The sequence below is a fragment of the Lipophrys pholis genome (genome assembly GCF_963383615.2).
Source record: "Lipophrys pholis genome assembly, chromosome: 3".
Taxonomy (NCBI): domain Eukaryota; kingdom Metazoa; phylum Chordata; class Actinopteri; order Blenniiformes; family Blenniidae; genus Lipophrys; species Lipophrys pholis.
In genome coordinates this window covers 31,177,482-31,465,839 of record NC_137627.1, presented here as the reverse complement: position 1 = coordinate 31,465,839, position 288,358 = coordinate 31,177,482, and the positions used below count along the sequence as shown (strand labels likewise).

General features: G+C 40.2%; 1 protein-coding gene across 4 annotated transcripts; it reads right to left on the bottom strand.

Moving 5' to 3' along the window:
- Positions 1–81,846: 81,846 nt before the first annotated feature.
- nectin1b (nectin cell adhesion molecule 1b) lies at positions 81,847–287,348 on the bottom strand (the record flags this gene model as incomplete). 4 transcript variants are annotated; one of them, XM_080459820.1, is made up of 9 exons in its annotated part: positions 286,357–287,258; positions 228,339–228,710; positions 225,401–225,700; positions 224,029–224,146; positions 217,458–217,609; positions 133,709–133,856; positions 121,592–121,685; positions 110,927–111,028; positions 81,847–82,086 (listed from the first exon to the last, which is right to left on the bottom strand). In XM_080459820.1, exons 1-9 carry the CDS (start codon positions 286,406–286,408, stop codon positions 81,847–81,849), a joined length of 1,578 nt encoding a protein of 525 aa, XP_080315946.1. In that variant the 5' UTR covers positions 286,409–287,258. The 4 variants fall into 4 exon arrangements, with proteins under 4 accessions (XP_080315946.1, XP_080315948.1, XP_080315949.1 ...); XM_080459822.1 differs by lacking the exon at positions 81,847–82,086 and adding an exon at positions 103,537–104,197 and having other exon boundaries at positions 286,357–287,281; XM_080459823.1 differs by lacking the exons at positions 81,847–82,086; positions 110,927–111,028; positions 121,592–121,685 and adding an exon at positions 130,306–132,002 and having other exon boundaries at positions 286,357–287,348.
- Between the last annotated feature and the right edge of the window lie 1,010 nt (positions 287,349–288,358).

Genomic DNA, 288,358 nt, shown 5'->3' with positions numbered 1-288,358 from the left:
AGAGAGACTCTGTCTGAGGTGATGGAAGTACCACCTCACCCTTTTCACCATACTGTCAATGTGTGTTATCCAGGTTAGATCCTCAGGGTTATGCCCACCCAGGTATTTCAAACTGCACACCCTCTCAAGTGTCCGGTTCATCTTCAGTGGGGTGTAGTTCCTCTGCTGTCTCCTCCCAAAGTCCACGATGTTCATAAGCAGGTTGTTGTCCTGGCACCACTGTAACAGGGTTTTCAGATGGTGGAGCTGCTTGGGGCCACATGGTCATGGGTGTACAGAGTGAAGAGCAGGGTGCTGAGGACACGGCCCTGTGGGGCTCCGACGTTGAGGGTACGAGAGCTGGAGGTGCGTCTTCCCACACCCACCACCCGCGTTCTGTCAGACAGAAAGTCTAGAATCTACACACATATATCATGAGAGTAATCTGTTATTTGCATGTTATTCCCATAAGTACCACAGTCACAAGTTACATACCAACATGTTGTCTTGTGTAGCTGCCAGCAAGAATATTTAAACTCCTAAAACTTACAGAAAAGCCTCGTTTGGAATAAAACTACTTTGATGGAGCTGTCTGTGCCTCCCTTCTAACACACATTCAATCCAAAGAAATGCTGCAATTTGGTATCGTTGTCAGCAAAAACACTCTAAAATATGGATCAAAGCCAACAAAATACTTTTTTAAGTCTGTGGGGCCATACCAATCTAGTGCAATCTAGTGGAGCACTTCCAAACAGTTTAAATAGTTCTAACATCAGTGCAGCAGATAAAACAGGACTTCTGTTTGCGTTATGTAACAGTAAAACAAAGCGCATGTGGTTTATTTCACAATCATCCTGCTTCATACACACAGTGTGGTTTTTTTTTTCTGTTCTTATTACAAGTTCACAGTCGCAGGGCAGGTTTCCATTTTGTCTTTGTGCACCCCCTTTTTTTCTTTATGTTCAAAGACTCTTTTCTTTTCACGACACGCTTCACTACATCCCGCCTAGTCTAATAGTCTAATAATGACGACTCGCCCTGACAGTGTTAAATATTGCCGTGGTGACACTGAATATATGAGGTTGTGTGGCACCACTAATTATATTCCGTCCAAAGTACTCATTTTATGCTCCTGGAGTGACAAGAAAAAGATTAACAAGCAACATACAAGAAAAATTACATCTGTCTTTTTTTTGCTCATGACAGCCTGTTTTCCAACTTGTGTCCTGGTTTTTTGGTTTGGAACTAAGCAGAAACTAGTGAAACTCTCAGTTATCTTTAAGGAAAATGAAAGTCACTGCGCTGTTTCATTAATCCAATAGCCTAAACCAGGTTGTATGACTCAGCATGAAACCTATGAAAAATCGTAAATCCTCCGTTTTATGAAGCTGGAAACATTTGTGATGTTTCTGTGCCTTAGGAATGTAAAACAGTTTAAGAAAACAGCAGCCTATTAATGTTTTATGCAGTTAATTACAGATCATTTCAGCTGCTGCCCTCGTAAATCTATTTATATCCAACTTGACAACAGAATCTGCTCCAGAAAGAAGCTGTTAAACTATGCTTAATATAGAATTGTTTTGAAGAGTTTAACTACAGTTTTGAGGAATAAAATTGGTCTAGTGGCAATTCTAACAAAGTGATTATCAATGATCAATGCAGCTTGTGGTGAAAAAATTTGCAAAAGGAAGAGACAGTGCAAAAGAAGAAATTGTCTTCGTAGATTAATTTCATCTCTTTTGCAAGAGGCTCGAAACCTAAAAAGGGACAATACGCAATCTCAGAGTCAACTAGCAGTGTTTCCTCATCAGGATTTTTATATAATCATAATAACAAAAACACAATGGATAGCTTAATACAGACATCATTCATGGGGATGCACCAATACCACTTTTTTCAAGTACAAGTACTAACCTTTAGCTATTTGCCAATACCGAGTACTGAATCGATTTCTTATTAAGTTCCATTTGGCCTAATTCATACTCCATACATAAACAATATGTGAAAGCTCTGTGTCGATACTAGATGAACCTTCAACAAACCTTGATGGCTCCAGTACATAAGATTTCAGGCAAAATGTAACGTCTATATACGGATTGCAATAAGCATACTGCAGACCAGGGGTCCTCAATAGGCGGCCCGCAGGTGCCAACTGTCTGGCCCGCGCCGGCCCATGAGCTGCACATCAGCGTGAAATAAAGTGGGATTTGTGGGAGAAAATGCGCTGCTCTAACTGGTTTTAACTTGTTTGGAAATCATCCCACACCGTAGTTGGAGCCGGCGTCTGTGCGCGTCTGACGTAATCACGTCAATGCGCTTCTCCTCGGACGTGCACGGATTTCAATTTCACGACCCGTGAAGTCAGTCAAAATTAAAGAAACAGCACGAGCTGCAGTGTGAAAAAGCGCAAAGTCGAGCAGGAAAAGCTTCAGTTGAACTGTGACTGGACTGAACAGGTTAGTTTTATATTACCGGCACATGTTTGACCGTTTTGTATCGTATTTTTCTATCATTAATCTTTCAGGAATGTGGAGAATCGGGAGAATTTGTTATATTCAGTTGTGTATTTTGTTGTGAGAGATGTGTCTAGCCACCAGAGGACACCGCGCTCCAGAGGAAATGAGAATCACCTTCTCAGGCGTCTTGTGGAGGCGCCGGGTAAGTCAGATCAGCAACTGAGTTTTAAAACATATGACTCTACACACGCCAGTTATTCTACCAACAGCTACTGAACAGTTGACACACTCCAGACCGCTCAGCATTCAGAGAACTTCCATGGAGTTGATCAGAGAGGAGGATGCTGCAGCGAGCGAATGCTGTCACGATGTATAACACATCAACACACATCACAACTAATCCACACGCTTAGTTACAAACTTCCCCAATACAGGTGATTCTTCATATTCTTGGAAGATTTATCAGCAGCCAAAAAGATGTTCCAGGAATATCAGGAATGCCAGGCCCATTTGAGAACTACATTCAGATCCATTACGTCACATAAAGAATGTCAGGAATGTGACAGGGATGATGGGAAAATGATATTGGTAACTGTCGGATAATACTGCGACAAGAAGACTGAAGGATTTATTGGAGGAGTGTTCTTCACCTCTGATCACCGACTTAAAGAAACAGAATCCAGAAACAGACTTTCTGATGCAACACACATCCGAGGGATTTCCTCATCCCATCACTTTTCTCACTGATTGGTCAGTGAATTCATTCATTTTTGTTTATTTGGCATCTAACTGGTGTATTAGAACAAAAATTACAACAATAGTAATAATAAGTTCATTTATATGGCAGTTTTTATACTTCAAATGCAACAGACCACAATGAGAAACAATAAATGGATGAAATGAGAACAGAAACAAAAGCAGCACTGAAACAATAATCATGGAATTTAAAAACTAACAATCTGTAAATCTCTCCCTGTATCTGTCCCTCTGTGTGTAAATAATTAGATAGTTGGTTTTTTCGAGTCCTTTTTTGGGTTTACACTTACTTTTTTCAAGAGTGCTTTCTTATGTGACCCTAAACACAAGTTTTTAAAATCCCAGGCTTAAATTATTACTACAACCACCTTGACTACTATTACTATAATAACAATGATGATAACAACAATAATAATAGTAATAATGGTAACAGTAGCTATCATTTGAAATTAAAACAACTTTTACTGATGTCATGCAAAAAACCTGCGACGGTTCCGGCCCTTGGTTTGGCATGCTGGTCTGATTTTGGCCCTCAGAGAGAAATAATTGAGGACCCCTGCTGTAGACTGTAGACCGAAGGACGAGCTCACTGTGTGCTGCCACATTCTCCAGTCATATTTAGCATCACTGTTGTGTGAGCCCCAACTTCTTTTAGCATGTAGCATGGAGCACAGTTCGGAGTTATGTGCTTAGCAGTTAAGCTATTGAGTGACAACGGGTGAACTCTGCTGGTCCAAATGTCTCTGGTGATTCAGTTGCTGGTGTTGTAAAACCTCTCTTTCTCCTCTCGATATTGGGGCAGAACCTAATTTGCTGTCTGATTTACGTTTGTCATTAAGATTAAAGTCTCTCCAAACCGCGGACATCCCTCGTTCTCCCTTGTCTACCTGCTGCTGACGTTGCTGACTCATGACATCATGTAATACTCGTCGGGTTGTATCAGGAATCTTTTACGAATACATCGTGCAGTATTGGACCCAATACTGATATTAATGGATCCCTAATTATTCAACATCTATATATAATAGAATGGTCAAGCACTGTTTAAAAAATGCAGTCTATAGGTTCAAGGCTCAAGAAAAGTTGCTTATCACATATCTCATTAACAGTTTGAATAAGTCTTAACTTTATTTATATAGCACTTTAAAACAACTATAGCTATAAGAAATAGTTGTACTAAATGTAGAATCATGTCATACGATATCTTCCCCATTTCATATTTAGTCTTAGGGTATTTCTTGTTGTGGAGCTTGCATATTCTCCCTGGGCGTACATTTGTGAAATTCCTTTAATCAAAATACACACTTGTCAGGTTATTTGATGACTATGCATTTTTTGTGTGCGTTATTGCGTGACCCCAGTTAATTAACAACATTTTCCAGTGAAAACACAAAACGTTTGTTGCATTTTATGGGTCTGTTGACATGATGCTTGGAGCCACTGAAAACTTTTTGAAAATGCGCGACTTCATTTCTGTGAATATCAGGGACTTTTCTGAAACGCTGCTACTGCGCACCACAACACCACCAATAATGGCTGCCTCCAGAGTGCCATGGCTCCAAATGAAAGTACTCCCATTAATGTTTATATGTTCTCTGCACAAAATGTGTGTGTAGTTTTATTACAAAAATATACAACAGCACCCACTAGTAGCCTAACATGAAAACTAGATCATTTTGAGCATTTCCGCTCATTTTTCAAAAGATTGTAAACATGGAATTTTGAAATGAAAACACAAAAACAATGCGATTTCACTTGAAGTTGGGCCCGAGTTGGGACTGCCCTAGACTCCCTGCAACCAGAAGGTTGGTCCAACGATATAAACAATGAATGAAAAAATAAAGCTATAGAAGTTTTATCAGACTTATATTTGCAATGAAGCTTCATAAATAACAACTACAAAAATAACGTGGATAATTTACTTTGGACCCTTCAAGATCATGTTTGAGATTTTGAGAACACATGTAACCTAATTTAAAAAATCTGGAGATTTTGTTTAGTTATAATATTAACAAAAAAGTGGGATGTACATGAGTGTGCCAATGTTTTTGAACTTTCACCTTTGGCAACTGAAATCAGTTTATCTTGAAGTGAGAAGAGGAATGACATCAGCTAATAATAAAACCTTAAGTATAGCGCATTCAGCTTGAAGCCGTCAACAAACAAAGAAAGTAATGTAACTCTGAATGTAAAAGTAAAAAAGTAAATGTTATTTCTATAACACACTTTAAAATCAAATGACAGCAATAACAATTTAATCGGTGTGGATAGAGGTCAAGCTGGACTTTGAGGATGTGTTCCTTTGAAACGACAGGCTCATCTTAATATTTATTTCAGGAGATTTTGTTTCATTGTAAACTTTCCACATACTTCTCAATGAACTTGCAAGCAAAATAACTTTACCCAAAAACTTTCCACACAATCAAATTTTTACCATAAACAATGACACAATTACATTCATTACTTGTGCATCTGAGTGAAACTCAACTACTGTGACCTGTAATGTTATGAAACAAAAACTTTAAAACAACCGTCTATAAAATAAGCTTACTGTACTGAATCATAACTGAACCAATTCCATTTCAGGTGTAATGATGTCAGTTTAATTATTACACCTTCCCGAGTGCTGATGCAGCAGTGCATCAGCAGAGGTTCAGCACAAAACTTCAGCACCAAGGACAGCTCATTCAGTAGCATCAGCACACCGCGATCCGCTCTCACTGATTTAGGAAAGCAAATACACACGGAATCACCTTCTAGTGAACATAAGAAATGGTTTCTGTCAAGAGATTTGGCTGATTAACATTCACATTTAGACGGTATGGCTGTGATGCAAAGACCTTGGATATTAACAGCGCACTCTGTGATGGTGGATTTTTGGCATTGAGTGTAGGCCTCATTTAATTTTTAATTTCCTCTCCAGGTTCATTGCTTATTTTCAATGGTGCTTGTCAGGGCTTATACAATTCTCTGTGACCCTCGGCTGTCAATGTGCTGCATAGCTCTACTTATAGTTACACATCACACATTTCTGCGGCTTGAAAAAAAAAGGACTTTAATACATCTTTCCAACTCTCCTTCACTTGTAATTTATGAACATTTTGTGCTCTATAGTTTCTGTGCATGAATACACTTCTCACCTCTCTGCACATTAAAAAATCCTCCTAAAAAGCATCAAGCATCCTAATCGTATGTGATGTTGCAGTAAACTATTGTATGCATTCATGTATTGCATGTTTACATGTGTATACTGAACAAAGCTCCTCATCTAACAGACAATCTTTGAACCAGCATGCTGCTATATACTGATTATTCAATGCTTTTATATCTTAAAATTACCTGCAGAGATCTCATTAAGTTGCTTTTTTTTATATTATGAAATAGAAAAAAGAATTGGTTATTCAGACCATGAGTCATTTTGCTGCCATAGCTAACAAATATCTCATCTGCTTTTTAAAATTGTGTTCTGTTGTGTTCTGCCACCCTTTGCAGCAGGATCACAAACAGTGGTTATATACTGCCTACGTGTGCCCGGCTTACCATTGTCTGCCTTAATGAAGGCACGGGCTAAGCCAAATGTACACTTTGAAAATCCTTATAGAGACATTGAGGTTGGCGCTCAAACATCATTTGACAACATCAATCAAACGGCGTCTGATCAGCTCTGAATTTACTCTGCTGCCTCACAACAGCCTCAAACATGAAGCCAGTGGTGAAGATCCACCTGAGAGAAAAGAACAAGGAGTCCTGGATTGAATGGGAAGGCCACCGACTGAGCCCTGATCTCAGCTCAGCTGAATCAGTCTGGACGCCGACAATTTGGGTAAGATGACCCTACAAAAGGCTTCCATTATACATCAATACCATGAACAGAATAATTTGTATATATGATAGATAGAGAGATAAATAGATCGCTAGATAGATAGATCGCTAGATAGATCGCTAGATAGATAGATAGATAGATAGATAGATAGATAGATAGATAGATAGATAGATAGATAGATAGATAGATAGATAGATAGATAGATAGATCGCTAGATAGATAGATAGATAGATAGATAGATAGATAGATAGATAGATAGATAGATAGATAGATAGATAGATAGATAGATAGATAGATAGATACAAGTAGATAAGTACACATACACATACACATATATAAACACACTTAAAAAACAAATTTATGCATATAACACATATCTAATTCAACATGTCTGAAAATGGGTATAAGTAGTAAAACTTATTTAATCATTTTAATCATACCCCTTGTAATATTGCTTCTTGATTGTGTGTGTGTGTGTGTGTGTGTGTGTGTGTGTGTGTGTGTGTGTGTGTGTGTGTGTGTGTGTGTGTGTGTGTGTGTGTGTGTGTGTGTGTGTGTGTGTGTGTGTGTACAAATATATGAACATTTTAATATTAAAATTCATTGTAAAATTTTACAGTTCCTTTCATACCCACATACACATTCAGAGTAATAACAATCAGATAAGGAAAATGAGTAGTTTAATATAAAGAAAAACATCATTAAAAAACACAGAAATAAGAAGTAACCAAAGTTAAACAAGTAAAAAATAGAAAATAAATGAATAAAAGTGCTGTACTGTTTAGCTTTCCTACCTTGGATTGAGTCATTAACATGTTCTTGCTGTTATCAGTGAGAAGGTCTAATCTACTAAAGGATCGTATGTATAAAAATGTGGCCAAACTACAGATTGCACACTTTAACTTTTTCTCCCCCTGACCCAAGGTTTGATAGAGTGTTTGCTAACTAATATATATGGATTATTGCTTGAGTCTTGCATGCTTAATTAAATTATTATTATTGCCACTGTGCAACTTCCTTAATTGCCACTTGGCAATAAATAAATTACTTCTCATTCTGTTCCGAGTAGATAAAACAACATCACATGAATGCAAATCTATAAAGTGCATCTCAATAAGTCAACATATAGATTAAAATAACAGATTTAGGTAGAAATAGACTGACCTGAGGGTCTTTGTTAACATAGTCTCATAACGCTTTAACATTTTGGTAAATTATGACAGAGCCAAACACCAGCAAACTTTACTAATGATCAGTAAAATCCCCAAATTCACAGACAACTAATTATGAGAAGTTAAATCGAGGTTATGTGAAGTCCTTTGGTAATACCACAGCAGATATGACTCCAGCTACTTCAGTTTCAGTATTTGTGACACTATTGATCAAAGCAGTCTCATTTTACTTTTACTGTATGTGTTTAATTCTGAAGGTTGGAGCACATGCATTACAATTAGAGTTATTTTTAGCGGGGGGGGGGTTACGCTGGCATTTCAGTCCTGTTTTCTCACACCCCTGCTGTTTCTTTTCCAAACTTCAATTAGTGTGGAATAAAACTAAAAGGTCAAACTCACGGGGCTTGCCAAACTCGAGTAGCTTGGGTTTAGAGGTTGATGCTATCATGGGTGCAATGTGGAAAATGAGTTATCTTTTTTTTTCCTCCCTCTGTTTTTAGTGATGCTGAAAATGCATTACTTGTATGCTCCATTCTCATATCTCTCAGAAGGTGTATGATTAGAGGATTGATAAGGACGATATTATCTGCTCCAGAGCAGATTAACCTTCGTCATTCTGAAGCGAGAGACTACTTTCTAGTACATTTTTGAATCCAATTCTTACCCATCACAAAGCCATATTCTCTTTCATATCCCTCAAGCCCCATAGGCCAAGAAAATCTGCAAGCAGAGACCTTCAGTCGAACTGGAAATAAAAACAGGAAGGTTGCGCCGCGTATCCTCGTGACATGTCTCCGAGGACAGCAGAGCAGCAAAGGCAACATGTTTGTACTTCTGACATCTTTTGTCTTTATCACCGCGGCATTGTACATGCAACTACTTTCACTGAGACACTGAATTATACATCTTTACAAGCCTCAATACACAGTGATATTTTATCATTAACAATGTACTGTTGACAAAGTAACTCATGTCACAAAATGGCTTTCAGGAAATTATTTTTAATTCCTTGTGTGCATAGTTTTTTTCCCCACTAGTATACTACAAGAAAATAACTGATGTGCATCCTATTTTCTGGACCGCTTTAGTATCCCACAGAGTATGATTCAAGGTTTATGATTAAAATAGAAGAGCCTGACGAGCGCAGTGTACTGAGAACTCCTGTCAGTGTTGTAAAATTGTATCTGAATTGGCCAACTGTGATGACTTTGAACTGAGAGCGGAATTGGTCTCAGATGGATAATTTTCTTATTGAGAATCATTGAAATTAAAGAAACAGTCATGAAACAACTGGTGGAGAAATGGACTGATGAACGACATGGTGCGTCACATTCGGAGCTTCTGCAGATGCATCACGGCTCGTTTGATTTCCGCTAAGGAAGCCGCATGACGGCGAAGCGCTCGTGGTGAAAGTTTCTCCTGATTGTTGCCCAGTGGAAATAAACAGAGAGGTGATCATCTGGATCTCTGAATAAACTGCCTGGAGGGCCAAATAAATAAATCTCATCACTTATTCATTTCTCTTACCTCATTCCAAACAGACCTGCTTTCAAGTTAAACCCTTTAATGTTTTCTTTTTCTTTTTTTATGTCAAAAAAGCTTTATTCAATACGAACTATGTTAATTATAGCTGTCCTGATCTGTCACTGATAATGTTCTTAACCACATTATGATGGTGGCCTGTTTTGATGTTATTGTTGTGGTTTTCACCAGTGCCAACGAGTTATTTTCTTTGTTGCTGTTGACATTGTTGCTATGATCATGTTTCTGTAGATATTATCAACATTCATGGCATTACTGAGGACATTGAAACTATTGATTTTGCTGTAATGGTTACCTTGAACAATAGCATTCTCAATATCAGTATTGTAATTGGCATAAATGCAGTTGTTGTCAACATAATAGTTTTTTGCCGTTGCTGAACTGATGACAGTATCTTGAAATATTGATAATCAATCAAAACGTAACTTTTTTTTAAAAGGGTTTGGGCTCCATCAAAGTATAGACGGCAGAAAAACCTCAACATGCGCATCACAGTAAATTGTTCTTCAGCACATGCATCAGTAGATGGACAATAACAATAATGTTTGCCTCCGGAGTGTCATGAGAGAGAGAGAGAGAGAGAGAGAGAGAGAGAGAGAGAGAGAGAGAGAGAGAGAGAGAGAGAGAGAGAGAGTTTATATTTCACTCCAGGAGTTCTGAGCCGTCTGGCTACCTTTTTATGCTTTTAAATTGTGATTGTACAGGCGGGATGCCAGCGGATCACCTCACACAAGCAACCACTAGGCGTCCATTGCGATTGTTGTTCAATGCTCTGGCGCATGCGGGGTTGGAGCTCACAGTCCGCACAGTCACGAAAATTGGGTGGCATGCGGTCAACGGCAGAGAGGTCCGCATGTACCCTCAGGCACAGGCTTGGCTGACAAATTTCAAGTACCACTGACCAATGTGGACTCTGCAGTCACGTGTAACACACGTGGCACCATGCACAAACAGGTCTATTCAAATGATGTTTGGATATTAACACAATGTTTTAGACTGTGTTTCCATGTTTTCTTGCTTGCATTCCCCATTTGATAGAGAATTCATAAGTACAAAATTAAATGTGATGTCATAGACATGTAGGTGAAGGAAGTTCTCAATTATTTTGACTGTTGCAGCACAACACAGAAATTAACTTAAAGTCTGTAAACCAAAGTTCTGGAGAGCCAGCTGAGAAAATGTTCCTCACCACAATAAGAGTAGTGTCTAAACTAAGAGCTGAGCTAGTGTGCAAAACCTTGTCCAATGCAATCACAAACAGCACAAGCATTTTCACAAGGAGTCATTTGCATTGCATTTCGTCACCTTCTTAAAATAATTGTCTAAGTTCTTTTTTGAGAATTCCTTTTTTTTTTGCCAAAATCCCAACTACATCGGGAATATCAGCACGCAGCTGCACCTGCTGGAGTGAGGGCCGTTGGAATTTGATATTTTTCAGATGTGTTCCAGGAAGAAAAGTATTCTGTATTCATTCCAAGAAAAGACCAATGTGATGTTTGTGTTTCATTCAAGCATGGTAATATCACTAAGGCCGAATATGATGCACATGTCATCCGAAAGGATGAAGCAAGGCAGGAGAACGCCCATGACAAGGATTCTGCAAATAATGAAAAGTCTGTTTGGACAATGGACTTGCAAGCCTTCGTGCTGTGTCTAAAAACCAAAGCCAGCAGCCTGTACTACAAAACAAAACTGCAGGTCCATAACTTTACCCTGTTCGACTTGAGGTCAAAGGAAGGGTACTGCTACATTTGGGACAAATCAGAGGGTGACCTGAGTTGCGAGGTGTTTGCACACCTTTAATATCGCCATTTAGAGGGTGTGATCAAGGACCATCCAGAACTCAAGGAAATTACAGTGTGGAGTGACAGTTGTGGTTATCAAAACCGCAATGCATGTGTGGCGAATGCATTCTCTGAGCTTGCAAGGAAATATGGGGTACTAATAACACAGAAATACCTTATTGCAGGGCACACAGAAATGGAGTGTGACAGCATGCACAGTACTATTGAACGAAAAATGGTAACGGATATCTTCACCCCAAGAGATTACGTCATCATACTCCAGACTGCAAGAATCAGGCCATCACCTTATCGCGTGAAGATGCTCAAGCATGATGAGTTCTTGAAACTAAATGGATCTTACTTCGTTAGCATCAGACCAGCCAAAAAAATTGGAGATCCAACTGTGCATGACTTGCATGGTCTTCAGTTTAGCAGGGAAGGCAAGGTTCATTTCAAGCTGTCCTTCTCAGAGGACTCTGTGTGGGAGGAACTGCCCCAGAGGGCACAGGTGCCAAAAGAGCCAATGGAATGGATAAGAATGTTCTCATGTTCTCTGCCAATCAAGGAGAGAAAGTTCCAGGACCTTCAGTCAATGAGACACGTCATGCCTGCCGTGTGCCATCACTTCTTTGACAATTTGCCACATTAGTAGGCATCAGTCAAGAACCCAGCAGAGTAGAAGGAAGGAAGTGAGGAGATGCACATGCCTCCTCTGCATTATGTTAAGTTAGTGTGTTTGCCATGCTTTATTGTTGACTGAATTGGATGTGTTAAATCACTTAAGTCACAGAGGCATGTTCAAAGATTTGCCTAAGTCATCCCCCCCCCGCCATGTTACATAATTGAGGCATTGTTATCAGTATGTCTATAGTAATCTGTTGTCATTATCTTCTTGAGTTAAAGAATTAAAAAAATATCATATATTCAACAGATGGCTCAGTTTTTTGTGTTTCCTGAAAAACTTTAAAAAATTACGTAGGCAATTATTTTAAGAAGGCGACAATTTTATACATTGACCTACTAGCATCAGTTCCTCCCATTAGTTTTGCATGATCTAGGACAGATGCTTGAAATTTCATATTCATGAAGGGAAACATGCTGAATTGATCATGTTTTATTATGTGTATCAGACGTGATCCCCATTGCACAAAGTTGGTTGATCAGCTTCCACCTGCGTGTGCATGCTATATTGCGTTTGTGTCTGTGTACATAGTGTATCTCTTTAGTTCAGAAATCCATGCAAACACAGAAAGGTCATGAAAGTCATGACCTGGCAAACATTCATTCATTCATTCATTTTCTTCCGCTTATCCGTTTCCGGGTCGCAGGGGTGACAGTCTGAGCACCGTCACCCAGATCACATTGCACCATTTAAGAACCTTCCTGCAGGTGGTGAGCCCACGGGAAACCTGGCAAACATTATCATTGTTATTCTTATTATGGTAAAATATTAATATATATCACTTCAATTCTGTAATTTCTACACTCTTATGCTCCATAATGAGACCTCCTGATACTTTGGGTATCAGAGAACCTGAGCTTCATGTTGAGAAACACTGACTGTCATTCTAACAGCTTCCCACCTTCTATCCCACTGATCCCAGCTGACTTCTGGTGAAGCTAGGGTACGTCTTGGAGTGGTTGCCAGTCAGTCACAGGAGAAACATATAAAGAAGGACAAAGCTTGGGGCAATATAGAGTGACCAGTTAACATCAAATGGTTTTTTTTAGGACTATGGGAGGAAATTGCAGTCGCTGGAAAAAATACCCATGCATGCTTAAAGAAACTCAGTACAAAGACGACTCCAAAGCTTGGACTCCAACAGGGAACACTCTTGGTATGAGGCTAACTACTACGTGCAACTCATTGTTCTTCTCATTATAACAAATTTTAAATGTATTTTATTTTAATAGTATATTTTCACAGATTTTTATGCTGCATAATGAGATCTCCTGATACTTTGAGTATCAGAGAACAAGAGCTTCACTTCTAAAGATACTGACTGTCATCACAGAAACATCATTTTCAAATACAAACCACTCTTAGGCATGAAGGAGCCAATAAAAGTCAGAAAATTGAGAGATTGAAAAAGCATTTTACTCTTTTTGGTTGGATCTTATAAACCCGTGCACTCATTCATTTACATCTCCATTCTTCATTTACACCATTTCTCCCGAAGTAGGTTTGCAGAGAACTTGTCGATCACAGCTGACTATTGGGTCAGCCAGTGCACACCCCAGACAGGTTCATATGTCCATCACAGAGCAAGAACATGTTAATGACTCAATCCAAGGTAGGAAAGCTAAACAGTACAGCACCTTTATTAATTTATTTTCTATTTTTTACTTGTTTAACTTTGGTTACTTCTATTTTTTCTGTGTGTTTTAATAATGTTTTTCTTTATATTAAACTACACATTTTCCTTATCTGATTGTTATTACTCTGAATGTGTATGTGGGTATGTGGGAATTTTAATATTAAAATATTCATATATTTATACACACACACACACACACACACACACACACACACACACACACACACACACACACACACACACACACACACACACACACACACACACACACACATATGCAGACATGCCTGGTGGTATGAAGACATGGCAGGGCACTGAGGACTAAGGTGAGGAAAGGGCCCCATTTGTGGGCCGTCCACACTGAGAGTGGCACAGCCTCTAACCACAGGGGGCCCTGCCCCACGGATCCCCCCCAGCCCGGGTACTGCCCCACAGATCCCCCCAGCCCGGGCAGATTGGCGAATCTCACAACATATGTAGGGGACCAACCAGAGTTTCAGGCTCATAACTACTGTTTCAATGTCTTTCAATTAAGTTTTTGTCCACACCCCTGCACAGAAACAACTTCTTTAAGTCTTCAATAATGTCTGAATACAGGAAGCAGGAGAATTCAAATGATAGGTATTTCTATATATGTTGAGTTCCTCAAGGTTCCATCTTTGGCCCACTTCTGTTAGGGCACATACTGTATACTGGGCTATCATTGGCTGAGGTTTTAGATAATAACAAAATGTGTTTTCATAACTGTGCAGATAACACAGAGGTTGACACTGCTCTCTCACCAGGAAACTTCGATCCAATAAAAACAGAGTGAGTGTATTGACCAGGTCAACCTTTAGATGTGCCAGAACTTTCTTCAGCTTAATATAGCTAAAATTGAATTATTGGTTTTTAGGGCCAAAGATGGGAGATTGTAAGTTCAGTCTGTGAGGTTAAAAAGCAGCAATAAAGCCAGAAATCTTGGTGTGATCATGGAGTCTGAACCCCAAACTGACCAGTCATATCAAAACAATCAGAAAAACAGCTTATCATCACCTGGAGTATATAGCAATGGTTAAAGGGTCGATGTTGCAGCAGGATTTGAAGAAGTTAATGTATGAATTCATCTTCAGTTAACTGTCAAAGAGCTGATTCAAAACACTGCTGCCAGGGTCCCGACAAACACTGAGAAAATTGACCACATCAGTCCAGTTTTTAGGTCTTTACACTGGCCTCCTGTCATACAAGGAAGATATTTCAAAATAGTACTTCTGTTATACAAATCCCTGAATCGATTAGACCCAAATTAGATTTCAGATCTTCTATTACCATTTGTACCAGGGGTGTTAAACAAAAAAGAACACGAAAGACTCTCCAATCTGGCCCTGCAAATCAACAAGCAAATGGTAAAAATATCAAACAAAACCTTTTTTTTTTTTTTTTATCTATTTTAACCTTTTAATCATTAACCTGTGTTACTTTGTAGCACTTGAAGGCTTTTCCTATACAATGCAAGGGACAGACAGGCTGAAACCCCACAATGCTTCACTTCCTTCTGCAGCCTCCTGCATGCTGAAACATTCATTCCATGTCGACTCTTCCCATTGTGAAGCAGAATTTACCAAGCGTTGGATTGTTCACCTTCTAATAGGGAACATGAGCTGGGTTCAGAACATGGTGAGACAGGTGAAATTTACTATAGTGATGATGTGCTGTTGCAATAGTAATCCTGCTCTGCTACAAACGTGAGGCTCATGGGCCAAAACTGGCTCCAGTCCGGCCAAATTCAGAAAACAAATTGTAAAAAAATTTGATGATGATGATGATGATGATGATGATGATGATGATGATGATGATGATGATGATGATGATGATGATGATGATGATCATCATCATCATCATCATCATCATCATCATCATCATCATCGTTATTTGGGTGACATTTCTTAAGATATTGCTGATCCTATCAAACTAGCCTCAAAGCCATGCGGTCAGGGTGACTTGGTAAGAACATACAATGCAACAGCAGGAGAAGTTTGTTTTGCACAATTGACTGTATTTTGCAGCAGAAGGTTTCATTAAAATATGCTTGATGTTGTGATTACAGTTTTGGGTGTTTTTGTTTTTGTGAAAATATGGACATTTTTATAATGTATAGCTGACTCTGTACCACATATGTTCCCAGAATCAGAACGAAACATGTGGAAGCTGCTTTTCGTTTTTATTTTATGCACCAAATATTTGAAACCAACTACCTTTAAACTGTTCTTTTAAAGCCAGGCTGCAGTTTCCGTTTGCTCGGGCCTTTCATTAAAGCGAGTATTTATTTATGATGCACTGTGTCTTCAACACCTTCCAATTGCTTTGATGGCGTCTTTTCATTAGCATGTAATTGAAAATGCTTGTGCTCATACGGATGTATAATAACTATGTTCATTGTGCATCTGTCACAGTGAAAGTCCAGTCACTGTTTTTTTAAACATTCAAATAGCAGTCCCTTTGTTTATGTGTCCAGTGTGCACTTGTGATTACAACTGCTTCCCAATAGGAAAACAAACAGTAGAAATCCTCCATTCAAGAAACTGCTTTAATTCTATCAATGTTTTAAAAGCATATACTTTTCTTTTTTTTCATGAAAATCCACCCACATGTAGCCAAGGGAAAGTTACCAAGGCAGCAGAGTTACTTAGAAATGTGACAGAAAAAAAAAAGACAGTTGAGCCTTTCACTGCTAACCTGCTGGAGGTAAGACATGCTAATTGGAATACACTCTGTGCACCATAACGTAATTGAATAATAGTATTAATCTTCGCAAAGTGCCTCATTAGCATCATCAACCACAGAGTGAGAGTGGGACCAAAGAGGCTCCCTGAAGCATGCCCCAAACACTGCCCACATGAAAAGCTTCAACAAGCTGCTTTAAAATAGTCTTACTGGTGACCAGAATGTCAAACAAGGCTGTAATGGTAAAACCCTGCCCTGTATGCTTTAATAATGCATTACCTTGCCTAATTAATTCAAGAACAGCGTGAGAAAAATGATTTTCATCTTTATGTAGCATTACGGAGGTGACTTTCTCCACATTTAAAGCTACTATTCATAATGATGAACAACCATAATGGGCACATTATGGAAATTGAAGCAAAATAAACACAGAACACCCTGAGGGTAATATATATTTCATCGTTTTTACCACAAAATAAGCTGTCTGTTTTGTTTTTTTTCTCATTGTTGAATCTCCGCTCTTAACTGGAAATGCAGTGTGGGGTGTCGCGCGTATTATTCAGGATCTGTGACACAGGCCTGCAGAGCTCGCAAAGCAGGTAAAAACAAGCTTCTCACAGGCAGAAGAAACAAATGGAATTATTTATATGTATAAAATATTTATTTCAGAGCTGTCTGTGCCCCATTGTTAAAAAAGACATAGGTTATTTAGCAGAAAAAAAAAACATGCAGGATGAAACATTGAAAGATTATTTCCAGCCCGTTTCAAGACTATAATATCAACCAATTTGATGTTCTTTTAAGTCCACTAAATCGCAAGAAATAAAAGTTAAGGTATAGATACACAACCTAGAGAAAGCTTCCATATCAAGGACAATTTGAAGCAAATACAACATTAAAAATTTAAATGAGCAGCGCTAAAATTTTCTATGTATTTCAACACCTACACGTATCAGAATTGCTCAAAGCAACTTGGTAGCAATATTAATGACGTATAATGTGCAAAGCAAAATGAAAATCAGGATGACCTTGTTGTTCAGCCGTGTTGCAGGAATACCAAGTAAACACCCTCCATTCCAGATCGCTGGGTAGATTTAACCAGAGGCTGCTGAAACCAAGACAAACACAGGAAGTCTGCTGCAAGTGAGACGTCTGAATCTGCATAGTGAGCAGCTTGGAGCTGTGACTTTCTTTTAAATCTCAGCAAACGTGACTGTGCAAATGTGCAATCCATTTTAAATTGCTCTTTAAGAAATTCGCTATGGTCCTTTCTGGTTATCAAGAGGGGCAGTGGAGCATTCAGTGCACTGACCTCCGTGTCAAAGCAGTGGCTCAAAGACCAGATTTTCATGATGGCTTTACACAGCCAGCATCATTTTAAGCATTTTGCCATTAGTATCTAATTAAAAATGCTTCTGCTCATACGCATATATAATAACTATGTTCATTGTGCGTCTGTCACAATGGAAGTCCAGTCACAGTTTTTTTTTTAAGCATTTGAATAGCAGTCACTTTGTGTATGTGTCCAGTGTGCACTCATGTGATTACAACTGCTTTCGAATGGGAAAATAAACAGGAGAAATCCTCCATTCAAGAAAGTGCTTTAATTCCCTTTTAAGAGCATGTACTTTTATTTTTCACGCATATCCACCCACATGGAGCCAAGGTAAAGTTACCAAGGCAGCAGAGTGATGTGGAAATGTGACAGACAAAAAAAAGAAAGAAAAAAAAGACGGATATAAAAATAGAACTCTTTTATGTCACTCCCATTTAGCTAAAGAGATTTCAGTCAGACAACTCACAGATGTATACAGAGAGTATGAAGTACTGTCGAGTTTATTTGGCATCTAGGTTTTGCCAGTAACCACAAACAAACATGACACTCGGCACAGCAGGAATGAAACAGTGATATTCTAAATCTAAACTCCTTTATCTCCAATACTGCTTTTTCCAACACAGGTATTATACAGAGAAAGTTGGAGACAATCCCAGCTGACGAGATGTGAAGGCAGGATAAAAACCTGGACAGATTGCCAACACCATCACGGTGAAAACACAGAGACAGATGATCTCTCACACACACACACACACACACACACACACACACACACACACACACACACACACACACACACACACACACACACACACACACACCTTTAGTGTGAGCAGTATATGAATAATAACACATGGGGAGAACTGGTGACCCCAGAGCGAAACAAAGTATTCCTATGTACCACCTCTGTAACTGAGGCCCTGTTTCCATGACAAAGTTTCAAGTGAAAACGCATCGTTTTTGCATTTTCATTTCAGAAAAAGTTTTGCATTGACATGGCAACGTTTTGAAAATGATGTAAATTAGAGCAGGAAAAAACTCAATGTTGTGTCGAGGATATTTTCTTGCTGTTGTCGGTGCTGTTTGGAATAAAGTGTTAGAACAAGGTTTTTCTGTCAGGAGAGGTTTATTGGGGTCCCCAAGGCACAGGATCATGCAGAGTGCAATCAGCTGTCTGCAGGATAGAGTGTGCGTCTGTGAGTTGCGCCTGTGAGTCTTACTGGTTGGTGGGTAGAAAAAGGAGGGGTTTGAAGCAGAACTACTGAACTGTTGAGTTTTAGCAATAGCAGACCGTTGACCTTGGTTCCCAGGCAGATAAGGCCTTGCTACAGAAGGGAGTGAGGGAATCTTTGCTAGTTGAAAGCCAGCTGGAAAAGGGAGTGAACCAAGAGTTGCTAGTTTAAAGCCAGGAAGGTAGGAAGCCTATGATGATCAAATATAATGAGTATAAGGCCAAGATATCATTTTACCACGACAGTAGTTAGCATGCCAGGCCACAGGTTGGCGCTGTTGTTTGTTTTTGTAATGAAACCATGAACATATGCGCAGAGAACAATACTCTACAAACATTAGTAATGGGAGTACACAGACATTCTTATGGACAAACGATGACATGGGATTATTACGTTGACTCAATTATAAAACTACCGGGTGCCAGGACAATATGGATTCGGAGTCATGACACTGTGGATGCAAACATTGTTGTTATTGTCCATCTACTCATGCATGTGAAAAACTATTTACCATGACCACGGTGTGCATGCGCAGCTGTATTGTTTCATAAAAGCTGCAGTTTTCCCCATCAGAGCATTTTCAGAAAGTTCCCTCTTGGGAGCAGTTTTCAAAAAAATGCATTTTCAGTGACTCCGGGCATCGTTGTCACGTAAACCGAAACTCAAAACATTAGCAAAAGTTTGCAGTTTTCACTTGAAAATGCTGTTGTGTAAATGTGGCCTCAGCCAAAAGAACCAGTTTGAATTAGCACCAGCAAATAGTATGACATCTATTTCCACAGACAAAATAAAAGTGATGAGTCAAATAAATGCTCAAAAAGACATCAATTTCTTTGAGGCGTCATCTTTAAAAAAGTTAAAGGGGAAACATTTATAATAAATCAATTATAAAGAGCATGATCATCTTCTAAGAATGGGTGAAATTACAGCATCTCTGGGTAAAAGATGGCATATTGTCCTGAGACTTGTAATCATGTAGACGAGGGGAGTCAAAAACAGCTTAGCTCAGGGGCCACATACAGCCCACTTTCATCTTTAGTGGACTGGACTCGTAAAATAGTGCCATAATAACCTTTAAATTCAAATCCTAAAGTTTTTCTTTGTTGTGTTTCACTAAACCAAACAGTTACTACTGGAAAGGAATACAATGACAACGTGAAGCCAATTTTAATAAAACCTGCAAAGGAGCATCTTATGTGCCAGTTTTGGCCCACAGGCCTTATGTTTGACAAATCTGATCTCGCAGACAGCAGCAACAGCAGCCATTGCTCCATGTAGCTTCCGATTCAAATGCTTGAGTGGTTGCACTTTTCTCCAGTAGAGTTATGTTATGCCATTTTTTTTTTTTTTTATATACAAGTTACAAGATTTCACTCTCCTCTCTCTTCTACCACATGTCAGAAAGTAGCACCTTGATGAAGACACTCATCACTCACACTCAAGAAAAAAAATCTTCCTGTTAACTTCCCTTGGTTTTGAGATAACATTGCTTTGTGAATTGAAAACTCAGTCAACACTCCTTAGAACTGAGAAATACTACAGCCACCCCTTGTGTTCTTTTTGTCACCGCTCCTCAGTGAAGCACATCTGGCCCTACAAATTCACTCAGTGGTGGACCAAGTTGGATAAATCTCACCCCAGCAATGCAGTGGATATAAAGCAGTAGCCTGTATCGCTTCTGCAGCAGTCCCACACATTAAAAACTGGAAAAAGTCGTGACATGAGCACAATTAATTGGATGTGGGAAAAACGTACTCAAAAAAATAAAAAGATCACCATCGGTATATCTTAAGGGTGACCATAAATGCAGCTGATTTAAGCATCAGCTTGTTCACAGAGCCAGAGCTCAGCAATTTCTGAGTAATTATGATGGGAAAAATAATAAAACAAGCCATCACATAGACCGATTGGTCTGAGAAGAACTCTCTCCTATAGCTGCACAGGTGCATGTATGAAAGTGTGGATGTAACTACACCAGCTCCAGCTTTCTGTGAAGCCAATATGTTAGGAGGTAAACAATTACTGGCCAATTACTGGTCAATAGAGGGTGCCGAATGGTTTGGTTTTTTTTTTATTATAAAATATTTGAATAAACTGTAATACTATCAAAATTTGTTTATGACAACAAACTAACAATGGGCCCTGAACTGTATTCGCTTCATTTTCTACAGATCGATGCGTTCTGACCGCAGGCTGAGGTGCTGCAGCCGCTGCGCAATACAGTATGCTGCTGCACTGCGCTCCACTCCGAGACGCTCCAATATTATTTTGTAACCCACAGAACTTCTTTATAATAAATACTTTTGGTTCATCAGCCACAAAAAAACAAACAACATACTACTGTAAATGAAAGCTTGGATTTGTTTGCCATAAAATGAGCCTTTTAACTGCTTCATGTGAAAGAGAACTTTAATCAGCGTGTTTACGGAGGTTGCCATTGGAAACAGTTTTAGAGCTCCGTTCTATCATTCTATACCTCCATTCTTCTCCGATGTTGATGCACTTGATGCAGACACATCCAGAAATAAAGTGAAAGGAGCAGAAATTCGCTATATAATGCCCAAATGTAGAAAAATAACCCTAACCCTAACCCTAACCCTAACCCAAACTCATACACGCGTTATTTTTTTTCCCTCTATGTCCACTCCGGGGCTCCGGACTAAAGCAAGACAGACGTGAAAAAACACCAATAGAGATACGAAGAGACGTAATGTTTTCTCGCTCTTTGGTGCATCTGAGGTTCAGGCCAAACTAGATGGAGCGACCCGGACTAAACCGATGAATACAGTCCGTCTCGTGGTTCTTGTAATGGAGCTGTCAACGCGAAATCGGTGGAATCAGTGACGTATCACATTTTGGAGTGACGCAATGATGTGGCTTGACTCCGTTAACAATGGAAAAAGAACCGGTTCTTTGGCGGTGCTCATTTAAGAACTGGCCCTGGCACCGGCCCTGAACTAGCTCCTAGTTCTTTTTGGTGTATTATTAACTTCATGGAGCGACTTATTATGTCGTTCCCACGCGTTATTAAAATTTTTTTCTCTATAACCACACCGGGGCTCCTTGTTTGCTGTAGTTTTCAGAAAGCCGGTACAACCTCGCTTCCTCCTTGTCGGTAGTGATAACTCCAGCGATAACTCCGCCCCAAGCTGATGACAAGTCGGGTCCCAGTCTGGCTCCGCTCTGGCTCCGCTCTGGCTCCGCTCTGGCTCCGCTCTGGCTCCGCTCTGGCCCAGCAACGAGGTGGGGCCAGCTTAGCACCAGTTTAGCCCCTGTTTGGCCGGGGCTTTGGCAGTGGAAAGACAAAGAACTGGTGCTAAGTCTGGCCCTGGCTCCGAACTAGTACCTGGTTCTTTTTGGTGGAAAAGCCCTATTTGAGATGTTGAGATGAAGACAACAAGCAGTGAGTCTCTGATTATTAACTGTGTCACATCTCTTCTAATTTACTGGCTTGAAAGAAGAAATTTGGCTGAAAAGTTGCAGGACAAGTTCAAATTTCTCAAGTAGAGTTTTTTTTTTTTAGGTTTATTTCAAGAGAGAGGAATTGATGTGTTGTTTGAAAATATACCTGATATACCTTTTGTTTTCCCTAAACTCCAACTAACTTTCATTTCCAGTAAACCGGCCCCAAAACACATTCCTTTTCTAAAAGGGATTAATGAAGCTTCTATTTCTACTTGTTTACAAGTATGTTAATAAAAGAGTCTTAATAAGTGCTCTCTATTCAATAGCTGTTTAAATGGTGGTGGTGGTGGTGGTGGTGGGGGGTGGGGCAATAATGAAAAGCCCCACCTAAGAAATTTATCACCACTGTTACTGGCAAGTGAATTAGTAGCGCGTGAGACAACAGCAACCTCAAAGCACAATTACAACCCATCATACACCACATCCACACATCTAATCGCAGATCTATTAACACAGAGATGAATAATGCAACAAAAAAGAAAGAGCATCCATATCTCACAAACAAGCAGGCTGGAAATATAGTATGCACAGCTGCAAACAACAGCCAAAAGTTCAGCCTGTGCAAGAAAGTAATTTACAGTGTAAACACCAGCAAGAGATGGACACATGCTGGAGGCAAAAGCAGAAAGCAGCAGCAAATGGACACCATAGCACACCTTTCAAAACATCACAAAAACACCAGCAGAGCCCGGACAAGCACTCACTGTATTAGCACAGGCAACAAACACTCACCTTGTTGAAGTGAGGTAAAGGCCTTCCATATCTCTGGGAACAATTCTGCAAGGAGTGTTGTGGTCTCAAGCTGCTAACAGCTTTAACCTTACCAGCAGAATGGCAGTGAGGCATGGCGAAGGCCTCCCAGCAGGATCTGGATTTTTACCTTCACAAAGCTCTGCGAAAGATAAAACTCACAAATTCTGCTTCTTGTAATGCATGTCCACTTTTGTATTGTTTGTTCATTTGCCAACAAAATGTTTGATCACATCCACAGGTTCCAGGTTTGCTTGATAAACAAGAAGAAGGAGGTCCTCAATTCTTTCTGTAGTGACGTTAGTGGAACATACCAAGTGTGGCAGAGATTAGAGGTAGGGTTTACTGTGTTAAGAATTACAGTCTTGGTCTGAATAAGGCAACCCTTCCTATCACAAGGCTCATAGCTGGAAAAAAGTATTATCAGATCAAATATTGATTGGGGTTGAAAATAAAAATATGTATGACTGATAAAGGTTGAATTGAACATGTGTCATTTTAACAGAATATATATGAGGACATATTTGTTCCATGCAGCTCTTTTCCTGCATGCGATGATTCCTGCTGGCCTCTTTCAGAGCAGTTTGGTGCTTTAGGACAGTGAACAGAGCAAGTTTACTTCAGTCAGTGAGACGTGCAGGATGACAGAGACTGACTCGTTCTTTCCCACTGGTCCCATTTTTCTATACACCAATGGATGTTGGAAAACAAAAACAAAAAAGATGTATTTGACAGACATTTTCTCTTTGATTCGGGCAGTATGGGTGTTTTTCTTCTATGATTGAGATGGTCTGGGAGGTTTTTTGTGACATAACACTGAAAACCACAGAAGCTTCTCAGTGTATGGTCACTGATGTTATTATAACGACAACGTGTGCAATAATTACAAACACTGAGGTTGTTAATTTCCCATATCATCATGATTAATTATTAATCAGCTTTTTTCATGTTGACAATTCTGTTATTTTGAATTCGTAGTGCATAAATGCAGAATTCAGGGTAATCAAACATGTATATTACTCATGCATATTGTGCAGTGCTTATGGAAGAATACCAATGGCATGAATAATAAAACCTGAATGCTCAGTTTGTATGCAAAATAATGTAACCTGAAGTGTCATCGGAATGCAAAAGCTCCAACGTGATTACAGGAATCACAACAGAAAGGCAAACATAAAATGAATATAAAAATAAAGACAACAAAAATGCACGTATTCAGCTTTATTGAGACATTTTTACTATGTAAATGTAATTGGACTCACTTATATAGCGCCTTTTCGCTGACAGCAGCCCCAAAGCGCTTTACATGGCTCATCACATTCACCCATTCACACACGCATTGGAGGTAAACTTGAGAGAATATTTTATTTTAATTTTTTTTCTTTCTTAGCCTTTATTTATTCAGGAGAAAACACATTGAGATTAACAATCTCTTTTGCAAGTGTGTGCTGGTAGCAATGCATTAAATAAATTTACAGTGTCAATAATACTAGAACGTTCTTAAATACAAATTAAATAGCAAAAAGATAAGTACATGAAATACAATAAAAGTAGAGACACAAGGAGCATATAAAAGATAGATTCTAAAAAACATCAAATAGTTTAAAATAAGTTAGTTAAAACAAGAACATTGTGACTTTTTTGATTCCAACTGCTGTAAAAGGACCCTAAACTCTCCCGATGAGACCAGTTCAGAATCAGAAAAATAAAACAGTTCACTAGTTTTGGTGCAGACAATAACATAATACCTAAAGATAGAAATAACATAGTTTCACACTTTGTAAAAGAAAGGTGTACAGTCTTATATCTATCTTCAGTGGAAAAAGACCTTTGTGTTTTTGATTTGTATTTGTGGAGACTCGTTTCAGGTTTTGATCCCTTTCGGCCACCAAGGATTCGTGCTTGTTTCCAGCTACACACAATGACATTTATAGTTGATTCCTTTTAGGAATTTCACACGCTGATTCTAAAACAGATGAGTTATTTAGCACATCATGATACAAGTCTGAAGTCTAGGAAAACATTGCAGTGCAAAGAACTTTTCTTTTTCTTTTAGAAATGATGGCTACACTCTTCTCTGTTGGAAATCCTCACATATATTGCATAAGGTAACTTTTCCAGCATCTTCAACCAGCCAGGTTTTTTATGTTCTTAAGGTGATCTTTCCAGCATTTAGTGTTCCATTACTTTATGGTTTCCGGTCCTCTTTCTTTGCCTTCATGGACTGTAGCTATTGCAAGAAAATGGTGTGTTGCAACCTGTAAGCGCTGCAATCGGTCAGGTTCATTTGTATTTAAAAAGGAAGTGTTTTCAAATGGTACCAATATTGGCTTGTCAACTGCCTTTTTGGGCCAAAGACTGAATTCAAATAGCGCGATTAGACCATTAAATCATTCAAATTTCACTCTAAAATGGGGGAACACTGGTTTTACTGCAGGGAGAATTTATCATCACATTTTACATATCCCGTAAAAGGAGCACGGATACTTTTGGACCTCGTATTTGTTGAATGAAAACCAACCAAATGAAAGAACAAAAGAATGAACGAAAGCAATAAATGAATGCCCATATTTAACCACATAATGTGCAACATTTAAAGGAAAAATGAAACAAACTTAAAAATATCTTGAAGTCATGAAGCATTCATGGTCTTCATGTGTGTACTACATGAGCAGAATACTAAATGAAAGTACACACAAATATCTTCTTAAGTCCTTCGTTGTATGTGCTCATGTTTATTGTAGCGGATTTGTGGAGACAGGGGAAATACTGTATTCAGAGAAAACTGAAAATCCTCAAGGGATCTGTGTATGAAGGACTGCTGCTGTCATGTATGAGGGAAGATGTGACCCCCCTCGTGGCATTGCTTTACCTTGCAATGTTTCCAACCCCCGACTCCAGCTGTGTGCTTTCTGGATCCGTCTGCATGCTGTCTCCTCGGGCTGTCGCCATCATTAACAGACAGAGCAAAAGGCAACCTCAACCAAACCTTCTCTCTCTCTCTCTCTCTCTCTCTCTCTCTCTCTCTCTCTCTCTCTCTCTCTCTCTCTCTCTCTCTCTCCTTTTCTATTCCCAACTCCAGATGAACAGTAGCCTCCAATTCCAGGTATTGTGTTCCTGAAATGTCACAAGAATTGTCCCAAGGCTTACTGGTCTGTTAAATTAAGTCGGACATCTAAAACTAAGCCTCTAATGGAGTATGTTAGGCTGGAGCACAGAGCATCCAGTGGAAGTATTGTGTTGTTATTCTTGCAGGCCGTCACGCAGGGGATGAAGAGAGTCGACGGAGGAAAAAAAGATACACTTGACAAGCATATCACTGAGGGAAAAGAGTCTGCAGTGGCAGTGGATGGCATACTCCGTTACATTACAGTACCTTCTTTAAGGATCGAAATGATTAAATGCTTTTCCCTTGATGCTACTGACAAAAAAACCCTCTCCGGACTGTATTTGTCTGGGGGATGTGCCTACAGACAGCCGTGTTAAAATGAGCCATTTGTGTGTCCAGTTTTTTTTTTTTTTTTAAAGGCTTTAAAAAAATGCATTAATCCGGTTGTGCCTTTGAGATGATTCGGTGTCGCTGACTTTCAGTCATACACACGCTGGCATTTAGGTTTGGACTTGCATTGAAATCTGTCAGCTTTGGATTCAACCTGCTTCAAAAAATAAATAATGAACTTTGAAAAAAAAAACACATTCTCATGTGTCACTGACTTTATAAAGAATGCATTAAGGGAGCTTTTTCTACTGTCTTAATGCGCAGAATTACTATAATATATCTGTGAGGGTGTGTTGGGTTTGGCAGGGATGTTGATCAAAACCAATGACTCAACCATTACTTTGCCAAGTGCTGATATTTACTGGCTTCCAGGGTTTCCCATCCATCTCTTTCCATTTACAACAGCATAAACACAAGGGTTGGTGCTAAAAGCAGATGCAATGCTGGAACACATTTCCTTCTAATGGCAGGAATGAAATCAACGGAACTCCTCAGTTAATGGTAGATCTCTGCCATATTTTTCTATCTCATTCCACTCTTGGTAAAATAAAGAATTATACGTGTATTACCAAACCCACCGCACCATAAGCTGGATATTTATGTGCATATAATCTTCTAAATGCATCTAACATATGGTATCAACTGAGTAGATACAGCAGATGGATGGATGGATGATGGATGGATGGATGGATGATGGATGGATGGATGAAAATTGGCATATAAATTGAAACACACATACATATCTAAATAGATACATACTATTGTTGGCAGTGGCAAAGTATTAGGCCCTGTTTACACAACAACGTTTAAGTGACAACACCTAATCCGCTAAAAAAAAGGAGTGCGTTTACACTGCAGCAGCGGACACAGAGACAACGATGTAGTTAGTATGCCGGGCCACTGGAGGGCGCTGTTGCTTGATTTTGTAATGAAACTACACAGAAAAGTGCAGAGAACAAAACACTATAAACGTGAAGAAAATGGAGAGAACCCGACATCCGCATGGACTGAGGACACATCGGATGCTATCAGGGGTGAGTCTCAACTATTAAACTACTGATCTGGACGATAAAACTAGAATATAGACCGCAGGTTGTACCACAACGCGGCCGCCATGTTTGTTTACAACTGGATGAGCAGGAGGGAGGGGGCAAGATGTGCATGCGCAGTAACAGGCTCTGTAGCCTCCATCAGTCTCTGCAGGAGGGATTTGCGCCGTGAAAGAACCTTTCCACCTTGGGAGCCGGATTAAAAACTTTGCGGATACAGTGCATCCGCAAACTGGTGCCGTGTAAACGGATACACTCAAATTCGTCGTGTAAATGGGGTCTTAGTCACAGTATTTACCTTTACTTTATCGGTCATTGCTTTTGTTGTATATGAAAAAGTAGGAATGTAGCCGAGCTGCTGTCTCTCTGTCTTATCACTTTACCAACTGTTAGTCTAAGCTGTTGTGTTAGCAGTTACGATTTTGTTAACTCGTGTTTACTAAATGCAGAATGCCTCTTCCTCCCCTTTCTAACTCATGACAGATTATGAGGATTACAGACATCAGCTTGATAAGACCTACATGCTGTATGCAATTAAATGTAACAATTGAGAGTACAGGTAACCTTTATTTTTAGTACTGAGTAAAGTAACGTAACTGTTTTTTGATGAAGTTCTTAAATGCTGATTTTTTTCGAACTACATCGATCAATAGACACTTGTGTTACAGCGACAACTTTTTCACTTAATAAATGAACAGTGAGTGAAACTGTGTGATATGTGCTTAGAAATTGAAGAAAATGTACATTGAACCATCCAACATTTGGCAGATGTTCATCTTCAGCCCTCTGTTGTTACTGTTTTCCAGCAAATTCCTTAATTTGCTAACAAGTCAAACAGACGACTTCTCATATGACGCAGCATTTGTTGTCTGACTCGGGGTTCACTAAGGGCAAATCAGCAGATGTAAGAATTGAACGGGGGTGAACTCACAGTGGGAGGGGGGCACCAGAGAATCCTACCGTCTACACTCATGGCACTCATGTCTCCTCTGAGGTAGGCTGATATTCCACCCATCTTCTATATCGCTTCATTCAACTCAGGATTGAGAAGCGATGGGGTTGATCATAGAGACACACAAAACCACACACAGATTTATACACAAAGGGGCAAATTAGTTTGCGTTTACACGCCAACCTTTCAAATGAAAATGCATCTAGTTTGTATTTGTGTTTCAGAAATGTTACACATTTATACAGCAATTATATTTAATTACATGGCAACTGCAGAAACGCCTGAAACGTGTCGTGGGTGTTGTTTTTGTAATGAAACCACACACACACACAAGCAGAAAAGATTTTGCAATCAACATTAATGATTATTAATGTTGGGCTGAAGATTCCAGTGAACTGCTCCCCAAAGTTTCTCCCCCAGAGGAAAAACACCAGCAACAATGAATAGGCCATAAAACAGCGGGGGAGTGAGCCAGAGACTCCAGGAAGTTTTCAACCCCCCCCCCCCAGGTTGATAACCAATGAGGATTGTCGAATCCGACCCAAACACCACAGGGGTCCGAAATTCAAGCTTGATGAAGATTTTCCTACCAACTCTCTCTGCTTCTCAATCTGACCACCGATAAAGAGATCACCCGAATAGGAACAAAAGAAACACCAACGCCAGCCCGCTGGACGAGCAGGACCCAGTTTGGACTACATCTTCTGTTTCCTCTATTTTTCCCTTTTTTGGGGGATGCTGGAGACCAGAGCCAGCGTCTCCTCTCCAAATCATCTGCCCCGCTGTCCACTCCTGCAGCTGAAGCCAGGCCTCTGAATTCAGGACGCTGAATTCAGACCCGGTAACAACCAGTTACCACAGCCTCACAGAACCAATAGCACCACAGACGGTGAGAGCTTTTGTCTGGGCAGATATATTGGTAGCATGATGTTCTGTTGAAAATGCAATGTGTTTCAATGTGCCGCTCAGAAGGCCGCAGCATCTCATATGTTTGTGTATGCGCGTTCATGCGAACCAACCAAGTCCGGGAATCGGGTTTTCCCACTCAGAACCAGAGGTCCAAGTGATCCCCAGTCCACTGGAAGTTCTGGGTGGAGGAACCAAGGTTCAGAACCCAGCGTCACCAGAATTATCTGTCTTTCTCTCTCATTCACCCCTCTCCCTCTACTAATCCTGATCTGCCTGTGATCCCCCGCAGCTACGCGACCCCCTTACCTGATCAGATAAGGTCGCAGACACACACACAACTGCATGTAACATGTAGCATGTATCTGCTGCAAGAGCACATCTGCCTCGATCACAAGAGTTCTAACTGCAGGTCCCGACCTCCACTTAGATCTCCGGTGCTCAGAACCGGGCCAACGGAACCGCCCGTTTGTTACGCCCTCGGTAGACTGCCTCGCTCCGAGACCGGCCTCGCGCATGCGCGCTCGACAAAACGTCTTGTTTATCTGGCCGCTAAGCAACTGCCGCGTCCCCAGAAAGAGTTGCGCTCTCCCTCTGCGCGCCGCCGCACGCCCCTAGTGGTCGTCACGGTCACCATACTGACCCGCCAATGTTTGCCTCCACCTGGTGGACGTTCGAGGTCATTACACACTCATCAATCCACACACACACACACACACACACACACACACACACACACACACACACACACACACACACACACACACACACACACACACACACACACACACACACACACACACACACACACACTCTTTGTATATAGTGTTTTCTGTTTAGTAGATTAGATCTCCGTGTTAGATGTCGTTTGCTATTTGAATGTGTAGATTTATGAGATGATTTCAGAATTATTTATGAATTTATACATTTTTATTAATAAACTCCTGTTAGCTGAATTGAACGCTTCTTGGTGATTATTGTGTATTTATTGTTGACAATTCACTGGTTTGTAACAGTCTGTGCTCGGATCTCACACCTTCCCCTTTCATTTAAGATTGTTATATTTTATGCAGAAATATTAACTAACTTAAATAAATATTTTGGTATTAGCTATTTCCAGTTTATCTGGTGGTGCCCCGATTTATTATTAATACATAAATAACAAATTTATGCAAATTAATATATTTTTTTATTAATAAATTATTTTTGATCATTTATTCATTTTTTTTTAAGTAATTACTCAATTACTTTAGGAGTTATTAATGAGTAAATGACCGTTTACTTCCATTAATAATTTCAATTTTATATAAATGACTTCTAGTGATTTATTACTTTCAGTAATCTATTACTTACAGTAATTTAATGCTAATAACCAACCATATTTCCCAACATAATGGTGCCCCGAGGGCTGCACGACAGAAAGCCGCCCGTGTGAGGCTGTTTTAAAACCAGTATTGTCACAATATCTGCATAATTTATCCAGAATTGTCTTTTTAGTCGTCCAACCGATAACTTTGTTTCTGCCTGAACTTAGTTTTCGAAGAACACATTACAGCACTGCTAAGCAAAGTCACTTGTGTTTGTGAAGTGGTTAGAGCCTTTTTCTTGCATTTTCATGCTTGTTTTCTTGTTTCTGGCTTATAGGTAAAAGTACACTAACACAGCTATTGCTCATCCAAGGTGCTAAAAACACCCTGTTAACTTGAAAGGTTACAGTTAAAGCAATTAGCATAGACTATAGGTGTGTAAGTCACAGGTTCTGCTCTCACCTGTGCATCAGCAGCAACCTATAGAGTTTTAAGCCACAGGTGTAACCATCACCTGTGCATTAACAACATTTTGGCACTTTTCAAAACACAGCTTTCACGTGACTCCTACCATGAGTAGTCAGAGACACTACATGCTCGGAGCAGAGACTCCTCGGGAGCCACACGACCCAGCCCTGCAAACTGTGGTCGCTGGTCTCCTATGCCTCTTCACAGAGGAGAGAAGAAACCTCAACAGCAACAGCTCAGAGACCTGTGAAGCAAAGATCAGGCAGCTGTTAAGCTATGTGAGGAACCCAGTTGGTCAGGTAGAACTCACCATTCCGGATGTGTTTGGCCTCATTGCACTGCTCTACCAGCGCAAGGCTGAGCTGCAAGCTCTTGAAACCCAGGAGCAGCTCTCTCAGCTTCAACTTTACAGTTCGCAGCTGAGGATTAACAATGCCCAGCTGAAGCTGGAGAACTCCTGCCTGCGAAAGGAGGTCCAGGCCAGGGACGATCAGGCTCCATACACGGAACCTACTGAGTCTCAAACCCAAACTTCTGAGAGAGAAGTTCAAACAGACACATCATCTGATGGTTCAGCAGAAGATGAGTCAGGTTATGGCTCTCAGCACAATGAGCCAAACCACTCTGGGGTAACCCTTGGTGCAGCTCTCAGCAGTCTGGAAAATGTCCAGTCAGATGGACAAATTACCCCAGATATGCGCATTCTGGAAGCTGTCCAGTCAGGTGGACAGCCTTCTCCAGGTCTATACAGTCCTGAAGTGGTCCAGTCAGGTGGACCACCCACCACAGGTGAGTCCAGACTTGAAGCTGCCCCGTCAGGGGGACAGACAGCATCAAGCTTCCCCGCAGACATGGCGAGGGGAGGGCTTGACACACAGCCAGGGGGGCGTGGCTCAAGAAACCTGCTCAGTGTTGTGGGAATTGACTGCATCCCACTGAACCAACACCCAGTCCCTCCAGCTTTTCACTTTGAGGACCACAGGGTCCCGGTGTGCTATGACACACATTCATCAGTGCTCAGCCGCACCACAGTGCGCTCTCACAGCTCTTTCACTCCTTTTCAGGAGAAAGAAAAGAGTTATTTTCCAGCACCTCACAGTGCTATCAGCTTTGGTCCTCCACTCTGGAGACCCTCATGGTCATCGCGACCCTCACTCTCCCCGCCAGAGAGAACCAGGAGGGTCCAGCTCAGATGACCCGGACCATTCCGGTCCCCCAAGGGAACGCGGTCTTCGGACCCGCCAACTTGAGTCCCTTGCAGAGGACATAGAGTGGTTCGACCCAAACAACCCAGAGGTTAGTATAGAGGACTACCTCCGGGAGGTTGAACGCTGCCTCCTCGACCTGCCTCATCCTTCATCACCAGTGAAGCTGAAGCTTCTCTGGAAGACGACATCCAGGAGCATCCATGTTTACATGGAATCCCTCCCACCTGCCATCAGAGACCATTACTCAGCCCTCTGTCATGCACTGAGGGAAGAGTATTCTCTGTACAATGATCCTGCCTCTGCAACTTTTGGTGCACTTGCAATCACTCAGAAGGGGGCGGAGCCTCCCAGAGAGCATTACAGACGCCTAAGAGCCACCTACTTCCAAGGCCGCAATGCACCGGGGTTGGACGAAGACCAGACTCTCAAGTCCCTCTTCGTTAAAAACCTCCATGGCAGTGTGCGGTTCGATGTCGCCCTGTTCTGCAGGACCACAAACCCCACCATGAAAGACCTCCGCAAACACGCGCAGATGGTGTGGGAGCTGTGCCACCGTTCAGGTGAAAACCATGATGGTATCGCGGGGATCCTGAGAACGCAGGCAACTGGAAACACGAACCCGGCACCTGTAGGTCATGAGGTCCCCTCCCCCGCACCTGCTGCGGATGGGGGGCCCGTTAGATGTCCACAACCTCGACCACAAGGTGGACAACCGCACAGAGGTAAGAGATCAGGTAGGCCAAGACCGTACCACTCCCAACGGAGAGGTAAGTCTAACAACCAAGGCCGAGGTCAGACCAGAAACCACGGGGACGCAGACATCCCACAGTGGATTAAAACCTGCATCAAAGAGGTGGTGCAGGACCTGAACCCGCCTGGTCAGAAGGGACCCGGCTCCTCAGAGGAACCGGAATCCCAGCCCCTGACCGCATGACTAGGCCAGATGCCCCTAACCCTCCGCACACAAAGTCCACTTTGTAAGGAGGAGAAGGAGGAGATCCAGGAAGTCAAAGAGGGCCCCAGAAACAACAGAGAGGCCCCCTTTGACATTCTTGGGTAATCTTGTGAGCGATGGCTATGCCAACCGCTTATACACCTCAGTAGTGGTAGGGGGTGTCGGCACCTTCGCCCTGCTTGATTCTGGGTCAGGAATCACCCTCATGTGTTCAGCCACCTTCACACTGGTTGCTAGAACCATGCGTGACCTCGGAAAGCCACTTTAGGTGGAAGAGTGTAGCATGAACATCAGAAGCTTCACTCAGGACGAGTAACCCATTACTAAACGTGTCTGGGTCGACGTCGCTTTCCAGGACATGTCAGTGACACATCCCATCAACGTCACTTCTCTGAACACAGAGGAACTGCTTATTGGTCAGGACCTCCTGAACCGACTGGCTGTGCTGATTGACTGCCACCAACGGCGCCTTTGGTCCCAAGTCACCAGCCCGACTCCCTTTGGCCCAGAACCAGGCCACCCAGCTTCCAACAGCAGGCTCGCTGCCATCCAGTCCAGAGGTTCCTTACCAATACTTGGGTGTCTTCCAAAGTCCGACCCCCGCCAATCCAGTTCCAAGCTCCCTGACAGCCAGCAACCGCTGCAGGTGATGAGCCAAGACCCGTTTCAAGCACACCACTCTTTACTCATTTCACTGAAGGACGTGAGTTCTTCTTCGTACATGAGTACTTCTTTGTACGCCCACCACATCGTGGGGGGGTGCACACATGAATGGAACCACGGTTCCTGAGGCACCTTTGGCGCCCTGGTCAGAGAAATCTGTCACCAACGCCGACCTGCTCAAAGTTCCGAGCCACCGCTCACTTTCAGCAGAGTCACTTCAGACCTTAACCAAGGTCCCTGGTTCACGCGCCTCCTTGCCTCAGAGTCCAGATCTCGACCCGACGATCTGTGACACATCTCTTCTCTCTTCTTATATGGAAGGAAGTTATGGAAAGACGATGAAGTTCGATTATTACAGATTCCACTATAAAACTACCAAGTCCCAGGAGAATATGGACTTGGACTGGAGGCATGACACTCTGGAGGCAAACATTGTTCTTATTGTCCATTTACAGTACTTGCGCATATGCAGAAGAACTATTTACTACAGCCGCGCTGCACATGCACCGTAGCAGCGTTTCTGCCGTCTACAATGAGATGGGGCTTGAGCATTTTCAGAAAGTGGCCTCTTACCCCTTTCCATGGATATGGAGTCAGAGCGTTTTCAAAAAGTTCCACCATGGGAGTCTTTTTCGGAAATTGCATTATCAGTGGCTCCGAGCACTGTTGTTGTCTAAACGAACCTCCAAAATGCTACGAAAGTTTAACATTTTCACCTGAAAATGTTGTTGTGTAAACGGGACCAACAGAGTCAATAATTAACTTTGAAAGAAATGGAATTACCCAAACAAAATCTTTGGGGAGAACATTCAAACTTCACACAGAAAGAACCCCAAGATGCCAATCAGTGACATGCTCACTATAGTATTAATATCATTTAAACATAAAGCTCTTGTTATTGTTTTGGCTTTTTAAAAAAAAATTGTATCCTCTCTTTTCCTGTTAGTGTTTTGTTTCTTATATTGCCACAAAACTCTGAACGTGGTTCTTTTAGATCACTCAACTGGATCAACATATTTATTTATAAATGTATTTGTTTGTTTGTTCATTTATTTATTTTGATTTGTCAATATTTTGCAGTGTTTTTTCTAATGCTTTGTATCAATTATATTTATCTGTTTTCAGCATGTATTTTTTTTTGTAATTTATGTGTGCATCTTGTAGAAATATTTGGATTTTTCCTTTTAATGTTTTTGTTCACTTGGAGACACATTCCATTGTCTAAAAGTTAACTTAACTACTTCAACTACTTAAAATAAATAGATTCATGTTGTATGTGGGGCTCTGTCTTGTTCTTTTGAGCCTGACTGAAGATAGTACATTAGAGATCCTCTAGTCTTACTGCTGCAGCCCTCTCTCCCTCACTTTCCTTCCTTCTCTTGAAATATATATTCAAGTGCTGGACAGCAGGAGCCATGTCCAAGACTTTTGTTGGAGACTTTCATAAAAGATGAATGTGAGAGTAGACTCCTTTTATCGAATACAAGTACCACTGATTGGGCTGCGATTTATTCTCACAGACTATACTGTAGTTAATTCCCTTTTCTTGCAAGACTTTTAGTTACTTCATTGTTTTGTTGAAAGTCAGTATGTACCTTTTTTTTGTTGTAACCATTTCCTTGCACGTCCACTTAACTACAGTTATTTTCTACGTGAGGATGTGTATCAGTATTATATAGCATAATGCAAGACATGAGCAAAACATCTTTTATAATAATAATAAAAAAAAGAAAAGAAAAAAAGGATGGACTGAGAAAAACAGCATATGGATGAGACTGATGCTGAACAACATTTCAGGGCTCATATTATTTGCCACCATAATAATAAAAACCCATTTCCCATGAAAAAGAAGCATAGTGGGTTGTTTTTAGCAAGTACATTTTTAAGCAATGGGACAATAACACATTATTTATTTGGGATTAGATTTTCGGAAAGTAAAAAAAGTTTAAAAAAAGGAAATGTCAAACGTTTTATGGTATTTTTTCTCCAGACTCACGGCATGACTGACAGCACATGGAAATGTAGCTTCTTTTTTTTTTTTTCTTTTTTTTCGGTGATGCAGTCAGTCCACGACTTTAGTCCAAAGTAAAAATATCTCAACTGTTAATCGCTGAGAGGAGAGTCGTGCAATTTCATACTGACTCCAGGTGATAAATCCAAATGGATCTGGTTTAGTGATGCTGAGAGTACCATTACCTTTATCAGGCTGGCATTCATTCATTTGAGGAGAGAAACTCAACAACTTTTTAACAGATTGGTATAAAATCTATTATATAAACATGTGTTCGTCCTATTCTAAATAGAAAAAAGTACAACAGCTTGGATCAAATTCTTTTCCTTCATTTTTCTTGATTACATCATGTTGAATCAGGGGTGTCAAACTCATTTTAGGTCAGACCAATTCCATACTGAGACTGGTTTGTTGTTGTTGTTGTTGTTGTTGTTGTGTCGACGATATGTTTGGGGGGAAATATCGTTTTTACAAAATGTTTCGCAATTACTGCTGGAAAGCACTGCAATTTCCACATAAAGCAAATTTTAATGATACATTTTAGTGCAAAATGCAGTGAAATGTTAAAAAAAAGAAAAATTATATATATATATATATATATATATATATATATATATATATATATATAATTGTTGCATTTTGCATCCTTTTGCAGGCATGTTTTCATAAACTCCAGATTGGTGTCTCTTTCGGGCCTGTTTTGGGCCACAGGCCTGTGTTAAACCATTGTGTTCTTGAACTACTTGGACTTTATGACTAAATAAACCAGCATTTTTTATTGATTATCAGCAATGGTAATTCTATTATTTTAAATAAGTTAGTATTTAGCCAAACATTCAGACTGAAGACATTTTGCCTAACCCTCATCTATTTTCATGTATTACCTTTATTTAATAGGAACATCAGAAACCTTTACCACTCCTGTTGGTCCATTCAGTCTTACATCTGTATGCTGCATGGTGCAGCAACTCTTTTTATGCTGTCTCATATGGGATTTTGCATTCCTTAATTAACAGATCATCTTGAATGTTGTACAAGTTGCAAGACAATAGTACTTGAGTAGTATGGAATCACAGGACTGCCAAAATGAAAAGGAAATAAATGTGGAAATATAAAGAGAATCAATAATACAAAAAATATACAAAGGTAGTCATATTCTTTTTCTACCTTGTCTTTGCTTATTCCATTTTGTCAATGCTTCTCCTGTTTTGTCTTTGTCTTTTCCATTTGCTTTTTGTCATTGCATTTACTCGATGAGTCAAGCCCTTTGGAAAAGACAAAAGCAATACAATGCAAATCAGCAAGGGCTGTGCGCTGGTCTTTCTATTCAGGGTGACTAGTCCATACCTGATGTAGTGTACAACTACAAATTATTTATATAAAAGAAACTATTTAGAATGGCATTACTGGCGACTACAAACAAAAACTCAGTAGTTGCTTTAAAAAGTAAAAAAGTCATTAGTTATGTTTGTCATGATTAGGATTATTTGATAATGTGCACATATCTGTATTACTGGAGTGTTGATGTGACACATTGTCCGATCTGTCAGCATTGTGGTTCAGTCTTAAAGTCTATGGTTTAAACATTCAGCACATGCTCATCAACACCCACAGAAATAAGCTACTCTCAGCTCACATATGGCCGTCTGACTGATGACGCACCCCCGACTGGACCTACAGCAACAACAAAAGCTTTCAATAAATACTTTTAAATTACAATCATGTGCAATCTTTTATATGTGCAAAATTTTTCATTATTCTTAAAGTGCTGTGTGTTATAGTGTTTTGTGAATATCTAAAGTGCTGGTTGTAAAGTGTTGCGAGTTATCACTTGGGTAATGAATTGGCTGTTCGTTACACACACACACAGTAGCAGACAAGCCTTGTAATACTGTTCTATTAGTTATTACGGATGCTCGTACATCACAGGTAGAGTTGAAACAAATGTTAATGATGGTCAGATATCATTCATGTTGCTGTCAGGAAAACTCAGTTAGTTAAAAAATAATGAGGTGGAGTTTAATGAAAACATAAATGTTAAGAAAGGAGCTTTTGCTCATGGTAAAGATAATTGTGGTTTCACTGAGTAGGACGGAGAGAGAGCAGAGCGCTTCTAGTTTGATGATTGTAATAAATTGATCTGGAAATTGTATCAATCTCTCCAAAGAAAACACTCTTTTTTTCAAGAATGTCAGACTTTTTTTATAATACCAATTGAGATTTTTAAGACTTTATTTTAATGATAAAACTCATATAGCTTCCAGTAAAATGCCAATCAGACAGAGCAACGACATTCAAAACCAAGCCTTTCCCATTTTTGGCCTTTGTAGATTTTAAGAGACGTTTATTTAAGCTTAAAGCATTGTTTTTTACTTATGATGACAAGCTCACAGAAATTTCATTAATTCTATTCCTTTTTTTTATGTCACAGCCAAAGGTTGTGGCTTCACAGTATATTGCTTTTACAGTTACTTTATAATTTGTTATTTAAAACATAAATGTTTAATATCATATAAAATCATGCCGTGTATTGATTAGAGATACATTCCAACAATGATAGTGGAGTTTTTTTATACAGGACTTATTAAAACCGGTGTTACAAGGCTTGACATGCACGAGAAAAGTTATGTTCAAAACTAATAAGGAAACACTGACTGACAAGAGACTAAAACAGAGCAAGGCAAATAACAACCAATGATGTAAACGTATAACCTTGAAAGCGAATAAAATACACATATGTGTGTATGTACATTGCCATATGTTTATTTCCAATTGGGATAAAAGTGTAAAAAGAGCAGGGATTAAAAAAAAAAACCCTACCCTGCCAGGACCGCCTCACCCACAGACTGTTAAATAGTTCCTGGGTCTAAAGACTTGAAGCAGAAAGAGAAACTCAGAGCTAGTGTCCCCTGTTCAGCCACCTCAAGGGATACACAGTTGATTTTATTAATATTCTGGTTCCAAACTGCTCTGTGTTGTAGTCTGTCCAATTTAAAATGGTTGTGAAAGTTGTGAAAAGTATAGCCAACCCACAGGAGCTCCCTGGTACTGTATGCCGCCTCACACTGTGTCCATATGGCCCACGTTTTGCTCTGATGAGGAACACACAGTTTGCCAATTTGAATCCCTTGTTACTACTTACAGCTGTGCATTTGGGAAACCTGGTCCGCTTCAACTATTATATATCAGCACGATCGCAATATTAAACGAGCGAAATGAAGCTTAATGAATTCATTGGATTGATGATGTCAAAAAGATCTTGCTTTTTAAATATGTCAGTCTGGTAAGTCTCCTAATCTCTTACACTCCTTTAAAGCTTGGAAAATTAACTTTTTTTTACTAACTGTCAGTAACCTCAGCCATTCTGAGCTGCCAAGATGCTTTGAGGCATTTCCATCACTTTCACCTGGAAGTGTTTGCCCATGGCTGTCTGGGTGCTAAACCCAACTTTGACTTGAAAAAAATTTAAACAATGAAAAAATGCTGAATGTCTCAATTCTGATGGCGCAAAATATCTCAAGATGGGCTTTGTTTTTTGTAGAGGGGACTTTGGGCTATTTTGTATATAGCCAGGAGGAGACGCTGTCAGAGGCTCAACTCGGGGATAATGAGAGCGGTGACGGCACAGGAGGAGAGCTAACTGACAGCAGTTAACTGGGTTGTCATAGTTTTCACTGTGGGGTAGAGTGAAAACTTAAACATTTCAGGTAAAATAAGAAATAACCCAATAACTGAAATGCTAATCAGCAAGGAGAAAAGGCATCAGAGTTTTTCATCCCACAAAAAACAGATGTCATATAAATGAAATCTTTCTTGATTTTATTACTAGTAATGTCTACATTAGTCAAGCTTGTAAAGTGAACAGCTGGCAACATCAATGCTTCACTAGTTTTATGTATACTAACTATATAGTGGCAGTATTATGTGAGTTGAGGATGTATTTATTATAACCATCTGGTCTGGACCCTTCCCCCTTGGAATATTGCCTCCAGACACCCGTCTCCAACAACATAATTCAAGGACACTTTCCAGTTTCAAATTATGCAATAATAATAATAAAAAATAAAAAAAAAACACTTGCGGCAATAATTTAAACAAAAGTAGGCATTCGTGAGCCGATGAAACTTCATTACTCAGCTAACTGGTTGCCTCGTTTTGTGAACTTTCCAAAAAGTACTCATGCAAAATATGTGAATTTAATAAGCATCAATTCTTGGTGTGTTTTCATTCTGCTCTCCTCAGTGACATCAGTGACTGTTTTTGTTGGACTCGACTTCTTTGAATCATGTTTTCTCATTGAAAAGTAACATCAGCCACTAGGCAGCATTAAGTCGAAGCAGGTTCTCTCATTTAATCTGACTTGGTATAAAGTACAATTGCAAAAGGCTAGTGATGATCAGACAGAGACACACAAACCATAAGAATTAACCTGTAAGAGACTGTTTTATAAGGAAATGTTCGTAACAATGATAATAATAGTGTCCATTGAGGTTAAACACAATAAATGTTGTTGAACCAAAGAGACATTGATTGATGTGCCAGAAAAGAGAAGATTGGACCAGATTGGACAAACTAACTGCATCGTTGTCAGTCTGTCTGCTGCTGTCACTTATTTTGACGAACAAAGTGTTGTTGTGTAAACGGAGCCATAGTTAGCATGCCGAGCCATGTGTTGGATGATGTTGTTTGTGTGTATGGAGAACAATAATCTATGAATGAGATCATTGAGAATGACAAAAATAAGGCAGACTGTAAATGATGTTCTTCTAAAATATCAAATGGAGGCAGAAGCATGTTCATTCAACACCAGCAACTTGGGCCCCGTTTACACGACAACGAATTTGAGTGTATCCGCAAAACTTTCTTCACTTTTGGGGGGTCCCTTTACATAGCTCCAGTGTGCGGATGCACTGTATCCGCAAACATTTTAATCCGGCTCCCAAGGTGGAAATATTCTTTCACGGCGCAAATCTCTCCTGCAGAGACTGATGGAGGTGACAGAGCGTGTTTCTGCGCATGCACATCTCTCCCTCCCTCCCTCCTGCTCATTCAGTTGTAAACAAACATGGCGGCCGCGTAGTGGTACAACTCGCGGTCTATATTCTAGTTTTATCGTCCATATCAGTGGTTTTAATAGTTGAGACTTTCCCCTGATGAACGTGAAGAAAATGGAGAGCGCCCGACATCCACATGGACTGATGACGCATCGGATGCTATCAGGGTGAGTCTCAACTATTAAACTACTAATATGGAAAATAAAACTAGAATATGGACCGCGGGTCGTACCACTACACGGCCGCCATGTTTGTTTACAACTGAATGAGCAGGAGGGAGGGGGAGAGATGTGCATGCGCAGTAACAGGCTCTGTAGCCTCCAGCAGTTAAAAACTTTGTGGATACAGTGCATCCGCACACTGGTGCCGTGTAAACGGACCCCCCAAAAGTGAAGAAAGTTTTGCGGATACACTCGAATTCGTTGTCGTGTAAACGGGGCCTAAAATGGCATTAAGATCAGTTAAGAGAGAGACAGGGACGTTTTTTTGACGTTCTGAAAGACATCAAGGTTTAATTTCTTGTTTCTAGCTGCAGGTGTGAAACTTTCAAAAAGCCTGCCAACATGATAAGCATGTGTAAAGACTTAAAAGAGACAGAGAAGGGTGTTTTCAGAGATTTCTTTTGTTTAGGTGGAAGAAGCTTTTTGACATGCGTGCCACTGTGCTTTCAATAGATCACAATCACAGTGAGACAAGGATTTGTATGTAATCTGCATAGCAATGGTTACTCACCATTGTTTTATTCCGATGTAGTAAGGTATCCCAGTGGCAGGAGAAGCATGTATAAAACAAAAGCTGGCCTTGGGAACACCAGAGGTCCGACAGAGAGATTGCAGAGGACTGCTGAAAATGTTCTGTTTGATATGTGAGATCTTAACAAGTGTGGAGCGGCATCCCTGATGTCAGTTAACTTTCCAAGGCAAGCCAAGCAGATTGAATAAGAATGAGGAGGATTCAAACTCAACAATATCCAGCATCATTAGTGACAGATTGTGTGTTTCTTTAATGGAGATCTTTCTATTTGAGGATGTGACCATGATTAAATCAATCAGTGCTTTTCAAATGAGTCATTAAGTAATCAACTTTAAGAGCACTACATCATCTAAAAATGACTGGTAGAGGGAAATAAAATATGATGTTAGTGACGGCAGGAGGAGTTCTGGTCAGGCTTCCTGTGGGGTTGGTACCTTTTCTGACTTCTTAAGTTAGGAGGAAACTGAATCACTGGATTAAAAAATAACTGCATCAACACTAGTCGAAGCCCTCATCACAACTTCATTAGATTTAACCTTCAATTTATTTGATTATGACGAAAGCACAAAATGCAAAGGTAACCTCCGATTGCGTAACCTCAGACGACACCATGCAGGAAGCTCGTCTGACATTTCGAATTCACAGTCACCGTCAATCTTTGTGACACATTGCTCATTGTGACTGGAAAATAAACACTACTGTGTTTTATGGTTTCGTTACCTATTCTTGTAAGCCCCCTAGAGTTAAAGCAGTGAACTACTTGTGGCACATACAACCTCTACACAGCACCTCCAGGCAGTTACACATTGCTCTACGATATCGTTGATGCGTCAAACTGAAACTATCTGAGTGCGGCTCTTCCAGCTATAAATAGTTCTCGTGCAAAGTCCGAGTTTGGATTTTCTTTACTTGTACCTAAACACATCAGTCGAGCACAGCACCATGAGCGCAACGTCCCTCTCACTCATGTTGTCACAAAGTTTAACACAAAGCCTGCCAGAAGAAGATAATAATGATGGGAGAACAACACTTCAGATGTGCCACACAGAGCAGGTATGTGAAGAAGTTGGAGTTAATTGGTGGACTAGACCCAGCTACAGACACACCTGCTGAGAGCATTTGGGTAAAATTCTGGCATCAATAACACTTTAACGAAACATCATCAACACACAAATGGCACCTCTTTCCCATTGGTGTGATGTCGGCAATATGCTATGAGCTCATTTTTGTCAAAAGTAGTTGTCTTTGGAGCAACAGAAACAATATTGTTCTCTATGATCAGTTGGCTGTTTGACAGTGTGCAGGGACCGTCTGCAAATTACCAACAGCTGCAAAAGTGAAAAACAGATATCACAAACATACCTAATAACATGACTGGTATTCACTGCAGAGTCACCAAAATCACTGCTGATTTCACTTGATCAGACACATACAACACTTGGTTTGACAGTGATATATGGTTTGTTGTATCTGTCTTCACTGTTGTAGCAGTTTTGCAATTTGCAGACAGTCCCTGCACAGTTGTGTGGGCTGAGGGAATAGAATTATTCCTGTCACTGCTGTAAATTCACGCCTTGCCAACTGCCGTCTAACTTTTTTAATTCCATATGGAGATGTATCATACATTATGTCTGTATTTTCACTTTATGTTGTTTCATGTTTGTGTGAGAGAGGGAATTTATTTGTAAGCCCACATGTGTACGATGTGGCTCTTTGTAGTGCCACCATAATTTTTGAGGCTCTTGGTCTCTGACTGGTTAGCTATCCCTGCAGTAGTATGTATATTCCAGCTTTAAGGGCTTCCTCCAAAGTTTCATGTTGGTCTCTATGAGCTTGATTTGCTTGGACCCTGTATGAAGCTGAATGCTAAATTGAATGCTCGCGCGAATTGGTTGCAGTTTCAGACTCTGTGCATTTTGCAGTTGAAGAACAATGCCATTTTTGCATATGATGGTCAAATGAGGGTTTTGCGTGCTATATATGTTTATAACAATGATGTTTCCATGTTTGTTTGCTCCTGTTTGCCCTGCAGTAATCGGAGGAGGTGCTGAGCCCCCACAAGCTCAATATGAGATGTTGTACAACATGAAATATATCATTATAAAATCCAAATATGATTGTCTTGTGTCTCTCACCACAATAACAGCAGCACATCCCCCAAAAGGCAGACTAAGATTTACACCCCTATTTCAAAAGCCTTGCAAACATCATAAACAAACATGAACATTGCCAATGTTTACAAACATTGTAATTCACAAAGCATGTTGTACATAAATCTATTGGCATAAACCTCATTAACATTTTTTCCACATTCTTTTCCACATGTGCCAAAAGAGATTAGATAAAATAAGATTGTACCTTATCAATTCTACATGGGAAATCCAGTCATCCCATATATATATTATTGATATTTCTCAGAACGTCTCGTTAGTATCAGTTTCAACAAGTACTCCGTCCGCTTTTATATATCCAAACCTTTATTACATCTGGTCATATGCATGGTGGCATTGTGATGTAATGGTGTCCAGTCCAGGGTACATCCTGCTTATTTTATTTATTTATTTATTTTTTCAGGATAGGTTTTAGTTTCTCATGTCCCAAGGACACTTTGATCCATGCAAAGGGTGAGCTGTAGGATCAAACCACCAGCCTTGGAATTGAAAGACAATCCACTTTATCAACAGAATCAGAATCACCTCCTCACAGCTCCTGCGTCGACGCTACTCGCTCCTCCAAAGGCGCCAGTATACTACTGCATCTAGAGTACCTGTAGGGCAGCGTGTAGTATTTAACTACATACTGCTTTTAGCATACTGTAGGCTGTAGACCAAGGGACTAAGCATGCTGTGTGCCGCCACATGCTCCAGCTCCACCGATAGTGAGTATAGCAGTCTTACTTTAATCATGTGTAGCATGTAGCATCGCTGGCGTGTGAAACTCTTCAGCATGTAGCTTGTACTAGAAAACTAATGAGCAACTTCAGGCTAACTCTGCTAGTCCAAGGGTCTCTGGTGATTTAGTTGCTGGTGTCGTACACACTAGCTTTCACCTCCACATGATATTTCAAACATAATTTACAATCGGTCTTACATTTGTCATTGTCATGAATATTAAAGAATCTCTGAACTGCTGACATTGCGCGTGCTTGCTTGTGGACCTGCAGGAGACGTTGCTGATGCATGATGTCACGTATTACTCGCCAGGTAGTATCAGGGATCTTTTTGCAAGTACTCCATGCAGTATCGGACCTGATATTGGCATTGGTGCATCGTTATTTATTGTCACTGTTAAAAACAATGAAATTGTAACAGTGGCCGGCCAGTGTGTGAGTATAGAGCAGTGGGTCTGTAACCTGCAGTTGTGGAGCCACGTTGGTTTCGGAAAAAAATGCGGGAAAAAAAGGGTGAAACTGCTCAGATCAGGTACAAAAACAGTAACAAATGTAATGAAATGTTTACCATATTAAATTGACTCCTAATCAGACTCCTAGTGTAGAAGATAATTGGATGAATTGAATTAAAATGAAGGCATACTACCAATGAAATGAACCGATTTGACATTAACAGTTGAATAACTAAACTCAATATGAAAATCCTCAGCGACACACACTCTGGTGCACTATACCTGGACATATAAAAAAAAACAAATCTGCCGAGGTCCATCTGATTTCTGCAATGTGGTAAATATGAAGTTGAGTCATGAAAATGGTATTTACTTATAAATGTGTAAACACACGGATACTGTCTTGACATTTTAAACCATTTGCAATTGTACAGATAGTTTAAAATACACTAACAGCAAGCATTCCAGTTAGATTAACAGGAAGGGTTCTGCCGCAGCTGGATCGGCCCAATTGAGTGCAAGCATGTCGACGAATAATCATGTGTCCAATCGTCAAATTGACCTTGATTCCCGGGTACACTGGAATAAAATAATGTCAAAACCGCTTGTATAACTTAGAAACACACTGGTGAATATATCAGCCATTTAGATAAAGAGAAAAAAAGAAAGAAGCTGAAGTAGATCAAAATCAATCGAGGAAAAAAAGTGTATATGAGAAATTATTAAACAGCTTTCATAAGGCCCTAAGTACCACAGATAATGAGATTAAGAGACACAAATACTCAAGGTTACAGATGTTCTTCAGTGCAAAGGTGCAATTACTACATTAAGTCCCCAGGCATGTAATATTTTAGGCATGTGTTAACAGTGGAAAAGCAGAAGTGGGTGAAATATCAGTTCTTGTATAGCTGCTGGGCAAAAAGCTGTTCCTGAGTCTGGAGGTGGCGTATTTCAGAGGGGTGTTGCATCTTCCCGGGGGCAGACGTGCGAACAGGTGCTGGAAATTATTATATGAAATTCTTAAAATAAAGATATGAATACTTTGTGGCAAAGAGAGTTACTTCAGGTAACTTCAGATACTTGAAGCTACATTAGTGATCTGCTCCCACTTGATATCCGCATCGATCATCTTTCTGCCTGCAAAACCAACTGCGGCATCCCCTTTAGCTAAAACAAACTTGTGTTGGAAATGTCTAAAGTTCACTCTGGCATCAATAAAAAACAACAAAAAAACAGCTATAATACAAAATCTTTAGAGTGCTAAAAACCTAATGTTTTGAAATATGACACCGTTTTTGCAGGGAAATGTGCAGCAGGTAAATCTTTCATTTTATTACCCACATGATGGCTTCCATGTTTGGAAAGACTTCTGTGAATTTCCCTGATAATTCCAGCTAACAGCTGCAGCTGCTGTGGAGCACCAGCTGCTGCCGACATCATCCAACACCTTATGTTGTATCGATAAAATATTATTGCCTATAAAAAACTGATTCCTTCACACCGAGCTGCTTGCATGAAGCTGTGTTTTTACAGAGCTGCGCACACTTCTCTTGCGAAGAAGCTGCTGCTTCCAACTGTGTGGATTGGATTTGTTTTAATGCTTTCTCACCTCAACATCTCTTTCTTTTTTACTCCGTGAAAACAAAATGGAAAAACAAAACACTTAGAGTGTCACCTATCTTGATAAAAGTAAATCACCATAACACTTTCCTTATAAACCTTCAAATATAGACACAGACACACTAATCCCGTCTTAATAATTGTCTTGAATTTGTACTCGTTCCTTACAAAAGCGCTATCTGTGCATCCCTACTTTCTGTATTGAAGATGTACTTTTTACAAAAATATAGCTAAAATATATAATATAGTAGAAAATGGTAAGCATTGTAGTTCTACACTATACCATCACATGTTCATTGCTTGGTTAAAGCAGCTTCAGTTGCCTCATCGATTAAATGTCACGACCTTCGCGGTTCGTTTGACCGGAGTTTGTAACTCGGCGAAGCCACAGGGTGACCTGCCGCAGACTGGAGTCTCCTCCTCGCACTGACCTGCACTGATCCTCCAACCACGGCGCCTCAGCTGCCTGCCCTCACTCACATTTACTTTAACCTTTCCTATTTAAGCGGCATAAATCACACGTCTGTGCTTTTTTATTTTTATTTACAGAGCTAACCGATCCGTAGACACAGTGCTTGAAAGATTCTGCCACAATATTATCACAGTCATTTTTCGCCTCCTACTGCAATGTTATCTTAGGAGATAAACAAAGGCTTTAAGCCTCAAATATAGAAAGTGACATCTTGAGCATATGGTATATCATCTTTTAATTAAGTTTATTCATAATTAACTTTTTCATGCTCACACAGATTGTGTGTAGTTTACAATTGTGGAACTGGATTGTCGCATTACATAAGGAAGTTAGTATGGTTATATTTTTTCTGTTAGTGTGCTTACTTTAACACACGATCGTGTCCACAACTGACAAAATTTAAAACCTCATTGCAGCTTTTTGAACTGGACTTTCTTTTTTTTATGTTCAAGCTACCTATTTCATCCTTCTTATTATTTCAAATTTCAGAAACTAACATGCCTAAACCCCATTTTCAGTGTTGTGCAAGTTAGAGAGAGCAGTGAGTAGACTTACAGGCATACTAATTGGATGAAGATGCTTCTTAACTGGTACCAACAACAAAAGGAAGTAGCAGCAACTAAAGTCAAACTACATTATTTAGACAGGAGCATACATGTGTTATGAATTTAACTTTTTATTTATATAGCTATTGCTTCACTGCTTTTTTGTGTTATTATAGATATCTTTCATGGGGCTCTCTGGGTGGCAGAATTAGTTCAGGATTGATGAGACACTTCAGTAAACATGAGTTTAGTGTAACAGTAACACTCAAGTAAACTCAGTGAGTAATCATTGAGTTTCAACCACCTGCACCAACCAGTAATGTAGTGGTGGCTAATAATGTAAAACCTGCCAATGATGTAACAATTTTAAATGTCATAAAGCAAATAATCTAATCACTTGCAGAGAATGTAATAAGATATTCAAGCCATCAGCATAAAAATAGTTGTTAACAATCTAAAAGGGATATTACAAAATGTAATAGCGGCAAGCTTTTTTCATGTTCTGTGCAGTTTGCTTATCAAATATAGTTATAGTGGATGGGATAGTTGTTATGCTCCTTCATTGAGGAAACACACACACACACACACACACACACACACACACACACACACACACACACACACACACACACACACACACACACACACACACACACACACACACACACACACACACAGAAAATCCAAGAACACCCATTAATGTTAAACTTGTCAGGTGACTTAAAAATCATCTTATTAGATTTACTTCAATTGAAACTTTGTATGACAAATGCAATAAATGTCTTTTTTCCTTATTGTTATAGAATATGTGTACACCTTGAATCCTGGTGCTTCTAGGAGCTACAGTGAGAAAGGGAGCGAGAGACTCTGTAACATTTCTCATCCCATGCTTGTAATTTCTATTTGGAGTTAGAGGTCAAAACCCCACGGCCAGACTTCAGATTAACCTCTACTCTGGTTCTGTCTGTGTACTAAAATCCTCACCTCGGGGGAATAAGCTACCACTTTTACCAGTTAACAAGAGCATTTTAGAAGCTGCTGAGTTAAAGAAGAAAAAAAAGGACAATTCAAAGTCAGATGGCCGTTAAATTGAATTAAAAAGCATTATATAACTAAATAAGGTGTTGAAAGAATTGGCTGTGACAGGGCTTCAGTTATAGTAATAATCTGCAGTTGGATAATAGTACTTTTATTCATAGTAATGATACACTCCTTCCTTTTTATGAGCACGTTGTCACCGGGTCTTAGATAAGTTAATTGAAATATAGTGCCACTGTGACAGCAGAGCTCTGACTTTAAAAATAACTATTCTCAGACTTTTGCCAGCGATGGCAGGTTTACATGCAGGTCGGAGGTTTTAATTTTTTTTCAGATTCAACAGTAATTAAAAAGAGTTCTTAGGAGTGGAATTCAGTATGAGAAGTTCACGAATGCCACTTCTTTCTTCTGAGTCGTTTCTTATCAAAAATACCTGTGTAATTGCAAATTTAACTTCACATTCTCTCAAACACATTTTTTGGATTACATCATGTTGGTGCAAAAAAAAACATTCATCTGTGCCAGTAAACAGCAGAAATCCCCCCCAAAAACATCAAACTACTGGTAGTGCTCAGTCCCTTTTTTGCTCTGCTTCTCATTAAGTACCTGACTTTAACATTTCCTGCCAATGTGGATGAATGTTTTTTTCATGTCACCTTCAAATGGAGCTATCAGAACTTAACTCTGATGAAAGCCCTTTATGAATTTGTCAGCTGGAGCCAGCTCTCCTGCGGAGTTCGGTGGCTGAGATTTGGCTTTAGAGTGCCGAGTGAGAAAAAAAAAAGATGAGTGACACGAGAACAGACACAGTTAAGGAGACTTTTTCGTCTGATCTGTGTGGTGGTTTAATTCCTCTTTTCCTTGCCCACTCGGTCTCCGTGCGGTTTTCGGCCTGAATGCCAGTGGCTGATGGATCAAAATGGATGGGGGGGGGGGTTATCAATTCCTCCTGCATTCTGACATTTGTTTCTTTATGTGGTCTCCCTGCAGACACTGTCTTACTCTGGTTTGCTACATGAAAGCCTGCCAGTCACTCACTGCATCAGTGCAAATGCCACAGTGGAAAATGATAAATATTTCTTCTTCAAAAAAAAAAACACTCACGAGTTGCCTCCTCGTGATTCACCATGACATTTGAGTAATGTAAACTGTGCCAATCAGTGACTATAAGGAAAAAAATCCCACCTGTGAAGCTGGAAACACAGACACAGAAAAGCTGCAGTCACCAGGAAATGCAGCAATAACAACAGATGTCAACAGTCAAATCATGAACGATGTAATAATATAAAGGTGAACGCAAAATGGAAACTGGAGCCATCAGCTGAATAATGACAATGACTTCTATCACTGAGTTACTATTGAAGGCTTTTAAGTGACATATTACAAGTGATTAGCAACACAATTAGTTAAAGAGGAAAATTAGCTTGAAATGTGTTGAACTTTAGCATCGCATCCAGCTAAAAGAGTTCACAGGGCAGAGTAATGAAATGCTTTCGTGCCTCGAGAGTGATCATGTATAATCACTGCCATGCAACTTTCAAACAAATGCAGCGTAAAGCTTTTGAAGTGTAATGCACTGAAATGACTTTGCACACGATAGCATGTGGCACTCTCCTCCAAACTCTTATCTCTGAGCGCATTTTGTTTATCTGCCCCCTCGCCGCCGCACTCCCATTTATCAGCCGCTCTGGCATTCCTGTTAAAGCCTCCCTGTGGCTTGTCTTTTGGACAATGATGGACACAGGTGGTCAGAGAAGGCGTCCACATGGCTGAGACCAGAGCACTGTCCTGGGGCTCTGGCACTGGCCTTGAAGGCTTATCATCTTTCCACAGAAGAGCTCTTTCATGCTTTTGATCTCGTGTAAATTAGTTTCTCCGGCTTTTTCTGTTAAAGCCATTTCCCTCCCCTGCTCCCCGTGACAGAAACTCCCAGTGGCGATGGGTATGATCGGAAACTTTTGGGACTGTCATCCCTGCTGCCCTCGTGTCTGCAGCTGTGATCTTGATTGACAATCTGAAGAAGTGAGATGAAAGACGGTGAAGCCCCTCACAAGGAGAAGTGCTGGAGTAAAAATAGAAAGAAGTCATAGTCATCATTCACGAAGAACTTGTACAGAGTGTGTGAAATGGCATCCTAATGCAAACTGATTGCACTTCTGCTAAGATCATCTAAGAATAATAGTAGAACTTGTTTAGTAGGCCAAGCCCGAGTTTACCATCAAGAGGCAACTCTTTGAATTTTGTTTTGATTTTAAGTTTTTCTTTTTCCTGAAATCAGAATGAAGCAGCCATCCATCTTCTATACCTCTTTATTCATCTCAGGCACCATTTACACAACATTCAAGTAAAAATAGATAGCTTCTGCTATTTCGTTTCAGAAAAGTTTCACATTTACAAGGCAACATTTTGAAACTGATGTAGTTTTCATACCCGGCCACTAATGGGTGCTGTTGTTTGTTTAAAACCCAACAAGGTTTTCTGTTGTCACTTGGCCTTAGTGTTGGAGAGTGCTGGAGCTGATCCCAGCTGACCATGGGCAGAGGCTCAGGAAGGCACAGGGAAAACATGCAGACTCAAGTTGGGGGTTCTCAAGGCAGAAACATGCTGTCGGTCTTCTGAGTTTGTTATGTCTGTTAAGTACTAAGCCCCGCCCCTGCCCCAAACAAAACCAATAGCATTCAGGGGCGCTGAGCCAAAGGTCAATTTGGTTTGTTTCCACAGAGCCCAAGGATGTGAAGCAAATATAATAATACCACTGATTACCTGTCGGGGGCAGTGTTGAAAGAAGATGAAATAACTTGGGAAACAACAGAAACTATAGACTGTACGAACGTGTATGGGGATACCAGTGACGGCCGGTCTATTGAAGGCGCCAGGGCGTTTGTGAACGGCGCTTTCACAGTTCAACGTTGTTTAAGAGAGTGCCACTTTTCCATAGAGCATTCCAGTCGAAAACCCGGCTAAAGCATGGGGGGAAAACAGTCAATCTGGCAACAGCAGCCACCACAGAGTTGCACCGCTGCATACGTCATCAAAATGCGAAGTGTCGCGGCAAAAACAAATGGAAGACAGCAGCACTACCTCAGACTCTGCCTCCACAAATAATACTTCATCTTCGTATGATTACAATACTTTCTGGACAATAAGCCGCTACTTTTCTTTTTTTTTACATGCTTTGCACGCTGCCGCGGACGACTCAGCTTTTTAAGGTTTAACGAGCTTCATGCTACTGATACGTGGGTTCAGGTGCATCACGTAACTCCGATATTTTTTCTTTTTTTCCTTTTTAAATTTGGTGGGTGTGGCTTATATTCAATAGTCCAGAAATCACGGTACCTAAAGTGTCAAGGTGGGGAGCTGCAGCTGACTACTAGTGTGGACTGAATGGGTGGCAACTATGGGGAAATGCCAGTATTCTGCAGGAAATAGCTCGCAGCAACATATTGAAAAAACCCCAACTATGAACTAGTTCATTTTTGGAGCTGTGAATTTAGTTCCAAATTTTGAGTTATGAACTATGAACTGAACTTTGAACTAGTTCATGTAGAAACTGAACTTTCCCAACACTGGTATTAGTAGAACGTTCGCTATATGTGTAGAGAGCCTCCAGTCTACACCATATAGTAAACTATCTACTAGAGTATCTCTATTGTGTAGACATACACAATCTAGTAGAGGTCTACTACTGTATGTCTATGTATTAGATCACTCTATGTTGAAAATCCCCTCAAAAAAGCACCAACACAATATGAAATGACACATTGCTGCAAGCAGAATTGTTAGAACACCCGAGAACTGTACACATAACTCACATTTCCTCAACAGTTACCGGTGTGTTGTAAATAAAAGTTGTCATAAAAGATGGTGGAGACTAGTGAATCAGAGAGGATCATGGGAAATCCGTGGAATCAGTGCAAACGATCTATTACTGATTAACACCAGAGTGACATGAAATTAAACTAATCAGCGTCATTTCATGTCCGAGACTTGGGACGCTTTTTAAATCGCCCCTGACTCAGTGATTGGCTTAAAGTCTGTTTTGGTTCGTGCTTCGATGAGATGTTGTGATGAAGACAAGCAGTGAGCCTCTGATTATTAACTCTGTTAAGTCTCTTCTAATTTACCAATTTGAAAGAAGACATTTGTCTGAAAAGCGGCAGGTCACGTTCAAATTTCTTCATAAGTTATTTTTAAATGCACACAAACAGAAATGTGTTCAGAATTTTGCAAACGTGTCCAGGTTTGTTAATGTTTATAAATGTTTAGATCTGTTGATCTGTTAACAACTGAAAATATAAAAGCTTTAAAAAAGCAGTTTATTTTGCACTTTTTATATTTTTTAGGTTTCTTTCAAATAACTCTAAAAAGCTTTTAAAGATTAACTGTCATGTTTTTTGAAATTATACCTGATATACCTTTTGTTTTCGCAAAACTTAGATTAACTGTCATTTCCAGTAAATCAGCCCAAAAACACATTCATTTTCTAAAAGGCACTAATTCAGCTTCTGCTTGTATTTGTTTACAAGTATGTTAATAAAAGAGTCATATTAACAAGTGCTCTCTGTTCACTAGCTGTTTAAAAGAACTATAATGTTTCTTCACTTGGGGGCCTCTCTCAATCTAAAAAAGACAAGATTGTTGTAATGTGATTTATAAACGGCCTGTATTTAATTGAAGTTAACATGGGCTGAAACAGAATAATAATGAAGATGTATCACCAGCCGCCACTGGTGGATACAAACAAATCTATGACATTACCTGACCTTGACATCAGGACACAGATGCTTCAGATAACTAGTTTGAACAGTTTAAAAACATCTTCACTAGCTAAGTTGAAAATATAAGGCAATCAATTATCCACCCAGACCAAATTTTATATACTTCTAAATACTCAAAGACTTATTTCAAATGGTTTGAAAGTGTTTCATCGATATTTAGATTAGAAATGTTGTCCCACATGAAACCAACAGTGTGCACTGCCCTCTACTGGGTGTATTGATTAATGATGAATGAATGAACGAATGAATGATCATGCCAACATAAGGGATGCGTGACAATGCACACAAGGTATGTGCATAAAGGAAACATATTTGCTACTTCACTGTGAGATGCTGAAATGAAACAGCAACATAATAATAATAATAATAATAATAATAATAATAATAATAATAATAATAATAATAATAATAATAATAATAATAACTGACCATTTCTTACAGAAATCTTACATTGCTATAAATTCTACAAAATTAGAATAGAAATCATGTGATTTCCCAATGTTATTAAAAAGTCATGTTAGATGAGTCACAGTAAGAGAAAAAACCAAAACAATAAACATTTTAACTAAAAAAAAAAAAAAAAAGGCTCACCATTATCGTGCTTATCGAGGAAAGAACATATCCATTCCATTTATATTTTTTCCGTAAATACTTCAATAAGCCGCAACTTGCAGAAGTTCAGCACTTAGCTACTTCATCCACCCATGGCGTATGTGGGAGAAACATCACTGAATGTTTAAATGTCAAGACTCTTCAGCATAGGATGAATTCAAATAGTGAAAATCCAGGCATTCTATAGAAATGAAAATCTGAAGTGTGTCAACCTTTGGCTTAATTTAGTCCATTATATCCTCCTCTTTCAGAGATATATTATCTTAGCTTAGTTCACAGTTTGTGTCTCTATGTGGCAATATCTGCTATTCAAGGTGTGAGCCCATTCATCATTTTTGTTATACTAGCCTAAACACAATAATGCCACGAACTTCTTAAAAGACAAAAGAAAAACTTTAAGGACTCGCTCATTTTAAAAATATCAAACCTGCTTGAATTACAAGACAAAGATGAATTTCCCTGAAACATTTATTCAAGAAACTGAATAATTCAATGTGAACATGGGCAAATGGCAATAAAGTGCTCATTAAATATGCATCCAGATGAACAAAAGAAAAAGGTGTAGTGTTATTGTCCAGGTTAAGATCAGATTGAGCCACACTTTGCAATGTAAAACTAAATAGTAGGCCAGACGTGTCAAACATAAAGTCCATGGCCCGCAAGAGGTTCCAATCTGGCCAAACCACCATGCATATTAGAAAGATTTCAAAGAAAGCATTGATTTTTTTTAACAAATCTATTAAGAGTAGCAGACGTAACACAACACAGAGACCCAAGTTGGGATATTGGTGATGCTGCCATGAAAGCTTGTTACCTCGTTGCTATCAAACTAGCCTCAAAGCCATGTCGTCAGAGCGACTTTGTAAAAACAAGCATAATAAAACAGCTACAGGAGAAATAGTTTTTTGTGCAAACTTCTTAGCAACAAAAAGCTCAGGGAGATACAGAGGGCCAAAACCCTCTCTATGCAGCACAGACTGTACAATATCTGGGTAAAAAAAATCAAAAAACTGTCCACAAGACTGCAAGCGATCCAGCCCACTCCAGATGAAATTGGGCTGTATGTGGATCCAGAACTTAAACGAGTTTGACACCCTTATTATAGACACAATCGGTTGAATATAGAGGAAGAATGACAAATAAAGAATGATAAAAATTCTAATAAGTCTGTCGTATCAGAGTTTATATCAACATGCATATTTATATATTTCTTCAGTAATACCAAAAATTCCAGAATTGAATCGTACAAAGCAATACTGCTGCATTCCACCGGGGGGTTCGGCAATCCCCAGTCAACCTATCAAGAAAAGGTAATTGGGGATTCATTTATTTATTTATATATTTATATATTTTAAATTTTTTTGTGGATCAATAATAATCAGTTTGTTGTTTAAACTATAATACCTAATAATATGATTGAATCGCGATATGCGTTTATGGTAAACATAAAGGATTGGCGTATATAATAGTTATAACATTAGTTATAAAGTGTGTGGATTCACACATGCATGCCAGCACCCCTGGGGGAAAAAAAAGAAGATCCAATACACCTGAAAAAGCATTGTGCATCTTTTGTTGTAACTTTTTGCTGCGCTTTCAGAACCTATTTTTGCTTACTATTAGTCAGGTAAAGACATTTAACTGGTTATTAAATTCTTACTTTACACAAGCATCTGTTGTTTTACTTAAATAAAGAATGTTTTCCCACTCAGACTTTCTTCCTGCAGTTGATAAATTAACTAAGGTAGACTCTTTTTCCAGTTATTTATTGGAAAAAAATTCCGAAACTTAATTGTAAAACCATGAGTTACATTAAATTTAACAGTAAGTTCAATATTTTGCATTCGTTTATGAACATGGAACTTTTTAAAGCCCACTGTCGTATTTAATGACGTTATATTTCTAAGCGTCTGTCTTGGTGCATATGCACTCGTTCCTCTTTGTTTCTTGTGTGTACTGTGCACTGTATTAATCTCATTATTCCAGATAATTCATGCAGAAAACATTCAATATTTACCATTAAAAGCAAACCCATTTGAAATGCATCTGGTTTACTAATTAACACAAAATAGTCTAAGATAGACACTTAATATGTGCGAAATTGCTCAAGCACACAGCGTTTACATTAACGAGTAGGCTGCAGTCTACTTAATTATTACTTTTCTCAACATAGAAAAAAAGTTTCTTGATCGCTGGTGAATTCAGTGTATGATGAAACACATTACAGCAGTTTAACACTATCTGTGGTCTCAAGCCTGGATTAATAGAGGGTTGTGTAAAGCAGGGTAACAAACCTTTACCACCAACAAAAAGAACCACAGCTGGTGCTGTTTGCCTGATGAGAGAGGGGAGGAGGGGAAAGGTGAGGTAGGAGTAAGGAATCTGACCGAGGTTGCAAGTTACCAGTATAGGGTATTAGGTCTGATACAGCATGGAGTTCTCTTACTCATTAAAGATCCCTGATACAACCCGGCGAGTATTACATGACATCGTGCATCAGCGGTGTCAGCAGAGTGCAGAAAGGTGCGTGTACCATTGACGCAGAGGCTATGTGGAGCTGGTTTGCGGTAACGCATAGCCTTCATGTATCGTCACTATAAATTAGGCTTAATGACATTTAATATGTACTCGTATTGATACTCTGTATCTACAAGTAGCTAAAGATTAGCATTTGTACTTGTACTCGTCTTTTATAAAAGCGGTATCGGTGCAACCCTAATACATGTAAAGAAAAAGAAGTGTACATAATCAACTAAATGCAACAAATGTCATCAATCTGGACAACTGGCACCAAAAAAGGAGGTGTTTGAGAACTGTCAGTGATCGGCGTGATAGAAAAGATGAGTAAATCTATTACAGTATGCGGCTGTTATAGTGAAACTGACATTTTTTGAGATCAGAAAGCATTCTATATCCCAGTGTGCAGAAGAAAAATATATATATTTTCGTCTGATCTGGAATGCGCTGTATATCTCGCTGATGAGCTCCTGCTGCTATAATCTGAAAACGAGACTGGAAATTTAAGTGTCCTGCTTCTGTGCCTCCTTTCTCCAGGCCAAAACTTAGCAAAACTTATCTCATCCTTATTAGTCGGTTTGTCATATTGTATGAATTGCCAAAAACAGAGAACCATTTCCAAATAGCATATGACTCAGATTGGAAACCTTGAGTCATATAAAATCAATAAACTTCAGCTAGAGTCAGCAATGATTGGGAGAAGGAAAGAGGGCTGGCTGAAGAAACTGTGGTGTGATGTACAGTGAGATGAGGGCTGTTTATTGGCTGTGGCTCCTGTGAGGAAAAGGCTCACCCCCCCTCTGCTGAGGACTGTCATATGGAATTGGTATCCTTTTGTGTGCAGCAGCGAATCAGTCACATTCATCCCTGTTCCTCTGTTCTTTCCCCATGCATCCCAATGAGCTTCACACAATATTAAATGGCAGTAAGCTGATGAGAAAAGAACGAGCATAATGCCCATCTGAGCGGGTGATTTCCGCTGCCTGTCACTACTTTCTCTATATTTTCATGAACCACAGCTACTCTTAGAGAAGCTGAGTACTATTTATAAGTTGCTATTAAAGTATGTTGAACTTCTTTAGTATAGGGGCCCTCTAATGTCTCATGGGAGCCCGACCTCCTTCCGAGTGACCACACCTCCTTTTTGTATGAAGCAAAACAGATGCATTTAACATGCGAGTCTGAATGGTTCATCGGAATTTGCCTCGTCGAACTTATCGGAGAATATAATGAGATGGAATTGTTTGTGCACCTTACTAAACACTTGTCACAGTTCATGTGGTTTCTCTGGTTGTTCTGATACAAAACAGTAAAAAAAAAAAAAAAAAAAGGTAATCACTTCAGCTACGCTTTTGATATGCTCCTCGTCCCTGTGTTGGATTTTACCGTGTGACAGAGATCTCTTTAACGCCTGTACGCCCACCGGATGCCTCACGCCTGGCACCATAATTGGTCACAGACATATTGGAGGTGTGATGATGACTCCCGTCCTGCATGCCTGAGCTTACCTTTACACGTTGCCATGCCACCACATGTGGTAACCAGGGAGCTTGTTAGCAAATCTACCGTTGTTCCGGAGGTACGCCAGGTGTTCGAAATTGCAGAAACTTGTTCAATATTACATATTTCAATACAACAACTCAATAATTGGCTTTTTGTGAGGTTTTAATGTCTCATAGAGGGATTGAATGTGATGTGTGAGTGGCGATTCTTTGCTGTTTGATACAAGATGTCTTTTGCCCTTGTGTGAAAACTCGCAATGTCAAAGTTTTTTTCAAGCTTTTGAAATTAATTGTTTTCCTGAAAAGCACTCGACTAACTGTTCTCTCCCACAGGTACAGGCAGGACTCGAATAATGATTTTATAGGAGAACAAATGTGTGCGATGCCTTTCAAAAAATCTGCAGCTGTAATGGATTATTGATGTCTCTCATTGGAAGCTGTTGCTTGTCATGTTAGTTTTCTTTTGAAATAAGGAATATCCCAAATATTAATCTTCTCTATGTATTCATGTGCGCAGAAACAAGCTAGTGTGAGTTGCATTTTCTGTTGAGGTCAGTGGTGGGATGATTAGCAAATAAATAAATATCACCTTTCCACTGTAGAAACCATAGACCAGTGTCATCATCCTCAACTTTTCTACATAGGACTTGGTTAGCAACCAGCCTCCAAAAATCACTTGTATGAAGTCTGTGAAAGAACATATAAAGCCGTCAAACCTTCTTCGAAGATAAATTTACCTTTTTCATGACTGTGTGTGTGGTTTTGTGTAGTTTCAGGGATAACTTAAACTTGACATTTCTGGCATGTCTCTTTACTGAGGCTTGTTGGCGAACCTTGTCTGTGATAAGACCATCATGCTTTAGAAGTGCTGGGGGCCACCGTAATAGCTTGTATATGAAAACAGTTTATTTAGTTTTTCTTCCGCTATATTTCAGCTTTTTCTCATAAATATTTTGGGAGTTATCAATACAAGACTTATGCATGTGAAATCACAACAGCATTAAGGCTATAGAAGATGACAATTGCATGTGCATGGAAAAAAAATGACACTATCTTAATAGAAATGATACATTTTGTATGTATTCTGAAATATGTTAAAGAAATGCCAAATAATATGCAAGAGAGACCATTTTTGTGAAGTTATCACACTGTGAATCTTGTTTTCATGACCTTAACTCTATAAAATGTCATTACGTTCCAATACAAAGCATCCCTTGGAATAAATATATATAATTATTACAGTATATCTGCAATATCTATTCTGTATATGGTACCACTGCTTGTAGGCAGGGACAACTGGTCATTAGGGGCGGGGTGGGTGGGGGGGGGCTGAGCGCCACCTGGTGTCATCAGAAAGGACTGCATGCAAAGTATTCTATTAATTCTTTAAGATCATCTACAATGTTTTCTTGTCTGTGACTAAAACTTCCTCCTATATAGCACATAATTACTGTGTGAGGACTGTATTCCCTGGTTATTGGTCTCCTCTTGCTGTTTCAGGTCGTTTCCCCCTGATCCACACTGATGGTGCATTAGTGGGGCTCGCCCCTCTCTCACCATGCAGTGTGTATTGGATGCAGTTAACTAAGTGTGCATGGTCAGGCTGTGGCTCCGTTCATTCAGATCACGTGATTTTGATGCCTCGTGGGGCTTGAAGCCTGAAGCTCCACTAACAACGTCATTAGATGCTCAGAGCTGATTGGCTTGTGCTGATAGAGGCGGAGCTTCACAGGACTGGAGCGAGTCGAACAAATACCAGCTAGTTAGCAGCTGAAGCTAACAAACAGTTAAGGATAAAAATGAATTAGGTCACTTTTTTACTACTAAGAGTTTGAAATGCTAACTTTAGCAGAGAAAGTTAAAGTAAGTAGTTGTGTGACACGGTGAGGAACACTTTTTAAGAATCTCATTAATTTGTAGCAAATTTTTTTGATCAGCTATTTCCAAGGCTCAACATTTTTATGGGACCACACCTATATGGTTGTTACAATGTTGTGGCTAAAAGGTTGTGCACCCTCTTTACTTTGGAATTCAGTGGTGTCACAGGACCTGAAATAAAATCTTGCCCCACCAAGTATTTACATCTAGAAACGCCACTGCATGTATGGAAGAAACCGTGAATATTTTCAATGCCTCCAGAGGTGAGCAAAATGTGATGAACTTCTTTATGCGATGTGACTCCAGCAGAGGCTATTTAATCCATCCGTTCATCCATCTTCTCTATCAGATTTATCCAAGATGGGTTCACGGGGAGCTGAAATAGATTTCAGTTCCAAAGCAGAACAGTGGACAGGTAGACACTCTGCCACAGAGAAAACATACAATCACTCACACACCTGAGAAATTTAGAGCCACCAATTATCCTAACATGCATCTCATTAGACTGTGGGAGTAAGTTGGACAAAACCCAAAATTAGAACTTAAAACTCTTTGTTCAGGTCGGGTAAGATTGTGGAATTTAATGTTTTCCTACCTTTTTAAGGAAGGTGAAAGGAAAGCTTGCATTGACTTTTGGGAGCCTATTTTCATTACAACAATGCTTGAAGCCACTAAAAACACAACTTTTTTAAAATGCTCCAACTTTGTCTCGGTGGAAATGGGAGAAAATGTAACTTTTATGAAATGCTGCTACTGCACATGCTCACCACAGTCGAAGTAAATAGTCCTGCAAGTGTGTGAGTAGATGGACAATAACAACGTTTGCTTCCAGAGTGTCATGGCTCCCAGTCCATATTTTGCTGGGACTTGATAGTTTGATAGTTGAGTCACCCATCATAGCAATCCAACGTGGCCGTCTATCTATACAAATGTCTGTGTACTTGCCTTTGTCAATCTTTACAGCGTATTGTTCTCTGCTGATGGGTGAGTGATTTCAGTACAAAACAGCCCCAACTCGTGATCTGGCATGCTCACTGTCGTTTTCAGTGTTTCTGCCATTCCCATGTAAATGTGAAACTTTTCTGAAATAAAATAGCAAAAATTATGTGTTTTCATTCGAAATGTTGATTCAGCCTCAGAACCAAACCAAATTTCCTTGAACACAGGGTGCAGACTCCTCCTCCAAACTCTGATTTGCCAAACATTAGAGTGAAGCCAAGCACTGATGGACATACCTACTTTCAGACAGGAGCCTTCAGAATGAATGCAAAAGGCTGTTTCCCGGTCTTCTCCAGCATCTAGAAAGTCTTATGCAGTAGCCTCGAGGTTAGAGAAACGAGCTTCTGATCAGTGGCTGTCCACTGCTCCCTTGGGATGAGTTCAATGCCGAAATCAGTTGTGTATATATGACCAATGTGGCTCTCTGAACATGTACAAATGTAATGTGATGGTTTCTGACAGCTTCCCCTGTAATCTCTGCTCTTCCTCCCTTCACATTACTTGAAACGGGTGGTTTCTGCACATGCTTGAAATACTTATTCAACACATGTGCAAAGACATTACCAATAACCTGTTTGTGATGCTCACTTTTGAGTTTACCAGTACTACCCAACAAAGTGTGCATTCACCACACCATCATCTGGATCAGCTGGGACATAATTCTTCCATCTGGCAGAGACAGAGTGGAACGAGAGCTAGGGGGTGCTTGAATTTACGTTGTATTGTTCTCCGCACATAATTGTTCATTTCTCATGTTTTCATGTGTTTGGTAAAATATTGCAGATGTAAGGGTTCTGAAAAAAATGCTGAAAATTATAATTTATTATTATTATGTAAATACGACTGACAGTACCACAATAGTGACATGAGCCCATGTCGCCCAATGACATTCTTTGCATTTGCAGCATTATGAACTGAAGGAGTTAAATGCATCTCCAGTTGCACACAACTGTGATGCATTTTCCTTCATACAGTAATATTGATCCACAGACAGGAAGGACTAACGCAACAGGCGTCCTCTTTGTGTAAAGTTACGTACTGATGTCACGTAACCAAAACTTGCGTCTGTCTGAAAAAGTACAGGTGCATTTACCTTGATCTGGGCAACTTGTCTTCTTTTGACCTTCCTTTCTTACAGAGTGGGTCCTCTCATGTTGGAACTGTTCCTGTTAGATTCAGTTGAAGCAGAAAAGTCACTCAGCCCCGTGTTCCCTGCTTAAATGACAACTCAGTGTAAAGTCATTGAAATTGGGACGCTGTTCTGAAAACTTTTCAGGCTGTTTTGACAACAACATATACTTAACCCTGTCATCCTGTCTGTGTGTTCTTGAGAGCACAACATTTTTCACCTATTGAACCATTGTAGCACCTGTGTAGGTTGCTTCCAAAGATACAATTGCTGTAAAATAAAATATGGTATTGAAAGTATATATATTTTTGTAATGAATAGGATATACTGATACAGCATGGCATACTCGTAAAAGACACATACAACCCAATGAGTATTATGTGATGTCATTCATCAGCAACGTCGCCAGCAGGTAGATAAGAAGGCATGAAATTTGGTTCGGCTGTGCCAACCGTCTAGGCCGAAGTATGACGGCGCCATACTGACGAAACTTTGGCACTGCAGTGTTCTGTGCATGCACAGCTCACTAATGACAGTATATTTCACATTTTAATTATGGACCATATAGCCTCATTTGTATGAGCCCTGCAGATTGTTAACATGTCAGAGGGCAGACTTATGTCATGCAATCAAAGCTGTCAGCTCTTGCAGTTAAAGCCGGACCAACAGACACAAACATTAAAAGAGAAAGTTTGTCTCTGTTGTGATGTTGACCCTTAAACAGTTCAGCGAAATGTATTTCTGAAAACATTTGAAGCAAGAAATAAGCCATGCAGTTGAAAAGTTTAAGTGCTGCTTCCCAGTAGAGTAGCTGCTGCGAAGGGGCGTGGCCTGCAAGTTCGACAGCTTTTTCTTGGAGTATGAACCCTTCTTTCGAAAAAGCCTTTTTTTCGGCAGCTGGCTGACGTCACAGCCAAACTTCTTCTTGTTATTATGGGAGTATGAATCGGCCTTTAGTCTTCAGTATGCATAGAGCAGTGCACAGCGTCTCCACAATGCTCTATGCGTACTGTAGACACCATAGCATCCTGGAGCCTTCAAGGCTGTTGGAGGAGTCCGCAGCGTCGACGCAGAGGCGTTGCCAAGGTAGTTCGTGGCAATGCTTGGCCTTTACCTATCATTTGCCTATGGAGTATAAATTAGGCTTGATGGCATTTAATAAGTGAATGAATGAGTAATTTTTTGGACTATGAGCCGCTACTTTTGTCACACGCTTTGAACCCGGTTAACGAGCTTCATGCCACCAGATTCTACTTCCGTCTGATGCGCTGTTTTGAGCGACATGGCTTCTCCAAAATTTCCCCTAAAACTGATATTTCTGTCTTCCATGTCTCGCTATTGTAGCCATCATGCGCTACTTTATGTATTCCGGTCTTGACTGCAGGAGCAGACAGCCCTGAGTGATCACACGATTCAGGTGCATTACGTAAAGCCGACCTGCGCTCCATGGCTGCACTCTGGTCACCTATGGAAAATCTTCGTCCTTAGATTCACAAACAGCTAATAACCGATAAAATACTTTATTTGTAATTCACTTGCCTTCTCTCTCTCACTCGTGCTCTCCTTTTCTCTCTCCGTCGCTCTCGCTCTCTCTCTCTCTCCCGGCTTTTCTGCAGCAGGCGAACTATGCGTGCGCGCGCACACACACACACACACACACACACACACACACACACACACACACACACACACACACACACACACACACACAGCTGTGTGTGCATGAATTTCCTGCACTTTGAAAGACAGATTTGCAGTAATTGAGGATAATATGTCAAATATTGCAGTGAAATTCATGCCCAGTTACAACATAGACACATGCAGCTTATAGACAAGTGCGCTCCATTAATGTACAATTTGGTGGGCGCAGCTTTTAGTCCTGAAATAACGGTCCTTATATGAGTACTTTGTATCATCAAATAGCTAAAGGTTAGTACTCGTCCTTTAAAATATTGGGATCGGCACATCCTTCGAAAAGAATACACAGACGCTAGGTCTGTGAATTTCTGAGGTCAAAATCATTCAAGACAATAACAATTTGGAAAGTTAAAGTCACATTTGGCCACTTTTCACTCTGTTTCATCGAATCACATTTCAGTAGTTTTGACAAACAATGGCACTGTATAAAAGAAATTGACACTGTGGATGACTTTAAAAAGGATGTAAGTAAAACTGTGTTTGTGGATTCGTATGCGATAAAGGCAGCATGGATGCTACAATAGCCACGCACTTGCAAAACAAGGCCAAATCTTTGACAGAGCTGCCTGTGTTGGAGTTTCATTGTAGATGCCAGTTGAGAAGAAAGAAGGCTCTTGGAAGGAAGGAAGAAACGCAACCCCCCCCCCCCCCCCCCCCCAGGCCTCCTGGCCTCCTCCTCTAATCCTTCAGTTCACACCGTCTTAAATATCTGACAACGGCAAAGAATCCCAATGCTAATTCTCTTTTAATCATGGATGCAGAAGATGAGAAAACATATTGATTTTTATAAAGCTCATATGCACTTAGTAAAGCACTTACATTGCCCTTACAGTAGTGATGCATATAACAATGCACAACTCATTTGTAATTGTATTTGTTGAGCTCTGTCATTATGAAGCTTGTTATGGGTCATAGAGTTGGTAAATCACCTCTGCAGTTATTTCTGAGATGTGTTTGAGCGCGTCTCTGACCGGATTGTATTCTCCTGTACATATGTCCTTCTGTTAAGTCCAATTATTACGCTCGACACTGAGCTTCAAGGAGGCCACCTGCACCTCCGCTCGCTGGGGAATATAAAGTTGGAAACTAATATGAAGTAGTTGAAGATACTGCAGCTTTCAGCAAGATCTACCTGTATAACCCACACTGCTTCGAATGTCATACTGTAATTGGTATTACTGGAGTCTGTGTTCCTGAGATGTCTTTTACGCAGATATTAGAAAGACAAAGCAAATTACGGTAGAGAAAAAAAAAAAAGAGCAGAGCGACGTCTTACATAAAAGTGACACAGAGGATTTGTTCCGGGAGACTTCACCCAATCCAATCAAGTGGGCTTTTCTGGATGAGTTCTCAAGCGATTCTTGCATCTCTCCGTAGAAAGCACTCGAATTAACCTGTCCTTCAGTAATGAGGAACTGAGCTTTTTTTTGTCACAACTGTAATATTCTGCCACATTCTGTAACCGATGAGGCCCACACAGACACACAGTTCACATGGTGCGTCACACACGTTCACTTCAGTACAGAAATGGAACGAGATAATTGTGTTAGATGTTTCCGTGCAATTATTTGACTTTCTGCAGCTTTCATTCTGTGCTGTGATTGTCACACAACTCCCAATGCTTGGCGTCATGTTTTATCAAATATCATCACTGCGCTTGTTATCTGCATCATGCTTTGTTCTCGTTCAGACCGACAGCTTCATATTTTCACCAATATTGTATTTTTTAATAGCACGTATAGGAGAGATAATTTTTTTCTTTTCAATTACGAGTCAAAGCAATCAAGACGAATAGATTTGTTTCCCATATTTCCTAACAAATTGTACATAATTCTGACCAAAATCATTACGTGACTCCAACTGCCGATCACAACAATTAACGCCAAACCGGTGGTCAGCCATTATGTCTAACCCTAACCCATCATCCCATCAGTAATTCTCCCAATTTTTAAAAGTTTGGCACAAAAGTACAATCTTTCAACCTGGAACAAGAACTGTGAATGATGTTCTGCTGTATATATGCAGTTTTGGGCAGTTTTCATACATTGTACAGTTGTACTTTTCTGCCAACCTTCAATCACTAGTGAATACTGTCATCATTTATTTCGATGTACAACCTTATTTATTGATAGGCCATGAAAAGCTAAACTGATTCTTTATTCACCATTCAACTAAAAGCTATAAAATTGTTTAAACTGTGCACTTCGTAAATTATGTGAACTTCAAGTAGTTACAACTTTGCGTTTGGTTGCTCCCTTCAGGAGTTACGAATCCTCATCTTCACTAATGGGCATCATGGCCTCGAGATCGAAAAGCAAATTTGTGTTCAAAGGTTCAAATCCCTCTGCTGGCAGGTTTTGCTCAGGGAGCATAGTGGTAATCTTTGACCCCCAGTAGTGCAGCACTGCAATAGCCTACAGCTCCTAGCATGTATAGCTGAGGTTCATTATAAAAAAGTGAGTTAAAATCAAAGAAAATGTTTTTTTTCTTTGACACCCCAAGGGGATCAATAAAGTATCCCACTATGCTTAATCTAATGCTACAACCATGAATCTTCTGTTAAGGTATATTTACACTATGTTCCCAGCAGCCACGGCAGCCCCGTTTCAGGCCACCGTGAACAAAACAGGATGGACGTGCGACAACGATGGGCAAACGTAACAGGTCGTGATTGCCGTGGGTGGCGTGCCAGACTTTTAAACTGTCAAAACATTTGCCAAGGCGGCCATGGCACTGATGAGAAACTTAGTAGCCCGTAGCAAAACAGGATGAACGCCATTGGCAGCACGTAACGGGCCGTAATAGAACTTGGAAGCGGTCCGTAGTGGGACGGGAGCTTACAGGAAGTGACGTAGTGCGCGTTCTATCACGGTTGTTGCTTCGTGTTTTATCACGTCTTCGTCGCGCTTCGTCAAGGTTCTCACGGCGCTGTTTCATCATGTTCAATCGCGGCTTGCTACGGTGCACACGGTCTGGGAGGTTGCTGGTTGACCTATTTGGATTACCTGGCCTGATGCTTTTGTGAGAAAGTCCATTTTCTTTTTCTTCATAAATCCTTTCAGAGCCTTCACTATGTTCATTTTTCAGTGTTTTTTGGCCTCACCAACACACGCTGTTCACATCCATCCATCCATCCATCCATCCATCCATCCATCCATCCATCCATCCATCCATTTTCTCCTGCTTATCCGTTTCCAGGTCGCGGGGGTGGCAGTCTGAGCACTGTCACCCAGATCACATTGCACCGATTAAGAACCTTTCCTGAGCCCACGGGAAGGTGTTCACACCCGTCTATCCTTTTTTACACCTGATTCACAAACAATCACACTTCATTCCTTTGTGGAATATCTGGCTGATTGGAGTTTAAGCAAATTCTTTTCCCATTCTGATATTAGGATTGTTTTAATTTTAATAATTTCTTTTTTTTGCCATAGCACTGAGCACATAAAAATAAAAAAATTAGATCAGCTCTCGGTGAGTCGTGATGGCCTGCAACCTGTCCAGAAATGATTGAAATGAATGGTTTTATATTTATAATAACTTCGACTACTCCATCTATTCCAATGTTTTGCATTGTTGAATTTGATCTGTTATAGTTTGTGAAAACAGGGCTTTATTTTGGTTTATTACAGTCAAGCATACCTTGAAAATCCTAGTTTGGACTTCCAATTCAAATGCCCAGTCTGTTTGAATTGAGTCCTTTTGATGTGAGAAAGAACAAAGGTTCTACTCGGAGCATGCTGTAAATATCTGCTCGTCTCTCCACTTGAATCCTGAGAAACGGGTATCTCAGCTGCCTGTATCGGCTGATCCCTTTATTTGGATCATTCCCAAAACTTCACAGGTGAGGCTGAACATTGTGTGACTGGCAAAGTGGAAGTTTTATTTTCTGTTGCCGCTCACTCCCTGGGTGCAACCAAGAATAACACCAGTGCATTGAAATGCCATGTGTGAATGCTAAATGCTGGCTCCTTAAATAATAAAGAAAGAAATCCTGTGCTCTAATTGACTCTTATTCCGAAAGTGTCAATTACAAAGTCAGTTATTTTGTCAGCGAGTCATTATCATGTCTGTTTCCGAATTCCACCTCTATAATAATGGTCTGTAAATTATTGGCCTGTTAATCAGATTTGAAAGCTTGCAGAGGCCTTTTATGTCTGCCCTGTGGCTGTTGATTGGCAGCCATGATTGACAGGCCATTTCCTGCTGTTTTCCCCGTCACTGAACTCACCTTGACTCAGAATTTGGAGCTTTTGTTTAAAGTAGAAGTCATTTTTTCCGTGAAGAGGTCTACAGTGTGTCAGCTCAAGGGCTATAACAAAGCCATGATGAGGGGCAGCCACTGATATTTGCATGTCTTTAGTATGCTGATTGATGTTTTTATTTTACAAAGAGGTATGTTTAAGAGCTACAAAAGTCAATTTCTTGGTTTTTCTTTTTTTTTAATGTAGAAACTGTTGAAGGAACCAACAATAACCAACTACTGTACTCTCAGTTCAAATAAATAGTTAACATCAGAGGGTCACACTTTCAACAACTTCTCAATCTTTATCTCAACTGTTTATACTTTTCATAGTGAGGCCGCTACATACGTTGTGTGTCATAGATCCATGGTCGAAGACTTGGAGATACTGACTCATATCAGCTACTTTATTTTCCAAATGTAAACAACTTACAGGTCAGGAGGAACCACATCTAACAGACAGACTTTGCTGAAGTCCACGAAGATATTTTACTCAGGCGGTGTTTGCACGACAACGTTTCAAGAGAAAACACATCATTTTTGTCTTTCCATACAAAATCTGAACGTTGTTATTTTTTTCATTTCCATCTTTTTTGTATGGAATAAAATCTTTCCCTGCACTATTCACATCTGCGTTGTGTTGTTGCTCTGGTTACATTTTGTCCTTCTTACTTCTACGTTAGCCCTTTTTTGACCCGTTCTTTGTCTAAACGTGCCACAAGAGCCTGTGAGAGGACTGCTGCCAAACATAGAGTGTATTGCACACTGTGATAAAATACAAGTCTCCCGTTCTGAGCCGCCACTATGACACTAACTTACAGATGTGCATAAAATCGAGCACACTGTGTAATTACATTTGTGTCTGAATGTACGGTTCCGTCCCCGTTGTGAAAACTGTTTGCACAAAAAAAATAAAAAATAGAGCACTCACTGTTCAGACATTGTGTTTAACCAGGTGTTGAGTTGGGGATGTAATATTTTGACTACAGGCAGATGCAGAGTTCACGTGAGTAATTTTAGGTAACAGTTTGGGCTTTGTATTGAGCTGTATGCATGCCGGTGAGTACAACTTTGCAAAACTGTATCCTTGCAAGACTCTGATAAAGATCATTTATAAATAACGTCTAGCAGATACTGGCACAGCGTACAAAGAAGAAGCATTGGAACAGGTACTTAAACATATCGAAGTGCACAAACTGCAGTTTAGCAGAGGAATAACGGAAAGATCATGCTTTGTTCAAGCCAAGAGATTTATTTGTCACAAGTGTAATTATACTCTGTATACCATGCAGTGAATTATGTTTAGCAAGTGTTCCAGACCTAAACATACAAGGAATAAATACATACTGTAATTTCCGGTTGAGTGCCCCTGAATATAAGCTGCACCCACCAAATTTCATAATAATAAAAAAAAAGGTCGGAGTTACGTGATGCACCTGCACACATCCTCCACGTAATGGCGGCATGAAGCTCAGTAACCAGTAAAGATCCATAAATTGGCTGAGTCATTATTTAAGCTGCAGGGCTCAAGCAAAAGTACAGCGGCTTATTGTCTAGAAATTTCTGTGTATATATGTGTGTGTGTGTGTAGGAGATAAGCAAAATTAAATTAATCAAATAAATATACACAAGGCAAAAGTAGACAATCTATTCCATCTTTAATATGAAGTTTTGTTAAAAGAAACTTTTTGAACATCCAAACCATTTTAGAACATTTCAATTTAAAAAAACGGACTCCTTGATGAACCATTCAAGACAGCTTACATACCACTGGTGGTACACTTACCAGAGTTTGAGAGTTAATAATATATACTTATACAACAGTTTCACTGCTTCAGCAGTCTTAAAGCACTTTACAGCAGCAGTCACATACCAATCTCAGAGGCTATCATGCAATGTGTTCACCCACCATTGGATCAGTGATAGTGCTGTGCAAAGGGACACTTTCAGCTCATAGACAGGTGGAGTTGGAGATTAAACCACTAGCCTTGCAGTAATGGGACTACCTGCACTGCTACATGAGCCTCAGATGGTAAAACACAGATAACGACACAGCTGTACAATGCTGCTGTAAATTTAAGCCAAAATTTAACTACGATTATTTTTAAAGGTCACCAATCCCAAGCATTTTGGCAGATTAATGGACCATTTAAATCAAATTGTACACCCCCCCAACATGTGCAATCTTTGTTCTAATTAAAATCCAGATGATACTGAGTAGTTTTTATTTGTTTCCAACAAAAACATACATTAGCAGGTAGAGCCCAGTACAGATAGTAGAGTTTTTTGGCATTCATTTATCACACATTTGACTACACAGGATGTGCATTTATTACGTAGCCAGTAGAATATGTATATACATACTGTGGCGAGCCGAGAAGAAGAAGGACGATTCAGGCTTCCTTCCGCACGCTGTACAGACAGGCGCTTTTATTGTGAAAAATCAGCACGAACACATTTGAAGAAAACGGACCAGAGCACATCAAACACAGTACAACTCTCGTACTTGGTGCTAAAATAACAATAAATTAAATTGGGTCAACTGATAAAACAGTAAAAGCATGACAACACAAACACCAACACTACAGCCAAAACTAATTAGAACAACATTAATTGAAGTTTAAAGCCCATATTCCCCAAACACCCAAGATGCATTGCTGCATACACAGCGATCAGCTCCCTGATCGCTACACAGCCCCCACCTGAGGGGTCAGTCGTCCTCGGCGACCCCATCACCCAGGACAAAGTCTCTCAAGCGTCCAGGCCGCCTCCGCTGGCGATCAGGCCGTCCAGAGCAGCCAGCAGCCGGACCTGGCGGAGTGTCAGTCTGGTTGGAGCCTGGGGGGTTGCCATCACCCCCTCCGACAACTGCTGGTGGAGCAAGGGGGCGATATGGTGAAAGTCTGTCCTGGTGCAGCACCACAATGCGGCGTTTACCAGGCATCCGCACCCGATACACCACTTCAGACAGACGGCCCACCACCTCGCCAGGCCCCTGCCAGTGGCTGCAAAGCTTGGGGGAGATCCCCTTTTTGCGGACAGGGCAGTATATCCACACCAGGTCCCCTGGCCCAAAAGCTTGTCCTCTGCACCGGGTGTCGTATGCCCTCTTCTGCCGAACGTTGGAATTAGCTTGGGCCTGACGGGTGTAGTCATGCACAACCTGCAGTCGCTCTTTCAGTCTGCGGAGGTAATCCATCTCCTTTCCTCCGGCAATCTCCGGTTCTGGCGGAGCACCAAACACCAACTCCACCGGTGTCCGGAGCTCTCTCCCAAACATGAGAGCTGCAGGTGTGCATTGGCTGGACTCCTGCACAGCCGATCGGTAGGACCACAGAACCAGTGGAAGGTGGCGGTCCCAGTCCCTCTGATGCTGGCTGGTGAGGATGGCAAGCTGGGTAGCCAGAGTGCGATTGAATCGCTCCACCAAACCATCACTCTGAGGATGAAGGGGGGTTGTCCTCGTCTTACTCACCCCCAACCGGCGGCAGATCTCACCAAAGACCTGGGATTCAAAGTTCCGCCCTTGGTCGCTATGGAGCTCCTCAGGAACCCCGAAACGGGCGAACATCTCCTCCACCAACCTCTCTGCTGTGGTAACGGCGGTCTGATCTGGGACTGCATAGGCCTCTGGCCACTTTGTGAAGTAGTCCATAGCCACCAGCACATAGCGGTTGCCAGAGTCTGTGATCGGGAAGGGCCCGAGGATGTCCACCCCTATCCTCTCCATCGGGGCCCCCACCAGATACTGCTGCAGAGGAGCGTGGGAGCGCTGAGTTGGACCCTTCTGGGCGGTGCAGCTGTCGCAGCAGTGCACATGCAACTCCACATCTTGCCGACAGCCAGGCCAGTAGAAGCGTCCCCGCAGGCGACGAAGGGTCTTCGCAACCCCGTAGTGCCCCGCCCCTGCTGAGCCATGGACAACCTGTAGGACTTGGGGACGCAGAGCATGGGGCACCAGCAGCTGCAAGAGGTCACTCCCTCGTCCGGGCGCCAGCCACCTACGGTACATCACCCCATCACGGGCCTCCAGATTGCCCCACTGGGAATGAAAGGCCTTGACCTCAGGTCCCAGGGCCGACACCTCAGCCCACTTAGGGCGCTGCCCCGCGTCCATCCAGCCTCTCACCACTGACAGGGTTATGTCAGCCTCTTGCTGCTGCTTCAGTTGCTCAGTGGTGAGGGGGAGCCATCCCTCAGTGTCGTAAGTCGGGCAGGCGGCCGCCACCTGCTCTGTCTCCTGACTCCGCTCTTCTTGTCGCCAGCAGTAGCGACACTCCTCTGCCTCACACGGACGACGTGAGAGGGCATCGGCATTGCAATGAAGCCGCCCTGCCCGATGCTGGATCTCAAAGTCGTACCCTTGAAGAGCCTCCAACCAGCGAGCCACCTGGCCTTCAGGGTTCTTGAAGTTCAGGAGCCAGGTCAGTGAGGCGTGGTCGGTGCGGAGGAGGAAGCGACTCCCATGCAGGTATGGCCGGAACTGCCGGAGGGCCAGGATAACCGCCAACAGCTCACGGCGGGTGACGCAGTAGTTCCTCTCTGCTCTGCTTAAACCTCGACTGAAGTAGGCCACCACATGTTCCCCATCTTTTCCTTGCTGTGAGAGGACGGCACCAACGCCCACGTTGCTGGCATCGGTGTCCACGATGAAGGGCTGTTGCGGATTGGGGTACGCCAGGACAGGGGCTTCAGTGAGGGCTGTCTTGAGCTGAGCATAGGCCGCCGCACAGTTGTCGTCCCAGTTGAATGGTTTACCCTTGTCAGTGAGGCGATGCAGTGGACTGGCGGTGGTGGCGAAGCCACGGACGAAGCGCCGGTAGTAGGAAGCCAGTCCCAGGAAGCTCCGCAGTTCACTGACGTTTGCAGGGGTTGGCCAATCTCGAACTGCAGCCACCTTTGCCGGGTTAGTAGCAACACCCTGAGCACTGACGACATGGCCCAGGAACTCCGTCTCCCTGGACAGTAGGCGACACTTGGCAGGGTTCAGCCGCAGCCCTGCTCGACGGATGGCTGCAAAAACCTCACTCAGATTGGACAGAGCCCTGTCAAAGTTATTGGCGTGCACCAACAGGTCGTCAAGATACACCACGCAGTGGCTCCGGGGAACGTTGGCCAGCACCCTCTCCATCAGTCGCTCGAACGTAGCTGGGGCATTGCAGAGTCCGAATGGCATGACCCGGAACTGCCACAGTCCCTGGCCAAGGGTAAAAGCGGTCTTTGGTCTTGCCTCGGGGGCCAGCTCCACCTGCCAGTAGCCACTGCGGAGGTCAAGGGAGCTGAACCAGCTGGACCCAGCAATGTGGTCTAGGGCGTCATCGATGCGTGGGAGAGGGTAAGAGTCTTTCCTGGTGACTGCATTGAGGCGACGGTAATCCACACAAAACCGCCAGGTGGCATTTTTCTTCTTCACCAAAACGACTGGGGCGGCCCATGGGCTGTCTGAGGGCTCAATCACCCCAGCTGCGAGCATCTCGTGGATCTTTTCCTCTGCCGCCTGCCGCTTGGAGAGGGCCAGCCGATGGGGGCGTAGACGAATTGGTTGGGCATTCCCAGTGTCAATGGTGTGCTGGACTAGGGAAGTCTGCTTACAGTCCTCATCTCTGGCAGCAAAAATGTCCCTGTAGTCATCGAGGAGGCATTTCAACTTGTGGCACTGCTGAGAGTCGAGACCGCTGCTACTGCTGCGCTGCCAGAGTTGATGTATAGCTTCAGCTGTCTCAGCAGATGGAATGACTGTTAGCCCTATGGGTGGTGCTCCAACAGATTGTGGTGGTGTGTTGCTAGTGTTGGGTGTTGGCACCTGCTCCGCTGCGGCTGCTCGACGGTGCTCTCTCCCCTGGTTCTTTCCTTCCCGACCAGACTGGAGCCTTACTATCTCATCACGGAGGGTGACAGTCTTACTCACCACATCAATTTGAGCTCCCCAACGGCTCAGCAGGTCTAGCCCGATGATACATGGGTCCTGGATATTGGCAAGCCAGAATTCGTGCACCACCTCCTGGTCTCCCGCTCGGACTGTCAGCAGCCTCTTCCCCTCCATTCCAACCTTTTCCCCAGTCACTGTCATCAGTTGCGTATCAGTTGGAGCCCACGCCATGGAAGGGGTGCCTGTGGTGTCAGGGAGAGTACCCGGTCGTACTAAGGAGATTGTGGATCCTGTGTCTACCAGAGCACGGCAGTGATGACTATCAAGTTGGCAATTCAGATAGAGTCCTTTAGAGTGGCCGCAACGGCCCACCAACGTGCATCTGCCTTGGAGGGGGAGTGGAGGTTGGAGTGGCGGTCCCCTCATTGAGCCACTCCTCTGTCGTTTCCCTCTGTCTTGATAATCGGGGCAGGAGCTGGGCAGTTGCGTGCCATGTGACCAGGCTCATCACACCGGTAGCAGCGGCCAGGTGAACGGGATGGTTTGCTGAAGCGCGCCGGCCTCTCCTGGGATGACAGCACTTGGCGTGGCGTGGCTTGGCGGGTCTCTTCAGCCTCCTCTTCCTCACCGTAGTCAGCCATTCTGACAAGTGGTCGTGGAGCAGGGGCCATTTGCCGCATTGGCTGAGAAGAGAGCACTACTTCAGCCCGTTCAGCTTCATACAGCGCCTCGGAGAGGGATTGAGGCAAGGCTAGGCGGACATGTTGCCGCAGCCTCTCAGGCGCGAGGCCCCGTAGGAAGGCGTGAAGGGCGAGCTCTTCTTGGGCAGCAGCGTCAAAATGTGGGTAGCCTTGCTGGGCATATAACTGTACATCTGCTGCAAAGGTACCCAAGTTCTCCCCCTCCTTCCGACGCCGATCAGCTAACTGCTCCCTACTGTGGTCGGTGAATCGCCGTAGTCCAAACCGCCTCTGCAGTGCTGTAGTCAGGCTGGAAAGGTCTCGCTGTTCTGCTGGAGCAAGGTCAAGAAGCACTTGCACCGCCTTCCCCTCTAATGCAAGGGCCAGATGTGTGGCAGTAACCTCATCACTCCAGCCGCTGTGCTGTGCTGCTAGTTGGACTTGGGCTAGGTATGGTGTTAATGGCGTTGCGCCATTGTATTTAGGCAGTTTGACTGGCAATCTGGGCATCATCATTGGTTGTGGGTTTGACAAAACCATCAGTGGCAAAGAGTTATCTGAGGCAGCAGCAGGAACGCTCTCTGATGAACTGTGGCCGACAGCTCCAACGGCATCTGCTGTAGTAATCCTCTCGGCATCCAGGGGGCGATGAAGCCGCGGTGCACTGGAGCCGTCTGCTGCAGTACCTCTCCCGGCCTCCAGGGGGCGATGAAGCCGCGGTGCACTGGAGCCATCTGCTGCAGTACCTCTCCCGGCCTCCAGGGGGCGATGAAGCCGCGGTGCACTGGAGCCGTCTGCTGCAGTACCCCTCCCGGCCTCCAGGGGGCAATGAAGCCGCGGTGCACTGGAGCCGTCTGCTGTAGTACCCCTCCCGGCCTCCAGGGGGCGATGAGGTTGTGGCGAGCTGAGGCCGTCTTGCCGATCACCGGCCTCCAGGGGACGTCGAGGTCTCGACGCTTCGCTCCCCTCTCCGATGGGCTCTTTCGTCTGTTTCATCATCTCCCGTAGGGAAGCCATGCATTCTTCGACAGCTCGCTTGAGTTCGTGGACCTCCATTTCCATTCTTCTGACGGAAGATCCCACTTCTGACACCAATGTGGCGAGCCGAGAAGAAGAAGGACGATTCAGGCTTCCTTCCGCACGCTGTACAGACAGGCGCTTTTATTGTGAAAAATCAGCACGAACACATTTGAAGAAAACGGACCAGAGCACATCAAACACAGTACAACTCTCGTACTTGGTGCTAAAATAACAATAAATTAAATTGGGTCAACTGATAAAACAGTAAAAGCATGACAACACAAACACCAACACTACAGCCAAAACTAATTAGAACAACATTAATTGAAGTTTAAAGCCCATATTCCCCAAACACCCAAGATGCATTGCTGCATACACAGCGATCAGCTCCCTGATCGCTACAATACTATATTCTACTGGCATCATAGCATCATGGTTGAATATTTGTTGCTTTTTTATGACTTAATACATGACATACATTTTAATATTTGCAGATACTACACCTTCAGATTTAATCAATAAACTTTAGTGGCATAACTTGATTTAAAATCACTCTTCCAAACCTACACTCAATAAATATGGATAGACAGATGATAAGTCATAATCATAAGGTCGTCAGTCCGATTCAGGGTGGGTTGAGGAGCTCTATGCCTCCAGGCACTCTCATTTCCTCCCACAGTCCAAAAACATGCATTTCAGGCTCATCGGTGACTCCAAATTGCTCGAAGGTATGAATGTGAATGTGCGCTTGCTCTGTGATGGATGTCCTTTGCCCAAAGTAAACTGGGATCAGCTGCAGTACTCTGTGACCCCAAGTTAGATAGAGCTGTTCAGAAGACAAATGGATGTCTCTATGGGTGAAACTACCATCACCGGGACCAAGAAGCCTGATCAATTTAATGATATGAGACTTGCAGGTGAAGAATTTTCCTATTGCTCAAATGTATCTCAGAAGCAACACTGGAAATATGTGTAAATATCAACAATTTAACAACACTGAAACCCAACCCATCAGGTAAATACAGGTTACAAAGGACTTCCACAGAGATACAGGTATTATCTGTATTGATTTTTCACAATCTGATTTCAAAAGCCGTCACCGGTCTCCTGAGGAGCAGCATTTATTATTCTGATGGCATTCATGTGTGTAGCCGAGAGAGAAAGGCACACTCAGACCAATGCATGGAGTGTATCAAAGGTTGGAGGCAGCAGAAAGACTCTGTTTCACTTTTGCCGCCCAGTTTCACGACAGTGAAAATGCAACACACTGCAATTTTTGAGAGAAAATATCCAAACTCAAAGAGATGAGAGCCCAAAGAGCTCAAATTGAGAAAAATGTGAGACTTTCTGAAAAATACATTTGAGTCTTTGGAGGTATAAACTCTTCTTGGGCAGGAAGTCTTTGTCATGCGGGCCTGTCTGTGTCCAGCTCTTTTCCTTGGGGTTTGCTGGAGGCTCCACGCTCGCTGGCAGCCAAACCAGATCCCAACTGGCTTTATTCAACCAGTGGACAACTGATTACAACCTCAGACAAAAAAAATGGAATTGGTGTACCGTTAAACAGCTAAAATGTGGATACATTATACCGATTACTTTAATAGTATTGGTTTTTCATACATTCAAAGGAGATACTACTTTTATAAAGGACTAGTACGATTACTAAAATTTAGCTACTTGCTAATGTCGGATACTGATACGGGTACTTATTAAATGCCATTAAGCCAAATTTATACTCAATACACGAACAAAATGTGAAAGCTATGATACGCTGCTGTGAACCACCTCCACACAGCGTCTGCATCGACACGACGTGCAACAGCCTTAAGGCCCCTGCATACTCCCTTTTTCAACCCATAAGAACAAGATGAAAATTCGGCAGTGACGTGGACTGTTCATACTCCGATTAGAAGCTGTGGAACTTGCAGGCCACGCCCCCTCACAGCAGCCACACGTCTGTGAAGCGGCGTTTTAACTTTTCAACTGCACAGCTTATGTCTCGCCTTCGGTGCTTTCAGAAATGCATTTCGCTGAGCTGGTTCAGTAATTAAAGAGAGTTTGTGCCTGAATGCGATGATGGTCTGGTTTTAACTACAGGAGGTGACAGCTTTTCGTGATGCGTTCAGGTGCATCACGTAAACCTGCACTCCGACATTTTGACGAGCTGCGGGGCTCATATTGTAGTGATGTTACAAGCTAAATATGATTAAAATATGACTGATAGTTATTAGCGAGCTGGAACACGTATGCGCAGCACATGGAAGTGTAGAAGTTTCGGCAGTGCGGCACCTTCACAGTTCGGCCAGGGCGGTTGGCACAGCCGAAACAAATTTCTTCAGCCAGAGGGAGCTGGACGAAGCAAATTACCTCATTTTGTTCTGCAGGACCCCACACTGCCGAACTTTCTTCTTGTTCTTATGGAGTATGAGTTGGTCTTAACAGTTCACAGTATGCAAAGGGTAGTGCGTCAATGTATGTGTGTGTGTATATATATGTGGTAAATACGTATATGTGTGAATATTGTGTGTGTGTGTGTGTGTGTGTGTGTGTGTGTGTGTGTGTGTGTGTGTGTGTGTGTGTGTGTGTGTGTGTAAGCGTAACACACACATACACATGCCTATAGTCTCATCTGGCATTCTTACTGTTATATTTACATATATAATACTAACTATTTTTAATACAGAAAGATAATTATAACTATTTAATATCTTCGAAGGGGTAGGACTTCATAAGTTTACTTCTTCCTACCCCTTTTCAAGCATGTTAATCAGATATAGGAGGTATGTATGTGTGTGTATGTATGTATATGTTGATAAGTATGTGTGGGTCTACTTAAACATACATTATATATTTTGTATATATATATTTTCATAAGCTATACTTCTTATATTTAGTCTCATCAAATGGTGTATATATTGTGTGTGTGTGTGTGTGTGTGTGTGTGTGTGTGTGTGTGTGTGTGTGTGTGTGTGTGTGTGTGTGTGTGTACAAAATGTATTAAATTTCACATGCCTGGAATGAATTAATAAAAAAAATATATATATGTATTCAAACGTGTTTCTTCCATAACATATTTGGTGTTTGGTTCATTCAGTATCAACTGGTCCTACAAGTTGTCATGACCTGTCCCTCTGAAGAGTGGACACCTGTCTTCAGGGGACACAGGGGTGTCCCTACATCAGAGGTTTTAAAGTTTTTGTCCCACCTATGTGTCATTTTGTTGTATTTTCCTGGTTACTACTTTCCTCCTGCTATCTTGTTTTCTTCGTCCATTTGAGAAAAAACTGGAGCCACCAGTTCGTCCAACTCACAAAAAAACATCAAGGCAGCATAAAAGCTGGTCCAGATGTTTCCTTCTTCGCTTTTCGAAGACGTGATGATTAAAACACGACACAATAGAATAGAAATATTGTAACACAAACACAATGTTGCTAGTTTGTGAAGTTTAATGCATGACTTGTTTGTTTTTTTCACACATCAGATACATTGTTAATATTTACATCAAATACACCTTGAAAAACCCAAAAAGAAAATAAAACAACAAACATAAACAGGTAAAACTGTTTCACATTGTATCATTTCACATTGCTTTAAACAGGACAAAAGAAAGAAAGAAAGAAAACAATTACGGCTCATATGCCTGGTATTTATTCCAGCATTGTCCTTCCACAAATGTACAATAAATGTCAAAGAAAATGTGCTGTAGCCTCGTATAACATATATGTGTATGGTAAAAAAAGAAAAAGAAAAGTCAAATGTTACAAAACACCAAACAAAAAGTTCAAAGGATGAAAACAAACATGGTAACAAAAAATAATAATCCAGGATACCGGTGATAATTAAATTTTCCATATTAATAATAATAATGATGAAAAGGAGGCTTCTCAATAACAGTAAATGTGTCACAAAAAGATGTGTTTCAGTGTTTATTTTTTTACACAGCAGGTACAGCAATAACAAACTCCTTCAGTGGTTGGAATCACAGACCACTGCTTAAACTAAATGCTAGCACACATATCGAGCCATTTTCAAGACAACAAGTTGAGCACAGGAGAAAGTCTCACAGGTTTCACTCTCGTTAACCACCGACCAATTAGAGTAAACACTAAACCACCTTCAACATCTTGAGGATTTATTTTTCTTTTAAATATTTCACATCGATCACAAACACAAGTATTTTCTTTTTTTTTTTTCCAAACATACATCTGACATGAAAAAACATGTGAACTTTCAAGTTTATGCTAATTCGCTGTGTCTGGAGGGCTTGTGTGGAGGAGGCTGTATGCCGGAATTGGCTCGCCAAGCACGTTAGCTTATGTATGGTCTGAAAGAAACAGTCACAGTGTAAAAGGAAGTGCTATCATATATAACTAAGCATTCTCTAAAAAAATACAGTAGCAAGCTTTTTCTCTTCAGCTCGGTTTCTAAGACTGATTTAACTATATAAGTACAAATTATACTCAAAAATATTTAAATTTGTTAAATGTGTGGGCTGTCCTTGAAAAAGTCGACTGAAGGAGAGCAACTTAGCAACTATTTAGGCATTTTTTTGTATTTTTTTTTTGTATTTTTTTTTTTTCTCAGAACAAGCCGAGCATGTGATTGTCTTCACCTATTACACCTGCTTTAAGAACATGATGGCTATGCACATACACAAAGGACTCAATGTATTGAACACCAACCATCTGCTGCTATGAACTTAGGCTTTTCACATGAAGATATGGAAAATACAGCATATGGTGAAGCGATCATGTAAACCGTGAAAGCGACGCGCGTTGCCAATCAGCCATGTTCATTTCCCCATCTAACAATTTCATGTCAACGCTGGCAGGAACGCACACGCACAAAAGTCAGATGAAGAATCAGTCCTCTTTGGCAACTACTGGTAGATAATCATTACAAAATATTATGCTAATAATCATGTTCAACTGTGCGAATGAATAATAATACATGGAGAATGAGAAGAAAGTAGATACTGTCGGATCTCAAGCCCTTTGTTTTTCTTCTTAGCTAATGAGTGTAACATTCTCGTCTAATTGTCCGAAATAGTCAGTCGAACTTCATCACGGCGGCACTATTATGAAAGGTAATGAAGGATTCAGCTGCAAGCCTGCTGCCAATTCACATCTCCGCATAACAACCCTGTCATTTACTGTTATTAAAGGGGGTAGTCCATGTCATTACAGAATGATAAATAGTTGCACAAATCAAATAGCATTTCTTTAGTTTTGTTCTTCTTTTTTTTTTTTTGTTCACCAGAAAAACACCTGATCACACATACAGTAGAGTATATGACTTTCAAAGAAGCAAGCATATGACTGACAGACCAACAGAAAGTAAATAAAAAGAAGCACGTTTCTATAAAAGGTCACTACTACTGTGGGAAGTGGATTTTTATATATATATATTTTTTTGTCTTAAAAAAAATGTCTTGAGTGGTACATTGGCATTTTCTGTACAGGATTAGACAGTTGGCAGAGAAGCAAACCAGTGAAAGGTGAGGAAACAGGATGAGTGGGCACATGTGGGGGGTGGGGGGTGGGGGGGGGGGGGTGGGTGGGGGGGTGGAGAGGTACAAAAAAAGACAGGTTGAAGTGACTATGCTAACATCACAAGGTGACCGGGGTCCTAAAGCTTCACAACACACAGGGAGGTTAGTGTTTTCAGCCCATAGAATAGAAGAGAATTGGGGATGGATGCACATCTGTTCAGCATTTGCGGCACGATCGTGTTGCCTTCTTTCCCAGATGAGAGTTACGTGGCACGTCACACAGATTGCTCCTTGGGGAAGGTGAAGGGAGCTCGGGGCCCGTGGGCGGGGAAGCTGGTGTTGGAGTACATTGGCTCGCTGGGCGGGTGCTGGGCGTAAGGGTGCTCAGGCAGGAAGGTGACGGGCGGGTAGGCCGGGGCGGGCTGAGACTCGGGGAAGGGATCCACGTTGCAGACACGTTGGTAACTCATGTACTCCGCTGGGTTCAACAGCTCCTCTGGACGCCCCCCAGAGTCCTGCAAGGAGAAACGGCAGATAAAACCAGAACCTATTTGAAAACAATGTACAAACTCAGATTTCTTTTCTTTTTTTTTTTTACATGGAGAAAACCTCATTTCTTTTTGTTTTTAATTTGTAGTAGTTACCTGTAGCAACAAATTGTATGCAACACTAAAGGAACATTATATGATACTATCATTATGGCGCCAGATGTGCCATTAAGTATGCCATATGTTGAGAATTAGAAACCAGCCTCATGCACCGAGGGCCCTATTTGAATAAATCAGAAAGTGCAGATGCTGATCCAGACTGGGTTAGCCTTGATAACCGACAATTATTTACTTTAAGATGGGTTAAGAAATGAGAGCTTGTAAGGTTTCTCTGAATTTAAATCTGGATGTTACCTCATTTTGTTGCAAAATACATTGAATTTAGGTTTTTTAGCACTGAACTAATTTACATTGAAGTATTTCAAGATCACTTTAATTTGTTCATCCTTGCATGCACACAGTGATGCTAGTGATGCTTTATTTGAGTATGGTGCAGACTTATTTACAGTGGGGAAAATAAGTATATGATACTGTTTTTGTAAGTTTTCTTATTTACAAAGAAGGACGAGGTCTGTAATTTTTTTGTTGCATGAAATTCGTATTTGATACAATAGAAAAACAGAACTTAAAATTTGGCGCAGAAATGTCTGTTTCCAATTAGAGGTTTCCTGTCATTCTTGACCAGGTTTGAACACACTGCAGCAGGAGTAGCACTCCTCCATAAAAATCCGCTTGTGCCAGTACTCAGTGTCGACAAGTAGCTAAAGGTTACTACTCATTCTTGTACTCGTCATTTAAAAAAAGTGTTATCAGCGCATCCCTACTAAATATATGATAAGCATGAAAACTAGGCACTAAAAACAAGGAAATGGGTGTTTGGTGGAGTTTTTTTTGCAAGAAAAAGGCTTAATGGAAACACATTCGAAAAGTTCCATGTTTAAAGGAACATGCATTTGTGGGATAAGCAGCATATCGTATTTATTTAAAGGTAGCGTGTGAGGGATGTACACAGCCACCACAGCCTGTTGTTTCTGCTCATCGGCCTGCACACACACAAACATTTTGCAATCAGCATTTGTCACAAGTCGGCCATCGTTGTCGTGTCGGTCGTTGTGAAAAGAACAAGCTGATCCCGCAAGTGTTTACTGGAGCTCAGAACTGCTGGCTGGTTTCTGTTCAGACTTCAGTTATCCAAACAAGAGTCAATAGCCCCTCCCAGAAATACACGTTCCTTGAAATGCGACAAGAAACGATCTACCGAACACAAAAGTGCTTCCATGTGTGCTCCGTTTAGATAGCACAGGTAACAGTGATGCACCGGATGCTACACTAAATACAACTACACTCTTAAATAACTTTAATTTCCTGGTCGGTAAATGCTCGTATCTTTTAATTCCCACAATCAAGGTTTGTTCCATTGACTTTCTCTTAATTGTAAGCTGCGGCCTTATCTGAAAACAAGCCCAATGACATGAATGGAGTCATTTCCACAGACGAAAGAAAGCTCCCTCAGAGCCACAGACGACATTATACAACTGTTTTCACAGGCTAAGCTCACCACTTATGCTTACTTGATTTTATAAAAGCCATTCCTCTTGGTAATTATAATTTCTGTATATGCTGGAGTGTCATGTATTCAGACAGGATTGTGTTTGAGGTGCTTTCAGAGCCGACTTTGTTTTCTTTCCTGCCACAGTTAAACCTCTAAACAGCTGCAGCCATTGTGCCTCTGTTACATCATGTTGTTTGAAGGGTCCATTGTTTGACTGTTTATCTACTTTTTCAAAATGCAATGCTTCTAGTGCCACTTGAAAGTTTATCTTGGCTTTAAGATCTTTAATGATGCGGTGAACGCAGCGTCCTTGGAGTGTACCTCATCACCAACATGTTAGATGTAGTTACCCAGCTGCAGCCTGCGCAAAAATCCCCGAATTTGAGTATTTACTGATAATCTAACGTGAGCTTGTAAACAATGGGTTTGAAACACAACATGGACTATGCATGTCCAATAATTGCATGGAATTGCTTGTGTGGACATCACCAGGTTGGAATGATCTTAATCAATGCTCTACAGTCATTTCTGCTAAATTGAATCGTGCACAAACATGTGTTCTGTGTAGACGGTAAGCTGATTTAACAACACCATAACACTTTGGTTTTTTTTTTGCTATTACTTTTGTTGGCGTTCCGTCAAAAGTGCTCAGTGCTCATTTAAACACAAATGAAGGGCAGAAACTAAAGCATACCTGTGGTGGGCTGAGGCCCCATTTACAAGACAATTTAGGCAAAAACACATAATTTCTGCATTTCTGTTTTGGGAAAAAAATGCGTGTTCACACGCAGTAACGTTGTGAAAACAATGTCCTTTTACACGGAAAAGGCAGAAAACACTAAAAACAATGTAGTTTTCATGTTGAGCCACTAACAATGGCAAGAACGCAGACATTCGTATGAACAGAGGATGCAGTTGGATTATTATTACTGTGACTCTACCAACTACCACTGGGAGTCATTCTGAAGGCAAACATAGTTATTGTCCATCTACTGAGCATGAGCAGAAGAATTATTTACCAAGGCCATGGCACGCATGTGCAGTAGCAGCGTTTCAGAAAAGTTGCGTTTTGCCTGTCTACATGGTGGTGGACAAAAACTTTTACCTTGGAAGCCATTTTATAAAGCCTTGATTACCTTCGCCAATGAAAGTTTCTGAAATTAATTTATTGGTTTGTATGTATGTATGTACTGTATGTATGTTTGTATTTTACTAACTTTTCGAAAAACTACTCACCCAAATTGCATAAAGCGAAGGTGTACGCGCTCTACCGAGTGCCCGTTCCTATTACACAATGTAATAAAGGAAAGTGCAAAACCTATGTTGCATTTTGGGTGTCCGTTTACATGACAACCGTGTTAGGAGCCACTGAAAATGCAGCTTTTTGAAAACAGCTCCCAAGGTGGACATTTTTTGATCGTGCTCCGACTCCGTGTTATTGGGAGACAACTGCAACTTTTAGAAAATATTTCCACACCGTCTCTGTGGAAACGGGAGAAAACGCAACCTTTTGGAAACGCTCCGACACCATCTCAATGGAAATGCTGCCACCGTGCCGTAGTAAATAGTTCTTGTTTACATGCAAGAGTAGATGGACAGAAAAGAAAAGAAACAAAGTGAGAGTAGATGGACAATAACAACAATGGTGACCTCCAGAGTGTCATGACTCCTAGTCCATATTCTGTGACTCCCAGTTTATATGTCCATGTACTCACCATTGGTAAAGTTTATAGCATATTGTGCGCGTGTGTTTGTGCTTTCATTACAAAAACAACCAATAGCATCCACTAGTGGGCCAACAGGCTCACAACATAGTTTTGAGTTTTTCTTCTGTTTCCGCATATCGTTTTCAAAGCACTGACCTGTAAACGCAAAACCTTTCACTTGAAATATTGTTGCGTAATTGTGGCCTGAGGCTACTCTTCATGAACATACTGATATACTGCCCTTTTATAAAAGGTGCTTCACAGCTATTTTAAACAACTGTTAAAGAATTTGTCTTTTTGGAAGAAACAAAATCCTGTTAATTTTTATTACAACATTACATGCAAAGAAAAAATGACAGTGATCAATATCCAACATGCAAAACCAAATATAAGGGATGAGAGTGAAGATGAAACTTACGAATACTCCTCAAGCATCTCTACATCTACGAAAACGACGATCCCAACTCTGGAAATGTTTTGATGAAATAACAAAAAAACCACAGACAGACTTAAACCTGCCTACTAAATATGTAAACAAAATTCAAACTGATGGGGAACAAAATGAAGCACACGAAAAAAAGCTGCCACAACACAATAATGTCAAACATGGAGGATAAATCAAGGAATTTCTTCAGATTATAAGCAAACAAACCTTTAAAAGATTGACCTAAATACTTAAAAAAAAAAAAAAGGAAAAAGAAAAACAAGCTGCAGATTGAAATGGCATGGAGAGGGATTTGTGGTGATAAAAGTGGAGCTCGTATCACAGTGAATCTGTGTTTTCACAGCAGGAGACATGCAAGTAAACTTCTCCTGACACACATGCTGCAGACGTCCACAGAAATCACATCTGGAAAGCTTGTTTTGTTCAGGTCAGCATGAAAATGAGAAGAGTTTCTCTACTCTGTCGGGTTAATCATTTCTTTTCCTGTTGGTGAATTCAGGCAAAATTAAAAGCAAGATGTCCAGAAACACTGAAGAAAACCTCAACATCAGGTCGCACTGAAATTAAGTACAACCTTCGTCATTTCAAGGCACTCTCGCAAACAAAAGAGACATTTCCTCAACAGATTTTTGAGGTTTAATGCAGAAAATCAGTTTTTACTCAAATATTGACGTTTTAATACCAACTGGAAGTTTGTTCAATGACAACTAGTATATATATATATTGCAAGATGCTGATTCCATGATTGGATCTTAAAAACACTTAAAATATTGTATTAGTAAATAGTCAATTTTTAATGTTTTTAACTTCAAGAATAGTAATTTCTAACATTTTAACTTTAACAAAAGTACATTTGAATATTTTTGACTTTCAAAATACATAGAAAATGTTTAACTGTTTTACTTTAGTAATAGCAAACTTTTTTACTTTACTGTATGGTAAAGTTAAATGTTTTGTTACTTGTTGTTTTTCACTTTCACTTAGGATGTTTTTAGTGTTTTCTTTGTTTTGTTTTTAATAAAACAAGTACATTTTAACGTTTTTGACTTTGGGACTAGTCAATTTTTGTATATTATTACTTTGACAATAGTAAATTGTACAGTTTTTAAGTTTTTCACTTTAATACAGTATTAGGAAATTGTAACATTTTGACTTTTTTATGAAGAATTATCAATACACTGTAGGGATAAGTGAATGTCTGCATACTGTATTGAACAGTAAACCCTCAGGGTAACTGTTACTGTTAAATTTAATGTTGTGCTTCTGAAATGTTTTTTTGTTTTTTTTATAAATAAACGTCCAGTTTACCCCTCTGCGACGGGTCCCAATGGAAGTCATTTAATGTGAGAAGCTGCTCTATCAATGTACTCTGCTGGAATCTCTCAAGAGGAAGAAGATAAATGGTTACCTAACTTTAGACCTAATTTGCAGTTAAGTTATCTCTTGTTTAATTCCAAGTTTACACGAGAAAAGGGAAAGATGTACCTCCACTGTGCACTTTTCTTTTCCCCATCTCGTTTTGTCTTGTGAGTTTCCTCCACATTGTGACTTAATGTGCTGCACTTAAACTTGCTGAGTCAGATCTTTTCTGCAGAGAAACTACAGAATGACGTCGTTTTTAACATTAGCCTTAAGTTACAGTTAACCCTTTCACTAAATTACTGGTTATTTCCAGGTTATTAGAAGAAAATCTGTGGAAAAAAAGATTCATGGCTTAGAAATCGATTTTTTTTTCTCGTCCTCACTGGTTTCCCGTCAGATGTTTCAAAAACTTGATGACATATTTCTTTTCTGTGTTATTTGCAATAAAGCTTGAACATGCACTTGTTCTCTGATTAAATATGGTGTCTCGATTTTACAAAAGTTGGCTTAGTTGGTAGTAAGATCATCAATAATGTAACTAGCAGGGCATAAGAGGTGGCAGAATATGGCTATGTTAATTTAAATATACGAGGAATTTAAAGCAGAAGTGACATGTTTTTATATTTTAAGCAGACTACATAAACTCTGTCTCTTTTGTGATTGGAATAACTCTTCATTGCCACTTTGGGGTAAAAAAAGGGGGCAATTAGTGAGTTAAATGTGGTCACTTGTGTGATACAAGGTTAGGGATGGTGATTGATACGCCACAGATGAATTTAGGCCCCATTTACACTACGTTTTAAGTGAATACACATGGTTTTTGTGTTTTTGTTTCAGAAAGGTTAAACTTTTATATGGCAATGTTTTGAGGCCAAAACGAAACAAAAGTTGTGCGTTTTCACTTTCACGTTGTGGTGTAAATGGGGCCTTAGATGTAAAACATCACTAGTGAGATGCAGCTTTCTCGTATTTTCAAAAGGATAAAGGATGCACAGTTAATGAAAATATATCAAAATCCTGGTATCCAAACTCATACTTAAAATTTAGCAATTTTTCTGAAAAAGAAAAAAAAATATCTTCCTTGAAATTGTGAATCTATCAAAGACGTTTTGATTCCTTAAACCTCATGGAGAGGATACTGTCTATACTATTAGGATCATTCAGACTTCGCGCTGAGGGGTGATGGTGTCTTTTTATATTTATGTTCTGCTGTATCGAGAAAGAAGACAGAGATCAAGATGGCAATCAGCAGGCAGGTGGAGGTCAGTGTATGATGGTGGGAGTGATTTATTATGGGACTACTTTGAGGATATAAACACACCTACAGACAAAGGTCATCCAGAAAAGTTAGTTTGTCAGCTCTTTTTGGACTTTGATGACTGAAGATTAGAAGAAAATCTATATTCTTCAAGGTCTTTTTTCATAGAGAACATATCCAATCACTTTTAGGTTTAGGTGAGTGTTACCTTGTGTAGAAATGTGGATTATTTAGTCGTCTATCCCATTATTATCAATGGGATCCAGGTTTTGTAGGTGCCACACTGCCTGTATTACCTTTAACACCAGTTTAACACACATCGGTGCTGAACTGTATCGCCTACATGTTCCACAAGTTAACCCCCCTCCCACACTCCAACACAGTTGTCACTGTGTAATTCACTCTCCAATGACGTACCTGGCATGCATTAACCAGTGGTAACCATGTGGCACACCAGCGACTCCTACTCAATGCAATTGTTGTCTTTAAGCTTTTGTCTGTGTGCACGTTAACAAATCAGATATAACATTGCCGACAGATTGCGTTCCCTTCGGACAGAGTCGGTGGGGCTGTTTACTTCATTTTCAGTGTTTACACTAAGCTGCTTCCTGCGGTTTTACATCAACGATAGAAAACGCCGACACTTCTTTCTTATCTAATTCTCTAAATGTGGAACAATTTCTTTGCACTTTTACCGAGGCCAATAATAGTTTTTGGTCTCAATTCCAGAGCGGGCAACATTCTTGAAGCGGTTTTCGATGGACTATAAAGGCTTTAATTAGTTGGTGATCAACACAGAAAGATCTCTAGTTAGTTTTGGGATATTTTGCTTTTTTTCGTTGCCAGTTTATTTATTTGGAGTATAGCGTTTCTAGCCAGAGTGCAGCAAGAAAAGTCAAGTCAGAAGTCAAAAATATGAATCAAGTAGCACAAGATTAAATACTGTCAAGACCGGCTGGAGACGAAAAAGGTATTTTAATCTGCCACTGCCAGTATCATAGTCAAACCGTATTCATGAGCGCTTTAAATATCTCTAGAAATTACTGAGTATAACTCCAAACTTTTAAGCCAGATCAGTCTTTTTTGGTATTTTTTTGCTGCTCGCACAGAAAGTATTGCAAAGTCTGACTGCTGCAGTTTTGTTTATCTATACATTTATGCCTTTTGTCATTTTGGCCTCTCCTCTCCATGTGAACTGGCAGACGGTCTGAATCCGTCTCCTACTTTCTCAGTATATCTACGTCAGAGTCCAGGCTGGGAGCCCGTGCACTGTGATGATTAAGGATAATGGGCCCATCTGAGGAAGTATTATCACTTCTGGAGGGAAAATTAAATGCAGCAAAGGTCAGGGGAAAAGACTCAAAGGCTCTTTTTTTTAAATTGAGAGTTAAAGCAGCACTTAGTGCAATAATACACCTGCTAATTACTTGTGTTATACGCATAAATGATAAAACTGTTTTGACTAATGTGTGTTAACTAATGTTATATTTATTTGAGAGTTTCCATGGTATCCATGTGCATGCATGTTTATTTTGTAAGTCCCCCAGACGTGCATATAACTTATTGAATGGCTTCACTATTTTACTTCTCAATTAGGTTTTAGTCTTTTTCGACTACACCCTTAATCTTTTTACCAAATTCTGTTGGCCTATTTGATTCATCCCTTTATTTACTCGTATTAATCTGCATCCATACATATGTGCATACGTGCAGATTTGTGAAAATATTCTTGACTTTGAGTTGCTTTTTCTTGTCTCAAACGTGCTGTATAAGAAAAGGTTGATTGATTCAGTTATTGATCGCTCAAATGTTTGACTTTACTACAGCTGATATGAGTGGGGCTGAAATGTAACCCCCAAAAAGTGGATGGATTTATCCATTCTCAATGTTTTATTCCTAAAACTTCATCATTTAATCATATTGTGCTTTGTTGTGTTTTTGCCAAATGCTAAGCTATCAAAATAGTTTTTTTAATTATTAATTATTTTATTATGATTTTTCAATTACTGTTTTCATTTTTTTTCTTTTTTTCTTTCTTTTCTTTCTTTCTTTTTTTATCAGCTACTGTTTACTGTTTCCGTTTGACATTTCCTTTATGTCTGTACTTGTGTCTTAAGTGTGTTTTAAATGTGTGTTGTATTTTATTGTTTGGGGCCTTGTTAAAGAAATATTTTCAGGGCAGACAATAAAGTCTATCTCATCTCATCTCATCTCATCTTGATAAAGATAAGTAAAAGGAAACAATGACCTAGTTTTTTACAAATGTGTGCTATAGATGTGGCTACATATGTATGTTTCCCACCATCAAGTAGGGAGTGAATGAATAATGCAATGTAAAGCATCTTTGAGTGTCTAGAAAAGCAGTATATAAAACGTATGCATTGTTATTATTATTATTATTATGTAAAACTACAAAAAAACAACAAAAAAACAACAATTCGCTAATAGAAACATATTCTTTTTATCTGTTCTTTGAGGCTTTTCAACCACAGCCTTTCCCTCATCCTGCATCCTCAGTCCTCTATGCCCGACGCCTTCATGCGACCGTGATGGTGTTCATCTATGTAGAATTGAATTCACTCCCCCCCAAAAAAAGAAACAACCATAATCCAGTCAGTGATTACATTCGTCACCGCAACTCGAACTGCGAAAACAACTTTGTGATGTATGAATACAGGTGGAATGAAAATGAGAGAGGGCACGGTGGAAAAGTATATAAACTAAAAAAGAGACGCACTTTGCAAATAGTGCAGCTCAAGAATAAGAAGAAAATGCTTTTTAATGACTATAATTGTATAATGGCATTATGCTGCCGTTAGTTTTCAGAAGAAGTTTGACCAGAAGGCTTATATTCAAAAAAATGCATCTTTAATAGCGTCACGCAGGTGCCTTTTATGTGTGATAATGTCACATTCATCATCCTGTTATAATATACATTTTCTTCGGCAAAGTGACGTTGACAGAGTGGGAGTGCGAAATCTATTCAGCTTTGTTGTTCTCTTAAATTTTCACCTTTCCATTTGTATATCACACGAGACAGTGGCCAGATGAATTAAATCTACATCTGATGCTTGTTTGTTTTTTTTAGCAGGCTGAAGTGTCTTGTTTTGAAAATGTTATTCTGAAGCTTTTGACTTTCTACAAAGAAAAAGCTAATTAGATTTCCATCAGTGCATTTTTCAATATTCTTACTGTTGCTTCATGAGAAACGTCATCCTTTGTTTCTGAATTGAGTCCCCACTGATCCTCGCCTCTTAAATTGCAGTTTCTTTCTATATAATCGAAGTGTATTTGAAATCATTGACGCTGTCGGTCTCTTAACATTTAGGCTGTCTATTGAAAAACTTATCAAAAAGTAGAAGCGATTCATCAAATTTATGGATGCAGCTTTATTCAAAGCTTGGGGTTAGAGGTGAGTGTTGCTATTTCTAGTGTTTCTACTAAAGTTCATACCTTAAAAAAAAATCTGAGGGCGAAAACCGCAGGGGTGTTGTGACCCTCGGGTTGAGGTTTGCCCTTTCTGAAAAATGTTTTTAACCTGAAAGGGACGGAATAAATGCAGGAATGCTTGATGTTTGCCCTGGTGTTGCATCAGGTTTAGCCTTGAAACTCAAGGTTAGTCAGGGTCTGCAACAAACCAATAACGTCATCATTTTAGGCATTTTCAATCGAGATGCACGGATGCCACTTTTTTATAGGACATATACAAGTATGAGTACAAACCTGCACACTACCTGCAAAAAAATCTTTTATTTCCCAGAAATGAAAATCTATTTAATATTTTAACACTTCTTTAATCATGTAATAACTTATTAGATTATCATCAAAATGTTGTTATGATAATAGATCAAATGTCTTATTACCTGATTGGTAGGTTATTACCTCATGAAAAAGCTCAAAGTGATTTCATTATTACGTTATTGGTGGTTACAGGGTCCAACAGTCTAACAGAAACTACTTTTCTTGTTGCAGGGAATGGTATTCACCATAATGTATGAGAAAGTTTAATTTGTGGTGAATATTTATTCAAAACCTGCAAAAAATCCTACATGTTACGTTCATGGTTTCAAATTTAATCAACTATTTTTTTCCCCATTACAGAGACCGTAGCAATATTTACTAATATCAAACTTTAATTTCTACACTGTTTTCTTTTTAGTCATGACTCAATTCTTGAGTGTCTTTAAAATGAAATATGACAGGGAAAGCAAAAAGTCAAAATGGATCAATATTCCTACAAGATAAATCAACAAATGTACTGTGATAAGGTTTTAATATTGTTTTGGTTTTTTTCCATCCTTGAAAGACAGACTGCGACAAATCATGCCTCGGTACATCCATTCCGATCTCACAGCTGCTCAGAAATCAAGAGAAGGAAAATAGAGCAGAAGTTTCATATTTGTGTGCATAAAGATTTTCACAGGTTTACAAACAGCCAATGAAGCAGGTGTTTTGTTGTTTGTGAAGTGACAGAGTCGTTTTGATTATAGTGCAGTGGTACCTGTGGATTTTCACAGAAACAATTTGACAAATTTGAGCTTTTCTTTTAGAAACTATTCAAACATGTTTTGAGTGTGTGAGATGTATGCAAAGTGACGATTGGCTGGTGCACTCTAACTGCTGAGTCAAGCAACAAAAAATTGACCTTTCAGTCAAAGTAACTGTTCCTTCTGGAAGTTACAATTTAAAAAAAAGAAAAACAACAGTTTGGCTTCAATTATGTACACTGAGAAGAAGACCTGTGTTTTAACTATATTGTAAGTTTTTAAATTTGAATTAAACTTAGAAAATGTACTCTACTCGCATGTCTCAGCTGAATGTTGGACTTCCAAATGTGTCTCACATAAAGACCTACTGTATTTATACAGAGTTTCAATCCACAGATAAAGAAATCATTTACTGATGTCTAATTTCAATTGTTTTTACCTCACATTTATCCACATATTTATTTGTAAAATCCCATCTGTGGTCTGTCGACTGTTGATAGTTTCTTAAATTTGATGTAGAGCAATAGTAATCAAGAATTTCAGTCATTATTGCAATTGTTTTTTTCACACGGAAGTCTAATATATAGTAATGATATACTTTTCCAGCTGAGGACAGATTCAATGAGATTTACTCATGACACCGCCTCATGGTTCAGGGTGGTATTACAGTTACGTAAAAAGCTGGGCTCCGATGGTTAGCCCCAAGATAACATACAATTTTCAGATCAGGAAACCCAGAGTAAAAAGCTCATTGTATCTTTAAAACAACTATTCTGTTAGCTTGTGACGGTCACACCAGTTACACAGCATTTTAATTTGTCCAAGACCCCATTTACATGACAATGTTTCAAGTTAAAATGAATAGTTTTCGTGTTTTCATTTCAGAAAACCTTTGCATTTATAGGGCAATATATTGAAAATATCCCTTTGCAGGGAAACGGCGGTAACACTGAAAATATGCCCTTTATTTCCTCGAGGAAAAACTGAGCAATACAGATATTTCAGGGAAAATCCTTTTATGCCAAAAGTTGTCAGTTTTTACATGAAAGTATTGTGTAAACAGGGCTTGTATTCTAAGTTTCAATTACTTTTCTTTTTCTTGATAATGATTTAATTGCACTTTGCTCGCCAATTGCCTTGTCATGTAATCTCCATGAATTTCTGTTCTCATATTTCAGCTCCAATGGCTTCCACTAAAACTCTAAAAGCATAACTGTGATAAATGCCCTCATTTACGTACACACTCACCTGCCATGCATGATGCTTACAAACTACCAAATGAGTTCAAATAGATTGCTTTGTCTTGCCCAGGGATGCTTTGTTACAAATTAGACTGAACCACCAACCCTGGGATTAAAATTCGACCACCTGAGTCACACCTGACAATCCAAAAGCATTACTATGGGAGTAATGGCGACTGCTTTGTGCTATTTTAAACATCTACTATAAGTGGAAATGGATGTAAATGGCTCCAGGGCCAAAGAGCACTGTCTGCGTCTCAGAGCCGTCGACAGTTCAGACATAATGTCAGTAATTTGACAACCTGGGATGGAGAACAGAACCCAGGGAAGTTGTACCGATGTTCCACGTACAGTCAGGTCAGAATAATATACAAGCGTTGGGACTCCTTTCTACCTTTGAACAAACGTAAAAGGTGAGAAGAACAGTGTCAGATGCATAAATTTTACAGCAGAGTTAATCTAAATGAAATCTGGCTCACCTTGAAGTCATTTGAAGCACCAGTAAATTGGCTAGATAACATAACCTTGGGGAAGTAGAGCTCAAATAAGTTTTGGTATCTGATAATATAATAACTGTCAAAAATACAATCAGTCTGTGATTAACAGTGGGCTGATTTATTTCACAGATTACTTTGAAGTTACTGACCAAAAGATGGACCTCACAGGCGTTATTAATGTTTTATTATTTGTAAAAAAAATTTATATGTATCTATGTTTTCAGAGAATAAAACCTGGAGTCTGGATATGAGGTTTAGCTTTCGTTTGAGCAAACACAGATTTTTATTGAATGCTGTAACCTCACGACTGAAACCAGTCAAGACAAGGCTTATTACAAACAAGTAGTGTCAACACGACATTTCCCAGGAGGACTTTCATGTTCGGGGCGTTCCTGTGCTACAGTATACCATCAGTCACAGAGCTGCTGACTAAACAGCTCGCCAAAGCCGACATGAGAACTGAATCAATATTAATTATTTTCCTCTCTCTCTCTCTCTCTCTCTCTCTCTCTCTCTCTCTCTCTCTCTCTCAAATAGCTCCTCAAACTGACTGTAGTTTTCAGATATTCTGTATTGTACAAGCAATAGTGGGAAGAATGTATTGACTTATTCAAATGTGAATAAATGTCAGTGGAATTGTTTTTCTAAATGTTGAATTATTAGATGAATGTATCGGTGTTGAAAGATATTATTATTTCATTATTTCATTACTAATTGGTTCTAAGGATGTCTGGCATTCCTTCCAATTTATTGAAATCATTTATCTTGTCCTCCATTAGCTTTGCCTGTTTCAGCAATATCTTAAAGGGTATGATGGTATTCTGTAAAGAGACTCTTATTTCCCCTAAAGGTAAGGTTCACTTCGACTCTTGTTTAAAGAAAAATGAAGATAGTGTAATGAAGCTTAAAGAAATCCAAAGCCAGAATAAATTATGTTACTACGGTTATTTTTGGAAGGTTTTTAAAAGCTTCCTCCCACATGTAGCTGCCAAAGGTTTAATCCCAAAGATAGGTCGGGGATGTTAATGCACACAGCTTCACATTAAAGCCAAGGATGTGATGCAAGAATATTTAAATCAGCTCATTTCTTCAGCCTAAATCAGCAGGAGGTGGAGTGAACACAGACTGACTTCGGTCAGATGATTCCATGTAATTAGGATAATATTTTCAATGTGTGTCCTAAAAAAACATGTACTATTATTTTTTTATTTATCTGCATTTGTTTTTGCAGAAATGGTTACGATACTGTCTGACTTACTGCTGACTCGTAACACTGGAGATGTTTTCAAGTGAAAACGGAAAGCCTTTTTTGTGTGTTTGTTTATAGACCAATGGTGGTCAGAGTCACTGAAAACACAACTTTTTGAAAACGGTCCCCCTTTGGATCTTTTTGAAATGCTCCTTCTCAGTAAAAACGGGTGGGGGAATTCAACTTGTTCGACGGCGGAAATGCTGCTCATGTTCACCACAGCTGTAATAAATAGTTCTTTAGTTCTGCCCCATAATAGCAATCCAACTTCATCATCATCTTCTTCTTCTACTTAACTGTACTTTGCATCTGTGAATGTTGCAATACTGCCATCTGTTGGTTCTATTGCTGTTATTTCCTAACGCTCTGGTGGATCTTCATCATTTGTTCACACGAATGTCTGCACTCGCCATTGTTAATATTTATACTGTAATGTTCTCTGTGTGCATGTGTGTTTGTTTTTTTTAATAACAAAAACAAAAACAGCACCCCCTGAAGGCCCTACAGGAAAACTGCATTGTATTCAGCATTTCTTCTATTTCCATGTAAAAGGACGTCCTTTTAAAAAAAAAAAAAAAAAATGCTGTGTAAATGTGGACCTTTTCTGAAATTAAAATAAAATAATAATTAAAAAATAGTTTTCACTCAAAATGTTATGGAAACGGGGTCTGAGTTAAATCAAACTTAGTGTCACTGAAATGGATGTGGTACTTGTTCAGAGGAAATAATAACTTGATCATTTCCAAATGATTTCATGTTCTCACCTTTTTTTTTTCCTCCAGTTGTTTTTCACACACAGTGATCATGATTATGATCCATTATTATCAAAGGAAAAGTGCACGGTGTTGAAAGTATGGATTTTTTGGTATCTGCTAATAACTATAAAAATGTAAAAAATAAAATAATTACACCCAAAAATCCATACTTTCAACACTGCACTTTTCGTTTTGGATCACTTCCCATGTTAAAATAATGTTACTTACATTGCTCTCACTATTTATTAGATTATCTTGCACTTTGTGGTTTGTGTCACTGATTCACATCTATGTATCTGCGTTAAAACAATGCTGATAAAAGATGACACTTCAGATTTTCTTAAACAGATCATGATATGGATATGCCAGAAATATCAAATGATTAAATGGATAATGATCAATATTACAAATGACTTAGGGTGTATAAATCCTAAGCATTGTCTGAGATTTGTGAATAAAATAGTCCCTACATAGACTGCTAATTATATTATTATTATTACATTATATTTTTTGTTTATTATTGGGGATTTACTGAACTCAAAGTAATGTCCACTAAATAAATTGTATTTCTTTCAACCAGAATCTAACTATAATTCCACATTAAAGCTGTAGCTATTTATGCAGTTTCATGACATTTGACTTTGATGTTAATGTATATGAATTTGTCTGGCACATTATTAAGTCAGCATGAAAGACAGAGATTAAAAAGAAGGTTGCTAAAGAACAACAATATGGTTTGCCTTGATGTCTTTTTAATAGCAATAATTTGAAATAAAAAGCCTTTTCCCCTATCTTATAGGCTCAGACTCACACGTTCAAGGTTTCTATAAAGCACTGTGTCGGTATCAGTAAAACCAGTGTTACTTGGTGCTGGAGTATCGCACATTAACAGAACATAGACTCTGGTCGCACTATGACAGTTAAAGTGAAAACGCATCATTTTGGTGTTTTCATTTCAGAAACGTTTTGTGTTTACACAGTGAGTTTTTGAAAACTATGTTTATTTCCATGGAAACACTGAAAACCATGTAGTTGGCATGCCAGACCACAGTTTGGCACGGTTGACTGTGCAGAGGAATCTGCTATAAACCATAACAATGGTAGTACACGGACATTCGTATGGACAGACGACCAAGTTGGATTGTTATTCCAGCAGACTCTCAAATATGAATCTACCAAGTCCCAGGAGAATATGGACTGGGAGTCATGACACTCTGGAAGAAAACGTTGTTATTATTCACCCATTCGTGTATATGCAGAAGAAAGGGTTTAACTAAAAAAGTTGTGTTGTCAGTGACTCCCTGTAAACGGGACCTTAGACACCGTTTACAGGAGAATGATTGACTAAGCATAACAAAAGTTTGCCGTTTCCACTTGAAGCCTCGGGCATTGTTTCACAGTCTATGATGTGTTTCCACAAGAAGCTTAAAAGCAGATTAATTCAAACAAGCATGTGGTTGTTTGTCCCTCTCTGTTTTTGCTCTGTTTCACATTTCAGCAGTGTTCAGCCTTGTCCTTGATTCTCCTCAAAACTTTGCCTCATTCTTCATCTCCTAATTTGTAAAACTGTTCCTAAGAGTTGCTACCATCACTGCTTCTCCGGTAGCTTATTAGCCTTACCCACCGTCTGCGGATGCTGACTTTATTGTCGTCCATCTTTTGTCATAACTTCCCAGTCTGTCATGCTGCGCTCGCTTGAAATGTGACTCAGTGTCCTCACACGTGTGTGGGAAAATTAATGCCACTTCAGGAACACTTTCTATATAGATAATGAGAAAACACTGTGCAGGTTGTAATGTCCTTTGACAATATACTTCATTAATTTTCCCAACACCATCCATTATAGGGAAATAATATTAGATAGCAGTTAACTAGACCACAAAACGTTCCTTTAGGGCAGGTTACTAAAAAAAGTAACTTTTCCCTACCCTTTGTATTTCATGTACTTCAACCAATATGTCTATGAAGCTGATGCGCTCCACATCCATCAAGACTATTACTAGAATTTGATGAGATTCTTTTTTCTTTTCTTTACTTCCGTCAAATGAAGTTAGATAGCTGAAGTGCTGCTGTCTCTCCTCTAGCTCACTTATCCAGCATTGAGCTTCAGCATAATCATTATCTGTCTATATTTACACGACAATGGTAATTGGTTTTATAACAGAAACAACCAACGAGTCTAACTCGTGACCTGGCATGCTAACTACTTTTAATTGTCTCTGCTGTTTGCTTGTATATGGGCGAAAACAATGCCCATATATTGTATTGTAAACGATAAACTTTTTTGAAACCAAAATGCAAAAACGATTTGTTTTCACTTGGAACGTTGCGTACAAAGGGCCACAGACTCATCAGTGCTTTTACTATTTCGCTAAACTCCCATTGACTTATGTATATGAAAGATGCCCGAAAGGATGTAAGTCACTAATGGCTCAGCTGATGTGTCCCAGTAACACTACAGTGACATAGTTATGTGTATAGTTTTAAGACAGCCCTAACTGAGGACCCACAGGACTGGTTATTGCATATTTTATATGCAATATAAATTATTACATGATTACAGGAACTGTAATTGCTCTACATATCTAATGGAGCACAAAAGGGTGGCACAATCAAGCTAGTTAAGACCTAATAAGACCTCATTTTCACAGTCTGCTACTGTTATATCATACAGTATGAAAAGTTACTGTTACTCTAGTTACTATTACTCTAATATTTTTTAAGCCTATCTCATTTCTTGTTCATTACACCCAGGAACAATTTTGCTCCTAAAGTTTCTCCTGTTTGTTGTGTTGCTGTGGTTTGAGGACCATCGTCTCAGTCCAAGCTGTGCTTTCCTTGGTGCATTTTTTTCGAGAACAAACAAACTTTAGACTCCGTCCGTCAGAATCCTGGTGCTGAATTTCTTCCATGTGAGTCTTCAGACTATTCTTCTCTGCGTTTACATGTGTTTATGTGTTACGATCCATTTTGTGAAAGATGTCCTGTTTATCTTATTTATTTATTGATTCAGCACTAAGGTCTCATTGTGATCACAATGGGTCAATCAGTCATTCAGGGGAAAACCATTATTGACTGAACAGAATACAAATTGTCTTGTGGCGACCAGGCCAGAGGCAGCTGGACTCATTGGTTTGTTGTTGCTTTCTTGTGTTTTGGCGTTGCTAGGCTGAGAGTGAAAGACTGGTCATTGTTGTCACACACTTCAGACTCCTCCTGTTTACCTCAGGATAAACATGTCACCCAGTTTTGATTACTAATTGATAATCTAACATATCGAGTGTGTGTGTGTGTGTGTGTGTGTGTGTGTGTCTGTGGTTTGTCCACTGGGTGTGGCCGGAACTGTTGTATACACACACACACACACACACACACACACACACACACACACACACACACACACACACACACACACACACACACACACACACACACACACACACACACACACACACACACACATATATATATAGTGCTTATTAAATTCTTAAATTCTGTTGAGTGAAATCTCAGCAGTTTAAATGTTGAAGTCCCTTTGGGGTTTTTTTGTTTGGTACTTGAAACTTTGTTTTTGTTATTTTTCTTTTGTGATTTAGCATTTTCCACCAAGCATTTCTTAAGGATTAGATCATTTTTCCAGTCTTTCTTTTATAAATATTTCATTCAAAATTTGATCCAGCTACAAGAAAAATGTTCGACATTACAATGATAATCTTAAGGATATGTTTTGTGATGATGATGTTAAAGAATTTTTCAGGTGTGAATTAGGAGGAAATTCACACCTGTCTTTTTTTGTCTATGCCCACCAGCAGCATTTCAGAAATGAAGCAACTATTTTTTTTTTCATCTTTTTTTACTTCATCTTATTGCTTTTATGCTTCTAACTTCAACCCACTGGCCACCAGGTATGAAATAATGTCGAAGTAATGAAGTGAAATACTGCCCCTATTAAACACAAAATGTTTTTTTTGGAGCAGATTTGTTATGCTTTTCCCGTGTGGTAACGTCCGGCCTGCCTTGATCTTCTCTACATGAGTAATAGACTTATTGTCTATGAACGTAAAAGCCGAGCAGCTCCAGGTGTAAACAGAACCTTTGTCCAAGAATTACCACAAATCAGTGCTGCGGCACACCCTCCACTCATTTTCTACCTCCGGGCAGACATCTGGGGCAGCAGGGCTCCGCTCTGGTTGGCCAAATATGTTGATATGCACAGTGCATTAAAACATAACTCAAAGCAGTTCACTGGGTGTTTCATGATGTATGTGTGTGAACCATGTTGATGTTGCGATGACGATAAATTTGCAATATGTTGTGCAGCCCCAGTGATTACGACAGGAGCTTTGAAATTAAACCTGTCAGCACTGGAGGAAGTCTTCAATCTGAAACTAGTCAGACTCATTGGAAGCAAAATCTGAGGCAATTTAGCAGCAATGTGACTGAGGTAACTGGCCTCAAATTCTCATATCTGATTGTTTTTAGCTTGATATTATAGTTGGTTTAAAGCAGATTTGCTTTTCCTAAACAGGACAACACATCCAATTGTGTAGAGAAACTTGCAGTTTTTAACTGTGAATGATAGATTTACATTTTCCAGATTGTGTAAAATGATTCCTTTAGGAGTACTCTGATTACTCTCTCGTGTCTAACACAGCTTGTATGTCCTTCAATGTCTAAGATATAGTTGATGACCACCTTATCTGAAAATTTCTTGTGATTTCAGTGGTAAATATAGCAGTACAATCTTATAAGTAATAATATGTCTTTGAATTTCTGCTTCAGTTGCATTAGATCTGCAAATTGCTTCATAGTAAATTCATAAACTGTGGTTCAGGATGACAAACAGTAATAATGTGTTTTCCTGCCATCAGGTAAGCCTGCTTATTTGAGCTTTATTCTTCATACAATAGTGTAAGACACGGAAATACTCAATTGCTCCATCCATCTATAGAATTTTTCCTCTTATTCGTGCTGCAATGCATTTAACATCTACATTTACTTACCTGGGATGAAACTGTGACTCAATGAGGGGACAATTGCTGCTACAGTATTGCAATAACCTACAGTTTGCAGTGGGCCTCAGCGTGCCTCGAGCAATTGCCTCAAGAAAGCCACTTAAATCGCCTGGAGAATTACCTGCTTTATGAATTGCCATAGAAACCAGTCTTACCAGTCTGGCAACATCACTGTTTGTGCCACCTCAAATCCACTGCGCTGCATGTACGTGATGAAGATTTCAAGTGTTGTCTATGTATCTGTGTGTATTTGTCATGCTCGATCCCCCTTTCCAGGATCTCAGATGAGACATCGGTGCAGAATCTGCAAACATGTTTTTGATCATGTATCAATCAGAGCTGCCAAGGGCGACCGAATCACTCCAGAAAGATGTTTGTGACTGATCAGGATCAGGAAAGTACTGCACTGAAGATATGAATGAAAAAAGTCCATGATATGTACTCAACACAGTTTGAATGTATTCACTATACTGCTATGTTGTTTGCTACACCAAAGGTAATTAGTAACATAAAGACACTTTAAATCAGCATTTAGGCAAAGCAGTTATTGTTGAAACAAGGGTTTGTTTGGAAATGTATTTTCAAAGGGAAACTAGTTAGAATTCACACATTTTAAGAGCTTTTTGTTTGCTTGTTTGTTTGTCTGGACGGTGGGTTAGTTGGGATTACAAAGGTTTTGTGCTTCATACTTCACCCTTGTTTATTTATTTGTGTATTTCTTTGTTTATTCAGGAACTTTTGTGAATTGTTGTCTTTGTTTAAAGAAACTGCGGTGAAATAACAGCATTTCTTTTCTTCCTTACAGAAAAGTCTTTGAATATATTGATATTATAAGACATCTTTGATTAAAGTTCCAGTGTCATTTAAGTATCTGATGGCTGGGCCTAGTGTCCTCTTTTGTTTTGGAAACCAAGGTATGGACACCGTGTTGGTAATTTTCTGGCTTTGGGTTGCCTGCGTTACCTCGTGGTCTGCACATCAAGACTGCCACTATCTTCAGTTTAAATAACTGGCTCAGACAAACAAGCACACACTCTCACTCATATTCATGAGTGTTGAACCTTGATCATCTCATCTTGTTCACTCAACCTATTTCCCTTTTTTTAAAAGGTCTGTTATGATTAGAACTAATCGAGGACATGCAAACAGCTCAAATGCAAACAGCTGTCAACATCAACTTTAAAACATTAATTTTAACATTTCACCACAAGGTCTGTGACATCTAATCCAGACTGAATTTATTACATCTAAAAACAATTGAAGCTTTGAGCCAAGATGTTGCTGTCTTTGAGGGGAGAGACATTTCTGCAGCAGGCTTCCCACAACTTTTATTGGAGGACTTTATAATAACTTTATATAGTTTGTAACTCAAACTTTGACTTTAAGACAGATCATCACCTAAATTGCGTATCTTTATCCCTCCGAATTCTGATTTATTTGCAGTAATGCTCTGATGTGTTTGCTCATGACCTTCAGCGATACATTCAACTCCATGGTATAACTTTTCATTTGACATTTTTCCGGGGGGCTCAGCCCTCCATCTGATTACTCTAAGATGAACACACACATACACAAACATGGAAAATATGCTGATTTCCAGGAGATTGATCTCATATTAAAAAGAAAAAAGTATCATCCAGTCAAGAAACCGTCGTTTTGATACACCTGTTTGTGCACAATGTCTCTCATAGTGTTGTTTTAAGGTGATCATGAGATAAACACACATCTCAGTCCTTTGATAACAGCTCCACAGTATATTAGGTAAGTAGTTTGTATAAAACTTTGAAGTCATACTTAAAAGAGACACGGGATAAAAATATCACTGGTATCCCCTCCTTTTTTTCTTTTTTCTACTCATGAACTAGAAGTACTTTGTAAATGCAGCTTACAATATAGCCCATGTTTTACATATTGTCTCATCATACATTTCCTTATGCGTACAAAGCCTGAAAGGGGAGAAGAGAAAAAAAAAAACAATAAATACCATTTAGAAAGTTTCCCTTTTGCCAGAGAGTGCTATTTTAAAGAATACTTTTAGAAAATTATACATGATTCATATAGCTGACCCTGTGGCGATAAAGTGCTTTTAGATTTATGTTTCACTGTTATTTTATGTGACCTTCTTTGAGTGCGATTGTGTTCAATTATAGCCAAGAAATATCTCTGCTTCAATCAAACCTTCGCGCAGAGCGACACGGGGAGAGGAAATCAAAAGGCAGTCAAGACTGAAGAGGGAGGTAGACAAAGGAGCCATTAGGACCAGAGGGAAGGTGCGTGTGAAAGGGGGGGATGAACGAGGGGATGGAGTGCATCAGTCTGTGTACCTTGAGGCCAAAGTCTGAGGGGAAAGGCCTATAATGGCATGCGCTAGTGTGAGCTAGGCTGGATGGTTGCATACTCGACAAGGTCCCCAGGGCCAGTGTGAGCAGAGCTTCGCGGGCTGGGAGAGGAGGCCAAAGCTGCAGTATCCAGCTCCGCATACTGGACATCACAGTCCTTGTGGCCAGAGTTCTGGAGACAAGAGAGGCGAGAGGTGTGTGAGGAGTGAGCCAGCCAAATAATGAGAGTGAGAGCGACAGATAAGCTGAGAGAGAGAGAGAGAGAGAGAGAGAGAGAGAGAGAGAGAGAGAGAGAGAGAGAGAGAGAGAGAGAGAGCACAGAATGATAGATGTAGAAAATATGTGGACTGGAGTTGGACGGTCATGAGGATACTTGTGAGCAGCAGTGTTAGAGAAGGGAGGCAGAAAACAATGAGTTCACATGAAAAACACAAATAAATGTTTCAGAATGGCTGAAAGTGAAGAGCCAACAGAAAAGATGGGAAAAAAATCATAGCAGACAGAAAATAGATGTAAAACAATGCAATGCAGGTTAGAGATGAGAAGGCCCTGGTCTTTGTTACTGTGCACGTAATGATATTCCTGCAATACTCTGATTTGAGCATGTTCTTATTCAGCCCCAGATGTTTTCAATATTTTTTTCTTCTTCCCAGAAACCATGCTTCGCTCTGAGTTGATGGTCATGAAAACTGGATTCCAACTAAAATAAACACTGTAACTAAACAAGGCAGACAGAGCGGGCACAAGCAGAGCTCTAATGTGTGGATTACGGTTAATCATGTCTACACAATCTTACCAGCTGTAAAGACAGCGATCTATACAGTTAGATCCGTGCATCTACCAAATGATTACTGTCTCATCCCCACTTATCGTGTAGCACATGGAAGGTACTCGTGCAGCCTAGCAGCATGCTAATGAATATGTGATGTGGTTTCTTTAATGCTGGAATATCAGCATGCATGTAAACGCAGACAAAGACCTTCATTCAACCAGCATCTGACCACCGAGCACAATGAGTTCGATGATTGACCGGCTGATTGACTCGGCGAGCAATTGGCAGAGTGGATCATCGAGTAATGACCCTAATGGGATAATCGATAGAAGAAAATGGAAGCTTTCAGCTCTGTTTGTCCAATCCCACAGACAATTCTCATATTGTCATGTTCTTCTTTAGTAATGTCGAGAAACAAAACAATAATTTCAAAAACAACAAATGATTCAGACATTTGTAAGCAAACAGTGTACAAATACATTCGAATGAATTTACCATCACCGATATGTAAGAAGGACAGTGCTTGAAAGCCAACATGAAACAGACAACATGTAAACAAAGAAGGTTTTGATTTCCATGGCTCCTTTCCTGAATGAATTTAACCTTTCGTCAACCAAGGGACCGGATTTGGTAACTTCACCACTTTGTGTTCCTTCCAAAATAATGAATGTAAATAGATGACAATCATCAATCCATCGGTCTTCATCCAACCTCTCCGACAAGCACTTTACTCAATCCCAGCTGACTGTGGGAGGGGAGGGCAGAGTACAGGCTGGGCAGGTTTCCAGTCCATCACAGGGAAAACACAGAGAGACAGACAATCACACACACTCACATTCACACCAACGGGCAATTTAAAGTCACCAATCCATCTAAAATGTGTATTTTTTGGACTGTGGGAGGAAACTGGAGAAAACCCACAATCACATCCAAGCTCCATACAATCTGGACATTGATGCTGTGCAGTGGTAGTGCTAACCATCAGATCACTGTTGTCTAGAAGGAAAGCATCTCCTCCTCCCAGCCAGCCCACCGCATTGTTTTATCTTGAAACTTGAGAAAATCAAGGTTTCAAGAGCATGCTGGTTGATGTTCTGTCTGCATCTAAGACTGAACCAATGCACTGGACATATTTCATACTTATGCCCGACTCACTTTGTAAGTCAGTTTTGTTTCAAATAATACATCAGGTAGCCATTCATTTATCCAAATCTAGTGAGAAATGTATCACATTTTGACATTTTCTAAGCTACTGCTGCTGAAATATGTTTAATTTTGATCTGTTTAATGCTTTATGACATGTTTTAGTATGCATATATGTCATATTGTACTTGTGTATATTACCATTGATGACTGTCCAAGATGTAGTCTGCCTCCAGCAGCCTGAAAGATTAATGGGTCCCACTCAATTTGTTGTAATAGAATCTTGAATTATCCTTTAATCACACATTTTGAGTATTTCGGTGAGAGCCCTCTGAAGCTAAAATGTCTTTTTTTTATTAAGTATTTTTACTCCATCTCATCAGATTACCTGACCAAAGATGTGCAGTCGCCATGAAATAACAAGCAATTTTATGAAAAGCAAAACAAAGCAGCTGCTTCCAGCACAGAGGAAGAGAATCAGACATAACTGATGTTTGTATTACCGACAACCTACAATCACAAAACTAATGGAAGAATTTTCCATTTTGCTGGATATGCTGTGAAGTGTCAAAAAAAAACCTCTCCAGAATAATTTATTTTCCTCCACTCAATTTAGTTTACTGACTTTGATGAAACTGGTGGATTAAAATGGAGAGTTTTGACTTTTGTGTATCCTAACTAAAGACATTCTTCCGATGGACGGTGAAGGGCCGTGAATAAGAAATACACTGGGATCATACAAGCTGTCCCATACTGCACCCTGTGTACCTTATTTCCATCTGAGAAAGGATTACAAAGGTGTGATTGAAGCTTGTACAGAGTTTCCCATTAATAATTTAAATCTCTTTTGCAATCTCTCCACAATTGCATATTTCCCTCTACCTCCCGCATTCACGCCGCTCGATGGATATTTAAATATCTGGAATATTTGTCATGACCGGAGTGCAATCAGGGGGAAAATTACAGCCACATCGCATTCAAAATTGGCAGATAGTGTTTTGCCCCTAGAGAATCATCATTAGTAACACTCGACGCTCAACAGTCAATGCATGTCTCTCACAAATAGTGTTTTGAAAACGTCAGTGATACCCTATTCATCTTAAGAGCAGCCCCAAACTTCAATTTGAGTGGAATATTATCAGAGATAAGCAATACATCTAAGGAAAATCTACCCTCAGTGTCCAAGGATTATCGGAATTAAACATCCGGTCCCTTTGAGCATAGAATTAAGACGATAGTTTAATATCCTTGAAAAACTACACAGAAAATCTAAATCAATCCTCCCAAGGACAGGAATGATAGTAATTGACTTATGCCTGCCTGTTCGGTGCAGTAAGGATGAGTCACTTAAAAATGGACAACAACATGAAAAGTGAAGAAGTTTCAACAAGCTTCGCTGTGACGGGCTAACTGATGAAAAGCTGATGTGGCAACTTCTGTGTACGCTACAACTGAAATATAGGTATAAAAGTATGCATAATTATGTTTGGCATATATTTTATTTGTTGTGGCAATTCTTCCTATGTGAATGTATTATTGTGGCTGCTTTCCCATCACATTGACTCCTTTACAAGAGGCATGGCTGTAGATTTAAGGCATTTAATAATTGAACACCACAACTTGTTCATATAGCTGTATCCAGACAGAAATCTGATCACAAAACATCACTTCATGATTCACTATTGGGCTTGAATCCAAAAGGAATTGGGGCGTTTATACCAGGGGTGTCAAACTAATTTCACTACACAATTTAATCTCAAGTGAGTAAATGTAAGTAAATGTAATTGATTAGATTATTATATAAATAACTCAAACTCTAAATCCCTGCCTTTGTTTAATGATGCTACATTTTAAAATAATACATTTAAAATAATGCTGTATGAAATATCTAACACATATTCCAAATGTAACCTTAACTCAGAATCTGTGAGAATTTGCTGCATACCTTTGCAAACCCTGTTCGTTTCTCTTTTGAATTTGTAAGGAAATGCATTTGAGGGATGAGCAGCAGAGCTAGGTTTGTGGCTGTATGTGTAGCTGTCTCATAGATTCAAGTAATTTTATGGGGCATTTGTTGAAATACTTGGAAGTTAGAGGTTGTTTTTTTAAGAGAGTAAAAATATGCTTATTCAGACTATTTTACATTTTGCAAAGTGTGTATAAATGAATACAGCTATGTGCTGGTTAGATATTTATGATGTGGCGTATTTCTAAATTCAGAACTTCCACTAAACTCAGACTGTATTTATGTATTTAATTTGGGTTGCTTTGAATTTTAAGAGATTTGTAAAAGGAATATAGAAGAAAAACAAAACAATGATGTACAAGGAAACACTGTGATGTAAAGGAGGAATTTGCGGTTAAAGGAAGACATGCTGAAGTTATGGTGGTTTGTTTGATAAAGCTTGAAGAATTTGTCTGAATGTTTTACATTTTTTTTGTACATTCTTGTTTGGATCATCACCAAAATTTGAATACTTTCATTAAAAAGGAAAATCATGTGTTGTTAGATTGGACTAGAAAAGTGGTCCGACAAAAAACTTTTAAAATCTGAAATGTTCAAGCATTTTTTCAATGAATTGCAATCATGAACTAATGGCTTAACCATTAATTATTTTTCAACAAGAGAAAATGAAAAACAATCTTTAACTTTCCATCAAGGTATATATTTTTGTTTTTATTCAAAGCTATCAGTCATAATTGTGAAGCTCCATGTCAAGATACATTTACATGAAATTCACGCTGTTTCTGTTCGAGGTAATGACTCTAAAATAAGTATGTCAGGATTGTAAGTAATGATTTTAATTATATTATATATGGTATTAATCCACTTGTCTGAACTGAAGTATACGTAACACCTATCACGTCATTGTGTTTTTACAGTTTTTCCCAGCTGCTTACACCTGAAGCAAATGTTATATTTGAATTTTACACTTGCAACACCATGACGCCTCTATTTTTCATTAGCATTGAATAAAAGAATAGAATACAAGTCTTTCATTACTCTATCAATGTTAAAACAGTGTTAGCAGCAGTGAAATGTTGTGACAGCAACCTCAGTGACAGCAATAGAATAAAAAACACACACACTAGTACTGTGTGTAATTGTAACTGCACACTTAACAGCATTAATTCAACTAAAATATTTGCTGTTGACTTTGATATGTTTATGACGGAGTTCCAGAGTGGCCATAGAGAGAAAAAAATAATAACGTAAGGGAATTTGAAACATTTTTCCGTTGCCGTTTTTCCACACTTTTCATCGTCACATCATTGTAACTAACTTCACTTCCAGGTCTTATATCGTGTTATGTGTCTGTATGTGGGCTGGGTTGCGTGTGCACTCCGATATGAGACACACCACTATTTTCTACCCTACAGAACATCTTTATAATTATGCAATACTTTTGGTTCATCAGCAACTACAAAACAAAGTACATGTGGTAAAGAGGGGATACATGAATCGGCAGGGCAGATTTTGGAGCTGCTGAGATTTACATCCTGTCTTTTTGGATTAAGGTGAGTTTTACAGGTTTGTAATTCACATAGTTTAGTTACAAAACACCAAGATCTAATGTGGTCCGCATCGTTTGATCTCAAAGCGTCAATAAAAGCAAATATAACAGGGATGGAGGCGACACTGGTGAAAAAATATAATGCGAGGGAACAAGATAATAAGACTTATTATCTCTTGGCCACGAGTTACAATCTTGTGGCCACAGATTAAATTATCTCGTTCCCTCGCATTCCCTCATTCCCAAATTACATTTTCTTCTGTTTCCATTGAGACAGAGCATTTTCCAAAACCTTTAGAGCCATTTTCAATAAATTGAAAAGGTTGTTGTGTAAACTGAGCCTTAGCCTCATATTTCAATGAAATTTGGAATATTTAGGGCTGGGGGGCCACAAGATCTTATACTGTTCAATTTAGCCAGGGCGTTTTGGAGCTTGGGAATGTCTATTCTAACGCAGATCCCCAACATTTGCATCCTTGACACCCAACAGGATTGCCTCAATGAAAGGCTGCGGACCCTTTCTCTGAGCTCTGATTGGCCAAAACAGGACAGTGCAGCCAAGCGAGGACATACACATCAACTCTCACACAGTATACAAAAACAAGACAGGCACATTGGGCAATTTCCAGATGTGCTCTAGAGTTGAGAAAATTACATATTATTGTTTTTGTTGACATGAAAAAATGTAATTTTGGCAACCTGAAGGATAGCAGAGCATTTCTTTATAGTACAATAAAAAAAAAAACCCACACACACAAACTATTGAGAGACAAAAATAAAGTCATTTGTCAAGATTTTGTTTTTTACTTCCAGCACATACAGTATAACACACGCAAGTTTCACCAAGCATACACAGTGTAACTCAAAAAAAAAAAAAAAAAAACTCCAGCCAAAGCAAATGAAGTCCCCAACACTTTCACACGCCGCTGCCACACTGAGGGAGGTTGGCCACAGTTAGCAGAGCATCTGGTGCATCAAGGCGAATACTTGAAGTCAATAGTTAACACTCCGGGGTGATGATGTACGGCCGAGCATCGCACTGCCATTTATCTGCACATGGTTGCCAGGCAAACCCACGAGTAATTACAGTGGATTAGAGGAAGCGGAGGGGGGAGAAGGTGATGCAGAGGGCAGGGGGAGTGGTTGCTGTCGGGGCCTGGCCGTGTAATAATCCACAGAAAGCGAGGTTTACATACAGGACAAGAGGTGCTGATGTAGTTTGATGAGATAAAGGGCTTATAGTTAAAACTCCCCGTGGATTTACTGGTCAGCTTCTACTTGCCACTCCAGAAATTAAAGAAATTCTGTGACTATATGGAAGTGTAATTCTTTCAAAATCAATTATAAAACACCTCCAATCACAAAGGTGCCAAAAGTTTCACGAGCAATTACCACAGGCCGTTGGCAGAAACCGTGGACGATCCCTTCATAGAAATGCTCCCGTGAAGCTGCTCGTGGCGGCAGTACTCACCGGCTTATCGGTGAAGGGGGTCGAGTCAGAGGGGGCCATGTCGTAATAAGGAGGCTGGAGAGGAAGCTTCTGCATCTCCTCATCCTTGTCGAGATGAACCACCTACAGGGGAACACCAGCAAGACTCATAATTAGCAAAAAAAAAAAAAAAAAAAGCTTAAACCTCAGCAGTTCAGTCACTTCTGAATCTGCAGTCCTCGATCAGATTAACTCTGCTATTAGTGCATCGCTGACAACTGCTGCCTTTTGTTGCATGTGTACCAGTTCAAAGCAGCAACATGTCAGCCGCAGAAACTTCACGTTGACAGTTTCTGATTTCATTTGCTCACGTTTGATTTTCCTTGCAGTAATGAGCAGAAACCGGCAGCGCTAATCCAGAATCCGACAGGAAATACATCTTGACAGCAGTTTGAACTTTAGCTGTTGTGCTGAACTCTGTACCAGCATCAAAGTTATTTTTGTCAAATGAATCGTGCTCGTATCGTACAAATGTCTGATGCAAAGTTTTGAAATAACTGAGAAGAAATTCCAATGCCATAGTATAACTGTAAATACTGCCAGTGCTTTGTAGATATGGAATGATGGAGGGATTTATTACAAAAATAAATTTGTCAATACATTGACGTGTTTTTTTTAAAATAGTATATTTCTTATTAAAAGACTATCAATAATTAGAAAAGAAAAATGTATGCAACCGAATTCAAAACATCTGACATGTGATACTGTCTTGTAACATCAGAGTTGAGTTTTTACTCTGCACGCAAATAGTTTCAAAAGGGTTTACGTTTGTTTTCTGCTCTTCTGGAATGAAAAAAAGCGTCAAACATTGTGTTAAAAACTCAAAACCCTTTAGCTGCCATTTTTCACTTAAAACAACTAGTATTCTTAATACAGCCACTAGGTTTCACAGTATTTTAAGCCTGGTTTAGGCAACAATGTTTCAAATGTTTTTGAGTTTTGCATTTATACCCCATAAAATTGAAAGCTATGTCCGTTTATTTCAACTTCAATTCAACTTTATTTATATAGCACCAAATACAACACATTTCTAGGTGCTTTTAACAGAGAAAAGAGAAAAACCCAACAAATCCACATGAGCAGCAGATTTATTTGCGACTGTGGAAAGAAAAAACTCCCTGTAACAGGACGAAACCTGCAGAAACCAAACTCAGAGGTGGAGGCTTTCTGCTGACTGGTTGGGGTGAGGGGATAGAGGAGAGGAAAGGATAGGATAGACAGAGGGATGGATTTGGGGGAGATACAATCCTTGGAAACACCCCCTGGTTCGGGTGGGGGGGGTAGAGAGAGAGATAGAGAGATAGAGAGAGGGTGTTTGGAAGTGTTTTGAAACAGCCCTAACTGTAAGCTTTAGTAAATAGAAAAGTCTTGAGTTTGGCCTTAAAAGTCGAGACTGTTTCAGCCTCCCTAACTGAAACTGGGATCTGGTTCCACATAAGAGGAGCCTGAGAGCTGAAAGCACTACCTCCAGTAAGTCAGCACAGTGAGAACCAAGTGTTCTTCAGGGGGGATATGGGACTACCAGTTCTTTAAGGTATGATGGAGCCTGGTTGTTAAGAGCTTTCTAAGTTAGAAGGAGGATTTAATTCTATTCTAATTCTATTCTAGATTTAACAGGGAGCCAATGAAGAGAGGTTAGTATTGGAGTGATGTGATCTCTGATGCTGGTTCTTGTCAGGACTCTCGCTGCAGCATTTTGAATCAATTGAAGACTTTTTAAGCAGTTATTTTGACACCCTGATAATAGGGAGTTACAATAGTTACTCTCGAAGTAACTAATGCATGGATTAGTTTTTCTGCATCAATCTGAGTCAGCATGTTCTAATTTTGGAAATAATACGTAGGTGAAAAAAGGCAGTCCTGCAGATTTGTTTAATGTGGGAGTTGAAGGATAAATCCTGGTCAAAAAGAACTCACAGGTTCCTCACAGTGGTACTGGAGGTCAAAGTAATACCATCTAGTGTTACTATATCTTTAGATAATTTCTCTCTCAGATGTTTTGGGCCAAATATAATAATTTCAGTTCTATCCGAGTTCAGCAGCAAGAAATTACGGCTCATGTCTTAAAGGCAAGCTTCTAGTTTAGAAAGTTGGTTATTATCGTCTGGTTTCATAGATAAATAGATTTGTGTGTCAACTGCATAACAATGGAAGTTAATCAAGTGTTTTTTTTATTCTCTACAGGAAGCATGAACAAAGTGAAAAGCATATGACCTAAGACAGAACCCTGTGGAACTCCATGTTTAACTTCAGTCTGGACTGAAGAGTTATAGTGAATATAACATTTAGATGGAAATGCAAGGAACACTGAAAACCATGTCGTTTTCATGTTGGTTTTTGTAGTTAGATTGCTATTTCAGATGGCTCTCAATTATTAAATCCCCAAGGCCAAAGAGAATATGGAGTCATGACTTTCATTTTGAGTTTTTCTTTGTTGTGGCATTTAATGAAAATGTCTATATTTGATTAAAAAATACACAATTATATATTATATAATTTCAACATCAAGCCAAGTGTATTGAAACCTTCCAGTGTAAAATACAGTGAAATGTTAAAAACAATAAAAAAAACTTGCGTTATGCATATTTTTGCAAACTCACCCTGACAGCATGGCTTTGAGGCTAGTTTGATAGCATCAAGGTTGCTTGATTTCATAGCAGCATCAATATCTCAGCTCGGGTCTCAGTGTTCTGTTATGGCCGCCACAGAAATTTGTAAAAAAAGATAAACCAATGTTTTCTTGAAAATCTTAACAATTTGCTTAATGGTTTGGCGGTTTGAGCCTCTGACGGGACGATTTGAGCCCATTTGACAGCGCTGCAATAGAGCTTTTTAACCCCAGTATTATGCTTGAGCCTTACTAAATTTGGGATCACTCTCTCATTGTCAATCTGAATGTACAAATGAAACACTACAGTGTGGAACACATAAGACACTGTGTTTAATTAGAAGCTAAGCAAACACTCGGAGGTCCTCTTGTCTAAATCTAATTGTTTCAGTTCTTTTTGCGGTGAAACAGAAACAGCATACAAGCAGAAGGGGAAAACTGCTCCTCTATAGTTCTCTTTTTCAACAGGTTGTCGCCCCGAGACTAATTCACAGTGGACTTCTAATTCATGTGTCACCATCACAAAGGAAAGTTTGACGCTCCTGACAGCAAAAATACCTTTTAAGGGTTTTAATGGTGGGATACTCACAACAGGCTTCTGAAACATTTCATGGCACGGAGTAATTAGAATTCAGATGACAAATGAAAGCTGCCAAAACCTTGGCAACACTTTTCAGATGTGGACATTGAAAAGAAATGAACAGTGAAGGAAAGAAATCAAAGTCACCATGAAGTTATCGACAGAAAGAAAATATGAGAGATTACTAGTATAATAAATGTCGAACCATTCATCATCTCTTCTGTTCTGTTCAAATAAGTGAACAAAAAAAAACTAAACTGCCAACAGACCAATTTTCTCCTTCTGTAAAATAGCTGTTGAATAAGATGTTACATGTGAAGTTGATTGGAGTTAAATCAAAACATGTGTCAGTGGTCAAACCATGACCTGATGGCAGATTTTCAATGAAGATTTTTTTCACTTCCACGATTGCTGCTGTCTGTTTGACTCTTGTGGGACACTGGGAAAATCCAGACTTCATTAGTCTAACCTCTGGAGTTTGTCAGCTTGGCAATCATGTGGAAACCTTCCTAAAAAATAGTCAAATCTTACTGACAGCAACAAATTAACAGGCATAACTCATTTGGTTTCCTAGTATATCCTAAAACAATGCTAATATGCAAACATGGCTAAGCATTAATTATTGATTTTGTTCATATTGCGCCAAGAAAAATTTATATTATATTTACAGGAAGCAACTTTTTGACTTCACATGTATCATATCATTTCATGTATCTGTGTGTTGGTTTACACAGGTCATGACAATGTTGTTTGCCACTTTTGAATTACTGAAGTCTCCTTTCTCCATCTTAAGGATATCGGCCAGAAAAGACCAGTTCTGTCATTTAAGAATGCTCAATTCATGTTCATTGTATTAACTATAGCAACATACAGTTGTTAGTTGGTTCAGAATGCAGCCGCTTGTCTCTCTGCATTGCATAGCTGTTAAGGTGACAGTATATATATATATATATATATATATATATATATATATATATATATATATATATATATATATATATATATATATATATATATATATATATATATATATATATATAAAATATATATAAAATAAATGACACTGCATCATCCTATCTATTTAAGTCTTTTTGAACCTGTTCAGATTTAATACTCTCACTGTATCAAGTGCAGGTCAGCAGCAGGTCGAACGACAATTCTATTTTGAGTACTGATGTAATAGAAGAGTCGACACGTTGATATCAGGCAGACCTGTTCTAGTGAGGTTTTTAAAGTCAAGCGGCAGATTTCTTGCTCACTCTTGTTTTTACTTTTCATATTTGATTTAAAATGCTGTTTTTGATACAATTCAGGAGTATTTAATTGGTATTGATGACAGCACGTTCCTGTTTTACTTGGCATAAGAAATAAAAAATGGTGATATGGAAATAGAATGTACTCAACAACATATTGGGGAATTATTATTGATGATGAACTAAATCGGAAATTGCACATAAATATACTTAAGACAAAGATGGCAGAAATTATTGCTATGTTATATAAAATCAAAAATTCAGTAAATCAAAATGCTCTTAACATGTTTTATAATTCTTTCATACTTCCATATCTCAATTGTTGTGTTGAAAGATGGGGTAATAATTATAAATCAAACATCAATTCAATTTTCTTACTTCAAAAGAAAGCTATTGGAATAGTTAATTATGCAAACTATTATGCTCATACCAATGCTCTTTTTATTGAATCCAAAATTTTTAAATTACACAACCTTGTTGACACTGGAGTTGTGATGTATAAAGCACATAATCACATGCTGCCCAGGGAGAGTCCATAAGACCTCAGAGGTCCATCTGGCTTTTAGAAAACAAATTCGAGAACCAGTCTAAAAAGTCGATGTGTTTCTGTCAGGGGGGTTCCACTTTAGAACGGTCTGGATGATGCTTTAAAATGTTCCCGTTCAATTCACACATTTTAAAAAAACTTTTAAAACCAATGTCATGGAAAAATATATTGCTCTAGAATAAACACCAGGAATATTAATAATATGATCAATGATAGTAAAAATAACAAAAATGAAATATAGTATATAAATACCAATGGGAAATATTAGTGTTTGCATGTTATATTATTGGTACAAATGTGCAAATGTTTAACCTCCAAGTATGACTGTACATGTATACTGAATAATTGTTGGTGTACTGCATATACTGTGTATATACTTGTACAGCAATAATATGCTGTGTATTTGTAATATGTTGTGTATACTTGTGTAAATGAAATGTACGATTATGTTTTCACTTTATCTATAAAGCTTGAGTTCAGAGTCTGATGTCTCGCTGTCTTGCTACATCTTGTATTTGATTTGTCAACAGGGTGAGGCGAAATAAGTGTTTAACTTCAGCCTAAACCCTTTTGGTCTGTAAAATTGTCAACCTATGAATGAAAAATTGCTCTTGCTTATTTTATTTTGTTGACCACTGATCGAAGAAAAAAAAAAGAAAAAGAAAATTCAAATAATGAATTGTATAACAATAATATACTTTATAGCTTTGTGGCGCATTCATGAGAAATGGGAATGTTCAATCTTCCAAATGGAGGAAAATACACCTCGCAGGTGGAAAAAGTTGCTGAAATTCTTACTGTACAATTGAAAAATGAAAAAGATAAGGAAATGTGATGTCACCCTATACTGCAGCCTCTATTTACATGACAAATATAATTTTTACATCGTTCACAACATGGCACAACGCTGACTTCTCACAGTTAAACTAAAAATATCCCTTCATTAGCCAACTTCGTCTTCATTTAAATGATCATTACAAATGTGCAGAAATAAAGTGCATGAATGTATAAAATGCATTGTATATATTCCGTAATAGAGTTTGTGTTTAGATTTATGAGGTAAACTTTTCTTTAATTCCCAGCTCCGTGTGGTGATCGAGCAGGAGTCTGTGATCTAATGACACTCGTCAGTTTATTTGGTTGTATTGTCAGTTTAGCTGTATTGAAAGACAGTGAGAGGAAAACAAATAAGATGCAGCCATATTCTGTACCTTATTCAAAATTATCAAACCTGAAATGAAGCTGCAACATTTCTTGTTTCTAGTTCGAGTCACAGGCAAAACCACATTACCCTTTAACTCTTTTCTACATATGTACTAAATATACAGCCCACTGAGCATCTAACAAATGAGAGGTCTTAGAAGAGTGACAAAGGAACATCTCACATTGCTATTGTGCTGCAATAATTAAAAGTGCCTGGTGGCTCTGCAAATGCTTATTATCCCCGTGTCATTTAAAGCAGCAGCTCATCAGGATGATTGACAGGCTTCTGTGCAGCAACTTGTCCAGCTGATTGGAATAATGAACAAAGAAAAAAAGAATTATGTGTGATCTGTAACTTTACAAATGACCCTCAACACTTTGTTTTAATGTCCTATCACTTATATAATGTATATAATGTATTGTGAGTTGTGATGTACTTCAACTTTGATCAACTGGAATAACTGTAATCTATATCCACATTCATGATTGCTGACTTTGCAGCTTTTAAAAAAGAAAAGAAAAAACAGCCTTTCACCTAAACACATTAAAGTTTATAATGTGTCCATTACATTCTCATCTTGGTCCTAATCACCCGCGAGGCATTAAATGGCAGTTTTAAGTGGCTCTTTTGCAGTGGTTGTGTAACAGGGACTGCACATTACTTTACCTTCTCAATATTCTCCCTCTACACAGATGTCCAGCAGCTTGACCTTGGGTCTGTGAAGACTGTCATAACGCTGGATTTAAAATATCAGCAGTGCTGATACATGGTCACCAACTTGACAGGTGAATTTTCAATTATTCAGGCACTAATATTTCATTTCTTCCCCCTTCAGCTCTTCAATTTGTGGAGTTTCAAGTGCAGCTAGACTTCACAGAAAACCTCAGCAAACTCATTCACTCCCTCCGTGACATTTCAAGCGTAAAATATTGCATTCTGGCGCTTGTAAAAGTTACTGCTGTTCTTCCAAAGTGTAATTTGGGCTTTGAAGAAAAGTATTTTGGGAAGCCACAAGAAAAGCCGATGCAAAACTGGGAAAATCCCCAGATTCCTACATATATACATCACCGCATTGGTGCTGTTCAAACAGCCTAATACAATATAAAGATTGTGTCCTCATGCAAGCTTGACAAAAGAATTTAGTTCTGTGTGACCACCAGCTGATTAAAACTGTTGGTCACACACTCCAGGAGCCAATAATCAACAAGGAGCTATGCAGAATCAGTGTGACCACGGAAAGTGAGGTTTCAAATTCCTGGAGAGGAGCATTGGGAATATTTTTCTTTGGCCGGAGGCAATTCACGATTAAGATTTCAAAATGGTCACAGAAGCCCAGGAGTGGGATCTATCGGAAGTACGTATTATGCATCCTCTACACTGCTCTATCTAGCTCAGGGTCACAGAGGAACCGAAGAATACATCCTGGACAGGTCTCCAGTCGAACAGGGACAAACATAGAGACAGACACTCACGATCACATTCACGTTCACATTCCTAATGTGCTATTGAAGAGTGATCAGTTACCTCAGATGCATGTTTTTTTCATAGTGTTCACAAGAAAACTCATTAGGCCAAACTCAAAATTGAAATATAGTGACTGTGAAGCAACATTGCTGATAAATAGCTCGATTTGGCATTATCACATCATTTATAATGCACACTAGGTAATAATAACTAGAGAATACGTCTTCAGTGTATACAAATCAATAGTTACACTGTAAGTAGTGTGTTACGACAGGTAGAACTGTACGCAAAACTTTTATTTCATGATGCACAGATACCAGTGTCCGGTATTGGGTTCAATACGGAAGATAAAACAGACTGTAAATCATTGTCTGCCAAAATATGAAGAGGAGATGAGAGCTAGTTCGTACAACACCAGCAACATAATCACCAGACATTTGGACCAGCAGAGTTAGCCGGATGTCGCTCAGTTGATCCGGATGGGTTTTACCCTTAGCCATGCTACATGCCACATGCTAAAGAGTTTAGGGGCTCACACATCTGCGATGCTACATGCTAAACATGATTAAAGTATGACTGATACACCTCCAGCAAGCTGGAGCTAGTGATGGCACACAGCAAGCTCGATCCCTCGGTCTACAGTATGCGTAAATAGATGCTACGCACTGCGCTATGAGTACTGTAGACAAAGTAGTATACTGGAGCCTTCAAGGTTGTTGGAGGTGTGCGCAGTGCCGACACAGGCTGTGCAGAGGTGGTTCACACTTAGCCTTCATATATTGTTTATGTATGGAGTATGAATCAGGCTTTATGGAATTCAATAATTACTCATATCAGTATTCAATAGAGCTGGGCAAAAAATGGATTTAATGGATTTCTCGAATTTCTAGCAAAAAATTTAATCTTTTCCCCCCATTTGTTTGGCATTTTTCGCATTCCGTTCTACAAGTTCCTTGTGTGTGTCCATAGTTGCTGTTGCACTTTTGCTTACATCTGAGTTAAAGCTTGAATTTGTTGAATGACTGAGCTTCATTTACTTTTTATTTTGGGATTGTTCAGAATCAGAATCAGACACATCTAATTCTGATTCATTTACTTTTGATTTTGGGATTGTTTATATGCATTTTAGCTCTGAGGACAATCACCGCATTAAAGCTGCATTTTTGACAATATATCTGATGTCTACTGTCATTTTTAAAAAATCATAAAAAAAAATGTTTTAGACCAAATCACCTAGCTCTAGTACTCGGTGTCAGCAACTAGATTGATAGGCATTGGTGCATATCCACGTTTATTTTTATTACAATAAGATTTGCGCCATCTCAACATGTGTCTCATCCAAAATAGACAACACATTCTCTTCATAACAAAAATGACACACGCTGTACCAGAGGCAGTGACGTGACCACAGACAAAAGGTGCCGACTCACTAATTACACACTAAATAAGACGTCTGTGACGGGGGAGAACTGCTGTAGTAGACGGATGGTTTAACAAGAACTGGGTAACTTTGGGAAATGGAGACAATTCAAAGCAGCATCACATCCTCCATCCGTGGTCTTGTTTCAAAGAAATCTTTGAAGTCGGCTTAAAGACCAAAAATAAATGTTTGAAATAGCTTTCAAACAAGTTCTTTTGAATTTGAAACTTGAAGTGCATTTCAGAGCTTTTATTTTCCACTCTTAAGTCAAGCTGTTGCCTTGGTGTTTTTACTCCTCACTTTCTTCCTGCATTAGAGTATGCACCTCCACAGAAATGAATAGTGTGTGTGTGTGTGTGTGTGTGTGTGTGTGTGTGTGTGTGTGTGTGTGTGTGTGTGTGTGTGTGTGTGTGTGTGTGTGTGTGTGTGTCTGTGCAACACGCTGCTTGCTAGAACAATAAAACTGTGTCACACGGTTAAAAAAAATTAAGTATTGTTGTGAAAAGAAGCTGTTTACATTAACACTATACAGGTACTGCATGCACTGGTTTTAACTCTTGTAGAAAGGATTCAGTTTCCATATGAACAAAAAGTGCTTTCATTTTCCTCTCCAGGCTATGGTGAGCATTGTTTCTAATTTATGAAAAAGATTGTTTGTTGTGTTAATTATGAATGATGCTACTGGAGTCACATGTCGAGAAACATCCTTCTAATTGTCATTTCTACTAATTGTGCTGTACTGTATTGTCGAAGAGAAGCTGTGACACGCTCAGACAGCAGTATAAAGATGAGGAACCTGTGAAACAAGCTTCCTGTCAACGGTTACCATATATACCTCTCAAACACCTTTGAGCTCGGTCTCCATCAGAGAAGGGTAAAGCTCAATCTCATCAGCTATAAAATCAACTCTCTTAATTACATCTTTTTGGACATTTCACTGTATTTTACACCATGACCACATTTGTTTCTTTGTCTGTTGTTAAAGGTTAGTATGGCACTATTTTACCAGTTCTTGTTGACTCAGGATGAAACTGTATGTGGGTCAGTGATAGAGTCGGTCGTCCAATCACGGAGGGCTGGCGGTTCGAATCCCACTCTATCAAAAAGTCATTGTGGTTGTGTCCTTGGGCAAGGCACTTTACCCACGTTGCCTCGTATGAATGGTGCATGAATGTTGGTGGTGGTCGGAGGGGCCATTGGCACAAAATGGCAGCCACGCCTCTGTCAGCATGCCCCAGGGCAGCTGTGGCGACAATGTGAATGAATAATGAATGAATAATAGTCTCTGTACGCGCTTTGAGTCAGTGCAAAAAAATCGCTATATAAATCCAAGCCATTATTATTATTAATGGTTTAGATGGTCGTACTGCAGGAGTCCCAATGATCACTGAAATAACTACCAAATAGATGCAAGGCTCTATTTCTCAGTTTGTAGATAGTTTATTGACATTATAGATTGAATTAAAAAATATATATGTTGCATCCCTCTGGATATTTGTCAGACCACTGAGAATAGAATAAGAGGAGGATTTTTTTTTAATTAAAAAAAATAATGGGGGGGCGGTTCTTACCTGGATGTCATCAGATGTCAAGTGTCCCTTCATGTCACTATTCTTCTTTTTTGGTGGCGGAGGGGCTGGTTTGTGAGCAGGTGGGAGGTCAGTCCTGTTAAGAGAGTGAAAAGATAACATGACACTCAGCACAGTAAGGGATTGCCACTCTTTACGTCCCTCACCTTCTACAGCACTCTATAATGAGAAGTCCTGCCTGCACTTGCCTTTTTCACTCTTGCCTTGGGTTTTGATAGATCTCGTGTTGGTGGCTTTGTTGCAGCAGCAGCCATCCCTGCCCTTTCAAAGGCTCTCGCTGGAGAGACACTGTGCTAATGAGAGTGGGCTGTAATTGGACACTGAGGTGAGGAGATGGGAATGGAGGGGGTATAGGGGGCAGGGAGAAGGGCACGTGTGAGTCAGGTCCTCAGGGTGGATTGAGCCTCATCCAGGATGCCACGTGAACAAACACCCTGCCTACTGTGCAGCGACTGTTTGTTTGACATACCGGCCTGAGCTGTTACACGGAGAGCTCAGCAGGCGGCTTCTGCTCTTCACCTCTTTGCCCGCGTCCCTGGTACTAACATCCCCTGATCCCAAGACACTCACCCCACCCCCTTTGTTGATGCACCTGGGGAAGAACAAAGCCTCAACAGCCTCAACACCTGTGCTCATATACATGGCCCCAATAACAGGCTGGTAAGCAACTAGTTTCTACAAATACGCAATGAATTTTCACTGGCGACAAAGACCACACCAGTACATAGTCATTGATATGATGAGTAGAAAAAGAAAAAAAAGAAAATTGAACTGTGAACAGGAAAGACAGCAGTAGCGGAGAGCTTGGTGGTAAAACAGTTTGAAGTGAATCTGGATAATTATTTCAGACAAGGAAGCAGGCGGATTGTTGCAGCCGAGTAGTTACAAAGAAAACCCCATCCCTCAAACACGATGGCAGTCAGATGTCATCTGTCGTATTCTGACACAATATCGGGAGTGATCAAAGATAATGAAGTGGAGCACAGACACTGAGCTGTGTACCTACATGCATTATCTCCGGCTCCTCCCCGCCTCCCATTCGCACTGGTTCATGTCCTTATTGAATAACATGACCTTTCCGCAAGGCCATGCTGGCGTTTTAATGTGCAGAAAATTTGTGCATGAGTGCACCTCTTAACTCTTTCTTTCACGCTCATTATTTCCAGTCCGTATCACCTTGTCTCCAGACAGGGGTGCCGTGCCACTGCCAGATTCATGTGGCATCCTCCTTTGCTTGCCTGCAGCACGGAGGCACAGCAAATGCACGGAGAGGCAGCGCACCATCTCTTCCACAATAACCTCTACCATTGCAGGAGCCAACAGAGGAGAAACATCCATTTTCACTCAGACGGATAATTATGAGTCTTGTGGATATGTGGCTTCGGCAGTTACATCCGCTTGCTCATTATAAAGTATTGTAATCCCTTGCCTATGATTGACTGAATTCTGATACAGGTGTGAACTTAAAAAAAAACAAAAAAACACTGGCAGTTAACAAGATAAATTGCTTTCACGACATATGTCTTACAAAATGGAATTTTCTTCCTCTGTCTGCTCCGTGCAAGCAACTAAATCCTAAATCCTGACTTTTCTTCGGACCTCTCATGAGGAAACTTGATTGCTAGGCTTTTAAAGGAATACAACCACGACAATATCAACTGTGTGGAGAAAAACAACAACTGTTGTGCATCATTTTGATTTGATATTTCTCTGCAAACAGAATGAAATCACACCATGTTTATGCATGAGGCAGCATTTGCATTCAGAAGCTGCCTTTTCAACTTACATTTGATCCCATAGGACCCCATGATGATTGCGTTTCATTGCAAAGGAGCCTGTTCAAATAGGCAGTGTGTTTGGGCATCATATGCAGAGCGGGTTTATTAAATCTGACCAAACATGAGGAAATTCCCTCATCTTGTGACTACCACCCTATGGCAAGTGCTTTCTCCCTGTCACGCCTCCCTTTCCTGAATGAATTCAGCTACAATTGCAATCATGTTGCGCACAAGTGGAAGCCTCGGGAGACTTTCAGTGCACAGGTCATTGCTACTGTTTGACACAGGAGCTGGAAAATAGAGCAAAACGCAGCATCGCTGTTTGATCAAGTGCTCTTTGTAAAGGGAGCGCAAATATAATGTATGGCTATGTGCTCAGGTAAGCAAATATCAGGGCAAACCTTTGTGTGCCCAGCCACTCAAACTGTGTCTCAGTTCGTATCCACAGACCAATACTTTTTAGGACTCATCCTAAAAATATAGTCGTTATTAGTTTAGGGAACATAAGCTGTGAGGTTGGGAAGCATTCTGCCAATAAAACTTAAAAAGGCTAAAGCAAAGTGTTTCTCATGTTTTGAAAAAGCTCTTGAAGCGTTTCCAAAACAAGTCCATCCACTTTCCATTTTTTCCCCTTGTGAATACTGAACTGAAGAAGTATCAACATAAAAAAGAAAAAAAAAATCAAGAAATTGTTGCACTCAGTTTATGAGATGATTCTGGTTACAAGCTTGAATCTGACTGTTGTTGTGATAAAACCTCAAAAATAATACGTCAAAGGGTGAAACAGATTTTAAACAAGCCAAAGGGTCTGATCTGATAACAACAGCACAATATTAAAAAGTAAAACACATGAACACAGTGTCACTATTGGCCATCCACGTTCATAGACCTGTTGAACAATAATCAGTTCATTGTTGGTCAATTTTCTAGGCTCTTTCCAGCTAATTCTAGCATGAGTCAGGTTTTTGATGGTCACATAGCATTCAAACAAGAAATGCATATTGCTAGGAGCACCAATGGATTTACCAAAGGTATGAACAAACAAACTCATTGGTGTTCATCTTTAAATCTAGGATTAGGAAAAAATCCACCACATTTTAAGGCCCCGTTTACAATAATAATTTTTGAAGTCAAAACACAAAACTTTTCGTGCATTTTGGGTGTCTGTTTGCATGACAATGGTGTTCAGAGCCACTGAAAAGGTGGAACTTTTTGAAAACGGTGACTCTGCAACTTTTCTGAAATGCTGCTACTGTACATGCGCAGCACAGCCATAGCACTCTTCGGCACATGGGTGAGAAGATTTACAATAACAACAATGTTTTCCTTCAGCATGTCATGACTCCCCGTCCATATTCTCCTGGGACTTGGTCATTTTAAAGTTGAGAGTAATAGCGATCCAAATTTGTTATTTGTCCATACAAATGTTCACGTATTCCCCTTTAATTCACCTGTTAATGTTAACGTATTGTGCTCTGGGCATGTGTGTGTGTGTGTGTGTGTGTGTGTGTGTGTGTGTGTGTGTGTGTGTGTGTGTGTGTGTGTGTGTGTGTGTTCAATACAAAACCAAACAGCACCCACTGGTGGCCCCACTTGAAAACTACATTTTTTCCAGCATTTCTGCCATTTCAGTGTAAACACACGCATAACCGTCAAACTTTTCTGAAATGAAAAAGCCAAAACGGAAAAAAGTAATCAAGTAAAAAGGATGCCATATGTGTGGCTATACTGTATAGGCACGTAGGTTTATTTAAAGTACATACAAGGGACAGGGAAGGTGTATTTATGTAAGGATAGGAACGTGTAGTTGTTAGGTAAAATGGCTTATGATATGACTTCATGAGAAAATAGTGTAATGAAAAGCATCTCCTGAAGTTGTATGTTATTTAATTATATGCTATTTTATGTAAAAAAAAAAAAAAGAAGTCCTCTCCCATTTCTTTTGCACAAGAAAGGCTGCAGACCTCATCGCCAAACTCTGATTTACCAAAACATTACAGGGAAGCCAAACACTGGTGAACGAACTCTCTGCCACCCAATGTTGAAAGCTCCAAGCGGAAAACAAAGAACATATTTCCAAGGCTGTTCTGGATTCTAGAACGTGTCTTATTGTGGTTTGTGTTGACATGTGGACATCTCATTTCTATCTTATCTAACATCTATGGGCATCTAAACTAACTTTGAGAACAAAGTCTTGAGTCCACGTTGATTAATGGTGCTCCTCTAAGAGGATTATGAACCAATGGAAACTACTGGGATCCATTGGGAACCTTTTGTAATATGCCTGAATCCAACTGGTGTGGCTTTGGTCAAAATAAAAAATACAGATTCAAATCAAGCTATTGGTTTAATCAGCCAAAAGCATAATCAGATGATCTATTAGCCACCCTACTGTATTATGTGACAATTGTGTTGAATCGTTGTACCATTTCATAGGAAGCAGGCCAGTTCCAAACTGTTACAGCTGATTAATGAGGTGGTTTGGTCATCATCCAGCAATGTCTGGACTCACTTCCCTAATGGACAACTCTAATTCATTTTAACATAAGTCTGACATTTTTAGCGTTCGCCATAATCAAAAAACAAAATCACCATATTGATGAGAGGTTAAACCCCAGTTCCTGCACTAATATATTGTTATTATTATTTCGTTCCATAGGGAATCTGTTTGTGGAAACAGCTTTGACAGGTATGCTAGGCCAGTTAAAAATGGTGATTAGCGAGCTGGCTGAGCAATTACACTGCAATTTATTGTCTGTTCCTTTGCTTCATTGGAGTTCTTTTCAGTCATGTCACAGCCTTATGAGACCTCAACAATTAAGGAGTTGAAAATTATACCTGACAAATGGTATGACTGTGGTATAACAAGTGACATAACTGTGAATCTCAATTGTGAACCTGGAATTATAAGTGAAGTTTATTCCCCATTTGTGATCAATGACTCACAAAAGCTTCATGTTGTAATCATAATAACGGTAATTGTCCTATTTTTTCTTCTTTTGTTTTACCCAAAGCTGATTGTTTTTCCCAGTTATTTCTCAGGTTGTCTGTGTCCAGGGACAGTTGGGGTAAAGTCACAGTATACAAATGCAAATGAGCCTGATAAGCACACTTCTATTAACATGCAGCACCAGTTCAAAATGAGCATGTCAGTACAAAAAATTAAGCTCAATGAACGGCATGCAAACGATAACTTTGCTGAACCCACTTCTACAAAATACACTAATTAAATTGATGTAGTATTGTTTTTCTTCCTTTTTTTTTTCACATTGAATACTTCTTTAGCTAGAAACACCACTGTAGCAGCTCTGTAGTTACTGTATTTGTGACTTGTGCTTCTTTTCTCCACAATAACATCTAGTAGTCATTTTTTCCAAAACACAAAGCTTGCTTTCTTAGTGAATGTAATCAGTCTGGGATATTGAGTACAGACCTATTTTCGCCTTTGTTTTTTAGCTTTTCAGTGGCTCAGACTACAATCTGTGATTAAAACATGTAATGTAAACAAGTATGAGGTGATTTAGACATAAACAAAATGTGGTTGATGTGTTTGGGAATCCAAAGATTCCAGTGAGGCGAATGTGAATCAATTGGTTGAGTGGTCATTTCTCAATTGGAAGGCTCCAGGTTCGATTCTCTATCTGTCCACATGTCAAAATGTCCCCGAGAGCAAGACACTGCTCCCCAAAAATAGATAGAGCACCTTACTTACATGACAGCCGCCTACATTAATGTGTGATTGTGATTGTAAAGTCTTTGAGGACTGCTCCAGCCTGGGAAAAACTCTATACAAGTGAAATCCATCTACCATTTATTAATTCCAGACTACAGGATTGTTTTTGCCACTTCGTCCCCAACACATCGTGGTATAACTAATGCTGCGGTTCGCTGTTATTGTTTGCCCGATCATTCATTAGTCAGGTGCGATAAGGCTCTCCGCAGCCTGCGACCGCCTCGTGTGGATCTCAGCTGTGTGATCACGCAGACTTTCTCAATGCTGGATGTGATGCAGGCAGCATGTGGGCGTTGGTTTTTGTGAGACACAGACACTAATGAAAGCTGACAGGCACCGCAAGCCTGTGGGGGAGCAGAACACACTGGGCAGGCAACCATAAGCTACATTCAGGTCTGCACTACTGTTTCCTACTCAGACATCCACCTTGAAGACCTCGCTCCGCCTCGCTCTATTGGCTACAAAAGGCTCAGGGCAGCTTAAGGGAGAGATTTAAGGGGGATAGCGAGGAGAAAACATAACTAATCCTTAAACTGAGAAGAGTAATCTGTGGGGGAAGATTTACAGCAAAGAAAATGACTTTTACATTGCACTCACAAAAGAAAAAAATAAGTGTGACTTTCCTATTAGGGTTTTTTTTTGTTTTGTTTTGTTTTTTCACCTCTGAGGCAGTTTTGGAGCTCAGATAATCAGAGTTGAGATTTTCCTTCAGTGTGACAGTCGGAAAACACCGCTACCGTCCGCTATGTGTGAAAGAAAGTGAAGTGTCGCATTCCCCAAAGCGTTTTGGATTAAAAAGCCAACGTATGACCGCAGCCCTGCTCGTGGAAAACACAGTGAAGTGGCTGAGCTGATCCTTGCTGCTCTCATTGATTTCTGTTGATCACAATCTTATTTGGCAATTTAAATGCTAATGATACTTTTAATTGCAAGACGGGATAAATGTGATTTGATCTTTAGGAGGCAATTACTTTCATGCTTTGTCTGGCTACGATCTCTTCAAAAGGCGGACAACAATTACTCCACAGCCTCAGCTTTTCTCGCAAGAAAAGAAAGAAATAAAAAGAATGAAACAAAATGAGTTTTTTGTTGTTCTTTGACAAGTTTATCAAAAACTATTTCTGTAGCTGGAGGGAAGTGTTTTTCTTTTTTGAACATTTAACTGTACAGTTACACACAAACGGTCAGTTTCCAAACCATTTTCAACACCCAAGGCATTGTTACTAATATACATACACTGCTATACAAAATGACCCAAAGAAAGAAAGAAAGATGTAGATAGATAAGATTGTTATGAACAGTTGCACTGCATGTGTAACATTCTGCACACAGAAACTAAGCATCATTTTCTTTTTTTACATGTCAACAACAATGAAAAATTATATAAAATCCCACCTATTAGAGGAGACCGGGGAAAGTTGCAGCGTTGGTCAATTGTAACACTTTCTCCAATGAGGAAGAAAGTAGAATTTAGTGGTTGTGAGCTCAGATGCTCAGAGCGGGCCAGATTCCACATGTCAGAGAGAATCATCCTGAGGCAGACGCTGTCAGTCAGGAAAACTTCTAATTTGAGGCTGGAAAGTTTTGGTTTTTTTTTTTTACTTCTCCTGTTTTTGTGAGAGCAATGAAAGCTTTGTGCCTGAGCAGAGATCGTTCCTGCTCGTTGTCGCTGATAGAAATCATCAAACTTTTAAACTTAACGAATATGGATGACTACTTGTTATGAACCTCCATCATGACAATAGATATTCATGTCAGGAGACTCAGATATTTCCTAACAACAGGGCTGCCAACTTTAAGACGGCTTCACAAGTACACATGCGCAAACAGACATGCATGCACACACATTTTATGCATTTGAAACCAGATCCGTCATCTGAGTGAAGAATGTTTGATTATCATTTAATAGGAAAACCAATAAGGACATATTTATTTAAGAAACACACTATTTTTTCAACATGCTTTCTTCATTCTAATTATTTAAGCGATATTATGGTAAACAATTAGGAATGGATGCAACTTAAATACCGTTTTAAAGCTAAACCTCTTAAGTAAAAGTAATAAATTACATTGATAAAATTTGAAAGGTAGTCGGGGGCAATGAATTCACAATGAAAGCGCCACACAAGAACATGATCTGATGTCACCTTTGCGTCACCATTAAGAAGTGAGAGCGTGAGTTTAAAATCAGAAGTTTCAGTCTCAGGTTAAATGCATGGCAGTTGGCAGCCCTGTTAATCATTTACCATGATCAAATACATTTACATTTACCACGGTTCAAGTGAAAACGTTTAGTTTGCAGATGTCTGTTTACACAGAAACGGCAGAAACACTGAAAACTGTGTTTTTTATGTTGGGCCACGAGTTGGTGCAATGCAACCAAGTCTTGCATTTTATCTTGAAAACGTTGTGACCTCAATTTGAAAGTAAAACAAAGTCAAACGTATATTTTGCATTTTTGTATAAATTCTCACTTTTTCAGGAAGTCATTAACTGTCATATTTCATTGTGCAGCATCTACAAAACTAACCATGCTAAATACAGGCTGAAAGGCCAACCTGATGTTTTAGCTATTGGCTTTAAGTTGAACTTTTTATGTAAACTCGGGTCTGAGCGTGTGTCTCACACTTCAACAGAAAACACATGTTGATTGGTTAGGTGAGAAAAACACACACTCACATTGACTCAGAATTATTTGGTTATTGATGCATATGCACAATTGCTCAGTTTTTTTTCAAATTTTGTCTCACAAGTAATAATGCGGACAGATAACCTGCATGGTTTACATACATACATAATTACTTAATTACTGACACATATTACTAGTTTGCATTGAATTTTGAAGGGCTTGCGTTAAAAAAGGTGTGATATCAACATTGTGAAGAAAATGCTACAACTATCCCCAGTTTCCTGTACAATATAGGTCCATGTTGGTATGACTGTGAAAGACAAGAAAAGAAATCATACTTTGGTTACAGTTTGAAGCAAAAAAAAAGTAAAAAAAAGATGTCCAACAATAAGTTTTGTCACATTTATCACATTTTTCTTCAAATTGTCTCTCCGTGGTGGTGACCAGTTCATAAGTCAAAGGGTGCACAACAAGAATTCACGTCTCTACAAATCACTTCTCCCAGTGTCATGTTTCAGATTGCGCTGCTAAAAGAGAAATCCATTTTTTTTTTTTTCACATTTCTTCACCGTTATTGTCCACCGGAATTTCTAAATGTCCTCCAACATAACAATGATGCCACCTTTCAGAACTGGAAAATCATTTCCAGCCCCTAAAGGTAAGACAGATTTGTGCCTACGCTTGAGGGAAAGGAAATAAATGATGTTGTGCGGTCTCATGGACTTCCAGCTCATAACTCAACATCCATTTTCCATTCTGCATGTGATTCCTCTCAGATATTGCTGTGAATATGGCCAGAAAGTTGGCATCACAGTGATTTATACCAGCGAGTATTTACAACTGTGTCAACAGCAGCTGTATGTCAGGAACACAAGCTAGTTAATCCATTTTTTTCTTTCTTTCATTTTTTTTGCCACATTCGTTTGTTTTTTTTCTTTTTTGCCACAGTGCTTCAATTGGTGGTGCTTTTCAGCATTTTGGAGGTCATACATCATGATTGAGTAAAAGACAGAGCGATGAACACATTATTCCGAGAACATCGCCTTTGACAATGCCCATCTATTTTGATAATCAGTTGACTATTGTGCCAGTGCAGCCTCTAAAGGGCCAGTGATTTATTAGGATTGACCAATTTTGAGTCACATCATGTGCTGCTTTGTGAGGGCAAACAGAGGCGTGACTGTCGGTGCAGTCAGGCATGTTATCAAATGCCCAGGCTTGATTAACAGCTCATCAACATGCAGAATTAAACAGTCTGGCTAAATGCTTCCCCATTTACCCCGCCATCAGATACTCATATAAAACTATGAATCTCTTGCAGAGTAGTTCTCTACATTAAAATAAACCCCCAAACACATTCTATTGCAACATATTCACATATTTTTGACATTTCAAAAGTAAAACGTGAACAAAGTCTTGATAAGACACATAACATGTTAAAGACAAGCCATAAAAAAATAAAATAAAGAAGCACACTTTAAAAAAACAAACAGATCTGGATAGTTAACGATCTGATATGAATACATTTCACGACAATGATAAGCGTCACATGCCAAAATAGTAAGAAGCAATAACAACAGTTACAGCACTGACATGACGACAACTCTTGTCATGCATATTTGAGGAGAATCATGCACACGGGATAAGGGGGAAAAGAGCAAGAGAGGGAGGAGAGCTTGGACAGTGCGATCTGTTCAAGATATTACCACTGAAGCTCGATAAAACAAAGCCTATAAAGGCTTACGGATTTGCCTTTGATCAGCAATTTGATATGTATGTTATATCTCATCTCGTTTTGTTATTGTATTCTGTACAAGCTCCGCTGGATGTGATAAACTAAGCGGAGCGGGATATTTTATCTCAGGAATTTCGATTGGGTTTAATTGAGACTTGGCACTGCTTTCATCTGGCTTCATTTTGATTTCTTTCGGTCATGCATCGTATCGATATGTACAAAGTCTAACATGAAAACAGGCAGAAACGGCTTGGATTCCTATGGGTTCAGGTCCGGTGTGACTGCATGTGGAGTAAGTGATCAGTGAGTGTTTGCTGCTTTCTGCCGCTCACAATGGTGTGCTCAAGTATGTCACTTGCAGGCCACCATTACATGCAGGCAACAGAATAGAGGATCCGGGAGGGCAGGGATCAGAGGGGGATAGACTGGGGTCAGGTGCCTCTACTTTCCTTGTGGGGGACTCTGGCTTCTCTGGACCCTGTGTCACACAACTATCAGCAACAGCAGCAACAGCAATGCTGAGGGAGTGGAGTGGGAAACAGAGAGCAGTTACTTTGGCATCAGAGTGAGAAAGAAAGATAGATTAGCAGGGAGGGAGAAAGAGACAGAAAGCAATGGAAGCGGTAAGAGTCTGTGTGCTTCATTTGTCTTGAAAAGGATTGCTGAGAGGGAGCGAAGCAGTTTGGTTTCGGGGGCCTATGTAGTTTCTGGGTCTCCATGGGCTCAGAGCCGAACGTTGCGGCCCTCGCAAAGCACTGGGATACACAGCGTTCACAAACCAAAAACCTGGCAGAACGTCCTGTCACGGTTTGATGTCTGCAACACTGCTTTTGAATAACAATTCAAGAGGGGGAGCCTCTAAAATAGCCATTGTAAACTCATCATCTGATTTGATTAGAAGCTTATTGTGCCAGATTTAAACTCTCACAACATGAGTTGTTTCTGTGATATTCCCAAGGAGGAAGATAATCAGGACTCACACACGGCAACATCCTTCCCATGGGACTGTGGTTTGCATCTTGTGAAGCCAGAAAAGCTGAGAGCTTCATGGAAACCCAGGCAACCACTGAGGAGATATCTGCCGCGGCCAGGTGTTCTAGACAAAGGCAATTACCAGGACACGACTAGAATGCGTGTTTCTTTCTTTTTCTGAACCAGATTTTGTAATTGTTTCAAAACAGATGGCACGGACTCTATGCACCTCACAGTAACTCAAAAAAAGATATTTCAGATTTGCATAGCTCTGTCACTTTGTTTTCTTTTTTCTCCCTCTCTAAGCTGCACCCACTGCAACTTCTGTTATCCCCTGTGTGTATTGGGAGCAGCTGGCATTACTCTAAATAGTCATGGCCTCTGGTTTGCAAACAGAAAATTTACTTTCTGGCCAGAGGAGGGCTTGCAGAAGTAAATAAAGTGAGAGTAACAAGATCGCTAAATCTGTCTTTTATAGCAATTTGACTTGGAATTACAACCACAGAATGAGTCCTTCGTGAATCATAGAATTCATTTGAATTCACTGGTCAGTTTGAAATGACCAGTGAACATCGCTTTTGCAAAACTGAGTTTTATTTCCACCCCAGCATCGAGATTTAAAACATTTCTAATAATATTTGCTAAACGTCATCAGAAATTTGCATGCCTCCTGTTTAATACTTCATCCCTCTAATTGTTGTAAATTAAATTTGCATAACTCCGTCATTATTTCTACAAATAAAATTTGGATGCAGCCTGACCTCTGGACCACCTGTGTACTCCAGAATCCCTCAGCAAATCTACTTCCCTTCCTGATGATGATCTCGCAGCCATTCAGCTGATGTGAACCTTTCCCGAGGTGGAGACTGCTGCACAAGCTCCTGCAATCAGTCCTGATTAAAACAATAGTGTTTTAATGGGAAATGGCCTCAGTGCAGCCCAAATTACAATCAAGCAACCTCTTAATAGCTACTGCTTTAATGATAATCATCGATTCTATCTGCAGGAGTAAATGAAGTTAAACTTTGTTTTAATGTGTTAAATAACATTTTTCCGGGTAGGAAGTATATCAGAATGTGGCAGCCACATGTTTGCAGCATGTTCTTCTGTCTGTGAACATATAAACAATCCTCTAAGAGGTCTTTTGTCCTTTTCAAAGTGTTTTTCTCTCGTGAAGTGACAACAGTGCACACCTAATCTTACCACCTGTCCAGCCCCCTGCAATATTGTCTGGCAGAGCCTTGGTACTCACAGGTCATTATCTGTCTCAGTGCGGGTCTTCTGCTGCCGCCGATGGACCATGAAAACAGTAACAGCCACACCAATGATGAGTCCAATGGCAACGACGCCGCCAAGGATCCCGATAACACCACCTGGGGGACCCTGCGGCAATGGCTTCTCTGCAGACAAGAGGAGAAATAACAGAGTCAGGGTGGGAGCTCTTTGAGTAATTGATGCTGCTGGGTTGAACTTGCGGGTAAGAATAACAGCAGTGAGGACAAAGAAAGTTCAGTAATGTCACACAATGATAAATATTGAAGCAATTTGAGGCTTTTTACATTCTTGGCATTACAACTTTTTGCAGCACAAATAAGAGAAGAAATAAAGAATATGAACCAGCTACTGGTTGAAAGAACAGGCTATGATTATGAAAAGAAAATCTTTACAAACCATTTGACATAACATTTGCCAGACTTGAGGCTTGATGTCATAAAACAAATCCAAACAGCATTTTTGGGGACCTATTTCAGGATGAGACCATTGTCTTGCCTGTCCTGGCATGGCATGAATGCCACACTGTTGTGGTCCCCCAGCAGCTGCTGCTGTATTTTCCAATGTGAGCTCCATCAACTGTTCAAAAAAAAAAGAAGCCCAAATGGGCTTGGATTTGACAGCGAACTCGAATGCACTCTTCAGCTACACAGCAAAGTTATTACACTTTAAAGTTTTAGCCAGCAAAGGGGTAACAAATGCAAAAATACGTCCCCAGTGCTGCTGGGAAAATATATGAGTGGATTCCAAACCGAAACAATTCACCAAATTCTGTTGAGAGCATAATATGGAAAAGTTCAACCACAAGGCAAAGTGGCTTATGAGGGATTCATGGAGGACTAACCCAGTAAACTGCAGAATGTTGACGTTCTGCTCTGCGCTGGATTCAACACTCCTGTCCCTCCACTGTTGATAAAGCCAGGGCTATTAACTTTCAAAAAAAGAAAGTGATTGCAGTGGAAAGTCAACACTCGGGATATTGATGCAACCCGTTTTGTGAAAAGCTGCACTGGACAACCATCATCTCCTAAACCTCATTTTTCAAAGCATCTTTGAGAGGCAGCCTCTGAAAGAGGTTTTGAAGAGGCTGTCAAAAGCAATCTATAACCAGTGCCAAAGGGAGAAATAGAAGAAAGATTGGAAAATATCTACCTTTACCTATACTAAATAGATATTGTAATAAAAAAACAAGCTGGGAAGTAATTAGCTTTTTCTTTTTTTTTCTTTTTTCTTTTGCTTTGACATCTGATAAACAATGAAATGTAATTCATCTGTTATCAAAAAAAATTAAATAGAATAAAAAAACAACAGAAAACAATCCTTAAATATCGCTGGTCCCGTGTGAACCTCTTCCACTGTGCCTCCACTGATGTCAGGTATTAGTGAAATAGGACAGTCATCTCCTTTCAGAGGCATAATGGCGCCTTATTTCTGAAGGCAAACAGCATCTGTTTCCTTTGACACAAGCAGTTCAAGCTGTCCTTTTGAAGACAGGCAGGGGACCAATCAAATGGTTTGCAAGCCTGTTGTGATGGGACACTGCGAATTCTCACTATCTCTCACTTTGAAAAGGAAAGCCTATCTCCTGTCCTCATGATGTCTCCATCATTATCAGTCCATCCCCCGCGGTAGTGACAGGACAAGGCCTTGCTCCCACAAGGCCTCTTTACAACCACCGTACTGACTTGATTCACTGCCCATAACGATGGTGACACACAGGACCGCTTTACACACAGCCACACAATGGCAGGCATGTTACCCCACCTTCTGATCAGCACTCAGTGCCTCAAACAAACTCTCCCCGTTATATATTGTGTCCATCAGATTGTCAAGCCACACTCGCTGTGCCTGATCTGATGCTCTTTCTTCTGGTCCTTAAAAGTCGCATCATGTCAAATCTACAGACCAAAAGAAAGTAAATAGCTCATCTCGTAGCCACACACACACACACAAACACACACTTCTGTTCTTGAGATGCATTTCAATAACAAGGCTGTGGAGTAGCTTTCAAGAGCAAGTGTAAGTGTGATCTTGCTGCAGCATGGGAACAGATAAGCCTGAACTCCTACTGTTGTCTCATTGCACTGCACAGTGAAAGCCAGTGGGCTGAATTTCATGCCGCTAATGCAAATGCCAGACACAATAGTCTGTTGTGTAACACTAATACACAGAGGAGTGGACTGGATCAGAATGCAATTTCCCTGTTGTGGAGCCTTAGGCACACAACACAGGATTTACACTGTCACCTCCTAACATGTAAAGTTGGGGCGAGGCATCTGGTGCGCAGCTTTGCCCACTTCTCATATGGCTGGGAAAAAAAATCATCAAAAATTAATGATTTCATTTTCCGTACATGAGTTATACATTAAACCATTCCCACCCTTCACCAATCTCCACATATCTTCACCGTCTGTTTGTTTTAGGCAAAATGAATTTGCTAAATCTCGCTGTGGAGTGTGTCGATGGTGGAGAATGTTGTGGACTGTGAAACAAAGCCATTAGTGAACATGCACCGTTACTCCAAACGCTGAGCTGGGGTATTTTTATCACAACACGTAGATTAACCCTCGACAGAAGCCAAGCACTTCGACACCGCACACAGGCAACAACACACCTGATAATTCAATTAATCCAATAATATAACTGTACTGATAATTGATCTGGCCTGTTCATTTACTTACCATAAGGAATGCATTTTCAAGGACTGGTGTAACTGCAAAGATCAGCTCTATTAAATGTAAAGGTTCACTTACTAACATTACCTACAGCAGCAGATAAGTTGTTGATGCCATGAAAACAGTTTTTTTCCTTCTAATTATAAAGAAGAAACCACTTTGAAAATGAGTTCTTTGATCCTAAATTCTTGATGAAACCAGTCAAGAAAAGGAATAGAGGAGCACCCACCGAATATGGAGTTCAAGTGTCTCAATGCCAAAGCAGCTGAACAACATTTCAAAATTCTCGCAAGTGTGACAATCAAATCAAACCCACAGATTTTTTTTTTGCCAAACCTTCAACTGTGCACAGCCTTGGTACTGCCTCTTTCATCTTGTGCAGAGAGTCAAATTTCTGTTGTGTTCCTCTGATGCCCGTGACTTAGTCCTGTGAAAGTAATCGCTTGGAAGTAGCCCAGCTCTGCATACAACAGGCATAGCTACACGAAGAGGGTTTTGTCCTTGTTGTTGAACAAGCAAAGTACTGCCAACAATAATAGGCATGGGTACTAAGGAGCCACAGTATTTGCAGCTATTTTCTCCTTCCTTGCAATAAAAAACACCTTCAGTGTCATTAACAAGGAGACAAAAATTAACATCATGTTGTTAAGACCGAAAGGCAAATCTGCATCAATTTAGTGCACAGCGAGGTGCAAATAATACTAATAAAAAAATTAAAATAAAAACGGCTGCAAAACATACATGGGTGTAGTACTTAGCACTTAAATGTATCCTGTTGGAACCTCCAGTTTGACTTTCTACCTGCGTATGCATGGGTTTTCTACAGGTACCATGCCTTTCCCCACAGTGAGTTGAGGCTAATTGGTAACTTCAGGTCTTGGGTGTGAATATGAGTGTGATCCTAAGTCGTTTTGTCTTTGCGCTGTGACGGACTGATGACCCGTCAATGATCTGGGTTAGATTTACTACAATGTTTACACAATATTATCTGGGCTTCCAGCCCTTGAAATCCAGTGATAAAGCAAGATGGATGGATGGATGGATGGATGGATGGATGGATGGATGGACGGACAGACGGACAGACAGACAGACAGACAGACAGACAGACAGACAGACAGACAGACAGACAGACAGACAGACAGACAGACAGAAAGACAGACAGACAGACAGACAGCCAGACAGACAAGATGACTCCTTTGTCTATTTATTAGACAGAATAGTGACCGTGTCCGCTTGGATTAGTTCCAGTGCCCTGCGAGCCTGAGTTGGATAAACCGATAAAGAAAATCAATGAATGGATGGTTTTTGCAAGATTATTTTTGCCTTTTTATGCCTTGTAAATGAGTATTTAAAGTTGTGATATTTTCAGAGATTGTTGATAAACGTCTTTGAGCTTTACTTTAACTTTAATTGTTGAAGTCCACACATTGCTGGACTCCATGCAATGGAATAATTGATTTATTGACTAAAATGTGCTAGACCTCAACACTCTTCTGAATCACTCAGCAAGGTGATTCATACTATGTGAAGCCACTAGGTGGCAAATATGAGGACTGCGGTAAAAAAAAAGGCTCCAATCGGGCTTGCTAAAATACCAAGCAATTTGAATTTTCTTTTAAAGAAAACAGACTTTTAAAACAAGTTTCTTAAGAGTAATGGACTGCAATATCAGCTGCAATATCAGTGATGGTTCCATGGAAGCTAGCTACTTCGATGCTAAAAAAAAACTAGCTTCACAACCATGCTGTCAGTGTGACTCAGTCAAAACATGTGTAATACAACAGCTGAAGAAGTTTTTGGACATCTAATTGTATTTTGCACCAGAAAGTCTCATTAAAATTGGCTTTATGTTGACATTCTAGTCATTTTCGAAAGTATTGAGAAAAAAAAAGATATTTTCATCACCTACACTCTGCCACAACAAAGAAAAGTTCACATTTAAGATGAAATTGGGTTATTTGTGGCCCTTGAACTAAAATGTGTTTAGCCGCTGTTCCACCTCGCAGTACGTTGAGGAGCGGGAGGTTACGGTACGGTAAAGCGCACTCAGTCGCAACTCCATCTCGCGGTCCCACCACAGAAAGTACGGTAAAAATGTAGGCGGGGTTGTGAACGACGCGGAGAGCGTCCAGCGAAGAACATGGAAGCGGCCGGCGGCCGTCCGAGTCGTTCTTTGTGACTCAGGTTAAACTTTCTCCTCGTAAACAGCAGCGGCTAGCTCCTGCTGAATTTCCTCCACCTGTTCCTGAGAGGAGCGTCTGTATCTCGATAAAAGACACGATGTTGTGTCGCGCGCCGATGTTTCAATAAACCCAGTTAACAAATCAACCAGTGAGCACAAAGCAGCATATGAAACAACAACAGGAGGGTTTACGGGGTTTATGAAATAATAAAATATGAAATAATTAAATATTGCGGGCAAGTCGAGAGTGACAATCGTCACAACCAATCAGCAGACGGCTGCGTTGTAGCTCCTCCTCACAGACCCGTTCCTCAATGCCCGGAACCTCAACGGAGGGGTAGAGGAAAATCGTAGCCGGCAGTCGCAGGTTCTTTCCGTACCATCCACAACTTTTCAGTCGGACTGTGCTAAAACCCGTCCCGCCCCACGATGCTCCGCGACAGAAAGTGCGGTGGAACCGCGCCTTTTGACACCTCTGCCCTAATCCAACATCACGCCCTCACCAAACCCTTGATGAGCCCATGCAACCTCCCCCTTCTTACACTCACATCCATTCCTGCGGTTTTTTCCTCCATTTTTCTCATTTCGTCTCTCTTCTGTGAGTCTCCATCCGAGAGTCCATCAGTAAATGATCTGCTGAGACGTCGCTCTTCACACTTATCTTTCCCAGATGGGGACTCAGTCACCACAGGTCATGCTGACAAGACAGCATCTTCCTCAGAATCATTCATCTCCTTCATTTATACAATATCCTTGGATTCAACTTACTTCATTGTGCTGTGATCTCAGCCCCCTGTGATAACAATGATCCATTAATGACACTATTTCTGCTTGTGAAGTTCCCAGATATATTCACTTAAACCTAATTTCCCATTCAGCAAACACAGAGCAGCATTACACGTTTCTTTTTTGGCTCTCAGATCCTTAAAGCTACTATTGCAAAAAAAAAAAAACAGACTCAAATGGGCAGCTCATTTTAATTCTTTATGATAGACAATAATGTCAGATTGGGATCAACATGATATAGTGAGTACCTTCAAAATAAAAGGTGTATTCATTGTAAGGATTGCAACAGTATATAGGATCATCATTTCGAATAAATAATGGCCGGTTTTACTGATGCGTCACCAAAATACAAGAACCGTGCAGAAATCAAATAACCCCTGACCTTCTTTGGATTTTCACAAATTGAAAACCTGCATAAACTCTGACCGCACTCTATTGAGTAAAGTCTGTGTTTCAAATATGTCTTGTAGCTGCCACTGAAAGATTGCTATTGATTTTCAATAAGTGTAAAGCACCCATCCATGCAGCCCCTCTCTCCGTGCTGTCAGTCCACCGCTGTGGCACGTTTAAGCCGACAAAGCTGACCTTGGCTTTCTCGTGCACACAGTTCCCTTGGAGGTGGCCGCAGCCTTCATTCCTGTCACATCTGCCCTCCAGAGTTCATTGAGCTGCACCATATGGATTTGCTGTGGTTGTTTTTGTCTCATGCACAGTATTGAAACACAAGCTACACCGAAAGCCTGGCATACGGTGCTCCATTGGCTTTCATAGGCTTTTGTGCCATCACATCAGCCGGAGGATCAAATCGTCATTATAATCCATCAAGGAAGTATTATTGACTGACTACAACTTCTATGCAGCAGGTTGTTCTGTTGACTGTAGAGTTCAGCCATGCAGCTTTATGGGGACGCAGCGAATCGGTGCTTTGCATGTGCTGATAACTTATTCATTCCTAAGGCAGACTCTAATGCATGCTTGCAACAGGGGGTGGTTCCTACTTAGAGGAGAGCTGGCATCATTTTTACAGAGGAAAAGCAAGGGATGAGCTGAAGCTGCAGCTTGAAAATTGATTACTTTCTCACTCCTGCTTGTGGCCCCTTTTTTTGAGTAAATGTGATCTACATGCAGAGTGACACAGCAATTCACTGTGCAGACTGTCCAAATGTGCAAAAACAGTGTAATCTCCAGCACCAGCTGGACTCAAATAGCCAAAACATGTGGGCTCTAGTGTTACCATTCTCTCATAGAACATATTAGTCACACATACCAAAGGAGGAAGGGTTCAGGTAGAAGGTCAAGGGGTGAGCATTTTCCAGCTGGAGCGGTCTTTGCCCACTCCAAATCCAATCTGTCACAGAATGCAGCAATGCAGGATTTAAATGAAAAGCAGGTTTTCCTTTAAGCGGATCACTGCCATGTACCTGCTGAGACTTGATGTGGATCATCAAACACTGGCACGGCTAAGACAATGGCTTAATGATGGCTTTAAATGCAAAGTCATCGATGGCAGTGTGACAAAAGAAGAAAAAAAAATGAAATGGAAAACACACTGCAGGTCTGATTGTATAAGGCGCCACACTGATGGTATTAGGAGGGCAATTGTGTACTGGTGTTTTGTAAAACTGTTCTCGTCGTAAGTCTGATCATATTCCAAGAATGGATGTGGATCCTGGCGCACTCCCTCTCTCCCATCAGAAATTGTAATTGCTATCTCCTCCGCGGGGGCTGTAATACTTTCCAGCAATACTGGGAAGTTTTCAAGTGGACAGATTGAGAGTCTGGCTACTAACCCATGCCAGCTCCACACCACCAATGCCAGTCTGAGACGGCCACCTGTTCCAAAGACCACAGCGACTGGTTTCCTACCTTGGCTTGCATGAGTCGACCAGCACAGTGAAACATTGAAGATGTCTAACTGCTTTTATCTCTCTATTCATGTGTCGTACAGCCACCTTATGCGGAAACAAATGCCCAGGCTGTTAGTAACTCATCTGGAAGAGATTTCTTTCCACACTACTTTCCACACTGGGTAGAGTCTGCAGGGCCAATAAAGAGAAAGAAATGTGGTTTAATTGAGTTCATAAATCTGTATTTCATGCTGCCAGCTCCGAGCAGTACATGCTGTTTCGTCTCCTTCACCCGCCCCCTCCTCGAGTCTGTAATCTTGTTAAAGTTCAATGTTTCCAGAGCTCTCTCTTGTCTGGAAGCTGAGTTTCCTGATGTAATCCACTTTTTCCACAGCAGTTTAACTTCCGGAGTGGTCTGCAACCTATTTCGCCTAGATTCACACCCATGGCCTGCTCCTTGGCCACCTCTCAGACTTGATGTGTCAGAACGGACATCGGGGAGCGAGGTGATTGTTACTGCGGCGTGAGAGTTGCAGTTTGACGTCCCTCCGCAGAGGGCAGCACTTCATTAAATAGAAATTGTTAACATATGTGATGTCCTCACCAAGCTCATTACACAGCTAACTATCTCACACCTGTTGTGCTGCAATGAGAAACACCCGAGCTGAGAAGATTTTGTTTTGTTTTCATTATAAGGCTGCTTTTTCTTAACTGACGATGCCACAGAAGACCAGATAGAGGAATGGGTGGATGTTATTGCATGGCTGAATAATTACCCGCTGAGCCATTCTGTTAAAATTCTATTCCTGTGTAAACATTTTCTGAATCAATGGTACATGTAGACAATCTTAATAAGAATAAGAATAAGAATAAGAATAAGAATAAGAATAAGAATAAGAATAAGAATAAGAATAAGAATAAGAATAAGAACAAAGGGGAAAAACCTGTTTAGCATGTTTTTATACTTAAACAGAGCATATTTAAAGCAGGCGATCTCGATGAGAAACACACATGCTGACACACACACAAATAATCAGCTGGAGGTGTCTGAAGCACCGCAGAGTCCGGTGAGATAGATGACAGGCTACACCAAAGCCCCCCTGTCAATAAATATGAAATTGTAGGATGCCAAGGTGATGCTGACGCTGTCATGAGGTATTACCTCCCGTGACAGCCCAAATAACAACAGTTCTAATTACAGAATGATTGGAATGGGTGGACCACTGCCTCCTAATGGGGGAATAAACCGCAACATCGCTCCAGGAAGTGAATTGCGTTCATTTATTAACTTCAGGAAGCTGGAAGCTTCTGTCAACATGTAATGGTTTATTTTTAAAGCTGCATGACTTTCCATTCATGCTGCTTACTGGTACAAATACTGCAACACAATCTGATTTATTATTATTATTATTATTATTATTATTATTATTATTATTATTATTATTATTATTATTATTATTATTATCATTATTATCATTATTATTATTAATAATAAACATACATTATTATTAATAATAATAATAATAATAATAATAATTATAATTGCATTCCACAAGAAACATATTTCTAAAAAAGCAAAAGCTAATCATTTATACCGAAGAGAATGTATATCTAAATAAACATGAATTTTAAACAACTAGCAGAACTTCACTCGTAAATAAATCAAACACTTTGTTGAATAAGACCAAAAAGCAGGAGTCACAGATTTTTGTGCATGAATTGATTTCTAGAATTTATTAGAATTTTTAAGTTATTTCTACATGAAATAAATTGCCAATTTAAGGACGCTAAAACAAGAAAACAGGTGCCACACTTTGTTGTAGGAGTTTGTACTCCAGATAACAAACTCCAGAAACCTAAGTTATCTGCAAAACTTGATCTATGATACCAAGTGGAAAGTAACATTGTTTAAGGCGAATCAAACTGGGTCTTAAACTGAACCCTGCTGAACACCACACGATATTATTATTTAGGCAATGCTCACCAATACGGACCGGCCCAGCTGAATTCAGGATATAGATAAGCCAATTTCAAACATTTTCAGGCTACATTTTAAAGTTGTTGTTTTTCTGAGAGCAGTAGGTCTGTGGCTGTGTATGGTTGCTAATCTGAAAACAAGCTTTCGCCCTCTAAAAAGAGCTGGCCATGCAGGGTTGGTGATAGGGCTCTCTCTCTCTCTCTCTCTCTCTCTCTCTCTCTCTCTCTCTCTCTCGATCTCTCTCTCTCTCTCTCTCTCTCTCCCTCTCTCTCTCTCTCTCGCCCCCAGCTGAACTCTCCTGCACTGAATGTTAATTTCATGGATGCTCTCAGCTCTAAACTGGACGACCCTACACGGCTCACAACCCCTTCCTCTACCTCCATTCTCCACTGTCTTACCTTCTTCTCAGTGTAAGCAACATTACTTCTCACTGTCTCGCTCTTTAAAGCGCCACAAGGTCACAGCTATAATTTCCTTTGCCTGGTTTAAAGCTGACAGAGCAACAGACCCCGTCAGTGTTGGAAGGGAGGTTTTCAATTTAACAACACGCTGGGCTGGGGAGTTTGCAGATCTCGTCCCAAAGGCCCGGCCCCTTTAACTCACCCCTACTGCTAAGCAAGTGTTTCATCCTTCAATGTATTCAAACAACTGCTATGGGATTGAGGATTAAATATGAAAAGAAAAAGTGTTTATATTTGGATACTCGTCCTCTTGTGCCATCTCTGGAAAATTACCGGTGATTACTTTCTTTGCAATGGCCTGGTCAGCACCAGGATTGGAATTCTCCTCTCAATATAATATTAATTTATAAAACATTCATCTTCTGTATGACAACTGTTTACATACATACATACATACATACATACATACATACATACATACATACATACATACATACAGACAGACAGACAGACAGACAGACAGACAGACAGACAGACAGACAATAACACTATTATAATAATTGTTTTTCTTTTTATATGTATCCGTATCTGTGTATATTTTAACATGTCTGGAAAGAAATAATAATATGAACATAATCATAAAAATAAGTCTACATCACAGCTTTATGCCACATCATAATAAACTTCTTCCTCGTCCATTTTTTTTTTCTCTTTCAGTGGAGACTATTTGCTCTGCGGGCCTCCCTCAGACTGCAGGTTTGACATTTTCAGTTTTGAGTGCTCTTAAAAAAAATAAAAGAAATAAACCAAATACCATCTTGAATCACACGTGGTCAGTGCAGCCATGTGGCTCTCCAATCAGCTGACAAATATGAAACAGAACATTTAAAGAGTGAAAATGTTGAAACTGTTTGAATAATGCAGATATGAACAATGCCAGATAATGAACTAGACTCTCTTATTAAGAGCTTATTATTTTCTAATAATACTTTCAATAAAGCTGATTATATGCTCTTGAATGACACAGGCAGATGTGTGGATGTTGAATTGATGGTCTTATTAAATGCATGATTGTATCCAGTTCATCACTCAAAATCATTATTATCAATCACCCATGTGATGTGAGTTCATTATAAACGAGTGTATCACACAATGTGTTCAGCCAAGCTGGAGACTGTGTAAATATTGTCAGTACTGTATTAACAAGGTTTATTAATATACGTGTGAAAGTTAATCTTCCTTTCCATGCATCACAAAAATATCTAATATCTTAATTTCTTATGAAATAACACTGTATTTAATTCTGAAAAGACATGCAATGCATGATGTTTATTCAGGGACTAATATACAGGCGTTAAATTAAGGACCCATTTACGCAATAGTGTTTCCATGGCATATTTTTGAATATGATGCCCATTTCCACAGAGATAACAGAAACACTGAAAACAAGGTAGTTTTCATGCCAGGCTACCACACAAAGTTGTATGCAGAAAACAATACACATGGACATTCAACAAGGCCTCAGCTTGTTAACTACTTCTAAACTAATAAATGCTAAGTAATGCCCGACCTACCGACAAAAAAAACATCCAGAGGCTATAAAATGAGGCAAAACAGACAAAGCCTCTTGAAGAAACGAGCTGAGAGTTGTCCATTTCAGAGATAACCATCATGTCTGTCATCTCCTCTTCAGAGCGGAGACAGTAAACAAACAGTCCTCTAAACATGATTACAAAAAGAAAAACCACCGTCTGCAGATACTTTCCCCTGTTTAATTTGAAAGTTGTGATATCTTTAGTGAGCCGGTCGTGTTTTCTGGAACGATAGATTCCCCAAGTCAAACAAATGTCTGATCCTCATTTTACGATCAGAAATAGCATCCTCACAAAGAAAAAGAAAAAAACAAAAACTCATAAAGGCTCTGGGAGCAACACGAGAGATGAAATACAGGATATTTCCTGAAATTATTCACATCCTGCCTGCAATCTAACATATTAATGATGTTGTACTGAAGCGACCCTCACTTCACCCCTCTCATATTTTTAGACTTTACTTATTGTCATGTGCGCAGCAGCTTAACTCAGTGTGTGTCTGTGTGTGCGTGTGTGTGTGTGTGTGTGTGTGTGTGTGTGTGTGTGTGTGTGTGTGTGTGTGTGTGTGTGTGTGTGTGTGTGTGTGTGTGTGTGTGTGTGTGTGTGTGTGTGTGTGTAGGTAGGGGGGGGGCTTTCAGGGGACATGAAATTCTACCTTCAGCATTGGTAGGTAGGATTTAGACATCATTCCATTAGCTAAGAGGTATGTAATTTATGCACTGATGTGTTTTTAAATGCATTTCATTTGTATGGCGAGGATCTGAAGCAGCAGCTCACATTGTCGTGAGTTGCACTCACATCTACATTATCTGTTAGTGTCAAGCCACACTGCATTCAAACAGTGTCGTGAATATTGGGTCACATAGTAGTAAGTTATTATATTGCCACTATTTTTTAGAAAAAACACATCAGACATTATTATTGTGAAATAAGCGGCAATCTGCTATCTTCCTCTGTACTAATATCTGATCAGCGGTTTGCATGAGCATTTACCAACGGAAAACTTTCTTTGCGTTTTTGGGTTCCGCAGTGCTCGGAACTACTGAAAATGCAACTTTTTGAAAATTGCTCACAAGGTGGAAGTTTTCAAAACAATTCTCCATCTCTGTGGACAGAGTGGAAAACACACATTTTTGAAAATGCTTGGGATTCCTATTCTGTGGTGTAGCTTGATTAGTATTGGTATTGGAAAATGGTTCATTGATTTAGGAGCATGTTTTAATCCTGAACTAACTCAGTCCAACTAACAGGGATATGAAGAAAATCCCACTGTAGCATTAACATGGCGAAAACCTTGCTTTACTTGTGGAATACATCTGCTGATGGCAACATGTTTGTATTGTCTCTGCTGTTATATGGCTGCTTCTGCTGCTGTTCCTTCTCCTCCTTGCGCCAAATAACTACTTTTACAACAATCTGAATGAGAGAATAAGTTAATAGACTGACCCACACAGTACTGAGAGTACAGCTAATGTGTCTCGGCAGCTCCGCTGTGTGCCCATTATGAGGATAGACCTCATTTAGTTAAATGATTAAATTAATGATTAAATTAATTCAAGAGTGATGCTGCATTATATTTCATAAACTTATTGTTATGGTGATGCCGACATGCACAATGTACATATTGCAAAAGACTGATCAATGCACTGCATATTTCTGCTCTGCAAATTCAAAATGAATGAAATTTAAATGAAAGTGAGAATAATTGTGATAAATTTACAAAGATTCTAATTAAGTTAAAAATACATTTCTGGAATATTTGGTGGCCACATGGCAGAAGTCAGAAAAAAGTAAGAAAATAAAAAAAGTGAGAACTTTAGATGCACATGTAATTAAAAAGAAAAACCCAGTCCACGTAAAGTGGGTGTAAATTAGTGGCAAGAGAAAGAGTACTGTTTAATGGAAGAACTAATCTCAAAGACCTTAAATTCACATATGCACACTTAATCCTATTCATCACAGATGTTATCATTATCATGATACTTATAGAGCAGCTCGCTCGAAACTTACAGTAGTTGCACTAACTGATAGTAATTCCACTACCATTGAGCAGATGTAACTTTTTGAACAATTAACACTCAACTGGAATCGTTTGCGATGGCCTCGTGCATATTTTTACAAGACAGAAATGACACATGCTTGTTGTGTTTGAAGTAGAAATAAACAAAAACAAACCTTTAATCGAATAACTTGGGGTGAAGTGGAAAACATTTTCTAGCTGAGTAAGATGAGCGAAGTACCACATGGACTGCAACTCAGTGTGAGTTATATGGGGGAACTAAAAATAATCTCTCCGCCAACAAAATCAACATGCTCCTCAGTGTTGATGAATCAGTGTGAGACGGTGAGATGGTATCACACGTTGGAGCTTTTTGTGGTTCTCTGTAGGGAAGAAGTGTTAACGCTCACATATTGTGTGTATATATAGTATTGTTTTTAAAAAGTCTCCCCGACTCCCCGAATAGTGATTTTTAAAGACACCTGAAGCTTCTGGATCATATTCATAGCAACCTGTACACGGAGAATCGATCAATATGCAGTAAATCTAATGGTGGTGAGCGAGCCAGAACAATTACACAGATATCCCGCCCCCACCTCCCACCCCCCACCCCCCACCCCCCCACTCCCTCATCCCATCCCCCGCTGCTTCAGTAGAATGCATATTCCAAAGATTGTCACTAATGTGCAGTCTATTGTGGTTTACAGAAAGCCAGGTTGCTATAAGGACTCTACAATTGGCTGTTACCACAGCACTTGAGATTTCAGACAAACACTTCAGTAAAAACATGACGTGGCGCTCTTAGTGGAAGGAGCAATCGATGGACAGATGAAATGCTTTCATCCTGGATTTCTTTCTCACCCGCAGAAGATGACGCCAAAGAGAATGACACAGTATGGGTGCATGCTGAATTTTCCGAGGGGAAATAAACCCCTTAAAATTCCCATGGGGAGGATTCACTGGATCTCGACAATCCCCCCCGACCTCCATTGCTAAGAAAACATATTTGTGTCACCAGTCTGTTTTTGTTGCAAAAGTAAAATCCCCACATGAAGGGGAACCTGTGCTTTGATATGAGAGAATAAACACAAGCGTGTTGGACAGGTTGTGCTGCTGGAGCAGAGTCCGTCACAGTCATTCAAAGCTGCAAAAAATGACCACTAAAACAAATACGACCCATCCCAACAAACCATAGTTTAATAGCTAATACTATCAATGAGGTGGAGAGCTATCCGGGGGGGATTTCAACCGTGAATGTCAGTCCCCCCAAAAAAGGGAAATAAACCATAACAAAATCCTCGTAATGATAGTGTAACTGAGATGGAATTCAAAAGACAAATAAGTAGACTATTATTGGTATTTTATAGTGATTCACTTCACTCTGATGCACCATTGAGCTTGTATGCACGCACATTCTTCACGGACAGATGGGCTGTTTAACGGTAGTCAGCTAATATAAACACAAACCTGACCCAGCCTTCAGATGTGCGGCTCTGGGGAAATATGTGCAACTATCTTCACACTAGCAGGAGTTGCCTGAACTCAGATCTGCTCCAGACCACTTAACAGGGGTGACTATTGTGATTCTGCACGCATACCATCACCCTCCTCACCCCGGCAGAGTGCAGCTTCACTCTCGGCTCACACTGCTTAGAGCAGACAGCAGAGTTTCAAAGGCATTTCATCGAGCTGCTGAAGCTACTTACTTCCACCACTAAATACTGCCGGGGAATCTCAAGACTTGACTGCGGTCAGTGAAAATTGTCTGTGGTAAGAAATCAGTGAGGAGGAGGAGGAGGAGGATAAAAGAACCTACAATAAAATTGTGCATCTTTCACAAAACAGCACAGTTTGGGGGTTTTTTCTACAATTTTCTTGCAATCACCTCTGGCTGACTAGAAATGTGACAACTTAGTTGATGGATCTATAATTGTTTTTATATCAATGCAAAAATACATACAAAAATCAAATAAAGAAAACTTTACAAGACACTGAAAATCTACCAGATTTAATGTATTTTTTTCCTCCCTACATTGAAATCTTCTTTGGACTCAATGTGTTGCTTTTGGAAACGGTCAGGTTTTGTGGTAAATGCAAAAGAAAGGGAAGAATAAAATAAAAGATGTCAGTAGGGCCCAGTAAAAACACACTTTATTATTCTGTAGGAGCCAGGGAAATACACACACACACACACATATGCGGCCTCCTCGAATCCAAACCAAACATTTCCAAACTTAACGGCAGCGACGCAGTTCAGACAAGTTCGTCAGCAGTGACCGAGTCAGGCAATGATTCCTCACATCACAGCTTCATGTTTCATTTCAAGTGAAAGCAATAATTTGTCCCGCTGCTTGAAAACTCTGCTGCTATAATCAGCAGGTTTTGATGCTGCTGTACTGTGACTGCAAAGATTAGAACTGTTAACGGTGAAATCATTTAGGTGTAAAACAGCACACAAAAGATTTCTTCACGGACAAATTTTGGCACTATGGGAAATTTCCGGGCGGTTACATTTGACAACAGCTCCGCTGTAGAATGAGCTACAGTGGTGAAGATATCAATAAATAAATAACCAATAGCATCAGTGAAACAAGTCTAAAGCACCTAAATATAACATATAAATCTAAATGATGAATGTAATACAACTATTGAACAAAATCCCTTGTCCCTTTCCTCTCACCTACAAATGAGCAGGAAGTGATGAACATTGTGCTCAAGTGCAAAAGTAAACTATCGACTGATTGCCATGATATTGACATGACATCGGTTAAAATAGTTATATTAACGATTGTAAAGCCCTTAGTTTATAGCCACGTTTGGGACTTATCATTCCTGTCTGGTTGTTTTCCAAATAAAATGAAAATAGCAAAAGTAATCCCACTCTTCAAAAATGGCAACAAGCACTGTTTTACCAATTACAGACCAATGTCTTTATTGCCTCAATTTTCAAAAGTTCTACAGAAGCTTTTCAAATCTGTACTTGAAAAGTTTCTTGAGAAACATCAAATACTAAATGAAGGTCAAAATGGTTTTAGAACCAAAAGAACAACCTCAATGGCCATAATTGAAGCAATCGAAGATATTACTAATGCGCTTGATCAAAATTGCAAAATTGGAGCTTGCTTTCTCTACTTTAAATGTATGTTGCGAACCATGTGATGACTTGACTGAAATAAATAAATAAATAAATAAATATTCCACAAACTGCAAAGCTGTGGTTCAATCCTACCAGCAGGATTTCTTTTTTTATTATACAAATTATAAAAGAATAGCTGTCGTAACACAACACAAAGAACCAGAAAGGAATATCAGATCGCAACAATGGCCATTGTAACATAGCATTTGAAAATGTAGCAACACTATTGCAAGAGAAATAGTACGGCAGACATCGCATGAAGTGAGTTTGTAGAAACATGCAAGCTGAAGGGAAAAATCTTGCAGCCAATGAAACCACAGCTATTGACAACTTCTGGTCTGAAAAGAAGCACTGTGGTAGACAGGATTTCTTCTTTTTTTAGATCAAGTTTTACATAGTAGGTTTGAAGAAAAGAGTTCAATAAATTTGAACACTTTCAGAACTACTGTATCCACCTTCAACTATCCAACCGAGTTGTATGTCGCCCCTGAACTAAATCAAGCCATGCTTACGCAACGTTTTCAAATGAAAACGGAAAACTTTTCTTGCATTTCAGGTCTCTGTTTACAAGACAATGGCGCTCAGAGTAAGTGAATACACAACTTTTTAGTAAACATTCCAACTCTACCTCTGTGTAGGTGAGGAAAACACAACTTTTTGAAAATGGTGCTACGGCACTTGAGCACCACGACCATAGTAAATAGTTCTTCTGCACATGCTCAGTAGATGAACAATAACAGCAATGGTGGCCTCTAGAATGTCATGACTGCCAGTCCATATTCTCCTGGGACTTGGTAGTTTTACATTTGAGAGTCACAGTAAAAACAATCCAACTTGATCGTCTGTCCATACGAATGTCTATGTACTCACAATGTTAATGTTTATAGAGTATTGTTCTCTGTGTGCATGTGTGTGTGGTTCCATTACAAAAGCAAACAGCACCAACTTGTGTCCTGCCACGCTAACTGTTTACAGCGTTTCTGCCATTTTCGTGTAAACAGGCATAATTCCCAAAATGTTGCTTTGTAAACAGGATTTTAGTTTCACACCACATTACTAAACTCTATGTGTGAAGGTGTTTGTGATGAATTCCAGTGTGAAAGTGCATAAATGCTTGTAGTTTATAAACATGTTCAATTAATTTTCCGACCAACAGTAGTAGTGAAAATTGGATTCACTCAAAGCCTGATGCATCATCCATCTTATGCACCATTTTATCCAATCCAGGCTCATGGGGTGCCACCTATTGTTGCTTTTTCATCGGAGTACATGGACTTGGGCCTGTCTCAGCTAACATTGTGTCAACAGTGGACTAAAACATAGACGCTCACATTCACGGTGATAGGAAATTTAGAATTACCAATAACATTGAATGAAAGTTTTTGGATGATGGGTGGAAACCTGAAGAAAACCTGGAGATAACCCATGTAGAACATGTAAACTCTCCAAAAATAAGCCCCAAATTCAACCCAGACTTGAACTAAGTGCATGAGGTGAACGTTAACAGTGCTGTGTGGCCCAAGCTTGACACACAAATATCTCAAGATACAAATGTAGAAATTTGCCAAACCGCTGAAACAGACACAAAAAACAATACAACATTCATACCATTCGTGTAAATACATTGATGGCACTGAATTACCATACAAACACTTTTTTTTTCTTTTAACAGTATGCAGGGCTTATGTATAGTCGGCACACCAGGTTTTTTGTTTGTTTGTTTGTTTGTTTGTTTCTCATTTCTTTGGTTCATACGCTATCCAGGGAAATAACAATTGAAATATTTATGCTGTCGTCCAAATCACATCATCCATGTGTGACAACTGCTGTGACAACAGCTGAATTATTAAAACATATACAATGAGATATCTCAAAAGACAACAGATAAAGTCAAAGCCGACAGCGCCTGTATGTGTATCACAAGTCGTTATTCTTCCACACGGCATTAATTATAGACCCAAGTGTTGCCACTAACCATCCCACTAAACTGCGAGAGAATGATTAACATAACTGCTCAGTGGGTTTTTGACTGGTAACCATGTGGGAATCAGGGAGAGTTGCTCTGGAGACAAGTTACTAAATGTTCCCATCCACAAAGTGCTACCATGTGGAGGTTCAGCAGCGCCATTTCCAGCCAAATGTTTCTTTGTTCAGTTCCACTGGAGCTGCAACGGAGCAATTTCAAGGAGAATTGGAAGCAAGGACCCTGGTGGGCAGCCTGTTTCAAAAACCAGATACACAGATGATCCATTCATTTGGTTTGAGGTTGGAAGGTTTCAGATGAGTTTTTGTGATTGTGATGGTTCTATAAATAGTCATGTTAAAGATGAGGAAAAGCTGTGTTCTCGGTTTTGGTGTGAACTTTCGTCACTGCATTTGCACCGACTTTTAACAACCTGAAAAATCCCATTTCTCTGGTTAAAGCAGTGATAAGATGCACAAATGCTTTTGGAAATCTACCCTATTGTGACAGACACACCAGCAGTGGTACAAAAGCAGAAATGTTGCTATGACATCGACATCTGTCATTTGTGAGAGTGTGCTTTTTGCAGCAACGTGTCAGAAGTGATAGTAGATCATCTGTTGTGCAGCATATTGAGGAGCTTCATCACTCAATAATTTCTTAAGTTATTTATCTGATAGATTTATTTGTTTCTTGCAGTTTTTTCAACCACAATTATAAGTGAACTGGAATTCTGTCATAAACCACTATGGCTCTTTCCATGGGTTGCAGTGAATCTTAGGCCCTAAGGCCTTGTTTACACTACAATGTTTTAAACTTTTTGAAAACGCTTGGCTTTCGTCTTCATGGAGACATTAGAAACGTTGCTACTGCTCATGTGCACCACAGCCTTAGTCAATAGTTCTGGACATTAGCAAGGAGCTCAACAATAAAAACAATAGCGGCCCCCATAGTGTCATGACTCCCTGTCTATAATCTCCTGGAACTTGGTAGTTTTATGGTTGAGTCACTGTAATAACAATACAACTTCATCATATATTCATACGAAGGTCAGTGTACTCACCATTGTTAATGATTGTAGTATATTGTTCTCAGTCTACGTATGTGTAGTTTCATTACAAAGACAAACAACAGCACACACTAGTGGTCTGGGATGCTAATTACATAATTTTCTGCATTTCTGTGTAAACTAACAACATTTTCATAATGTTGCCATGTAAATGCAAACCTTTTCGGAAACAAAAATACAAAAGTGCAGTGTTTTTTACTCGTGTAAACGGGGCATTAGTGAAGAGTAACTTTGTTAGTATTGAAATTTAATTGTAGAAAGACAAATTGACTGATATAGGAGCAACCTTTTAACCCCAAACCAACTCAGTCTAACTAAAAGGGATATGAAGATAAACAGAATCCTAATCTCTAAGATTGTCTTCTAATAAGCTCTTTGAAGGACCGAATACTCAGCAACCCTAGCCAGGGAAACAGGTATTAAGATTGATTCTTCAACTCAACATTCAATGGTCAAAGTGTAGTTAAGCTTGATAACCTTGAATTCATGCCCTTACTGTGTGTAGGGCCTCGTGACCCCAAATGGGTAATTGCAAACATGCACAATTTCCGAGGGTGAAAAAAGGATGCCCATCATCTACCAAAGACCCTACTACTGCTACTATACCATTTCACATCTGACCTATCAGCTTAAAGAATGGACAGAGATTGTGAAAGGGCCTCCATATGGCCAGGGGCAGTCCTGCAGCACCCATCATGTACAAACACTTTATCCAACTTAATGTTGTGAGGAGCTGGAACTGATCGCAACTGACTTAGGCCTCGTTCACACTGCAGGGAAATGAGACCCAATTCAGATTTTTTACTCACACGTGACACATATCCGACTTGTTTTGTTCAGATTTTTTCAAACCAGACCCAGGCCTCGATCATATGTGGTACCAAGTAATTTATTTGTCTACATGCGACTGCTTTGTCATTGACGTGTGACTAATGTCATGAATAAGCACCGGCGGATATGGCTCCGCCAAAATGCTAAAAGCTGTGCTCTCTTTTTTGACCTCATTCACCTTCTTCTTTCCCTTGTCATGTGATCTAGATTTTGTCTGCTTGTATTTAACAACCACTTCAAAATAGATATACATGAGCTGAACAGAATTGCCAGATATGGCGGTATCTCTCAATCCCCCGCAATCATGATTACACATAATAGTTTTATGGTTTTAACACGATTCCTACACAGGCTGAGATTTGGGCTGGTTTTTCATGAGGTGTGTGGGTTTTACGTTGTTTTTGCTGTAAAACCGTGAGTCACATCTGGCAACCCCGGTGCTGACCGGTGCGCCGTGCGTGCTCGGCGTGACATCACGTCGTCTTCCACACATGCGCTCTGGGGCTCGAAAAAATCTAGTCTAATTACGTTCACATGGCAGGTCGCAATTGAAATCATCACGCAGAAAAATCAGATCCCAGCAAAAAAAATCGGAATTGAGCATCAAGACCTGCGGTATGAAAATAGCCATAGAGAGAAGTGGGACCAGTTTGGTTTGTTTGGGAGGGGTACTCAATGATTCGAGTGAGTCTGCATTAGATTGGGATTCTCCTAGACATCCCAAGCAATGGTACATATGATGTATGTAAAATTTCAGTTGTTGGATCCAACATATCCATCTGGAGCGCTCCACACCCCCAACTAGTGAAAAGCAGGTAACATACTGAACAGGTTGCCAGGACTAACACACAAAGACATGAGCAATTTAGACTCACAAATTAACCCAATATGCAAGTCTTTGGATTTGTGGAATGGAGCCAAAGTACCATAAAGACGACTTATTGGAAAAACATACACAAAGCCCAGGACGCCAGGCTGTGAGGTAAGGGTACTAACCAGTGCATGGCCCCAAGCTATAACGGAGGTGGTAAATGAAATAATTTCCCACTTAAATTACTCACTTCCACTTGAATGAATTACCATGGACATTGCAACATCACTGTTGACTATTTTAATGAGATTATTATATCTACCTCTATTGTGTTGGTTTAAAAACAATCATCACCAAATGATACCCCGGACCTGCATATACACAGCCCACTCTTTCATTTTCAAAGGCTCGTGAGAAAACATGTTTTGTGCGCTTTGTGAACCGACCCTTTAGAATCCCCACTCCACCTGCGTGTTTAACGACTCAAAGGGCCATTGACTTTGACAGTGCACCTCGCTGATTAATCCCAACAGCACAGGGACCGATAGAGAGGCTACAGTACGTTCCAGTTAGTCTACTGATCTCTTCCAAACAACTTAAGTGCTTCTCTTGGATTATCTGGTGGATGTGCAACCGCATGAGCGAGATTGTGTGAACCTGTGTCTGCAATGTGCATGCAAGAGTGTGTTTTAATTAAAGTTTGAAGACGACTGGGAAAAGTTTAATTTGGCATTGGCAGGGTGAAAAATTGTCTCGTTTTCTTGTCTTCATTTCTCTGTCGTTTCTTATCTCCCTTTAAGCTCGGCCGCTGCACAGGTTATCTTCAAATTACCAACAGAACTCATTTATTCTTCAATTGAATTAGGTCCTAGAGAGAAGGCCTGCACAGACCATCTCTTCTTTATAAAACAACCCACCAACTGTGGCTATCCCCGGCCACAATGATTAAACCTCAGCACGACCTGGATCAAACACCTCAATCAGACGGCTCTGCTTGTTCCCTCTCTTTGTCTCTCTAACAATTCTTCTTCTCCCCCTTTTCTTCCTCGCTGCTCCCAAGTCTTGACAACAGTGACATTAGATTGTATTCCAGGCTGCACAATACACAGCTTAAAAGAAGTGCTACTAGCATATGATTGCATCTGTTGGTGCCATGTCAAATTCACCCACACAGACTTTTAATTAAAGTGTTTCTCTCGTCTCACAGAAGCCTTTCTGACAATAACAAAGCCTGTTTTGAGAACAGGTGACAAATAACACTGCAGAATAGACTGATTCATTCTCGTAATGCAATTATGTTCTCAAAGGTGTTAACAAAGTCTGTTTAAAAGACAATACTGAGGAATAAAACATCATGCCAAAAGACAAAAAAGAAAGACTTAAAATTGTAAAATGTTTTTCTCTAAACAGCACCAAACCACAAAATGCTCCAATGCTTCATTATTTCAGGGACATTCAACTAAAGAGAAAAGTAATACAACTTTACAACAGACTGTATTAGGTCTGCAGCATTGTGGTGTCTTGGTGGGATTCTTGGCGGGTGAGTTTGCATGTTTCCTCTGGGTCTGGGTTTTTACTGGGTAACCCCCTCCAGTGGGTCTGAAATTGTGTCTCTCCATGTTGGTCCTTTGATATATTTTTCTCTATTTTCTTTTTTTTTTAACTGGGAAGGGATTCAGCTAGTTACAACATTGATGACATTAATGGACCAGTCAGTGGTACAGCCATTTAAACTGTTGACTCATCATAAGAAAGTCCCCAGTTTAGGTCTAGGTTGGGTTCAGGAGCCTTCTGTGTAGAGTTTTCATGTTCTCCCTTTGTATGGGTTCCCCCAACAGTCCCAAATAACATTGAGGCTAATTGATCAGATCTAAATTGTACATAGACATGAACGTGACAGGCTGGTGACCCTTCCAGAGAGATTCCTGCTGGGATCAATTTCACGCTGCTTTATTAAATTTGTGTAGAAGATGGATGGATAATTGATAAAGACTACATTGTCTCTTGGTGACATTGATGGCTATGGATCAGTGGTAGGGGCGGCCGTGGCTGGGCTGGTAATAATAATAATAATAATAATAATAATACTAATACTAATACTAATACTAATACTAATACTACGACTACTACTACTACTACTACTACTACTACAACTAATAATAATAATAATAATAATAATAATAATAATAATAATAACAAAAATATTAATTAATATTATTATTAATATTAATAATAATAATTTGCACCATCGGCCTCTCGTAGAGTGGTCGTCTCTCAGTCGGAAGGTTGGTTGCACGTTCGATTCCCCAAGACTCTAAACCCCAAACTGCTCCCAAACTGCTCCACGCCTCCATTGGGTGAAGACTAATGAAGTAATTCTCTTCTTTTCTATAGGATGGAAGTGCCCTTGAGCAATGGGCTGAGCGGCTTGCATTGCATTTGCCTCCATTACTGTGTGAATAGGTGGATATCGACATACAAAGAATATTTGATGCAGAAAAAAAGACACATCCTGTATATTTAGGTAGGTCTATATCGTACATTGACACATACACCAGTGCGCTCATTGAGTTCATTGAGCTTCTTTCACCCACATCACATCTGTCATTCAAATAATCTTCTCAAAAAGGGAACGTGACATTGTCATGAAATCTAATGGTGACGATCAGGAGACGTGCAAACCTCCACGGTATGCTGCAACTGTACATTGCCCCAATGCTACAGCAACAAACATGAACATCTGGTGCCTTCTTTTTCCAGCTTCCATTTATGCAAGTCAGACCGCTACATTTCCTACATCGCAAGCTCCCATTATTCGACAAAAGATACTGATTATTAACTTTTGCACCCCTTTATCTTTTCACACCGTGTGATTGAACACAGCTGCAGCAGATCCTGGTAAATGAGCTGGAGGAAATTGTGAGCAGAAAGTTAAAATCCTTACTCCAGTCCTTTGTGTTTAAAGTCTGAAGAGGTTTGTTTTCAGTGGAATATCTCATTGGGGGGAAAGAGAGAATCAGCAATAATGAAACAAAAATGTACAAAAGATTGTGTGAATGTATTTAGATGTATTGCAGTTATTGGAGCATAGCAGCAACCAACAATGGGCAAAAGCCAAAGGAAACTAGAGAAAGGCAAAATGATGTAACATAGTGCATCACGCATCATTCAAACCAGGCGAGACCCTCCACTGTTGCAGGCAGAGGATGTTCAGCTGTGTTGAAATAATCTGAATTCACTTTTGTTAGTTTGTATTTGCTCTGACATTTACTCGGCAAAAAAACCTCCATTCTTGTACAGTTTTTAGGAGGGAAGTTTTCAACAAGTTCGACTAACAGTCCCACAATCCCCTGCTCGTCTTTGTGTGTCATTTTGCATTAAAATCTCAATGACACAGTTTGAAAAAACTTTACATTTCCCTGACATGCATCATAAATATTTAAGCAGTGACCAATAAATGTGAGGACTACATATGTGCAAGCATCCCTTTGCTTTGAGTAGTGGCAGTTTGTTGTAGGACAGCATTGCCATGTCAGTGCAGGAAGATACACAGCCAAACAAGTGTTTTTCAACAATTGCCTCCACCCAACAAATTCAATAATCTGTCAAACATGGACTGTTCCTAGACCCGGTATACACAACATTTCAAGGGAAAACACATCATTTTGGCATTTTTGTTACAGAAAAGTTTTGTGTTTACGTGGCAACATTTTGAAAACGATGTCCGTTTACACGGAAATGTCAGTGACCCTGAAAAGGTAGTAATTGACAGTGGCTTTCCCTCCACCATGTAATATGCTTAAACTAAACAAGTCGTCTCGTAAAAGTGTCTTTTTTTTTCCAGTTTTGATCTGACCAAAAGCCTGATAACAGGGAAATATATTCAAGAAAAAAGAATGTAATATAGCAACGATGTTCAAATGCAGTAAATCAACAGCCATAAATTTGATTTATTGGACAAAAACACACAAAAAATACACTGGGACTTAAGAGGATCATTTTAAGTTTGCACTGTACAACTTCAGGTTTCTGCAGCCCATGTGTAAAAGGAAAACTTTCTCTGCATTCTGTGTGTCACATTACACGACAACTGTGCTCAGATCTACTGAAAAAGCAATTTTCTGAAAGTGACTCCCAAGGTGGAACTTTTTGAAAACACTCAAAGTTCATTTCCAAGAAAATGGGGGAAAACACAACTTTTCTGAAATGCTGCTACTGCAGCCACGGCCATAGTAAATAGTTCTTCTGCACATGCTCAGTTGATGGACAACAACAACAATGTTTTTCTCGAGTGCCATGACTCCCAGTCCAAGTTCTTCTGACACTTTGTAGTTTCATAGTTGACAGTCACACTGATAACAATCTAACTTAGTTGCCTGTCCATTCGAATGCCTATGTACTCCCATTGTTAATGTTTATAGCGTATTGTTGTCTGCATGCATGTGTGTGTGGTTTCATTACAAAAGCAAACAACAGCACCCACAATTCAATTCAATTCGATTTCATTTATATAGGGCCAAATACAACAGACCCATTTCAGGGCACTTTTACAGCGAAAACCTAAGAAGTGGCCCAATATGACACTTCAAAACATTGCCGTGTAAACATTCAACTTTACTGAAATAGTATTGTAAAACAATGTCTTTTGGAGGCTGAATTTCAAACTGAACACTCCCTCATTGCTGCATTTACTGTACATAAGAGAAACATCACTCCAGGCATCTTTATTTCCCTATTAGACATAGTTCACCGCTAATATGTGTCACATATAAATGGCAGCTTGTCAGGGTTAAACTTCTTATTTTTTATTGACTTTCAGTGATTTCAGAAATTATTGCCCTTATGTTCACTTTGGTAATTAGAGCTGAATAATTTGCCAGTGCAGTAATTGTTATATAATCCCTCAAACAGAAGAGTGAAATAATGTAATATGAGAGCAAAGTGTACTCTGTTGAACATGTCTTAAAGATTTGACATATTATTGAAATTATTACACACCCTTGAAATGACACAAATGCATGAATTTTGAAAAGACCCTTTTTTTCACTTTGCCTCTTATATTTAAATTCAGGTGTTATTTCATCAAAATCAAGGGTGTTTTCCATTTACCAACCTTCCAGATGTAGCTTTAGCTGCTAAGTGTTTGACTTTCTTTACCACCCTGTTGTTAAAGTTGTCAGTCTATGCATCTGGCTGCACTCAGCAGCTTTAATAGAGCTACTGTCTGAACTGCTGTCGGAAGGACTGAGCCTGATGTCTATCGAAAACAGCAAGAGGGAAACAGGGAGGTTGAATGCAATCCTCTGCTAACATCCAACACTTCAACCTGCTGTTATTGTGGAGTGTTGCTGTATTGACACCAAGATCTGCAGGCTACCTTCGAGCGTTGAGGGATTAGATTTTTTTTTTTTTTTTTTTTCAATGAGATAAAATAGACTAAACACATTGCAGAGCTGAGATTGGGTTAATCAGTTTGAGCAATGCTCTTATTTGCACAAACCATTCACTGCCAGTGAAAAGAATAGTTCCTCTGCTTCCCATGTAATTATAATATTAGTTGAGGTTTAATGTAACTTGGCTTGTTAACCAGAAAAGAAGAATCTGTGGTTCTCTTGTCCTACCCGCTCTGTTTCAGCCCGGCCAATAAAATAGTTTGTGCCTGTAAGAAATGTTTGTATTGTTAAAACCCCATTTGCCTTCGTATTGCATTTAATGCTTTATAAATATTGCTTTAGATTTATTCCTACAGTATCTATTGCCTAAGAGACCCCCTGTCTTTGATGATACCTCCTATCCCTTCCTCCCCCTCCTCTCTCACTCGCTTACTCTCTCTCTCTCTCTCTCTCCCTCTCTACATCTGCTTTCATTTTTCTCTGTGTGTATGACAAACAGCAAAGAAATTCCAAACTGTGGTCGTCCTAAGCCAGTGGCCCCTCCTCCCACTTTCTCTTGGCAGGATGGCTCGTGTCTCACATTTAATCATGAATGCTTTGCCAGGCAGCTGGGCCTGGGGGAGATTCAGTGGGGGAACAGAGGAAACTTGATCTGGTGGAGCGAGCAGCGTACAGTTAAACCTCTCCATAAAGACTCAGGAGCTGGGCCATAACAGAACCATCATGATATGCTCACAACCCCCCACCCCCGACACACACACACACACACACACACACACACACACACACACACACACACACACACACACACACCAAATCTTAACAATGGTGGACTTGTTTTCGGTCAGTGTTCAACCTGAAAAAAAAAAAGTGGTTCAAAAAAGTATTAAAGTAAAACTTGAAAAAGCACCAGGAACACGTTTCCATTGCAAACTAATTGAACAGATGGAAAAATGAAACGTCTGTCTCTCTGCATGTTGTCATCAGTTTTTATCTCCATTTTCTCCACGAAGAATGTGGCTCCTGTCTAGTGAATGAAAATATAAACATTGCCAAGACATATGTGATCTATTAAGCTGACCAAATTAAAAGCCCCACCAGTGGCCAGCGCTACATCACAGCATCCAGCTTTCTCATTCAAATCCATTCGGTATAATTGCATCCTCAAAGAGAATGCTTTAAGGGAACAGATAATTGAGTGGCACATGAACCTAATCTTTTCCGCAGAGTCTCTCGAGGGCATCAGGAGCGACGAACTCTTTATCTCACGAGTCTCAAAGGAGAACCCTTTTTCTCCTTAATCTCACCCCAGACTCCAAGCAAAGGACTATATTATGATGGCCACCAATCTTTCCCCATTTTAGTCCGTCACGTACTTCGTTCTGACTATGGAAAAGACTGTTAGCGGTGCCTCTAATGTCAAGCGCATATTGAAGAACTGTTTTGAAGGTTCAATTTTACCCTTCACTGGCATTTTGGCAGTGGTAACAGTAAGTGGAAAAATCTAAATCTAGTGAAAGGGGGGAGGAAGCTGAAGTGGAGTTGACGTGAGATGAGCAGTAACTGCCCGTGATTAGCTCGGACATCAGTCAATCATGCAAACATGTGCCAAAGGTCACAAACTTAAGATAACAGTGGTAATGGTTGAATAATTTTCATTGCTTCTGATTGGCTTGTTGCAGAACATGTTATCATCCCCACCCCCTCTATATACTGTACATTACATTACATTAAATGACTGGAGCCGCTGTGAGTAGTGGCTCAGCACTCCATTCAATTACTCCAGAATGAAAGCAAACAAACATGGCACTATATTGTTCCAGCATATTGTTCTCATGTAAACAGGACCTAAGGTACACATTACCCTCATCTGAATACAAATGTCTGTGCACGACGTCACTCACGCAGTTACTATTAGCACACAACCTGCAGAGCACCTACAAACCAAAAGTGCAATCTGTTTGGAATATTGTGCAAATTAGCACACTTTATGCAGCATCTCAGCAAGTCAGGCATTGTGGAGTGGAGAAGTGTGATGTGAAGGTAAGACTGAGCAGAAACATGAGGTCGTACTCTGGCAGTCAAACCTTCAAGCTTGCATCCTGGTTCACTAATTTTCTTTAAGATGCTATTGGAAATAAGCCCTTCAACAAACACACCCAGCCACTTTGTCCCACAATAAAGGGTTTAGATCAATCATGCCACACATCTACAGCTACTGCCGAAAAGTTAGTAATTTAAGATAAGATGCATGTCCGGACAGCAGGAAGAAAACTGGTGTAGGCAAAGGGACAATGGGCAAATCCAACAGTGTGGCAGTTTGAGTAATTTCCAAAAGTGTATTCATCCTGACGGCATAAGAAGCTGATCTAATTTATTATTATTACCCAATTCCCTAAAATATAAAAGAACTTCAACAGAGAGGGGCGGAGGATTTATGGATGCATTTTACATCTGAAAAAAAACAGGGACTCTCATCTGCATCATTTCAATCACCCACAAAATCAAAAGAATAAAAAATAAAATAAGTTATATGAGTAATTTTATTGCAGCAGTACATCACTTTACATTTAAATAACATCACAAAATTAAAGCCAATCTGGAGGCAGAAATTGGACATTTATCTTCAAACATTAACATTAAATTAAATTAACATTATTTGTTAGCAGGAGCTTGTCCCATTGAAATATTGATAATAGAGTCTGTTTCCATTGCTAAGATGTTGGCATGCATGCATGTGTCTATGTGCTTCACAGTTTCTGAACAAAGTTTTAGCTATTTTTAGCTGTTTGGCAGAAGTAAATAACATTTCTTTGGGTGATTATTTTGTCAGAACATATATAATTGTCCAGTCAAATGTACCGAGGTTTTCGGTATTATAGTGCTGCAGACTCTGCACAGTTACAGCGATCACACAGGCTTTTTTTTTTCTGTACTTCACCTTGTGTCATGTCCAGAGAGCAGCTATTGAAATCAAGCCTTGTCCAGTGAAATTAATAATCGTGGCTGGGTTCCAATGTTTGCCTGTCATGACTCACAGGAGACATCTATAGTAGACATGTCATTACCCTCTCCCACACGGCCCCAGCTGACAAAACTGTTCCACGGGAGACCTCGGAGCAGACACTGTGTGGGAGCCACGTTGGCCTGGGCTGGCAGGGGGTGGGACTGGAAACACTTTAAAAAAAATTATTTTTTGTAATTCTGACATTGAATGACATACTAAAAAGATCTGTGGTGTTAGAAACACGGGTGGACATTATTGTGAGTGACCTGGATAATAACAGCTCAGTGTGAAAAAACAGAGAAAAGAGACAAGCAAGAGGTTGATTAAACAAATTGAGCATAAAATGAACGATTAATATATTAGAAACAGAAAAACAGAAGCCATCTATGAGATATTCAAGTGCTACAGGTAGTGTTTTCTGTTTTTTCCTATCACTGAACACCTGATATTGAAACAACTCTTTTGAAGACATACTGAGAAAAAAAACGTCTCTTTCTATCAAATCTGCAAAAATGGCAATAATGTGCCACTTTTGTCCATTAAATTGCAACAAAAGCAGCCATTTGAAGAACTGAAAGAGTTTGCATTGTTCCGATAAGAGGGAAATTGTTTCCAATGGTTTGAATATATGTGTGGATCCATAAAAGAAATATAGATGGTGTAGTTAACCATTTTCAAGATTTATTGATCGTTTGAATCTGCGACGTTAGTCCCAAAATGCTGCTGCAAACACAGGGAAGCAGAAAAACAAGCTTTAACAGGGGTGTGATATGCAGGTAGACGTGGGATCACTAACCCCGAGGCTTCTCGAGGTAATTTCAGATGTTTTCTTTTTCCCCCAAAACAAAGACCCATTGTTTCTTAAGTCCTCAACTACAGAAACAATGCGCACAGTTGGAATTTCACCAAAATCCTTGTTTATTTCTTGTTCCCCTCAATCCATGACTCTCTAAACAGAGCCTACATGTTGTTTACACTCCGTCTGGCCAGTTCCAGCCTGAGGAGCACCAGCATTGACTGACAATACCAGCAAATTAAGACTTACAAACTCCCTCCTCAGTTACTCTGCACTCCTGGAAACAAGAAGTTAAATGTGTTCGAGATAGCTTACCACAAGCCCTCTCATCAATCAGCCTGAGCTCGGAGCACAATGTTCAAACTGCTCACCTCTGTTTTATTTTTTTCATTTCACATAATCTGTCAATGCTTGGCTGCTGCGTGGAAGAAATCCATCATTTATAAATCCAAAAAATAAAAAAATTAATTGCAACTTGACACTCATTCAAACTGCAATCAGGGAGATTATTGAGCTTGTTTTAATAAAGAAATAAATCTCAATAACTTCCATGATTTCCATGATTATTTGCAGCATAAATAAATCAGTGGGTCAGGGAAATTCCTTTTGCCAGCTTGAATTTTTATAATCTAATTTTGAGAAAAGAGCCTAAAAGATAGTACAAGCTAAAACATGATTTTGTTTTTAAAACACAGTTTTTTAACTGAATTTATTCTAAGTGTCACAGAGATAATTTAAAAGAAAAAATGTGAAAATAAATCTCAAGAAAATATTGTGAGTGAAATTGTTATAATACTAATGATATTAATATTATTATTAATCAGAATAATAAGAATTATACATTAAAATGTTAAATTCTATAAATGTGTTGGTAATAAATCCTACAGAAGAAATCTTTGCTAAATATCCTTTATTCAAAATGTGTAGTGACACAATCTCAACAAATGAGCTTCACTTTGCCGTTAGTATTTGTTATGGTGATAAATTGTATAATTTTGTATATAACCTCTGTAATCATGGGCCCTTATTTCCACCTGAATAACGGAGATGTGCATCAGAGCAGATGGTCTTATTGCGATGAGGACAGCTTCCAGAATGTCTTGGAGCGGTGTTATTGTAGAAGCGTTTGATATGATTTCATGTACCTCATAATTAAGTGCCTGTTCATCCATCAGGTGATCTCTTTTATCTTTACACGGCCGTGCTGCTTTGAGTCTTCAAGCAGTTTTCATCCGTCATCTATTTTCGGGACAGAATCAGCTTCTCCGCGCTTTTTTGTTCATTTTGACACCCGACAAAACTCATTGCCTCTAAGGGAATTGGAGTAGAGGGTCTTGTTTTGTTCTGGCAGTTCTTTCAGGAATGGCCATCAATCAGGTGATCTATTGTGTTAGAGAGAGACCTCTCTCTATTGAATTCATGACTTGCTGCAAAAAGCAGATGCTGCAAAGGTATTGAAAGTTTGCGGGGTACATTATGATCTGACGTGAAAGAGCCACGCTGAGAGACAAGGGGCTGTGCTTCATAATGATTCTGCCTCCAGTTTATGTGTCAAGATGAGGTGAGCCCACTGAACAGTGACTGGGCTTTGACAGACTTTGGATTATATCAACATTTCCCCCTGATTATTTTCCGCGGATCATCTTCTGCCTCCTGAAAAACAACACAACCAGCTCCATTTATTAGAATATTTTGCTAACTGGGAAATCAATCTTTATGACAATATACCATGATAAATAATGAGTAAATAATACATGAACATTAATACTGCTACGAGCACTATTACTATTAAATGTTACTATTACCACTAATGATACCACTATTGTTACTACATTCATTATAACTATTACTAGAATAGAATAGAATAGAATAGAACAGAATAGAATAGAATAAAATAGAATAGAAATATTCGATTAATCCCAGGGGGAAATTGTACTACTACTACTACTACTACACTACTAATAATAATAATTATTATTAGTAGTAGTAGTGTAGTAGTAGTTGTAGTAGTAGTAGTAGTAGTAGTAGTAGTAGTAGTAGTAGTAGTAGTACAATATTACTACTACTAATAATAATAATTATTATTATTAGTAGTAGTAGTAGTAGTGGTAGTGGTAGTAGTAGAAGTAGAAGTATCATTATTAATCATATTTTGTGTTTTTTTTTCTCAGTTTTATAAAAAATATACTGTATTTCATCTTATAAAACCAACGCTTCTGCATGATGTCCATACTTCGAATGTCAATCACTTTTGCGGGTACCCAAGTTAAACACACCTTGTTTTCTTAATCTGCATCTTCCTATTACCAGCACCAACCAAGGATTCACACGAATGCAAAGTTTGCCCATGAAAATCCATCTATACATGTGAATTTAGTTCCTCTCCAACTTGATTTTATTCTTCATCTGGTGTCATTGTTAATTATCTCTGAAAAGCAGAACATGCCACCAAGACCTGAGTAATTAGAATTAACAGCTCCTGCCAGAAACCAAGGACCCATTTTAAAGGTACGAGGCAGCAACAATCTAATTTTACAACTCAAACAAAACACCATAAATCTAGGTCCTCCTTCTATGTTTAGATCCATTTGTCCTCATCTAGTTGCTTTTCTTTGACGGCCTTCTAATATTCCAAGTATCCATCAATGCGTGTATCTCCTCTACACTTTTTATTCAACCAATCCTACCAAATGGGCGGAAGAGAATTCAGAAAGGGGTTTCCAAAATTTCTCTGACCATCTACAATTGTTTATAGCTTTTTTGGATGAGTTGTGGCTCTTGAATTGTCAACATTTTTCATTTTGTAGAATAGCATCATAGTTTGAACGGAGGTCTCATGAACCCCTCACAGCTCTGATGACACAATGACTGCTGAACTAAGGACAGACCCTGTATTCACTGGGTCAAGAATTGTCGTCTTGACTATCAAACCTTATTAATGTATCAAGTGACACAAATGAGAAATGTAACTTTTTGGTCAAATCTGGTACACATTCTGTCATGCACATGTACTTCAGCCTGGTGCTGGATTTTATTTATATATCAAGCACTGAAAAAAAAAAAGTTTTTTCATTATTTTAGTAGGTAGGGTATTTAGATTCAATTCCATTGCCTGCACAGCCTACGATCGCAATAAAGACATTGAATGGAAATTTGACACATTATTACCACTTTTGAAGTGCTAAAGTGCTTCTACTGCAGATGCACAGTTAGTAGTTCTTCTTCACATGCGCTACGAGACGGACAATGACAACAATGTTTGGCTCTTGACTGTCATGACTGCCAGTCCATATTCTCCTGTGACTTGGTAGATTTATAGTTGACAGTCACTGTAATAACAATCCTACTTGGTCGTCTGTCCCTAAGAAAGTCTGTGTACTACCATTGTTAATGTATACAGTAAAACGTTTCGGGCTGAACTTCCTCACTGCTCTTTTTTTAGTTTATAGTTTCCATCCAGTTTCTCTTGTGTTTTGTGTTGGAATAATAATTCATCATTGCGACGGCACGAGTAGTTTTGCGTTCCATAATTTCATGTTTCTGCAGTTCTGTCAGATGTGATCATTAACCTCATTATTACAGACCAACCCTCGTGGAGCAAAACAGACTTGGAACAAGTCAAGAACAAAAACATCCTTCAAAGCCTCAGTAACCAGGATTTACTTTATGTCAAAAAGATTGCTCTAAATTAATTTCTCCTCTCCTCTCCGCTGCAGCTCAGCGCTGAACCTGCCCACCAATCACCATCATTTAAGAATGGGCAGGTCATTTTCCAAAAGATCTGATTGGTCAGGAGGCGGAGCTCTGACTGCTTATTAAGAATGTAAACCTGCTCCGGAGCAGGTTAGACATTCAGCGTAAGTTGCCGGGGTGCTATATCCCGCTGAGAAGTGAGCGAGCATCGCTGTACGGAAAACCAGAGTTAATCCTTGAAGTTATCTCGAAAAGAGAAAATCCAGTGTCTTAGTACAGGCCTCTGCATGCTATCTTCCTCTGCCATGTAAATAGACATCGTTTTCAAAACATTGCAGTGTAAACGCAAAACGTGACAAAAACACAAACAAACGTTGAGTTTTCACTCAAAGCATTGTCATGTGAACTGGGCCTCAGCTAATACATGTATATTCACACCTTTTGTGTCTCCAGTCACTAATTAAACCAAAAAGTATGATTGGAGGAAGCCAGGCGACAGATACAAACGGGGAACATGCAAACTCCATGCCTCTTGCTGAGGTTCCAGTGCTAACGCAGTCCTCCATGACCTTGGTTTACAGCAAAGACCTCAAAAAAAGAAGACAAACGAGATCGTACACAAGTACCGGCTCAATTCTCCTGTGCTGTGGAGTTTTATTTCTGTTCAGACACTATTAGAATCACATCATTGAGCTACACTACTGCACAGAGTGACATGGTTCTTAATTGCAAAAGATATGGGGACCTACTGAGTGTGTTGAAAAACAGTTCCACGGGATAATCACATTAACCCCTCTCCACTGAGCAATTCCTGTAAGGCGGGGGACAATGCGCACTCATACAGCTTCAGATCAATATGGCAGTTAGAAATTAGCAGGTTTCAAATCTGACTGAGTTCTGCACTGTAATTAAAGACACACTGTGTATTATTATTAGTTTTACGCATAATGAAATCACCAGGGTTGGGGAGTGACGGACTACATGTAACGTAATTAGGATACAAAAAAAGTGTAACTGTAATCCGTTACAGCACATAAAAAAATGTGTAATCTCGTTTCAGGTATATTAGATAAAAATTGGGATTACTTAGCAGGATTACAATAGAAAATCAGATCGAATAAACTAGAAATGCAGCTGACACATGCGCCGTCCACAGGCATTGCGACACTTCCCGACACTTTAAGGCAGACTGCAGCATCAAACCCACGCCTGAAACGACGCATTGCCATGGATTTTGCCGGCAGCTGCTCTGGTCATGGCTGCTCCCGGGGAAAGAAACTCATTTTCTGACTGGAAACTCCGACATCATTTTGTTTTGAAATCAGAGAAGGCTCTTAACCTCTCTGTACAATGCAAATGATGCCTCCCAGCCAACAAAGTGCTGTCAACTTCCAGGTCTAACCTGAAGAAACATCTACTGGTAGGAAAGAACCTGCTCACTTTTACTGATACACACCTGGACTCTGTCAACTAGTTTCATTGGCTCGCTAACCTGTCAGTAACCTGCCAATACAATTACTTGTGTGGATGGTATTAAGCCATTCTCAATACATTTAGAGGATCTCATTTTTTAGGTATTAATTGGGGCTAAACACGCCATAACTTTCTTTTTAAGTCGGCTCATTGACTCAGTAGCAGGTCCAGCGGGTTGTTCAGTTATTATCAATCAGTGATTTATGCTGCCAGATACAGCCTCTCAAACCTTTCAAACATTTATATTTAGTCCGGAAAAAACCCCAACAACATTAAAACCGAGAGAGAGAGAGAGAGAGAGAGAGAGAGAGAGAGAGAGAGAGAGAGAGAGAGTTTTGGTGATCCAGGTGGTGAGAAGAACATCCCTCTCATTATTACTATCTAACCGTAGAGCGTGGTCAGAATGTAAGCCTACAGTTGGGTAACCACTGTTGCCTACAAACCAAAGTCATCAATAACTGTGAGGGGAGCTCACGTTCTTTTGAGAATCCAAACTTTTCTCTGGTCTCAATTTGCAAGTAATTGAACCTAGAACTTTTTTTAATTCTATAATTATTTAATTTATTATGGGAAAAACGTATAGAAGGATGCCTGATTTCTTGTAAGAACATGCTGGATGTTAATACACTGAGAGCGTTCTCTGTTTACTATGTATAGGGAACATATTTTATGTTTATTTTGAGAGGGCATATTTTGTGTTACTTCTACAAGCAATGTTGTTTTATAGCCACATAATGTGATTTAGAATCAGGTGGTATTCTGCCCTGATTTTTTTAGGATTTTGAATCACTATTTTGCTATTTTGCTATTTCAAACACTGCATGATGACAGGATTTGTTATCTTTAATGTGTTCTGGTGTGACAGCATGCCATTGGAGGGCAGATCATTGTGACCCCCTGCTTGTACTTACAGGCCATTTTCTGTTTACCTTTACATATCTTCTGTTTGTTTTGAAAAAGATGAGCACATATTCTTGAATAGAAAATGTTTTGAGGACAAACACTTGAATAATTGAAAGCTTTATTTGTGTTGTGGTTTTGATTCTTTAAAAAAGAATCAGTGTTCAACACCTGATTTGTTACTGACTTTTGATAGTTCAAAACTTGTTCTGTTAAGTGCAGTTTGTGTATGCTGTGTGTAAGATTTGTCAAGCAGATGACACATTCTATTCTTTCTTGTCTTTCTTTTTTATGTTTGCTGGTGAAGTAATCCAAAAGTAACTAAAACTACTCTGGTACATTACTTTTTTATTTTAGTACTTATAGTATGTTACTGATTCCATTTTTTGACAGGTAACTTGTAATTGTAATGGATTATAGCTTTCAAGTAACCTTCCCAACCCTGGAATTAACTTATATCTCAAGATCGAAAATGTGTGTGTGTGTGTGTGTGTGTGTGTGGGTGTAAGAGATGGAAGGAAGTAATTATATTATTTATTTGTGACAAGGGGTGAGAGTAAATAAGTTTTTACTTCTTCTCACTCCTTTTCGAATACTCTCTGACGATGTTTTTTTCTTGATTTATTTTATTTTTGTTATTCATTTATTTATTATTTGAGAGGAAAACTTTGTTGTCAATTATTTTTTTTTATTGTTTTCGTATTCGTATTCAAAATAAACATTTAAATCAATCAATCAATCAATCAATCAATCAATCAATCAATCAATCAATCAATCAATCAAGATCGAATATGTAGAAACGCCACATGAGAAAGGCACTTATGTATTAAACTGCTGGTTCTTGTGCTAAAAGTAGTACCTAAAGAGAATAATATGCTAAATTGAATTTAATTTGATTTAATTTAAAGTTTTTCCTCTAATTTACCTACATTGAGTTGTTTTATTTATTTTCTTTATTTTTGGATTGGCTTCAGTAAATACAGCATTTTTTTTTAGGTTCAAGATAAGAGACAGCAGGACTGTGCACACACAGTGTACACGTGCACCCAGCATTGGCAGGCGTATTCTAACATGTAATGTGGTTACTGGATCCACAATCACTGGACTATTCTGCCATCTCTCATCTTGTTTGGCTCACCAGTCACCAGTGTTGATGATATGCGTTTGTTTTAATATAGCATGCTGAACATATGCTTCGATTATTACTCTAAATCAATGTGCCTTCAACATTAAAGCATCTTATTAATTTTAAAGTGCTCACTTTTTGTCAAGCAACATTAGAGATGTCAGTGCAGTTTTCACATTCGCACCAGACTTGTTGGCTAACACCCCGTGGTGTAGTCCAGGGTGCACGAGGGTACACGGTGTATACCCTCTTCTTTTTCAGTCGGTGTCGTGGGTGTACACACTCACGTCCAAATGATGAAGCTATGATCCACCTTACTCTCCCTCTAATTGGCTAGTACCCACTGCATTCACTGATTTGATTGGTCAATATTTACTTTTACCGCGCAGCATGAGGTCTGACGAGCCAATCAGAGGCAGGTAGGGCGGGTCATGATGAGGGAATTGATGCTACGTGTTTTACCAATATTTTGTGACATTCTCATGAAAACTTAAAAATCACGTGCTGACACCTCTGACCTAAATCCAGCAGGAGGTCTGCAATTAGCCATTCAAAATAAGATTATTGCCCCAAATAGAAATTGGATCGTGCACAAACGCTATCTCTTATGAGGCCGAATATCGTATCGGATTTTGTATGGATTTTCACTAAATAGTCTTACATGCCACTGTCGTAGTCAAAAATCAAGCGTATACACACTTCTACAGGGACTATAACACCACAGCTAATATCTAATGTTAAAGTGAATAAAAGTGATATCAGAGCTGGACCAGCCTGATTTAATTTAACTGGAAATAGATATTATTACCATCATCAGCTTGCCCAGTATGTGAATAATGGGCACGGATTTGAAGCATTTGAAGCTACTTCACCAGTAGATTGGACAAAACACATCAGATGTATTTGATAATCCAAGTAAAGTAGAATTCTTGTTTAGTAATGAATATGTTGGGGAAGTGTGACCACAGAAGGGCATTGTCACGAGTGCCTCATTCTGGAAAAAAATAACAAAACATGTTATGAATCATGAAGCGAAATCACCACACTGCCAAACCTACTCCAGCATCTCTCATGTAGCCATGTGCAACGTCCACCAAATAAACACAAAATACTGATTTTAATTGGCTTGTGTACAACAAAACCCACCAATGACATAAGGTACAGAAGGGAATGATCCCCCTGAGCTTTCAAAGCCAATCACTGAATTCATTCAATTCAATGAATTGAATATATTAGGTGAAGAGGAAGGAGAAACCCTGCTGTCCTGTCACAAGCAATTTGTTGTCAGGCTTGGTGATGACACTTTTACCAGATTCAGGTTTGTTTATGGGCACAGTCTAAAGCATAGAGGCCCTCCAGGTCCAGATATCATTGTCAACATCATATTCATTGATAATAAATAATATTTGTTGACGGATGTTAAATCTGTAATAAATAACAGTGACTCCCAACCAGGGGGGCTCGACACCCATGAGGGGGGCAAGGATTCATGAGGGGGGATCGCAGAGTTATCTTGATATTAAATGATGTAACTTTTTTTTTTTTTAGGATTTAAAAATAGGCGAGTCAGAATTTAATTCATTTCTGTCCAAAAAAACTGTTCAGTTCAAGCATTTCTGTTAAAAAATTTAACATTTATTTAAAAGTATATTTAAAAAAAAATACAGGTTATAAGTGTCTTCTGGAAGTTGGAAAGGATGAGACATTCTGATGTGAGATTGAAAAACCTTACAGTGTACACCACAGTCTGCAATATATACTAAGGTAAGCTCACAAAGAGAGGGGAAAATGGCAGAGCATCAGGCTGAAGAGAAAGATGAATCGGTCCAAAAGAAAAACGGACTGTACCAAGAGAGTTGCAATTGATATGTCTTCATTGAAGTAGTGGACAGAATTAGAGCTGAATGTATCTTAAATGAAAGTGTGAAACTTTCAACATCTACTACTTCTAACACTTTCTTTCAATTTTCCAAGTGACTTTTATTAATTTACAGTGATGGATGAGCCATCGCCCCATCAAATGGCTTCATCTCTGTAAGCAGCCCTACTGAGAAAGCGTTGCAGTGGCAGTCCAAACTGCAGGGAAATGTAGATGTTGCGATGGATTGGATTTCTTCGTTATTGCCGGAGCTGTGTTTTGTCCCCACGTCTCAACGGCAGCATGGTGGCAGAAATATGTCCCGAGATATGAAGGCAGATTACCAATTATGCCTCCTCTGCACCAAAACATGTACCACAGCAGCATTTCATCAGATTCAGCAGTTTAAACACCAATAAAAAAAAAAACAGACAGTTCCTCTTGTAATGCAATATACTATCACTCCTCAAGTACTGAAACTCCATTTAACAGCAGCAAATTTAACTGAATTCTTTTTCCAGCAAACCCAGAACGCTTTGTTTACTGCTGCACTGCAGGGTATAGTTCTTTTTATATTATTATCTGTGAGCAGTGTGTACAGCTGATACAGCGTTGCATACTGTAGCATGTGATTGTTGATTTTGTGCCTGTGGGGATGAATAAAGTTTATTGAACTCAATTGTTTTTTTTCCCTTTCATTGCTGGGACTTGCAATCAAGTCTATCTCTCTTTGTTCCTCTGTTCATCTAATGCACATAGCGTATATCAATGGGATCTGTGCCTGAACTCAATAGATCGCCTAAAAAACGGAGCACAGTGTTGGTTTAAATGAATAGCTCGGCCTTTTGGAAAAAGACAAAAGAACTAAATGTAATGAAACTCTAGTTCTTTGCTTACAGAAAACAGGGCTGGCTGTGTCTTCTACTGAGCAATGATTCATATCAGTGAAACATCCTCAGCATCTAAAGAATTGAGCTTTTTTTTTCCCGCATTACATCATGACTTTTAGTCTACAGGGACGAGCAGTGGAAAAACATTAATACATGTGCAGAAGGTCATGGAATGAGAAGGAAAACCTGTTCTTTTAAAGTGAACATGCTCCATTATTGACTCATACACTGAGGTTGTACATTTTTCAAGATTTTAAATGCATTTTGTTACATATGATATAATGTATAAGAACAGAAGTTTGTGTTGTCCTTTTCTCATTGGAAACTTTGTATAAAACAGGGGTGACAAACATAAGGCCGGTGGACTGAAACTGACCTGCAAGAGGCTCCAATCCGGTCAAACCATCAAGCAAATTCTAAAATTTTCAAGGAGACATAGATTTTTTGAATAGATTTCATAAGATTTCAACACTGAGACCTGAACTGAAATATAGATGATGCTGCCACAAAAGACAGATTTCTGATAGTGGAATACAACCTTTAAGATAAAGATACATCCACATTGTACCAGAAGCCAACTTCAGGGAGTTAACCTAATTCTGGCAACTCTAAATATTATAGATTTACTGTAATAATCTCCATCTAATGCATTATGGAGTAGTTTACATTTTCTTTAATATATTGAACAAGTTGAATATATGCAGCTTCAACATCACGCCATATTTAATGATGCCTTCTGGTGAAAAATGTAGTAGGATGTCAAAAAAAACAAGTCCTCCATTTGTAGCATTTTGTAGCCTTCACAGCAGGCATGGGTTGTTTTTGTTTTTTTTTGTTTTTTTATAAATGGACACTCAAAGTGTGGCTGTGATGGTAATACGACTTCACTGCACATCCGGTAGCTCGCATTTGCAGCAGCATCCCAGTGTTGTCGTTCACTAAAAAACTGCAATCCTCTGTAAATACATGTTCGAGTGCAGTTACTTTCATAGAAAAATTCAATGTCTTTTTGTAACTTTCATCCTTCGAAATGCCGGTTTTGACATCCCTGATTTAAAATATTGGGTTAAACAGTCATCTTGTATAAAATGTCCTTACTTTGTGCAAAATCTAATTAATACAAAAAGTGGAAAAACATTTTTTCTAATTTTATTTATGACTTATTTTCTAATTCCGTCCTTTCTAATGAGGTCAGTTTAGTTCAAAGATCACTTTTACAAGGGCCTGATGAAGCCAACAGCACAATGATCTTCAATATATTTCTGTAATTTAGAAATACTTCTTACTTTGTGACTGCATTGTAGGAGTAGAAGATTAGGCCCTGTTACACGACAATGTTTTCTAGTGAAAGCGGAAAATTTTTTGTCGTGCTTTGTGTTTCTGTTTACACAACCAGGTGGAACTTTTCATAAACGCTCCGACTCCGCTGTCATGTAAACGGGAAAACACAACTAGAAATGTCCACATACTCAGCATGGTTAATGTTCATAATGTATTGTTCTCTTAACGTGTGTGTGTGTGTGTGTGTGTGTGTGTGTGTGTGTGTGTGTGTGTGTGTGTGTGTGTGTGTGTGTGTGTGTGTGTGTGTGTGTGTGTGTGTGTGTGTGTTCATTACTAAAACAAACAACTGCATTAACTTGTGATGCAACAGCATTTTCAACATGAGAACCACGTCGTTTTCTAAACATGCCATGTAAACGTGAAACTTTTCTAAAATGAAAACACAAAAATGGTGCATTACTACCTAAGATTTGTTGTCTCTAAAGTTTATTTGATAATTGTGTTCAACATGGTTGAATGACAGTTTTTTTTTAATGCTGGCGTTTGCACTAAAAAAGGCCACTGGCCACGGACTGTGATTTCATTTTAATCTCTGAGACACAAAAGTTGGAACAATCTTCTTTTCTAACTCTTGGCAAGAAAGCAGGACTACACACACACACACACACACACACACACACACACACACACACACACACACACACACACACGCACACACAAATAAATCTCCATATGTATTTTCGAGAGCTTTTTTGAAGTAACATGAGCTAAAAATACTGAACAAGATACTTTGTTTCTATGATAAATTAATTATCACCTGGAAGTCTGTGGGTGGCTTTCAGGATCAGCATTAAGCTGACATCTATAATTTAAATAAAGAAAGAAAGAAGGCCGTGTAAAGTGTACTTCAGTATACATCTCGTGATGTGTAGCCAGATGACAGATGTATTTTGTTGGGGATGTTCTTCTTTTTTTTTTTTTATCCTTTGGCACGAGCACATGTAGTGCTGCAGTTTGGGGCCCCAGGGCCACTCACGAGAAAACAACTTCACAAGAAAACATCTTTCAAGTCTGTCAGCAAAGGGCTGGAAAAACACATACACTGCGTACACCAAAAACCCACTTGGTAAATAACTGAAGGCCACAGACACTTTATATTACAGTGACGACTTGCCCTGAACAAATGGCTGGATTTTGAAGAATATCATCTTAATTATTAAAACAGGTGGGACAAAAACAAACCCCAAAACAAATAAATTATGTTGAGATAGTTGCCACTGGTATGAGGGAATCGGATCCACTGAATGTGTGTTCTGCTCTGTTCAAAGTGGAGCTTTGTTTTCTTGAACATTTTCCTTTCAAGAGACGCATTATCTAAAGTTACTTATGAGGCAATCAGCCTTGCATCCACTTGCTGCTGCTCAATACTCTCCTTAAGCAGGAAGCTTTTACCACCACAAGGCCATTCATTAGAAGAAAGGAAACCTGTTAAATCAACACAACTATATCATGTTTCCCTTTGACAAGACCCTTCATGGCAGGAAGTCCTTCTGTTGACACCTGCACAGGCAGACTGCTTTTTGTCCTGCTTTCAGAGGTGGATGTAAGGCCTCAGGAAGAAAGCGTCGGATGTTCCTGAGCCTTTTTGCATTGACAAATCGCCCCGTGTAATTTTGCAGCCTGCTTAGTGCCATCTATGTCACAGATGTAAACAATAAAAGAGCCGGAAAGCAAAGCGAGCAGAGAGAGAGAGAGATAGATAAACTAATCAGAGATTTAAACGTGTCAGCTTCATGGGAACAAATTCAATCCCCCTGCATCCTGATTGTCTTAAAACGTTCTTGTCATGGCAGCATGCTAACATCAATAAAAGTGATTTGATCCCCCTCCTCACAGAGGGTGGCTGATGCAAAGCAAGCGCCACAATACGCACATTCTCAGTAATGAATAAAGATCCACAAGTAGCAAAAGTAATCAGAAAAGCCTTTGAAGGCTGCAACTGGTGCCAACTTTCCAGCAAAACAAGATGACAAAGTTCCTTCAGAAAAAAACGGCCCGAGTGATTATCAGCTTGTACGCTCTATTCATCTTCAGAGAGAGACGTAAATAAACATGTCATCCGTCTGAGTGAGAGCTAAATTATGCTAATGCATTTCTAACTTTGATTAGCAAATTAAGGCTTGAAAATAAGTTCAAATCCCACAGCATATCAATCACAAAACATCAATCTATTCAAGTACATGCTTGGTGGTTGTTTGTGTTTTCTAAATGAATTCCTCCTCAAGGCAATCATTCTGGTACAGTAGCAACGATTCCTGCCACTTCGCTAATTTAGTTTGTCACAGTTCTATGGAAAAAAAAAAAAAAACATTAGAAAGAAATAGTTCAAGATTCAAAGCAGCAAATTATTGAGTGACCTCCTTCTGGGATAACACAGCTGATTCGATCACAAAGTGTCAGAATCAATAACATCAGAAGAGAGTAATGTGTTTTTTTTAACCTGTTATTCAGTGATCTTTTGTATCTACAAAGGTCTTTTTCATCTCGTAGTGGATGCAGGTTGTCAAACAAGATAACACCAGATTTTAGATCTATATCTCTCTAGAAACATACAGAGCAGTGTAATAAAGCAGCCAGTGCTTCACCAACAACTGAGGTTTTTCTCCTGCGAGTATCTATTGCTGGTGGAAATTGGTGAAAGTGAACACAACGTTCAGGCAAACTGGAGAAAGATTAAACGATTGCCTTTTCAGCAACACCCATCCAGCAAAAGCAAATCAAAGCGCAAACACAGGGAGTCTTTGGTGGTAAGGCTTCCATCAAACAGAGACAGAGTGAAGTCGACGTTGCTCAGATGTAACTCCAGGTGTATTGGTGTGAAGCCCATTTTAAGCCACTTATCACAAACAGTAGTATTTACAGAGGGGATTTGTTGGTGTAATTCAGGCACATCTTAGCTTGATCATGAATGACACGCCAACTCATTACAGCAAAAATTGGATTGTTGATTGAAGGTGGATGTAAGTTACATAAATAAGGTAGAAGGGTGGACGTTGATTTGGTCACTTGTACACTTTGTGTACTCAAACTGTCAAGTGCATTGGAGAGCTCAACTAAGCATCAAGAAACTTTACCAAGTAGACTCGAACATCAAAGTAGATTTAAAAAAAACTTGCAAATATAACCCTCACATGAGTCATATTGGATGGTAAGCAATGTGTCTTAGTGCTATAGATATGACAATATGTTGATGTTCACAAGAGAGGATGGTCTTCCACCAGAGAAAGCTAAATGCCACAATCCCTTTACTTAAGTAAACACACTGTGTACAGATAAAACTCATGCATGTAAATGTCAGCATTTTCCTGGTTCTGCTTCAGCAAAGGTAAATATTACATAAATAAAAATATTCTGTCTAGGTATGTATTTTACATTGGTTTTGTCTTTTGTAAACAAAATGCACCAGTAAATACACAAAGGAGTCATCTTTCCTGCTCCTATCTACTTATTTGTCAAATATCTGTACTTGGGTTGTTTTTGGTTATTTAATTGCAAGGTCTGGAGCCACCTACTATAGTGTGATTACACCCCAGCCCAAATCCAATGTACAAGCCAATTGTGGCAATATCGATTTGGAGACAGGAAATAGTGACACACACATCATTCTTACAATATGTCTTTGCAATGTTAGTCAAAGTACTTGAAGGAATCCTATATACACATGGAGAAGATGCAACCTTAATTTTCTAAATAAAAAGTTGTCCAATATTTGTTAATGTCTCTTCATTTCCAACAGCAAAGTTTTAAAACAACAGGCATTGCTGTCTGACTGTGCTGTAGCTCTAACTAGTGGTGAGCCCTGGAGACTCGTGCATGAATAAAACACCAACCAACTAATCTGCAGCTGACTGGTGAGGAGGTGTTTGTTTAATTTTTAGGCTGACTAGTCACACAGCCCCCTAATCACTGTCCTAATGGTTGTCCATTTTATCAACTCGTCCAGTTTATAGCGTTTGCTCCACTTGGCATTTCTATTTTACGCTCTTGATATTACTCGATATACTACCCGATATTGATCAAGTACTGATGTTGTGTCTCAATAGACTTCCTGTTGAAATAAAGGTTAATGATATAAATAGTAAATGAACCTCTATTTTATAGTTGTATTAATTGGACAGCATTTTTCTTGAAGTAGAGAAAAACCATCCCGGCACAGATAATTCATATATTGTACATGTATTGTAATCATACATACGCCCTAAGCAGGATTCAAACCCAAGACCTTCTCAGGGCAAAATCATAACGACCAACTAAGTCCTGATGTTCAAAAGCCGATAAATAACAAAACATTTTCTCAAAAGCAAACTGAAATCAAAATGTCCACATACACCCCAAGAACAGAGGTATTTGTTGTCTTTCCCAGACATATGGAGAAAGGATGATGTGAGTCTTTCCTGAAGCTTGTTCTTGTTTTGCATCAGACAATTATTGTAATTTTCACACTTTAAGCTGCTACTTTTTTCGCACGCTTTGAACCCTGCTGCTTAAACAATAACTTAGTTAATTTATGGATTTTTACAGGTTAACGACCTTCATGCCTCCTTTACATGGGTGATGCATTCAGGTGCATCACATAACTCTGAACCTTCCTTTTTTTTTTTTTTTTAAATTTGGTGGGTGCAGCTTATATTCAGGTCTGCTCAATAGTCCGGAAATTATTCAAAGATTCATCAGATATCTGAGATGAGAAAAATAAACATTTCTTTTGTATTCTTTCCACAGATAAAAAAAAGAAGCGCTCATGTCCTCCTCGAACCTCCTTTTGAAATGGAGATTTTAAACACCACTGACGCGTTCACAGAACAAAGCAACATTAGCTCTGCCGATGTGGTTCTCAGTGACTGACCTCAGGTTTGGGTGCCGAAACCTGCTGCTGAAGAAAGCCAATCCTCCCAGGGCAGCTAATTGGTTGTGACTTGTCATGGCATTTGGCCACAGGACTTGAGGGGAATTAGTCACGAGTGGCTGTGCTGTGAGGATCTGTTTGTTTGTTTGCATGTTTTTGCATGGATCAGCTTTTCAAAGATGGAGTTGCAAATAGCAGCATAATCTAATCAATGGCTGGCTCTGCAGAAGCATTTGTAGCAGATTAGGAGGCATATTTGTGTTCACAGTAATTCCTAACCTTAAAAGAGGAGAGTTTAGGGGTCAAAACCCACAAGTCCATACTTGCATATTCCCCAAGACGTACGTAAAGTGGTGTAAGATGTAGAACTATTGACTCAATTAAATATTCTCTGATGACCTCTGGTGCACAAAGATAATTGAGTGGTTGAGTCAGCCGCTGCTGCAGCTACCTGCATACTCCTGGCATACAATCAGATCCCAATGCCTCGGGTTTTTTTGGGGGGTTTTTTCCATCTCAATTTCAGCTGCAGGAAGGAAAAAAAGATCTACTTCAAAAAATGCAGCTCTTTGAGCAGCTAATCACATCTGCATATTTTAAGAGCTCTCTCGACATTGTTGTGTTGAGGGTAACATGCTGTAAGATAATGCCATAAACAACCAACTACTTTTATGAAAGTTGTACAATTACAGTTAAAGTAATTTTACAATGAAGTGGTATGCACTACATAGTATTGTATTACATTCAATTCAATTTTTCTTCTTCTTTTAGTTCCCGGTTTTCATTTGTTTTGTGCTCTTTTATTCCTTCTTTTGTATTTTAACAAGTGGATGAACTCATAAATTTATTTATCTAATTAATTAGGAGTTTGTAACTAATTTATCCCAAGTCATCATGATTTAATCTCTAGATTAAAAAAAAACTAAAACATTATTTTTCAGTTGAAATAGATTTTGGTAGATGAATGAAGACTTTGGGAACTTTTTTTTTTTTTTTTTTACTTTTTAATGTTTGCAATTGTGTGTTTTAATTATAAGACTAAGACTGATCCTAAAGGTTATCTTGGGTGTTTGTGTTGGCACATCCATGCATCTCAAGGCCAATCTTGGTCTCGGGACTTCATTTTCAAGGTCTTGGTCTTGACTCATTGTTAACCCATTAAAGTGTTGGTCTTCGGTTGGTCTCGCAGCTCCTTCAAGCTCTCCTCCTCTACACCCTCTATCAAATCAATACCTTTTGTCCAGCACAGGAAAACTAAACATTTATCACAAGTATAACCCTGTTATACCCTGTTGAGTATTACAGGGTCTGTAAGCGACAGTGTGATTGATACACTGCAAACTGAAAGAAACTTTCTTTGGTGCATAGAGAAATGTTCCTTGTTCAATTAACCTCCAAATAAAGAAATGAAATAAACCACTTTTATTGTGTGCATTTAAAAAGTGTTGTTAGCGTGCTTTCTCTCTCATTCCTCTTAAAAAGACATTTTAGCTTTACTGTTAACAGAAGCCGTTGGCTTAATGGTTTCTATCTCACTAAGCTGCGGTTTACTAATTCTGAACTAATTCAGCCCTTCACAGTACCTGTGATGTATTAACAGCTTGGAATAAACTGGTTTCCATTTATTAAGGCCTGTTTGTATGTCTGCATGTTGGTAGGTTATCTCAGCTGGTAGCGCTTTGTCTCTGTCTGCATTGATAAAGCTGTTTCTTTCAGAAAGCAACAACATCTGGAATATGGAGCATCTTCCTCCAACTGAAGGTAACTTCAGCTGCACATTGCTAACAGCTCAGCTCATGTGTTATGGCTATTTTGCAATGTACTACAATATGACAGGTGATGGTTACTTTCAGTGTGATACTTTTGTCCATATATAATCATTTGTATGTGAATTAGCACACTCTCTAAAGAGTGAGCTATATATGCTGCACATACTGTAAAATAATTGCTATAAATTGCATGGACACATTGGGGTTTCTTCTAGAAAGGAGATGTGAAAACATCTGAAATACTGGCTCCATCACAAAGTCACACGTCTTTCCCCATTCCATAGGTACTTCCGCAAAAATCTCACACCTACAACAACATCAACAAAACAATAAAGTTGCAGCAAACACTTTCAGTTGGCTGTATGTATTAAACCTAATTCATATAGTATGTGAAGGCGATGTGTTGCTGTGAATCACCTCTGCACAGCCTCTGCGTTATGCTACGCACACCTCCAGAAACCTCTGTCTACGCATTTAACGCTGCACAGAACGCAAGGGGAAGTACAGAGGCCACTGTGATTGGTCTGCTCTACAACAGCATTGGGCATGTTAAGAAACTCCACGTGTTCCAGATAATGGTGTAGTAAATGTGCACTTTATAGGAAAAGTGCCATTAAATCCAATAGTGAACAACACACACTGCCCAGGGGCAGGGCAAAAAATGCTGGCTTGAAGTTCACTTGTAGCCTGCTGTTACCAGCGAACACTATCAATGAGTTTCATGTGGTTTTGACCAATCCTGCGATGCCCCTAGCATTACGGCGGCAAAGTTATATACAACCTCATGACCAGACTTATGCCCCCGGCGAGCTCAGTTGGTAGAGCATGAGACTCACAATCTCCAGGTAGTGGGTTCATGTCCCATGCCAGGCGCCACCTTCCCGTGGGCTCACCACCTGCAGGAAAGGTTCTTAATCGGTGCATTGTGATCTGGGTGACAGTGCTCAAACTGCCACCCCCACGACCCGGAAACGGATAAGCAGGAGAAAATGGATGGATGGATGGATGGATGGATGGATAAATGACCGGACTTCCAGGGGTGTAGGGACTTGGTAGAAGCGACACACTGTCCTCTGCGTACTGTAGACACAGTAGTACATTGAGGCCTGAAGGAGCAGACACAAAATGATCATGGTATTAATGTTCCAGTAATCTCAAAAGTAACTTTGTTTCTTCAGTGGTAAAGTAGCCCAGATACAGTGTACAGTGCAGAAAGTATTTTGTGTTGCCTCACAATAAAGAAAACTAAACTTGTGTTTAGTTTTGATTTCAGTTCTGTGGCGCCTCGTTGAGGAGGACATTACCATGATTTCAAGGTGTGTTTAGACATAAAATCCAGCCGTGCACAGTTTTCACAGTTTGGATTTATAGGCCGCTGGCCCGGTGTGTCATTTGTTTTGGGTGAAGGATGGTCTCCGTGCTATAATGGCCGGACACTCCGGGCTCGGTTGCGCCTCTGATGAGGATTGTTTCTGACAAAGGGTCATTGACTCTGCATGACAACAGACATGCCTGTATGCGTTGATGGGCTGCCTCCTCTGGCACAGTTAGTCTAAATGTAGACTGGCACTGACACTAATGTACACTGATAAAGCTGTGAGAGTCAATAGTCGGGGGAAGAGAGTGCGGGGGTGGGAGACACTGGATTCTTAATTTACCCCATTTGTCCCATTTGTCAGATGCTGGAGCTCGGAGGTAACCGGGCTGATGAATCATTCTGAATGTGGACTGGAGAGCTCTCTACTTACAGTCGGCAGGTTCCTAACAGGTGAACGTCGGTTTTTGTGGCAAGATAAATATCTGGGGGAGGAGGAAATTTTAATCTCAACTGACATAATTATGCTGAGCGAGATATGACTCATCCCCAGCTGCATTTTCTCTCCCAGTGAGAGCTTCGCATGGGGAGATCACCAAGGACACCAGCAAAGAAATAGGTTTCGCCCGGGGATAGTATTTGTAGATACATGTCAATATGGAGGGCTAATTGGCTTTCTTTCTCCCTCTCTTGAAGAAACAGCATCGGTATTGCTAATTTACCCAATTTTAAATGGAAGAAGCAAGAGTGTGTGTGTGATGAAAACTGCGATGAAGTAATTTCTCTCTTAACAACACGGGGGAAGCCCATTACCTGCAAAAAAAAGTCTGTTTTCAACAGTTAAAATGGGATAATGAAAAATAGCATGTGAGTGAAAAAGTATTGGAATTAGGGAAAAACTTGTGTTTTGAGTAACACCGGGAACCAAAATAATAAAGAAAGTGATGACAGGGATGTTTCATTTATGCGATTCCAACATTTAGTTATATCACTGTATTTACATGTACTGCACTGAGTTTGCATTAATATAATGCACTGTGGTTTATATGCACATTTAAAAACAGTCCTGCAGCACTATCAGTACTCCACAAAAATAAGTCAATGGTATGAACTCTGTATAAGTATGGCCATAGTGAATATCAGTAAATTATTTAGTGAGTTATAAACCCATACACATTGAATCCTATTCACAGCACTGACTGACATACACAAAGTGTTTAAATGATTTTGTGAGGAACAATAACAGTAACTTAGAACATTGCACCACAGGCAATGACAAATAAAATAATAAAATATTTAGTAGAGCATTGACATTGTTGAAATTGTGCTGGTATGGAAAAAAACCCATTCCCTGCATTACAATACTGCTTCAATCTGTTTGTGAAGGAACCAACAAAAATATGAAAAGCAACCAAAATACCACATGAAAGCTCAAATATATTTGGGATCTCAATTACCAATGTCGAGACATTATTAAGTTAATGTGAGTGGTGGATTGGTTAATTCATCCTTTTGGAGTCGAGGTTGGATTAAGGTTTGTTTTGGGTTTTTTTCCTCTCACAGTCCAAAAACGTGCATTTGAGGCTAATTTGTGAGACTAAATTACCCTTTATTTTGACTGTGAGTGTGTCTCTGTGTGTTCCTCTTGATTTTGTTTCTGGAATATACTGGTGGCCTGTCCTGGGTTGACTCCACATCCACACACCCACAGTTTAAACATCTCTTTAAAACAAAGAATTTATACTAAAGAAGCATTTTACTGTAGTTACAAACCAGCTGAGAAGAAATACAAACATACACACAGCAGCTTGTGAAGATAAATGAGTTTTAAGGCTGCCAATGCATCACAGCTAATGCAGCTAAAGGATTCACTCGCTCCTCATTCACTCTGTTCCTCACAGAGTGAATGAGGAGCTTCTCCTCCAGCAAACAAGAGTTTAGGGAAATAGTGACAGGGCCAGTTTGTGTTAAAGACACAAAAGTCACTAAAGTACCTCACATTATAGTAGACATTGTGCAATAGTATTAGTGGTGCACACACAGCTACAATACCGTGTTTTCTCCACAACTAATTTTATATTCATGCAATCATTCAATATTCAGTATACACTTGCAATTTCTAAATTAATTGTTCGGCACAGTGTTCATTATTAAGTTGTCCTACATTCAGAGGTGTAATTGCTCCACTTGTTTTGACAGAAGCCACAATAAAGGTGTTTTGTGTGAAATATTTTGGTTTAATTTAAAGGGCATGATTCAATCTGCCTCTAAACCAGCATTCATTAGATGACTGCAAAGCGTCTTTTGACTGTGCATGTACAGATTCTTCACAGCGTGTCACTGTACATGTTGCTGTAAAATACTGTAGAGATGACAGAAATCAATTACAGTGTTGAAGAAGTGCGGCGTGAATGATGCATCTATTTCTGCTCCTTCATCTCTGCAGGACCGAAGGCTTCAGAAAGAACGCCAGTCCTCGTCTTGTTTCATCATCAAGAAATTTGTATTCAAGGAGATTTTTTAATTTTGAACCTCTGACAAGACGCGACTGAGCGCGAGGCGCTGGGAAAAAAAAATCAAAGAAAATATCGGAAAGCTGATGGTTGCAACTTTGCCTGTGACGAAGAAGCCTTTAGCCACATTTATGCAAATGCCGATGCCGTGAATTCTGTCAAGCTGCCTCTCTCGCTGAACTCAAAGAATTTGCAGTCATGCACACAAACTGTAAATCGAGAGTTATTGTGTGTGTAAGGTCAGCCGGGCTGAGTGCAGGGGGGGTGAAAGCATCGGTCAACAAAGGGATGAAGTGCATGCACACTGACTCCCTCTCTGCCTCTCTTAACACCCCCCCCCCCCCCCCCCCCACACACACACACACACACTTCTTTGACGTTGGGTAAATGGTCACAGGGACAGAGAATTCCCAGCAGGACTTTGTAGATGAGGGTTGTCAGCACTTTTCTCACCAGAGGGTTTAGGCCTTTCGTTCTGCTCCGGGATGGCTGGGTTTAATTGGAGAACGCTAATGCGCAGCTGGATAGCAGAGCTGTTCAAGCCATGACTGACTCTTGAAATGGGAGGGTGTGAAAGCAGGGCTGCTCTGTGTTTGCGTGTGTTTGTGTATCTCCATCCCTCAATATGCCAACCAATTTATTAATAGCAGTTTGTTTATGAGTGGTCTCATTTACAATATAATAGGCAATAAGAATTTCGGAAGATTGATCCTGGGTTAATCCAAATAATTGCCAATTCATTATGATTTCACATTTTTCTGGAAATAGAATTGCCTTGTTCTGTCTGTCAGCAGGGCGGTAAACGCATGCCCAATCGATCAGGTTATGTGTGAAACGTGTTTTTATCAAACAAAGCTCGAAAACTGTGCAAACACTGTCAGGAATATTTGCCACAGTGGAGAACAAATTGGAAAACTTGTCGCTGCCTCACTGCGTGATTGTAAATGCTGGTGGTGTCCTCTGAAGAATTAAAAAGGACATGGATAACAGTGCGCCAGTGCAAGTCGATATACAACATAAAAGCTTCATCTGGGAACAAATAAATTTGAGTTACTTCAGAAGTGAACGTTGCACATCTGAGTTCCACGCTTTATTCTTTATTCCGTGTGATGTTCTCAGTCCTGACAGATGCACAGAAGAGAGGAACCATGCATTCATTACATTTATCTGTGTTTATGTTGGACTTTTTTTTATCTCACCGCAAACTGTTAAAATCCAAAGAATATGTGCGGCTTGGCAGGATGAAACTGTTATTCCACACAGAGTCTGAGAGTCTGTTAGAAACAAGATTGTGCAAATTACTGAAGATAATATTAGTTCTTTCTATAAAGAAGAGTGGAGCTGACTGAGAAGTTTACATAAAAATAACATTTTACATGTTTGCCTTCATGAAATAGTTGAAATGTCGTGTAAATGGAGCCCAAATGCCAGCTTGGTGCAGAGGACAAAAAAAAAGAAAAAGTAACAAGCCAATTTAACTTATAAAGTGTGACTGGGTTTCTACTTTCATAATAGTATTCAATTACAAACATAATAAAGATGATTTGTTAGAAGGCTATTAATAAAGACCCTTCAGAACTACTTTTGCAATAAATTATCTCTCAAAAACAATTGTTTTAATGACTTCTGAGTTCAACAGTTTGGTTTGGATCAGAGAGCATGATGAACGGTCAAGGTTGTGATTCCTGCTGCATTCATTTTCAGAAGAAGTTGTTTTTCTCATTCAGTTCTGGTTCTTCAAGGCCGTCTGTGGGTCCATATAAGACCCATGGAGGTCAGAACACACCTAAGACCTGGTTTAAAGCCCAGCAGGAGTCTGGAGGACAGAAGTCTTTCACCTTTACTATCAATTAAGATCATTTTGTCCCCTCACTCAACAAAACACATATTTTACCTTTGAAACAAAGATACCACAGCTTGAGAACTTCACATACAGGTTTGTCATACAGATAAAACAGGCTGGTACAGTCTGTTTTATCTGATTGATATTTTTAAACTCGAACTATAATAAACTCTGAACAACAATGCTGAAGCAAATCAGTGTCCATGTAGTTCCAATGCTTTTGCAATTAATATGCAATAAATAGTACGGCCGTTGTATGGAATAGAATGTAGCCATTGTTTTACAAATCCAGAAAGACATTCATTCAATTCTGAGAATTTTTCAAAAGCTTTTCAATAGCACTGATACCTTTTTTTTTAGAGTATTAACATTTAGCTACTTGCCGATACAGAGTACCGATACGAGTACTAATGAAATGCCATTACAATTAGAATTGTGTTTAAAATGTTAAATTTTCTTCTGTTGCTTTCATTTTCTGGATAAACTTAGACATTCACTGTATAGTTTTATAAGTGTTTTCAGTATCTAACCAGGTACTGGTATCAGTACTTTTCAACATATTTGCATGTCTGTGAATGGTATAGAATGGCTTTTGTGCTCAGGTTTTGAGGTATTTAAAGCTCCTAATATGATACTCAGATGGTAGTATGGTCTTTCAATCGAAGTCCTGTAAAAGGTTATAGAATTACACAGAACCATTGCCATTATTTTAACTGTTTAACACTTTCAAAAATGCTTTTTTTGTTGTTGTTATCCGAAGAAAACAATCTGGTATACTTAACAGTCAAGGCAAACGAGTCAATCCACATAGAAATACACAATATCTTTCCTGTAAACCTTTTGTTTTGGGTAGATTTATCTGTGGTTAGCTCTCTGGGGGCTGGGTTTGCAAACTAAACAGTAATCACTGAGCGGCAACTCGCAGGGAACAGAGGATGGAACAATTCTCACTGCTAAATCTCATCTTTCGTGTTCTCTTTTACCTCATACTGGAAGGAGATTAGAAAATAGATAATAATAATAGTTCCATGTTATTTGGTGAAGCCTCTAAGTGAATGTGGCTCCAGATTGGAGGGTTGCAGACCCCCGGTTGAGGCGGAGGATGGCTGACATCATTGTTTGTGAATGAGACCACCGGCCGGTCAGCTCATCATGTGGCCTGAAATAGTACAAATTATCATACTCGGCTGTGGAATTGGAGCCGCTGCAGAACCCCGTGAGCGTCAGAGGGGGGATCACGTTCCACCAGGCAAACAGATGGATTAGCAGGGGCAGTGATGCACATCAGCACACATCAGGACCAAACCAATCCAAAATTCTGAACGTGGTGTCTGCGTGTGTGTAGTTTTAATAATGATCTGGTTGAAGGAGGTATTCTCACAAACATCACATTTTTTAGAGCACAAAAACGGTTATTAAAAATGACCTAAATGAAGAATAAATAGTAATCCGGCTCTCGATTGTTTAAGAGGTGACACTTGGGATCCATTAATGCAAAACAGTGTTTGCTTTAGTGCGATTGTTCAGTCAGCTGCATCCTGGTGGAACAAAGACAGTTCATTATTGAGTGTGGTTTAAAGGGATGGAAAGAACAGTTTGAGTGAATATGCCATTTCTCTTTTCTGGTTCGGATATATTTCTCCAAAGTTTGCGTTTCGGACGTCACTTCGAGTGAAACACGTGTAAGTCGCACCACATGTTGCCCGAGAGGCTAAATCTGAGGAGACATACGCAGAGAACTGGGGGTCGAAAAAATGTCAGTCATGTGAGGACACCTTGGATGGGACGACCAGTGAAAACACCACAAGAGAAAAAAGAAGCAGCAGCTTTCATTTTGATTAGCCCGAAGCTCAAGTTTATATGGAGCGACATCAAAACAGCAGATCTGACAGAGAAATACATGTTTTTTTTTGTTTGAGACTTCAATAAAATATACAGTGTGTATATATATATATATATATATATATATATATATATATATATACACACACACACAGTATATATATATATATATATATATATATATATATATATATATATATATATATATATATATATATATATATATATATATATATATATATATATATACACACTGTATATTTTATTGAAGTCTCAAACAAAAAAAAAAAAAAAAAATATATATATATATATATATATCTTTGAGCGACTCTGTATTGCTAAAACTAGTTTCTCCATCAGGAAGGATTGAAGTTACTTCTGCTACTACTTGTTACTGCTTTGATTCTGTCTCCATCATTGATGTTAGTCTCAATGATGTGATCACGTCAGCTAATATTGTAGAAAAAAATGTGAGACTCTTTTATGAGGACTTCGTCTTAGATCCGGTTTACATGAAAACGCTTAAGAGAAAACCCATTGTTTTTTTTGTTTTCATTTCAGAAACCGTTTGCATTTACACAGCAGTGCTTTGAAATTGTTTTACGTTTACATGGAAATAGCAGGGATGCTAAAAAAACGAACAAAAAACAAAACAAAAAAAAAAAAACATATTCATGTTGGGCCACTAGTGGGTGGTGTTGTTTGTTTTTGTAATAAAAGCACAGACACATGCTTACAGAGAACAATACACTATAAATATAAACCATGGCGAGTATGCAGACATTCGTATGGACAGATAACCAAATTGCATTGTTATAGCGGTGGCGCTGGACGATAATGCAAACAAATCTCGGGAGAATATGAACTGGGAGTCATGACACGCTGAGGTAAACATAGTTGTTATTGTCCATCTGAGTGTCCAACAGAGTAACAGTATTTCCATAAAGTTGCGGTTTCTCCCCCATTTCCACGGAGGTGGAGTCAGAGTATTTTACTAAAATTATATGGATTTATATGGAGATGGACAGTGCTTTCGTATATATTTCCACCTTGGGAGCCATTTTCAAAAAGTTGTTTTCAGTGGCCCCAAATTTCCCCAAAATCCAACAAAAGTTCTTTAATTTTCACATTGTTATGCAAATGAGGCCTTAGACGCTCCTCCTCCACCAAACAGTAGTTTTTTTTCAATAGTAAACATTAAAAGCAACAACTTTGGTTCATTATACAGCTAATATAAAGCTCATTATAAACTCAGCGAGCAACAACTCAAACAAAGAAATGGTTTGGTCAATGCAGTTGGTTCATCGGCAGGAAGACAAATGCATCATTTTGCATGGGAAACTAGTTTAAGTGCTTTCAGTTTCATTGCTATGCAGTTTTGAATTATATAGTTTCTTCAATGGATAAATTGGGAAGGACAAATACCAGTTGTTTTAAAGCTAAAGTTTTATTTGGAGTGAAATCAAGCCTGGAACAATGTGACAGCCAACTACTGTGAGACTCCTCAAAAAAGCTGTGCGATGATGAATAACCTCAAAGACACAACCACAAAAAATAGTCTTATTTACTTTACAATCTGGCCGTTTTTTCCAAACATTATTAGGTTTAGAGTCAATCCTGAAAAAAACATTGAGTATTGACAATTTTTGAAAAGAACTTGCAATTGTGCATTCATATTCATTCAGTGGTGTTTACTCAAATTTAAAGTGGCTAAAAGCACTTTACTTAGTACAACAAAATTCAATGGTGCACATTTCAAAAATAGCTGCAATTTTCCTACAAAAACACATTATTGTGACTAAAGTGCATAAAAACCTCATTTGAAATGTTCCCAAATGGCAGCAGTTAAAAGAATTGCTCTAATAAGCGACACTGACAAAAATGATCACAAAAGAAATGACAAAAACCTCAAGTTTTGCTCATAAATGAGTGGAAACATTGAGACATTTGGAGATGATAAACACTTTTTAAATAAAAGATGTCACTGAAGCTACCATAGATGTAGCTTTTTAAATTTTAGAAGTTTAATTTGAAGGCAGCAGTATTCTTCTGTTATACTTCCTTTTATTATTATGATTATGATTTGAATTCCAGTTTTAGTTATTCTCATAATTATCATCAACGCAGCCTTGAGATTTCCCTGTGTCGGCTTTATTCTGGTTCATTTTGTTTTAAAAAGAAGATAAGTTAATGTAAAAACATACAACTGGAATGCCGTAGTAAGCTTTCCATCTTCTATTTCCTTCTAATATTTAAAGCCCATTCCATAAAAACAAAGAAGACAAATTAAACATGTGCAGCTACTGTTGTAAAATGCAACATGCTTATTGTCACATCATTAAGATCAAAGACAGTTTACTTCAAATTGTGTCTGAAAATGTCTCAAAAGTCGTCAAATCTACATATTGTATTTCAGAATAGGCAGTTAAACCTGCGAGGAACACGTACAGTACGTACATTAACCGGGAGATTTCCACTGGGAACAGGAATGTTTGTTCCTTATTCTGTTCTTTTCTTATTTTAACTGAATTCTGCAACACAGTTCCATTCTGTGAACACTTGTTCTCTTTGAATACTAAAGAAGTAGTCAAATCCAGTCAAGTTATAAGTGGCCTTTTTCTGCTCGTACAAATTACAAACAAGACTAAACATTTACCTGACATGATACGTTTGTCATGGAAATATTGATCTGCTAACATGATAAACTGAAATTAGACACAACTGATATTGAAAATACTGTTATTTTAAATTGCACATTTCCATTAAGAGGTAATTGCACAGCAAACTTCAGCAGACAGTAATTTAAAATACATATCTTTGTTTGGTAATATATAGTATGAAATGGAAGGAAATGATTTTTTAAAATAATAATCAATGGAAAAAGGATTTCATACATTTGTTCGGCCTTGATATTGGATCAATATACCCATGTTCTATAAAGCTGTGGAGAAAATCCCAGATAGCAAAAGGCGAAATACAATTTATTGCATCATTTATTTACATTCTGGCAATCACAGTAGATTGACGACGTTATTTATAATTATAACAAATTAGGGGCAAAAAGCCTAAACATTTCATGTTGTGATCATTTCCAAACCTCTCCAACATCCCCCTAAAATAATTTTTGAAATGTAGAATGCCAACATGTTAAACTGATAAAGTAGTAATCAGAACAGTGTTTTGCCTTATTATTTGTGAATGGCCTTTAGTGGGCTGGAGTCTATATCAACAAGGAATAGTTAACATGAGAGTCAACTGTCCCTGATAGTAACACAGTTTATCATGGACGACCCCGATGTAACCTCAGACAGTGGTAATGATTGGAAACCGAGGAAACGTCCACAAGCAATTGATCAAACCAGATAAAGGTTATTAAAGAAGAACAATGCGTCAACAAACTGGGATGAAAAAAAGCATATTTTTGATGTTTTATTCAGGTGGGATTGCTGCGCCGATGCTTATGATTTTCACAACTGAATAGAGACTGCGGCCAAGTTTATCCATATGCTTGTTTATCAGTCCTCTGATCGGTACAGGCAGCAAGTGCAGCACATAAGCCACCTGACTGATCAATGACTGAAACCTCCATCTTGTATCCATCACATTCAATTGCTTATGCATAAGTTCAATAACCATTTAGTGGCTGTAGTCCATCGACCTGTGGTATCGGCTGTTTGTGTGCTTTCCTGGAGACATTTGGATTGACAAATTTTTTCCAATTCTCGGCTTATTGGCAACAGTTCAGAGAAACAAAGAAGCCCAGACATCAAATTCAAGAGGCTAATCCAGGGTTTAGTGAGCAGCTGCGGCCAACGAGCGATAAAAACTGAAAATTAAAAGGGGACGAAAAGCCAGAAACTCATGGGGCTTTATTAAAGTACTTTATAATAAGAAATAATTAAGGATGTATCATGTAGAATTATAGGCCAAAAAATAATAATAAACACTTTTTTTTTTCAAGTTTCTTTTGAATTGTACATCGATGACACAGATATTCATATACACCAGTGAATTATTTGTTCTTCTCACTTGTCTGGTAAAGAATCCTTTCCTCACAGCCAGTTCACCCAGTTGAAACATTTGAATAGAACATATCATAAATAAACTGAGGCCCCGTTTACAGCGTTTTCATGTGAAAACAGAAAACTGCCGGGTGCTCGGAGCGACTGGAAATTTTACTTTTTGAAAATGGCTTCCAAGGTGTAACTTTATGAAAATGACTCCATCTCCATGGAAACAGGGGAAAAAGCAACTTTTCTGAAACACAGCTACTGCGCATATGCACCACGGAAATAGTGACTATTTATTCTGCACAGTAGCGCGAAGATGGACAATAACAATGTTTGGCTCCAGAGTGTCATGACTCCCAGTTCATATTCTCCTGGGACTTGATAGTTTTATAGTTGGGAGTCACTGTAAACACAATCCAACTTGGTCATCTGTCCATACATATGTCTACATATGTCTGTTTACTCCCATTAATATTTATACCGTATTGCTTTCTGTGCACGTGTGTGTGTGTGTGTGTGTGTGTGTGTGTGTGTGGTTTCATGACAAAGACAACCAATAGCGCCAACTCTTGGCCTGGCCTACTAACTTCATAGTTTTTAGCATTTCTGCTGTTTACAGAGATTGTTTTCAAAATGTTGCAGTGTCGACGCAAAATATTCATGAAAAGAAAACACAAAAACGATGCTTTTTTTTTTAAACTTGAAGTGTTGTGTAAATGGGGCCTAAGACCAACTGTATATCAGCCAAGCACTGAATGCACAAAACTGTCACAAATCTTTGAGTCAGAGTACTTTATCTCATTCAATGAGAAATGTAATGGGATTTTTGGTCAGTGTTTTTGCTCTTAACATATTTTATCGTGTGTAAAAGATACAAAATGGTGTTTAAACTGACTCTGAAGTGTTGAAATATCCTAAGATAACACTTTGGGATGTACTGGATGCCACAGGGCATTATATTCTTTGATATCCTTACATGGTGGCATATTTAATATTCTCTAATCTCACATTGTGTTAGATTGACATCAATACTACACATGGTACTTTAACAAAATTCTCCTTTGAATTTGCAGCCCATGAGGAACATATTTTAAAACTAAAATTCAGCCGTATTTCATCCCGAAAGTACTTTGATGGAGAAATGTTGCCGGATTCCACTCACGGCTCTGCGAGGAGGAGAAAGGAAAAAGGAAAGGAAGAAAAAAAAAAAACCTACGGCCATGCATGTTAAAAGCCTATGTGGCATCAAAGCCCCCTGGGCTACAGAGGGCTCTTTTAGCAAATGGATGGCAACAGCTGCAAACTCTGGGCTGTTCTTAATGCGCGTGGTGCAGATGTCTGCACTTGAGTCCCACAGTCTCAGACAGATCTGTCTGGCTCTACACTGGGCCTCTCTCATCATATCTCTGTAGCTTCATTAAGCCCCGAACTCAATACCAACATCTGCCTGACAGTTTTTACTCTCCAATTAAAAGGGAAGAAAATACATCAAACGCTACAGAGATAACCATCAAAGGCTCTTGTTATATACTGTATGTAGTCCTTTATCTATCTTGTGCTGGCCCTACATATAGAAAAAGCATCATCAGTACCCTACACCATGACCCTTCTCTCAGCAGTATTGACACCAAAGATGATACTAATGGGGTAAAAGACCTTCCACACTGTTGCAGCTCTAACACTTCCTTATAATTTGGTATTTAATCTCCGACAGATCAACAAACTGGGGCATACTACGAAGTAATTCATCCGGAGGGAAATATCTTGTTTTTTGAGCCGTTGTCTCCTTTCAGTTCTCAACACAACGATTTAAAACTGGATGCATGAGAAAAACGTTTTTATGTGGAATGTATCACCGATTCAAATTATTTTCAGAACATACCTTTTATTTTTTACCCAAAAAGAAAAAGAAAAAGAAAAAGAAAAAAAAAATCCACTTGTATGAGGCGACAAGCATACATTACCATTTACAGATGGTGGGATTAAATTACCAAAATGAGTTGAGGACATGAACCATATTCAACCGGATAACACACATCTATCCAATCAGTGAACTGCGACAGAACATCGTTGACTATTGAACTTATTTAATGCTTAAAACAAATACAAGTTACTTCACTGGGTCATCACAATTGAACAAGAGATTCTTTTTTTTTTGTTTTTTTGTAATATTTGTAACACCCTCAGAAATATACATTCACATGGCTGCATACAGACAATTTCTCTCTTTTTGAGTTGCTTCCCATAAACATTGAATCCACAAACTGTATGCGTCACCCCCTTTGTATGACAGTGAAGCCACTACTGGCATATTTAAAAAGGTACTAGAGGAGCATTTTTAGATGGGACTTTGGAAATAAGCTAGTCATCAACTTCATCTATCCATCACCGAGTCTCCAGGATTTGCAGTCAAAGTAGGTTTATTTTACATAACAGGGTCCCTATGCAGTTGTCCCTAAATAAATCCCGACTATAATTTCGACCATATGTACACTATTTACAGTGGAATGTTGAACATAGTGAATATAAAAAAAAAAAAAAAAAAGTAGATTAGGATGGAATGAAGTTAGTCAGTATTATAAAAGAGAAACTAATAACAACCCGACGATATGAAGACAATGTTTACATCTGGCGGTACACAGAGTGATGACTCGAAAAAGGAATATCTCTCTCCAACATGACTGAGAAGCAAATGTGGCAGTGGGTTTCATAAGGGATGCATGGAAGGAAAAAAAATGAGATGAAACCACAAAAATTGTGCTTCAAAAATGTGGTTAATTTAAAATGTACAAGTTAAATATATTTCCCATTGGATAGCAATTGTTGTGCTTAAAGAAGTCAGCAATGTACGACCAAGCTGCTAAAATGAGATCTCTTAATCTGGGATTGATTGGAAATAAGTGCTGAGTGGCTATTTAGTCATCTTTAAAATATCAAAGTGGTAATCAAGGCAGCTTTGAAGAGATCAGTTCATATACATATCAGGTATAGACACGTAATTGAGTGAATTTGTGTTTGGTAGATTATTTCATTGTTGTAACATGCAAATGACAAATGCGAAACAGCTCCCTCTGCTCAATCGAAGCCACACATATTGGCGTTTTAGCAAAATATTAATTAGACAGGAGCTTCAGTTAGAGCTTAGTGGTCACCAGATTGTAGCATGCTGCTGTGGGCCGCCATCCCATTCTGCAGCCAGTCAGCCAATGTGGTTGTTGTTGGTCACACTGAGCAGGATCAGCACGCCCAGGCTGCTCTCGCAAGTGTTCAAAGGCGGGGGAGGTCAGGACTGCTGGAAGGTTATTTCACCCTCTCCTCCCCTAAAGTCTGGAGATATGGGATTTCCACAGGTTGCATTGGCCTGCATTGAGATTCATTTGTATTAATAGCCAAGGTTCTCGTATGTTCAAGAGCATTGTTGCAATAAAAAAATAGTATACCACACACAAATACCCTTATGTTTTGAGCAATATTTAATTAGGGTGGTGAGATAAATAACACCACAACAACAGCGATTTAAATTTACTGCAAGAAAACAGCCATCATTCATGTGATTTTCAGGAGGTTTATCCTCAGTGTGATGTACAGCATCACTGCAGTGTTATTCTGAGCATGGATAAAGAACGTAGCAGTTCAAACTAGCTCATGACTTCTGACATTGATAGGCACTGAATGCAAGAACATAAGACTCATATGTGATGTCATTTATCAAAGGTACAGCAAAGCGCTCCACCTGCAAGCGAACAATAGAATTAAGACGATAGAATGGCAATTTGCTTTTGCACTTTGAAAGTAGCGACTCGGCTATACACTACGCTTCGACCGTCTGAATCCCTCTGTGGCAAAACCCCCATGTATCTCTGTAACCGATACACTGAATAAAAAAACACAATTAAGGCTGCAAAAAGTAAAACTGACTAAACTGAAAGCCACAACAGGCTTTAAAAAAAAACAACCAAAAAACAACATGATATTCCCCATTTTGTAATGCAAATTTGTGTTGAAAATACATTATAGTTTGAGGCTCATGATCAACATGCTCATCTGAAAACATACAGCAGACAAGCATGGACTGTAAAACATTCGCATCTCAGGAAGGCAGATATCTGCTCTCAGAGAGATGTATTTTTTAAATCTTAGTTAATAATATATATATATTTATATATATATATATATAGAGAGAGATATTTATAGACTTTTTTTTTGAGATAATTGCAATATTGTTGCCGGGTATTTGTGTGGCCATAAACTCATACCTCCGTCAATACTAGCAGCGCTTTGTTGGCGGCGACGTCTTTTCAGCTGCTAAATGAGGACAAACACGCTGGAATCAATATAAAAAATAGCAACATGTGCACTTCCACTCCCACACAAAAAACATGCATAAAATAAGGCTTAATACAGTATTTATATTGTCCAGAGCCAGTCAGATATGTCATTAAAATCTGCAGATTTACTCCCGGTGCTTCTGTTATGTCCGATGCTCTCGCATGGAGCTCTTTTTCTTTTGTTTGAATGTATGTCTGAAGCATTTTGCTCATTGTGTGGAGAAGCTCGGTGCTGAGGAGAGAAACAAGTCATTTGCTATGCTAGCATCCACTGGCACTTGTTAACAGCAATTGTATAAACAGATATACATGTATGTGACGCCTGCAGGCAGGGTCACTGTATCCCTGTTAGTGGACACATTAAGAGGAAGGACAACAATTCATTACTTTAAAATCACCCACAAAGCAACTACAAAAAAAAAAAAAAAAAAAATCATTGTACAAAAAAAACCCAAAAGGAAAAACATAATAAAAGCAGCAGGTGACTAATTTTACTCCAGCGTGGCCACCGTCATATTTTTAATTCCCTTTACACGTTGAAATATTTTGTTCCGTCAATGCAAATCTTGCATGTTGCCCCTTTGTGTCCGTGGATGACTCCTCATAGAAAATGCTGTTGATGAAAGCCAACTCTTCAGTACACAGTCACAGTTATAAGGAGAGGCAGAGTCAGTATGGGGAGATTTCTCACCACTCTTTAGTGACATCCATTTGATAAAAAAAAGAAAAATGGGAGGGGGGTTCAGAACAAAACAATTTGAAACAAAGGAGAGGAAAATAACAAAGCGTATGTGTCCACAGGCTAACCTGTTCAAGTCAAGTGACAATCATGATGATTCAGAGCATTATTCCAAGTTCCCCTGTGTCTTTTTGGACATGATTGTGATGCACCACTGGAAAGTAGAAACAGTTGAGTATGACACAGCTGCAGCCCTTCTCTCCCACGCCATTCGGTTTCCCAGATAAGGGCACTAATTTAACATGAATTGTAAAAAAAAAAAAAGAAAAAGAGAGAAAACACTGGAAACTGTTACTGCCATGTCCGTATGGCTCAGTAGACTGACTCCCTCTTAGTAACAAACACATGAAGTTCAGAGGGGTCGAGGAATACCAACCATCTCTTTGGGAAACAGCAGTACCCTCTGCTTTAACATGTAAATGTATAAAAATGAGCAATTCCAAGGACGCCTCGGAGAAATGATACACATCTGTGTGGCATTTTTTTTTTTCTTACTTTTCTCAGAAACATTTGACCACAGAAACTACAAACACGTATAACTCCACCTGTAATTATGTTAGACATTTAACTCTCAAATCTAAATTCATTAAAAAAAGAAATCATACAAAAGAAAGACATTACGAAAATAAACAAACTGGCAATGCTAATGGAAAACAAAGAAAACAGATCATATATCCAGTGTAGAACTTTCACAAATGTGCTCAGCAAAAAAAACAAAAAAACCTCAACCTATTGTCTTTTTTTTTTATAGATTTAATACATTTATAACATGGTAAAACAAAAAAAACAAACACACATGATAAGAAGTATACGCCAGTATTCATCAATCATCCACCTCCTCGGCCTTGTCCTTGTAGGTCAGTGAGAACAAGTCCATTTACATACCTTAGTTGCCCATTCACCTGATGGAACTGATACCAATGCTGCCATGTTGAGAAGTTGATGTTGCGAGCACTTTAAATAGATGCTCGATTTTTCTAATTGAGATTAGTTGGATGGGGTCTGATGTGGGGCGGGGGGGTGGGGGTATCAGGAGGGAACGGGACTGTGGTGGAGCAGTTTGACAAATGGGAGGGTGGGGATGGGGGGTGGTGGGGTTGGTGATGAAGGTGAAGGGTGCAGTGGAATGCATGTGGGGGACAAAGGGCTGTTTGGTTTGGTCGTTGCATGCCACTACACATACCACTCTTTCTTAGAAATGACAGAGCCGTCGGTTTGAGAGATCATATCATCAGCTATTTCAGGTTCAGGGTCGTACTGAAAGGCCAGAGTCCGCTCATCATAATCTCGACTCTCTCCTTCGTCCACAGTGAAATAGGGCCTCTTCAGGTCCTCCGCTTCTGCATCGAAATCGCGCTCGCTCGCCTCGAACCCCCCGGTGCTGCCGATCTGGGCGGGCTTCTTCTCGTCGTCTGAGTCATCCGGGTACTGCAGGTTTTTGGGCATCGGGGGATGGGCGGGCAAGCCCCCGGCCTTGCTGTACCCGTTACCGAACACGTGTTTCTTGGTGCTGTAGTCTCCCTTGAAGGTGCGCTGGCGGCGGCGCAGGAATACGAAGAGCAGTATGGCTGCCACGCCCAACAGGGCAACACCCCCCACAGCGCCCCCGATGGCAGCACCTGCATTGTGCGGGTCCTGCGGGATCTCTCGGCCAGGTGGCTGGTTGTTAGGGAAGTCTGGGTAGGAAAAGACAGATGGAAGGGAGTGTGTCAGTGCTCTGGTGGGAGGAGGTGCGTTTGTGCAGGTGCAGATTTTTTTTTTTTTTAAGGAAAGATGAAGTAAGGGAGACAAGGACGGAAAAGCAAAGGGAAAAGGAAGGACCCCCAGTGCCACAACAACCCCCCCCCCCACCCACCCCACAGGAGCCCCGTGTGGTGGCCGGGCTGAGTCGCATGCAGTTAGTGAAATTTGCAGCCATCCGCCACACAACATCGTCAAGGAGGCGGATGACTTAAGATATTTAAGTAGCAGGGAAGCTTTGACAGCATGCAATTCTTTAATTTCAAAGGCGGAGGAGGACCAAACAATTTATTAGCAAACAGTGCAAAATTAATTAACGTGCTTTCATTTTTATTTAAATACATTCGATCGTTACGTTTCATATTAGTCAAAGGAAACATATTGAGAGGTACACGGTTGTACGGTTGAGCACAAAGATAGTTCAACAAGACATCTTCATCATCGGCGTAGTGGTAATGAAATGAAAGCGCTCTGCCAGAGATGATTATCAGCAGCCAAGCATACACACAGCCACAATGCATCGAGAGAGCTGATAAACATGAAGCTCTTCCATTCAGGCAGCAGAGCACGCAGTAGGAAAAAAAGTAATACTTCCATGGGAGAAAATACACATTTTTCAGTAAAAATGGCGAGAAAAGAGAGAAATATATCAAATGAGTCATAGCTGTGGTCTTATCTACAACTGAGCCAATATGACTAATGGCTTGTTAGTGACAATAAGTAAGATGTCGGAGTCTGAAAGCTGCGATTTGTAGCCTTGAAAATGCAGATAGTGTATGTTTCAGCACTTGGTCCAACATCTCAGGAAACAAAGCCTGCCCACGTGACAACAAACAAAGCTTACATAGGAGCTAGCTACAGTGAAACTCAGCCCTGCATGTACATCTTCACTTTAAACCAAGGAAAACTGTGCAAATCTGCCTGGAGCACAGATAGAAGAGACTTTTTAAACAGTGGTTTCCAAATGTTTGCACTTCTCTTAGGGGGCACCAGAGAGTTTCAACCTACAATCACCTGGCTATTACCTTCCGACAGTTTTGCTTCGGGCAGAATGCACCATTTTTATAGATCTTCAGCAGGGGTGTCAAACATAAGGCCCGTGGGCCAAAACCAGGCTCCAATCTAGAAAACATTCATTTTTTTTAGACAAATTTCTTAAGAGTAGCAGACACAACAACCTGACCTGAAGCTGAGATGCCGGTGATGCTGCCATGAAAGATAGCTATCTCATTTCTATCAAACTAGCCTCAAAGCTGTGATGTCAGGGTGAGTTTGTAATAACAGGTATAATGAAATGTTATTTTTTAGACATTTCACTGTATTTCGCACCAGAAGTTTTATTAAAATTGACTTTATGTTAAAATTGTAGTCATTTATATTACTAATTGTTTTTTGTAATTGGTTTTGTGAAAATACAATATAGACATTTTCATCACATATACTCTGCGTAAGGACAAAGAAAACTTTGGTCTACTATGGCCCTATTTTATTGGTCCGGTCCACTGAAGATGATTCATTCAACAAACTGTCATGGGAGAGTGAAGATGATCTGTAGGGACTATGGGTGAGGATGAAGAACAACCCAGACAGATCCATGTCAATAAAGGAAGTAAGATGCTTTTTTTATGAAAGGTTTGGTATTTGCAAAGAAGCACAAGCTAATCACATAATGACACCATGTAGTTGTCATCGTCATGCTGAGCCATTGAAATTATTTAATAGAAAGCTAAATAAATTGCGGTTACAGAAATAAATAAATAAATCTGACGTTAACAAATAGAAATCGATGGCAACCTGAAGGTACATTATATTAATTTCAAAGGTTGGTGAATCTCACAAAATTACTTCCTGTCAAAAGCAATACGTGGGAGGATGAGACGTTGAGGGAAAATGCTCAAAAACTATTGAAAATAAACCTTAATGGTGATTTTGTTGATTTTTCTTTTCATTTCTGAGATGCTGTAGGGTATTTTTGTAGTTACTAAACCGCCAATGAGTCACTGTTAAACGATTTTCGGTAAGTAAAGTGAATCACTTGTTCCACGCTGCAGTCATTTGTCTACGTGTGTGCTCTTGCAAGAGAAGCAAAGGCACTCTTAACTTCACTAGTGAGCATTGAAAGTGGAATAATTAAGAAATAAGAGAAAAGGTGAAAGAGAGGACAGAAAGATGGGACATCCCTGCATCACGTTCGACACAAGGCGAGAGAAATCAGACGAGATGCTGCTTTTGATACTACTTCCACCATCTCATGCTGAACCCAATGCAGCAAGACATCAAGAAGCAATAAAGCAAAGCTCTCCACACTGTTTACCACCCCGTCTGGATCTGACAACGACTGAAATAATCAAATCAAAACCTTATGAAAACACTTAATTTGAGAAACATTTACATAATTTTACACCAGCAAATGGCATTATGTCATATTTTAAATGCGGCTCATGCTCACAGCTGGATGTTAATTGTAGTCTGTGTGTAAACATAAAATATTGCATCATTCCTGAGGATCGTTGGAAACAACTGAAAAGTAAAAACCTGAAGGATACATGCATTTTCTGAGATAACGGCATAAAATTGGGAGGTTGTTACACCATAGTTGATCAAAATGTAGCTAAAATATGGGTTTATGATGAACAATCCTGTAAGTGCATTGGGGATATTAAATTATCATGTTGATACTCTAATCCAGAGTCAAATCAGAACATCAATGGGAGAAAAAAAAGCACAGCTGCTCAGCAATGCTGTCTTTGGAAAATAAAATTGTGATATTCCAAACAAGTAAAAAATAAATAAATAAATAAATAAATATATATATATATATATAGATATTTGATTTATTGTACAAAACTGTTGAATCAAACTCATTACACTTGGTCAAAGCTGCTCCTCAGTGGAAATGAATCTTTGAGCATAATTCAGGTGTAAAAGGATTGTAAGGGATGAAGCAAAGAAGCGACCAAGGCTTTCCGCTCAACTTTAATTACAGTGGCGCTCTATCAGCCCAAAAATGGCGAGAGACCTCCCAAACACAGTCGCTCTACCCTCAGCTGCTCTTCCTCTTGCTCGCTTTCTCCCAGGGCCGACGGCAAAGCGCTCCAATTTCTAAAGCGGTGCCGGGCACAGTCTCAAATATCAGCTCAGGTTTTAATCTGACCACCTAATGGGATTATTCAGACACAGGCCTTCATTACACACATCAATGAGAGAGCAGAGCCAGGTCACCCCTGCTAGGGAACACATCTTCCCACCAAGTCCAAAGACGGGTGAAAATCCAGCGGATTGAAGGGGGAGAGAGAAAAGGAAAAACAGCCTCCTGTAATCCTCTCCTCTTCCCCTCGCTGCCCTCCTCTGCTAGCATCTGCTTTTGCTCTCATCGGCTCCTCTATTCAGTCCTAATTAGGCCACTTTTTGGGCCGTGCATTTCTAAGGCTGCCCATATTTACAACTGGTAAAAGAGGTGAAAGACACAAGGCAGTGAAAGATGATTCAGTGAACCTTCAAAGGCCCTCGCTGTCATCTCCATTGCTACAAAAGATCGAGTGACAGTACCTCTTGACACCTGTATTTGAAGAATGCGAGTGTCAACTCTAACAACTGAGGAAGGAGCCATTGTCCGTGTAAACCAAAGACATGAAAGCAATAGTAAACATACAGATTTTTTTTTAAACGTGTCTTTTCTTTATTTTGTTTGGCTGTTGGACAGTTGCCAGAGGAAGCTTTGGAGGCAGTTGTTCCAAAAGCAACAAATGGGGAGTTTTCTACAGGAGTTTCCGAGGTGTTTCGCTCCAATGGGAATGGAAGGGAGGACTGATGCTTTGAGATGTCCTCCAGCCGTGTAATGAGACTACTTTTGAAGGTAAGAGATGCTAAGAAATAGCGGGTAGCGCTCATCAGCTCTCAGCGCAGAGGAGGAGCACCGCTTTTCATGTTGCAACTTAAAAAGGTGCGCTGGCAAAGGAGGGCTGCCTGTTCTTATCTAGTTGTACCTCCAGCAGGTCACATCACCACACCGTGCAGTCGTAGAGATAATAGAATGGAGAATAAAAAGAAAAAGAAGCTTTTCACATTGTCTTGCCCATCCACACTAGAAGTCAGTGTGGAATCCGAGCGGTTATGGTGCTCGGTATTCACATTGGAAAAAAACCGATAATGACAATAATAATGATAATGGAGGAATTGGACATGGTTCCGGCATGTTGGTGTCTGACAGGACGAAGGAGGAAGAAAGGAGGCGTTCCACTAGCATGCCACGGCTACAGGCAACACCTGCCAACACATTGATAAAAAAGCTGCTTCAGCAGCACAACAGCAGCCTTGACGCTGTTCCAGGCAACAAAAGGCAGTATCTATTAACACTGGTGTGGACAAATGCAGATAGCAGGATAACTTCAGCTAAAATGTACCACTGAGATTAATCATGTGCCATGAAAGGCTATAATTCCGCCTGAAGGGGGGGGGGGGGGGGCATGATGGATTTATAAAGGAAATGAATAGCATTTTACCACTTAGAACTGTCTGTTTTGTATTAAATCATAAGAGAACGATTTCGAACACTCACATTTGACTGGATCAGGAAAATGTTTACGACATCCAAAAAGCTTTTTTTTTTTTCATTTACAGCTTGATGAGCATCCAAACCAACGGTAAACAAACACACTCATAATTAAGTAATTCTATACCAGCTAACATTTATTTACATTCCCTATGATTAAAGATACAAATATATATCTTTCACGCAAATGCACACACAATGTGTGTGTGTGTGTGTGTGTGTGTGTGTGTGTGTGTGTGTGTGTGTGTGTGTGTGTGCAGACACACAGTTACTTTATGTGGGCAGCTGTTTTTCTTTTTGTTGTTTTTGTCAATCACTTGTGAAGAACTTTATGTTATATTTCACTGTCTGGAGGTGCTTCACAAACAGCGATTGATTGACTGATGAAAAAAAAAAGGAGGAACTCTTGTTGTGTCAATGATTTATAGCTTACGCATACACACACACGCACACACACACACACCAAGCAATCATAGGTGCTTCAATGTAAACCACGGCGCAAAACATCCAGCAGATTTTGAGAGGGAGGAATGTCTCAAACAGCACAGAAAGGGGCTTTTAAAGGGAGAAGAAACTGTTTCACAACTGTGTCCTGCAGGTACTGCTGCTCGTGGGTGTGCTACAGTCGTGTCTGCACACGAAAAAAAAAAAAAAGAAAAGAAAAGAAGGATGGAGACACGGTACAAACATTCCTGAGACTTAGCGCAATCACTTGAACAAGGTTATGACAGAGGCTGGGAAAATGAGAGAGGATTTCAAAGAGCGGTGCAGGGAGTGGTGTTTTAATACGAGTAAATGAGCAACAAGCAGGAGACAAAAGGAGATGAAAAGAAAATAGAGGTCTCCACTAAGAACAGGAGGACTGGCGACAAGAAAAAATCAGGAGGAAGAAGATGGAGTGAGTGCCTCTGAGAGGTTGAGGAGAGACGAGAGCAAATAAAGAACGGCGTGATGAGTGACTGAGGAGGGGGCCGATTGGAGGAGACACATTAATTCAGTGATTTCAAAGATCCTCATTACTCCCCTGTCTGATTTTGCCAGTGGTGGTGAAGCCATGGAAATATAATGCTGCCATGACGAATAAAAGCTCATCACTGACAGGAATTTAACATGCCGCCCGAGGAGTCGCGGCTGAGGCGAATCGTTTTTTTCACCCCGCTGTATATTTCCTTCCAGGATCTACCATTTTCATTTCATTTGTCAACGTACACATTGATATGTTTTGACTATGATTAACTGTGATTCTTAAAAAAGAAGGCCCAGAGCTCACCTCATATGCAGGTAAATGCCACCGGTGCAGCTAAATCCTCCAGATTGTTAATTCAAATCAAAATTGACTTTGAGAAGCCAAATGGGTGAGAAGAATGTTCTTCTCTGGAGGAGACAGTGCCGTGAAATACTGGCATCAAAACACTGCTGACATCATCTGCGGCTTGCATGTGGCAGCATGCAGTGATTTGCAGGACTATCCTGACATGAAAACAAGGAGCCGTCTATTGGATTCAGAATATTTGAGCGCTGAGACAAGCCCCTGGTTCGAGTCCACATTTGGAAGGCCTTCTCATGCACAGCTTGCATGTTCTCCATGTGCCCGACTGTGTTTCCTCCAAGCACTCCAGTTTTCTCCAAAAACATTTGCATGCATTTGAATGCATTACAATTTTCCCATTCGGTGTGAGTGTGGTTTGCTGATTTGTAGCTGAAATATCCAAATGAGATGTCAGGATTCTTTCTGCTTCTGTACCCTTGCAGGAATTAAACATTTTGTCCAATTGGGTTTGTGAGGAATCATTGGTAAATCAATTTTTACAGGCATCATCTAAGCACTGGTGCTTGTTTTAAATTTTTCCTATTAGGTTATATTAGTGCTAAATTTTCTTGATCGCCCGCATTTCTGCTGTGGAGATGTGTTATTAGGTAAGCAGATATGCAGCAAATAAATCTGCATGTTAGTGCGTGTTAAGCCAGGAGAGGTCAGGGCACTGTGTGTTTACCATCCTCCTCTCAGCTGTTTTTTTTCCTTTCTCCTCCTTCCGTCTTCCTGATGTTATTTTAGAGCTGTGTGTTTAATGAGTGATTCACCACACAGAATCAGTAGCAGCAGCTCTGAAGCCAGTGGTCAGACCCTGGGACAGTGTCTGACCTACTTCATCAGGCTCCCAGGGAGGCATGACAGATTCACACCACACGGGTGGACAGCGAGGAGGAGGAGGAAGAGGAGGATAGAGGAGGTGAGCTGGGCCGAAGGGGCTCAGCCAATCCCCCTGCTCCATCTGTCTGCCACATCCCCTCTCCTCTGCATATCCTCCGGAGAGCAGAAACGGCAAGCCATGCAGAAACAACTGTTAAGATAAATCACTACGATCTCAGCTGCTCCACTCTCTCATGCTCTCCCCCGGTGACATTTGCATTTAACTTTTCCGGCCGGGCTATCTCTTATTCTTCTCCAAATAAATAAAAATAACAAACCCCCTTCCACACAGTAAGCACCCCCCCTCCTCCATTTTATGCAAAATGAACTGCATCCACAATGTCTTCCCCCTCGGTGGTTTCCCTGGCACAGTGCAACACAGCAGAGCCTTTATGGCGCGGCCTATGCTGTGCAAGCGAGGGTGGGGCTCATGCTAATGTCTCATTTGGATAATGAGGTGTGATCTTGGCGGGATCTGAACAACAAGCAGCCCTCCTCCTGCAGCGAGGACATGGGGGCTGGAAATTGACTCCATCAGCCCGCAACACCCGAATGGAAGCAAAGACCAAGGTGCCGTACGTCCTCCTCTCCTCAACCTGTCTGACAGTGTGCATCTGCTAGAAGCAAGAGCGTAATAATATACAGGATATACACGTGTGGCCTTTGGATATATGAATAATGCAGGCAACAACGTTAGAAGGCGACAGTGCAACGTGCTATGGCACACAGATTGAGACAGACTACACCGTGACAGGCGAAGACAAACAAATTTCACATTGCTGGGGGAGCCTTTGCAAAGCTGACATCATAATGTCTCTTGTCTCTGTCAGAGAAAAGAAAGAGACAAATGGGTGCGCGGAGCGGCACCGCTGTTAGATGTCAGCAATATATGAGGCGTTACTCGTTTTATTCAAGGATGTTCTTGCCGCCGTCTCGCACTTTTTATTACATGGTGCAATCACGGCGCGCAGCCATGTCGAGAGAGTCGACAGATCCAGCAGTGACAGAGTGACCATCGCGCCATGCTTCTCAGGTGATAAAAATGAGCCGCATCATCAACACAGATTGTTTTTTTTACGCAGACCAGGAGGGAGTGAGAGTGCTAATAGAAGACACAGGAGAAGGCTTAGAGCCATCAACCCCACAGTTTTATCAAAGAAAGGTCTCCTTCTAGCCAAAACAAGTTATAGTCTGCTTTAGACCCAATTTATATGACAACATTTTGAGTGAAAATGCATCAGTTTTGGATAATAAAACTCTCAAATAACAGTTTTCTTTGACACGTAAATCTAAATAGACAACATCATGGCAAGGAAAGCATTAGGTCAGCAATAATGTTGAGGATTCTTCTCTTCTTGGACCAGACACCGTGTGTGTCTCCAGTTCTCAGCTGGAGCTTTACAGAAGCGGAGCAGTTTAGTTATGTTTGGATTGTATTTGCGCTTTTGTATTCTGGCTTGGTGCTACCATGTCTAATGTAAAATTGAAATAATAACGTTTTTCAATATGATCTAGTACAGTGGGCTTCAACTGACTTGCTATATATACATGCGGATCATGAATGCATGATGCAGTTGTCAGTCTTTTGTGATATGCATAATGCAAATCTTGATATAAACATCCATTACATCATGCATCCCATTTCAGAATAGCTTCAAGCTTTTCCATAAGCCACAATGGGGCATTATTTGTATTTTTTTTTTTTTTCTGGGCAGTTCAGTCCATCAACGTTCCATCAAAAGTCTCTCTTCTACTTTCACAAAATGATATCATTACATTCTCAAACAACACTGTGAAGAATCAATCATTTTAAGGTGAACACCAGTTTAATTTGATGGGCCCGGCTGAAGAGTCAATTCTCATTTTATTGGCTCCTGAATCACGCCCCACGTCCTTAGCTGTTAATTTTTTTGGGAAACCAGAGTAATATTTAAAAAAAATGATCTCATAAAAATGTAGACTAATGAAGCTAATATCCTTCTATAAAATTATTCGCGTCGAATACATTTTTCGATGGAGTTTTAAAAATATTTTTACAACTATAAGATGAGAACAGCAAAGTGCATGTTATGCATATGAGCTCAGGGTAATATCCTTTGCTCCGCAATTTAGATTTATGCTGAGGAAACTCTTTGGGACACTGTCAGCTATTCAATGCCACCTTCCTGCCAACCTGGTGGCCAGAATGTAGAATCATTATAAAGACAGACTTAATGCTCTTAACAACACCCTCGTTAGTTTCCTCTGGTTCTCCAGGAATAAATTTAAAGTGAGACTGGTGAATAAATAAATATCAAGTGAAGTCCAGGAAGGTGTTTTTTTCAGGGACGTCAGACCTGGTCACCATCGCTGTATCCGTGTGCTTGCATGTTATTGCACTGTGAGACAAGGAGGATTAAGAAAGTGACAACCAGTGAACACGAGAAGTTAACACAGGCTGTTACATAAAGTCCCATAAACAGTCTCCTGCCCCTTGTCCTCTGCTCCACTCGCTGGTTCTCAGCTGATTTCTAAAACCCACTCCACCTATTCCACGCCAAAAATCTAACCCAGTGAAGCGTCTCCTTCAGCCACATGAATGTCTTTATTTATTCATACCTCTACTTGGACTGTCGGTACTTTTTTCATCTCATTTTGATACACGTGACGAAGACCCCCCCCCCCCCGCGCCAGTTTTTCTCCTTCTATACTTCATTTTCTCACACGGCAGCCAACTATTGCTTGTTCAGGCAAGCGTGAACAGATGTCGGCAGTGGTTGCCTGTGCTTACAGAGGGATCCATCCCCACGCTTTCTTGCTAAATTGAAGAGAACGCTCTCACTCCATCCAGTTTAACCTGAGTGGTAAAGCCCTGTAGCAAAGCTGACTGCACCTCTGCTCTCCAAAGCAGCTCGGTGCCACAGCTCCAACAAAAGAGGATGAAAGTTAGCGCTGCTGAGCCGAAAGGAGAATCATCTAAAGGTTCACATACTAGCTGACCCCTGGCTGATCTGATATCATCCTTCACAGCTGATCCCACTAATGTGGCAGGAATAATGCATTGTCTTTGACTTGGTCTGGCCCCCATCTCACAGAGATAAGTGCTGTTATGTGGCAGAATCAAGGTTAAAGCGGGTAAACAAATGTATTGTGTAGTGAATGCGGTCCTTCACCAAGGGGGGGGGGGGGGAGTTTTCCCACATGTCTCATAACTGTGTACTGCCAAGAATAAAACAACTGATCTCCTTTCTCAGGGGCGACAATGACATAATTGTAAGGCCATTCTGACAAAATGGCCATTCATCTCGTCTTATTATAGGCTGGGAAGAAATTTAAGATGGCAGCATTGATCGTCTGGGCCACAAAAACAGTGTGATGGAGGAAAAGCTGATTATCCTAATGAAAGGCTAATTTTTACTCTCTTCTGTTGGGGAGGATCTTTGAGGTTTAACCACATTGTGCAGTCCTCTTCCTGTGGCTTTCTCAGCTGACACACTTCACGGGACCGACTGAGTGGCATTCCTATTACAGCATTAAGAGCTGCCGAGAACCATTTGTCAAAAATAACCTTCATTGTAAGCCTGTTTAATTGTCTCTGTTTTTTTTGTTTTTTTTAAACATAGCCTCAGATGCCCACCCATAATTACCTGTTTAATCAGATCTGACGATTGTCAACCTTCTCTCAGGAGATGTCTGAACTGCATGTAAAAAGCAAGTTACCTAAAGCCCATTTCTCTTCCATTCCTTCTCAATCTCCTACCACTTTTTCCAATGTTTGATTAAAACAGGAGAGGTGTTCATTAGCTTCTGAGAAGTGACACCATATCTGCAGAACAGGTGTCCTTGGAGGAAGCCATCTTGGCGCATGTGACTTACCATAGCAGGTGCTATCTCTCCTCTGCAGCCACTCTCCCCAAACTAATTGAAACAAGGCGCTTTGTGGCCAAACTGACGGCGATGCAGTTCCTGCAAATCTGTCCACCAAAAGTGAGGAGCCTGATTAAAACACAGCTCTCCTTAAGTGCTCCATCAGAGTTGCATCCTAGTGCGAAAATAGCTTTTTCGGCGGTACAAACAACTTGTCATGGATATTTTATCTTCCTGACAAAGGGCGCAGGGTTGTCTCTCCTGCAGGTGAATATTGCTGTGTCGATCTACAAATTTACATCAAAATGAAAACAACAGGCCCTTTCTGCCAGGTTCATGTATAATGCAGCTACTTTCGGGGGAATTTGGATACATCTTAGTCCTCATAGTGACAAAACTATGAACAATAGCGGGAGGTATGAAGAGCTAAACAGATAGCTTTAGGTGTCATATCCGTCACTGCTCTGATTCAGTTTATTGCTGGCTAAAAAAAGCGTCCACACCAGTTGAGTTATTGACTCCAGTTAAATGACCCTCTGCTGACAGGCTCTGAATCTGATGGCCATTAAAACATGCCTCCTAACAAGGGAGGTAAACGATTATTTCATGTTTTGAACTAGTCTAGAATATCCCAGTTCTGTTAGATGTTAAAAAAAAGTGTATAAAAGCTGTGGTCACCTTCCTTTTCTGCAGCGCTCATTGAGCTACTATTGCTGCAGCCTTGAACAACAGCCAGCAGTGGGCTCTCTCTTGTCTCTTGTCTCAGCCAGGTTTGAATCTACTGGGAGGCACAGAAATGGCCTTTGCAGTTAATGTAGCATCAGCATACATCTTTTACTTTCCCCCACTCGGTCATAACTCACAATCAATGTCAAGAATGCAAAGAGTACCTAGTGGGAAATATCACAGACACCTTGAAGTTCACCTTCAATATTTTATTTTTTAAATGTAATTTTTTTTAAGCATCAACTTCAGGTGAACAAAATCAACAACTCAACGGAGAGGTTTTTATTGTTCATATCTGCAAAGCTTAGAAGTGGCATATAGCAGCAAAAAGATCAATGTCAAGGTTCTCAAACCTTCTCTTGAAACTCTCGGGTGCAGGGGTGTCAAACGGAAGGCAGATAGTCCAATCCACATTTGCCAGCTGTGAGAAATTATGACATTGACTGCAGTATATTTATTTGACCACTGGGGGCACCCAGTGGTATAACATTTTTCACTTCAGTAACTTTAGTTTGAATTATGTGTTGAGTCAGTTCAGGTAGTCAGAATCACTACACAGATGAAGAAATGCGTCAACATGAAAGATCATTTCTAGAATTGGACAGGTTATTCTGATCGCAATATATTCTGATCATAATATGAACGAACCTACTATATTTTTGGAGTTCCAGCTACATGTGGCCAAATGTTTTATGCCTTCAAAGTTATTGAAATGAATATTGAAAGTGAAAATTGAAATTACAATCCACTGTGGTCTGTACGTTGTAAAGCACATGGTGAACTCAAGAATAATATTGTTGAAATTGTAGTTCTTTGATTCAAATTTCAGGTTTGTAATGTGCTATATAAGGATAGTTTGTCAAATGTCAACTTTTTAATGATATATTGATACTTTTTGCATTAAAACAAAGAGAAAGATTTACAATTCAAGTTAATTATTCATTATAATACTATTATTTACTGATATGGCCCACTTCAGATCATATTGCGCTGCATGTGACCCCTGGAGTAAAATGAGTTTGACACCCCTGAGCGAGAGCTTCAAAATGTAGAAACACATATACAAACACTAGAATTTATGCTTCATTCATAAAAAATGATTAACGAATAACATTCATTAATGTTTGCATCTCTTTCAACCCTTCTCTTTGTTATATGCTTATTAATGTTCACATAATGAACATAAAGGTAAGTTAGTTTTTATAGCAGTGGATGTTAACAAGTCAGTTCAAGTTAAAATAAACTTTTTTTTCTTTTCTTTTTTTTTTAGAATTACTCAGCTTGCTGAGGGCAGGAAACGTGGGTTGTGACACATATTTTAGCACACAAGTCCCTGAAAGATTGCCTCCTGTGCAACAATATTAAAACAACATAAGCAGTTTATTTACATGTTACTTCACGACGCTCCAGGGAGCCACGAATCTAGAGGCTGAAGAGCCGTGGCTCGCAGACCCCTGGTCTGTGCTGACAAATGCACATTAAGACGGGAGCAGGTTCGCTTTTTACAACCTCAGCAGAAAGTGCAGGGGAACATGCATCACACTGTTGTAACAGCCCCATGTTGCACCTGCTTGGGACACAAAAGCACGCCTGTTGTGTGCTTCTTTGTTTACCTCCAAAAGCACTGAACTGTAGTAATGCTTTAAATCTAACTCTTTGTAAGCCGTTCTGCAATTTAATGGAGAGCCACGTTGGATCTAGCCTCTGAACTGCGCTTTAGTGGGGTAGGCTGGCTGTTCTTTTTAACTTGTCACTGTTACTATGGGAACTGGCAACATGCTTTTAATGCTCATACGGTTCCCCTCTGGGATTGCATCCTTTACAAAAATTGAGGACTTTTGCGATCAAGCATTATTGAAGAACACTTGTAGCTCGCAACCAGCCAGATCATCGCTGTGGAGAATACAGAAAGACTGCTGAGCATCGAGTGACGTTGACTCTTCAGGATGTGATTAAGCACCATAATGTAAATAAAATGGACTCGCCTCAATAATTACAGGTGACTGAAAGATTATGTGACAATAAATGTGCACATATGACTATGACCATGCAGGGTGGTGGAAACAGCCTACTGCTGAGAGCTGAGTTTATTTTCACAGCTTCTATATCACATTTAGTTTAACCTGTTGCTGAACAAATTCTAAACTCTTAAGTGTGGCTCAAAATGTAAACAAAAAAAAAACTAGAAGTCAACCTAACTTTGGGTTTGTGAGGGACTGAAGCTCCCTTTATAGGACATCGTACAAACACGAAAAGCCCATGCATTCAAAGGGAGAACATGCAAACTCCACACAGAAAGACCCTCCAAGCCTGAAATTGAACCGGGCTTGATTTGAACTGGATCACATATGGCTGTGAGCTGAGAGGGGGAACCCCCATGGGGGGAACCAAAGCTTCCTGGGGGTGGGGGTTGGAAAGCCCTCTTGATTGTAAGGCATCGTTATCACGCATAAGGTTTGTCAGGCAAAACTAGCCCACAAGAGACTCCAATCCAACCCGCCAAACTCCCAAGCAAATTGGAAAATTTTTAAAGAAAACATACATTTTTTTTTTTTAAAACAAATTAGAGAATCTTGGACCAAACAGAACACTATAACCTGAGCTGAGATGTCGGTGATGCTGTGATGAATGCTAGAAAACTAGCCTCAAAGCCATGCCGCCAGGGTGAGGTTTATAAAAACATGCATAATGCAGCAGCTACAGTAGATACGTTTTTTGGACATTTCACTGTATTTTGCAGCAGAAGTTTTCATTAAAAGTGGCTTCCTGATGGAATTGTAGTTATTTTCCATTGTATTTGTTTGGTTGTTGCTAAAATACAGACATTTTCATCACGTATACTGAGTGGCCCCTGAACTAAATTGAGTTGGGCACCCTTGTGTTAGTATTAAAAATAGGTGTCTGCATTTAATTTAGTAATGTCACAAAACTACAATGTTCAAGTGCTTACATTAAAAGTATAAGCAGCGTGAGAAGACAGGCTTTTCTACCTTTAAAGAGAGAAATGAGCCCATCAAAAAGAGAAAAAAAAAAGAGTGTAGCAAGAGAGTTACATGGGATATGACTAAATAGAAGTAATGGACAGAATTAGAGGCGACTCTTTTCCCATATCATTCAACTCACTAACTAAATAAAATGATATTGACATGACATGAATATAAACATAAAGGCTTCTGCCTCAACAAAAAACAATAAAAACAGTCTTATGAAGGTAAAACAGGTAATTATCGATTAGATAAATAAGGATATATTCACAAATAAGGTTAAAGTATCAAACTCAAAGTAATTCAGCTGTTATTGGCATTGTAAGGCGTTACATTAAATGCTCTTAATGTGAACATTCACAATGAGAATAAGTGATACTTAATGCCTCCAGTTGGACCACAGTTAATACATTTCTTTGGTGAACTGACAACTCGTCCATGAACAACTCGTCCACAAAACTGCAACCCTGGACAACTTGTCCACGCGAGTATTTTTTTCAGCATTATTGATTTGAAGGATTGGATTTCAAAGTATATTTGACACATTTGGAGAGCACAAACTGAACAGGGGAGCACCATGCTCAGGCTCAGATGCCTTCTTCAGAAATACATATTCAGAAATGTATTTCTGAAAACAAAAAAGCCGTAAAGTTAAAACGCCGCTTCATAGATGACGGCTTTGAGTGATGCGTTCAGGTGCTCGTTAACATGTCGCAAGCCCGCTGCGAAGCTCATACAGTATCAACAGTACACGATAAACATGATTAAAATATGCGAGCTGGAATGTGCATGCGCAGCACACGACAGTGTCGAAGTTTTGGGAGGGGGTGGGGTGGGGAACCCTGTGTGCAAAGAACAACATTCGTCGCAAGAAACAAAGCCATATGATACTATACAAAATGTATATAGACATATACTAGATATATGAAACATATAGAAAATATCAATTAGAAATAATATGTAAAACTACATTGTACAAGAATTCTGAAATCTCATCCGTGGATGAGTTGCAGTTTTGTGGATGAGTTGTTTGTGGACGAGTTGTCCAACAATCAATTTCTTTACAATTAATCAGCACAAATCATGAGATAAATGAAAAGTGACTCCAAACACAGAAGATCATTGGATCATTAATAAACAAACCCCCAAAAAAGTGCTTGGATTAAAGTTGTACGTGCACAAACTGTACTTAAACCATGTCGCTCACCTCTCTCGCTAAATTGAATTGTATGGACAAATGATGAGAATAAACAGAGAGCCTACTGGGACAACACCAATGTGGTTTGGAAATTCAAACAATCAACAGAAAAGCAGGAAAAGAAAATTGCCTCGGTGCCTCTCTTTTGAATTAAAAAAAAAAAAAGAAAAAGGTATAGTTCCTGATGCCAAACAGTTCATTGGAGCAGACTGACTTCCTTCCTTCTTCATGCGCATGTAAAACTGCTGTTATCACACTAACCCGCCTACCCAGGATTGGCAGCTGCTCACAATGCAGGTGTTGACCTCACACCCTACAGAGCGTTGTCACTCAGTAAAGGACTACATACAGAAAGAGAGGAAACTGAGAGAGGAAAAAAACAAAACAAAGATATGCAATGATAGTTTAAGGCACAGCTGTTCAGTTCACACCAGAGACAACATGAGTCAACATGCAAAGCAATGCAAGTAACAACACAACCGGCTTCCCAGGAACCAAACAGCACAAAGAGCAGAGGGAAAGTCTTTCCAGTCTGACAAGAGCAAAACTGTCACAGTCGTCCAATCACACACACACACACACACACACACACACACACACACACACACACACACACACACACACACACACACACACACACACACACACACACACACACACACACACACACACACACACACACACACACACACACACACACACACACACACACACACACACACACACACACACACACACACACACACACACACACACACACACACACAGAGAGAGAGAGCTGGTACCAATGCAGGGAGATCCCAGCGTCAGTAGCACGCACGGGGAAAGTCGAATCTTTCAGACATTGTCGCTGAGGCTTTGAGTGTAGAATCTTGTCTCTTATGGATTTAATAACCCCAAAGGAACCACAGTGCGTGTGTGCCAACAATTATGTGGAAAGCAAAGAAACTGAAGCAGTTATGTTCGGCATTTTGTTTTCCCCAGAAAAAAGAAGAAGAAGAGGAGACAAACCAAGCTGCAAAAAGAGACACGGGCTGTTCAGAGAAATGCGAGTCTGATGCGAACAAACTATGATCAATACAGTACCCTCACCTCAAACCCCCAATTTCCTTGATGTTATTTCAGGAGCTGATAATAGAGCTGCTTTATATTGCTCCCACACATGCGCTTGGATGTGTAACAGGGCAGGGTAGGAGGGGGCGCTGGATCGCACAGTGTGTGTGGAGCACTGATACACAAACAGAGGCTTTCTTTTTTCTTTTTTTCCCTTTTCCTTCATCTAACCTGCCACACTGTGCAGCAGGGTGCAGCACTGTGGAGGCAAGTGGAATTCACAATGAAAACACGAAGACAATCTGCTACTATCACCAGGTCTGTGCATGTGCACTGATATGGGTGGTTATTTGAGCAGAAGGGGGTTCTGGGGTGTGCTTTCAGGTGAAATTATTTAAGAGGGTTACTGTATTGATAAAGCCATGCCGGAGTTAATCGATAGAGCGGCAGAGAGAGCGAATGGGACCACCGTAAAGCGTAAACCTACCTGTGATGTTGACGTCCACGATGCCGGTGCGAGTCCCGATGCCATTGGTTGCGTCGCAGACGTACGTTCCGGCCAGGTCGTAAGACACGGGGCCCTTGAAGAACAGACTGTTGTTCTTGATCTCCACATTACTGGGCAGGGAGCCATTCAAGCTGTGGTAGGGGAGAGAGGGAGAGGCAATAATGCAAACACCGTAAAAAAAAAAAAAGAAGGCAGAATTACTACAGGCCACTAACTCCACAGAACAAAAAAAAGAAAAACTAAAAACTTCACCCAGATGCTGTAGAGCAATTCAAAACACATGAAAAATACAGTCTCAAGTGCCAAACAAACCTGAACGCGCGTGTGTGTGTGTGTGTGTGTGTGTGTGTGTGTTGAGATAAATACCAAGAATATTTGACAGCGCTATATTTCAGCCATCATCCATCAAGTCCAAACAAAATTATGAGGACAGGGAATCCCAGCAGGTCCACACAGGTAAGATATAGCTGATGCCGGAGGATATAGTTTTTTTGGCATGTGGAATACAAAACAGAAAGGGGTGGTGAGTGACGGGGGATGGGGGGGGGGGGAATCAACTACAGCACAGCTCACACGGCTGAACTCAAAACTCAGGGGAGCTGTCAAGAGAGGCAGCTGATCAAGCGATAAACGCAGAACGTACCAAACGCTGGGCTATCATTGAGAACTGCGGCTCATTCCTCCTGCCTGAGGTGTTTGTCTTTATGGTTCGCTCAAGACTCGCTCGTGTCCTTTGATCAGGTCAGCAGACCTTGAGGTCACGGATCACCAACACACACCGAGCCTCCCTTCTATTATGTGGACCGCTTTCATGGCGCCCGCAGGCTGTTAAACGGATCGGATTTCATGACAATTAGCCGTTTCCTGTAGCCTTCACCTCGATCTGCTTCATCAGCTGCTCTGAATGGACTCTGCTTAAGAAGAATTACACGACTACAATGCAATAAAATAGGCCTTCAGTCTTACTGCTATGAGATGCTGGGTTGCTGGTGGTTTCTATTTAATGGCTGTGTCAAACTCATAGTTACATCCTCCATGATTGATTTCAAGTGGTCCAGACCAGTTTAACCGCAGTGTATTAACCTTGAAATACAAATGTTTTGACAAACCCATTTATGTCCCATTTTTTCTGGCCAAATGTATATAAACACATTAACAACAATATTTATTGTAATACAAATCTTTCCACAAACCCTAAACTGTGAAAATGAAATTTCAACACTAAGCTATTTTTAGCTCTCTTGCAAATACTAAGGAGAATTTTTCAAAAGTTGTCATTGTAGCATCACATTATGTAAAAATGGTTCAATATGTAATAATGTAAGAAATGTTCACCTCGTTATATATTATAACGTCGCATTTTGTAATTATCTTCCGTATTTTGTAATAAAATTCTTGAACGTATTTTCTCATAAATTTTGCAGCATTTTATAATAACTTGTTATTATTGCGACAGTTATTACAAAATGTGGGTGGTCCAGTTTTTCCAGTTAATAATTTGGTGCAATATGTAATAAATGTTGCCCTTTATCTATAGACATGGTTCTATGTTTGATTATGAGAAAGAAATTAAGATTCAGTTAGGCTAGAATTATATGTACATATATTATTCAATTTTCTTGAAGAAATGAAACCAGATTGTTCGTGACACTGAGTGCATTTAATCATTTTACTTGTATTTTGTAATAACTGTTGCAATAGGTTATTACACAAGTTATTACAAAATGTGTTCAAGAAGTTTATTACAAAATGCAGCATTATCATATAATGAGTATTACATTGTTACATATTGCACCATTATGACATAATGTGGCTCTACAGTGCTCCATTTGCCCCCTTAAGCATACATGATTTTATAAATTCGCCCTTACAGCATGGCTTTGACGCTAATGCTACTTTATCACTAAGGCAGCTCAGGTCTCAGCGTTGTGTGCTCCTCTTGCTTAGGTCCTATTTACAACAACAACGTCAAAGAGAAAATGCATCATTTTGTGTGTTCATTTCAGGAAAACAGCTTTGACACAGCAACAATATACACGGAGAAAGAATTGGAACGCTTTCGAAAAGTTCCACCTTGGTTTTCAAAAAGTTGCTTTTTCAGAGGCTCCATGCACTGTTGTTGTGTAAACAGATCCCCAAAACGCTATGAAAGTGTTTGTTCTTGCTTTAAGACACTGTAATGTAAAGGGGGCTTAAAACACTGCAATCCCCAGCAAGTGAATAATAAAAAAAAAAAAACTCCAGTTTCTGTAATGGAAATAAAATCCAGCCAATTAGACTAACTTTAAAGAAAGCCAAGAAATCCAGGCCTCCTGCTAACAACGGTCAAACATCACTTAAGAATCTTGATACTTACATTTCAGGACATGTCAATAAAAAAAAACCCAATGCTAAAAGAATCTTTTCCCATCCATAGTTCAGAACAAAAGTAATGGAAAAGATTGCGGTCGAGCTGCTCTTCACCGGCCACCTTGGCGAAGCAATTGCAATGGAGCTGCAAACAACCTCCAATACAGTGTGTCACGATTCAATAATCAGTTACCTTGTGAGCCTCCATCAAGTGCTGAGTTTTGCAAAGCTCGATTGATTTGCTGCAGAAATGAAATGCTGGCAAACTGTGATTCACTGCCGATTCTGCCACGACCAGAGATGTCTGCATTTGTGCAAGACATTTCAGTGTGTGTGTGTGTGTGTGCGTGTGCGTGTGTGTGAAGCCTGAGGGTTAGAAAAATGAAAGACCAACAAACAGCTTGAGAGTGATGTATTTTCTTTGATGACTTGCTGGGCTGTGTGCGTGTGCGTGTGTGTGTGTGTGTTACTGTTTTCTTGGTGACCAAAATTTGTTTATGATCTCACATTACCATATATGTACTAATTGTTCCTCTAAACATGAAAAAAATATGATAAATAAATCAAGTGTTAATAATGAAAATCGTTATATTGAAAACAAGTCTTGAGGTTGGAGCCGGGCTAAGTAGTTATGGTTGACATCAGATAAAATCTACAGGAAACTCATGAAAGTCATTCCCATTTAGTGATTGTTTCAACCCAAACTTGTGAAAGATTATGTCTTTATAGTTTGCTTTGTGCTATTAAAATGACATTGATTGAGGTTTGTTTGTACAGACTTCAAAAGGTTACAAAACAAAAGAAAACAATAAATTGTGTAATAGGCTTCAACAAAACTCAAGGATGAAAACAACCAATTAAAATATTGTTTGAAAAGTGCCCAATGAAGGCTTAATACACACATCAATACAGCTTGCGTGATGCATGGGAACAAAAATGACGTTTGCATTGTTTAAATCTTTATTTTCAATATTCAGACGAGTTGTTAGCTAAAGTGAGAGTGAGTCTAAAGGAAATAAATCAAGTATCATACATGCGTGTATTGTGGGACCAACTTGTGTTCACACACACTGTTGAAATAGACAAAAAAAATCTTGATTACAAAAATGAAACATGTTTACATGTTTAATTAATTAATATTTGCATTTATAAACGGTGTAAACGATCCTTCTGACCTTTTGGGTTTTAAGCAGGAGTCAGAAAAGTTACCACAGGAATAACTGGCTTGTGGCGGCCAAGCGTTCATAGCGACGTCGCTTTTTGATCCTTCGATGTCGTCTCTTCCTATCATTGAGAAGCAGAATTCACCAAGCGTTGGATTGTTCAGCCACTAATAGGGAACGTGAGCTGGTTTAGACCGTCGTGAGACAGGTTGATTTTATCTGACTGAGAATGTGTTGTTGCAATAGTAATCCTGCTCTGTAAACGGGACCTAAGTCTCCAGTGATGAATTTAAGCCATGTAATGTTCCCTGAAAGGCATGAACATGTGTGTGGTGTGTGTGTGCGTGTGTGTGTGTGTGTGTGTGTGTGTGTGTGTGTGTGTGTGTGGTGGCTGTTTTTTTATTATAAGATGAAAAGCATTTCTAATAAATTACACAAAAAATATGAGAATATTAGAATTTCCATTAACAAATTATAGTTAATTGGTCTAAAAATGAGTGTATTTAATTACCCATCCATCTTGTTTTGTTGCTCTGAAAGCGTTATTCATGAATTTTGTTCTTTTTGACGTCAGCAGCATAATTCTATAATTAACCTATTTCAAATAAGAGCCATTTAGATCAGATGGATTTTTTCTAATCGCAGGTACGGCGCTTCACTCCAGCTTCCCTCAGCCTTCCTAATATCAGCAGTGGTTGCTTTACAGTCTGAGATTTTGCTGTGTTACAATACAGCATGATTTACGTATTATTTAAAAGGGTCGTTAAGAGATTTATAAAGTGGAATACACAGCTATCAGTTACTGAAGAAATTACCAATTTTCTTGGTATGGCCTTTAAGGATTAATAGAATCATATTTTCACAATGGAGATAAGTATGCCAGCTAATTACAGCAGAGTGTGAAGTAATCACATTGGAAACCACTGCTTTTTTATTTTTTTTTTATTTGTGAAGTTCCATATCAGCAGTTTAAATTTTTTTTTTTTTTTAAAAAAAGATATTGGAGGAGGAGAAACAGAGAAAAGAGAAATATCTGATAAATCCTAGCACATGAGTAATGAGGTTGTATACAAACAACTCTGCTCCATTTTTTCTTCTCCCAGCTCAATGTTTCCGTGCCCCCTCGTAGCTTCAGTCGGCACTTAAAACAGACTCGGTAAATGAGCACAGCGACTCAAAAGATGCCCCACGAACAAAACGTTTGAAAAACAAACAATGAGGGTCAAATAAAAGGATCCTCTCCTCGTTACTAGTCAAGCGTCTGCTGTTTCAGGGAAGTTCCCCATTAACCTATTTTAAGACGGCGTTTTGGCACCGTGTGAGAAGAGGTTGAAATAGTTTTTTTTTTTTATTAATCCAGCCACGGAAAACATTGAAATACTCTGCACACCTACAGATTCAACAGCCTTAACTGGTCCAGAATGAAAGACAACAATATTTCCTGGATTTGGCGGCGCTTCTGGGATATGTGTTTGCAGTTAAGTGTGACGCAATCCTGCCAGCCTGTTCTGGATGGTTCCGTCGCAGCCTTGTGCTGACCTCCACAGTGCAGCCCAGGGGAACCTTCACAACAGATTTGGCATCTCATTTTCAGTGCAGCAATGGCCGTCCTCTCCTATCTGTCAGCACAGTGCCCTCGTCTTTCTAGATCACATATCCTCCTCTTTCTCCCACTCTTCATTTCATATCTTCCCCAATCTCCCTAAATCTCCTGGCTTCTCGTAATAAAAATCATCTCTATCTTGTCTTCTTTTCTTTTGCTGTGTGTATATATATATATATATCAGTGTTGCTGGCTTGAAAGCTAAATCTATGCATAAGGAACAGAAGAGGAGGGGAAAAAAATAAAATAAAAAATGCCCATGCCTCATTAAAATCCAACAGTGGTCTGTGGAGTAGCTACACAATAGTCTATTAATCCACATCTACTCAAGTCTAGTGACACATTTCTCAACCTTTCCTTCGCTGAGCAATTAAAGGACAAATTGCTACATTTATCTCTCAATTTTACCATAAAATACTTAAATTCAGAGCGGTGATAAGCTGGCCTCGTGTTCAAAAAGCAGCGCTGAGATTTCTAAGCACATGAAAGACTTCGATTGCTGCAATTCTGCTTTCTCCTTGTATCCCTTCCATACCTCAGCGCGTATATTTATTATTTCCGCATGAGCAGTTTTCATAACATTCCTCAGAGCATATCAAACCTGGGTTGATTTAGCAATTCCCCCGAGGCCTTGAAATCATGTTTGTATCTCCTTTTTGCTTCGTGCATTTGCAGCGATACTCTGAGAAAAAGACCCTGATGTCACCCTTGCGGTATGCCCGCTTAATCCACGGCTTCTCCTCCAGCTCTCGCCTCATTTTCAGCGTGTCAGGGACAAAACCAGAATCTCATTGCACCGCGGAGAACGCAGTGGCACTAACAATGATGCTTTCTTACACTTCTACCTGCATGCCGGTCTTCGGAACTTCAAAGCAAAAAAATAAAAAATAAAATAAAAAAAACTCAAAGCAAAGCGAGCAGTCTTCTGTTTGCATTTATCTTTCAGTATCTGTGACCATCAGGCAGATAGGTGTGTGTACATGTGTTTCTGTAATAGGCCTATTGTGCGATGCCTTGGGTCCCACTATTATCTTCATTACACGTTTTATATCCCAAAAAAATAAACACACACATTTCAGGAGCACATCAAGGAAGGTGGTGCAGTTTCAGCGTACTTGTGTGACACACACACACACACACACACACACACACACACACACACACACACACACACACACACACACACACACACACACACACACACACACACACACACACACACACACACACACACACACACACACACACGTTGGTGAAGTGTAGACTCATTCAACTAGGCTTTTCTGTGAAAGGCTCTCCCAAACTCCTCACAAAACACCTTTTTTTTGGTGGTGGGGGTGTTGCAGAAATCTAACGTGAGAAAAACATCACGCAGCCATGCCGTCTCGCCTCTCCGAGCCTTAAGGGGGTTTTGTTACGGTTCAGTTAGACTCACAGCTTCCACTGGTAGATGGTGACAGGGGGGTTCGCGTCGGCCCTGCAGGTCAGCTGAACGTTCTGACGGTTCAGGTACCAGTTCCCGTCGAAACCCTCGATCTTCACCTCGGGTTCGTCTGCGAAAGAAAGCACACCAATGTCAGTTCATCCTTCTCGAGCTAAAACTTCACAAACTCTTGTGCCAGTCAGGGAAACTTGGCACAAAAAAAATATGTTGCAGATTTAAAACAGTAACGCTCTAAAAAGAAAAACCTCCACAGTGATAAAACATTTGGTTTGCTGTGCTTCCATTGAGAAGGTGGCAATTCATTTTGCTGAGGGGTTGACATAAAAAGCTGGCAAGCCCACAAGTTCCTCTCAATACTAAAACATCTTTCCACACAGCAAAGATATGCCCAAAAGCATACTTATACTACTTATAAAAATAAGGCAAAGCAGTTGGATTGCATGCATCATATACACCAGGGGTGTCAAATACATTTTAGTTCAGGGACCACATAAAGCCCGATCTCATCTTGAGTGGCTCGGACCGGTAAAATAGTGATGTAATAAACCTTTGAATTTAGTCCGTACAGTGTTTTTTTTGTTTGTTGTTGTTGTGGTGCAGAGTATATGTGTTGAAAATCTATACATTTTCACACAACTAAACAATAACTGAGAGAAAATATGACTATCTCAATGTGAAGCCAGTTCTAATGATGCAATAAACAGTTAACTTTCAAAAAAACTTCTCCTATAACTGCTCCATTATGTAAGTTTTTTACAACCTTGGTTGTAACCATGGTCCATTCTATCATGTGTGGTCTTTATACTTCAAATCAAATAAATTGCAGATGACTGTTCGTGATATTTTACTCCAGTCAAGATTTTAAAACAATTTATTTGGTGAAACAGTATTAAAAAGTTGGCTAAATTTCACTAAAACAATAAAAACTACCACCAAAAAAAATCTATATAAAAATCAATGGAAAGATTTGTGTCAGTGTTTCTCGCCTTAATAAAATAGGACTTAACTCAGTCGTGTTTTGTTGTGAATTGTAATCAAAATGCAAATATGTGGAAAATAAAGGAAAATAAACTTGATGAAGATGGAGTCTGGTGGCGTAGGTGCTTCGCAGAGGGTGATTTGCATTTTTTTGTTCTTGTTTGCACCATGTTTACTGTAAACTGAAGCACCGGTGTCACCTTGCAACACAAATTACTTCAGGGTGTAAACAAAGTACAACTAAAACGGTCTTGAAGCAGCCTGTTTGCTCCAAAAAAAAAAAAATCAACATATCTAATAAAATCCCTCTAAAATGTGCCACATGGGAAACTAAAGAGTAATACTGATGTGTACTATTGGGAGTTGTAGGAAAGCAGTGCCTTACATTGCACGTTGAGCACCACGCTGTCTGTGATCCTCTCGTTTCTGTACGAGACGATGCACGTCAGCTTCTGTTTGTGGGTCTCGCGGCTCGGTATCACCACGTAGTTGCTCCGCACGGTCACCGTCCCGTTCTGGTTGCGGGTCTCCTGGAAAGTGGCTTCGCCTTTCAACCTGGTGTCCCATCTGATCACGCTGGGCGGCTTGCCATTTGCCGACACACAAGTGGCAACAGTCATCTTGCGTTTTTGAGGCCTGGCCACGATCGTAGGAGTCGTCAGTGTCATACGAGTCAGGGGCCGAGCTGTTGAATAGAGGGGGGAGGGGAGAAAAGGGCAATCATGTAAGAGAACCAGTGAATCTCAATTGAATGTCTAATTTTGTCTACTTCACCTACAATCAAACATCTGAGGAAAATTAAATTAAGGGGGCTGAGTTGGAAACGGTGTTGTAAGTGAAATCAGACAAAGTTGTTCCTCTTTCCCTCCTCAAAGCCAAAGCAGTTGTCAAAGCCCTCAGATGTAGAACCCACTTGCCTACCCAAATGCGCAGTCATCCAATTTCAATCTTTTGTGAGTTGCCAATTAGCAATCTACTCTTAGTACATCAAAAGGCAGGCTGGAGCTTGAGTGAATCCACAACTGAAAGAGATAGGATATGAAGAGGCCTCTTTGAACGCTGCCGGTTGGTTATCTGCACGCAGGTTTCCCGACATTCGCTGAGCCGGTGAAGCCTAAAATGAGGTGCTCAGAGGCTCAGTGACACAAAATGGGGACTCGGAGTTGACTAAGAAGCTCTGGCAACAGGGACTACTTAAGCCAAGTGTTTTTTTTCTTTCACTGGGACCTAATGCAAAACACACCAACACTTAATTTCTAATTAGCTCTGTAATCAAAGTCAGCACACAACCTTTTCAGAGCTGCATCTCCCCAAGATAAACTACACCTCAAGCACTCCTTCACTCCGCAAGATGAGACTATTCAAGCCAAATTACACACCGTGAAGTGGCCTTATTGATTTCCGTCTCACCTGCCATTTTTATTGATGACTTTCTGTGGCACTTCCCTGTTTTATTAAAGACGACTGGGCCAAACTGGGGCTGCTGTTACGCCGCGCATCAATCATAACATCATAAATCTGTATAGACTGATTCTCGCAACACGCTTGTCTCCTTTGACAGGATTGTGAGACTCCACCTAAACATGGAGGTTGGTGGCGCTCATGTTTCAACTGTAAATAACACAACAGGAAGAACAGAAGAAAGTGTTTCGTAAGAGCTCAGCCTACTTTACAAGAAACCTTGTGGCCATGTAACGTCAAAACACAGTGCTGTCAAAGTGTTTTCATTCAGCTCTTCACTTAAGAAGACGATGTCAGCTTGACCCTGTTTTGATGTGAATCAGAAGAGATATTCTGCTTTTGCCGCAAGTCACTGAAAAAAAGGAAATTTACATACATTCCTGTGATTACTCATCACTCCAGTGAAAACATGTCCTGGGACACAGGTCTTTCACTGATCTTTACATCTAAAACTTTTCTTTTCGGCTCAAAATGGATCTGCTCATGCATGAGTCAGTGCTACAATTGCACACTGCTCTGGAGGAACTGTCTTTGTTCAGCTACATGTAGAAGCTTGTAAGTGACCAATGACTCACTCAAGTGTATGCATGCCATGGTAGGAGTCTGGTTGCATTGGAAGTACAGAAATATCCTCAGAGTTTGCATAGAGATTTGGAAATTTCTTCCAATAGAAAATGATCCCTTCATTGCAATTATGGTTTACTCTAAAAATTTGAGGAATTATTCTAGTAACTTTGATTTGCTTTGCTTAGTTAGGATCTCTAAAATTATGCATATAATGTTGGCTGTCAGCACAGTGTGGGTCAGCCTAATGACTAACTTACTCATCAAGTTGAAGATTAGTTATTTAGGCAACGTTACAGTTGAAATGCGTGTCGTTTTTGTGTCAGAAACGTTTCTTGCTTATACTATAACAGTTCAGACAAGTAACATTTTCCCCACGTTTCCACAGAGTCAGAGATCCCAAAGTTCCACCATGGGAGCTGATTTAAAAACGTTTGTTTTTCAGTGGCTCCGAGCCCAGATGTCGTGCAAACTGACCCTCTAAAATGAAACAAGTTTTCTGTCTTCACTTGAAAACGTTGTGGTGTAAACAGGCCTTTAGAGGAAGATGTTGTATTGACTTCATTTTAGTTTTTCTCAACAACAGCAAGAAACAGCAATGAAAGAGTTGAGGTAAACTACCAACATACAGCGACTGTCCAATAAGTATTACTGTTAATGACTAATACTCCTCAATACAAATATTCCTAATAATTTTCGCTATGAGGACAACTTATTTTGGTGATGACTGATGACTGCTAAAAGGGAGGGTCAAGTGAAATGGTAACCATGAAGAAAACAGGGAACACTAATGTTAAAGAGAGACAGCAGCTTTGCAGTTTTACAACAGTAAGAATTAACAAGGGGGTAAATTTTGAGTATTTGTAACTGACAGTGTTACTAATTTCCTATTGGGGATCATCACTATTGCTAAAAATACTAATGATACAGGGGTGCATTAACACATTATCCCCAACACTGGATAAAGAAAATCCATGTATACTTCTAACATTAGATGTGATCTTGAACATACTTTTCACAAGTAGACAGAATATTGGCACTTTTTGATTTAACATTCATGGAACTTAATACTTTCATAGCTTGAGTTTAAAGTTCAGCTTTTTCCATTCCTCCTAAACAAACCTGGGATTGGACAAAGAGGAAAACAAATGAACAAAACAACAAAAATCTTCAATAAGCACTAATTAATTTGGCTTTGTTTTTGCTGAAATTCTACAACATGCCAGGTCTGCCTTTAAAATATAATCAAACTCCCTGAGGTAGTTTGCTCTAATTAATTTCTCCAGTACAAATCTTACCAAAAACAGTGAGATTGACCATGTTCTCCCGGTTGCCTGCAGGGAACGTGGTGTACTCGCAGATGTAGGCAGCCTCGTCAGACAGCTGCAGGTTGGAGAACACGATGGTGGTGTCCTCCAGCGAGGGTGTGCGGTGACGGACCGCCGCCTGTTTGAAGCTGACCCGCTCCTTGAAGGGCGGCAGGACGGACACGCCCAGGGCCGGGTTGGCGATGGCCACGTTTTGCTTGGTGCCATTCAGGAGCTTCTGCCAGGTGACTTGCGAGATCTTGACTGGAGGGTTGCTGTTGATGAAAATGCACCGCAGCTCCACTTGCGAACCCACGAAGCCAGACTTTGCAGAGTCCATCTGTACCATTTGTCCATTTACAGCTAAATGTAACAGACACAGAGAAAGGGGGTAGGGGGGCATTTAATTAACAAGTGTCCAAGGCCAAGCAAAGCACTTCAGTCAATAGGAAGTACATGCACTGAAAGTCAAGGAGTCAATTCAGCCTGGTAGGTAGTACATGCACGCACAGCACTCACAGTCAAAATTATGGATTCAGTCACACACACCACTGTGGCACACATACAGTACAGCATCTCCTTCCTGTACATTCAAGCACATGGCACTAACACAAATTTCTTGTCATGAGCACATAATGTAAATACAACCCATGAAGTTAGTGTTTCTGATGGAACAAAGAAGAACCAACACATCATTAATGAATGAGTACCAATGCAATGACATGGAGCCAAGTCATCATCTGCCTTCCACCTTCCCAGAAGCACCCTGGGCAGTCATCTGTAATTGTAGTTACTTCCTATTCACAAATACTTTAATGCCTGCCTGGGGCTCCTATTAAAAAAAGAAGAAAAAAGTGGGGTCCTATGTAGGTACTTAAAACATTGAGAACCCACACATTAAGTAGAAATTCCTCGTCTTCACTAACTAGACCAAAGAGGAGTTGGGTTGCGAAAGGAAAGGCCAATTAGCAAGTTAAACACACGTGTTGTTTTTTTGTGCGTACGCTGATCTCGCACTAAATTAAAGCTTCATACTTGCTTCTTTCTCATGTGGCCCTTTTAACTTTGCTTGAAATTAGCTGTTAACGTCCTTGAGTCAAATTGTCTTTACGGTCTCCTTGCTTTATCTATAACATAGATGATTAGCTGATTGAAATAAGTCACACTGATATCATATTCCAATTTAGTACATAAATAGATAAATATGCAACCCATGTGGTTATTTTACCCACTCAGAGCGGAGAATTTGCTTCTCTCCGGGGGGTTTGGTGCATGGGTGGTCCAAAACAAGAAAAGTAATACTTATGGATCATGTATTTGACTGAACAATTAAAAAAAAAAAAAAAATGTACTGCTGGTCTTTCTATACTCACAGTGGTTTCTTTTATTGTTTGACTCACAAGTGTCGACAACAACTGCACCATTCATGATCGACTGATCCAGACTTGTAATAAAATGCTGACTGAACAGATGTGTCATTGCAGGGGTTCTGTATCCTGTTGTCTTCAGCACTTCTTGATTATCTCTGGCTCTGATTTATACTCTTTTCAGGTAAAGTCTGATGATGTCCCATTTCCTGGTCCGACAACCCCTGGCTCCTATTTACAACCAGCCACAGCTATAATTATCTCCTATGGATACAACAGGGACCCACAGGAGGAAAGGCCAAAAATTCCTCCGTTAATCACAATGAACTCATAAAGACACCAGTAAATCCAGTCATAAACAGTGAGGAAATATACCGTTGCCTCAAGAGGAGAACTGGAGCTAAAACACATGCAGCACAAGCAGAGCAGCACTTTAACAATGAGTAACTGCATCAACAAAGATGGATAATCACCGTCTTCAGAAATAAAGTTTCCATTGGGTGCTTTAAAATGTGGAAGGACACACGAGAGAAATCCCTTTCTCTGCATACCCACTGAACACAATATCTGATGCTGTCGATTTTTAACTGTACGGGAATCAAGAAAGCAGGGGAATAGGGAGTCGTATGCATGCAGACTGCAAAATTGTTCTTAGCAGCAGCACATGACGTCCCGAAAGCAGCGCATTACCCGAGGAAGGCGATTCCAATCTCTTGTTATATCATTTCACTCGAATACTGCTTTTTCTGCCGACATCAAATAACATTAAAAAAACAAAACAAAGTAACAACCTTTTGAAGTTACTGAGTGCCCATCATCTTTCATTTCCTTCTGGCCACATCAGCAAGATCCACTCTATAGAGATTTAAACATGAGGGATTTGAAGATGACAGATTGATTTACTAATACACTTTGACAGAGAGGACTGGCAACCTTGTCATCTGTACCTTGAGAAGCACCTGTGTCCTTGTGCACCCCGGGGCAACGCTCCTCTTCGTTTATCAGTGCTTAGATTACCAGTTGTGGCAGCAATAGTATGATATTTTTTGAAATAGCAAACACAATTTACTGTGTGACAACACTCGTTAAAGTTTAATCTTAAGTTGGAGGGAAGTGTGGGGTTTGGGGGGGGCGTTGTGTGGTCTGGAAAAAACTCTCATAAATATGTAGCTGGCTCAATCTCACCCACTTTAAAACTACAACAATACTGGTTGAAAGGCTGTAGCCCCTCTCTCCTACCCTCCCTCTGCCCTTCTTTGAGCCCAATGCTCCAAAGTCATATTGAACCAAATAAACAGCAGCTCACGCAAATGGAAACCAGAGGAATCGGCATAATTACATAGCCACAGAGCCCAAATCCCCTCTGTGGAGGACTAGGGGCGCCCACTGGGACCCCTTTCACTCAAGGACTGTATGAGTCCTTGGCCGAACGCAGAGTAGAGCTGTAATTACAGAGTACACAGCAAAGAGGGGAAAAGCCATAGAAGAGCAGAACTGTATACATACCAAGAGGCATTAGCAAGGGAGAATCTAGTAGGGTTATGAGAGCCAGTTGTGCATAGAGAAAAGTGGGGAAAAAGCAAGAGATAGGTAAGGTAGAGGAGATGTGAAGCTGGTGAGACAGAAAAAGAGAGAGACAAAGACGGGAGTTTTTGGGAGATTTGAAGGTATGCTTTGGGATTGAAGCTGGCCGACATTACTGCTTGTGCTGCTGCTGCTTTGTTCTAATGCTGACAAGAGGGTGACTGCGGGGACAGTCATGGTTTAATACACCTGAGGCTACACACTGCCTTAAGTTGCCAGTGGAAAGAGAAAACCAGTTTTTGGATGGAAACGCAATGGGACAAGGAAACAAACAAAGCAGGAAGTACGTCCAAGCTGGCAGAACATAAAAAAAAAAAAAAAAAAAAAAAATGAGAGGTTTGATTCACACCAGGTGAGCTGACTTGGATCAGAAGGGACATAAGGGGCACTATTAAAACAGCTGCTCTACCGTCTGGCCCTGCACTGATAGCAAGAGACTCCCAAGGCCTCGGCACAGAAAAGCTGTGCACGGAGCATTCACTGCAATAGGAGCTGGCCTGTCAGGCAGCGCGGGGAAGCATGTGCTTTCTGTTGTTTGCATATGGCCAATGGACATTGTGCAAGAGCAGCCACAACACACAAAAAACTGCTTCCAGTCAAATTGCTATGGTGTGTGGACGACGACCAGTAAAAGACAAAACTGGAGGGGAGTCTTTGTTGCCAAGGGTTCTGATATTTAAAAACCAAATGGGTGAGAGTATTCAATCTCACACAACAGTTTCTCACATTAATTTGAAGAAAATTCAGTATTCAAGGGTTCCATGAAACTATGAAAGCTGTTTGATTTGGGATGTATTTGTTCTGGAATCAAGTATGAAGAGGGTGCCTTTCAGAAGAGATTGGCATTGTCAGTACCAAATTGTTTATATTGTTTATATTTTAGTTATTGGCCCTTCTTTCTGTTCTTAAGGGGAAAAAACTAAAGCTTTTCTAACTAATGTGCATTGATCCACCCCAGTTTTTTGTTTATTTCTAATGATCAGTGTCAGTCTGACTCTGCTCTGAAACAATAACAATGCCATATAAAACATACTTGAAAAACAGGGCGCCATCTCTGTAAGACTAGGAAGCTTTTTTTCCCCTATAAAATTATGGCTATTTGGCAAGCCAGTTCACAGTCGATATGTTATGCTATTGTCTTTTTGAGCTGGCCAACAACCAACACAAGACAAGCATTGGCTCATTTAGCTGTACTTATCCAATGCACATCCAAAGAAATCCATCTGCAGCTGAGTCAAATAAAGTTCAGAATAATTCACCTCAAACTGCTGCAAAGTGGGGAAGGCAAAGATCAAACAGAGCTGAATACATATTTTAGAAGAAGCACTCATTAATGTCTAATATTTAAAGCTGCAGCAGGGAAGTTGGCACCGTGTCAGTCCCAAATGGCAGCAAGAAGTCACTGTTTGAAGACTTCAAAACTTCCCAAAATGCGTAATGTGATGTCATTAAATTGCATTCTTTTTGAACTGCTAAATGTTGTGTTTGCACGGCTTTAGAAAGTCAGAGATGAAGAGGAGTTACATCTTTCTGGCTGGACTGCCCACTTCAGCCCATTTCCGAAAACAGGAGAAGATTTTTCTTTTTTGTCCAACACCCACATTCAGGCAAATAGGTCAAGCCCAACTTCCACTATTGCAGCACTTCACACGTATTTTGGTATAAACTCCCTGCCAAGTACAGCTTTAAAGCTTATCACATGAAGACACATCATCTCCTCCTGCTTGATATGCTTAGGTTACTCCTCTGTCACTTAAGTGGGATGCTGATAGATAAAACATGGCCTGAGCCACTTGGGATAATGACTGTTTAATGTGGACCCAGTTCCCACGGCAATGGCAGAGGCTTCTGTGCTCCCCCTATTCATGGCCACACATGGGGTGTTTAGGGGGAGTCGAGATCTACTGTCTCAAACACATAAAACCTCCCATTACTTGCTTGTTTATCCTCTTCGTGGAACCTTTTTTAATCCTTATTTTGTTGCAAGTGAGTAATTTAGAGCTCACGCAGTGGCATTTTGCTTATGTTATATAAACACAGCACGGGAATAAGAAAATGTGTGTTTGGTAGATTGTTTTTGTGTTGCAACAATGACTCTTGGCAGTTATGTATCAATTTCAAATGGAGCCACATTAGTAAGGAATATGCATTTGTGGGATAAACTCAGGAACATACAAAATCTTCTTGCCTAACGCCAATGAGCATCTTCATTCTTCAACTTTCCTTAGGCTTCAGGTTCCCATGACCTGCCAATGGTCCTGGCCTCTGCTCTACCCCAAAAAACACCTGTGGGATCAGCCTGGCTGATTGACCAACACGACCACGTTAGCTGACCCAACGTGGTCGTGTTGGTGCGATGGTGTCCCAACCTGCAACCATCCATGACCAACGCAAGAGCATGGGAAGGAGGTGCCAGACTGGAAAAAGAGACTCCCACAAGCTAGCGAGGCTCTCATTATGAATAGTTAAATTGCCATTATGTCCTGTTTCTTCAGCCTTCAATCATGCTATCCACAAAATAAGCAGCAATAGAAGATTACGCTATTTCTCTTTGGCAATGGATTATAGGATGTGGGCGCAATCCACATACTCAGCTCTACTTCTCATCCCACAAATGCAAGTTTCTTACAAATCTGGCACCACTCAAAAGGGAAGTGAACACGCTGTCCAATAATATAACATTTATTGCCAAGAAGCATTGTCAAAGCAAAAAAATAAGCCACTCCACATAAATTTACTTCCTTTTTGGGTTATGTTTCACAACTGGAAGTGAAAACATTTCACCTATGATTTTACTAAGTTATCTGACTTTGCTGGCAGATACAAAGAGAAGGGGCTCTTCATTCTGGAGCAGCAACCACATTTAGGTTTCAATTTGTTGGACATAGCCATTCACTTTTTCGACAAGGGGCTTTATGTGTTCAGAGAATTTGTTTTAATCTACACTCAGGCACTATTTGATGGTGCTTCAGCTGCGTCTCTGGGGTAAACAGCAGTGTACCTGCCAAAGCACCTCTCTTTACCCCCTGTCTCTCCAAGCAAACATTCGACTGCAGAGGCAACTGAAACCTCCCTGGAACAGATGGTTAGTAGACCTGTTCCTAATTTTCCACTATCTGGTTCAAATTTGAAAAGCGCTTTTGTACAACACGCTCGTTCATTGAGGACAATGTAACAGCTGCTGCGCAGTAAATGTTAATGATTATCGGGAATATTTATTATGTTAGGCGACTTTCCAATCTGGGAAGGCTCCATGAAAGTCGCTGTGCATTTCATTTTAACTTATTTGTTATGGTTGATTGTTTGACAGAGTGAGGGAGAAGCACAATAACCGAGCGGCACAGCGCAGCAGTGGCGCGATTGCCATGGAGGCTATGGAATTCCAACTTTCAGGTTGGCAGAGCGTAGCATTCGGCTACTCAACTATGCGCACCGATTCTCAACTAATACAGCAGCAACCATCGTTTCTGAGGCAAAGTGAGGTTCAGTGCACAAGCCCACACACACACAAACTCACACACTGATGCCCCTAGAGCAGCTTTAAGGCGTTTCAAATGTCAAGAGGATGCATCAGTTCGCCTGCCACAGGGCTTCTCATCTTAGTTCGACGGGATAATGATTCACCCTTGAAAGAAACACTGTAAAACACCACTGCTCCATTTTGTTATCTGATGATTTCAAAGAACCAAATCGGGATGACACAGCGGAGAGTATTATGCCCTTCCTAACAACCTCTCAGGACTCTTACAGAATCTATTACATAGTTATATAGTGTACAGTTGGTAGCTGTGCCTGTAGATTTCCTTTAATTAATGTGTTTTTCATTTTGTTTGTTTTGTTTTTTTTAAATAGGAAATATGCTCAAAATCCTCTGGGATTTTAGCTGTCTTTGACATTGGCAATGACAAATAATGCTGGGCCAAAAATAAGGCTTTTGCCCAACAGAGAGAGGGAACGAGAGAGTGAGAGAGACAGAGAGTGAGACAGACAGAGAGAGAGAGAGACAGTGTATCGAATGTAAACAAAGTATCAGAAAGCGCTGACCCTTCTCACTCCCCACAGCTTAACCAAACAAGGCCACCAGGGTTTCGGTTCTACGACACAAAATAAACAGAGCTGACGTTATCGTTGACCAAATGACGGCATGACATCACCCACTGATACCAGATACTGAGCGACTGTCAGTAAACAAAAGACCGGGAGCTACGGGGAAAAAGGAGGAGGGATAGCCCCTTGCCTGGTAAATGAATCACTGTAACCGGTCGTGTCATGTTTGACTGAAACTTAGGAGCAAAAAAAAAAAAAAAAAAAAAAAACTGGGAACGCATCCAGGTGCAGCCAGTTTCTGAGAAAAAAACCTGAAAAACATAGCATCAAAAATGAAATAACAAACAGATAATAATACGCTCTATCAGACAGATCCCAAGCCAACCCGAGGGAGCTTTTACACGGACCAGACAATTAGTCAAAGCATCTCATCCACACAACGGATTCACGGCGCACAATGAGGCACGCTGGATATTTTTCAATAATGCAAAAGTTTCCCTGGGCTTTTAAACAAGGGCAGCTGTTACAAGACTTAATGGGAATGAGCTGATCAATAAATAAAAAGGGGGCCACGGGCGCACCGCCAAAGTGATGCATTATGGTCTCTGACAAGCTGGGCCCCCAGCGGCTGCAGGTACGGGGATGGGGCACGGAGGAGTTAAAAGGGGTTGGGCAGTATAAATGTGACAGAGAGGATTTTAGGGGAGTTAAGGAGGAGAGTGAGCAGTGAGAGTGACACGCAGTGGGTCAGACATGCTGAGCAGATTACAGCACTCAGGATATTAAATTGGAGGCGAGATGATGCTGCAGGCAACACACCTCCTGTGGAAATCTTTGCATTGGCACACGGCGACAAATAGGATGTGTCCACATGTACTTTTGACACAGTCAACACAACAGCACAATAACAGCACTGCTGCAGGGTTGTACTTCTCCTCAGGGGCTTTAGGTTTGAGAGCAATCCCACTGAGGGAGGTTCAGGCAGAAATCCACCTTAATCCAACTGTACACAGTAAATTAATATTGATATGAAACAGTTTAATGTCCCTTGAGGCTCACCTCAGGTAAATACTAAGTTCGGGATGATTCCAGAGGAAATATAGCGTGGGGGGGGGGGTTCCTTTTTCCAAGCATGCCTATATCTGGGTAATTATTCTTAAAAAAAACATAACAAAAACAGTAAGTTCAGCTAAAACTGACAATAATTGATTTTGTAAATATGAATATGACATTAAGGTAATAGTAACATGAGCTACAATGAAAAATCATAAATGTAACTGGTGCAACAGTTGCAGGCTAAGTAAGAAGACTGTGTTTACATGTAGTAGCAGCGTTTCCACAATCTAGTGGAGACGGAGCCGGAGCTTCTTCAAACTGGTAAAACTCGGGAGCCGTTTTCAAAAAGTTGTGTTTTCTGTGTGTTATGTTTAGTGTGAACTGGGTGAGTTTCACACTTCATGCGAGAGTTGGCAGTTTCATGAATAGAGCAATTTCCAGTGTAATCCAGTAATCACTGTGAGGGGAGGAGGGGTTTAATGCCACGTGAGATACAGAGCATTCAGCAAACAGGAGATATGTATGACTCCGAGAAGGTTGGGGAGGTTGCATCATCTTTACTTTGGTTAAGTCCAACAAGTTAGCAGATATAAGCTTTAATTATGTTTAACAGTTGTCAGAATGGATCAATTCGCAATAAGAATATTCGTTTATTGCAGCTATAATCACCCCTGGTTGTGGCAGCTGCTTCTTTGGCTTATTAAGTCAGTATTAATGCTGTTTTTCAACATATAAACCACAAACATCTTCACTGAATACGCATCGGACAATAAAGCGTACAGGATTATCTATGAGAATGGTTTTGGAGTGGGGCATATAGGAGGGGGTGGCTCTCTCTGTGCCAGCACCACAGCAGTACCCTATACCTCTGCTAAGCACTCAGCAAATACGGCATGAAATGCAAATAAAGTCCTGCCAAAAAGTGCTGAGAAAGAGTCTGGCCCTGGACAACCATGCATGACAAATCCTTCTCTCACACCATCTGTTCCATTGTCCACAAGTAAAGATAAGTCTTGCATTGAGTACAAACACTGAATATTTCCATGTGATTATGCCAAGCACTTGTGTTGGAAACATTATAAAACATTTTGATTTCAAAAATCAAACTACTATTCAACTGAAAATGAATGATCAATTATTGGCTAAGCAGAAACCAGTGGTGGTGGGGGGGGGGACGACTGCTGCGTGCTTGGTAAACGCAGAATTAATATGGGTGTGAATCCATACACTCCATGCAAGGTGACCTTTAAAAATACTCACTGAGAGTACAGAATATCGTTTTTGGCATCTGACCTGTATTGACCTTTACTGGAGGACTTTTTTTTCTTTCTTTTGAACACAAAGGCCAGCTGATATGTTGCAGGGTAGTGGGAGCCTTTCGGATAAACAGGTCCAATACGAGCATCGTGAGAACCACTGCTGCATGACCAGTGACTTATTAAAGCCAGAAAAGGGAGCGGACAATCAATATTTGATTAGAGCCACTTGTGATTATTTCAGATATTTCCACTTTGAGCTATATCAGAGTAGCCTCAGTAGACTTCTTGAAATAAATTGATGTTGTGCAAATCATACATTTTTAAGGATGTGTCAAGAAAAATAGAAAAAATAAATAAAATGAGGCTGACATCAAAGTGCATCTCTGATCGTGGTTGGGACACAAACGGGACAGCAGGGGCAACGTGCACGCAGCTCTGCTTGTATGTTGCACAGAGCTATTTTTCCCCAACATTGCCGGCACAGGCCATTTATACAGCAGGCCCATTAACATATAGGAGAGGGAATTCACACTCCAGCTGGAGTGGGCAGTGGGCTGAAGCCCCAGTCTGCTATCAATTAACAAGCACACTTAGTGTGTGTCTGAGTCATGATCACCATGGGACTTGGAAAAAAGGCTGTGCGTTTGTTCAAAAGTAATGTTGTCACAGCAGCTAGTCTCCAGCTGATTACCAGGCCTCGTTCATGTCTGATGGTCCGCTAACCGAAAGCAATAAAATCACCTCTCTAGTACCCGCGATCACATACTGTAAAGGAGCAGTCGCCTCTGTGCACGTGCGCAGGGAATTAAGTGCAAATAAATACGATTATGAATTTTACCCTGCAGTCACAACATTTAGGCATGGATTAAAACCCTTATTTCACCATTGGAGGAATGAATGTGCACAGTTACTTAAGCTGATAAAGTTAGATATGCTATACTTATTTTATCCTCGAACATGCTATCTTATCTCATTATTAATTATTATTCTTTTTTTATGCTGGTAATGCATGTACATTATAATAAGCATCTCTTGGTGCAGTTAAACTGTGACTTTCACAGCATGGTTGCCAGAAGCTTTGAGGTATTTATTTATTTATTTTTTATATTTCTTTTCCAGAAAAACATCGCCCTATATTCTCCGCATCCTTGAGTCTGAAGAGGAGTTTTTGAAAAGAGTGACTCGGGAATAACAGAAGTTAAGAGTGGAAGCATCACCAGGAAATATGACAAGTAAACAGAAATGTGTGGCAGAGACGGCTACGTGGGAATGTTCAATCTTTCGGCATGAATGCTGGAATCTGGCCTTCGCCAAGTTCACCCTTTTCATGTGTGTTTTGATCATGGAGCTCTATGAAATCCAGCGGTTCTCGGCAGAACTCCGAGGCCAGGGGCTGAACCATTTCCTAAACCACGACCACAGGCCATCTTTCCAAGGCGAGTAAGGCTCCATGTTCCACATACATATAACCATAGGAATGCTCACCACATCGCAGGGCCGCGCTCATATTCTGCTGCATGTGCTTTCCAGCTGTGAAAGCGTATTGTCTTTCCCATATACAGTACATATACAGCACGCTCTTGTAGCTCTCCTGTTTTCAAAGTGTCTTTTGCTACGTCAGGCTGGATATTCTGAAATCGCACAACTTGGACTATAAATCATTCTTACAATATCCATCTCTCTTTAATGTCCATCATATATTGAACTTACAGCGAGGACAGAGGAATCCAAGTTGGGATCATTTTATATTCTACTAATAATAGAAATATTAATAGAAGAAGTGATTTAAGTAATATACCTTTTCTCTGGCAGCATCTATACGTTTCATTTTTGTTATTCTGACATTAATTTCCATGAAAAGCTTTGGGAAAACACATGAAATAACACCGCTTAAATGTCTGCAGAGCTAGCAGCAGGCCTTTCAAGGGAGAAGTAACTTGGCATGGAGACATGAGTAGTCAACCACAAAGCCACAGCAAGGGGAAAGGAGGCTGAAAACTGAGCGGGGTGGTATACGTTTCTCCAGTCTCTACTGGTGGTTAGATGACTAACAATGTGTATTGACACAGAGACCAGAGATACAGAAACCGTTCAGCAGCATTCTCACAGAGGCATGCGGCAAGAAGGGGGGGAAAGAAATGGAGAAGCAGTGAAATGAGGAACCTGTGAAAGCAGTAATGAATCAAAAGAATGAAAAAAATGAAGAGGCCTTTGAGTTTATCTTGGTTTTATCTGAGAACACCACAGTAGGTGGTGTTGGGGGAATAAAAAAAAAAAAAAAAAAGCCAGCAAATAACCACAAGTTTGATTTTGGTTGTTGTTTGTTGTCAAAGAGCAGCAGGTAATGTTTGGAAAAGAGAATTCAACTTTTAGTGTGATTGACTATGACAAACTGCAACTCTCAACCTCCCCAGTTCAACACTGCGCTGCCGATGAGATGAGCAAAGGTGAAGGGAGCCGAGCCGCCTTTGACTGGAGATAATTGTGTGGTTCACTGCAATTTCTGTGTGGCCAAATTGTAACTGTGTGACTGCTGTGTGACTGCTCCGTTGACAGCTTGCGCTATTAACTGCAATCAAACCAGCGCCGTAATTATACTCTGTGTTAAAAGGCATTCTGTAGTTAAAAACTTCACAGCGTGCCAGTCCAGACTGGAAACGCAAGAGAAACGTTCTGTGAAGTGAGCCGGGTTCTGACTCGCACGGCTTTGATGAAACAAAGAAAGTATAGCTGACAAATGCTGATGGTATATTACTATTGATCAGAAGCAGGGGAAATGAAGCAGGCAGTGGCAGAGAGATTGAACAGCTTCATTAAGCCATATAGAAATCCCTGTCATTCAATTTATTGAGAAAAGCAATGATTTTTTTTCTTTTTTTGGGTGGGTGGGGGGAGAAAAGGTCTTCTTAACATGTCAGCAAGCTTTTCCCATGAGTCCAGCTTCTTCCAAAGTCAGAGCTCCTCTGCAGCTTTTATTTTCATTCAATTACCATAAAGAGGAGACTTTTCCAAATCCAGAGCACAACAGAGAAACGTCCCATTGCTTTTCCGTGTTCATGAGATTGGGCAGGTCATCCAGCTTTTGGCTACACTGTAATGTTTCGATCAAAGATGGAGTCCGCTGTCTTTCTTAAAGGCAAATATTGGAGGGGCTCAAAGTCAAAAAAGATTGTGAATTAGAGATGGATGATGTTAGAAATTATTAATGTGATGGATATGTATAGGATAAGAAAATAAAAACAGGATGAGTAATAACATTAATCATTTTATCTTTGGTAACATGGCATACCTGTGACAGGTACACAGATCTCGTCAGCTACCCAGGCTATAGTAATCTCATGAAACAAGCCAGAGATGGGATTCTCACTCATCCAAGCACAAATGGTGGGAGGAACAAACAAATCTGAAAAATTTGGAAATCTGCACAAATGTTAAGAACATATTGACAGCACTTACAAAGCTGAATTGGAACTGTTGAAATGGGCCCAAATAGTTGAATAACAAAAGTTTGCTGCATCTGAACTGTTTCGCTTTTTCATAGCTGGTCAATGTCTGTATGAAGTAGCTGTTATTGTCAGATTGATGTTTCTGACTGAAAGAAACAAAAGGGAACATGAAACCCCTTTGGTGGATTTGAAGAATTTGTGGAAAAGAAAGTCTTTCCAAAGCTATCTGAGGATTTGTCACCATTAATCCAGCTTACTGAAAATATTGGAAAACCTTTTCTATATGCATATAACGCACTCTTATTATTCTTATTCTTATTATCATTATCATTATTAGTATTATACACTGCCAGCATCTTTGACACGTTGATAATGTTACCAATGTATGGTAATGAAACAAATCACACATGCGCACGGAGAACAATTCACAATAAACATTGACAATGGCGAGTACACGGAAGTTTGTCTGGATCGACTATAAAACTACCAAGTCCCAGGAGAATGTAGACTGGGAGTCATGACATTCTGGAGGCTGCCATTCTTGTTATTTTCTGACTACTCACGCATGTGCAGAAGATGTATTTACTATGGCCGTGTCGCGCACGCACAGTAGCAGCATTTCAGAAAAATTGCGCTTCCCTCATTTATACATGGAGACGGAGCCCGAGGGTTTTCATTTGAAAATGTTATGTAACCTTAAATGACAGCATAATATGATGGCTTCTTGAGATCAACAACTCAAGTCCAGAGTACATTGCATAACTTCTTTATTTTCTCCTGACCCTCCATGGCTTATCCAATATCTTCTCGTCACAATCTAAAAGGACACGCTGTCCTGCATAAAACAACATATCAACGTTCTTAAGCATTTGTAGACTAAACATGCTCAGTTCAAATAGTTCGCTCATCTGAAATGTTTTTCTCTCTGAAATGAGGATAACGAGACAGGAAAAATGCAGAAGTCTCCCAATAATTGTGTCCACTCGTTTATGTAACATGTTGAATATCCATTAAAAATACACAAAATATGACAAATGAACTGAAAGCAACATAAAGGTCACGTATATAGAGGTTAGCAGTTGTAGTTCTTCAAGTTGATCAATCCAGTGTATCAATGTATCAATATATCAGGACTACATATAACTATGAAGCTTAAACATGTTTTGTAGCTCCAGATAAATACTCTTTGGTTGAGAAAGAAAGGTAAGGAGAAAAAAAATTAATAAATAAAAAATGCTCTTATGGTCATTAAGGTCACAGACCTCTGTTCCGAGTGATAACATGGAAGTCATGTCGGAGCTTTTAGTAGCCACAAATGTTACCCCTGATAAAATTGCCTTCATAAATGCCTACGTTTTGACATTAACAGCCTTTGAGATCTGCTGACGGGGTTCAGTCTGATGCTGGAGCGGGCTACAAGGCACCGGGGCCTGTCCAGTGGGAGTCCAGACAAAATAGCTGCACGGTGCATGTACAGGTTTTTCTTCCTCGGGGCTGCGGGAGTATTATTTAGAGCTTTTACCCTCAAGTTGCCCTCCCCTTACTGTGTCTATACTGTGGGCTGCTCATTGTTTGACAGGATTGACAAGCTCCCTGGCAGAGCTGATTAAAAGCTTTAAGGTCAGAGAAGTGGGACAGATATCGAGCGAACACCTGTCTCCTCGCTGTGAGCCAGTCCCCTATTGGGTGTGTCCTCCACTGGTGCCGGATCAATGGCTCCATTAAGACTCAACCTGGACTCCTTCTCTCCTTTTTTTTTGACAGTGCTGCTTTGCCTTGCAAAGAGCCTTTCACCTGCCTCTTCCTCCTTTTTTTTCACCCAAATGTCTGACCTGCATGCATATGAAAAGTGTTGTTTTTTTTCTTCCCCCCACATCATCATAATTCTGCACAGCTAGGAAGATTTACTTAAGTTAAAAAATGCTTGGAAATAAATGTAGAGAGACATCACACTTAATTTCATCACAGATTTCTATATCCTGGTAGAAAACATCTCTGAAAGGCGGTCAGCCCACTGAAGATTTGCCAAAGGATTATAGATCATTAAAGAGATGTTTGAAGTTCATTTGAAGCCTCTCCAAATAAGTTTAAACTGTGAATTTACAGTGTCTTTGGTGCACTACTTTCTGTCTCACTGCAACCCACTTCTCAAAAATCTATCGAAAAATAAAATAAGAAAGACTGAGGTTTCACAAACTGGAACAGCTGGTCATGCTCTCTGGAGTCATAATCCAGGAATGGACATTTCAATTTACTTCAGCCCGGGTTCGGATGATAGTGAATTAAGATACCTGCCCTCGTTGATACCTTACCAATTTCATCCCTTCTGGTAGGCTTTCCACTCCCAGAAGTTCACAGAAGAGAGAATGTTCTTCTTCTGACATTGTATCTCACAGTAATCTATAAAATGAAACCTAATACCATAGCTTTAGCGATGGGATAAGACCTCCAAGGGTTGGGCGACTTTTACCAAGCAATATCTCGAACCGTGTCCCTCACACCACTCATCGCTTCTTTCATCTCCACAGTGATTCTATTTTCTTTTGTTCACATTTCCTGGTGCTTACCAAGCTGTTTTTTCTCCATGAGATTCAATAGGCAAAGTGTTACCTTCAGATTTTAATCACAGACACGCAGGTTGTATCTTGTTTGTGTTTGCTGGGAACAGAAATTAGGTCACTAACTCCGGAGATACCAAGAGATTGTGAAACGTTGTCAACAATGAAAGCCACACAGGATTCTTGACATATTTAATACTTCCATTAACGTGCCACAAAAGAAAATGATGGGTCCAAGAATTCAACGTCCTTAGTCAATTGTTAATGCAACTGCCGGTTTCGTTTAGTCAAACACTGGAAATGTAAATACTACATTTACTGACATCAAACACGCACGGCAAACTCTTTATGTAGCTCTTAATGACTGACTCCATTCAATGACCGATTACAGTGTGCTGCTAATTTGCAGGGCTGCGCCGGCATTTCTTCATTTCATGTTTCCACATTTGGATATTTGATGAAGATGTTGCACAACAGTAAGGAGAAAGAGGCAAGTTCACACTTTTCCATCAGAGTTTTGCGAGTGGGTGTGAAACTGGCATTTGCAAGAGGAAAGAGGGAAGGTGTTGGGAAAGTGCTGTATAACGTCTCCACTTGCAGCTGTACTTTCACCTTTTTTCATGTATGAATGCCTTTTATTCATAGTAGAAAAAACTTTGTATGTGGTTATTGTGCAAAGTTTCAAAAGACTATGCAATGCAATGTGCCGTTGCAGAACAGTGTGGAAAATTAACACATTTTAAATAAATCTCAGAAATGAACATTAATAATTTCCTAAAGCACCTGCCTGCACAGATTTAGGAAGTGGTCATGACCAGACCGAATGCCACAATCACTTCCAACTTAGGCCCTGTCTTTTTTCTCCCCTTCTCGTTAAAAGAATCAAAGTTTTCCACAAATTGCGTCTCCACACTTCAAAGCCAAGGCAGCATTTTAGAATTTCCCCACTCTGGAACCCATTTTCCAAAAACCCCGTTTCTGGGCTTCTAAAACGCAGTGCTGTGTGGCTGATCAGCCAAAAAACGATTACATGAAACAGCGTTCTTGTGTGGACAGGCCTTCCACACATGCACAGGTTGAACACGCAAACTCCAAAAAGAAAGGCTATAATAATCAGAACTGAGCTGGAGTTTTCTCGCCCTACATCAAAACTACATCATTTTCAGAATTTCTGCCATTTCCGTGGAAACAGACATCATTTTCAAAATGTTATCGTATAGGCGCAATACTTTACTAAAGTGAAAACGCAAAAACATAACATTTTTACCTGAAATGCCATGTGAAGAGCTTCTCATAATATTATGTGTACTCAACCTCAGTTTGGTTTCAACCAAAGATATTTAGATAGTTTGTTCTTTCCATAAAGGCTGTTCTCCTTTAGGACACACAAAAAAAGAATGTTCCCTGCCAGCAGCATTAAGAATACCAGTGTTTTCAGTCACAGTGCATTAGATAGCGCACATGCCTGGTGCTGGGAAATGATAGCTTGGGCGAAAAATTTTCATCTTTACTGTGTCCTTCACAGATTATAAGCATACCCTGTGCTGCCCGTCCTACTCTCTCATACAATCCCATACTCTAAAGGCTGGCGGAAAATACCAGAGCATGAATGAGCCCTGTGCGGGTGTCTGGACGACTGACAAAAACTACTTGTGCCCTCAGTGTTGTGTTGTGAATGGCTGTTCGGATAGGCCTCGACATATGGGCAAACGCCGGCCGGAGTAAAATAGAGGGCGGTGAGCTGTGACAGGTGTATCCCTGGTGGGCACAATCATGGGTTTAATCTTGGTTGAAGTTATTTATAAATCTAGAGCGTGTTGTGCAATATTCTGCCATGCATATCAGGTAATTACAACTGGTGATAATTTCAAAGTGATGGATATGCTTAGGATAAGAAAAGAAAAACAGGACAACTAATAACATTAATCATTTTATCTTCGGTAACACGACCTACCTGTGACAGCTACACAGATCGCATCAGCTATCCAGGCTCTACAGTAATAACCTCATGAAACAATCCAGAGAGTGGGGATTCCTCCTCATCCAAACACAAATGGTGGGAGGAACTAACAAATCTAAATGAGGAAAATTTGCACAATTATTTAAAAAATAGCCACAGAAAGGCACTTCGACAGAGCTGAACTGGGCACTTTAAAATGGGTTCAAATGGCTGAAAACAAAGGTTTGCTGCTTTCAGTTTTTCATGACTGAAAAAACTGAAATAGCTGAAGTGTCTCTTATCGTCAGATTGATAGTTTCTGACAGTTGGAAACAAAAGGGAATTAGTGGAAATGAAGAATTTGCGGAAAATAAAGTGTCTCCAAAACTATCTGACCATTTGTCACCATTAACCCAGCCTATGTGTGACTCTCATTTTCCTAGAAAAGGTGTGCAATTGTTTGAAGGTGCTAATGAAACTATAAAACATCAAACTTCAGAAGAAATCTGCACATATTTTCAGAAGATGTTTAGAGGAAAGCACTTGCAATGTTGGCATGTGGCCATTAAAACTGATTAAAGACTGATTTGGAAAAAAATATTCTTTTTTTAAATGCATGCATAGCTCTGGGTAACTGAATTAGCACCCTGTCATCGTCTTGGAAAATACTCCAATATATCACTGACTGATGAAGGCCAGCACGGTGCTGAGAACTGGTTCCTACTGCTTTTATGGGCTCCAGCTCGCCCGCGATGTCCGCTCACGTGCTCCACAGTGACACAGCCGACCCTTCATACATAATAAATGCCTCCGTGTCCATGGTGCCATAGATGCTAGAGGCAAAGAGGTTGGTGCAGGGCAGACACAGAGAGGTTTTTTTTTTTTTTTTTCCTTTCTCTGTTTCCACATCCTTGGATGCTTTATACTTTAAATAAATAAGCGTCCACCGTTTAGATTTCTCATGCTGCTGCGGAGGCTGCAGACGACACTATTTTAAATCGTTTAATATGGGGAGAGACCAAAAATGTATCTCGCTAGTCACGCCCCCACTATTTTGGACTTTACTTTTGTGTAAATGTGTTTTTCTTTGGATAAAAACTATGCAGAATCGATTGCATTCAGGTATGTTTTTACAACGCGATATAAAAATGGAGAAAAAAAGCAACAGAAAAATGCATATCTGGGGCATTCGATTTCACACTGAAACCACATGAGATCATTTGAATATCTTATTGCTCCTAATAAAAGCACATTAAGCAACAAACAAGCTAATAGCAACTGTGTTTAGATGTCGCTGGTAATGATCAAAGACATCCGCTTCCTGAGAGGTGGAAACATCGATGGAGAGCAGCAATTAAGCAGCACATTGTTTCCCTATTCCCCAAACACTTAGTTATTTAGCAACTATCACCATAATGTTGGTATAGTTCTGAGATGCAATTTATCATATGAATACAAATGACTTTTATTTTATTCCTGTTGTGAGAAAGAAAAAGAAGCATGAATAAAAAAATAAAACAACTGTTAAATATTTATATATACCCATTTTCTGGCTACAAGCGGATCTCGCTCGGCTGCACTAAAATGAAACTTGTTGTGACCTAGTTAGAAGAATGCCACATGACAAGGCCACGCCCGCCCTCTATCCGTGAGGCCGGCCGAGCAGAAACCGCCATATCGAGCATGATATTCTGCACGAGGATCCTTATTGACAGTTTGTTAGCACAGTGCGGCGCAGCCAGGGTGATTAGGTGGGTGAAGGACGGAGTCTCCGGCTGCTCGCTGGCTGCTGTTTGCAGGAGGCCGAGGTGTCCCTGCTTTGTTAATGCGCTGCCACTCCCCTGCAGGGCGAGCGGGCCCGGACAAGCTGAGCTGACCCCCCCCCCCCCCCCCCCCCCACACACACACACACAGCTCAGGCGGCTTGACTTTGCTTGGCTGATGAACTGTGACGCTACACAACTCCAAGGTTCTTTGTGTTCCTCTTTTCTTTTCTTTTTTTGCCTTTCCTTAAACCAGACAAGCTGGTCAGGAGCAGCCCGGGTAGGAGTGTGAGACAACGCTGAACTCCACTGATGGCTCTCAACCTTCATATCAGCTGGCTCGATTGTACCCATGACACACTCCAGTGAACACCTGAAACATCCCCTCTGTCAGGATGCATGAGTTACAGGTCTTTACAGCCAGCTGCTTGTGTTTCAATACGAGAGGAAGAGCGTAAACATCATCATGAGCCTGCCCAGACAAGATTTACCTTGCGCAACTTAAAAAAATGAGGCAGCCAGGGAAACTCGAAAATAAACAAAGATTTTCAAAAAGAGATGCGACGGTGTGTGCGTGTGTGTGTGTGTGTTTGAGAGGATTCTTTTAAAATTATCATTCATATCACCTCTATAGGCTACTTCTATCTCAGCTAGAGGGCCCATCACTACCCTTTATGGGTCTCAAAGCTCGCCGTGGTGCTTTCTGCCGGTGGTTTTGTGATAATTCTCCCGTCTCGACTGAAAGGCATTACAAAGGATTCTGTGTGCGGGGAAAAGTTGTTAGTTTGTGCCGCTCTTTCAACTTACTGAGAAACAGTACAATAACTCATGTCACCGTGCTTGAAAAAAAATCTCCTTCATGTTTGCCGGAGTAGAATTCAACAGCAGCCATAAATGCTCAGCCTGCCCGGGCCTACAAAGGCAAACCATGAGACTATTGTACTTTTATGTGGGGGGAGCGACAGTATCCCACAGTGGCAGGGGCTGTGAAAATACTCTGCACGCCAATTACACAAAACCACGCTCAAAATAGTGATCAATTCCCAAAAGATTAATTCTTCTTCATGTCACAGCATGTTTCTGTCTGCGCTCAACTTTTTTTTTTTTTTGCTGCCTCTCGAAAAGTAAATCTCATGCAAATGATTGTCTTTGTTCCCGAATTTCAAATTTATAGGCGCACCACACCGAGTACTTACAACCAACACCTGGTTGAAACCTACTGTCTTATTACTGCAATCCAACAAAGCAGATAAACTGCTACAAAGCCTTAACTGGAGTCGTCTCCTAACATCTTCCCCCAGTCTTCAAAGCATCCGGCGTCCATGGAGGACTCGGCAGGTTGGAGTTCGTCCCACGCGACTTAATTAAGGAACACTCGAGCATGTTTGGAGGGGTTAAGGAAAGACAAATAACTAGAATTATCACTTCAAAAATATGAAGAAAACAGCAAATTGCCTGTGATGATAGGCTGTTTAACACACCAGGCAGACAGAGTAAGAATACAATGTGAAGTTCTTTTATTTCAATGTATAATTGTTCTGCGTGGTACTCCAACCTCCTCGGTAATGCCTCCCCTAACACTCCACAACAGGCCTCCACTGGTCTTTTCCATAAAATGAATAAGAGCTGGATTTCTTTAAAGTTTTTTCTTTTTTGTCTGTAAAGAGATGATTTAGCCGACTCAGCATGTGTGGCTGTCAGGGGATTACTGGTCTAAATTTGCAACTGTTTGTTGGTTTGACTAAATAAACCCATTACAGAACGAGGGACCATAAAAGAATTAAAAGTTTGATTAGCCGTGGGGTGGATGGTAGTATAATTGGATTGGGTAACAGTTGGACGGATGCTATCTGTGCAGAGAAAAGAAACCATGCATTTCCACTGAGTGTTTGATAATTGTAAAGAGGGTTTTAAAGAGGTTTTAAATCAGTGGAGTGCTGGAATAGACACTGATTGTTGAGAAGCACATTCTTGAGTTGCAAAAGCTCTGCAAAATGTTCACAATGTGGAAATATCACTATACCAGCGCTTGACATCATAAGACCCAGGGACCATATGTGTCACTGGGAAATTCTGAATCAAATTAAATTTACAGTTATTTATCGTTTCATTACATCTAAAATGGTGAAATTGTTCAAGTTTTTGGTCAATATTACATACATCATTGGTTGTGTCTAAAATCTTGGCGAGCAGAGCTTACAATTGTTACCTCACAAAATTAGCAACCCTTTCCATGACAAGGATTTCAGGTGAAAACACAAAATCAGTTCTCTCATGAAAATGCAACTTTTCAAAAACGCTTGAGCTCTGCCACCGTGTAGATGGGCAAAAACAACACTCTCTGGAAATGCTCAGGCGCATGAGCTCAGGAGCACATGCGCAAGTAAATAGAATATAACAACAACAGCAATGTTTGCCTCCAGAGTGTCATGACTCCAATCCCATATTCTCCTGGGACTTGGTAGTTTTATAGTTGAGAGTCTCCACCTTGGTCGTCTGTCCATTAGAATGTCCATGTTCTCGCCACCGTTACCTTTTATAGCATATCGTTCTCTGCGCACATGTGTGTGGTTTAATTTCAAATAACAACCAACGGTGCCAACTCGTGGCCTGGCATGCTAACATTGTTTTCAGTGTTTCTGTCATTGCCTTGGAAACGTACACCGTTTTCAAAACGCTGCCTTGTGAACATGCAACGAAAATGCCAAAATTATGCGTTTTCACTTGAAACAGTGTCGCTCTGTCATTCTTAAACGTATGTTATAGTTTATTTTCTTACCGACGAGTGAAGCAGGATGTTAATATCCAAAAATGTAATCATGATTTCCAAACAAAGACTGGAAAAGACAAAATCATGTGGAAAAAAAAATCCATTTTATGAAGAGATAATTCGTATTTAGTAAAACTCAAATCAACTTGAGTCTCAACCTTCAATAGGAGTGCAAATTTTTCCTTTGGGAACACGTGCTGCCCAGCTCTGTTCTATACGCTGAGCTGTTAGCTTCTTGTGGCTGCAATAGAAAAATACATACATGAAATAAATTTAAAAAATAAAATAAAATCCAGAAAATGCAACTGATCTGAGAGGATGTGACAATCGGAGCACCACTTAGTAAAAATTGCAACAAGCTCGATTAAAAAAATAATAAAATAAAAATGGAAAAGGTCACAAGCAGAAATTCTGGGACATATTTCAAAGATAAAGACTCCAAAAAGAATTTGGCAATTATCTACAATGTAAAGAATCTAGAGGTTATACTGACTCCAAATGCCAAAGGGATAAATGAGCTCCCAAGAATACAATTTCGAGCTCATAAAGTATGAAAGCATTTCCTATTAAACGCCATATAAATTACTACAATGCCAAAATAATTACGGCATTTTAATCAGCTGGGCCTTAATCTGTCCCTTAGTGCTGGGAACTGTGAGCCAGTGAGCCAAGTGTGAAGAGATTTGGAGTGTGGGCACCCGAGCAGTTTAACAAGTGAACTCCAGGACACGCTGCTCAGTCTGGCTCTGTGGATGTCACTACGAGCAATCACAAACTCCAAAAACTGTGCCGAGAATTATATAAAGCCGCATCTGAGGCAACAATTTGACACAGACTGAGCTGACATTTCTATTTCAGCCACATTGACAGTTAAAGTAATTAGACAACTTGCTGTCGAGCAACTTTAACTCCGGCACATATTTCCTTCTTATCGGGACTGAATACCACTAACTCAGAGCTGATCACTACTTCTCTTTTTTTTGTGCTTTCTGAGAGAATTGTTGCAATCTTTCAAGACGAGACAGAGACGCCCTTGACCCAGCTGCGATCTAACGTAGTGCCACATCACACCAAGCTGTGAACAGATTTGAAAATAAAAAGCTTTCAGTGTCGTTCTGAAGTCACCGTCCTCAATAAATGAATATTTCACATGCATATTGAGATTTAAAAGAAAGTCATTTAGATGACTCACCTACAGATGGGATTGGGTTTATGAAACAAAACTCCTTTATTCAAAATTAAATGACCCGAAATTCCCTTGAGGGCATCACGGTATCAGGTCAATACGCAGTAATGTCAAGTATTGCTGATAACGATAAGAAAGCTTATGACTTCATGTCTTTGTGCTTTGAGATTTGTGTCTACATCAGATTAGCTGCAGACTGATTATATTTGGACGCCAGATGGGTAAAATCCTTAAACATTTTGTAAATTTAATTGTTAAAATACAATCAACAAGCATTTAGAAACCCCATTTCTGAAAAAACAAACAAACAAAAAAAAACAGCGTTCTTTCTCTTGCCACTTGTCTTTCCATGACTCTGTGCTTCCAACTTTATTTGCACAATTTCTGTGATTTTACTGGACTGACTGCACTCTTTTGTCATGAATTGCAAGAAAAACTAATCTATTGCAGTTCAGTTCATCTTTTGTGATATGTAATAAGTCCTCAATATCAACAGTCCCTTCTTGATATTCACAACACAAATCTCAGTCTATGTTTTAGTAGATTCATCAATCTGGTCACACCCATAGCCTGTCCATCCTTTTGTCGTTCCTCATATTAGTTTTCTGCTGCAAATGACTGAAATCATCTGCTACAGACCTTAAAACGTTCTACATTTATTCCACGAATAAAATACAACCAATAATAAAGGATCGCCGCACTTACTTAAAGCTTTTATCAATTTGTCTCTCAATATATGCTACTGTAAAAACTAAATATTACTTTCTTTCTTTTAAGATGGTGTGACACTCTATTTATATGTGTTTCTGTGTTTTTCTTTGTGCCTCTAGTCAGCATGTGATTTTAAATGAGAACTGATTCTCAAATGACCGACCTGGTAAACTCAAAGTGATTTTTTTCTTAATATAGATAAAAAAAAGAAATAAAAAAAAAAGAACAGCATCACAATAACGATAACCTAATGCCGCCCTAATGCTCTCTATTTTAACAGTGCAGCAGTGATGAATACAAACGACGACATTTCAATTTCAGCCGGCCTCAATGTCTGCTGACTCGGACCGGATGAGAGCACGAGGTAAACAGCAGCTCAGCATTCTTGCATCAGGTGTGTTTGTGACCATGGCCTCCTTGAGACATCGCCGTCCTTGGCTGACCTTGAAAGAGGCAATCACCCTGAGATTTGCCTCTGACATGTTTACACTGACGATACGCCCCGCTCTGTACAGATTCTCTGAGGGGCCACTAACACGAAAACCCGATGGAAGAAAAAAAAGAAAGAAAGAAAGAAAGAAAAAAGATGAAGGACAGAAGGCCATCTGCAGTGGAAACACACTTTGGTTTAAAATCCTGAGAAGATCTGTTTTAGTATTTTTTTTTTTTTTTATTCAGACATATCAAACCTAGTCAGATCCAAGGGCGAGAGTTACTCACTACTTTTATCCAGCAGAGGGGTGGCACGGTGACACAATGCAGGGGAGTAAAATAAGCAAAGCCCAAAAATAGACAAACAGTGGGATGAGAGAGAAAAAGACAGACGTGCAATTTCAATCCTGGGAGAATCATCTTTATCAGACAACGCTATTTGCCGTGTCTCCTTTTATGTGTTTAGCGAGAATACGGCACTTCTACCTTGTGAATGTGCAACACCCACTTTGTCAACAATACAGTTGCTCGTGAAGGCACGGCTGTTTAGCAGCATGAAAGTGTGAGCAACCAGGGACTACTCTCCAAAGTTTACAAAGTCATTTCAAAGACACTTTAACAACTGTTTACCAGCAAAATTACACCCGCTGGCCACTTCATTAGGTTCACTTGTATTATCTAATGAGATCCAGACTGACGACTGACAGGAATTCAGTTTTTACAAAGGTACAAAGGTAATAGGGTTCAGTTCCGCTTGAAAGACTATGGGAGGCTTTAATTCATCTGTGTGATGATTTAGAAATACACAAACACTCTCTTATGTGTGTATGTGCTTATTTATACATGTGTGTATGTGTGTGTATGTGCTTATTTATACAATACATACACACAAGCAATCATGTACACTTTTTCATACATGCATATACACACAAAGGATGTAAAAACATTCATATACCTTCCTCCATCAACATGCACACACACACACACACACACACACACACACACACACACACACACACACACACGGCTTTTTAGTTTTACAATGTGCGCTCTCATTAAGAGCTTTTGATGACATGCATTAATTTGATATCATATGTGCTAGAAGCAATACATTAAGGTCCCGTTTAACGTTTTCAGTTGAAAACTTTTTGAAATGGAAAGAAATGGCAGGGTTCAGTTGACTTGTGGACAGCAAAAACACTTCTACTGTGCCTGCGCACCACGGCCAAAGTAAATAGTTTTACATGTGCGAGTAGATGGATAATAACAAGAATGGCGGCCTCCAGAGTGTCATGACTCCCAGTTCATATTCTCTTGGGACTTGGTAGTTTTATAGATGAGGGTCACTGGAATTGCTCGCCAACTTGGTCATTTGTTCATACAAATGTGTGTGCATTCGCTATTGTTAATGTTTTTAGGGTATTGTTCTGCATGTGTGTGGTTTCCTTACAAAAACAAACAACAGCACCAACAAGTGGCCCTACATGAAACTACATTGCTTTCAGCATTACTGACGTTCTCATGCAAACGGACATTGTTTTTAAAATGTTGCCGTATAAACCCAAAACTTTTCTGGAAAAAAAAAATGCAAAAACGATGGATTTCCACCTGAAAAGGTCTCAGACGGGGCTGTCGAACACATTTCAGCTCAAGGGCCACATACAGCTCAATTTCATCTTGAGTGGTGCAGAGTATACATGGTGACAAAGGTGGCTATTTTTGCAAAAAAAACTAACAAGTACTGCAGAAAATTTATACAGTAAACCAGCTTTGACGAAATTTTCTGATACAAAATACAGTGAAATGTTCAATGTTTTCTTAGAAATGTGCTTGTTGGTTTGTTTGGCCACATTGGAGCCTCTTGCGAGCCGGTTCTGGCCTACAGACCTTTTGTTTGACACAAATGCCATAGCATGTCTATAATTCAGGTAAAAAAGCACTTCTTGGTGTGTTCGTCGCACGAGATTCACACTGAGAAACACACATCCTTTGTCAGAAACGGTTCTATTTCAATCAAGCTGTGGAAAGTGAGCCTTGAAAGCAATTGGAATCAATAACTAATTGGAAAAAGAAAAACATGGGGACTGAAGTAGCACACAAAGTGTATGTTAGGACAGAGAGGCAGTTCATTTTTATTTATTTTTTTCCCCGGCTAGTTTCTTAAAAGCACCAGGAAACTATGTTCCAGTGGCTCTGCAATTCCTGACACCTAAAAGGTCAGTCAAGGGTGAATTCTTCAAGAAGAGGAGACATAAGCTTCTCACCTGCTCTTTTAGGGAACTAGAAGTCCCACACCGGAGTTACCGAGGCATGCATAAGCCTGTAATTTATGATTTTTGCACATTTGAAGAGATGAAGGGTGTAAAAAAAGAAGGAGAAAAAAAAGGGGAAGGGAAAAGAGAGAGAAGATCTGATAGGTTGATGGAAAGGACTGAGAGCAGAGAAACAGCTGGGATGCCAGATCAAATGGGAATGTGGGAGGGAGCGGCTTGTTTTGCCCCTTTGCAGCGATGGGGGAGAACCAAGCGTGTAGTGCATCAAATTTTCATACGAGCATCAGTGCACAGCTTAGAACTGCATTATGGAACCAAAGCAGCAGAAAATATCCTTGAGGAGCAGCTGAATGAAAATGTGGCTTTATTTATAGACCATGATGAGAACACATTTGAATGATTTCATTAAGCTAATTAAAGGACAGTGAAGGACCATCAAGCAAAATGTGTATTTATATTGAAATGTGTGTGCAATTATTTTGCAATACAGGGCATTGTATTCCAATTTAGACCTACATTTAATTTACCTCGTTGCGTATATTAACAATTAATGAGCACAGGAACACATCAATACACTCCCCACTTTAAGTGTGGCTTTAATTGAGAGACTTCCTCCAGTGTTGTGCTCATAAGCAGTTTGATATTCGGCGTAAATGTCTCCATTGAGATCATTGTCATAACGCTCTGACCGAGCCATCATATCAGAACTGGGAGAGTTGTACAGTACAGTAAACAAGAGCTACATTGCCATATTTGTCCTTCATCCTCAATATGTTTGAAAAACAAAAAACAAAACACATTTTCAGAGAGTGAAGGTGTTTAGTGTGTTATCTCTAGAAGAAAGATCTGGTAAAAACATCGCAAAAAGCAGCTGGTTTCTCATGTACTTTGGAGAGCTATCAAAGAATAAAATGGCCTTCGGTTTTCATGCAAGTCTCCCATCGAGCCTATTGTGACAGGAGCGTCACAGATGGTGTCATGATAGGACAAAAAACATGTACAAATGTGCAAACTGTTTTCTGCAATACTCTAGTAAGCTTCGGTCATTTTTCTGCAATGTTCACACTATCATAATTATTTTTTTTCTGTAGTTTTTTTTTTGGTTTCCCAAAAAAGCGATTGTGTTTATTTATATTTGAGAGACACAAAAACATCATAATGTCCTCAGTGGGCTGGTTTTTACAAATCACAAACCCAAGTCGTGTTCAAAGGGGGAACATTGAGATCTAAGGTAACAATTGTTGGGGAGAAATTTTTTTTAATTCATTATCAAACTATAACAAAGAAGAAAAAACAAGAGCAACATGGTAAGGCTGCGGAAAAGTGTACAATCATCATCGAGGGAATAAAGGGGTGCTGTGCCTGACAAATGAGGACACCGTGTGTAACACTTGGGTCATGTTCGCCGGCACACCTGCTTTCCAGGCTTGGCACCCACTTCACAGATGCAGCCAGCAGATGTGCCATTGAGGAGAAATGGTGCTCTGTAATGTGGGTGTAAAAAGCATGAGTAAACAGCCCACAGGATTACAATATTCAAAGACATAAAACAAGTTTATTGAATTATAGGCAGGCTGCCTAATACTTTTGTCCAACAAAAATGTGCGAACAAGTGATGTTCAGTGTGATAAACAACACAGAGGCATGTCCACTTGTTTTACTGTTGAACTCTTTTGTCTTTCCTAGTTTAATAAATAAGAACCTTTAAATCTATATTCTATAATATATCCCCAATTGGGGGCAGGTCAATAAGGCAATACAATTAGAGCTTATTGTCAAAAAGAAGCAGCTATCCAGCGAGGAACAAATTTTTGTTTTAAATGAAATGACACAACAAACAGAAACGACTTCTATAAGGTCAATAAATTGAAAGGGAAAAGGCTGAACTGTGAACCAGACAAGCGAGAGCAGCCTAACAGCAGCAGACGGGGCTGCTTGGTGTGATAAGGCGGTTTCATGGTCCGCGCTGTGAAATTGTGATATTTCAGAATGGTAAGGTAATGGTGTCAAAACCGATCCTTCCCTCAGAAGCCGTGCAATTCTTGTCGCGAAAATACCATTAAACACAAAACTGAACGATATAAGAGGAGCATTCAAATTCCCCTTGAGTTTCATCTTGAGCATCTGAAAAGAGGAGTTATGTGGGCATTCCAGTTTTCGAGCTACATTTAGTCACAATAACATAACTGGTGATGGTTTTTTTTCACCATGGTTTCGGTTCTTATCTGAAAAAGAAATCAGTATTTAATCTTGATTAAAACTCTCCAATGCTGAAGGACATTTATTGTATATTCTTGCCATTTAATTAATGTTTCGAGTGATGATTAAAAAATAAAGTGAAGTCCGTGGACATGCCGACGCTGCCTTTTGGTGCCATTTCAATATTTCTGTTGAAATGACATGACTCAGATGTCTCTGTTCACAGAAGTCAGCCTGCCTCATCGGCCTGTTAAAGACACTTATCTGCAAGATAAATCATTAATTACATAAAAGATAATGACATCTGATATTTTCTTCTTGTATAACTGTCGAGGATAAAGTCACTTTGATGATTATAGGGAGGCATGGTGGAGCAGTGGTTTGTGCCAAAGCAGCAAGGAAATCACCCAGGAGTTTGTATGATATACTACGATAAACATTAATGGAGTTGGGCAGTCATTTTTGGTTCTAATTCCTGGTTAGAACCTGCTGGAATATGAACCATTTAGTGTGGGGTTTGCAAGATCTCTCTGTGTCTGCAGCAGTTGTTAAAAAGGATAAAATACTTTGAAAATGCTTCTGCTTATAGACATTATTTCAAACTAAAATACTCCCACTGAGAAGCAGTTAGCATGGCTGCCAAACCTCAAAAATGTCCCTGATTGTTTTGATTTAACTTTAAGTGACACAGTGGAGCAGTGGTCTGTGCTGTTGTCTAACAACAAAAAACTCCCTGTGTTACATCTGTGAGGAGTTCCATGTTCTCCCCTTGTCTGCATACTCATTATTCTTCCCCCATCTTAGGACAAGTTTTGGTTTTTGGCAATTGGGTTTTGTTTGTAACGATACTATAAAACATACTATTACTCATTTGATTACCATTATTATCATCATCATCACAAGACCAAGACTTTAAGGGACTGAGACTTATTCAAGATCTTGAAAATATGGTCTCGCGACCAGTCTTGAGTACTACAACACTAGTTTGACTTGTTTGTCGCTTTCTGCTTGTCTTTCCTGAGACAAACCAGTTATTACAGACGGAAGATCAATGGCAGCACATATGCCATGTGAAGGCTAAGACTCGGATATGTTTAGCTGAAAGTACACAGCTTTTCAGTATTTATATAACAAATGCATGTCATTACAAAATATTACCACAGCAAGTGTTCAATGCCAAGAAGGATGTGGCAGCAAATTGAAATCTTCATTCAAACGAAGTGACATGAAAAACCTGCATTTTTCAACTGAATTTTAAAAGAATACTCAAAGCCTTTTTTTTTTTTTCAGGTGAGTTTTATTTGCCTCACTTCCTTTATTTTCCTGAGCATTATCCACCTGAAGTGGCCTGGGGGAAATACAGTAAGATTACAATCTGAAGGGAACCAAGAACAGACGTCTCATCACTCTACAATGCCACACATTTGTGGCCCTGTTTAGCAATGGCAGGGTCCACTTATGCAAAGTCAGCTATTTTAATCCCCAGGTTTCACAGAGCCTAAATAACTCACTCAATACGATTCTCTCAAAAACAAACAAATCCCTAATGGCAGTAGATACTATCCAAACACTCCCTCTTTAACAGCAGTTCATATACACAAAGAACCTGAGGGTGACTTCAACGGCTTTTTCTCGATTACAATTCCCATCCTCGGACCGGTTAAACAGCTTCGTCCACAGCTGATGTAACCCATGCTGGGGCTTTTTTTCCCCCTTCTTTTTCTTTGGTTTGGTGTAGACGTGTGTGGGCGAGTTGGGTGTGGTCGCCTCCGCCGCAGCTTACTCTCTGGCCAGAGTCACATGTAATTTCTACACATTTCACTAACCACGACATGGCCAATATGAGACGCTTGAAAACCCCACGGGCCAGCCAAAGAGGCCTCCGCGTCTGCTTTCTGCAAACAAGCTGCATGGTTTGACAACCACTCAATGCCGATGCCCTGCTATTATCCATAAGGTGCTGTGTGTCAATGAAAATGGTCTAACCACACGCGAAATCCCAGCATTTGCCCAAGGACACGGTGCCTTCATCGGAAGAAAACATTGCGAGAGATAAGAGAGCCTTGCTGTGGAGGAAGCACAGTCCTCGTGTTTCACCTCACTCTTCCGTTTGAATATATTCATTCAGACAAATCGCTTTATTGTCTTTGGTTCTCTATATTGTGACAATTTATTTTTGTTTATTTCGGGACCCAACATCTATGTATACACCTGTGACCTGATAGCATCAAGGTAAACTGCAAACTTCGGGAACATAAGGGGTGATTCATGCAGGGAGTATTCACATGGCAACTGCTAAACAACAGCCCCATTCAGTGGGCTGAGCTCAGGGTATTATGAGTAATTGTTTCAACAGTGGCTAAGAGACAGTTGGTTTGTCGTATGGGTGCAGGCAGAGACTTGTCCTGCCTGTCAGTGCAGCAACCCAAACTTCCTGGAGAGGAGTGCAAAAGGGGGTGGTTAAAGGAAGCCTGAGCATTCATCTGATAAATGCATTTCAGGATTATTTATTCAAAACCCCCCTTGTGACACTTTGACAGTGCAGCATTTTAAACATTTGGGCAAACAAAGAAAGACAAAATTGTTCAGATCTGCACCACAGCAACAAATCTACTCGGAGGTGGCGACGTTACAATTCCCTGTAGAGCCCAGCATTAGCTGCACTTACAAAAATCTCACAATTTATCTGTGCCTCTTCCCTATGATCTGTGGTTTGTGTCTTCTAATTGGTTTGCTAACGGGGATGCCACTAAGCAAACCGAGACGTATTCCTCAACCTAACTACTGCTGAACTAGCAGTGTTCCACTTCTGTCCCACGGCATGTCTGCACTTTTTTTCTGCAACACCTGCTCATTGCATGACTCCCTGCCGATAGACCTGGCATTAATAAAACATTAGACATCCGAGTGTGTGTCAACCCTATACTCGCTGAAATATAGCTTCATGTGCAGATAAAGAACCGTTCAGATTGTTTGTTTCCTTTTAGTCATTCAAAAGCTTAAATGATTCTAACTTTTAGGAATATTAAAGAATTTCATGACACTATATATTGAGATTCTGGACCGTATGCAATGTCTTTAAGGCCTGTTTACAAACACTCAATCTACTCATTAAAAAAAAAAAAATTATTCCACAGAAAATATTTTCAGTTTCTAAGTCTTGTAAATCCAACAAGAATTCAACCTTAACTCAGAACAGAACAGTTGTCTCGCTCTCTCCACAGGGTGCCTTGTTAATGCTGAAGTACATAAAAAACAAATTACTTGCATGTGAGTATTTCTACACTACTTCCACTCCATCCTGAGTCCTGCCTTCTCTCGCTCGGATGCCTGTCATGTCGGAAACATGGCACTGCCCTCCAAGGTTTCTAACAAAGTGGAAATCTCTTGGCTGTTTTTGATATTCAGTTCATTCAAACACGACATTTTGAATATTCGTACGAAAGACCATGAGTTGGGAGGAGTGTCCTCCCTATTTTTGTTTGTCTCGCTGAGCTGCTTTGTTGTGGAAACACAAAAGGTCTCCTCCCCTCGCCTGTCACCAATCAGATTGGGCCGAGAGTCTTGAGAAAGCATCAACAGTGCATCTGCCGTCAACACAAATTAGAGCATAATTACAACAGAAATACCATTCAGTATTGTTTCCCTCCAGAGTGCTCCCCTGCGCCTCACCATCTGCATTACTTCAATAATATTTATCATGCTATACCAAGCGGGCTTGCTTTCCCACAATGCTCGTCCTTAATCAGCCTCAGACCCAAACGCATGCTGCGTGTGGATAATTTCCCCCATGTCCATTCCAGTTTATTGTTTCATATACTGTACTGCGGAAGTTTTCCTCTGGGCAAATATCCTCTTTTTTTTTTTTTTTTACTTCCTGTGGCCCCAACAATCCCATCATAATGCTGTGCTAACACTTCTGTGCTCCATTAGCGTCTGGCATTCCTCCACTAATTGCATGAAACTAGGTCTGCAACCTCTTTTACACCCAATCAGCGGGGCTGCAGAAGGGTTCTCTCTCTTGATTATATGCCACAGGAGCCGGGTAACAGCACCGCTGCAGTTTAGATTAGCAGCTCGGGTGGGTGCGGGGCGGTTGGGGGTCCCCTTACCTTGTCGTGTCACTCCCTTCGTCGTCACCCACCAGGAGTGGCGGGGTAGGAGCGGCTGATGACAAAGCCAATTATTTTCACCTATCTGTTGCTCCCTGCCAGCACTACATGTAATCTTAAACGGTCTCGGTGATCCCTGGGCAGGCTCTGAGTTCCTTGGAGAATATGGTTTCACAGATGAAGCTGTCAGAGGAAACAGCTTGCATTCGGCGGCAAGCTCTTTCAGATGCATCTCACCTGTCGCCTATCGGATCATTATGGCAGCAATTTACAAAATCCACAATTTCTGAGACCACAAATAACCCAACTTGTTTATGTTCTGCCAAATAACATCTGTGTATTCACTTATAGTTTGGTTCTGCAAACAAAAATTTCAAATTTCGCTTACTCAGTGTCTTCCTTATTGTAAACTAAGACGTGTGCCGTGGCGTATGAAAAAAAAAAAAAAAAAGCACTCAGAGAAAGCAGGGTGGAATTTCAGCTCTGCAGCAAAGAATGGCGAGGAGGAGGAAGAGATGCTGTTACAGCTAATGGATCGGGTGATGCATACTGACAAAAAGCTGGACGGCAAAGCCTCCCCAGGTTATTACTATAAATAAAAGACAGAAGGATGGACCAACTGAAATTGTTAACTTCTACCCCAAGGAGAAAGTTGAGCGCCCATTTCATGAGTCAGCCTTTCCCTGTAGCGAACTGGATATGAACAGCCTTCAGTTGAGTTTCTGCACATTTCTGTAGTGAGTTCAAGCCATGGCAGGACCTGTAGCATCCAATTCTCTGGTGAATCATCCCTCTGGTCCATGAAGGCATGCGGCCAGTCCTGAAGTAAATGTCATGATTTGGGCGACAAAATGATAAAACCTTACACTTGCAATCCTGACACTTTTTTTTCACTAGACAATAAATAACAAGGCTGCATACTCAATCAATATCTTTGTTAATGGCATGTGTGAAGTACCCTTTTCAACAGAACTGCAGCTGTATGATAGCCAGAGATAGTGTCTGAATTGAAGCTGCTGCTGCAGCTAAAGAAGACAGAGAGAAGTTGTTGTTTTTTTAAAGAAGAAAAGACACAGGTGAAGTAATCTCTTTCTCCAACACACATATAAGGCTGCCTTTCAAGAACTGCCTCAACCCATTCAAAACCATAGAGTTGTTCTCTGAGCCGAGTTCAAACCACCTTTTTGTGAATGCAGACCCCGCCTCCCTTCCCCACAGCTTATCTCTCATGAGATAATGATAGCTGTAACAGCCATCAGTCCTATTTGTTTAGGACTGAGACCACAAAAAGCCCAAAGTTACTCATTTACAGATGCGTTATACTGCAGAGCATCATATGTAGTCGCTTACAGGAATTTTAATTATTGTTGATTAAGTTAGGACTCTTAAGTAGTTCAGGATAGTAATTCAGAAGACTAGAAGGATAGAATAAAAATAGAGCCTGTAGTCTCTTACACAGTTTAATTTAAATGTGGTTACCTATGAGATATATCTGCCTCCTCTTTGGAAATGTGACTTTATCACCCCTTTCAGCGGTGAGAAACTGTAAAGCCAATGTGAAAATGAAGTCAGAAAAACTCGATTAATTTTAACAAGGTCACAACTTACCTATATAATCTACTTATGTTTCCATTCAAACAAGACCAATGGCTCTGGAGAAAACTGCAAATTAAAAAATATTCCTGATCCCCCTTTTTTTTAAAAGTAATTTAACTCTTTCTCTGAAACTCCTACACTCAAACCTGCATTCATTACAGCATCAAGCGCCGATCCAGTAATTGACGAGAATGGTGCAATATTAACAAACACGGGTGTTAGCACCGTGCCAATATCAGACATTTCCAGAGATCCTGCTGACAAACGCAGTGACTTCAGCTCCGCACAGCAAGTAGCAACATGTCAGTACCAGGTGAGCATTTTGTTGGTCGTGAGAGTGCGACGCCGCCTGTCCTCTGCTCCTTGCTTTTATCTGTATTGTCATCACTGTTGGGTTCAAAGAGGCACATCCACACAGAGCCACCTCAGATCTATAAATACCCTGCATTTATTTTTCATTTATTTCACTCGAGGCAAATCAAGACAAGCTTCTCCTCTCGCTAATGGATTCTTCACAATGAGACTGACTGGACATCAAAGTTACGTGGAAAGAGCTTTGAAATGCAGCCATTAATATAATTCCTTTTTCCTCCGGTGCTGGACAGATATCTAACACTTGGGAGGGGGGATTTAGATATTTTTGACCATCCAACACAGCATTTGGTCACCAGCATACGACAAACAGAGAAAAGTACACGTCAAACTCTTTGGGGATTCTGAGAAAGTTTTCAAAGATTTGGAAGTAAGAGGTATATAAAAACCAGTGACTTTGCGGGAGGCAAGAAAGTCTCTCCAAAATACTGATTCTGCCTGAAAACAGCCTTCAGCTGATATTGTAACAGAAAATGCAATAACAAAGCTCATGCAAATCAAAAACCAGCCATGATACACCTAAGCAAGTAAGACAACTTCCCAATTGGCGTCGGTGTAATTTGACTACAGTGTGGAGACATTTCGCAGTATTCCAACAACAGATTGGAGTGCAGATATGAATGCCCTTTTTTTTTCTTCAGCATTTCCACAAAAGGATTTAGAACAGCAACTTGCCTGCAGGGCATCAAAGAAAAATGGGAGACGAGGTAAACTGAAACACCGTGATGATATTATCGTTACATTTAGTCTTGAGGCATTTGGTAAATGCTTTAATCCAGAGTGATTTACAATACGAGGCAGACAATGGTTTGGTTTCTAGCTCAAGGACACTTCAATAGGACACCGGGTTGGTGGTAAATTTGAGATCCACTGACACTGAGCTGTGTCAGGATGACACCCCACCTGAAAACTTTGAAACGGAATAAAAATTACATTTCAGAATGCTGGAATCACATTGTACAACAAATCAAATCTTCACTAAACACAGAGACACTTGATAGATATAGTTTTCAACCAAGACAAAGAAAACAAACTGCTGAGGGAGTTTAAAGTGCGTTTCACTTCAGTGACGTTTCCTGTTGAGGTGAGTTACAAACATTAAAACTGGGCCAAAGAGGTGTAATCTGATTTGGGGCTGGACCTTTTAAGTCAAGTCAAGCCTCTTCTCTATGGAAAACAGCCCTGTCAGGACCTGTGTGGAAGGCCCCCTCTTTGTGTCACTGTCATTTAGCATCTGCACTGGCCTGTCAAACAGAATGCCACCCTCACGCTGGCTGCTAGCCCCCGTACGAGACAGGATGCTGAACAAAGGCCCCGGGATGATAGATGATGTTATACAACGACCACCGTTTTTGTCAGGGGATGGGGGGGGGTTGGGGGTCTGCCTGACATACATTGATGGATATGATTCTGAAAATACGTCAAGAGTGTAAGATGAAGCTATCAGAGGAAGCACCGAGACAAACCAAAGGGAAGAATAACATGGAAGGTGCAATATCACCCAACATCTTGGAGACTCTGGTTAGAGCAATTATCTCTGACATTTTTATTTATGTAAATGTTTGTTTTGCAGTTGCTTATCGTTAATTCATAAAATACAACAGCTAAGGTCATGAAAGCTTTGAAAGTGCCACATTACTCCAGAGGAAACACTCTGCAGCAGAGAAAGTTCATCTTGGCAGAAGTAGAAAACAATAGTTTAAGGTAGACGGAATGACAAAGACTGAGATGCTCTGTGTTTATACAGCAAATTCTGGTTGAAATATTACTAAATTATAGCAGTAAAAAAAAAAAAGATTCATCCTTGATCCCGTTTACACAACAGTGTTTCAAGCGAAACATGTCATTTTTGTGTTTTCCATTGAGAAATGTTCACAGCAACTTTTCAAAAAAGATGCTTGTTTCTATTGAAATGGCAGAAACGCTAAAAATGTAGTCTTAATCTTGGGCCGCTAGTGGGTTCCGTTGTTTGTTCTTATAATAAAACCACACACATGCGTGTAGAGAACGATACCCTATAAACTTTAACAATGGAGAGTACACGGACAGTCCTATGCACAGACGATGTAGTTGGATTGTTATTACGGTGACTTTCAAATATAAACCTACCGAGTCCCAGGAGAATATGGAATGGGAGTCATGACACTGTGGAGGCCGCCAATGTTGTTATTGTCCAGCAACTGCGCATGTGCAGAAGAACTATTTAAACAGCTGCAGTGGCAGCATTTCAGAAAAGTTGCATTTTCCTCTAATTCCACAAAGCATTTTCTAAGAGTGTCACCTTGGGAGCCCAATTCAAAAAGTTGCGTTTTCAGTGGCTCTGAGCACCATTGTCGTGTAAACGGGCACCCAAGACGCAATGAAAGTTTGCCATTTTCACTCGAACGTTGTCTTGTAAACAGGGCTCTAGTGAAAATAGTTTTTTAGCTTCTGCTTGACTGGTAAAAAAAAAAAGGTTCCCAACCAATATCTGAGTGAACCATGTTGGTCTACGTCTGGCCACATCTTTCAAATATTACATCAACTACCGAACCACCTCCTTTCTCACACAGATAGTAAGCTCAGCCAAAAACAACCGTGTCTTCTCGGTGTGCTCCAGCACCCAGAGGGTTCATATGTGAGTCATGGCCACTAGCTGGCCTGATACACAATGACAGACCAGGCCTTGGGCAGACAGAACAAATGCCATCACGCCACACTCAGCTCAGAGCACTGCAGCACAAAACACAGCCATTAGCTATCTAAGTGGGCAGCTGTGTCTTAAGAGATGCATTCAAAAGAGGGGGAACTGGCATTTCACCACACAAATGTATAACTGGGAACTGAGGGAAGTGATAAGCATATAACAGACTTAACAAGAATTTAACTCTGACAACACAAGCTTAAAAAATCCCACATTGTGTTTGATGACAATAAAAGTCCCAGAAACAACCTTGATGTTCTTTACTAGGTATCAAACCTCTTCTCAAACGGGCTAAATATGCAGAGGCAGACTACATTTTGTTTAGAAAAATAAGTTATTTTCAATGTTGTTTGTAAATACAGGCAAGGGATATATGCTGCCAAAAAGACAATATAATAGAAAATCTCACTGGCATACTGATGTACAACTCTGGCCTTGGTCAAATACACTCTGTCATGAAAAATACAATCTGAGTTACAATGTGAATGTCACAGATCAGTGAAGGAGAAGAAATAACTATTTATTCCTCACAACAATAGATGTTGGCAACTGTGTATTGTGAAATAATCCAACAATGATGACTGAACACATGCTGGTATACAATCGCATGAGAAATCAATGTCCCGTAGTTGTAGCGGACAGAAGGAAAAAAAAAAAAGAAAATCACAAAACACCAGCAACAAGTGTCAACACACACACACACACACACACACACACACACACACACACACACACACACACACACACACACACACACACACACACAGGCTTGTCACGATAATCAATAAATGAATTAATTGCACGATAATTAAAAATGAGCTTGATAAGTTTGCCAGGCTCGATAATTTTTCATTTACCAAAGACGTCACTGTGAGCGGCGCTCATTCTGGTGTTAGTGAACGGCGTTCTCACAGTTTAATGTTGTTTTAGAGAGCTGCCAGATTTGTGAACCTTCCAGTGGAAAACCCAGGTAAGGCACACCGTAAACGGGCCTTAACATATAGGGGGGAAACAGCCAATCTGGCAACAGCAGCCATCAGAGTGGCACCGCTGCATACGTCATCAAAATGCGAAGCATCACGACAAAAACAAGTAGAAGACAGCAGCACCACCTCAGACTCTGCCTCCACCATTAATACTTCATCTTCGTATGGTTACCGTACTTTCCGGACGACAAGCCGCTACTTTTTTTTTTTACATGCTTTGAACCCTGCGGCGGACGACTCGGCTTTTTAAGGGTTAACAAGCATCATGCTGCTGATACGTGGGTGATGCGTTCAGAAAAGCTCGCAGCAACATATTGAAAAAAAAGAATTAGGAACTCGTTCATTTTTGGAACTATGAATTTATAACTATGAACTGAACGAGTTCATATAAAAAATTTGTGACCTGAACTTTGAACTGGTTCATGTAGAAACTGAACTTTCACAACACTGCCTGTCAATCACTCTTGTGTGTGTGTGTGTGTGTGGGGGGGGGCACCTGGCACACCTGAGTGCAGCATGAGAGCCCCATGAGGAGTGGAGGGAGGGAGGGAGGTTGTTTTGATTAAATATTTAATTTAATTGATATTAAAGCATTATTAATATATTAGTGGAAAAAATGGTATCAAAACGGCAATACTATCGTTTACCGCAATAATTTCTGGGACAATTTATCGTCCAGCAAAATCTGTTATCGTAACAGGCCTACACACACACACACACACACACACACACACACACACACACACACACACACACACACACACACACACACACACACACACACACACACACACACACACACACACACACACAGTTTCTGCAAAGAATTCAAAGTTTGTGAATCTTCTGGCAATTTCTTCGCCAGTTGTAAAGCTTCAGCCTTCAGGGACACCAAGCTTTAATAGAAATCAAAGGGCAGTCCTTTTCAAAAGAGGCAGGAACACTTGTCATTCCATCAATTAAATTCTTTACCATTCCCAAGCATTCTCACTTTCTAATCATCAAATACAGATGTGACATTCATGCTGGAACATCAGGGCTTGATTCTTGAATAGAGTGCTTTTTTTGTTTTTTTCATGTTCACAAACACAAAATCCACTTGGTGTGAAAAGCAGAGGTCAAAGAGCAGGAACAAAAGGAAGCCAAGTGTACTTGGAGTGTGACACACCTGGCAACAGTGTGACAGACCTCTAGATGAGTGTGATTAACCCGGTGGCCTGCGAGCTTTGTTTTCTTCTGGCAGCATCTGCTCCAGTGAAGCAGCTCAGGCTGCAGGAGTTAATGTACCGTCGAGGAAAGCGGGTCGGCTGCAATCTCGGAAAGGTAAAAGACGTTTCTGTGTTGTACTTCCACAAGGCTGAGACACCGCGTGGAGGATGGCCTAAGATGGATCTGCTTGTCTTGGATCACCTTCGCCAGCGCTGACTCAAAATGACAGAGAGACATTTGTGCCAACACGTCAACTGTGGGGGCTGCAGCTTGTAAATAAGACATTAACCTCTGTGTTTACCAAGAAGCAATGTGGATTTTTTTTTTTTTGTCTTCGCAAAGTGCCTTTCCATTGCAGCACGGCACTACTGTAGCACACGGCCCTCTGTGAAGGATAGGTTGGGGCGGCGAGGCAAAGAGTAATAAAGCATATCTGTTCCTTTCTTGGGATAAAAATATTAAATCTTTCCGTTTTTCAGTGGGGGGGGCATTTTTCGTTTCTCACTGGTTTTGCTCCGGCCCTGAGCGACTTCCGAGGATGAAGAAAATGTTTCAGGCTGGAATATTTGTGCCAAGGAAATCAATCAATTAGCTATAAGCGCTGAGATAAGTCGCTTTCTCATTATGTGGAAGGAGGCTGCACGCTGATGCTGCGGAGTGCACTTACTCGTGCACACAATGAGGTCAGCACGTGACCCCCCTCCAGCGCTGGGGACAAACACACCCCTTTGCAGAGCTGTGGGCAAAACATTAAGGACCATCTGACTGAACCCTTAACATGTTGCTGTTCTGACACATTGCATTGGAAACACAGTGCTGCCTGTTACTAAAAATATTTCTACGCATGCAAGATGCTCTGGAGGATTGGATTCTATAGTAGTACCTCACCAGATGCGTGTGTGTGTGTGTGTGTGTGTGTGTGTGTGTGTGTGTGTGTGTGTGTGTGTGTGTGTGTGTGTGTGTAAAGCAGTGTTGCATGAACAGGAAGCCTACACACACATTGTGATGCATGAGTTGCAGTCAAGCTGCATAAGCTCATTCACTGTCTAGGACATATTCATTTCCTCTGATACTTAAAACATATAATTGAAGGGGGGAGAGTAAACAACTGTGCACAAATAAATTATAACATGAGTCTCCCCTGCAGAACAGTTGCACATTTCTAATTATATATATATATATATATATATATATATATATATATATATATATATATATATATATATATATATATATATATATATTCATCTTTGCGAGATTGTTCCAAGCTCACCATTTGATTTATAGCATGTGAACCGGGTCTCCAATTCTGACGCTTTCTTGATTCATATGAAGCAGACAGGTCCTGACAGTCGCCTATAAATATTCATCATGAATCTAAAGTTCAAGTCACGATGGTGAATCATCTAAAAGACATAACCAGGCGAGAATATTAATTAAGTAAATTTAATTAACCATCTAAATTACCTAGTCGAGAAAGTCATCCCAGGCGTCCGTGGCTACCCAACCCAGGTTCAACATTCAGGACACATTATGCACTTTTTAAGTTGCATTAGAGCAGCGGCTCTTAAAGTCTGAAAGTAACCCCCTCATCACAGAGCTTCAACCACACTGCATCTCTCCCAATTCTCATACTGCAAGTTTTGTCTTATACCAGACGGTAATTCATGATTGAATGCCAAATTTCCTAACCGTTTTCACATGGGCTGTTGGAATCCATCAGCAATTAAAAAAATACGTATTTTTGCATGCTTGTTTAGAGCCTTTTAATCAAACAGTTAGCATGTCTTTATATCCAGTCTGCAAATGGTTTTTGGTTTTGCACTCATGGTTTCGCACTAAAGGGTTAAATGCAAACATTGCCATGTAAACAAAGCCTTAGGTTTACTCCAAACTTAATGAAACCCTTCCTTGAATGGGAAAATCAGTTGAGAACCACATTTGATTTACCATAATGATTGGGCATTTAAAACCAAACAAGACAGTCAAAAACGCAGCCTGCATTCAGAGTGTAAACCTGTGGGAGCAAGTTTAACACTCGGCAAAGATAGAGGGAAATAATAGACAATTATGAGGATTAGAATAAACTTGAGTTATCATGAAATAGTGATGTATGTAATCCTTTCATTATACAAAGTCTACTTTCACATCCACCACACGGAATTCCGCACTGTCTACATGACGAGCTAAACAAATGAGTCCACACATGCAACACAAAGGGCTTATTCATGCTTGGGAGATCTTGCTACCCATCCTTGAAGTTCCTTTAATTCAAATTATAACACAGCCTTTAATGGTCGTTTTTGTTGGTGTTCTCCTAAATTTCCAAAAGCTTTTTAATTATAAGAAATAAAAAAATACCAAAAAAATGAACATTCGTCTGAAGAGAACTATGCTCAAGGTGTGTGGTAAGGTAAACCTCAACAGCATATTTAAGCCTTTCATTCCTGGCTGTTGTTTAATCTTGCAGGTAATTTTCAAAGGATAACATTCATTATTCAAGCCATATTTGCAGAACACAGAGTTTTAGCTAAACTTTTGCTCTTTTTTTTGTCTGGTAATGTTGAATAAATCAGACATTTGCACCCAGGATTACTTTGCAAATGCAAAACTTTCATCTCCGTACTCCACACGGTTCCCCAACAATAGATACATACAAATGACTCTGCATTTTGCACAGTGCTCAGCATATTGACAAATTCCACATTTGCAATGATTATGCTGGCTGATGTGAAGGAATCGACATTGACTGTGATTCAAAGACACATTTTGTTAATTCGGAGCTCCATTTTTAGTATTTAAAACGTGCAGAACAAGCACATTTTTCCACGTCCTTGTCTACTTTTGCAAATTTAACAGCAAATGATTTAAGAGTTGATTACAGCCCGGGGTCCAAAAGGGTTGTACTTTGCCTTTAAATTATAGGTGTGTTTTGAGTGTGATGGTAACTAAAGCAGTCAGTGTGCCATCTCCTATTCCCTTTAAGATCCTGGCCCACTGCTTCTTCTGTGCATTACTTTCATACTGGCAGATTTTCCAAGCAGTGGAAGAATTTTTTATTTTTTTGGAAAGGAAACAACTCATGCCCAAAGTGAAAGGAACAGCTGTGATGATGCTCATCTTACAAGGACGACCACTGAGTGACAAAGAAACTGTGGCCCTGTGACGGATAAACTACAAATACATTTACTACTAAAGACTGACAAACTGAGAACGTCCTACTATTGAGCATAACGACCTTGTTGTGTGAAGCTGCAGTTATTACCTGGGAGTGGAAACAAGTCCAAACTACTACATGATGAAACTCGGGTTACGGTACTTGATGAGGTGTGTGGTGGATGTCCTGGCAGATTCAAGTCTTTCAACCCCTTCCCGCAAATCTGTCTGTCTGTCCTCTCTTTTTTTCTCCTTCTATCCCTACCCCTAACAGAACGGCAGAATGTCTTCAGCTCTGAGCCTAGTTCTGCAGGTTTATTCCTTTTAAACAAGAGTCCATGAGCTCCTCTGCTTGCTCATGTGGAATTGTTGGTTTTTTGCCCCCTGTATAAGTACCATGAGATGACTTTGTATTTGGCATTTCAGAAATAAAATTGAATTGAATTGAACAATGTAGACATGAATTCTGGGATGTGATGATCAAGCAGTCTCTTTTTGTTTTGTTTTTTGTCCTGTACACTTGGAACAACACAAAGGCTTAAAGGTTTGTTTAGAACAATATGCACCACAGCATTTGTGTCAATGGCTGCCCTGCTCAGCAGGGAGGCTGATCACCTGCTAAACCCATTAACCTCATAGGGTTTATTAGCGAGCTGTGCCTTCTTCCTGTGAGCAGATCTTCTCGGAATCCCAGTTTCTGCAAGGCAGACTGGTCTGCCTATTAAATTTCATTTAGATTAACGAGCTAAAGAAGTTAATCGATCTTGTGAAGGCCCCGTGTAATCAAAGATTACAACCTCCTTCTGCTTCTGCAGCGATCACTTTACACCAGTTAGATTTTGATCAGGAAAGACAGAGATTTGTAGACAACCTGCTGATACTGCTAAATCTGGTTGAACTATCTCTTTCCCATCTGGCACTAGGTGCAGACATAGATTTACAACAGATATAGGTATTGCAAATTCCAACTCAATTTCTCCAGGTAGGTGATGACATTTAAAACACAACACTTTCATATTCATCATCATGAGAATCATCATGAGAATATTTATGATACCAAAGATGATTTTGAGACTAAGCTCCTGTTTACATGAGGTTTTTAAGTGAAAATAGAAAACTTCAGTTCAGCATTTTGAAAAAACGCCATGTAAAGGTGAACCTTTTCTGATACGAAAAGGTAAAAATGATTAACTTGAGACATTGTCGTGTAAACAGGGCCTTAACTCTGAGTGATACTAAATTGTTCACATTGTGTGACACAACAAACAAACAATGGAATAATTCCCCCTCTAAACTTTCACAATATGATCTAAACAAAAACTATAAATACACTACAGATTTGACATAAGACTGTGCTTTTTCATAGTTAATTGTGCTGCTGCTTCTCATTGCATTAGAAAAACAATGCATAAGAACGCACTAAATTTTAAAGCAGCCCATCAATGGGTGCTCAAACAGCACATTTGAGACTTCAACAGAATGCATCATGGATGGAAAAACAACAACCGCATCGCCTAAAACGAGTAAAAACTGTTGCATTGTGTTTGGCGCCGCTTTGCAGCAGGTGTAAGGTAGAGCCCTGAGAGTACAGAAAAGAGGAGAGTGAGTCAATTATCCCGTACAATCAAATAAAGCATATCACTAAACTGTTTATGCCTCAACACACTACAATGTCTTAATCTGTGTGGTAAGTAGTTGTATTCTCAGAAGAGTCTCTGCTTGATGGATTCTCAAAGCGTGAAAAGCAGTTCTGAATGTCAAGATTCCCCTGACACTCGTTCACCAATGATCAATTTCCCATCCTCCATCCTCTGGCCTGCCCTCACACATCAGCATCAATCCAACACGGGTAAATACAGTGAGTGGCTTAATGCATTTTTCCTCTCCGGGGAATCTGCAGCCCAAAATGGCATCTGGAGGGTAAATAAATAAATATTTTGTTGGGAGGAGGAATGGATTGCATTCTGTTGAATAGAGAGAAACCTTTCTCTTTTCCGCCGTCCACAAAGACAGACTTGTGTTTCCTTTAAGAGAAGGCTTTTCAGCGTAAACAGCAACGGACATGGCTGCAGAGGAAAGTCTGGGGTCGGGAGACATTAAAAGTAGCCATGAAGCTAAGGTCAAATGAGGAGAAGGAGGAGGTGTCTGTTGTAGTTGACATCAAAATGCAAGACTTTCAAGTCAGCGTGTGCACTTAGGAAGGGCTCTTTCGAGATGGCCTTCAAATGAACTTCAGCTAAAAGAAGCGCCGTCCACGCTACACAATGACGACACACTCCTTCGAAAAGACAGTGTGAGTGCCATTACTGCGCCAGGTCACGTCAAGCTAGAAATCTGCCGCCCGTACGGGAACGACAGGAAGGACAAACAAAGCAACTTATCACTTGGCTCAAAGAAGATGTGATATACAAGACTAATCAGGTGAAATTTCACTTGGTCACTCTTTCACCTCGTAACATCACACCATTTGATTAATCTCTCCAGGCACATAATCCAGCGTGCTACCCACGGAGCACAGCGGTTCTCACCCCATCCTGCACAGCAGCAGCTGGATAAGCTTCGATAGGACGAAGGGGCAAAGTAGCCCACACTACACATCCAGCACTCGACATCGTGACCTTGACTGTAGAGCAGGCTGACAGACGGTCTTTCTATCTCTTCACACTGTTGGGGGGGAAAAAAAGAAAGAAAAAAAAAAGCTCTTCCCAATTACAGGCGCCAGGCACATTGTCTTGTTAACTTTGGCTCTGACTGTACATTTGGGCAGCTCAGAGATCAAGCGCTCACTGGAGTTTAAATTGACAGAGCTACCTTTTCTGCTGTCACAGCCTCCTGTGTTACGCTGTCACTGGCGGGTGATGGAGGAGCAAAATAAGCTGTCTGAGACATCTATGCAGATAGTGACGGCATCAAAGTCAGTGTACCCTGGTAGCCTTCGTAGGAGGTCTGACTCCTGTTAAGCAATCGAGTATAGACACCACAAGGTAGAGGAAACTCATGGAGGAAGTGTACCCTTGCCTTCATAATTTAGTCTTCCTGCCATATCATGTTGATGACTGCTGGGCACATAAACAAATCCTTAAGTTGTGTCTGAGGCAGAACCATGATGCGACGTGCAGAGTCTACACCTTCTGATTCACCAGAAACAAATAAAATGCATATGCTCGGATTCATTTAGGGTAATCCTCAAGCAAACGCACATGAAAGTGAACAAAAAACATACAGTTTCTGTCACTATTAACTTAGTATGCAAAGCAAAACTCAGCCTTGATTAAATTGATTTACCACACAGAATAGTTTTGAAAATGCCAGGGACTGCAACTCTTCTGGATTATCTGTGAACTTAAAAGTGGAAATAGGTGCAGCCTGGTGACCGACAAGACAGCAGCTGCATTTGATCCAAACACTGCAAGATTACTAATGAGGTATTGACCTATAAATGGCTCTTCAGAAATGAGAGCTACCAACATTGACCTTTAAAAAAATGGAGTAAATATAAAGAGAGTTTCCCAAAGCTCACCACTGCTCAGGTGCCAGAGGTCACTACCAAGACTCCATTAGAGACGTTTAAGTAAAACATTCTCCTGGAATAAAATGCCACAATCGGCCGTTTGGCCAAACGATCTTGTGGAACAGGTGTGGAATAAATGAATGCTTAAACCAAAGGCAAGCCGAGCTTGATGCAAGTGCAGCTGACAGACGGGAAGAGCAAGAAGCGACCCAACTCTACAGACCACGGCTCTGAAATACGCCTGAGTGTTAATTGGAAACACAGCACAACTGCTTCCTCACTGAGGCGTGTCATTGGAAAGGAAATATATAAAAAATATACAAAGGCACTCATAAGGATAAAAGAACACAGCTCAGTATGATGGCGGCAGGCGGAGGAGATGATGCTAAATACACATCTGACTGAGGCAACACAGTAATGTTAATTCAGACAAATAGCCCTCTGTTGAAAAAAATGCCCTTCTAGCAAAAACAAATGTGCAATTTGTAGAACTTGGGAAACTTTGTTTTACCCTTGGGACTGACAATAATTTAAAAAAGTTTCACAAGAATGCAGAGATAATATAACTTTAATTTCCAGTCAACTCTTGGTGTCAGAAGAAATCCATCCTATCATTTATTTACTGCTTTGTTTACGTTAGGGTTGAAGATCTGTGCACAGAAATAGTTGCAATCAGAAGGACACATACACCTACAGGCAGAATAGAATAGAATAGAATAGAATAGAATAGAATAGAAATACTTTATTGATCCCAGAGGGAAATTATTAAAGCCAATGGATGTGGTTGCCATGCAAAGCATTCAATTCATCCAATGGGAGCAGTTTGAGGTTCAGTGTCTCGCTCAATGACACTTTGACATGTGGACAAGGGGAAATGGGGAAATGAACTTGCAACCAAGTCACAGCTGTCCCCAACTACTATACAGTACCAGTGTGGAGCCACCCAGAGTAAACCCATATGGAAGAAAAACAACAAATTATCAGTTTCATTCATTCATTCATGAGATAGATAGACAGATAGATAGACAGATAGATAGATAGATAGATAGATAGATAGATAGATAGATAGATAGATAGATAGATAGATAGATAGATAGATAGATAGATAGATAGATAGATAGATAGATAGATAGATAGATAGATAGATAGATAGATAGATAGATAGATAGATAGATAGATAGATATTATTTTTGTTTACAGGTAATACTATGTTGTGATTCGGTGTCTCACGCTGCAGCTGTGGTGCCCCTACAACTGTCCAACACCCTACCCCCATTCCCTGACCTCCATATCCCTGTTGGTCAGTCCACAGCAAATCCGAAAAGCCTCACAGCATCTCCATGGCGACGGGCCTCAGTCGAGCAGATGGCCTCAGTGTGCCGTGCGGCAATTAAAGAGGGAGCGACGAGCGGGGAGAAGAAAGTGGGTCAGGATCAGGGGGGAAACAGGGCCGGCAACGTGAAGCTGCCTCTGCCTCGGGACTGCGCACAGACGTATGCATTTGCGCAGTCAGCAGCACACACACACACACACACACACACACACACACACACACACACACACACACACACACACACACACACACACACACACACACACACACACACACACACACACACACACACACACACACACACTACTCACACAGATGCACATTCATGCCTCAGTTCACCCCTTCCTGGCTTTTCCCAGCAAAAACAAATACTCACCCCACGCCAGTCACAAAGCATGAGCAGTGTGAGAATGAAAAGGGGGGTTAAGGGAGTACGAGGGCATATGACAAATTCTGGTAGAGGAACTTCCTCCTGAATTTTCCTACCATCAAATCAATGGGATTAACCCTTTAATTCCCAAAGCACAGCATAAAACACTGCCCACATTTGGATTTCTTCTTCTGGAGTATCACCTCTCGCTCTGGCAAGAATTGCCTCTTTTTCTACAAACTGAACCAAAATTTCACAAACAGCAGGGATGAAACACACCCTTGGCAATGTGCGGGTAAATCCAATCAGTTTCATCTCCCGACGGCTTTCATCGTATTTTAAGCAGCCTTTTGAAATATGGACTTTTATTTCATCTCGACTTGGACCCACTTGTCAGAAAAAAAAAATATATTTAAAAAAATCTGATTGAGTTTCTCAATCACTCAAATTAAAGAAATCTTTAATTAAACTGATTTAGCAGACAATATGATCTTTAGCACACTACTGAGCCTTTAATTTAATTAAATGTTTGATATGTCTTAATTTTCTCATTTGTGCAGTGAGCATGTCTTTGAAGATAGCTTTACTAGAGAGTATCAGTTGATTTTGGGGGGTCCACTGGCTTCCCGCACTGAAACAAAAAAGACTTAATGAGCTGGAAAAAATTGAATGAACTTTTATTTGCTCAAGTCTTTTCTTCCACTGAGCAGCTCCAATGTGCCGAAACACAACCTCGGCCAAGATCACTTTTTCAAGGCAAACTAGGATCACCCTTGGAACGTAACCCTGCTCAGGAACAGCATGATCCACTGCAAACCCCCATACCCCGCAGGGTCTGCGTATAAATCTCAATTCACTAGTTCCCTTTTTCCTCTTTACATTTAGGCTGTTATTCTCCAATGTGGCTTTTTTTTGCCACATTGTAGGCAGGAAGGTACAGTCCTTAAGCCTATTCTGCAGAACAATTTTAAAACTCGGCAACCTGAAGGCTATGAGCAGCAGGCTGTGTAAGAGGGAAGGTATTTTGAGGGTTTTGTGGCGGTATTAAACAGCCTCTATATCAAGTTTCCCATTGCAACATTTGTTCCTCCTTAGCCCCTATTTTCAGTTCCATAATGCTGACAAAGTAGGTACAGAGTGCTGGGAACAATTGCAAGCCCCTGCATCAATCTGAAATAAATATTTACGATGTTTGTGCTCTGAACAGAGCTCAACGGCTAAAGTGGGGGAAGAAATTTGACTCAGATAGAGACGGGAAAAGGCACTGCTCACTTTCACTCCTCGTCGGTGAGACTATAAACTATGTGGGTGCTGGGTCAGTGAGTGGGAGTTCTTATGGACACTTATATCTGCATAGCTTATCATCATATAAATGTTATAACTGCTATGGTGGACATGTGGGCGGGAGAATGGTGGAACCCTCGAACCCACCCCGACCCTCTGTCTCCCTGGCCCGACGTGACATTTGGCATCTTCGCGGCTCGGCTGACAATTGCTGTGAACTGCAAAATGGCTCAGTGTGATTCCTCTACTGGTATCAAAGCCTTTTCCAGATTCCTGACTGGTTAATTCTGCTTGCAACCCCATAGCCAAGCAAGGCGTGTGCTGCCAGAGTGGAAGCTCCCATGTGGAAACCCCTGGCAAAGTTATTGAGCTGGAAGCAGCAAAGTGTGGAAGAGGGAGAGAAGAGACGGGCGGGGGGTATGCCAGCCTTTTTATATGCAGCTACTCTGCATTAGAAATGATTACCTTCAGGGTAAATAGTAAAAAAGTAACCCAGACAAAATGTCAATGCCGACTGGTAGTCAAATCGAGGTCGACGGTGACCTAAATCTTTCTCTAACCTCATGCAAGAGTAATTTTGTCTGTTTTTAAAACTGAAAAATACCTAAGAATAAATCAAAGCCTGGTTGTCATGCATGACTTTTAAACTGATTTTCATTTGAAGAGAATGTTTAGCTCAGTGGTGGTGTAGAAGTTAGCACATTGAGACTACCTTCTGTATTCTGGGCCCTGTAGTTTGCATGGTCTACTTGTGCATGTAGGGTTTTTTCAGAAGTACTTTGGTTTCCTCCCACAGTCCAAAATGATGCATTCGAGGTTAATGTGAAGATTTGAATGAGAGTGTGATTGTCTGTCTCTCTGTGTTTGTTCCGTGGTCGTCTGGTGACTTGTCCAGGACTTAAACCACCTTTACCCAGTCAGCTGCAATGGGTCTCAACACTCTCCCAAACCTGAATTGGATAAAGCAGTATAAAAGAAAGGAATGGATTTGGTAAAACTAAAAATGTTATCATCAAACTTGATTTGGTATATGTATCAAAGACAGGCCACTGACCCATCGCAGAGCTGAACCATAAGGAGGGTTGGATGGCCTCAGAGACCCAACTGATGATGATTAGTCAGATGCAAAAGCAGATTATTATCTGGGACACCTCCTTTCAAGGCCATCTATAATGCACTACAAAAACCCGGTCTGTATTTTCTGAAGTGGAGACGATGAATGTGGCGAAGGGTGTGAGTCCATCTTGTACCAATGACTCCCTCTGATCAATGCTAATATACTGTAAGTCATCTTGCAAGGGAAAAACAAACAATTTCAGTTCCTGCCGTGTTAATTTATTCTGAAGGCATATGTGTTGAATTTTGACCTCGTGTACTGCATGCGGAGGATAAAATATAATTCAAGCACAACACGGCACGCAGAGGTACATGCAGTCTCGAGAGAAGAGTTTAAACAGGTCAGCTGCTGATGCAGACTCAGTCTGTTACTGTTTCAGATAAGGGGATAAACAGAGCCCTTTCCTCGTTCTGAGGTGGGATTAGCAGTTTGATTACTCACCTTCCCACCAACTTCTTTTTCACAGCCGTTCCGATACAACTACATATCCTGCAATCACAGCTGCAAACAGAGAGGACATACAGGAAGGAGGCGGATGCCATTTGGCACACCTGGCTTCCTGAAAACAATGCAACACCGGAATGAAATTCAGCCAGGCTTTAAAGTGGGGAATCAATAGCAGACTACATTAGTTGCTTTGGCAAAAACCCTGCAAACAAAACAGAAGGATCAATGTCAAACTGCAGGCCATCTCCGTGTTTATCTTCATTTCTCCCACTGAAAAGATGATTCGCGGGCACTAAAAGTGTGCAATAAAAAGAGTTTTTACAACGTGTGGAGCTTGACCTCAATCTCACTCACAATGACAGGCCAGAGGAAAGCGAGTGTCAGCTGTGACGTGGGTAAGGAAATAAAAGAGTCTGTTCACATGTAAGCACCTGAAATCCTTTCATTCTCTGCTATGACCGACTTTGCGGGTAATTGCTTGATTCGAAACACAGAGAAATACGAGCTGACCTGTTATCAGTCATATTTTGATAGTCTGTCTACACAGGACAAGGGCACTAAGGAGCTTTGCACCAAGCTGCGGCACACTGGGAGCTTAGCTATATGTCTGGGAGAATAAATAAACCTGTTTGTATTTTCTGAGCACCCCCACCTGATTTCCACCAACCCACCCACCCTCATACCACCACAACTGTTGCTGCCCCCCCCCCCCCCCCCCCCCCCTTTACCCAGTCCCATTTACCACCACGCTGTTGCTTTGAAGCACAGTCAGCTGCCAGAGAGATATCAGTCTGGAATATTAAATGAGCGAACACCATCACTCATGAAAAAGGGAAACATTTCATGAAACAAACCCCCTTTTGTGACAAGTGTTAACCAAGCTGACTCTCAGCACGCACCGTTCTCAAAGGCACAGAGGGTGGGGTGGGGGGTTGGGGTGGGGGTAGGGGGGGATAAAGATAGAGTGAAAGAGGAGGTGCACCAAAGTTGGGAGAAACTAGAAAGAGGAAGAAAGAGGAGGAATGTAAAGCTTTGGCAGGAGGTGATCTCTAAGCCTTCGTGAAATCCCAAGTGGTGTGTCACAATGACGAAAATGTTGATTCCACCTTTTTTTGCAATATTCCATTTTAGCGTGACCCCCGGGGGTATTTATCAGTGGATGGTAAGCACTGGGGTGAGCTAGAAGGGTTGTAACGGGATTGACAAACATGACATTTCATGGTATAGTGGATATTCATAGTCAGGAGTCCATCATCATTGAATGTATTTAAGTCAACTAAAGATTCCTTGTCCCATAAAAAAAAATAAAAAATAGTATTCATATACGTTGGGGAAAAAGGTTCTGCACAGTATGGATTTCCTCTGGGTGCAATGCTTTCACTAACATATGCTTGTTAGGGTAATCTGTGGCTCAAGATTAACTGTAGCTGTGTGTGTGTGTGTGTGTGTGTGTGTGTGTGTGTGTGTGTGTGTGTGTGTGTGTGTGTGTGTGTGTGTGTGTGTGTGTGTGTGTGTGTGTGTGTGTGGGTGTGTGTGTGGTTTTCCATTGGTGTTGGCTTGTGATGGAGTTGCGACCTGTCCAAGGTGTTTTTGGCCTTATGCCCAGAGTTGGCTGGTGTTGGCCCCAGCACAACCCTAACTTGGATGACGACAGCATCGCAAATGAATAGATGGATGGACCAGAAAGCAAAGAAATCAAATTACTGAAAAAAAAATCTATCACTAATGTGGATCCATTGCCGTGTTTTGAGCTACTATTAAAAGTTGTATCACACTTAAAACTTACAGGTGATATAGTGATCCAAAAGACACATCTGAATGATGTTCTCTGGAAGGAGCTAGCATTGAATACTTAGTCACAGCCAATTAGAGGTAATACTTGTATAACGTGTCAGTTTACCGATGCATCGGCTTGGCCCAAGATGTTATGAGGCATCGCTGCGGGCCAAGTCTTGTCAACAGTCTGCACAAGTCAGCATAAAACTCAACTGAGTCAAACAGAAAAAAAACATGGCAACAACATCTACTGGCCTATCAAGTTTAGAAAGTAGAGCACAGCTAGTTCACAAAGTGGAATTGAGAGCGCAAAACATGTTAGAGAATATGCAAAAGTAGGACAGAGAGGTGATTTAACACAACAATCAACAGTACAGAAATAAGAAGTCAACTTCGACTCGGTGCAAAAATCGGTGCCAGGTCCGGACATGATGCAGAATCCACTTTATCATCAAACGTAGCAGGTAGTTGTGTCACGGGTTTCCACAATCTCTCAAGTTTAATGGAGGCACATAAGTCCAGCTGCTGGTTGTAAATTGACTTGTGTGGGCAGAAACACCCTGGGAGGTGGGAGCACGTACTGATTGAGCCTGCTTTATTTTAGAGGCACACAGCCTTTGTGGGAAGACCACGAATGATCCAGTTACTCCATCCCCCCTGATCAGCCTCCAACAAAATGCCCTAGTTGTTAAACCCCGACTAAATGATCGAAGAATGGCATTTCCATATGGCTTCTTCTTTGAGACCAGTCAAGCAGAAAATACAAGATGACTGCATAAAACACATTAAAATGACGCAAGAGAAGCCTGCATTCCCACCACAAGATAGCTCCAAGAGACAGAAAATTAGGACATAAATAAAATGTGCTTTTTAACTGAAATGTCTGATTACAGGTTGTAAATATAGTAAGTGAGCTCGAAGGGAGAAGTAATGCAGAGAAAAACTTGAGAGCCGTTGGCAAGAAAAAATGGTGTCACACAAAAACAGTGCAGACTGTCAGAATCCCTCCAACATGTGAGATTATTTACTTTTTTCTTCTCAGACGATTTACATCCACTCAAGTACTATAATAAGCCTATCCAAAGATGCTGGAGCAGCGATTTGACAAATAGGGAGGAAAATAGGCAACAAGTGAAGTCAGTCAATTCCATTCCCATTCTCAAGAGCAGAATAGGAATTTAACCATTTAATCCCTTGACAAGTAGAGGCTAAATAGAAAGAAAGCGCCTTGACAGATTAATGCAGAATCAGAAAAGCTCAAGCCTAGATTTGATCCCTTTTATTGATTTCCGTTTCTTTACTTTGCTGATACTGTGATTTGAGTGGAAACAGAGAAGAATTTCAACGATTTGAAGCCTAAAATTTGTGGCTGCAGCTTGCTGATAAATGTGTTTCCCATCTGTCAATATGTCCACTGCCTGGTGTGAAAACAGCAAAGAAGCAGTAGAAGACACCTGACATATAACACAATAATAGCCAAACGGAAACACGGCATACGATACCCAACTGCATGTTCTGACAAAACGAGCCATGCCATAACCTCAGAGAACTGGTGTCTGGGACAAATATTACTTGCGATATTTGACTAAACTTCCCCATCCTCGAAAACAGCTTCATCCAGTGACAGGGAGCCATTTCATCATCATCGAGACTCAAGCCAAAAGCTGCAAGCTCTTCACTCAAGGCCTCAAAACATTCTCTCATTCTCTATCATGACTAAAGTCCCCAATATAAATAGCACACTCCAAATAATCAGAGAGGTGAGCCTGATTCAACATCCATTCCGTCCTTAATACTATTTGTGGAGTCTTCTGCATGCAGGAAACACTCGATTCTGTCAAAATGTCTCCATTATTTAGGTTCAGTGATCATCACCATGTTTTATTCATCAATTTTGTGTTATGCAGTCTTTATTCTGAGACTTGAAAAGAAAAGGGATATGTGGCTGTTGGATCAACTGATGGAACACATTCAAAACAAAGTGGAAACAAAAACAAAGGACAAATCACTTGTTTGAGAACAGGTCATGAAATTAATGAAGGGCCACTCCATTTCCTCGCCTCACAGCCGACACAAAAATGAATGTACCCCTTCCAGAAACCTTTCATGCAGCGTTTGGAGAAGGATTTGCTAAAGAGCTGACAGCAGAACCACAATGAGCTAAATGCTGAGCGAGATGAAGTTTGAGTGCCCAAGTGCCTCCATTTAGTTCCTACGGCAAAAGCAAAGCTTAATCTCCTGTCAGCTCCCCTCAAGCTAGTCTCCCAGGACTCGGGAGCGCTCTCTCCCATCCTTCACCTCAGCAGGGACCAAAGGGAGACTCCCCAAAGGAACGCAGATCAAAGTCATTTGCATTCGCACTCGAACCATCAAGGCCCAACAATCCCACTGTGACACTCTCCATTTCATTATATCACAACTGTCATCCCAATGAAATGCAAAATGCCACCGAGCGGCAATTACACTTTTCTTCAAAGTCGAAGTGCTAATTACAGTGTACCAAAGGCCAGCAGTGTTCCTTCTCCAACATATCAGAGGAAACATTTCACAGCCTGTTTCACTGCCCGGCGTCACACATCTGTTTCAGAACGATTCGTGAACATGCCAGCAATTGTCTTCTGAACCGCCGGCTCCTCAATCAATCAATCACTCACTCAGCCAGTCCAGCTGAGGAGCACGGCATTTCCATCACAAAAGTCAAGTCTGGAGGCTCCAACCGAGGCCCTGTTTACACGACAACGTTTCACGTGACAACACCTAATCCGCTAAATAAAAGGAGTGCTAAGTATGCTGGGCCACTGGAGGGCGCTGTTGCTTGATTTTGTTATGTAACTACACAGACGTGTGTGCAGAGAACAACACACTATAAACTAGAAGAAAATGGAGAGAACCCGACATCCGCACAGACTGATGACGCATCGGATGCTATCAGGGGTGAGTCCACTACGCGGCCGCCATGTTTGTTTACAACTTAATGAGCAGGAGGGAGGGGGAGAGTTGTGCATGCGCAGTAACAGGCTCTGTAGCCTTCGGGCAGTGTCTGCAGGAGGGATTTGCGCCGTGAAAGAATCTTTCCACCTTGGGAGCCGGATTAAAAACTCAAAATGAGGCTTTGTTGACAAGTTTCCACATAGACATCAAGTAAGTGTACATTAAACATTTAATACAACCAACAGGTCAAAAAAAACACTCACAAAATAAGGAAGCAGTGTTGTGAGGTTACAAAATGTAAAAGAAGCTCATAAGAGTGACTATATGTAATGGCTGTCAGGACTGAACCACTGGGGCTTGCAGCCGAGTGATTTCTAGCTTCCACGCTGCCAAGTTACTACAAAGATTACAATTCACAACCGCACAATTTCCAAGCCTGAATAATAGCACATTCAGAGTCAATGTTCGTCCACCATTCAGTTTATTTCCCAAACGTTCAATCCAACTAAGATGAGGAATTAGAGCCGGAAAATCTTCATATCCCACCGCTCATAGTGATATCTATATGGGCTTGTACAGCTCCGGGACCTGAGGATGGAGCCAAGCCATAAACAACCACCTGGTTGCTAACTCAATTCACACCCAATTAAATACCAGTCTGGAATACAGGAGAGACCCAGTGCTAATATAAGAACGCAGGAGCAGAGCTGGTGTTTTCATACACACATCCATTATTCCTAATGTTCCTTTTATTTGATAATCTATTCAGTGAGCAGCTTGGAATATTCCTCCATTTATGAATTTGGCACTGTTGTGTATTCCACAAATGGTTATTACCATGACAAACACAAATGGTTTTCCCCTGTGGATAGCTGCAAGAGGCTTCACCTCTCCTTGCATTTGTTAGGGCATCTCCCACTTGTTTCTGCCTCGGTAATGAGGGAAGAGTCTGGAACATGTTGTATATCAATTGGGCCATCAAAGACAGGAGGGGGCATTTATGGCAATGCACTTTAACCTCGGGGTGAAAGACCAAATTCTTTGTTTTTGCATGTCAAAAGAAAAGAATCCCAACAACTGCTTCAATAAAAAAAGACCTTCTTTTTGAAAGATGCTTGAACACTTTGGTTTTAAATAATTTACCCCACTAAAAGAAGTCAGGGCAAAGCTGATTTGAACAATGTCTCATCACACTTTCAAAACAGCTCCTGCTTAATCAAAGTGAGATGTTTCCATGATGCCTTAAGAGCAATTTTTTGAGACATTTCCCACTCCCTTGATTGAACAGCTTCAAAAGACTTCCACTGTGGATCCCAAGGGAACCAGTTAATCCTGATCTTCTCCACAAGCAAAGGGATCATCTCAATATAAATCAGACAGGGCTTTTGATCAAAGTATTCAATCAGGCTCAAACACATGACGCCAGGAGGAGCCCCCACTGCGAGCAAGGTCAACATATTGGTTGTTCTCAAGCTCAGAGAAAGATAGAAAGATAGAAATAAGAAGTGCCAAATATATTTTCCTTGAAAAGACTCTGGAGTCATAAAACTCAAAAGGGATCACTAAAACATTCACAACACGCCACGTAAACATTTACAAGCTGCAGGCTGTCAGAGAAAATGAGGACATTGAAACATCCTCTGACATTTCTTGATTTTTCTTGACCCGCTTGCATTTGGAGCATACTTTTACATGATATAAACAAAACAGCAAGCACCAGTCTAAACCTTCAAATCCCTCCTCAAAGAGAAGTATGGCGTCATGGTGTTTATGCTGTTGGCCTATTTTGTTTTCCAATTAGAAGATTGTCAATATAACCCCCAATAATGACATTGCTTTCAATAAGTGTCAAACACGCTTATTAGGCATGTGTTTGAATGATTAGGCCCACTTTGGAAAGCTTTAATGTTAGGACAATCGATGACAAAGTATATGCTCCATTTATCCATCAATCAATCACCAGCACAGCCCTAAAAGCCCTCACCCATCCAAAAAGCTCAGGCTTCAATGTGACACCAGCATGACCCCAGTCACAAATGTTATCACTATTATTTAGAAATAAAAATCAGGACTTAAACACCAAAAAAAGGAATTCAAAGGTAGAGGAGATGGGAAAAGGCTACAGTAATGAGTGTAATTGTTTATTAATCTGTCATTCATCACGACAAAGAAGCTGAGGATGGCATGTTTTAATTATCATTCCAGAGCTCTCTCGTCTTTGAGTTCCCTTCGCCGTGAAATATTGGAAAACTTGCAGCCTGCTGCTGGCCTACATGGCTCGTACACATCGCCATCTGCCTGCTGCCTGGGTAAGTTCATTACTCAGCTGCCCAATAAGTATTCTGCAGCCGTTTTTGAACAGGATTGAAATTAAAGATAGACAAACATTTTCCAATTCCCCCTCTCAGTCATTTGCACGTCACATTTTGCCAGACACCCCATGCAATCACACATTAATGCATTTAATGAAGTCTCACAACATCCACACAGAAGGAGAGAGGTCATGATCAATTAAGGCTGATTTCTGTCGGCTTACCTTGAATGTGCAGCGCCATCAGGAGCGCCCATATCCCCACACACATCGCCATGGCACCGCAACTATCCGGATCTTGTCTGATATAGAAAAAATTAAATAAAAACCTGAGAGTGGACGGACAGGGGAGGGGGGAAGGCTCACTCGAGACGACAAAGACCACGCATGCAACTTCTGCAAAATCCCACTTCCACCCAAACTAGTCAGCCTCCCTCAGTGAGCAGCGGGGGACTTCGTGGAAGATCGGCGGTGCGCGCCTCCGTGCCAAAGCATCAATTTCACGTCCGCGTCTGATTCCGTCCGTTTGCGCAGAGTTTTGCACTGGAAGACAACCGGGCTGGGTCCCCGAGATCAGATCCGAGCGGCGGCAGATTTGCAGTGGAGGTGAGATCAAGCTTTTCAGGAAGGAGGGCTTTTGCTCATGAAAGGAGGTCTTTCAGTTGAAACCATCCAGTCTTTGTCGCTCCATCCACCGCAGCGGCTGCTCCAACTCTCTCTCCCCTCCTCTCTCTCTCTCTTTCTCTCTCTCCCAGTGTTGTGGATCAGAGGTAAAGTGGGCGGGAGGTCCTCGATCGATGCTGCGCTGGGAACTTTCCAACACTTGGGAGAGTTCCTCCGCAGAAACGCTATCTTCCCTCCCCTCCTTTTCCGCTTGTGAAACTGACACAGCAGCTCGCAGATTAGGTGTGGGGACAGTCCCTGCGTTAGTTCCGTAAGTTCCCGGTTCTTCCTGCCTCTGCAGCCACGGAGGAATCCGGTGAAGTTGAAACTCTGGGGATAATGCCGAGATGCGCCCTCCTTGCTTATTTTCCCCCCACTCTTTGTTCTGTTTTGGATGAAACAATGAAGTATCTTTATCCCGCTATGCGCGCCGCCCTGCCGCCACGGTGTGCTGCTGCTGCTGCTGCTGCTGCTGCCGCTGCTGACTATCGCTGACGCTTTGGGAGAGATCGGGATCGGGTGACGTTGTTTCAGGGAGGAGCCTGGATTGTCCTGCAGAAAGCAAATGTGTGCAGCGCTTGGAAACAGTTCGGCAACCCTGCAACTACCGCGCATACAGCAAAAGACCCCCCCAGCCCCCTTCGCCAAAAGCAAAACTTTTGAATGCACGTTTAATGATCTTCAAATACTGGCTAGTGAGTCAAAGTGGGAAAAAACTGGGCGAAATGTACCGTTTGCAGGTTTGTCTATCTCACTGTTCTCTTCAGAGCAGAGGGGGGAAATGTAACATGGTTCCAGGGCCACGAACAGCCCAATTTGAAAATAGCCAGTAACACGATGGAATATTTTGACATTTTATTACATATATGTCTACCCGAAAAAGCTTTTTTGGCCATTATTGACCCCCTCCTCTTACATAACTGTTCCAAAAACAACCCCCTGAATGAGTGGCCTATATTTTACTTTTAATTTTGTTGCATCCAAAACCTCATCTTTAGATTGATGTTTTCTGAAGCTCGTCCTTTCTTCGGTGTGCATGTTGTCACAAATTTGGGGCTGCACAGTGATTCACAGCAAGAAGGTCCAAGTTCACATACAGAGTGGGCCTTTTTGTGTGGAGTATGCATGTTTTCCACATATGTGAATGGGTTTTCTCCAGTACTTCAGTTTCCTCCCACAGTCTAAAACCATGCATGTGAGGTTTATTGGTGAACCTAAATTCCTGCTAGTTGTGAATGTGAGTGTGTCTGTCTCTTTGTGCTTGTGCTGTGATGGACTGGTGACCAGTTCAGGGTTTATCTTGTCCTTACCCTCTAGATTGGCTCCAGCACCCCGCAACCCTGCACAGGATTAAGTGGTGTAGAAGATGAATGGATGGATGGTTTTGATACTAATGCTACTTTGAAAGCTGGATCGCACTGCTGGATGGCAGATCTCATGCCTCTCAATTTTGTCTATTCTGAAACAAAGCACAATTAGAACAATATTTCAATGAAAAACCCCAGTAAATGTAGTGATTCTTACATTTTCCAATGTAATCTCACAGCCAGACTGACCTCTCTTG